The sequence below is a fragment of the Myxocyprinus asiaticus genome, chromosome 33 (genome assembly GCF_019703515.2).
Source record: "Myxocyprinus asiaticus isolate MX2 ecotype Aquarium Trade chromosome 33, UBuf_Myxa_2, whole genome shotgun sequence".
Taxonomy (NCBI): Eukaryota; Metazoa; Chordata; class Actinopteri; order Cypriniformes; family Catostomidae; genus Myxocyprinus; species Myxocyprinus asiaticus.
In genome coordinates, this window is record NC_059376.1 from 12752902 (window position 1) to 13041259 (window position 288358).

General features: G+C 39.8%; 4 protein-coding genes across 5 annotated transcripts in view; 1 reads left to right on the forward strand and 3 right to left on the reverse strand.

The window, feature by feature from the left end:
* Nucleotides 1–29875: 29875 nt before the first annotated feature.
* Nucleotides 29876–46180, forward strand: prlhr2a (prolactin releasing hormone receptor 2a). The gene is made up of 2 exons (XM_051669384.1): nt 29876–30345; nt 45538–46180. Exons 1-2 carry the CDS (start codon nt 29876–29878, stop codon nt 46178–46180), a joined length of 1113 nt encoding a protein of 370 aa, XP_051525344.1.
* A 10552-nt stretch (nt 46181–56732) lies between these two features.
* Nucleotides 56733–93181, reverse strand: LOC127424300 (rab11 family-interacting protein 1-like). Its single transcript, XM_051669342.1, has 6 exons — nt 92726–93181; nt 68915–69333; nt 67472–68321; nt 60754–62535; nt 59132–59234; nt 56733–58732 (listed from the first exon to the last, which is right to left on the reverse strand). The coding sequence occupies exons 1-6, from the start codon at nt 93070–93072 to the stop codon at nt 58544–58546; spliced, it is 3690 nt and encodes a 1229-aa protein (XP_051525302.1). The 5' UTR covers nt 93073–93181; the 3' UTR covers nt 56733–58543.
* Nucleotides 93182–95112: 1931 nt separating this feature from the next.
* On the reverse strand, nt 95113–239235 carry LOC127424298 (adhesion G protein-coupled receptor A2). The gene is made up of 19 exons (XM_051669339.1): nt 238312–239235; nt 170781–170852; nt 137444–137515; nt 128251–128322; nt 127957–128028; nt 126426–126589; nt 123548–123761; nt 121874–122038; nt 121600–121792; nt 120522–120671; nt 120250–120411; nt 118633–118827; nt 114165–114354; nt 112807–113015; nt 110256–110383; nt 108543–108666; nt 108251–108399; nt 104615–104704; nt 95113–102404 (listed from the first exon to the last, which is right to left on the reverse strand). The coding sequence occupies exons 1-19, from the start codon at nt 238557–238559 to the stop codon at nt 100940–100942; spliced, it is 4134 nt and encodes a 1377-aa protein (XP_051525299.1). The 5' UTR covers nt 238560–239235; the 3' UTR covers nt 95113–100939.
* A 16160-nt stretch (nt 239236–255395) lies between these two features.
* Nucleotides 255396–288358, reverse strand: part of LOC127424313 (PDZ and LIM domain protein 2-like) — a 129622-nt gene continuing 96659 nt past the window's right edge. The window contains exons 7-10 of one of the 2 annotated variants that reach the window (XM_051669382.1): nt 269741–269859; nt 259417–259556; nt 258773–258878; nt 255396–256946 (exon numbers count right to left, since the gene is read on the reverse strand). In XM_051669382.1, the coding sequence (XP_051525342.1) occupies nt 256754–256946; nt 258773–258878; nt 259417–259556; nt 269741–269859 (558 nt within the window). In that variant the 3' untranslated portion in view covers nt 255396–256753. Of the gene's footprint in view, nt 256947–258772; nt 258882–259416; nt 259557–269740; nt 269860–288358 lie in introns of both variants that reach the window. The other variant, XM_051669381.1, reaches the window with a different exon arrangement.

The following is a 288358-nucleotide window of genomic DNA, read 5'->3' on the forward strand; positions in this document are numbered from 1 at the left end:
CGCAGTAAGTAACATGGTAAATTTAAATCGGCTGTTAATATGTTTGAAAATTGAATATGTCATATTATTTAGAAGTAATTTAGCAATAATTTAATTTATTTTATACCATAGATATCCATTTAAAATAAGTTTTATTTGGCCTAACATTAACAAACATTATTACAATATTTAATGCTTAAAAGATGCTTAAACTGGAGCGCAGCTCATATCCACCATTGAAATCTGCTACTTTGCATACTTTGTGACGTCACTGTAATGTAATATTTTAATCGACATTAATAATTGCGATTACAATATCAAGGGCAATAATCAACAATTATGATTTTTGCTATATCCGTGCAGCCGTAGGTGTGTATGACTTTCTTTCTTCACCAGAACACATTTGAAGAAAAATATCTTAGATCAGTAGGTTCTTAAAATGCAAGTGAATGGAGATGTCTCTTTTGAAGCTCAAAAAATCACAGACAGTCAGCATAAACATTATCAATACGACTCTAGTGGTTAAATTAATGTCTTCTAAAGCGATACGATCACTTTTGGTGCAAAAAAAAATATCAATATTAAAGTACTTTTTAACTATAATCCATAACCATAATCCAATGCATCACAAGAGGGTGGAGTCCAAGTGGTCTCTCATGTGACGTATTCGTGTTGCCATAATACGGATGTAATCTCACATTCTCCTCTCGGTTGAGACATTCAGGATAAGTACACAAACGCACCAATGTGAGTAAAGAAATAGAAAAATACAGATCAAAGCCAAAACCAACCAAGCTACAGCATTCCTCCTTCTCACTTGTAAACAGCGCTGCTCTTCCGGATGTGTCACACATGCCTCAGTTCTCGCGTTTTGCCAATGCATAACACTGCTGACCAGAAGCATGATTTGGAGTTAAAAAACGACTTAAATATATATCTTTTTCACACCAAAAGCAATCATGTCGCTTTAGAAGACCTTCATTTAACAACAAGTGTCGTATGGATGACGTTTATGCTGACAGTCTGTGATTTTTGGCTTCAAAAGATAAATCTCCATACATTTGTATTTTAAGGACCTACTGAGCTTATATATATATATATATATATATATATATATATATATATATATATATATATATTATTATTATTATTATTTTTTTTTTTTTTTTTTTTTTTTTTTCAGATGTGTTCTAGTGAAGAAGGAAAGTCATACACACCTGGGATATCATGAGACTGAGTAAATAATGAGATAATTTTCATTTTTGGGTGAACTATCCCTTTAAGGCTGCACAGGGCTCATGTGAATCAGTGAATCATTAATGTGAACTAGTTCATTTACATAAGCCAACCAAAAGAGCTGACTCACCAAAATAAATCTGAGTTCTCAATGCTAATTATAAGGGAACTGTTTATTTTAACTAGTTCATTTGTGTGAACTATTCGAATGAACCAATTTACTTAAATGAGTGGGTTTTCACAGCGATACATACAGTATGAAATCACCTGCAGGATTTAATCTGAAGGTAAGCACAGAAATCACACTATTTATTAGTATATTTTTACATATATATTTTTTTTAATTTATTTTTTAATTTTATTTTATTTTTTGCAAAAACAAACCCAAAGCATTCAAATATGGTGACTTTAAGAAAAGCGTTTTTTTTTTTTTGACTATGCGTAGCATTCATGTAACTATTTTGGCTAAAGCATTTCTAAAAGACAATAACCGTTCAGAACAAACACATTCTTAAGCTAAATAAGCTAAACACAGCCCAACAAATAGAGCAGAATGCAGGTGTCTCAAGACACATTTTTAACAGCTGAAGTCAAATATGTTCAGTGTGAACGGCCCTTTTTTTCATGACACAGCACTCAAAGAAGCCCAATAGGAATACACTGCAAACTACCCTCAACATCATGGCACCATAACAGTGAGTTTTGTTCAGGAAAGCACTCACATTTTCTTCAGAAAATGTAAAACATCTAGTTTTTGGTATTATCTCTCTCTATACGCTCACAAAATGGAAAGGGATGTTCTGTACTTCAGACATTGTCTGTTTTAAATAGAACGAATGACACAAAGGTTAGATGTTCTAAAATAATTTATTATTCTCAGTAGTTTCAAAAGGTCAGACCGATGTCATTTAAAGACAGAAGCCCTGATAATGGGGTAGTTGTCAGCATGAAGTACTTGAGCTGTCTTTAGCATCTACTTATCTTTCACATAAAGCTTTTATTAATCAAACAATTTTATGTGCAATCAAATGAAGTGTACTCATAATTACATACACACTGATATCATATTATTTCCAGGGTGGTCAATGGCCCTGGCAAAATCCATGTAGCCATTTACCAAGGTATTTGCCAAAGATAAAACCATTGCTTAAGGCATTCAATAGAAAGAACAATTTATTTCTTTTTAAATTAGGCTTTGACTCAGTAATTATCAGGGTGCCATGAAAATACATACTGAAATCCATATACTGCCTGGACATTACATAGAATGTAATATAATATTAAAGGAATAGTTCACCAGAAAATTAAAAGTCTCCCATCATTAACTCACCCTCAAGCCATACAAGATGTGTATGACTTCTTTATTCTGCTGAATGCAAACAAAGATTTTTAAAAGAATATTTCAGCTCTGTAGGTCCATACAATGCAAGTAAAAGGTGACCAGAACTTTGAATCTCAAAAAAGCACATAAAGGCAGCATAAAAGTAATCCAAATTACTCCAGTGATTAAATTCATGTCTTCAGAAGCAACATGATAGGTCTGGGTGAGAAACAGATCAATATTAAGTCCTTTTTTACTATCAATCTCTACTTTCACTTTCCCATTCTTCTTTTGTTTTTGGTGATTTGCATTCTTTGTGCATATCGTCATCTACTGAGCAGGGAGGATAATTTGTAGTAAAAAAGGACTTAAATATTGATCTGTTTCTTTATTGCTTCTGTATCATATTGCTTCTGAAGATACAAATTCAACCACTGGAAACTTACGGATTACTATTATGCTGCCTTCTTGTGCATTTTGGAGCATCAACATTTTGATACCCATTCATTTGCATTGTATCGACCAACAGAGCTCAAATATTATTCCAAAAATCTTCATTTGTGTCCAGCAGAAGAAAGAAAGTCATACATATCTGAGATGGCATGAGGGTGAGTAAATAATGAAAGAGTTTTCATTTTGGGGTGAACTACCCCTTTTAATGAAGTGCATTTGCATATTTGTTCAACAAGAAACTCCCCTGTTAACTTTATAAAATTGTGCTGTTTTGGAATGGTAGGTGATATGCCCACATTTAACTTGATCAAAGTTACAGTAATAATTAGCATTTGTTCTTCTCTGCTTGTGTTAAAATTTTGGTCTGGAGAAGGTGTTTATTACCAACAGACTAACATACCGCCAGTTTCACTCCAGTTTAACACATAGGCAGCAATTTATCACAGCTACATAAAGTGTGAAAAACCTTACTTGCAGAATCTGTCTTAGTGTGATTCCGATAAAATTATCTATTTATCTGGACCCAACACAGGTCCAAAGTTGAGTTCAATAGTCAACAAAAAATGTAATTGAGACATTGAGATTTATTAATATGATCACTAAATGCATAAGTTTAACAAGACGCAAAATTACATGACTTACAGGAAAATTGACAATTATGTAAATATATACAGTAACAGCAGAATTGTGACCAGCCTGGAACAAACACTGGACCAAATATTGTTTGTATACATTCTGCATATTTCCAAGGGAAAAGTTTAATTGGACACACAATTTTTGACATTACAATAAACAATAAAATATATGAGAAGCATTTTCGTCTGCCTTTTACAGTAAAAGGTAATAAGCCTATTTATTTTGCAATCCTAACTATGCATTATGAAATGGTTGCATTTTATTATGCACATTACTGCAGTAGTGCACCAAAACAAGCAAAGGGCTGTAAATATGTTGACAATGACAGGCAGATGATGATGAAGTGTAGAACCCAAGTGCAGTGTTTATTTACATCAACGTGAAATCCAGAAACCATGATCAGAAAAGACTTGACTTGCAATCAACATTACATAAACAGTACCTGACCAGAGACAATGATAAACATGAGGGCTTAAATACACAGACATGGGTAACGTGTAAACAAGACAACCAATCACAAGACTGAACTAATAATAAGACAGTGAACCATGAACCAATGACATAACAAGACTGATAATGAGATAATAAGGCAATGAACCAATGAAAACAAGACACATGAACATGGAGGGGAACAGGATATCACATGACCAGGAACACTTGAGGAAACAGGAAATCATATGACATGAAAACAAGAGCAAAACACATAAATGTGACAAGGGCATGTGAAAATGAGATTCTTTGAGTTACGTTTTAGTGAAGTGAATGAGTTTTAGTGCATGAATATTTATAAACAGCTGTTTCTAAGGCACTGACACCAGTATGTGTTAGCATTAATTTCTGCATGTGCTTGTGTTTATATGTTTGTGTTGAATAATTGACCCACAGTGCAGAATCATTTATTTCCTTATTGACTGTATTCTGGTGCATTCTATTTTCCCAGCAATATAAATAATTACAATACTGTCACAAGAAAAAAAAAAAAAATTTAATTTTTTTTTAATTTTTTTATCTGTGCTCACACAGACAAATTTAGCCCTTGAATGTGTGGTGTCTGTGTATGCATATATGTTTGTATTACATTTTATCCCATTCATTGCACATTAATTGACAAGATCACATGACAAGGAAACAGGAACAAACATGGCATGGAACAAATTTAAAGACATGAACAAAAACACATACAATCCTGACAAATTTAAATCATTGGTACTTTGCCTTTTATTGTCATTTGTTTCGTTTAATATTTAGTCCTTTCAGATGGAAAACATTTATACATATAAATGATGTGATCCAAAGTGCATTTGAACAGCAGTGAAACACTTTTTTATGATGTGTTACATTCATACGAGCAGACAGAGAAGAAAGTTTGAAGTAAGTTTGGAGCAGAAGAAATAGAAATAAACCTTGTGTAAATTGTCAGCTTTACGCTAAGCTAAAATGCTATTTCTAGCAATTTTACATGTACATGTTACCAGGCACAATCATATTTTTTTTTATCAAGAAAATTCATGTTAGATCATAATTTCTTTTTTTCTAGTAAGACCTTTGATATTAGGGCAAAAATCGTATTCTTGATAATAATTTTTGCATTGTTTTCCTGTAAAAATATCTAAAAATCCTTAAAACAAAATCAATTAGATTTATCTTGTTGTAGAAACAACACTGCATAAGATATTTCGGTTTTTCAGAGAATGTATTTTTAACATGTGTATTTTGTTTTACTGTACTGGCAGAGTTTTTATAGTCAAAACAAGTGAAAAAATCTGCCAGTGCTGAAGAAGTAATCCAAAGTATTTAGAATACATTACTGACCTTGAGTAATCTAATGGAATACGTTACAAATTACATTTTACAGCATGTATTCTGTAATCTGTAGTGGAATACATTTCAAAAGTAACCCTCCCAACCCTGCTGATACCTAATGCATGAATTAATGTTAACGAATGGAAACTTATTGTAGTGTTACCGAATTTAGTTTATGGTAAAGTTTTTATTTATTTACTTATTATTTATTGATGACTTGTGCCACATGCCGCCATGCTTTATTTCAAAGGAAGAATTTTTTTTTTTCTTAAAGTAACAATAGTTTGATATAGCTGCATCTAATACAATAATTCTTTGTGATTTGGGTAGTACCAAATGACAAAAACCTACAAAAAAAACTGATGTTCATTTGAATTGAGGCAGGGTCTGAAACGGTTTACAAAAATAAAATGTCACAGAATACCCCAATCTGAAGTAACAAAGTGGTCTCTTTAGTATTTGTATGTTTTCATTCGAATAGTGTTGATAAGTACATACAGTTTTATATGGTTGGATAGACACTGATACACAGGGGCGCCTGCAGGATTTAATCTGAGGGTACACACAGAAATCTGCCTAATAAACCTTATATCTAGGGGGTCCAGGGGCATGTGTGCAAAAAAACAACACCAAAGCGTTCAGTTCTGGTGACTTTGAGATAAGCGTTTGTTTTATTTTCTCGAGTATATGTAGCATTCATGTAACTATTGGCTAAAGCATTTCTTACAGTAACCGTTCAGACAGACGCATTTTCGTGCAAAAAAAAAAAAAAACACACCATAACGAATAGAGCAGAACGCAAGTGTCTCGAGATGCATTTTTATCAGTTGAAGAAGTTCTTTTTAACTTGACACAGCATCTAAAAATGCAGCGCTTCCATGAAAGATGCTAAAAACACAGTGAAACGTGATGCAGTTGTCAAAATACATGGAAAATGATTTAAAAACAGTGCGATTCAGCTGAAAAGTACATTCAGTTTGAACAGCCCCTTGTTCACATGACACAGCACTAGCTGTGTAAGTTTCCACTGTATCCAGCGCTGTTTGTTCTCTGTGTTCATAAATATCCCGATACTGTTTTACTGTGTGAGAAACTGCTCCAAATGATTCAGTGAGAGATCGGTCCAAACGAATTCTGAATCACGAATCGATTCAGACTGTTTTGCAAGCCTGTTTTGCCAATTCACTGAAAAAAACTGACTCAAAAGAATTATTCATTCACAAATTGGGCATTGCTAGTTCTTTTAAACAACCAACAGAAATACGGGACACATTTTATGATTGATTAAATATTCTGAGATTAAATATTTATCAGGTCAGTCGGAGCACTCATGGTACGCACAGTGTGTACGGCCGTACAGCTGCAGATGCCACTGCTGATACATACAATATCAGCGCATCGACAGCTTTTAAAATTTAAACCCATTTACGTATTACAAATTTTGTACAGTACAAATCTTTAAGGTTCATGGAATTCATAGGCTGATTTTATTGCCTTATTTTTTATTGTCATAATAATGAGATTAATTATTATAATTTATTTAACTTTTATTTCAGTTTTAATTTTGTTTTATGTCATTTCTACACTCAACTTTTTTTTTAGATTTATGCATTTCAATTTTATAAAAAAAAATCTATCAAATTGAATTAAGTAATCTTTAATAAAATAAATATTTTAAGTTTTATTAATTTCATTTTGTTAAATATTACACCTTTCAGTCTGATGGAACTGTGTTAGAAATTTAAACGCGTAAATCTTAAAAACAGGTGCACAAAAAATTGGGAGTGTAAAGACTAGTCAGAACCATTGTGACAGCACACATACAAATCAGTAAATGAGTGAAACAAAAGTCTTTCTAGCAAGTCAGTCCACTGTTGGCCATCTTTGGAATGCTCGCGGGAGGCTATTTCCAGTCATGACTTGAATGGAGGAACACCAAAATCTGAAAAGCGGTTGGTCAAGATTACGATCAAAGAACATATATAAAATCAGCAAAAAAACTGGATAATACTGGAATCATAAATTGTGATTTTTTACCTTATATTTCTCTAAAAAACAAAATTTTCCCGGCCTGTATAGCTAATACGCATGCACGTTCTAGAGTTGACTGACAGGCGATGTCTGTATCTAAAAGGTGATTGGCTCTTTTACCTGTAAAGCGGGACTAACTTTCTACAACCATTGGGCGCTCGGAACTCCTTGGTTGGGCGTTCCAATTTCTCCCATTCATTTAAATAGAAGTGACCCGTCTCTGCTAAATGGACTCTGGTGAAATACATATTAATGTTATATTGACTGTGTTGTTCTAATATTTAATACTTGTTGAGCTTTGATGATAAGTATATTCAGTCATACAAAAAAAAAAAAAAAAAAAAAAATGCTAAATGTATTTTTTGTCATGCAAATCAGTACTGAGTACTGAACTCAGTCACCTACGGCATGTATCCATGTAGAGGTTATGGCAATTTCAGTTCCAATCAGTCTTCAGAGGATTCGTAAAGATTTATATGTCTCAAAAGTTAAACTGATTAGCATATTTTATGTAAAAAGGATTATATTTTAGATAATTTGTCAATACGTTGATATTGCACATTTAAGACACTTTCCAAACATTCAAAAATTCATATGGATACTTTTTGAATTAATACATATGAATGTGAATGAGTTCATCCTGGTAGAAAACTTCCACAGGTGCCTTGACGTCCTACTGTATGCTAGAGCAGACTAGAATATGCCTGTGACCGTGGTTACCATTGTCTGTATTTGAAAGTCTCCTTTGCCCATGCACCCTCCATGTTATTTACTATAAGAGTCATGATCCAAAATCAATAGCCATTTCCCCTTGCATGCCAAGCAACCGATTTCTCTTGAATGGTTTGGAGCTTCAGTGTTTATGTGATCTAAAAATAATGCATTTGCCTAACCATCCCTAAAAGGTTGGTTGTTTGCTGTGATTGTGTTGCGAATTCCACATGTGTCAGGGGGAAAGTCTACCTAAATCACACATGAATAGTCACAGAGATGAAAGCTGTTCTGTGTTTTGTGTTCTAGCTCCAAGGCCAGAGCTTCAATAAACTTGCCACATACCCTCACAATAAAAGATTGTTCTGAGAACCCAGATGAATGACAAAACAATCTATAGAATAAATCATTGAGAAATGTAGGATGGAGAATGTGAAGACTGTAAATCAGTTTACCATTCTTTTTTTTTTTAAATTCCTGACCTCATCGATGATCCAATTTTCAATTTAAATGTTAAAGTACTTCCTTGGCATGATTGCTTACATACATTTCCAAAGCATGTGAATAAATGTGAAAAGAAAAAAAAAAATGATGAAGGGGAAAATTAGGTGCTGATAATATACAGTATACAGTAAACTAAATTAGAATACATGACACATTCTACACGATATTAAAGGGATAGTTCACCCAAAATTTAACCCTCATGCAATTCCAGATGTGTATGACTTTCTTTCTTCTGCTGAACAATAACAAAGATTTTTAGAAGAATATCTCAGCTCTGTAGGTCCATACAATGCAAGTGAATGGTGACTAGAACTCCAAAAATGACATAAAGGCAGCATAAAATTAATCCAACAGTGGTAAAATGCATATCTTCAGAAGCGATATGATAAGTGTGGGTGAGAAGCAGATCAATATTATATGTGTGGAAAAATCCTGTGATCCCTTGGATTTAATAGCTGGTTGACCCTAATTTGACAACAATAACCTCCACCAAATGTTTACTATTTGCGGATCAGACCTGCACTACAGTCAGGAGGAATTTTTCACCATTCCGTTTTAAACAACTCCTTCAGTTTAGCAATATTCTTGGGATTTCTAATGTGAATTGACTTCATGAGGTCATGCCCAAGCATTTCAGTTGGGTTTAAGGTCAAGACTCTTACTGGACAACTCCAGAAGGTATTTTCTTCTGTTGAAGCTATTATTTTATTGTTTGACAGCCTTTCATTCTCATATAAAATGCCCTGAAAATTTTAGAAGTTAATTTTGGGAAGCCATGATGGCCCCTCCACCATACTTTGCAGGTATGAGTTTTTGATGTTAGTATCCTGTGCCAAAGATATGTGTAGAACAAACTGTATGATGTGTTTTTGTCCATACATTGTAATTAAATGGGGTCCAAAATTTGAAAGCTCTAAAAAGGACATAACGCCAGCATAAAGGTAATCCATGCTGCTCCAGTGGTTTAATCCATCTTCTGAAGCGATACAAACACTTTGGGTGAGAAACAAAACAAAAATCCAGTCCTTATTTATCAAAAAGCTCTGCCCAGATCTCCTATACACGTTCATGGAGAAGCTCGTTCACACATCCTCGCACTTGATGATTGCACACCCACATGTACACTCGAGAACTGAAGCATGCATGATACGACCAGCAGTTCTGTGTGGGGATGTGCGCGAGATGGTGCCAGCTGTGAGGCGATCGTCCGTGTTCTGTGTCTGCTGTCTGGTCCTTGAATAAAGTATAATGTGCGAGGAAGGGCAGCCAGTGGAGTTTCTGGTGCCCCCCTATGGTAAGATGGTACCCCCTCCACCCCAGGGAGTTGGTGCCCTACGAAGACTGTTTAATATGCGTATAGGGAGCGGCGGTACTGCAAACAACCAAAATGTACGTTTGTGTTACTTGTAAATCATCTCTGCTTCGGCTCTAAAATTTGAAGATAATAAGTGAATAAGGTGGTGATTTTTTTGTTCTTTTTAGAGCTTGACAGACATTGTCACAATGAACTGTCACTGTATGGAAAAGAGCTGTGTGAAGATTCTTCAAAATGTTCCCTTTTGTGATCCATAGAAAAATGACAGCATATGGGATTGGAACAACATGAAAATGAGTAAATAATCACCACTTTTCCACTATCGGGCCAGTGCGACCCAAGGCTATCAACTGGCCAGCCGGGGCCAATAGACCAAAATCGATCTGCGTTCCCACCATCGGGCCAAAAGCCCTGCAGCGGTGCACAAAAATCCACCCTTAATACACCGATCTGGTGCCAACGTCACACAGCCTGCCCATTTCATATGCAAGAAGGAAAATCAAGCTGAGGTATCATGTTATCTAGTTATCTAGAATATCGAGTTTATTTCGTTTATAAACATTAGCTAGCTAGCAAGAGAAGTTACCATTGACAACTCACCGACTGTAACTGGCATGGTGTCCCGAGTGGTCTCTTCACTAAAAGCAGGATGATGTCCAAGCACACCGTCCATGGTCTCGAACTAAAGACAGTTTTTTCTTTGGGCACCACTTTGTACATTGTGCATTTTAACAGATTTGTATTGTGCCCGCAGTTCTTTTTTTTTTTTTTTTTCGAACCTGTCCCGTTGTGTGCTGGTTACACAACCTAGCAACCTAGTTCTTCCAAACTCTGCCTTTGATATTAACACCACCTCAATCCCCAGTTGGCCTTGTTTGGCCCAAGGGTAATCGGCAGGCAATTCAATTTCAAAGCAAAACTCTATCAAATTGAATTGTGTGATGTTTAACTAAATCTCATATATAAAACTAGGTAATTTTTAATTTTTGCTTTTATAAAGGTTTCTCAGTTCAATTGATGGAACTTTGTTATGAAACTGAATGGCTTAAATCTTACATTTTTAGTGTTGAGATCTGACTCCGCCCATCCAACAGGAAACAAAAGTCTGTGGCTCTCACTCTGGTCCTGAAGCGCATGTGATGACACACGGAGTCGCGGGAGTCCACTGATTGAGCATCTTCACGTCCGTGAGGGAAAACCTAAACCGCATCTTTATTGCTACAGGTGAGACGTCTTCTTATCTACCGTTTGTTACATCTAGGAATTCAGTTATATTGCATTTGCCGAGAGATCTTCTCAATGTATATAGCCTAGCAAGTAAAATATAAGTATTATAGAAAAGTTTAAGACGCGTTCACAAAACGACGACATAATGTGTAAAAGTTATATAAGTGTAATTAGATGTTGGACCAATACAATATATATATTTAAATACATGAATATGCATTTTAATAACGTAGTTTAATTAATGGATGTAATTACTTTATGTATCTGATATAAATCCTTTCCCGTCAGCTTGATTAAATATTAGTGCGCAAAAGATGCCTCAAGTGCGTGCGTCTGTGACAGAGAGGTGCGTAAAGTACGCGCAAGTGCTTAGCTGAATACTGAAAACTGTGCGAGTGATGTTCTCAACGATGCAATAGCTTCACAACTGAAGTTTTGACAGCTTGACTGTGAGCATGAATCTAATGCCAAGCTTAAATAATTATATATAATACTATAAATATATTTCACTGCATGTCTTTTTGGCTGGAAGGGAAGTTGAAGTGATCAAAGAGAGAGCCAGAAAACAGAGGGTTTCATTGAATCTCTTGGAGAGATTGCTGCTGCTTCTTTTCCATCTTTCTGAAAAAATAAATAAATAGGCTATTCGTTTGTAAAGGGAAAGTTCAACCAAAACATGAAAATCTTTTATGATGTCATTCCAGCCCTGTATTACTTTCATGGTAACACTTTACAGAATGTTCCCTTTGTTAAGGGAGTATAAAGGGGTTCATTAATTAATGACTAGTAAGTCATTGACAAATGCATTATAAATCACTACAGTTTTAACAGCATGAATATAAAAGGGCTCTTTTATGCATTACTTGACTTATAGTAAGCATTTTAACCTAAATGTTATAAATGCTTAATAAATATTTGTGCTCATATTTAGAGTATTTTTTTTTTTTACAAAATATAATATGACATAATAATTCATGACTTATGTCACATTGCTGTAAAAATAGACTATTATAGAGATTAAAAGGAGGGATTGTGTTGTATTGTTACAGTGCACTTTGTGTTTATATTCACTAATGTCTTAACTCACTTGTGTTATAATTTCTATGTCGCATTGATGTAAAACTAGTTACCTAAAGTCCCCTACAAAACACGTTTTGTGTCTGCATGCTTATTCACAGCATATATCATACAATAAAGTCTGAATCATTAAACCGTACTGCACTCTATGTTCATAGTTTCTAATGTTGGCCACTCCTGAATACTGTAAATGCTTCATATGTGTCAACATTACATTAAGGAACATTTTCATTGGTGACTTATGTCGAATGCATGTTATTAACCTTTTATAACATGAGGTAAAATGCCTCACTATTTGGCAGGAATTGCATGAATGTCACCCTTTCTACATATGTTGTTTTAAAAATAAATGGATGATTTCAATGAATTTTTTTAATGATTTACTAGTCATTAATGAACCCCCTTATAAAACTATGACGCCATATAAATGCCATGGGGAAAAATGTTTAAATCTAAGACTTCGAGAATAAAGTCATAACATTTTGAGAATAAAGTCACAATTTTGAGAATAAAGTCATAGCATTACGAGATTAAAGTCGTAATATTTTGAGAATACGTTTTTGGAGAATAAAGTCAAAAGCAGCCATATCATCCTGTAGCTCAAGACCAGTTGCCCACTGAAAGCAAAGCAGGGTTTAGCCTGGTCAGTACCTGGATGGGAGACCTCTTAGGGAAAACTAAGGTTGCTCCTGGAAGAGGTATTAGGGCGGCCAGCAAGGGGTGCTCACCCTGCGGTCTGTGTGGGTCCTAATGCCCCAGTATAGTGATGGGGACACTATACTGTAAAAAGGGCACCGTCCTTTGCATGAGACGATAAGGTGAGGTCCTGACTCTTCTCGTGAAGAATAGGGGTGTAACCCCAGTGTCCTGGCAAAATTCCTCCCATTGGTCCTCATCAGTCATGGCCTCCTAATAATCCCCATACATGAATTGGCTCTATCACTCCACTCTCTCCTCTCCAGCAATAGCTAGTGTTTGATAAGCGTACTGGTGCACTGTGGCTGCCGTCGCATCATCCAAGTGGATGCTACACACTGGTGGTGGTTGAGGAGAGTCCCCTGTTCACAAGCGCTTTGTGTTTAGTGTCAGAAAAGTGCTATATAAATGTAACGTTCATTCATCATTCATTCAAAATTATGAGATTAAATTTGCAATATTTTCAGAATAAAGTAAAAATATAAAAATTACGGGATTAAAGTTGCAATATTTTCAGAATCAAGTAAAAATATATAAATAACGAGATTAAAGTTGCAATATTTTCAGAATAAAGTAAAAATATAAAAATAACGAGATTAAAGTTGCAATATTTTCAGAATAAAGTCAAAATATCCAGAATAAAGTTGTAACATTATGATATTAAAGTCATAATATTTTGATTATAAAGTCAAAATTACGAGAATAAAGTCGTAGCATTATGAGATTAAAGTCATAATATTTTGATTATAAAGTCAAAATTATGAGAATAAAGTCGTAGCATTATGAGATTAAAGTCATAATATTTTGAGAATAAAGTCAAAATTACGAGAATAAAGTCGTAGCATTATGAGATTAAAGTCATAATATTTTGAGAATAAAGTAAAATTCAGAGAATAAAGTCGTAGCATTATGAGATTAAAGTCATAATATTTTGAGAATAAAGTCAAAATAACGAGAATAAAGTCGTAGCATTATGAGATTAAAGTCATAATATGATTTAAAATACATTTTATGTAAATTTTAAGCAAACATTTTCAAAATGGGGCCCCGGGTTGGTCGATTGCAAACCCGCCCCATGTCATATGGATTACTTTTATGCTGGTTTATATGATTTTTGGAGATTAAATGTTCTGGTCACCATGCACTTGCATTGTGTGGACCTACAGAGCTGAAATATCCTTCTAAAAATCTTCATTTGTGTTCTGCAGAAGAAATGTATACACATCTGTGGTGGCATGATGGTGAGTAAATGATGAGAGAATTTTCATTTTTGTGTAAATAATTCCTTTAACAAAGGGAATATTAATGTACAGTGTTACCACTTGTATTCTTTTGTAGAGCACAAGAGCTTATACTGTATATCTTCTGGAGAAGAGATATTTTGCATAATGATTATGCTGATCTTTCCGATACAAGTATATAGTGGCATTCAAGCTCCAAAGAGGATAAAAAGCTTGCTACCATTTCCATGCTACCAGTAAGCACCTTAAAAGTAGTCCATGCTACTCTGTTCCTAGTCTGCAAAACCATGCAATAGGAACAGCCTGAAAATATAAGTCATTATTCACTGAAAATCTTACCTTACCCTCTGGCATAGCCCTTGAATCTCATTCGCATCATCGTATTATTGAATCAATAATAAAACTAATAGACTTTTACCACCTAAATTCCGAAGACCATTTGATCTATTGTATTTTGACAGAATTTGGCATTGCAAAGTTTTGTTCCCTATCTGTCACTCACTCGAAGTTGTGTCGATGTAGTGACACTAGGGGTCACTCTTGGGAGCCCCAAACACCTCTGCTTTTTACGGGTATAAAAGGAGCTGGTATGCAACCACTCATTCAGATTTTCTTTTCAGAGCCGAGCGGTTCTATTTCATCCGCAAGTTCATTCACCTCATCTGCTGGATTTTACGGCGCATTTCAGCGGCTTCTCCCCTTCTGCACCTGTGGAGTGCAGAGAACGCCCCTGGGCGCTTCGGCAGAATAACAAAAGAGTATATTCTAAAAAGAGTATATTTTCATTCTAAAAGAGCGGCACACACCCAAACGTCCTTTTAAAGATCCCTTTCCGTTTGTGTGTTATTCCTGGTTGCTGTCGTTATCTCTCCACTTCTGAAGGCCACGATCGCTGTTTTACGTGTCTGGGCGCTGCCCATGTGGAGACATCATTCATGGATGGGTCTTGTCCCCGCCTCAGTCCTTCTACCTACAGGTAGCCGGTTAGCACTGGAGGCGATTTGGGGACATCAATGGGACCATCTCCACCGGGTATCCCCCCACAGACCTCACATTCCCCAACACACTCGCTTGCCCCAGTCAGGCGCTCAGACGAGACCGCCGGCTCGTCTCAGGGTGAGTTCGACCTCTTGTTCAGAGCCTGGGAAGATGATGAGTTATCGAGTGCAGCATCGGAGAGTGGGCTCATCCAGTCGGACGCAGAGGCTTCAACTGGGCTTCCTCCTTCGGGAATGGTTGCCCAGTCTCAGGCCGACGCGGAAATGATGGACATGCTTTCCAGGGCAGCCACGAGCGTCGGGCTAGAGTGGAACCCTCCACTCTCCCATGAACCCTTGCGGCTCGACGATTGGTTCCTGGGCTTGGGGCGCCACCCACAGCCACTCCCCGCCCCCGTTCTTTTCTTTCCGGAAGTGCATGAGGAGCTGACAAGATCATGGGAGGCACCTTTTACTGCCCGGTCCCGGTCTTTCAGCTCCCCCGCTCTCACTACCCTCGATGGTGGAGCGGCCAGGGGTTATTCGGTGATCCCCCAGGTGGATAAGGTGCTCACAGTGCACTTGTGTCCACAGAGCACCACCACCTGGCATGGTTGCCCGAAGCTCCCATCTAGCACCTGTAGGTTTACGTCATCTCTGATGACTAGGGCCTACGGTGCCGCTGGACAAGCCACCTCTGCCATGCACACCATGGCTCTCCTGCAAGTACACCAAGCCAAGGTGCTAAAAGAGCTGCACAAGGGTAGTTCTGACCCAGGATTGATGAAGGAACTGTGCTCGGCGACCGACCTCGCTCTCTGGGCGTCGAAGGTCATGGCGCGGACTCTCGGGCAAGCGATATCCACCCTGGTGGTCCAGGAGTGCCAACTTTGGCTCAGCCTGGTTGAGATGCGAGAGGCTGACAAGGCACGGTTCCTTGACGCCCCCATCTCCCAGGTCGGCCTGTTCGGCGACACCGTCGAGGACTTTGCCCAGCAGTTCTCAGTGATGAAGATGCAGACGGAGGCCATACAACACATCCTGCCCCGGCGCAGCTCAAGACCCCGCACCACATCTGCTCATCACCAAGGGCATCCTCCTGCAGCAACAACACCCACTCTGCCGCAGCCCGCCCCCATGGCCCGGCCCCGGCATGGAGCCCAACGCAGGAAGCATATGCCACCCGTCTCATGGCCGGCCGCTAAGAACCCGAGGAAGATTTCAAAGTTGACCCCCCGCCCCTGTGCGCCCAGCTGTGGCACAAACACACCCACAAGGTATTGGTTCCGGTGGACTACGGGGATGATATTCCTCCTCCCCCCTCCTCGGCCAATCTTATGGTGGGCGGCAGGAGCCAGGTAAGTGCTTCGATGTCCCTGGACTCAGCACGGCCACGGGGCTCAAGTACCCTCGATGTGGCATCTCGAGCTCCGCCCCGCCATGAGGCCCCACCCGCCGGTATGTCCGACGTGATCATTCCCTTGGTCCCCCTCACCCGGAGTTTGGGCGCGTGGCTCGCGCTTTCCAACCCGTTGCGATGGCTGACCCAGACCGTCCAACTCGGCTACTCGATTCAGTTTCCCAGGCACCTGCCCAGGTTCAGCGGCATCCGCTTCATCTCGGTGAAGAGCAAGAATGCCACTACCTTACGTGCGGAGATCGCGACCCTTCTGCGCAAGGGCGCGATAGAGCCTGTCCCTCCAGCCGAGATGAAGAAAGGGTTCTACAGCCCTTATTTCATCGTACCGAAGAAAGGCGGTGGGTTGCGACCAATCCTGGACCTGCGAGTACTGAACCGGGCTTTGCACAGACTCCCGTTCAAGATGCTGATGCAAAAACGCATACTAGCGAGTGTCCGGCATCAAGATTGGTTCATGGTGGTAGACCTGAAGGACGCGTACTTCCATGTCTCGGTCTTACCTCAACACAGACCCTGCGGTTTGCCTGCGAAGGCCAAGCATACCAGTACAAGGTCCTCCCCTTCGGCCTGTCCTTGTCCCCTTGTGTCTTCACGAAGGTCGCAGAGGCAGCCCTTGCCCCGCTAAGTGAAGTGGTCGTCTGCATCCTCAACTATCTCGACGACTGGCTAATCCTAGCTCACTCTCGAGAGTTGCTGTGCGCACACAGGGATCTCGTGCTCTGGCTCCTCAGCCAACTGGGGCTTCGGGTCAACTGGGAAAAGAGCAAGCTCTCCCTGGTTCAGAGCATCTCTTTTCTCAGTTTGGAGTTGGACTCAGTCTCGATGATGGCACGCCTCACGAACGAGTGTGCACTGTCAGTGCTGAACTGTCTGAAGGCATTCAGACAGAGGACAGCGGTTCCACTGAAATTTTTTCAGAGGCTCCTGGGGCATATGGCATCCTCAGCGGCGGCCACACCACTCGGGTTGATGCACATGAGACCACTTCAGTACTGGCTTCAGAGTCGAGTCCCGAGATGGGCATGGTGCCGCGGGTAACATCGGGTGGCCATCACGCCGATCTGTCACCACCTCTTCAGTCCTTGGACCGACCTTGCATTTCTATGGGCAGGGGTTCCCCTAGAGCAGGTCTCCTATTGTTGGGCAGTCGACTTGTTCCTGAAGGACCGTTGGACGCTCGTAAGAGCGTTGGGGGAGATTACATGATGGCCTGGTGCGCTGGCTATGAGGCACACAGTGGTCTGCCCATCTCGCACCGCCAGTTCACGTAGCACAGTTCAGCTAGTTGTGGCTTTTTGTATAGACGACTACTATGTTGCTCAGAACTGCACCCAAGAATATCACACACTATTGCACTTGTGTATATGGTTGTGTGACAATAAAAGTGATTTGATTTGATTTGAGAGACCCCTAGTGTCACTACATCGACACAACGTGAGTGACAGATAGGGAACGTCATGGTTACTTTCATAACCTCCGTTCCCTGGTGGAGGGCACAAGAGGTTGTGTCCCTCTTGCCAAAATGCTGAACTACCTGCTGAAATGGCCGGGACCTGGACTCAGCTCCTCAGCACAAAACCTGAATGAGTGGTTGCATACCAGCTCCTTTTATCCCCGTATGTCCAGGGGAGTGGCATGCAAATTCCACTCGCCAATTCCCATTGGCCTTTTTTCAAAAAAGCAGAGATGTTTGGGGCTCCCAAGAGTGACCCCTAGTGTCACTACATTGACACAACATCTCGTTCCCTCCATCAGGGAACGGAGGTTACAAAAGTGACCATGACGATTGAGTACTTTGATGAAATATAGTATTTCTGGGAGAATTAAAAAATAAAGGATGCTTCCTTACCTCTACATTTGGAAGAGTGAAAATATTGTGAATTTATTTAAATGTGTTTCAAACTCTCATAGGCACTGTAAACCTATTAATATGTAAACATTAATATGTGAGTGGGATGTAACTGCAATATAGACAGATTCTGGAGGATTCTAATCCCACTCTTTGATTTATGTCACCACTTGGGTAAACACAATAATTGTTTTTTTCATTTTCCACCTTACGATGCAAGTCTAATACAGAAAGAACAAGAGCTGTTGAAATGAAAATGTTATCTGAGTGTGCAAAGCTAGACAAAAGATATTAAACCCACTGAGAAAGTATTTTCTGACTCTAGATCAGTTGATCTATTGTACAATTACATTTAAAGGGAAAACAAAAGTTATTATGGGAAGGAATGGATTTTGCATTCTGTCATAGCATATTTGATTAATAGCCAATCATGCATTTTATTTCAAGGTCCCTCTGTATTTTTCAAACCATACTGTTAGATTTAATTTAAGTAGCTGTGTCAGGATAGAAAAAGGAGGCACTTAACAAAACTCCAGCAGTGATTGCACATTCTCAGTGACATTGAGCTTTGGTGCTCATATTGCCAGCAAAAGTTCTATTCCGGCTTGCATCATTTCCTGATCTCCCTTTGCCGTCTCCCCATCGTTTCTGTTCTTTCTCCACTCTCACTATAAATAAAAGTGTAAAACATGAAGTGTATAAAAACAGCCATCTGTTTTATGCTTGCACAGAAACACTCTTGAAACACATTGTACTTAAATGTTCAGAAAACACCTGGCAAACTGTTGGGAGGTCTGTGGCAAAAGGAATAAAATCCTCTGGCCAAGGTGAAGTTAAAATACTGTCTAATAATGAATAATAGATAACTGATAGATTCAGTGCAATAAGATTTTATTTGAATAGTACTTTTTGCGGTACACATTGTTCCAAAACCTCCAGTGAAAAGCTGACGGTGGAAAATAAAATCTCCCTAGACGTCGATGAGGAAGAAATCTTGAGAGAAATAAAACTCCACCTGAGGTTGCGAAAATAACTTGAGAAAAATGTTACTGAATTTTAAGAATATTGACATATAATTATGAACAACTAAAAAATAAAGTATTTTAAAAATATGAACTGTTGCTAAATAGGCAGCAAGAGAATAGACCAAGTGCAGAAAGCCTTTAGTCCTCTAATATCCCACTAATGATCCTCTAATAATGATAGCTTTTCACATATTGACATGAGATGCACAGCATCAATTCTCTGTGAAATGCATTTGACATTCTGATGTGTATGGATGGATCCAACCCATTTTCACTTGAGATTTCAATAGCTGGAGCTATAGATCCTACTGTCATCCCGTGTTTGATTGGAAATATCCTGCATGGTTTCCAGGTGCTCTGCCATTGAGGTAGACATTGAAAGTCACTATTATTTTCATTTCACACATCTTATTATTATAACTTATTTTTTCCTAACAGCGATATGCAATATATTCAATTGTATCTTAGTATTTATGTATTAGCTCTGAAATGGTTCAGAAGGTTTTAATTAATTATTTAAAGCAAACAACTATTGTAGTCAAGTAGATTGTTTAATGCAAGGAGTAAAATACAGTAAAAAATAATCAATACATGTTTTATACACTATTGTTTTTCCACCAAATAATATAAAGAAGAATATAAAATTATTTTCATTTATATGCACAAATATAACAATACAAATATATTTTTACCTTCATAAATTGCTTAATTCTGTATTGCAAAGTCATTGTGATTATATTATGAATATTCAATATGTATCACCTAGCTCTATCTGGGTATAAGATTTATCAAAAAGAAAAACCAAAAGGAATGCATTTTGTGGCAGACAGATTTGGTCTGTACAACCCCAATTCTAAAAAAGTTGGGACAGTATGAAAAATGCTAATAAAAACAAAAAGGAGTGATTTGTAAATTATATTCACCCTTTGCTATATTGAAAGCACTACAATTGCACAATATAAACTCAGCAAAAACAGAAACTTCCCTTTTTCAGGACACTGTATTTAAAGATAATTTTGTAAAAATCCAAATAACTTTACAGATCTTTATTTGAAAGGGTTTAAACAATGTTTTCCATGCTGTTCATTGAACCATAAACAATTAATGTACATGCACCTGTGCAACGGTCGTTAAGACACTAACAGCTTACAGACGGTAGGCAATTAAGGTCACAGTTATAAAAACTTAGGACACTAAAGAGACCTTTCTACTGACTCTGAAAAACACCAAAAGAAAGATGCCCAGGGTCCCTGCTCATCTGCGTGAACGTGCCTTAGGCATGCTGCATGGAGGCATGAGAACCGCAGATGTGGCCAGGGCAATAAATTGCAATGTCCATACTGTGAGATGCCTAAGACAGTGCTACAGGGAGAAAGAGGGACAGCTGATCTTCCTCTCAGTGGCAGACCACGTGTAACAACACCTGTACAGGATCGGTACATCTGAATATCACACCTGCGGGACAGGTAAAGCATGGCAACAACAACTGCCCAAGTTACACCAGGAACGCACAATCCCTCCATCAGTGCTTAGACTGTCCGCAATAGGCTGAGAGAGGCTGGACTGAGGGCTTGTAGGCTTGTTGTAAGGCAGGTCCTTACCAGACATCACTGGCAACAACGTTGCCTATGGGCACAAACCCACATTCGCTGGCAAAAAGTGCTCTTCACTGACAAGTCGCGGTTTTGTGTCACCAGGGGTGATGGTCAGACTTGCGTTTATCATCGAAGGAATGAGCATTACACTGAGGCCTGTACTCTGGAGCGGGATCAATTTGGAGGTGGAGGGTCCGTCATGGTCTGGGGCGGTGTCTCACAGCATCATCGGACTGAGCTTGTTGTCATTGCAGGCAATCTCAATGCTGTGCATTACAGGGAAGACATCCTCCTCCCTCACGTGGTACCCTTCCTGCAGGCTCATCCTGACATGACTCTCCAGCATGACAATGCTACCAGCCATACTGCTCGTTCTGTGCATGATTTCCTGCAAGACAGGAATGTCAGTGTTCTGCCATGGCCAGCGAAGAGCCCGGATCTCAATCCCATTGAGCACGTCTGGGACCTGTTGGATCGGAGGGTGAGGGCTAGGGACATTCCCCCCAGAAATGTCCGGAAACTTGCAAGTGCCTTGGTGGAAGAGTGGGGTAACATCTCACAGCAAGAATTGGCAAACCTGGTGCAGTCCATGAGGAGGAGATGCACTGCAGTACTTAATGCAGCTGGTTGCCACACTAGATATTGACTGTTACTTTTGATTTTGAACCCCCCCCCCCCCCCTTTGTTCAGGGACACATTATTCCATTTCTGTTAGTCACATGTCTGTGAAACTTGTTCAGTTTATGTCTTAGTTGTTGAATCTTTTTATGTTCATACAAATATTTACACATGTTAAGTTTGCTGAAAATAAAAGTATTTGAAAGTGAAAGGACGTTTCTTTTTTTGCTGAGTTTATGATATTTTACCTTTTGAATTTCTTTGTTTGTTTTTTAATGTACAGTAATTTCAAATCAGATGTTTGCAACATGCTCCAAAAAAGTTGAGACAGGGGCAATTTAAGACTAAAAACAATTTGACAAGTTTAAATAACAAGGCAATGTGAAACAGATGTTAAACAGGTGAGGCAATCATGTCATAGTATATAGGGAGCCTCCAAAAATGGCCTTGTCCTTCAAGAGTAAGGATCGTTCGAGACTTGTCAATTTGCCAAAAGATGCTTCAGCAAATAATCCAGCACTTTGAGAGAAATGTTCCCCAAAGACAAATTGGAAGGATGTTGGGCATGTCACCCTCTACATGCACAATATAGTTAAAAGATTAAATGAATCTGGTCAAATTTTGGTGCATAAAATGCAAGGCCGAAAACCACTTCTGAATGCAAGTGATCTCCGATCCCCCAGACGTCACTGTCTTAAAAAACATCATTCATCTGTAATGGATATCATGAACATTGGCTTGGGATACTTTAGTAAACCTTTGTTAGTCAACACCATTCGCCGCTGCATCCACAGATTCAAGTTAAGGTTTACTATGCAAAGCAGAAGCCCAACATCAACACTGTCCAGAAGCCATTGTCCAGAAGCAAAGCAGAAGCCCTACATCAACACTGTCCAGAAGCGCTGCCGACTTCTCTGGGCTCGGTCACATCTGAGATGGAAAGTAGAACAGTGGAACCGTGTTTTTTGGTCCAATGAGTCCACATTTGAAATAGCCATAGTGTTCTCAGGGTCAAAGAGGAAAAGGACCATCCAAGCTGTTATCAGCATCAGGTCCAAAAGCCAGTGTCTTTATGGGCCAGTCGTGTGTCAGTGCCCATGGCATGGGTAACTCACACATCTGTGAGGGTACTATTAATGCAGATAGATACAGTATGTAAAAATTTTGGAATAGCATATTCTGCCATCCAGCACCGTCTTTTCCAGGAACGTCCCTATATTTTCCAGCAGGACAACTTCAAACCACATACTGGCCGAATAAGCAGAGAGTGCAGGTACTAGATTAGCCTGCTTGCAGTCCTGACCATCTCCAATTGAGAATGTGTGGTGCATACAATTGTGCAGCTGAAGACCTGCATAATGGATGAATGGGGGAAAATTCCATTTTTTAAACTTAACAAACTTGTGTCTTCAGTGCCTAAATGCTTAATAAGTGTTATTCGAAGAAATGGTGATGTTTCACAGTGGTAAACGCTCGAATGTCACAACTTTTTTGGAGCGTGTTGCAATCATCTGATTTGAAATTACTGTACAAAAAATATATATATATATATATATATTAAATTCACACGGTAAAACATCATATAATTTGTAGTTGTAGTGCTTTCAATATAGCAAAGGGTGAATATAATTTACAAATCACTCGTTTTTGTTTTTATTAGCATTTTTCATACTGTCCCAACTTTTTCGGAATTGGGGTTGTAATAAAGCATGAGCTGAATATCTATAGATTGGCTGAACGTGAAACTCAGATTCTGCAATGGTGCATTAGCAATTATGAAGATCAAGAATAATTAATTCTGTTTTGTTAGAAGTTATACCAAAAACGATCAATAAAATTCTAAATGAAAACACTGTCAATCCTGAAGTATAAATCATAAACATCTAAATGATACACAAATATGCTTTGTGATCCATTGATCTCTGGTTTTTGGTGTTTTTCAGTAACATTTTGGTTCTCCACAATTGGTTGAAAATGTACAATAAACCACAGGAGCACTTGTTCTGTTTCTGCAGCTGAGCTCTTGGCTCTAATACGAGCCCCAAAGAGCACCTCAATACTTCCATTAGTCTGTGTGTTCTACCTGCTGAATATAATGGGAGCCCCTGCAGGGAGGGGACGCTGCCTCCCAATGTGGGATAAGAACACTCACAGTATGCTGTAGGCAAAAAATAACTCCATACCATACTCTGAAAAAATGGAATGGCTATTTATTTAAACTTAACATAGATATGATTAGCTGTTTTCATCACGAGTCTTTCAAGTTTTTTGTTCAAAGAATTATACTATAACTGAACAATTTATAACTGAACAATAAAATGAACTCAATGTAAAGAAAGAATTGTATTTCTTATATTTTTATATGTACTAATACAGTGTTTCCCAACCTTTTTTCTGCCATGGCACACTTTTTACAAATAAAAAATCCCACGGCACACCACTATGAAGTCATGTAGGTTTGCTGTGTAATGAGGTCACAGGTGGCAAGAGCGATAATTGGGTAATGAAAAAACAAAAAATTTGCTTCTTTTCTAATTTGCTGATTTGTTCTTGCAAATTAATTCTTGCAATGCCACAATAAATTACAGGAATGCAAACTCATGAAGGGCGAGGGAATCAAGAAAGCGGAGATGTGCACAATATACATTGAAAACATGTATTGGAAGAGAGAGAGAAAAAAACTGCCAATTATTTTGATAGCAGAAAGTAATAAAAGGACTCGTTTATGTTTAGGACTTAGTATTTTCTTGGTGAATTTAAATTAGTTCAATAACTGGGGTCTCTGATATTCGGAAACGATAAGGTAATATTTAATTAAAATAAATTATGAGACATTCAAAATCTCTTCACAAATTTTGACAATTTTTAAATATTTATTGTTGCTTTGTACTCTCAAAAACAGTATTTTTGAAGCAAAAACGCGTGTGGAAAAACACTGGTGTAAAGTGGCATCACCTCATAGACTTCAATGTATTCGGCAGCGTTGACGCGAGTCATGTGAACACCCCTTAACGTGTATAAACTTCACTCACTTTTACACATTAATCATAGCTCTTCTGCCCTTTCTCTCCTTGATAAACAAGGAAGACGAAAGATGCCGAAGTGAATGAGCAACATGCCCCTCTCATTCATACGGTCGGTACATGTTGTCCCAGGTCATTCAGCTTGTTTACAAATGAGAAGTTTCACGAATGCCTCTTCTTCAGAGTTCAAGCTCCATTCCTGTCAGACACGGGTGAATGCCAATCGAAAGTGATCGTCCCTATGCCTTACTCACTATAAAGGACAAATCTCTTGATGTGGGCTCTCTAAAGAGAGCATAGCATTACAGTTTGAATGTACCCTTCACTAAAAGTCTTGAAAAAGGGCCCTTTGTGATAAAATAAACTTTCTTTTGTTTGGAATGACTCTTCAAGTGACGTACCCTTTCCAAGTGCCCTTCAAGCACACAAAAATGATGTTTGGAAAAACACCTTGATTCATTGTGCATGTGCTGCTGTAGCCAAGCACGCGATTGGCCATGGCTGTAACCAGTCAAGCGATCTGCCTCGGTAGGACTGCGGTTCCCAAGCATGCGATTGACAACTGCTGTAATCAATCAAGTGGGAGTCCGACCCCTGATTATTTTTTTATTAATATTATTTATTTATGCATTTATTTATTTTGTGGAATTTGATAATTTTCCAGGGCACATCTGACAAACTTTCACGGCACACTAATGTGCCGCGGCACACTAATGTGCCGCGGCACAGTGGTTGGGAAACACTGTACAAATAAACATAGATAGGAATAAACAGCAATAATTACTAAGGCTGTAAATTGATTAAAATCTTTAATCAAATTAATTATGTGATATGCCGATTATTTAATCACATATAATCAACATTAGTTGAGAAAGGCCACTAAATAAACATAATTTAATATACAATCATTTAAATAATTATAAATATAACATATAATATAATAATTCTGATAATTCAAATATATTACATTATTGTATCAGACAAATAAAACATTGATTAGAAAATACAAAAAGTGACTTTAGAGGTCTATATAGTATTTGTTTTATTTCCATATCATTGCACATAAGCCTATAATTGGCCTACTCAGCAATCAATTTTCTATTCAGTTCGTCACAGAATGAGTTCTGTCCGCGCTATTTATTATGTTTGTCTATGTAGTATACATCTGTCAGATGGGAACTCTTGGTTGTGTTGCACATTTCAGTGTTTCGTGCCATAAACGTTGTGTTTTAAGACGTGTCAAGTTAAAAGGAGTTTAAACTTTGAAAAACTCGATCTCAAGGTCTTTGAATGCAAAATCACGTCATTTGTGAATGACTCCTTATTCATTTTGTGCAGTCTGCCTGCTCTCCTTGGCAAAGCATTTTGCCTATACAGCCACTTTTCCCCTATATCTATGGTACAGCCCCAAGCCGAGGCTGCATTGACTGCCCCCTGCTGACTGTGGAATGCAAATACAGTGAGGCTTATAATGACATTTACGTATGGATCTACGTTCACACTAAATGAATATGTTAAATCAGCAGCCCTAACAATTACCTACATATGTTTTTACATTAAAACATTTTAAAAGATAAAATGCCATGCAGGAACTTCTGTAACCACCTCAGAGTAATGATACAAACAAATTGCTTATAAGCTAAATTTAATCAGTGACATAACCAATTCATTGAAACAGATTTTTCAAAAGACATGGTTCACTGAAATTAATTTGACATTTTTGCTAACGAGGTTTAAACCATAGATCTAAAATATGTTCTTAGATCTCATTTGTGTCAGTTCCAATTTAAACCAACAGCCCTGTCCATGGATAATAGACTACTTGTTTTCAAATATTTTAATGAATTTGAAGTAAATATTGCACTAAAAATGTTCAATATCAGTGCTTATTGCACTGCACTCTGGAGTACTTGATTCTGATTGGTCAATGGCGCCATCTAGCGGTCTTATACCTCTAAGTAACAACCGCACTTCCGTGGATTAAGACATATTAGACCGCTCATCCATGTATTGCGATAACTGTGCGATCTCTACAAGTAGGCCAATAAAATTATTTCAACTCATATCTATGTATCATGTCCATTTATTTATTTATTTGGCAAGTAATCTTGTAATAAGACGCCTAATAAGGAGTCAGATGGTTGTTATTTACAAAATAAACACAAACAGAAGTCTGACCCAAGCCGGAGGTGGAATTAAGCTGTACAGCGATGTATTACTTCTCACACAAATACATAATTTCAACGCAAATCAAAATGTATGTCCATTTATTTATTTATTTATTTAGTAGCCATGTAATAAGTGAAATAATGTACATTCAGCCAGTTGTTGAAATAAACCCCTTCAAGGTGATACAAGATGATCATATATACTGTATATCACTATTATATCAGCCACCCTGCTCTCTAGTTGTCAGAATCAGCCATTGCTAAACCCATATTGGCCAACCATTAGTTATATCTTGTTCTGACATTTGGCCCATCATTCTGTTTAAAATTAACTAGGCTGAACATATGCCCATTTTGAAGTTTTTATGAATGCTTCCACACAAAAGCAATGATCAAAAATGACAATAATAATTTAATTAACTTTTAAACCACAAATGAATTAGATTCTCTCTGCTTTTCTTGCAACAAACTTGATAATTCACTAATAGACAATATAAGGGTAAAAAGACAAAATAGAAAACACAATCATTGCTTTGCAGTAGCTTGTTACAGAAAAGACCAAAGAGCTATTACTCCTAATCTATGAGCCATTTACTCACTTAATTACGGGGTGCTGGTGAATGAGGCTCATTTGCATTTCAACGCCAAGCGACACAAGAAACGGTCCCATGTTTGATTGTGGCCGAGACGAATCTTTGACTCAGAAAGTTCAAACATCACAACGGCTTTCATTAGTGTCCATAAGAGTTTCTGTTTACCACTGTTTGGATTGACAGAGCATGTATTGAGAGGAGAAGACAAATCTCAAGTCCTGCTGAGTCATTTATACCAATAATGTGCTTGTAATGTTTGGGTTTTTTTGGACTCGTTTTGATATTTATTTATTTTTTCTTTAATAAAAATCGGATCCTTTATCTGAGTGGTACAAGACTTGGTGACATTTCCTCTGATAGCTATCTGAAAAAAATCTGGACTTGATTCGATAAGTCTAAGGGGTCTTAAAAAAAAACAAAAAAAAAAAAACACTTGTGATGTTCCAGGAAATGAATGGGAAATACTAAAATACAGATATTTGTTTTGTTAAATCAGACACAATGCAAAACCCAACCACACATAAATAAAGGGGTGAGGCTATAAAACATCAACAATGTCGAAAACACACACACACACACGTTTGTTTGATTATATTAGTGATCTCTCATTGACTTCCTCTGATTTCATATCAGGCTAATGATATTTTCTATTTCCAAATTCTACCCCTAAACCTAACCCTAACCATCATACAAACATGTGCACATGACTAGATTTGAAGATCAACATCATCTGACTAATTTAAGAGCTTTTTCCGGCCCTCACAGGTGTAGACAAACCTGTCTATATATACCAAACATACCACACAGGTCGAAGTCTGAGGGTCTGACCCCTGTGTGACAAAGTTTATGCTAGAATTTTGACGTTTGATGTTTGAAATAAATGACAGGTAACAAAATAATAAGTCTTATAATAGTCTTTTCTTTGTAACACAATCAGATTTGACTGTGGCAGCATGGTCAGGTTTGACAGCATATTGGAGCATCACTGTAAAATCTGACACTTTAACAAAAGTGATTTAGAAAAAAATGCTACAGTTTAGTTAGTTTTTATAATGTCTATATATATATATATATATATATATATATATATATATATATATATATATATATATATATATATATATCCGGTGCATAACATGTGATAATATCTACAAATTAAGTTTGTTAGAACACGAGCTTATAGAGATCATCCAATGCATAGAGCACTGAAGCCATCTACTGGCCACAGTTGTTATTTCATGTAATTATTATTAATTATTTTATTCCAACAGATTTGACCAGAGACCCCCAATGCATGAGAAATTGTGATGTTTTGACACTTTCAATTTACTGAAATGAAGGTTTTTTTTTTGTTTTTTTTTTTTGCTTGTTTTATATGAAAACGAATAGTGTAATTTAGTCATTTAGAGCTAAATAAGGTCTAAATACCATAAAATCATTTTTGTCCAACAAACATCAGAAGAGTGACTCACAAACGAACTGTGCACAAGGGTTAAGGTGGACAGATTTTGTGTGCTGTCCATAATGGAGGGGCTTGAGCACAGGACTAGGCTTGAGCTCTGAGATCCCCCCTGCCAGACTATCTATACCTATACTATAATTGGTATAGGCTTTATGAAATATAAAGGAGGAGATGGGGAGGTGGAGGGACGCCAGAAGAATCATCACCAGTGCCAGTCAAGCAGCCACTTATATATCCTTGGGATATGATTTGCCTGCCTAGATGAATAAGCTCCTCCCGAACTTAAGTTTGGAACATAATTTTTGAAAGTAAGACTGTTCCATGATTTTTTCCAGTCGCTCAGATTACTGGATAAGGATTTTTAAATATAAAAATGGAAATTTCTAGCCAATTAAATATTTTAGAGCAGAGCATTACTAGAAAAAATTTACTGTATATTTTTTGACCGATTTCAATGATTCTTTGAGGCCTATTTTCCTAGGCTTAATTTTTCTTTATAGTTTCCTTATAGTTCAAGGTTTTTCATGACCGTGGGTATGCTAAGTGTTTATCTGGTGGGCTACAGCAAGTCTACAGCAGGTTAGGGCTAGCAATTTACATTTTAAATCACTCAGTAAACATTTCATGTCAAAGGAATGCAGTTGAACTGGAAAAGTCTGCTCCTGATTCTTGATTAATTACATTTAGGCCACCTCTGTGTGGCAAAAAGTCTGTGTGAGCACACTGTATATTTGCCATTTTGATGCAGCTTCTTTGCAAATTAAAATTGCTTTAGATTAGTACATTTTACCATCATTGAATTGTTTTGTGATCACAGGGACAACCTAACCAAAACATAGATATTTCCTTGTCAGTATCCCACAACCCTGACTCTTCTAGGTCTTCTGGGTCAAGAGTACCATTCCAACTGTAAGGATGGATGACAGTGGTAATGACTGGATTGGCACTCCCTTGCCCTCATGTTACCTGGACAACGTTACTGTGGAGAATTCCAGCGTGGGTCAAATCTACGAAGTAGTGCTTCAATCAACAAACACAACTAAGCGCAACCCACAGTTTGTCGGCGTGGAGCTTCTTCAGTCTTTTAAACCTCTCATCATCCCCTGTTACGCACTAGTGGTGCTGGTTGGGGTTTTCGGTAACTACCTGCTACTTTACGTCATCTGCCATACCAAAAAGATGCACAACGTGACCAACTTTTTCATCGGTAACCTGGCATTTTCCGACATGCTGATGTGTGCCACCTGTGTGCCCTTTACCCTGGCATATGCGTTTAATCCTCGAGGATGGGTGTTTGGGAGATTCATGTGCTACCTGGTATTCCTCATTCAACCTGTGACAGTGTATGTGTCAGTATTCACACTGACAGCGATTGGGGTGGACAGGTGAGTTACACGTGGTTTTTTGTGTGTGTTTTTTTTTTGGAATGTCACTTTCATTTAAAAAATTCACAATTGAATCAATATGTTTAAATATAATTGGTTATTTGATGCATGTTTATGTACACCCACTGAGCATTTTACTAGGAACACTATGGTCGTAATAAAGTGCCCGACGTGGTCTTCTACTGTTGTTGCCCATCCGCCTGAGGATTTGATGTGTTGTGCATTCTGAGATGCTATTTTGCTCACTACAGTTGTACAGAGTGGTTACCTGAGTTACCATAGCCTTTCTGTTAGCTTTAACCAGTCTGGCCATTCTCTGTTGACCTTTCTCATCAACAAGGCATTTCCATCCACAGAACTGCTGCTCACTGGATGTTTTTTTTTTTTTTTGGCACCATTCTGAGTAAACTCTAGAGGCATACTCATAACCCTAACCTAACCCTAATCCATACTGTAGAGAGTTATAGAAATACTCAAACCAGACCATGTGGCATCTACAATCATTGAGATCCATTTTTCCCCATTCTGATGGTTGATGTGGACATTAACTGAAGTTCCCGACCCATATCTGTATCATTTTATGCATTGCACTGCTGCCACACAATTGGCTGAACAGATAATCGCATGAGTAAGTAGGTGTACAGGTGTTCCTAATAAAGTGCATAGTGAGTGTATATAAGAAGTAGAGCCTGGAAATGCATGTTACTTGTAACTGTACCTATACATGTACTTGAATCCACGGTCCAAAATGAATACAGGGAAAGCATCAAATGCAAGTAAAAATTGTCTTTGGCGAGTGAACTTTATTATTATTTTAACTTAATATTACTATTTGGCATTAGAAATTTTATTGTATTAGGAACTGCAACATAATAATTCATTTCAATTAAAAATAACTTTATTCTCTTTCCCACAGGGGCTAGTAAATTTTATTTGACGAAAGGATCAATAAGAACAAAAAACATACATTACATTACAAATACATACATTACATGCATGCATTAAAAGACACAGGCCAAAATACAATAAGAACAATAAAAGAGCTGGAACCTAAAATTTCATCTTGATTGCTAATTTAAAATATTAATAACAGTTATACAAGCGCTTTTTGATCAAATGTATCATGTACCATCTACCAAATTGGAGTTGTTGAAAGGAGTTATGGAGGTGATGGGCAAGATCCATTGCAATGAGAGACGTTTTCCTTTTAATTGCTAATGTTTAAAGTTCTGAGAGAGATGCATGCTGTATACCTATTATGTTACTCGCCTGGTTCCCTATCTGTCACTCACTCAACGTTGGTGTCGATGTAGTGACACTAGGGGTCACTCTTGGAAGCCCGAGACACCTCTGGTCTTTGATAAAAGGCCAATGAAAATTGGCGAGTGGTATTTGCATGCCACTCCCCCGAACATACGGGTATAAAAGGAGCTGGTATGCAACCACTCATTCAGATTTTCTCTTCGGAGCCGAACGGTCATGCTCACTGAGCTGAATACTACTGTTCATTCACCTCTGCTGGATCTGACGGCGCATTTCAGCGGCTTCTCCCTCCTCTGCACTGGTGCACTGCAGAGAATGCCCCTGGGCGCTTCGGCAGAAAAACTAGAGAGTATATTTTCTGAAAGAGCATTTTTCCCCTCTAAAAGAGTATATATTTCTCTAAAAGAGCGCACACACGGAACGTCTATTTAAAGACGCATCTTTTTAAAGATGCTTTTCCGATTGTGTGTTATTCCTGGTTGTGCTCGTTATCTCTCGCATTCTAACGGTCACGATCACTGTCTTTCGTGTCTGGACACTGCTCACGCGGAGACAGCGTTCGTGGATGGTCATGTTCTCATTGCGAGAATATGTCCATGGCAACGTTGCGGTCACGGCTCGCCTTCGTAAGAAAGCAAGCCACCCCAGAGGCTCCCGCCTCGGTCCTTTTACCCACGGGTTTGAGGCCAGCGCGGCTAGCACTGGGGGCAATTTGGGGATCCCAATGGGACCGCCTCCTCCGGGTATCTCCCCGCGGACCTCCCATTCCCCAGCACGCTCGTCTGCCCCGATCGGGCTTCCGGGTGAGTCCGCCGGCTCGTCTCACGGCGAGTTCAACCTCTTATTCGGAGCCCGCGAAAGTGATGAGCTCTCGAGCGCAGCATCGGAGAGCGGGCTCGTCCAGTCGGAAGCCTCAGCTGGGCTCCTCCCTTCGGGGTCGATCGCCCAGTCACAGGCTGACGCGGAGATGACGACATGCTTTCCCGGGCAGCCGCGAGCGTCGGTTAGAGTGGATTTCACTGCTCTTCCCTGAACCCTTGTGGCTCTGTGATTGGTCCCTGGGCTTGCGGCGCCACTCAAAGCCACGCCCCGCCCCCGTTCCTTTCTTCCCGGAAGTGGATGAAGAGCTTACAAGGTCGCGGGAGGCACTTTTTACTGCCCGGTCCCGATCTTTTCAGCTTCCCCGCTCTCACTACCCTCGATGGTGGGGCGGCCAAGGGTTATTCGGCAATCCCCCGGTGGATAAAGGCACTCGCGGTGCACCTATGCCCACAGAGCGCCGCCACCTGGCCCGGTGCCCAAAGCCCCAGTCCAAGGCCTGTAGGTTTACGTCATCTCTGACGGCCAAGGCCTACGGTGCCACTGGACAAGCCACCTCCGCCCTGCACGCCATGGCTCTCCTGCAAGTCCGTCAAGGCGCTAAAGGAACTGCACGAGGGTAGTTCCACCCCGGGATTGATGCAGGAACTGCGCTCAGCGACCGACCTCACTCTCCGAGCGACGGAGATCACAGCGCGGTCTCTCGGGCGGACGATGGCCACACTAGTGGTCCAGGAGCGCCACCTTTGGCTCAACCTGGTCGAGATGGGTGAGGCCGACAAGACACGATTCCTTGCTGCCCCCATTTCCCAGGTGGGCCTATTCGGCGACACCGTCGAGGACTTTGCCCAGCAGTTCTCGATGGTAGAGCAGTAGATGGATGCTAATCGGCATATCCTGCCCCGGCACGGCTCAAGATCCTGCACCCCATCTACTCATCGCCAAGAGCGTCCCCCTGCGGTGACTGCACCGGTTCCGCCGCAGCCCGCCCCTTCGGCCCGGCCCCGGCGTGGAGCCCACCACAGGAAGCAGACGCCATCCGTCTCGCGGCTGCCCAGAACCCGTGAAAGGCTTCAAAGTGCCCTTAAGACGAGCGACGCAGGGACAACGAAACCCGCTGCTCTGGAGCTGGTAAGCAGATCTTCATCTTTTTGTTACCTTTTGCATTTAATTGCGCTGCATGCCCAAGTGGCTGCAGTACTCAAGAGCTCAGCAAGAGTGGTTTCCTTGTTCCCTGGGTCACATATCCGGTGTGTAGGGCTGGCATCATGACCACCGTCCACCACTCCATTTGGCAGGTTGGCGGTCCAGCGGCGGTCTCCCGCCCTGAGTGCCCAGCTGTGGCACAAATCCGCCCCCAATGTGACAGTCTCTCCTACCCTCCTACGGAAGGACGCGATAGAACCTGTCCCTCCAGCCGAGATGAAGAAAGGGTTTTACAGCCCCAACTTCATTGTACCGAAATAGGCAGTGGGTTGCGGCCAATCTTGGACCTGCGAGTACTGAACCGGGCTTTACACAGACTCCCGTTCAAGATGCTGACGCATTCTAGCGAGTGTCCGTCTTCAACTAGGGCTTCGGGTCAACTGGGAAAAGAGCAAGCTCCTCCCGGTTCAGAGCATCTCTTTTCTCGGTTTGGAGTTGGACTCAGTCTCCTTGACGGCGCGCCTTACGAACGATCGCGCCCAGTCGGTGCTGGCCTGTTTGAAGGCGTTCAAACAGAAAACAGCGGTTCCACTGAAACTTTTTCAGAGGCTCCTGGGGCATATGGCATCCTCGGCGGTGGCCACCCCGCTCGGGCTGATGCATATGAGGCCGCTTCAGCACTGGCTCCAGACTCGAGTCCCGAGACGGGCATGGCACCACGGGACACTGCGTGGCCATTACGTCGGTCTGTCACCGTCTTTTCAGCCCTTGGACCGACCTCTCGTTTCTACGAGCAGGTGTTCCCCTAGAACTGGTCCCCAGGCGCGTCGTGGTCACGACAGACACCTCCAAAATGGGCTGGGGTGCCATTTGCAATGGGCACGCAGCCACCGGCCTCTGGACGGGTCCGCGGCTGCGTTGGCACATCAACTGCCTCGAGTTGTTGGCAATTCTGCTCGCCCTGCAGAGGTTTCGGCCGTTGATCCAGGGCAAGCACGAGTTAGTTCAGACAGACAACACGACAATGGTAGCATATGTCAACCGCCAAGGTGGTTTGCGCTCTCGTTGTATGTCACAACTCGCCTGCCATCTCCTACTCTGGAGTCAGCAGCACCTCAAGTCGCTGCAAGCCACTCACATCCCGGGCAACCTCAACACTACGGCGGATGCGCCGTCACAACAGGTTACCCTCAGGGGAGAGTGGAGACTCCACCTTCAGGTGGTCCAGCTGATTTGGAGTCGATTCGACAGGCACAGGTGCACCTGTTCGCCTCCCAAAAATCCTCCCCACTGCCCGCTTTGGTGCGCCCTGACCGAGGCCTCCCTCGGCATAGACGTGCTGGCACACAGCTGGCCCCCTGGCATTTGCAAATATGCATTTTCCCCCAGTGAGCCTGCTTGCACAGACCCTGTGCAAGGTCAGGGAGGACGAGGAGAAGGTCGTCCTGGTAAGCACCCTACTGGCCCGACCAGACGTGGTGCTCGGACCTCACGCTCCTCGCGACAGCTCCCCCCTGGCAAAACTCCCCTGAGGAAGGACCTTCTTTCTCAGGGAAGAGGCACCATCCGGCACCTACGCCCAGACCTCTGGAATCTCCATGTCTGGCCCCTGGATGGGGCACGGAAGACCTAAGCTGTCTCCCACCTGCGATTGGTAGACATAATCACTCAGGCTAGGGCTCCCTCTACGAGGTGCCTGTATGCCTTTTAGTGGCGTCTGTTCGCTAAGTGGTGTTCTTCCCGTCGGGAAGACCCCTAGAGATGCGCAGTCAGATCAGTGCTTTCCTTCCTGCAAGAGAGGTTGGAAGGGAGGCTGTCCCCTTCCACCTTGAAGGTGTACATTGCTGCCATAGCAGCACACCACGACGCAGTCGATGGTATGTCCTTAGAGAAGCATGATCTGATCATCAGGTTCCTAAGAGGTGCCAGGAGGCTGAATCCCTCCAGGCCACGCCTCGTTCCCTCAGCGGACCTCTGTAGTTCTTCAGGGTCTACAGAGAGCCCCCTTTGAGCCTTTGCAGTCAGCCGAGCTTAAGGCACTCTCCTTGAAGACTGCCCTCTTGACTGCGCTCACTTCCATCAAGAGGGTAGGTGACCTGCAAGCGTTCTCTGTCAGCGAAATGTGCCTGGAGTTTGGTCCAGGTTACTCTCACGTGATCCTGAGACCCTGACCGGGCTATATGCCCAAGGTTCCCACCACCCCTTTAGGGACTAGGTGGTGAACCTGCAAGTGCTGCCCCAGGAGGAGGCAGACCCAGCCCTGTCGTCGCTGTGTCCGGTGAGTGCTTTACACATCTATTTGGATCGCACGCAGAGCTTTAGAATCTCTGAGCAGCTCTTTGTCTGCTTTTGGTGCACAGTGGAAAGGAAGCACTGTCTCCAAGCAGAGGATCGCCCACTGGCTCGTTGATGCCATAACTATGGCATATCTTGCCCAAAACATGCCGCCCCCGGTAGGGCTACGAGCCCATCCTACCCGTGGTGTAGCGGCTTCTTGGGCCTTGGCCAGAGGTGCCTCTCTAACAGACATTTGCAGAGCAGCGGGCTGGGCAACACCCAACACCTTTGCAAGGTTCTACACCCTCCGGGTGGAACCGGTTTCATCCCAGGTAGTGGCACGCAACTTAAGCGGATAAGCCTGGGATAACTGGCCAGGTGTATCGCTTGCACATAGCACCTTCCACCTCCTTTTGAGCTGAGGACCTACGCTGTTAATTCCCAGTAGTGTTCACAAAATTTGTTCCCTGGTTGACTTCCTCCGAGCCCTGTGGCAGTCGAGTTTTCAGAGAGACTCGCTGCCGGCCCAGTACACGCGCTAACTAAGAGCCCGGTTCTGGGGTAGGTGCTCCGCATGTGGCGGTTCCCTGTAAGGCTAACCCCATACGATCTATATCTTCCGCTAATTCGTTTCCCTGCTGGCAAACTGCGTCTTCCTTGGGCAGAGCCCCTCTGCCCCAGTCTCCATGTTGTAGTAACTCCTCCCCCATTGGGCAGGATCTACCTTGAAGGCTCTCCACATGGTTGGAAAGACCATGTGACGTATTCTTCCACTTAAATATCCCCCCCTCTCTTGGGGCGAGGTGTGGTCTCCGCGGTGTCCTCCCCTTGGGAGGGACACCCCCCGACTAGACCTGGCGGCCCAGTCGGATAATCCCCCTTCTCTATTAGGGAGTGGAAAAAGAGAAGGGGAAAAGAGGCCACGACTGGATTAAGCCTGTCTCTATCTTTGGGTAGTCGACTTGTCCCCAAAAAGGGCCGTTCAACACTCATAACTGTGTTGGGGGAGGTTACGTGTCGACCTGATGTGCTGGCTATGAGGCACACAGCAAGTCTGTCCACCACACACCGCCAGTTCACGTAACACAGTTCAGCCTTGTGGCGTTATGTATAGGGACCCCTAGTGTCACTACATCGACACCAACATCGAGTGAGTGACAGATTGGGAACGTCATGGTTACTGGTGTAACCTCCGTTCCCTGATGGAGGGAATGAGACGTTGGTCCCTCCTGCCACAACGCTGAACTACCAGCTGAAATGGCTGGACCTAATATCGGCTCCTCAGTGTAAAACCTGAATGAGTGGTTGCATACCAGCTCCTTTTATACCAGTATGTTCGGGGGAGTGGCATGCAAATACCACTTGCCAATTTTCATAGGCCTTTTATCAAAGACCAGAGGTGTCTCGGGCTCCCAAAAGTGACCCCTAGTGTCACTACATCGACACCAACATCTCGTTCCCTCCATCAGGGAATGGAGGTTACACCAGTAACCATGACGTTTTTGATCCTTGACATCCTGTTATTACCTTTGACTAAAAAAGTTGAACTAAGATGAAATATTAAAGGTAAGTCCAGATTCAATAAATGATTTGTACACAACTGCTAAATTGTCCTTGCTAATATTAAACCCCCACGGCCTTCAAAGAAGGCCTAGGCATTGTTAAACCTTTTTAAAAACACTATCTGCATGCTTGGCAAAGGTGAGATGAGAGTCGATCTTTGTACCTAGCAGTCCACCTCTCCCTTTATCTGCAAGGGTTTAAAAAATGGGTGTGTGTTGCCAGCACCACAACTCACTTCTCCAAGGAGCTTTCCTCAGTCCAAGCTGTGGGGAAATTGTCTAGGTTACTGTTGTAACCCCTGTTCCCTGATGGAGGGAACAAGACGTTGTGTCAATAATAGTGACACTAGGGGTCGCCCTTGGGAGCCCCAAACACCTCTGATGTTTGAGAAGGGCCAGTGAAAATTGGTGAGTGGAATTTGCATGCCACTCCCCTGGACATACAGTTATAAAAGGAGCTGGTGTGCAACCACTCATTCAGGTTTATGCTGAGGAGTCGAGACAGAGTCCTGGCGATCACAGCGGGTAGTTCAGTGTTGTGGCAGGAGGGACACAACGTCTCGTTCCCTCCATCAGGGAACAGGGGTTACAACAGTAATCTAGACATTCCCTATCTGTCACTCACTCGACGTTGTGTCGATGTAGTGACACTAGGAATCCCTATACAAAACGCCACAACCAGCTGAACTGTGTTACGTGGATTGGCAGTGCAGCTGCAGCCAGGCCACTGTGTTCCAAGTAACAAGTGCACTGGCCCCATCGTAACCTTCCCAATGCCCCGTGCACGTCGTATGGACCCTTGCCCCCCCAAAAGTATAAAGGGGGGGTCAGACGTGCCCACCAGCTGGTTCAGCCTTTTCTCTTCTTTCTTCTCCCAGAGAAAGAACTCGTTTGATTCCAGCTGGGGCCAAAACATATTTGCGTCGGGGTAGGTGTCCTTGGAAAAAGACACCACAGAAACCACACCCTGCCCGAAGGGGAGGTAATTGTGTGGAAATACGTTACATGGGCTTACTGATTCTTTATCGGCAGTATCGCATGTGGAGGAAGTCCCCGTGGTAGGTCCTACCCGGAGGGGATGGAGCGCTTCAAACACGGTGACCGGTGGCAGAGGGGACTCTGCCCAAGGGGAGACACGGGTCTACCATTAGGGAGACCGTACTGTGGAAGATCATATGGTGTTACCGACAGCATACCAATGCATATGGTGCACCTATCCCAGTACAGGGGCTGACCTGAACAGGGCATACTGACACTAGAAAGAAGGTCCTTCCTCAGAGGAATTTTCCAGGGAGGGACTGTCGCGAGGAGCATGAGTTCCGAGAACCAAGCCTGGGTGGGCCAGTAGGGTGCTACCCACAGGACCTGTTCCTCATCCTCTCTGACCTTGCACAACGTCTGTGCAAGTAGGCTCACTGGGGGAAACGCATATTTGCGCAGACCCCGGGGCCAGCTGTGTGCCAGTGCGTCCGTGCCGAGGTGGGCCTTGGTCAGGGAATACCACAGTGGGCAATGGGAGGATTCCTGGGAGGTAAACAGGTCTACCTGTGCCTCGCCGAATCAACTCCAAATCAGCTGGACCACCTGGGGGTGGAGCCTCCACTCTCCCCTGAGCAATTGAGTTCGCCGGGGATGTGAGTGGCCCGTAGCAACTTGAGCCGCTGCTGGCTCCAGAGGAGGAGACGGTGGGTGAGATTCGACAGGCGGGGTGAGCGTAAACCGCCTTGGCAGTTTATGTACGCTACCATCACTGTGTTGTCCATAGGGACCAACACACGCTTGCCCTGGATCAACGGCCGATGCCTCTGCAGGGCTAGTAATACCATGAGCAACTCGAGACAGTTGATGTGCCAACGCAGACAAGGGCCTGTCCAGGAACCTGCAGCTGCGTGCCTATTGCAAACGGCACCCCAGCCCAACTTGGAGGCATCTGTCATGACAATGACTTGCCTGGAGACCTGCTCTTGGGGAACCCCTGCCCGTAGAAATGCCAGGTCCGTCCAATGGCTGAACAAGCGGCGGCAGATCAGCATGATAGCCACGCAATGCATGTTGTGGCACCATGCCCATCTCGGGACTCGAGTCTGAAGCCAGTGCTGAAGCGGTCTCATATTCATCAACCCTAGGGGTGTGACCGTTGCTGAGGATGCCATATGCCCCAGGAGCCTCTGAAATTGTTTCAGTGGGACAGCTGTTCTGCCCCTGTATGCCTTCAGGCAATTCAGCACTGACTGAGCGCGCTCGTTCGTGAGACGAGCGGTCATAGCGACCGAGTCCAACTCCATCCTGAGAAAAGAGATGCTCTGCACCAGGGTGAGCTTGCTCTTTTCCCAGTTGACCTTAGGCCCCAATCGGCTGATGTAGCTGAGCACCAGGTCCCTGAGTGCACACAATAGGTCTCGAGAGTGAGCTAGGATCAGCCAGTCATCTAAATAGTTTAGGATGCGGATGCCCACTTCCCTTAGTGGGTCAAGGGCTGCCTCTGTGACCTTCGTGAAGACGCGAGGCGACAGGGACAGACCGAAGGGGGGGACCTTGTACTGGTATGCCCGACCGTTGAAGGCAAACCGAAGGAACAGTCTGTGATGAGGCAGGATTGAGACATGAAAGTATGTGTCTTTCAGGTCTACCGCCACGAACCAATCTAGGTGCCTGACATACAATAGAATGTGCTTCTGCATGAGTATCCTGAACGGAAGCCTGTACAGGGCCTGATTCAGTGCCCGCAGGTCCAAGATTGGTCGCAACCCACCGCCTTTCTTGGGCACGATGAAGTAGGGGCTGTAGAAGCTGCCCTTCATCTCGGCTGGAGGGACAGGCTCTATCGTGTCCTTCTGCAGAAGGACTGCGACTTCCGCACGTAGGGCAGCGGTGTCCTCGCCACCTACTGAGGTGAAACGGAACCTTGGCGGGCACCTTGCGAACTGAATCGCGTAGCCGAGTCGGATCGTCCTGGCCAGCCATCGCGACGGGTTGGAGAGTGTTAACCATGCCTCCAAACTCCGGGCGAGGGGCACCAAGGGGACGACCACTGTTGACGTACCCACGGAAGGGGTCTCGCAGTGGAGCGGGGCAGGGAGTGCTACATCAGGGGGCTTTGTGTCCCTATCTCGCTGTATAGGGAGAGACATTAAGGCACTTACTTTGCTCCACGTACCCAGCATAGGTCAGCGATGGGGGAGGAGGCTGAGCGTCCTCATAGCCAGCCACAACCAGGTGGAGGTGGGAAACCCACACCTGCAACGCCCTGGCTGCGAATGCTCGGTGCACGGCTGTCGTAACAACGACGGCCGAAGGCATTGAGTGTATGACCCAGAGAGTGAGGAGAGCGCTCTTCTTTTGAAAACGTGGGTACCCTTCGGGTGTGCCGTGAACTCAAAAAAGGGAACCAAGGATTCTCCCTCCGGCCCTCCACTGGGGGATGGAGTGGTCTGTCTACCACCTCCTAATGTGGTGCAAGTCTCCTCACCTCCGGGTCATCCATCTTAGAAGCCTTCCTAGGGTTCTTGGTCACGGACCGTGAGACGGGGGTGTTAACTTCCTGCGGGGAGCTCTACGCTGGGGCCGAGCCGTTGGCTCAGGCTGCGGTGGAGCCGATGTTGCCGCCGCAGGAGGATCACCGCAGTGACGGGCAGACGGGTGCGCAATCTTGAACGATGCTGGGAAAAGATGTGCTGAATGGCCGAGGTCTGCTGCTTTACCGTCGAAAACTGCTGCACGAAGACTTCGATGGTGTCGCCGAAAAGGCCAACCCGGGAAATGGGGGTGTCAAGGAAGCAAACCTGGTCAGCATCCCTCATCTCAACCAGGTTGAGCCAAAGGTGGCGCTCCTGGACCACCAACGTGGACATCGCCTGCCCGAGAGCCCACGCTGTGACCTTCGTCGCCCATAGGGTGAGGTCGGTCACCGAACGCAGCTCCTGCATTACTCCTGGGTCAGGACCACCCTCGTGCAGCTCTTTCAATGCCTTGGCCTGGTGGACCTGCAGGAGGGCCATGGAATGCAGAGCGGCATGCATGGCCGTCAGAGACGACATAGTCTTACAAGCCTTGGATGGGAGCCTAGGATGGTTCTGCCAGGTGGCGGTGCTCTGCGGGCACAAGTGCAACGCAATAACCTGCTCTACCTGGGGTCGACACAACGTGGAGTGAGTGACAGATAGGGAACTGCTTATTTTATGAGTGCCAAATTGTTGCTATTGCAGGTTATTTCGTTAGTGTATAAGGAAAGTTGAATTGGAGATAAAACACAGCCCAGAGCGAGTCCGGAACTAAAAACCACTTTCCCTGTTTTTAATCCATTTGCCAACACATGTTGTGGTCGGTCCTGTAAAAAGTTTTAATCTATTTAACACATGGTTTTAGTCGAACTTTATCAATTATATCTTGACCTTTGCTGATGTATCACCATGGGTGATTCAAATTAAATACATACAAAGCATTTACTTAAGAAAAAAATCTGCCATGACTTGCGCATCTTATAAAGACATTTAGCAGCAAAGTTTACCATCAGAAGTTTATGTATGACACCATTTTTTTCTGCAGAATCTCACGTGATTACAAATGTAGAATAATCCTTGCATTAAGCCAACAAAACTAAAGTCCTATTAAGTTCTGTTAGGAAACACTACATGGTGCAAGCCGGTTCAGTTCCCGACATGCCTCTACATAAACCAATTAGGCAATTACACCCTTCTGTCAAAATGTATAAAAACGGACTCACCTCAACGACTTCGATTCAAGTTCAGCAGCACAGCCTTGCATAGCTTTTACCCTCCTCCTCCCCTGCTCCATTTGTCTATATCTGCTTCATGTAGGGGGGTTAAGTGATTTTGTTCAGTAGCAGCAGCAGCAGCATGTCTCTTGTCTCAGATGCAGCACGTTTCCAACAGCAGCAGCATATTGACTTATGTCAAGCAGCAGCAGCATCTCTCTCTCATCTAACAGCAGCCATATACAGTATTGACTAATGTCAAGCATCAACAGCAGCATGTATAAAGCAGGTCTAGTCCGACAACAGAAAACCTTCTCCAATGTAATATATATATATATATATATATATATATATATATATATATATATATATATATATATATATATATATATAAAAGAAAATTATAAACTACTCAGGGAGTTGTCCTAACTGAAATATATTAGCAGCATATCACCCTGCAGCTCTCGACTGGTTACTCATTGAAGCAAAGTAGGTTTAAGCATCTGGAAGTCGTGTCGAGAAGGTAACAATCTGAAAGCTCAAAGTCTCGCAAGAGTCGTTCACACACTGTGTTCTTATGTTTATTTTGAGTCCCACAGAAAACCTACACCTACCCGTAAACCTAACCCTAAGTCTAACCCTAATCTTAGTGACAGAAAATGGGACTATTGTGAGACTTTGGCTTCTGAACGGTTACCTTCTAGACATTGTGGTCATTAAAAATCCCAGGGTACTTCTCGTAAAGAGCAGGGTGTAACCCCAGTGTCCAGACTAAATTTGCCCATTAGCCTCTATCCATCATGGCTTCCTAATAATACCCTATGTATATTAATTAGCTACATCACTGTACTCTTCTCTCCATCAATGGCTGTTGTGTGCTGGGCACACATCCAGGTGGATGCTGCACATTGGTGATGGTTGAGGAGATTCCCCCAACACTATGTAAATGTGATGAATTATTGTTATTGTTATATTAGGAACAAAATAACAATGTGTTTTTTAATGTTTTTTGAGACATGTGCAGTTTTACCAAGAGACAGTAACTAGCTCATTTGTGATGTTTTGAGGGACACAATGACCTGCACTGTTTGTCACTAGGGAAATAATCCCATTGTCATAAGAACAAAAAAATTTAGTTTTTATAAAAGAAAAGAAAAATACAGTGTCTTGGCTGATTAGAAAATTTTACTCACCATTGGCAGGTAAAGTTTGTTTTGGACCTTGTCTGAATCGTACACTAGACATAGAGTTACAGAGACACATTCTGTCAACTTAGCAGAAAGTTGTATATTATAAATCCAAAGTAGCTTCAGCATTTTGCTCTTATAAACATGAAAAATTATCATGGACACTTAAAATAAAATCGAACCAATTTTGCCCAACTCTAATGAAAAGACAAATACTTTCTGACTTTTAGAGCCTTTAAACTTCAAACTCCCTCCGTAGGTGTTTTTGCAGAGTCAGTGACAGATTATGGTGCGGCATGTTAGACCAAGAAAATATGCTTTGTAGAATAATAGGTGCATTAAGAAAACCTTTCACCTGAAGTCAGATGGTGAAGGCTTTTTTTTAAGTGCACAGGCTGTCATCTTAGTATATGGTCTCTTGGTTCGTTTGTGCTTTTACCCATAGTGAAACCTGCATGAATACTGTCTGTAAAAGCTCATGAAATTGTCATTGGGTTTTAGATCCAGACCCATTCAACTAGTCTGGATAAGAGGTGAGGAAACGTGTGTCTATTGAAAAGCCAGAACATTGCAGCATGCACAGACTGCACACAATAAAAATTATGTCTTTTCAAGCAAAGCCTCTCAATGCTTCCTACGGTTCAAACTCATCTTAGAATAAAAAATAAATAAATAAAATAAAATGCATTTAGAGGTTAGATGTTTACATTCAGTTCTCTAAAAACCTATTGATTGTGCCTAAACCAAACCGACAAGACACGTCTTTTGATTATTGGATCAGGTTATATAACCAAGATGTTGCACTATGCGGAAATTTGTCATAATTTACCAAATTTTAGAAACATTGATGGATTATTCAAAAAGCCTTTTGTTATTTTACAGACAAAAATAATGTACAGGATCTGGTCTATTATGGTAATGTAAATGTGTGTGATTTTTGAGAAACAATCACCACTAAATGGAATTGCAAAAGTAATCATTGTTTCAAAAAAGATTTCCAAATACACCCTCCATCTACCAATGATTAAACAAAAAAGAAAGTCCTGCAACAAACTCAGGCTATTGGTTACAGTTACATTTATGCACTTGGCACATGCTTTTATCCAAAGTGAATTACAGTGCATTCCAAGTATACATTGTATCAGTTTGTTTGTTCCCTGGGGAAAAAAACCCACAATCTAGCCATTGCTAGCGCCATGCACTACCAATTGAGCTTGCCACAGAAGTTCTTGTGATATCAGTGTTACATTAAAAATACCAAGCATTACAATATCTAACTTGAAGTTTGTTGCAACACTATAGATTTTTGGCCTGTCAAACCAATTTTTTTGTGACTGAACTAAACCACCTTTTTCCTCAATGTGGAAGTGTTCCACGATTCATAACAGAAGCCTGTTTTCATTTTCCGGTCTCCAGTGTTTTCACTAGCATCAGCGTATGTTTTTAACAGATAACGTGATGTCAAGCATATTAAATTTGTAAAAATTGCCAAATAAAAAAGCATGTGGCATCATAGTGCCGATAATTACAGAGTCGCATTGACCGTGTTTTGACAATGCCTCAACCGTCAAAGTTTAAGGAGTGGTTAGATGACATGAAGCAATGGCCTGAGGTGAGTTACGCTGATATCATTTACTACTTTGAGTTGTTATGACAGCCAACAACTGTACAAATTAAGCCTGAACTAATTTTTACTTCAACAAACACTTAAAATGGTTGGTCTACACCATCTGGAACGCTCGTTTCGGTAGTTTTACATAAATTCTTATGGAGACCGGAACCAGACAATATTCATCATGGCACCGCCCAGTGTATGTATGGTCTGCAAAACTGAGGAAAAATAGAACTTGTTAGTTTCACTCGACTCACACTTATAGGTCGTCCATGATTGTAGTTCCTTAAATCTTTAATAACTTGCATTATAGCCTATGTTTTGTCAAGTTCAGGTCGGAAAATATAACAACGAGAGATGAAAATAGAGCAAGATGGATAATTTACAACCAAGTTACTTGTAACGTAACGTTTTTAGTTGGCTTTTGCCACATTCATACTAGTCCATTTACTTACGTCATCATTTTCCAAAGTATGTGGTAATGGAGAGTTTTTTCTAAATGTTTATGGTGGAGGAAAATGACTTTCTACTGTTGATGAGAGGCAAAAACTTTTTCAACTAAAAGCTTATTGGTGTGGAAGTGGCCTAAAACACTGTCATTTCAAATTCCAGATACTACGCTACAGTCCATCCTCTGAAGAAGCGCATCTCAGTTCTGGCCTGCACGTATCTTCTCTCTGGCATTTGGATTCTCTCGTGTGGTCTGGTAGCTCCTGCCGTGGCCCACACCTACCATGTAGAGTTCAAAGATGAAGGCTTCACCATCTGCGAGGAGTTCTGGATGGGTCAAGAAAGAGAACGACTAGCCTACGCCTACAGCACCCTCTTCATCACATATGTTCTTCCTCTCTCTGCTCTCTGCATCTCCTATTTGTGCATTTCTGTCAAGCTTCGCAATTGCGTGGTGCCAGGTCATCGTACCCAGAGTCAAGCTGAAGCCCAACGGGCTCGGAAACGGAAGACGTTTCGCCTGGTGACATTGGTCGTTGCTGCATTTGGGATCTGCTGGCTGCCTATAAGCGTGTTTAATGTTCTTCGGGATATTGATATTGACCTGATTGACAAGCGTTATTTCTTGTTGATCCAGTTGTTGTGTCACTTATGTGGAATGAGTTCGTCTTGTTGTAACCCTTTCTTGTACGCGTGGTTGCATGATCGCTTCAGGGCCGAGTTGAGAAAGATGTTTACTTGCCATCGACGAATTGGCATTGGGATACCGGCTAACAACTGTGCGACAGCTAGTGTGGTTCTCTGACCACAACAAGCCAGGATGAGAGTTCAAAGACATGGGAAACTACAGAGGCTAATAGATGGCTTGGTTTACAAGCTTCTGGAATGGAGTAAGGATTCACATCAATCCTGGCCAACTTAGGTTCGGGACTCCACTCATCTGTAAGGCTCCACATGCATATTGTTTTAGGTGGACACAAACCAATGGTTTATCTCTACACAAAAGCCATGTCTACTGGTAATATACAGAAAGAGCGACTGGATTAAGCCTCAAGGTTCACCATACATTTTGTGATTTGGGTAAGGATGACCTAGATTGTGCTTTTTGACTCAAGAAATCTGGCTTTTGATGTTTGTTTCAGGTTCGCAGAGAAGGTGCCAGAAGATCTGCAACAGCAGAATTGAACTTTTGATATTCACCCAGCTTTCAAAAACATGGAATGCTTCAGATTTGGAAGTAAAACAAGGAAATAAATGTGTCTCAGATGACTGAAAAAAATAATTAAAAAAATAAATAAATATTTAAACGTGTTTGTATGAGATGCCACTGAAGATATAATTGCATTAAAAAGTTTTACAGCAGCATATTTCAGCAACCAAAAATATTAAACAAGGACACAGCCTAGAGAAACATGAAATATTAAAACTATTTAGAAATTCATTATTTATTTGTTGATATTTTGTAACTTTATAGCTTCCTAGGAAGGTATCAGTAATGTTGTGCTTATTCTAAAGTTTGCATAAATATAGAAAGATTGCAGAGAAACTTTCTCTGACACACAAATTGTTCAAAATGTTGTCTGGATAGGCAAAAAAAATGTGTTTAATTGTTTTGAGTTATTAACTTCAATTACTTGGAGAAACCTATGAGAAGCATAGTGCTGAGTTACTGTAGCTCTGGATAAATTTGAGTGAAAACATTCTGTTTTCTTTAACATATTAACAATATTAAAAGTAGATGTATCTTTACTATAAGGTCATGGAAAATACAGTACTGTGCAAAAGTTTTATGCACTCTTCAAAAATAATGTCTTCAAAAATAATGCCATTAATAGTTTTCATTTATCAATTAACATCATAAAACGTCCAGTAAACTTAAAAAAGATAAATCAATATTTGGTGTGACAACCTTTGCCTTTAACCTTTGCACCAATTTCTTAGGTACACCTGGACATAATTGTTCTTGGTTGTTGGCAGATACGATGTTCCAAGCTGCTTGGAGAACTTGCGACAGTTCTTCTATCTATTTATTCTTAATTGCTTCTGTCCCTTCATGTAATCCCTGACTGATTAAATTATGTTGACATCTGTGCTCTGTGGGGGCCATACCATCTGTTGTAGGGCTCTTTGTTCTTCTATTCAATTCTGTTTGCAAAGGGAATGTTAAAATCTAAAATTGATATTTCCTACTGATACACTAACAGCAAAATATATAAAATAACCATCTTAAGACAAAAGTTTTTTGTTAAAAATATAATATGTCTTAGACTTTTGCACAGTACTGTATTATTTATGTTCTCCTTGAAGAGTACTATATGTATATATATATATATATATATAAAATCTTGTCTGCAATGATCTGACTTTATGGGAAATGTATGTAATTGAAATTGTTCATTATTGAACAAAGAATTAAATCTTTTTCTATAGTCCTGAGAGAAGCAAAAAAAAAAAAAAAAAAAGAAAAAAGAAAAAGAAAAATTAATAAGAACAGAATGGAAAGTGCCAGCAAATAGCAAGCGAGGGAAAGTTCATTTTGAGAAGCATCACTATGTAATTTAACCATTCAATTTTGTAAAAATTCATGTAACGTGCAATGTTGCATCAATAAACAATGTATGGCTTTCATCATTACCATCATTACTTGTAATAGCACAATGAATCATCAGATTAAATTATAAATCTGGAATTATTATGCTAATAAATCAATTTCATAAAGGATCCTTGTAATATTATTGGAAGATAAATGAAGAATTTGGACATGAACCATTTAAAATTGAAGAGTGTAATTTCTGCATCACTAAATGGAATTGCAAAATTGTTTACAAGAAGGTTTCCCCTATCTGCCATTGGTCAGCCAGACAGTCCCATCCCAAACTCATTGATTGAGCAAATGTTGCTATGTTTAGCTGATTGGGATCTCAAACGAATAATTCCAAAGAGCTACAGTGTTTTTATTTTTTAGGGAAATAATCCTACAAATGGCCTACTTAGGCTACATCTACACACTTCTTTTTCTCTACATTTTAGCCTTCTGTCCACACTGACACAGCATTTTTTGACAGCGCAAACTGAGCTTTTCAAAATTTGAAAACGCCATCTTCACGTTATAGTGTGTACTGCAAAAACTGAGACATTGGAAAACGATTATATATTTGTTATCGTGTGATGCATTATGTGATCCATTCAGCCCAAAATAATCAAGATGGCAGCCCATGTTGTAGCTGTGTTGTTGTGCCTGATATCCACTTTGATAGCATTTGTGAAAGATAAATGTTACTTTGTACAACCTTAACACTGCATCCCTTCAAAGGCGAGGAGACGTTTACTTGAAATTGGTGTCCGGCAGCAGAACACAAGGATAATTGCGTTTTAGACTGTACATGGAATGGCAATTTTTCACATGCGCAGTTAGGGGATTAAGCGTATTCATACGTTTCAGTGTGGATGAGCAACTTTTCTAAAACATTTGAAAGCGGCAGTGTGGATTGAGAGCGTATTCAAAACGAAAACGATGTTTTCAAATTTATCCGGATTAATGTGGATGTAGAATTGTCTCTGCATATTAAGCTGGAAAAGATAAAAATGTAAATAAAATGTAAAATAAATAAATAAATAAATAACATTACCTTGAATACTAATGGTGCATTCAAGTCATGTCAGAATGATGGTATTTACGAGTTTACAACAAAGTCGTAATTGCCAGTGGGAAACTCTGGATTTCTTTGAGCCCCGACTTTCCGAGTTGGGGGCGTGTCAATAAAAGAATCATGGCGGAAGCAAATTGGCACTGGTAATAATTCAGTTTTATTTGTATACATTTTTGTACTGTTAATTAAGAATAGCAATGAAACTTGCCAGAAAATAAGACTTATTTAGCTGGTTGATGAGGTGACAACAAAACTACATTTGCCATCATTATTTGTGGCAGCAAGAGAATGATAAAGCAGGTAGATAACGCATCAATCACACACCTAATGTGCTGCTTTGCTTATCATTTAGTTGCATTGGTGCTAATAAAGCTTTTTGTCTTTGTCAGTGTGTGACAAAGAGAGAAAAAAATGCAGTAAGACACAGCAAAATTGGTACAATTGGCACACCACAACACATCATATTTACTAACCTACCAGATGGACTTGAACGCACCATTATCTCACACACACTATTACTAAAAGTCAGGAAAAACAAATTATTTGCCTTACAGTTGTTTCTAATACTGCACAAAATGTTAAAATCTATGTGTAAATAAAATAAAATAAGTGTGTGAATGAACATGACCTCTTGAAAATGGAAACGTGTCATGGATGGATGGTGACCTCAATGCAATTTAAACAACACTGTAAAATTTTGTTTTCCAAACAGGACATACAGTACCTAAAACTGAAAACCCTAGCACACGTGTTCCTCGAAACAGATGTTCTCAGCATAAACAATGTTTTCTTTTTTAAACAGACCAAAATGTGCTACTTTCATAAATATTTGCTACAAACACTGACAAACTGATTGATAAGTGGTTCTTGCTAAGCCAAATATCACTATTATTTTTGCTCAAACTTGAGCAAACCCCACACCGTGTTTAATTCATCCCGCACCATTTGTGACATAAATTATACCTCAAAACATGCGACTTAGAGGAGCAATCAGATTTTCACTGTTAAAATGGGGGAAAAAAATAAAACTCCCTTAGATTTATATTGAAGGAGGGACCCAAGCCATATCCAGTGATCAGAATATCAAAGATACTTGGGGTGGGCTCTATTGACCAACTAGCAACACCCATAGCAACCACCCAGAGCACCCTAGTATCATGGCAGTGAGATTTGCACTGGCAAGCACCACTCACATTTATTCAGAAAATGTAAAAAATTAGCTAACATGATCATTCCACTGCTATTCAATAGTGGAGGAAAGAGGTCAAAAGATTGCATCATCACAAACAGTTATAAAATGAGATTTTGGGACAATGTTGTGAAGGACAGTTGAAAAGGAGACATCAGTGGCAGTAAACTGATATAAAGATAAAAAGACCACAGTCAATAACCTATCAAGCTGTCTGGACATGTTAATAAAGTCAACAAAACAGCCCGAGAAAGAAAACAAGTAAAGCATCAAAAGACCGACTAATAAAAAAGGAGGAAGTGTTCCCATGGCGACTGATTCAGTACATCATTTCTGCTTTTCTTTCTTTTTTTTTCTCCTGTCCACTCAATTTTCTGCTATGATAAAGGTGATATTTTCAATGGTCTGCCATCCCAATGCACCAAAGACAGCCAAATGTGTGAGGAAAGCTCCTATAATAAGACTGGTGATTCAGAAGGAGCATAACAGGAATGATGTGAATGGAAAAACAAGCTGCACCCAACAAATGAGTAACAGCTCTTGATCTCTCAGGCTTCAGGATGGAGACCGTGTTAATCATGTCTGTTTTCAGTGCAAAGTCTAAAATCATTTCCTGCATTTGCAGTTTGGAGATGGTGGTAATAAAGTTAATGTCCAAACACTGAAAATATAGTGGAAATTATGTCCCTGAAAATCACTGTTAGAGCCGTTTTATTGTGATTTTTATTTATTTATTTATTTATTTTTTATTGTGGAGAGAATAAAATGTTTTGATTTGGGGATGTGGTTATTTATATACAACTTTATTGACTACTTCGTGCTGCGTGGAAAAAAAAAAAAAAAACGATCCCTCAAACCACAGCCTAACCTGAAAGGCTGATACAACCACTATTGATACTAGTCATGATTTCTGTCACTTGTTCAGTATGTTTATTAATACTTACATTCTCTATAATTTAATGGAGCCTACATCCAAATCCTGATGAGAATCACATATCACTTATAAAAGGAGCGTCACTATAAATATGCCTGACATTCAACAAGGACTCAGTTGATGCACAAAAGAATTTAAGTCCATATTTCTATTCTTCTAATTCATTGCATGCAGCCCATTTACACAACCAACTTCTTATGAATGTGTTTTCTTTGATTTATCACTGGTGCAAGACAGGGAATGGACTATATAATAGGGCGCAGACAGTGCAAAAACCGGAAAACAAACTTATAATTAAATTGCACTTGACCCAGCCCATGAGCGCTTTGCACGCATAATTTCCCCCCAAACCCACTAACGCCTAGACTTGACTAGAGGGTCCCTCAGGCTACCTGTGTACTGGGTTTAAACATGTGGCAAATGTAGGTCCATATATGACCTTGCTGACAGAAACAATATATCTCTGAATGATTTAAACTGAAGGGGAAATCCTAATCTAATCTATTAAATCAGTAGCTCTCAAACTGTGGAGTACCCACAGGTGGTAGTTGTGCCATAGTTCATGTAATTCTGGTAAATTGCATGCTAAAAAACAATGTTTTATTCAATTTTTTTGAATTGAATAAAGCCAGTTAATTTAAATGTTATCACATCTAGCACATTTTTAGGTTAAACTTTTTACAGTGTACACTAAAAAATATTAACATGAAAAATACACTTCATGTGGTATAACTAAAATAACAGATTCTAATTAAGTAAAAAAAAAAAAAATTAGCATCACTGAATCAACCTGAATATATTAGGTTACACCAATAAAATGTTTAAAGGTTTAGATCAAGTAAAAAATACTCCTTTGGGTAACAACTGCAGTTTACAAATTGTTACAGAAGGTGACAGTGTGTGCTCCATAATTTTAGTCTACAGATGAAAAAAAAAGAAGAAAAAAAAAAAAAAAAAAGAAAGGAGCAGCAAAATATCCGAGGTTGTCAGCATAAAAAGCAGAATTTTATTCTATTTGACCTTAAAGCCAATTTCCTGAAGACACACCAGAAGTATTACCTACATGTTCTCAGAAACACTGGATTCAGCACTCTGGAGTGAGCATAATGCCTGTCAATAATAAAAGCAATCTGTTCTAAGACAAACAGGAGAAGTTTTAAGATTACCTCATATTCCGAAATATACAGTATTAATGATTTGTTTAAGTGGACCGCAAAATTTACATATATACTTGTGAAAATGCATTGTAACCCTTTCTAAATGTTATTAAAATTATGTGTTTTTAGATATTGCTTTGATAGTGTCCTTCCTCGGATCTGAAAAAGGGTTAGTCAATGGACTAATAAGGGTCTTGCAGTATCATGTTCTCTTAACTACAAGAATATTGTTAAAGGAATAGTCTACCCAAATGTACTTACGCTTATGTCCTTCCAAATGCAGAACACAAAAAAGAAACGTATATTGTATCGTTTTCTCAGTGCAATAAAAAAGCACCTACGGTACGTAATCTTAAAAAGAAAGACAATTCAATATGATGGAATTTTGATATGAAATTGAAATGCGTACATTTTAAAAAATTTTAGTGTAAAAGTTTATGCGACTTGTGCATCACATTCCAAGTCTGATAGGTTTTGTTGAGAAACATCTCAAAATGTAAGTCATTTTCAGTGAAAATCTTGATTCATGATGATCTTTCACGAACGCATGAGAGAAGCTTGTTCACAGTGGCATAGCGTGTGTGTACACTCGAGTGAACATACAAGCCACTGTTAACAAACAATTGTCATATGGACGTCAACATTTTCACCAAATATTTTTAAAATAATTGTCATTATACAATAGTTCCTAATAGAGACCAGCTTAACCCTATACAAAATTGTACAGTATCATAACCATAGTTTTTCCAAAATAACATATTCAAATATTGTTAATCCTGTTATCATCATAAATTATTATGGGCTTTCCTTCAAACAGTGTAAGAAGCTTTCAAAAACTTTGTCATTTTGTTTAATTCAGTTTTGTTATTGAGTTAGTTATTGCAACTGCTGCAATTTGGTGGAAAAGTACATTTTTCAAGAATGACTATTTACAGGAATGAACAAAACCCCTACCACAGTCAGAAAGCTGCTCATCTGTGAATACAATCTTTTCATTAGGAGAGTATTTTTTTCCTTTGTTGCAGACAGCAGCAGCCAATAACATTGCTCAATTTACTGTTCTTATATATATGTTCATCCTTATGCTATTACACTCAGAAATATTCCTGCTCTTCTGCACGTCCACCAGCATAGTGTTTAAAAACCTTAAGCTACAGGAAAAACAGATGATATGGAGCTAAATGTCATGTTAAAGCCAGATCACATGCATGGAAATAAGTCCTGGTGTAAGATATCCATCTTCCTGACCTGTTCAAACACATCTAGTACTTATTGAAAACATTAATTGAAGCATCTGAATTTATTTCAACATAATTATGCTACTTTGTGAACATTTCTGTAACTGAATGGCACTCTGCTGGGAAAAACAAAAAAACAAACGGCATTATCTAGTAGACATTGTTTGATAACACCGTGTAAAAAAAAAAAAAAAAGTGTTTTTATTTATTTTATTTTTATTTTTTTGGTTCCTGGGTAGTAAGTGTTATTTCCTAATTGCTTATGCCTCAAAGTATAGAAAATGGCTATTATTCCCCACAAACTTTGCTTTTGTGACCAGGACAAAGATATTTTGAAATTTACCTATTTTCCAGAACATTCCAGATAGATTCAGTGCTGAGTAAACTTGGAGTAACTTCTAGAAATTTCCAGTAATATAAATAGTAGTATAAATACAGGGGCCTTAAGCCCACCAGTTCAGTTTAGTTCCAGCTGCCAAAGTGGATACATATCTGCATTTTTCTGAGATGGCATCAAGAGGCTGCAAACATCCGGCAGACGCATTTTTTTTATGTCTGAGGCCAATTATCAAGATAAGAGCGAAAAAGTACTCCGTGGAAGCTTCTGCTAAGATGTGTGAGGCCTACAAGGCATATTTCGGCATGCCTGCCAGGGATCAAGGCAAACCCTGGGCACCTCATTTCACCTGCTAGCACTGCAAAAAAAAACTCTGGAAAGTAAGATGACAATTGTTGCTCGGAATTTTGTTATAAAATGTGTTAATTTTTAAAATTGTAAAAGTTTTTAAATTTAAAATATTTTACAATTTTCAATGTTATTGAAAAAATAATTCATTTATGAAAAATGAAATCTCTTACACATTAGTCATGGGTGAAATAAATGTATTTTTGTAGGATGGTACAGAGGGGAAATGAGACCCACTGACCACTCAAGCAACTGCTACTTCTGCATGGTGGACCCTTCCAAACATCGGACTGGCAAGAATGCACCTGCTACCACATATCCGGAACTTCCTTCATCCATCGCCCCGTACCCACTCCTTCGGAGAGAGAGCAGCCATCTTTAGAAGAGAGCAGCAAGTCAGAGAGTGAGGAAGATGTTGTAGATCCAGATGACAATTTCAGAGGTGGAGCTGAGGAGAGAAACCCATACTACCCCAACCAAAAAGACCTCAACGACTTGATTAGAGATCTTGGTCTCACCAAGTCCAATGCCGAGCTTTTGACGTCTGGGCTCAAGCAGTGGAACTTGTTGGATGAAAGTGTGCAAGTCGCAGGTCAGAGGAAGCGTCACCAACCTTTTTCCAGCTTCTTCATCCGTCAAGATGGGCTCTGCTTCTGCCACAATGTGACCAGTCTGTTCGAGGCAATCTGAATCACCTGTATCCAGAATGAGTGGTGCCTCCTCACTGACAGCTCATCCAGGACCCTCAAAGCCGTGCTGCTCCATAATGGTAACAAGTACTCGTCTCTTCCCCTGGCTCACTCGGTTCACCTCAAAGAGGATTACAACAGCATCAAAACCTTGCTGGACAACTTGAAGTATGATGAGTACATTTGGGCGCTGATACGTGAAAGTGATTTACAGTATAATCGTAAATCTCGAAAAACTACTCACTTCTAAACCTTTTGTAGTCATTGTTGTATTACTTTAGTACAAATACATGTTAATTTGGATTCATATGTTGTTTTTTTCTGACTTTGTGAACGAAAAGACACAAATTTGCCCGGTTTCTCATTGGAAATAGGAACATTTCAAAATATCACTGTCCTGGTCACAAAAGCAAAGTCTGTGGGGAATAATAGCCATTTTCTGTACTTTTGAGGCATAAGCAATTAGGAAATAACACTTACTACGCAGGAACAAAAATTGTGTTACATAGTGTAATCTACCAGCACAGGACAAATGACTTTTACAGCTAAACAGATGCAAGTGAGAAAATCAAACATAGAAATTGTCAACAGTATACATATACATACATATACATTCATTAAATGAAGCTTAACATTGTCTTTGTTTTGGTTTTTGAGTTGCCACAGTATGCAATATGCTGGCATGTCTTAAGGACAATATTAGGTCAAAAATGGCAAAAAAAAAAAAAAAATAGCTTTCTCTAGAAACTCATCAGTCAATCATTGTTTTGAGGAATGAAGGCTATACAATGCTTGAAACTGCCAAAAAAACTAAAGATTTCATACAAAGTTTTACACTAGTCTTCAAAGTCAAAGTACAATGGGCTCTAACAAGGACAGAAAGAGATGTGGAAGGCCAGATGTACAACTGAACAAGAGGATAAGTACATCAGAGTCTCTAGTTTGAGAAATAGACACCTCACATGTCCTCAGCTGACAGCTTCATTGAATTCTACCCGCTCAACACCAGTTTCATGTACAACAGTAAAGAGAAGACTCAGGGGTGCAGGCCTTATGGGAAGAATTGCAAAGAAAAAGCCACTTTTGAAACAGAAAAACAAAAAGAAAAGGTTAGAGTGGGCAAGGAAACACAGACATTGGACAACAGATAATAGGAAAAGAGTGTTATAGATCTAAACCCCATTGACTTTTGTGGGATCAGCTAGACTGTAAGGTGTGTGAGAAGTGCCGGACAAGACAGCCACGTCTATGGCAAGTGCTACAGGAAGCGTGGGGTAAAATGTCAACTGAGTATCTGGACAAACTGACAGCTAGAATGCCAAGGATCTGAAAAACTGTCATTGCTGCACGTGGAGGATTTTTGATGAGAACTCTTTGAAGTAGTCTTTGAAGTGCCACTTTGGTGAATAAAAGTACCAATTTCTTTCCATGAAAGCAAAATCTGTACATTATTCCAAACTTCTGGCTGCCTGTGTGTGTGTGCGCGCGTGTGTTTTTATATATATATATATATATATATATATATATATATATATATATATATATATATATATATATATATATATATATATATATATTGCACATACATATAATGTGCAATATACTGTATATTGCTATATATATATATATATATATATATATATATATATATATATATATATATATATATATATATATATATAAGAATCAAGCAATTATGCCTAAATACTAGAATTTAGTTTTGTACACATAAATAAATTGTTGCCTACATAGTTGTATAGGCTTAAATACCTCTTATCTTACAAGCATGATTTAAAACACAAATGCATGCATTTAGCTACATGTTTTATTTAATTAAAATAAAATTACATTTATGCAGTTATTGAAGTAAAGGAATAAACCAGTATATTAATACATCATCCAAAAGACATTTCAAGGCGGAAATGTGGAATCTTGAAGATAGAAGGCACAGGTTTACAAAACATCATTTGTTGTACACAAATGCTTAACAAATAACATAAATGTAAGGCTTCATATGCAAATTCAGAAATGAAGGAATCTGTTGGCATACAGAGTCTGGTCACAGTCAAAATGCTAGTTTAGTGAACTCACTCAATATTATAGACAACAGCTGAATGAGAAACTCTGGAAGCTCTTGGATGTGAAGTCTGATGGTTAAAATGAACATGGATAAAAAAAACAAAAAAACAAACAGTTTGAGGACTAAAACAATTCAAATTAGTCATGTCCAAACAAATACAAGACATTAATTAAAATAATATTAAAAGAAGAATTTATCTACTGGTGCATAATGGTGGATTATAGTAGGGTAAGAGTATTTTTAATGCATAGATCTTTGTTTCCACAACAAACTGTGCAGACTGTGCTGTAGGCAACATGTTACTTGCATCGCATATGATCCTAGTTTGTGGTAAGTACCGTATTGCCTGAAATTTTGCAAACAGTTATTGCTTGTTCATTAAAGAACTGCAGTATGTCAGAGTATGCACAAACGGAAAATACTCCCTCAAATGTCCATTGTTTCCAAAACATTCATGTCACCAGACGTCTTTCAGTCAAAAAGACTGTCTTCACAAAGAACGCTAATTAGTCACAGCTCAATAATTTCACTGCAATATAAAAACTATTTTGAATTTGATTGATTTAACAGCTGACTGCCAACTAAGCTGAAAAATAGTCAAATTATTTTATAACCTTAAAATGAGCAAAATTTCCTAATATTGCCCAAAATTGGCCAGCGCAATGAAAATGCAGTAGGGTATCTATACATCCAGTGTTTAAACAAAGGAATTTTCAATAGCATTATACGCACAGGTAACAAAAATAATTCTTCATTAAGGCATTTCTACAGAGCATCAGTGTACCTCAGATAATTACTTCAGCATAAAACATTAATCCTTCATAAAAAAAAACACCCAATTCAAGTACAAAGTGCTTATAGTCTAAATGTCCAGCATATCGCCAGCAACAGTACGTTTAATTTGAACTTGAGCCCCAATAGAGATAAGGCCGCATCAGCAGTAATGCAAGCATTCTGATATAGACACTAGGCAGCAGTCATGATCAGAACACAAATCATTTCAGGCAAAAGGGAAGTCTTTATATACAAGCTTGAGATGCTTAAATAAATAATGCATTTAGGAAAGCATCTATTTACCTAAATGGACAGATCGCTGTTCACAGAAAAACAAAACTGGATCATCGATAAATAGGCTCTCTTCATTGTTGGAGAGCTTTTCAAGGAGCTCATACCCAGCTCCTGTGAGGAAAATAATAATAATAATTATAATAATAATACCCCTGTATCCAGTCGATAACAACAGACCATTGAGAATGCAAAAAACTGAAGCATTCTGGCATCTTCTTTTTGGACCTAGTATATTATACTAATTCACTTTCCACAGTGATTTGTTTAAGGGATAGTACAAAATTAGAATGTGAATATGCCAGCAACCCTACTACAAATTAGGTACTCAAGGAAAAAAAAAAAAAAACTATTATGAGATGTGAGTTACGTTTGGAATAAAATTCAAAATTCTTATGGCTATATTAGACAAATTCCCCAGCATTATAGTGTCATAGCGTTATGATCTGGGTGTAGTCAAGTGAAATGCTAGGATCAAGCCCTAACACTTTGACTGGAGTGAAAGCAGGATGCTGGGTTTCTCTTCCATGACGCGAACCAGCAGGTTATCAATGTAATCCTCCAGCTCGTAGATCCTGGTGTCTTTCTTGGAGAGTTCAGCCTGCTGCTTCACCACCAGTGTGATCAGTTCCTCCTGTGTGAGCTGGGTGTATGGACCACTCTCTCCATTCTGAATACACAGTTATTAAGGACGAGAGAAAAAAACAAAAACAATCAGTCAATTCACACAATAAGCATTGACTAGATAAGGGTTTCCCCAACATCAAAAGTTGAGTTTGCCAGAGCTCTTTTAGTGGTCAGTCTACTTGATTTTAGGAGAACAGTCGGATTATGATTTGACCGTAGTTGCAGTCAAGTAGTCTGCATTACAAACACAGAAGTTTTAGTGAAAATAAAAACACTTTCGTTCACACAGAACAATTTCTTGCTTTCCGTCTGGGCTATTTTTAAAATGCCTAATGTATAAACACATTCATCAGACAGATGACTCATTAAAAAGGTCGCCTGAGAAAAAGGTTTGGAGCCACTGCAATAGATTACCTTTGACTCTTTCTGAAAATTACTGTACCTTTGACTTCTCAGCCATTTCTTTGATGGTCTTCATATCTTTCCCCACAGCAAGACAACTGAGCGCTTGACTTTCTAAGCTCATAGGTTTCACTGGATGAGGCCTGAGAAAGCAGAGACACACATATTACTGGAATGAACATAAAAGCTAGGCTGTTAACAATGTCTTATAACTGTTTTGTTTGCATCAACCAGGAGGGTGCGCTTTTAAAAGGATAAAAAAAAAATAAAAAAATAAAAAAAAATTAGATAACTACACAAACGATCCAGATGTATTCACGGCCCATCATTTTAGTATTCTGTCAAGAAGACATTTGGTATTTTTCAAATGGCTTAGTACTAGTAGTACTACAGGGCTAGTACTATATCTCATAGAAATGCAATACTGTGCACAGTATGCAAATTATCTGTGTGCATAGTGTCAAGTTGACCTACTACATTTGCCAAAATCAGCAGAATACTACCAGAGGACATTGTGTGGGATACTGTATTCCACAATACAACAATGCACTCGACCAATTTGAGAGTGATAAACCAGAGGCAGTATGAACCACAATTTTAAAATCTTGCAGAAAAAGGCTAGTATCTTTGAGACTCTGTATTTGATTGGAATGCTGAAGTTATGACTTTATAATTAAATATATGTTTACTGTGTATGTTTCTGAAATGACAACTCAATGCCTTGTGCTGATGTAAACATGCAAAATAGAGCAAGCGTAGTATGTGGTATGTAGCAAATGTATGTAGCATACTACAGGTTTTAGAACATTTTGTTGAACACTAAATAAAGTGCAGTATGCAGTAAGCACTTCTGCTAACAAACCATTCCAAACTAACCCAATGTATAGTTTGCCAAATAAAATAAAATAATTTAAGCAAAGCTAAAAAAAAAAAAAAGAAAACCTCAGTGGATTTTCAAGCACCTTTGTACAGTATTATGTTAAAGTGTATAATGCAATTAGCATGCACAACAACATGGCCTTTGAAATACCCACAAATCACGCTCCACCACTCAAGCAGTTTCTCAGGTCATACCAAGATATGAGCACGCTACTCAAATTTACAGCCTTGAATGCACCAGTTTCATTGAAAATATATTGTATCTTTTTTTTTGGATCCTGATGCATAAGATAATGCAATTAATATGTACAGTTGTTGATATTGTCAATAAAATCTGTCCATTTGTTTATCTAAAAATTGATCTATCCAATATGACCCACTAGAACAAACACATCCAATTGTATAAATGCACAAAACCCTATATTGTTTGTGATATTGAGCTAACTGCTTAATATCACAAAAGACAACCATTAATATCCTAAAAGTCAACCATAAAATTCCACACATGCATAAATATGATTAGCAGCAATCACCAGCAAAATCCCAAGCTGATGATCCCAATCATCAAGATCCTACAAAGCAGAAGGCACCCAACAACCGACTGAAGAAATGCCACAGAAACATCCCACTTAATCTAGCAGGATCCAGAGATTGATTGAGGTAGTTTCAGGGTAAATAGCAGATGTTGATTTGAAAGTTGAAGAGTTTAACACAACAGGTGTTGACAAATTGTTAGGGGATTTCAAAGAGTTGTTAGTAGGGGATTGGGAGCACTATTCTCACCTTCGTGGATTTGAGACTGCACTTCCACTACCACCCTGCAGCGTAACGGGCTGAGCCTCTGATGGTGAGACCCAAGCGTGCAGAGCTGTCTTGCCCCCAGAAGAGCCACCCATCAGAGTGGGTTCAGTTCTGCTCAGTGGAGCAAAACTAGTTACAGTCAGCTCCACATCATCAGCATCCTGTGAAGATTGAGAAACCGATTTACCCAGGCTACTTTTTTCTGTAAGAGCTTTCCCAGAACTTGTGTTTGGGCGAGATGAGTTTTTCTTTTTAAGTGAAAAATTTCTTTGGAATGTGGCTCTGGCTTGATCAGTGAAGCTGGGTGATTTTCTGGGTTCTTGTTTTGGTGGTGTGCTGTTCTCAGAAATGTGTGCGAATGGATCAGTTGTCGCTGCGTTTGCAAATAGGTTATCTTTGTCATCAAAATGGTTTAATGTCTGATCTTTCCAATTTTCCATTTTCCTTGGGTCCCCAGTAAACGGGTCATCTTTCATGCTCTGCTGTGGTAAAGTCCAGGGGTCATTAGATATTAGGTTATCATTTGGGAATGGATCAAGACCAATCATCCCCTTTTTAGGTTCATTGGTAAGTCCCACAAGCCATTCTTCTGGCATATCGGTTTTGGAGTGGTCTGCTTCATCTAACTCCTCCAAAGAGAAACTTTCCCACTGGTCAGGACCATTCTTTGTGGATGCACTTATTATGGTACCATACTGTGGCTTTTCAACCTGGTTGTTTTCCAAAGTCAGGGGCTGAGTTGTAACCAGCTTGTCCGGTTGGACTTGTATGACTGGATCCTTGTTTAATGTGCATTGTCTGGGCTTGACCGAAGGCATTTCTTTAGCCACATCTTCAGAATTTGATTCCTTATCAGCCTTTGAATTTAGATTAGTTACAGCTCTGGCAGCTGGTGTTGGCCTCTCATTTGACAGGGATGGTTGATGGGTAACAACATCCATCTTCCTTTCAGTTTCTTGAGGCATATGTCGATTCTGACCAGTTGGAGATGGGATGTTTTCCAAGTTTTTGGAAGCAGGGCGGCCAGGCTTATTAACAGTAGAAAATATAAGCTCTTTGATGGGACTATACTGGACATTACCTTCAATCAGTGGCTTTGGTATGGCTGAAGCAGTTGCTTTGGGTGGGATGAGTGCTTCTTTGTGCCTCAAGGTGGCAGGGGGAGGTGTCTCACAACTCTTTTGGTGCTGGTTACGGCTGTCTGCGGTTATATCCTTTAAAACCACAGATTTATTTAGCATAGACTGTTCAGGCCCATCAACATTAATTTCTTCGGAAAGATCCCAGTTTCTCTGGTTTACCTCTGCAATAACATGTTCCCAAAGTGTTTGACTCATCACCCCATGCCTTTTCTTGAGGTAGAGGGATTCATAGTCTGGGAGAGGAAGAGTAGGCCTATGACCATCTTTGGAGTTCTGGGTTTGCACTTGTCCCCCATTATCTGGATGGTGGCTCCCAGTCCCGGACGAACCACCAGGATAATCAGGGGGTAGGGGAGCCCTTCGTTTCTTTTCAATTTTTGGAGCAGACCCAACTCCTGATAGGTTTTCCATGCTGTTTCTAGGGGACTCACTGTAACTTCTCTGAGGTTTCCCAGGTGCCAGAGAAGAATGAAGATCAGAGAACATACCCATAGACTCAAACAGATCACTAGGAAGGGATGGGGAAAGTGGGGAAGAGTGGATAGTGCTGTGGGTATCTATAGAGTTTGAGGGAGATTGGGAATTGCTATTATCTGGTTCAGGCAGCACACTCAGGGACAATCTGCCAAAGAGTAAAAACAAAATTGTCAGATTTCATCTATAGCAACTCTTATAGCTCTGCCAGGCAACTAAATACATACTAAACAATCTGACAATTTGTTAAATCCTTTAGTTACATATTAAGCATTTCAACACTATATTCACACTACGAACAAACAACTGAACAAAAACTGACTTTCCATTTATCATGCAACAAACTTTATCACAAAGAGTTATACATCAAAAAGCATTATAAAACATGCTAAAACCAGTCAGTATTTCTTTGAATTTCATTCTTATTTCTAAAGATATTATAACACAAGTGCACCTGTGAAAATCTGATTTTTTTTTTTTGATGAACAAATTCTAGTAAATCTAGCTTGTTACATATTATTTTAAGAGTAAATCTAATCAGCCAAAAAAGCTAACTAGCTATTACTGACTTAACTTAGTACTGTGTAATGGAAAAACTTCTTGCTAAATGTAAAACACTGATTATTCTTTGAATTCTCAATATTCAAGTCCTTTTAACATAAACCCAAGTAAAACAGGAAGAAAGCAACCCTGCAATTCCAAACCTAAAAATTCCACAAGAACCAACACAACGTATCCATATTCTTGTCTCTTTTCTATCCTCAGCCTTTGGAAAAAGAATTACTCACCATACTAGTTTATCACCACAAAACAGACGTTTGGAAAATTCTAAAGCTTCCAGTTTTGAAAATATAATCATTTAAACTGTTGTGCTCAGACAATGTCTCTTAGTCACTGTTTGTAAGATCACAAGCTCACATCATCTTTCCACAACTAGTTTTACTCCATACCAGAAGATCAGCACATGACAATCCAGTCCACATTCCCTCCTCCACTAACCAATCATACGGCTTCTGGCAAACAGGTCAAGTAAGATACAGACAAATAAGTAATCAAGTCAAGATGCAAATCGTTCACTTAGGTAAAGCTCATGTTAAGCACACTTAGGTTGTGAAAGAAACTGAACAAAGAACCACTGGATGGCACAAGTAAGGTCAAGCATACATAATTGTTACATGCACACATAATATTTTTTTTTATATTTAACATAATGTCAAAGTTAGTGGATCAGCCCAGATTCAGGTACAATTGTTTTCAGTCTAGAGTATTAGAGAGGATGAAAAAAGATACAATGGTTCACATGGTTTTAACTCAAGAATGAAAAAAAGAGCATTTTATCTATATACTACTTCATGAACCATAGAGGTATCAATTGTTGTTGACAAAGTGGACGAAATGATGTCCAGACTAAATGTTTCACAGTGGTTGTGTGACAGAAAAGAGAACACATCTTAAAATTTCACCCAAAGGTATGAAACTCAAGTGATACCTACCCCCCCCCCCTTCTACTGGAGAGCAAATAATCTCATTTACAGAAAAAACTCTCACAACCCTTTCACATTACACTGGGATATATTGGTGGTGAGAGACAAAAAAAAAAAAAAACATTAAAGTTTGAGCGTTTTTGGCTCACTACATAATCAAAAATGAATACAAACTTGTGTCTCCCAGGGTCATTTAATGAAATGCGAGGCTTTTCCAGTCTGATTTTTAAAGTGACGTTCTGTATGATTTTAAATATTCTACCAAATAATGTGTAAACTGTTGATAAATTGAACTGTGCCATCTGAAGCTAATTTAACAAATTAGAGAAGTTGGAAACACAGGGATGGGGACAAGCCAAAAAGGCATCCTTATAAAGAATGAGAAAGAAAAAGAAAACATCTAAAAATCAAGTTATTAGAATTTTGTAGATATGTTTAATGTATAAAATTGGCACTAGTTATTTACACTATTGCTAAAGTATTTTTTACACAAGAGACAAAAATATCACCTGTTTTGTCTAAGCAGAAATCTCAAGAGTGTGAAACCACTTTAAGTAACAACCTCAATAGGTAAAGTTGCAATTATCAGGCCATTTCACTCAAATCACTTGAGCTCTTATACTTACCGTCTTGAGACTTAAGTGTACACAATTTATTTCAGATCTTTAAATATTAACCATCTATCTAAATCCAAGAGAGTGCTATGCCTAGATAAGGAGTTCCCCTTTAAGCTTGTTATTCAACAGAGCAGTACAGCAGAAAGAGAGGTGGGCAGGGTACAGTTACAGCCTGGAGTTTTCTCAGCTTTCAGGTGGTAGATTTATATACAATGCTAATGGCATCAGAGAGGCAGCTCGACTTACCATTCACCATGCTCCCTCAGCATGAGATAAGTTACACATAATACAGCAAGAGCCATAATACACTCGCATCTTTGCGAAGTTTACGCAGCTAGCGTTTTCAATCCCTCTCATAGGCTAATCAGTCAGCCGTTACTAGTTTGAAGGTTGATGCAATCAGTTCTTGCCTATGGCGTTGTGGCATGCTAATACAGTATTTTCAGGAGAACAGCTTTTGCACAACTGCTGAAATTGTTGAGCTTTAAAATATTAAATAAAAACTTAAACATACAAATGTATTTAAAGTGAATTCAGAAAAGCTCAAATTCGATTGCCACTTATATCCGATTTGCTTGACCAGTTTCTTTGTCTTTTGAAACTTTTGGAAAGAACGTGGCGAAGTTTGCAATCAACAAACCTGGAACTACTTAATAGCTGTGCAGTTTTAGAAAATTAAAAACTTGGAATGTTTGTAAACCAATCCGAATCCAAAATTCAACAAATCCGTGATATAAAAGTAATTTAAAATGTTTGTGAAAAATCATTAACAATATTCATTGAACCAGGACATTGAAAGATTACATTACTATTCCTTGGACTTATCATTTAAAGTGAAAATAGCAGCAGTGTGTTATTGCATTTAGCATTAAGCATAAGGCAGAGAAACAGCAAATTAATATTCTTAGGGTAGTTCAAACATGTAGCCCTCCACATTATTTTATCCCTTCTGAAAGCTTTCACTCACAATAAGGTAACAAATCCCTGAATCAAGAGATTAGAGCCCAAGCTTTTAAATGCATCATGATATGTTTATGGCAGACAGTAATGGTGCAAATAATGGTATATGCTATTTACACCCCAGTGCAAATAGTGGCAGATACTATTTGCACCCATATTTAAATTAGTGGTCGACCAATATATCGCCGAGGCCAATAAATGGGCCGATATTCCTAATTTTTTAATTATCGCATCGGCGATAAATTTTCCCCTTTGGCCGATTTGTTTCTTGAGGGCGCTGAGAATCGCCTGTTTGTATGTGAAGCGACTGAGACATGTAAACGACCAGTCATGGTTAATTTTGTTGTAACATGCATGTTACTACAATAATACCGGTGTCAACACAGTGTAATTTTAATGGTCCGCATATCAGAGCCGCAGCAGATGTGTTTGAGCTCATAATGTTAAAGTGCTCACCTGATTCATTCTCCCTCTCTCTCCTCAACAGTTCCCTGTAACTTTTAACTGTCTTGTCTAATGATAAAAAGGCAAACATCAATTTAAACAGATGTAATTCACAAACTTCATGAAAATCCAGCATTTTCTTCCCATCGAGCACTCATCTAATATCTTCCTCTGAAGCGCCTATTCCATCAGCCAGAATAAAAAACTTCAGGATCAGAATCAAAAGTTCCTCTGATTCACAAATCATGACGGTCACTCCGTGACAATCCAAGCAGGTGATCCAGGCCATTTAAATTTTCAGAAGATTGCTGCTCGTGCTGTATTCGCACGAGTGCGTGAGTGCAACTTCGAAGTAAAGTGCTTCACGTGTGCTATAAGTAAATGTCTTACTCACTATGCACTGTATGTACAATTGGTTTGATTCGGTATTTTTTGAGAAAATGCGATTGCTAACGTGGACAGGCCATCCATGGTTGCTGGACTACTGTGTGTACTGTTATTTCCTTCTTCCTAATATATTAACAATTTCTTCATGTGCAAATAAATGACTAAAATTTGATAACTAAACAGAAATCAGAACTGCTATCTACCATTTAAAATAAAATATAATTTTTTTAGATGATTTTTTACAAAGTTAAAGTTTAGTATTAAATTGAGTAAATATAGTGCTAAATGAGAGTTTATTAATTTTTTTTTATTTTTTTTTATTTTATTTTTTTTAGCAATTTTATGTTTATGTTATTTACTATATTAAATTGTGTGATATATATCGGCCACCCTGCTCTCTGGATATTGGCATCGGCCATTAAAAAAAAAACACATCGGTCGATCTCTAATTTAAATATTAACATACAGTACATGGGCATCACTGCAATGTGTTTATTTAGAGTCACACAGACACACTACATTAACCCCTACCCCTAAACCTTACCCTAACCTTACCTTAGAAAAACTAACCTTGGTTTTACTACAGTAACCACAGTTTCAGTTAGGTATTTTGTTGTAAATTTACAGTAACCAAAAAATTAACCATGGTTACTATATTACCACAATTTTACTGTAGTAACACCACAGTTAATTGCATTAAAACTATGGTTTCTGCCAAAAAAACGTAGTTACTACAATTTTACTAAGCCTATAGTAATACATGCAATCTACACAAGCAATGCAAAGCCGCAGGAACAAGTGAGACTGACATGCCCCGCCTTCAGATCAAACCCTTCTATGCACTCCCCGACATTCACTGTGCCCAAATCACTGCAATGAAATCAACATTTACATTATTTTATATATATATAAAGTAGTATTAAAGGAAATATTAAGAGTGGAAACAGGAAATCAGATGGGAAAAAAAGAGTGGGACAAAAGGTGGAATCGAACCGGGGTCGCATGGACAACAGTATACAGTACTTTACACCCCTTGCCACCGCAGCGCCATTCGTGTTTGTCGTATATTTCTATGGTTTAACCAGACTACTGGGGTGAAAATAGCTGCACTGTGTGGCAGATGCTGTTTACACCGGGGTGCAAATAGTCACTCTGTATATTTATTCAAGTGAGATGATATATGAGCACTCACCTCGGCTTGACTGCAGATACTTTTGCTAGGCGACTGGGTGGCGTCGGGTTGAGGGGAATCCGAATGCCCCTCCGTGGGTCGACGAATCTTTCTTCCAAGGCTGAAGGTTCCGGGGTGAGGGGAATCTCTTCAAAGCGGTTTGTAGAGGAGGAAATATCCAGATGTTTGGTTTCAATCATAGCTTGAGGGCTTGCTTCCTCCTTCCTCTCCTCTTTCTTCTTTCCAATGCCGAAGAAAGAGGAGAGCCTTTCTGTAACTCTGCTCTCCTCCCGGTGCCGTTGCTCCTCAGCTCTCTGTGCCTCCTGCTCACGTCGCTTTCTCTGCTGCTCCTCTTCTTCCTTGCGCTTCTTTTCTTGCTCCTCCAGTCTCCTATTCTCCTCCACTTGTTTTTTCTCTCGTTCTTGCTGCCTCCTCCTCTCCTGCTCTTCCTGTCGGTCGAGCATCTCTTGAACGCTTCTTCCTTGTGGTTTCTTAGTATTCTCCTCCTCCAACTCTAGGTGAGTCTTGTCCTCTAGAGGGCGCTGTGAAGCTTTGTCTTTCACCTCAGGTTTGTATGAGGGCACACTCAGACCTTTAAATGAGTCGATGGAGACATCGGAAGTGTTCCGTCGATGGTATTTACAAACATCTTCTACTGAACCCTTTCCTAAGCTGTTCAGACTGAGTTCAGACCCGAAACCAGGTTTAGGTTCTTGGTCCTCTGCATAAACATGGTTCCCGTTGATACAGAGGTTATTCTGCTCTTGAATGTTCTGCTTAGAGCGGCTCAGAAGAGAAAAGGGACCTAGAGATACTTTGCTATCTGTGCTGCTGGTGCGCTTGTGTCCCAGAATTTTAAACTTCTTTTTCACTGCGGAAGAAAATATTAGTATTATTAGTACTAAAACTGGATTGTGTCTGGTAACACTTCCCAATAAGGTTCCATTCGTTAACATTAGTTAGTGTATTAAGTAACATGAACTAACAATGAACCACAGATTTTTACAGCATTTATTAATCTTTGTTAATGTTAGTTTACAAAATTACAGCAGTAAAAATACAGTTTTTCATTGTTAGTTCATGTTAGTTCATAGTGCATTAACTCATGTTAACTTATAAAACTTTTAATTTTACAAAATGTATTAGTACTGTATATGTTGACATTAACATAAACTAAGATTCATAAATGATGTAAAAGCATTGTTCATTGTTAGTTCATGTTAAATAATATAGTTTTATCTATATTTACAAAACACTTTCAAGGAGGGAAAAAAAAATACACCATCACTATCAATGCTTGGGTCTCTGAGGGTCAACCATTACTACTAATCTAAATGCATTCTAAAAAATGGGAGAAAGGAGAAATAATATTTAACAATATTATGTTAAATATATATGATAAATAATAATTGCCAGTATCTAAATCCCTTTTACAATGTGTCCCTGTATAACCTTTGAGCTTACCATCAGGCGATTCCACATTAAGGCCTGACGATTTGCTGCTGCTAAGCGAACCATTCTTCTCAGGGAGGGCGCCCAGTGTGAACATGGACTGAGATACATTCCTCTGGAGGTTTGTCTTTGGTCCAAACAAGGTTTTCAGTTTTGATTTCTTCTTTGGAGAATCTGTAACATCATTGTCTTCCTCTTCACTGTCTGATGCCACTGAAGAGGGCACAATTGCGGAGGCAGAATCCAAGAAGCCATCTTTCTTCTTACCGCGGATCTTATCTTTGAGCTTGGCAAGGCCGGACCGAGGTTTGTCTGCCATGGAGAGGTCAAACATGCTGGCCGTCATGTTATTCCGCATAAATTGGATGTCCAAGAGAACTTCACCTCTGTCTTTTTCTTGTTTACCATTCTTATCCACCAGCTTGTACCAGCTGAGAGAAGAAAAAGGGGTTTTCGTTAGATTGCATGACAATTGTGTTGCTTTTCCAATATTTAAAGGAATAGTTAAAAGTGGAAATTTCATAAATGAAAATTGTCATTTAATCACCATAATGTCGCTCCAAAACCATATGACTTTCTTCTGTAAAATACAAAAGAAAAACTATTTAAAAACCTTCACACTTCTTTCTTGCCTTTTTTGGTGATGTGAAGGAGATGATGATTTTATAAACTTCGGTTCAGTTCATCGTACAAAGTGATTCTATGGCTTTAGAACTATCCCTTTAATATTTAAGAATATGGACTGGCTAAATCTTTTGACATTATCATTATATGCACATTTGTTAATAGCCAGATACAGTATGTTCTTTGCAATAAATAAACACGGTGCTGATTGGTTTAAAATGATTTGTTGCAACCTCTTGTGGACGTAGGACACAACGTTGATTTAAAAATCTAATGTCTTGTCGATTTTTCTCAGTACTTGAAATTATGTCTTTAAAATTTTAATAATTGAATTTTGGAAATATTTCAGTGAGAAATTCGAATTTACTTTCACAGCCCTAGTTTGGAGAGACATTACGGTGAGTAAATAATGACAATTAAATTACTATTTGCAGTTCCATTTAGTGATGCTAGTGCCTTAGAAATTACTTAATCTTTAAAGCTAATGGGGTGTTTGTACCCAAGCAAAAGTGGTACTAATCCTTCTCTGGAGCACAGGTGGGTTAAGACAGTGCTAACCCCCTTTTCAAAACTGTGTATAATTAAAATGTTGCTTTACCAAGGGTTCAAAGTGCACTGAATCCAGAGTTAAGAGCAGTGTGAAAAGCCTTCTAGAGTGAAAAGTATGTGGAATGGAATTAAAATAGTATCTGGGTCATCAAAATATGGTCTATAAGGAGGCACAGATCTAAAAATGGGATTGATAATCGCATGAGCCAAATTTATTGTTTAAAATGGTAGAGGGTTCAAACTGAATAAAAATAAAACAGGTTGTGACAGAAATGTCTTTGTTTTGCCAGCACTATCCCCTTATTTCTGCTCAGCAATAAGCATCTATTCATCATAGCAGGCAGGTAGAAGAGTTCAGTTTCTGTAATCATAAAAAACAAGCCATGATCCGCCCACACTGTTGTCACAATAGACTTTCCAGCACACAGGGACCATATAAAGTCTACAGTCACACTGACACACAGCAGCTACCACAGCCAAATCTGATTAAACATGGCATGTGCACAGAGGGAAAGGCTGCTCCAACATTCCAAGCAAATAGGATCAAAATGCCATCCTCAGTACTTTTGGAAGAATTACAAAAGTGCCATAGACATCATGTTCCCTACCTTAGTTTGTTGAACAAATATGCAGCGTTACAGACTGCACTGTTATTTTAAGCCACACTTAAAATGTGTGAATGTCTTTGCATTGGACTACAAAATATAACACCAAGTGGCAGCTGCAAATAAATTATTTTTCAGAGCTTGCGCCACATTTCTTAGCCATTTCAATTACTTTTAATGAACCGGTCACAAGGTGATTCTTAGTATATGACGTCAGTTCCCTTCAGGTTTACACAGGTGTAGTTCATCACATTAACAATGGACATGAAACTTCACATTAAGACCTGGAACATTCGTTAACATTCCTGTTATCTTAAGAAATCACACCCTCCTTTTGTTCTTTGGGTCATTTTAAACCCGTATTGAAAACCATTCAAAATTACGAAATTCTTAGTGCACAATGGCACCCCTTATCAAAAATACTGTATGTTTTATTGTGTTCCTAAAGTGTATAATGATGATATACACTGAATATTATTGGAGTACCATAAATAATAATAAGTTTAAAAATTCATCAAACCTTGGTATGTACAACTATACAAGTATGCACCTTGTGGGATAGATGCAGTACCCAGTGGAACAGGTGGGGAAGCTAGAGAACAGTATGGGGCTAAGGGCTAAACTTGAAAACGTTTGAAAAATATTTTAAGTCAAATTTGATTCATATAATAAAAAATAAATAAATAAAAAGTGAAAGGTCACAACTGGTTCTTCCCATATGTTGAATTTACCCATTAAGACAATGGAAGGGACCAGCGATGTGCACAGGGGAGTGGCTCAGTGGCCCAAGCAACTGCCCCTTTGCCCTCCTGGGCTGAGATGCCCCTCTGGAGAAAGAAATTATATCGGCAAATATTCACTTTGCAGATGCTTTGTATCCACATTGTCAAAGCAATTAAGACATGATGAAGAGTAAAACACTCTCTGCGTAATTTTTTCAGTTTGAGCCACTGCCCCTCAAAATGTCTGTGCATGGCCCTGGACAGGACAGTTTGTTTAAATTGCTATTTCCCTTAAACAGTTATATACAAAAACACATTATCTTTTTTTTTATTTTATTTTTTTATGGTCTTGACAAAGTCACAATGTTTGGTTCCAGTACTAAAAACTATGCTGTATTTATGACCTATTCTTGTACTGGGTGAAAAATGATCCTAAGACAATAGGAGGGTTAAGGGTCGATTTTGATGCCTGGATGCCTCTATGCTTTGTTCAAATTTACTGTAGCTTGGCAGAAACCTTCAGATTCAGAATGGGAAAGTTAGTGATCTTGCTTGCTTGCTAGGAAACTACAATCTGTTTTTAAGTAGAGAAAGACTAACGGGAAATGGTGCCTATCAGGAATCACAGCACATGAAGGAATGTCCTTCATGGTGATGTCATGTTAGGAATTAGATAAGGAAGGTTCTTTCAAGATGATTCCAGTCCTAATGTCGGCCCTCAAAGATTAGCTTGCACTTTAAAGTTTGTTTGGAAAAAAGACAACATGAACAACAACAGACACATGACAAACTAGGCGAGTGCAGAACATCACAGCTGAAAAACAGATGGCTAATTCCCTTTAATAGGTCACCTGGCAGTAAAATCCATTTTAATAGTCACTTTCACATATATAAATATATTCCATACATACATACATACAATAGGGTTCAAAAGTCCACATGTGAAAATGCTTCTATTTTGCATGTTTCTATTTATTTGTTTATAGTTTTATTGCATAACAATCTGAATAAAAATTACACTGATAATCAATGTTATCCAATAGTTGAAGCCATGTTACAAATTTGCTTATTTGATTAGTGACCTAGAAATAGTTCAGTTTTTTATATTTTTTTATTATTATTTTTTTTTATTCATTTTACAAGGTAACATTTCTTTGTTTTACATTTTTCCAAAATCCAAAACCTCCCAGGTTTAAATTAGATTCTGCATCAGCTCTTAGGAATCGATCCATCCGGTCGTGTCGAAAAGTTCTCATGTTTTTCAAGGCAGCAAGCAAGAGCTGTGAGAACATGCAAAAAAACTTGATGAATGGATTTCATGTCAACATCCTACACATTCCTCACTGCTAAGCTAACATCCTCCCAACAAGGCAATGACAGGAGGCAATGCAGTGGTTTATCTCCACACAGGGAAAAGTAAACTCTCACAAAAAGTCCCCGATAAAGCATTGTTCCTCCTAATTTTACCTTAACTGCAATGACTATTGTTCTTAACATTAGGACCAGTGTGCTATAATTCGCAGGCATAAACGCTTGTCAAAACAACCAAAAATGTACACAAACTTACAAGTAATCAATCTACAAAGAGATTTTGTCCAGATTTACATTATGCAGAGTCCACTTTGTTCATGAAGTGATCATACAAAGTGTTGTGTCATGTCTAATGTTGGTTTCCCTATTCAGCCCTGACATTCCCGTTTTAACACAAGTGGTTAATTTACATACACCAAACTTTCAATGAAAACACCACAAGGTCACAGTTTAGAGTAAAACTGTCTTCCAGTTCTTTTTTTAGAACCAGGGGCCGGATTCACGAAACGTTCTCAAGAAGAAATTTCTTCTTAACTACAATTTTCTTCTTAATTTGTAACAGAGCAGGCTGATCAGACAATGTCAAAGCATGTCTTTTTATTCTTAAGAAAAAAATTAAGATGTTCTTAAGAAAATATTTGAGAACTTTTCAAGAATTGAACTTAGGAACATTCTTACAAACTTCTTATAATTTATCCTAAGAACTTTCTTCATTTTTTTTCTTAAGAACGTTTTTGTGAATCCGGCCCCAGTTCCATTAAAACAATAGTTACTGACTTTGAGTTCTTTATATGATGTTCAGTTCTGTTTTCTTTACTGAAGCAACAGCATTATTCCGCTAATTCAGACAGAGCAGCATAATAAATAATTATGCGATATAAGCACCAAAACCACTGTCAATACATTGTCAGAGTGTGTCTCATTTTCTGTCGGCTGCGTACATGAATCAACAATCATGTGATTCATTGTTTTTTTTGTGATTAAAAGTCTAGATTTACTCTAGGCTATATACAGGCCTACCTATGTCACAGACATGACATGCATCACAGAAAATCGAAATCCTAAGTGTGGGTTTGAGAGAGATAGTTAAAAACCCAATTAAGTTGTAACGTAAACAAGTTAACCGGTAAGATTGGTATACACTTTATTTCCAATGTGTTAATGTTCTGTTAAAATCTAAAATTCTCTCATAATTTGACAACATACAACTGCGGGCAGTGAATGCCATCTAAAAATGTTTTGCAAACATTATCAGTTCTTCGTTCCTCACAATTACTGAAAGAATCATTAATTGGAATTGTGCAGTGGAATCACGGTACTGAGCTCACATGAATAATGTAGGTTTGATTCCAGCCTGTGACATGTCTCAATAGTTTCAGGTGAGAGGTGGTGGTGGGCGGCTTCCTCTTTATAAAGGTTTATTAAAAACCTTTAAGATTAAGTATTTAAACTTTACTCAAATTAAAAAATGTAAAAAAAAAAAATAATAAAAACATACAAAATAAAAATAAAAAATACATGAAAAACACTCAACTATAAAGTAAAATAAATTTGACTGACACATTCTGTGGAGCAAATGAGAAAAGGATTAACAGGAACCATGGGATTTCATCGATACCCTTCATTTAAACAAGGTACACAGAACAACATTGAAAGAGAAACACTAAACCAAGGCACCCAGCAACTCAAATACTGAAACATAAACAAGTGCAGCAAGATTTATCTGCTCTTTTATTTGAGGGATAACATTTCATGAAGAGCTTATGAGGTGTCGTAGGACATATGATGTTGGGAAGGTTGTCCTGCATACTTTAAAAGCAGAGCAAAATCATTAAGTGATAAAATCATTTTAACTCTTTAACATAACACTGTGATTCACTTAAGAATATATTGACCTTAAAGGACCAGAGCTGCTAACTTAACTATTATAGACAAGACTTTTCTTATGAAAATGTGAGTGGTGCTTGTCCAACACCAATTGCACACTCGCAATTGAGTCCCGAGTAGTTTTTTTAAACATGCTGGTTGTATGCAGTTGCTGGGGTGTTATAGGTGGTTGCTAGGCATGAATAAGCTGTTGTTAAGTGACTGCTTACTGGCATAAGTCAAAAGATCCCACCCCCAAGTCTTTACACACTGTAAAATATGTCAGTAATTTTAACGGTAAAAGAATGTAAAAATGCTGTATGGAGTAAAAAAATAAAAATAAATAAATAAATAAATAAATGAAAAAAAAACATTTTTTAAATTATTGGTTAAAGTGTAGCTACCATAACATGTACAGTGAAAAATTATATTTAACAAGACAATACATGTAATTTTATGGTAAAATATTGTATAAAAAAAAAAAAGAAAAAAAAGGAAAAAAGATGGGAATAGTTATGTTTCTTGTTTTTAATATCAGTTATGTACACTGGGGTGTTCTGTGTTAAATTGTATTTGGTGTAATTGATGTTCATTGTATTAATTTAGTGTCAGATGTGTTACCCCGATGGTTTTGTGCTTGTGTGTTTTTGTCTCTACATGTGTATTAATTATTGCTCCTGGAAGCGCCACTCTTGATGAACTTTAAAGATTTAGTTCACCTAATAATGAAAATTCTCTCATCATTTACTCACCCTCATGCCTTGTCAGATGTGCATGACTTTCTTTCTTCTGCAGAACACAAAGATTTTTAGAAGAATATTTCAGCTCTGTAGGTCTATACAACGCAAGTGAATGGGTGCCAACATTTTGAAGCTCCAAAATAGGTGTGGGTGGGAAACAGATAAATATTTAAGTCCTTTTCCCTTCACTTTCTCCTTCTGTTTTTGGTGATTCACATTATCCATGCATATCACCCCCTACTGGGCAGGGAGGAGAATTTATGATAAAAAAAAAACAACGATTTAAATATTGATCTGTTTCTCACCCACACCTATTATACAGTGTCTGTACACATGGATTTAAACACTGGAGTCTTATGGATCACTGTTATGCTGCCTTTATTTGAATTTTGGAGCTACAAAGTTCTGGTCACCATTCACTTTATGCATTTTATGGGCCTACAGAACTGAAATTTTCTTCTATATATCTTAATTTGTGTTCTGCAGAAGAAAGAAAGTCATGCACATCTGGGATGCCAGGAGGTAAGTAAATCATGAGAGAATTTTCATTTTTGGGTGAACTATCCCTTGCCTTTTGTAGTTACTTACAACTTTTGTAGTGATTAACAATACATTTTAAAGTGAAGAGCAGACTTTTATAGTTCCAGAAGGTTAATAACAAGTTTATATCAATTAATAAATGGTAGTGAAACTTAAAATATACAGGCATCATCTCATAATGCCTGAAACATGGTCACCGTATTTTTTACAGTACATTTCTGGCAACCACAGCTGCCGGTGTTTTACCGTAAATTTAACGGAATGTTGTTGTTGGGTTTTGTTTTAGTTTTTTTTTTTTTTTACAGATTTTGTATGACATTCTGGTTCCTATTTATGGCTCAGTCCATCCGTCAATGTAATCTATGGGCTAATTTTGCCTGCTTTATTGTCTAGCAGATAAAAGTATTTTAGAAATATACAGTAATTTTCAAAAGTAAATGGCACACCTCTCCTCAACAAGCCACACAATTTGACACATCATTCATTCCTACGTTTAAACCTAAGTATTAGGGGGGTCAAATCCCTAGCCATGAGCAATAGTAATAGCGATGTTTGCCTTGGCAAGATCCACTAACAATTAGCAAGTAATAACCTAGAGAGTTACTACAATGAAACCTAACAGGACTGTATCCCTGAAAGGCCAGCTTTAGACTGAGTGTCCTTGCAATCTGAGAATTTAAAACTGCTTTGGTTGAAAAAATATCTATTTAATTACATTAAAGTAAGCTCTACAGGCCTATAAGAAATGAAAGTTGCAAAGTCAGTAGACTGACGTGAAGCAAATTTTATAGTCATTATTCAAAAACTGTTTCAATATTAATACAGCATTTGTTTAATACTGCAAATAACAGGTCTGCTGCAGCATTTTTTCCCACTTTCAAACATTCTCAGTTATCCTGTACAAGTGTCAATGAACAGCTGACCTAGTCCTCAATGTCAAAAACTGCAACATTACTCTGAAGTAGGACAGAAGCATTTCTCCTTCTTAGAGCGTGCTGGTGTCAACACATATGGGAAACAGAGAGAGAGAGAGACTCGAACATTAGAAGAAACATCATGTTCTAATAGATAACAATAAGTACAGTATGCCAGCGAGATTATCCAAGATGATCTGAGATTACAGCAGTAGACACAACAAATGATGTCATTCAACTATTTAGGCCAAAACGTCCAGAAAAACAAAGCTGTATTTAATGGCAAACAGTTTGAGGTTCACCCAAAAAAATGAAAACGGTCATCATTTACTCACCTTCATGTTGTTTCAAACGTGTATGACTTGCTTTCTTCCGTGGAATGCAAAAAGGAGATAGGTAGTTAGAATTAAATCCTCATTCATCTTCATTGTATGGGGAAAAAAAAAACGCAATGACAGTGAATGGTGACTGAGACTAACAATCTGCTTAACATACTACATTTGTGTCCAACTGAAGAATGAAATTTGAATAAGAGTTTGTCATGAGGGTCAGTAAATGAAGACAGAACTTTCATTTTGGGGTGAACTATCACTTTAAGTACTGACATTAACTGATCATTTAAATTCCCATTGTATAACATGAAAGCAGGTGCATGCAGAACGCTTTAAATGTAACCCTACATGGATACACCCAAACAGTCACATCAAAACAAATATGAAAATCCAATTCACAATTACATATAGTCTCAGGTACTGTGGTACACACCCACTTTAAATGGTGAACATGTGAACTGGGGCAAACCCAAGGCAAATAGATCTGTGTCACACAGCCTTTTCTCTATCTACTAAGGAAGAGCTCATGGAAAAATCAGCAAGCTGACCAAATACAGTAGGCAAATAAAGGGAAACTCTTGTGCCCTCTGTATCTGTATAATGAACAGCACATTTTCTCAAAGCTAAGCTGAAATTAAGCTCAAAGCTTTAGAAATATGCAGCTCAAGGAACTACTTTAAGACACATAGGTCATCTATCTATCCACCCATCCATCCGCTGTGACAATGGACCCTTTTCACAGACTGTGATGATGCGCTTCCACCTTATTTAGCTGTGTAAATCTAGCAAACTTTTTTTTATATTTGCAATTTTGTTATATTTGTATACTATTATTCTTTGCATTATATATTATTACCCTGGACTTACAGATGCGATGAGGTTTTTAATACAGCTGCTGACAGAGTGGCAGTAAATTTGCCATCCTCTCTCTTCTGATGGTCGTAATCCAGCGCTCTCAATTTTTTTTCTTTATTTGGATAGTTCTGGAAAAGCAATTGTGACATTTGTTTCTTGATGTTGGAGCAAATGGGTAAGCAAAAATTGTATTTGGAATGGTCTCCCATTCACTCCAATTCACCACTATCAAAGGTTATTTTGTGAATGACAAGTTGTAACTGTGTGAAAATGTGTGGAGCTTTCTAAAGTGAGAAGCTTCCATAGAATCCTACCTAAAAGTAAAACTGTCCAGAGTTACTAGGGCTGGGTAAAAATGTGATTAATCGATTTTAAGATTAATCGCAAAGTTCATTTGAACAATCCCGACATTGATTCTTAAAATCCCAAGACTGATCTTTCACTTTTACTTTAAAGTTTATTTAAGTTTCGGTTGTGTTGACTATGAGGTCAACTGATTGTGCATTTTGCCGATATGATAACTAAGGTGGTGGAAAATGCATTTAACCGATTAATCGGCTGATAGTTTTGAAAATCAGAATGTGAATTCCTTTGAGTCTTTTGTTATTATGACAGCCACAGACATAGAGACTACAAGAGTCCAACATGAATAACCTCCAAGATGCAGTTTATTGTTCAACCAAAATAATAATAAAAAAAGGATAACCCCAAAAAAGCCTGTATCTTCACCAGATGAGGTTAAAAGAGGAATACGGTTAATTATTATTCACAAGATATGAAGTTATAGATATGATGTATGTGCTGATGGGGAACATTTTCATATAGTCACTTCAATATAGAACAATTGATTATCTAATCAAAATAACAATGCATGCATTGAAGTGAGGATAAAATTATGGATGAATATTGCCAATAATGAAAGACTTAAATACAGCAAATTCCCACATGATTGTTTTTATTTCACCTTCTAGAGGCCTCAACTATCAGCTAACAATTTTGCCAATAACCGATAGTTCCAAAAAGCAATTCGGCACTGAATAATCGGTAAAAACCAAAATATCGGCCCACCTCTATTGATTATTTTATCTGTTGCAATTGAAGTGCATAGTTTGGGCTCTGTTGTTCATTTTTAAAATATATATTTTCATGATGTACCAACTTAGAAAGTTCCCTGTATAATTTACAGCATTAGCTGAGAGATCATTTCTTTCATATGTAAGCAAAACGGACATTATGATTAAAATATTTCCAAATGAATCAGAATCTTATCAAATCAAAATCAAATTGAGAGCTTGTGAATCAGAATCAAATTAAATTGGCAGATCTGTATCAATACCTTTTTTTTTTTTTTTTTTATCAAAAAGATATCTAGTCTTATGGTTCCAAGTTCAACATTGGAATTTCGCAGGTGTGTGTATTTGGGTGCACAATAAAGGAAACACATGGCTAGCTTGTGTTTTAAGTGACAACACATTAACAATGCATGCAGTGTCCTTAACCATATTAGTGTCAATACCTTCAATCACTGGTATTGGCCAATAATGACAGAGAATTAAAAAAGCTGCCTTGTCTACATACAAAAACCCATTTTCATAAAACAGAAGTAGAAAATAGCTTCTTATTATAATAGTTTCCATGTATTGGCATGATGGTTATTGGCCTTTTTGAAACTAAGTCAGCAAATGTTTGGGAACTCGTTTTGTTTGGCATACCGGGAAATAGTATTGTTATGACAAATTGAATATGAGCAGGCAACACTGGAATAAGTGTCCACAAAGCTCTGCATAAAGTTCCACAGAATTTAACAGCCCATCCTTTACAAAGTTCCATACATTCCCCGTGGCATTAATTTTTGTCTATTAAATATACAGTACAGTATGGGATCATTTGATAATGTGCTCTCAGCTACCAATTCCATCTGGGCTTGAATATGAGTGGCAGGTGGCATCATTCCAATATGAGAACCAACTAACTGTAGCCTATACCCCACTTCTGACATGAATAATCATGTTTTTGCCATATCTAGCTCTCTCTTCACTTTCCAAAGTTAACTGTATCTGCAGTAGTAAAACCAAAGCTGTGTTCAGGTCAAGATACAGTACATGCGATTAAGAAGTCCTGATTCACCTCAGATCTAGTGCAAGTAAGAGGATCAAACTGCTCAACAAACTGTCAGAGAACCTGTCTGTCTATAGGTTGAGCTAGTATTTAAATTACTGAACTGTGTAAGCTAATGTACATTGTCACGCAGCATTAGCACAACCTTGGATGTCACTCATGCCTGTCAGTTAATGACTAGCAAAGTTAAATATTATTGTCTTGGGCTGGGATGGTACGAATGTTAAAACATCATTACTTTTAATATGGTTGGACTGGGTATGTGAGCTTGTGGTGGACTGTTTTACTCCATCCCATTCACTTGGCTGAGGCAATAACTTTAAGGGGGGTGGGGGGGGGGGGGGGTGTTATAAAGCAATAACTAACTGTAGAGTAAAGATAAAACACAAGATTAACTGGGAGTAACTTTACCAGTTTATCAACTCCTCCAGAGCTGTTATACTTGAATGAGACACATTTTTATCTGAGGCTCTTGGATAATAATAATGATGTGAATCATCTTGGTTACTATAAACAAAATTCATTATCACTTAGTGAGAAGCGATTTTAAAAACAATAATGTCCAATTTAAGCATGACGAATCATAAAACTGTTAGGGTTGGAATAATTGAATCATGAGCAACCTATTAAAACACCCCAAATCAAATCTACTTTGGCAAACCACAAATCTATTTTGACATTTGAGCTACCCTTTCCTTAAAAGCTGAAAATAATCTGTAAGAGCAAATACCTACAAGTTTTACTACACTAAAGTAAACTATTTCACACTTTATGACAACTCTCAAAAACAAACTTCCTCCTTGGTAGTATTGTGCGTTTCTTCATAGCAAACAGCAGATGCATGGTAGTATGTTTGGTTTAAAATGACAATGATGATGGACAATAGTGCATTACACTCGGAGTGTCAAAGGTGACTTTAAAGTAATGACAAATTCATATATCCGTGACTTCTGTGCATTTATGCAAAGAAGTACTCAGGGCCAGCCCGTGGCATAGGCGGAATAGGCAAATGCTTGGAATGCCGATCATCCATTGGGGGCACCCAAATGAGTGAGTTTTTTTTTTTTTTTTGCTAATACTATTTTAATACTATTAATTCGAAATATTACAAAAAAGCGAAAAGCCCCCACAACAACATAACTACATAGCTTATATTTTCTGTTGCCCTCAGCGTCACCCCGGCCCGGTGCATCAATCGACCCCCCGCCCCCCACTCTCATAGTTATACTACCTGATTGTGGGGGATAGGTGAGTTCAGTTATCTGAAGTGACACTGTCACTTAACAAGATAAATTAGAATCAGTAGCCTTCTTCAAACATGACAAAAATAACAAAGCCCTCTGGTGCCGAGGGAAGAAAAAGAAGAAGAGAAAAGGAATAAAAATGGGATAAGAACAGTGGTAATGTGATATGATAGTTTATCTATTTGCATAGTAGTTACCGTTGGATCAGTGTTACTAAACGTCCAGTAAAAGAAACGTCCCTTTTTCAGGACACTGTATTTTAAAGATATATTTGCAAAAATCCAAATAGCTTTACAGATCTTTATTGTAAAGGGTTTAAACAATGTTTTCCATGCTTGTTCAATGAACCAAAAACAATTAATGAACATGCACCTGTGGAGCGGTCGTTAAGACACTAACAGCTTACAGACGGTAGGCAATTAAGGTCACAGTTATAAAAACTTAGGACACTAAAGAGACCTTTCTACTGACTCTGAAATACACCAAAAGAAAGATGCCCAGGGTCTCTGCTCATCTGCGTGAATGTGCCTTAGGCATGCTGCATGGAGGCATGAGGACTACAGATGTGGCCAGGGCAATAAATTGCAGTGTCCGTACTGAGACGCATAAGACAGTGCTACAGGGAGACAGGAAGGATAGCTGATTGTCCTTGCAGTGGCAGACCACGTGTAACAACACCTGCACAGGATCGGTACATCCGAATATCACACCTGCGGGACAGGTACAGGATGGCAACAACAACTGCCCGAGTTAAACAAGGAATGCACAATACCTCCATCAGTGCTCAGACTGTCCGCAATAGGCTGAGAGAGGCTGGACTGAGGGCTTGTAGACCTGTTGTAAGGCAGGTCCTTACCAGACATCACCGGCAACAATGTCACCTATGGGCACAAACCCACCTTCGCTGGACCAGGCAGGACTGGCAAAAAGTGCTCTTCACCTGTCCCCTCTACCTCAGCACAGCCTAGCGATGCAGCATCAAGGGTGCCAGTCCCCTCTATAAAACTGTTTTTATTTTGTGTTTTTTTTTTTTGTGATTTTTTTGTTTCTAAAATAAAGAAAATCTCTAAGACATAAAAAAATGCAGTTTCTGTGCGAGTGTATGAACACAATGATCGGTGATGGAATTGGTTGCGATGCAAGGGGCACCAGCTAAAATCTTGCCTAGGGCACCAAATTGGTCAGGGCCGGCCCTGAAAGTACTCTTATCCCCAGCTACATAGGCTTAATTTTTGAAAAACACCTAAAAGAAGACTGATCTGTGGCAAATGATGTTTGATGCATCTAATCAGGGTAATAATGATATAGATGTTAGTATGTCTTTAGTAGAGGTGGGAAATGTCAAATTATATGTTAAAGTATCATGATATTTTTCCTCTTGATATTATATCGATATTTGCCCACCAAATAACAATATCATTTACATTTTTCCACATTAATATTGTGGTGATGGGTGCACCAGTCCCCTCTACCTCAGCACAGCACAGCCCCAGCACAGCATCATGCATCTACAAAAAAGTTTGTTCTCAGAGGACCGTATCAAATAAAAAACAGTTTCACATTTCCGAAATAAAAAGATGGGAGGTGTCAGCATGACTATTTTAACAAAGTCTTAGTCAATGGAGAAAAAAAATCAAAAGAAGGTGGCTAATGAGTTTGTAATGCTTCTGCTGCTAAATATTTCCTCAGAGAGATTTCAAATTGAATAGAGAAGGGCTAAGGGATTGGAAAAATGCAAGCCACTTGCTCAAGATAGCCAGAAGCACAATACACACATGGCAACATGGAATTCATTGGAGGTCCGTCTTGCAAAGGGGCTAACAATAGATAAGCATGAGATGGCACTCACTGAGGCTGAGAGAAACAGGTGGCGTGAAGTTCTTACCAGATTGGTGGCAATAATTCAGTCCTTAGCTGAAAGAAACATGGCTTTAAGGGGATCCACAGACACATTAAACAAACCAAACAATGGCAATTTTCTCAAAGAGGTGGAGCTTATGGCCAAATTTTATCCAGTAATGAAGCAGCATGTTGATTGGGTGGAAAGTGGAGCTGGCAGTCACACACATTACCCAGGCAAAAGAATACAAAATGAACTGATAGGCTCCATCAGCACAAAAATACCGGATAAAATATTGGAAGAGATCAAAACATCAAAGTATTTCTCCATTATTTTAGATTGCACCCCTGATCTGAGTCATAAGGAACAGCTCTCTGTCATTGTCAGGATTGTCACTGGAAGACATACCACAAATTAAAGAACATTTCATTGGCTTTCTTGTGGCACAGGAGTCAACAGGGGAAAGTTTGTCATCTCTCATCCTAAAGAGGCTGGAGGAGCTGAACATCCCCTTTGAGGACTGCAGAGGACAGTCCTATGACAATGGTGCCAACAAGAAGGGAAAGAATAAAGGTGTTCAGGCTAGGCTGCTTCAACTGAATTCAAGAGCTTTTTTTGTCCCATGTGGTGGCCACTCTTTAAATCTGGTGGTAGCTGATGATGCTAAGAGCCCACCAGATGCCATTGGCTACTTTGGATATTTAGTGAAATTATTCAAACTCTTCTCAACCTCCACCCATAAATGGGATATCCTCCTGAAACATGTCAAAACCAGCGGTTGAGAACTACAAAAAGGCACTTTGGTTATGTGGCTCCAGATGAGCCTATTGGTGATGCACTTCGAAAAATGGAAACATTTTTTTTATGTGGTAGTGGATACAGCTCTCTCTTCACTTGATAAGAGATTTCAGAGCTTGGGAGAGGTGAATGACAAATTTGGAATGCTCCTCAACTTCCCCAACATGTCAAAAGAAGAGTTGCTAGAGCACTGTCAAACCCTGAGCACTGCTCTAAGCCATGATGGACAGCCAAATATCGATGGCAAGGAACTTGCTGTGGAAATGCAAAACTTTCCACATTTGCCATCAAAAAACATAACAAACATGGAACTCTTGACCTTCCTGCATGAGAAGAAGCTGACAGAAATTTACCCCAATATGTGGGTAGGTCTGAGAATCACTGTGACAGTGGCTGCTTCTGAAAGGAGCTTCTCAAAGCTCAAACTGATTTAAACCTACCTGAGATCTACAATGGTGCAAGAACATCTCAGTGGACTTTCCATCATAAGTATAAATCATGTGGTCTCACAACAGCTGTCTTATGATGATGTCATAGATGAATTTGCTGCAAGAAAGGCAAGGCGAGTAAGGCTGTAATGCTACATTATGCATATTTTGCACTGAGGTTTCTGTACTATACTTAGTTTTTCGTGCAGTACTCTTATTTATATTGTAATTATAATTTGTTTTATGTCACTTGTTTCTATAATACTGTTTTATTTTGTGTTGTTTTTTTTTTTTTTTTTTTTTAAATAAAGCAAATCTCTAAAACATAAAAAAATGCAGTTTCTGTGTGAGTGTATGAACACAATGATAGGTGATGGAATTGGCTGCGATGCAAGAGGCACCAGCTAAAATCTGGCCTAGGGCACCAAATTGGTCAGGACCAGCCCTGAAAGTACTCTTATCCCCAGCTACATAGGCTTAATTGTTGAAAAACACCTAAAAGAAGACTGATCTGTGGCAAATGACGTTTGATGCATCTAATCAGGGTAATAATGATATGTCTTAGTATGTCTTTAGTAGAGGTGGGAAATGTAAAATTATATGTTAAAGTATCATGATATTTTTCCTCTTGATATTGTATCGATATTTGCCTGCCAAATAACAATATAATTTACATTTTTCCACATTAATATTGTGGTGATGGGAAATTTTTTTTCTCTTTGGCAAATCGATCTAGGAATTCTACAAAAGTCCCTTAGAAGGTGCAGTTATCATGCTTCACACATAATCACCCTCCCTTAGTAAAACTTATAACGATTTAACAGTAGTAACATTAACTGAGTTAGTTTGACAAAAAAGTTAGCATCATATAAAATAGGCTAACCTTTTAGATGAAATCTATTATACTTATGTGTATTGAAACTGTGTTGTAATAAAGTTTTTAAAGTGTGAAGGCTACTATTGTATTCATAAATACTATAATTAATTTTTTTAGAAAGATTAGACACATTGACCTAACCACAGAAATAGTAAGCTATTTTGATCTTGTATGCTTATAGCTTTGCATTGTACGAAATATTAGGAAATAAACTGGCCTTGTTGTGTAAACTAGGGATGCACCGATCCGATACCTGGATCGGTATCGGCTCCGATACTGAAGCTTTTAGATGGATCAGGTATCGGTCCGACGAGCCCGATCCAAATCCGATACTGTGTGTTAGTCATGTTCGTTACTGTCAAGCTCAAAAAATTACATAAAAGAACCATAAAAACACCATTAAAGCGGTTCATATGACTCGTGCATTCTATTCAAAGCCACTTTAAGATGTGCGATAGCTCTTTTAATCACAAAAGGCTGTGTTTAATAAGTAAATATATAGTATGCGCAGCACCAGCGCATTAGTGAGTGGTGCTGCTCTGTTAACACAAACTCACGCACAGGCTGGTGATGCACTCGCAGCTATTTTTAGCCTTCACAGCAGTGCGCAATATTTGAGCACTACTCAAGAACAGCATCTCAGATGTAGATGCTCAATAGTTCGGTTCACTTATAATATGCATTAAGAACAGCACCGGAGGTGCATTTGACCAGAATTTGAATTAGAAGTGAATTAAACTACTGTGAACTTTCCTACAAACAGACACATACAGGACTTCCTGGAGAGTTTAGAATGTCCAAAGGAAAGCGTAAGGATTTAAAAAGTACACGATTTAAATATATTACTGTTGTATTTAAAATTTGCAAACGATCCAGTGCTGGTCGGACCAATCAGATTCCACGCTACAAGACTGTTTGATCACGCGGAATTTTAATTCCGGGAATGCGGAGGAGCATAAACAAGCCAGTTATGCACTCCGCAAAACTACCAGAGCAGCCAAACGCCAGTACAGGGACAAGACTGAAGGACAGTTTAACACCATCAACTCTAGAAGCATGTGGCAGGGAATTAATATCATCACAGACTTTAAAGGGAATAAAAACTCCGCCGTGAACACCGCTGCCTCTCTCCCACATGAGCTTAATAATTTTATGCTCATTTCGAGGGAAATAACACCGCCCTTGCGGAGAGAGCTCTCGCGGCCGAAGCTACAGAGGTTAGTTCACTCTCCGTCTCAGTAGCGGATGTAACCCGATCCTTCCGATGGGTGAATATCCGTAAAGCCGCGGGTCCAGACGGCATTCCGGGTCACGTCACCAGAGCGTGCGTGAATCAACTGGCTGGTGTTTTTACGGACAATTTCAACCTTTCCCTCTCCTTGTCTGTGGTCCCCACATGCTTCAAAACATCCACCATTGTGCCTGTACCAAAGCAATCCAAAATCACTTGCTTAAATGACTGGCGTCCTGTTGCTCTGATCCCCATCATCAGCAAATGCTTTGAGAGACTAATCAGAGATTACATCTGCTCTGTGCTGCCTCCCTCACTGGACCCATTGCAGTTTGCTTAACGCAACAACTGCTCAACTGATGATGCCATTGCTTCTACACTACACACTGCTCCCTCCCACCTGGAAAAAAGGAACACTTATGTGAGAATGCTGTTTGTAGACTACAGCTCAGCATTCAACACCATAGTGCCCTCCAAGCTTGATGTGAAACTCCGGGCTCTGGGCTTAAACAGCTCACTGTGCAGATGGATCCTGGACTTCCTGTCAAGCAGACGCCAGGTGGTTAGAATGGGCAGCAACATCTCATCAATGACCCTCAACACTGGAGCCCCACAGGGCTGTGTTTTCAGCCCACTCCTGCATTCCCTGTGCACACCACTGTGTGGCAACACATAGCTCCAATGCCATCATTAAGTTTGCTGATGATATGACGGTGGTAGGTCTGATCACTGACAATGAAAAAACAGCCTACAGAGAGGAGGTGCACACTCTGATATATTGGTGTCAGGAGCACAACCTCTGCCTCAATGTCAGCAAGACAAAGGAGCTTGTGGTGGACTTTAGGAGAAAAGACAGAGAACCGTCAATGGAGCACCGGTTGAGAGAGTCAGCAGCTTCAAGTTCCTCAGTGTCCACATCACTGAGGAACTTACATGGTCCACCCACACTGAGGCCGTTGTGAAGAAGGCTCATCAGCGCCTCTTCTTCCCGAGATGGCTGAGGAAGTTTGGAATTAACTGCCACATCCTCACACGGTTCCACACCAGCACTGTAGAGAGCATCCTGACTGGCTGCATCACTGCCTGGTACGGCAATAGCACCGCCCACAACCACAAAGCCCTGCAAAGGATGGTGCGAACTGCCAGCCACATCTTCCCTTCCTCCAGGACATATATACCAGGCGGTGTGTGAAAAAAGCTCAGAGGATCATCAGAGACTCCAGCCACCCGAGCCATGGACTGTTCTCACTACTACCATCAGGCAGGCGGTATCGCAGCATCAGGACCCACACCAGCCGACTCCATGACAGCTTCTTCCCCCAAGCAATCAGACTTCTGAACTTTCTATCTCTTACGATCAATATACATCAGCACCACACTTTATTAATTGTATTATCTCACACTGGACTGTCATAGATTATAAATTATATTCTCTCTTACCAACACACTGGCAACTGACTATCAACCGACAGCCTGAATGTCACTTCAGTACAATACAACCTCCTGTATATTTTATATATACTTTATATACTATTTTTATTGTATAATGTGTATTCTATATTGTGTGTATGTGTATTCTATATTGTGTGTATTGTATACTGTACATTACATATTATTATTTGTATATTGTGTTGTGTGTAATTATGTGTATATTAGATAAGTAAACTGTGTTGTGTAAATCTGATGTTTATTGTAAATTGGTATACAGTGCATTCGGAAAGTATTCACAGCGCTTCACTTTTTCCACATTTTGTTATGTTACAGCCTTATTCCAAATGGATTAAATTCATTATTTTCCTCAAAATTCTACAAACAATACCCCATAATGACAACGTGAAAGAAGTTTGTTTGAAATCTTTGCAAATTTATTAAAAAAAAAGAAAGAAAAAAAAAATCACATGTACATAAGTATTCACAGCCTTTGCTCAATACTTTGTTGAAGCACCTTTGGCACCAATTACAGCCTCAAGTCTTTTTGAGTATGATGCTACAAGCTTGGCACACCTATTTTTGGGCAGTTTCTTCCATTCTTCTTTGAAGGACCTCTCAAGCTCCATCAGGTTGGATGGGGAGTGTCAGAGCACAGCCATTTTCAGATCTCTCCAGAGATGTTCAATCGGGTTCAAGTCTGGGCTCTGGCTGGGCCACTCAAGGACATTCACAGAGTTGTCCCGTAGCCACTCCTTTGTTATCTTGGCTGTGTGCTTAGGGTCGTTGTCCTGTTGGAAGATGAACCTTCACCCCAGTCTGTGGTCCAGAGCACTGTGGAGCAGGTTTTCATCAAGGATGTCTCTGTACATTGCTGCATTCATCTTTCCCTCGATCCTGACTAGTCTCCCAGTTCCTGCCACTGATAAACATCCCCACACCATGATGCTGCCACCAACATGCTTCACTGTAGGGATGGTATTGGCCAGGTGATGAGCGGTGCCTGGTTTCCTCCAGACATGACGCTTGCCATTCAGGCCAAAGAGTTCAATCTTTTTTTCATCAGACCAGAGAATTTTGTTTCTCATGGTCTGAGAGTCCTTCAGGTGCCTTTTGGCAAACACCAGCTGGGCTGTCATGTGCCTTTTACTGAGGAGTGGCTTCCATCTGGCCACTCTACCATACAGGCCTGATTGGTGAAGTGCTGCAGAGATGGTTGTTCTTCTGGAAGGTTCTCCTCTCTCCACAGAGAGACGCTGGAGCTCTGTCAGAGTGACCATCGGGTTCTTGGTCACCTCCCTGACTACGGCCCTTCTCCCCCGATCGCTCAGTTTGGCCGGGCGGCCAGCTCTAGGAAGAGTCCTGGTGGTTCCAAACTTCTTCCATTTATGGATGATGGAGGCCAATGTGCTCATTGGGACCTTCAATGCTGCAGAAATTTTTCTGTACCCTTCCCCAGATCTGTGCCTTGATACAATCTTGTCTCGGAGGTCTCCAGACAATTCTTTGGACTTCATGGCTTGGTTTGTGCTCTGACATGCACTGTTAACTGTGGGACCTTATATAGACAGGTGTGTGCCTTTCCATATCATGTCCAATCAACTGAATTTACCACAGGTGGACTCCAATCAAGTTGTAGAAACATCTCAAGGATGATCAGTGGAAACAGGATGCACCTGAGCTCAGTTTTGAGTGTCATGGCAAAGGCTGTGAATACTTATGTACATGTGATTTTATTTCTTTTTATTTTTTTCTTTTTTTTTTTTTTTTATAAATTTGCAAAGATTTCAAACAAACTTATTTCACATTGTCATTATGGGGTATTGTTTGTAGAATTTTGAGGAAAATAATTAATTTAATCCATTTTGGAATAAGGCTGTAACATAACAAAATGTGGAAAAAGTGAAGCGCTGTGAATACTTTCTGGATGCACTGTATGTCTCATCACTGTCATGACTGCTATGTTGTTCAGAACTACACCCAAGACTTTCACCCACTATTGTACTTGTGTATATGGTTGTGTGACAATAAAAGTGATTTGATTTGATTTTAAATGTATAAATGTCTGTTTTGTCCAGCCTGTTGTATTAGTATTTATTTATCACCCCTTATTTATTTTAGATACAGTTCCTATATATTGTTATTTACACAGAGCAAATATACTATTTTTTAAATCTACATTTATTACGTATTGTATTTCAATAGGGATATAATTTATTACAGCTGACAGTTACGTGAGTAAACAAGGTTTGAACATCAACCGTAACAAGATCAAATTGAAGTTCATGGCTTTTTAACACTTCTGTGTACAAATTTGAAGGCTGTTTATTGGATTAATACAGGTAAACATCATAATATGCGACTACGCATTATTTTACGGAGAGCTTACGACCTAATAGTTAAGTCTTGCCTTAAGAACAGGTGGTGCATCCAAATTAAGCACTGACTTATTTACAAACTAACTAGTAGTTACTAAGCCCTTAGTGTGGACATTACATCCCAACTTACGTGAGACCTTACGCACAGCTGGTGCAACCCTACCCTGATGTCTTACAACTAAATTGAACAAAAAAGAGATCTGAATCCTTAAAAGTCCAGATGCAAGTTGAAACATAAAAAAAAAGAAAGAAAAAAGAAAAGAAAAAAAGGCAAAAAGAAAACACTGGTTTCTTTTCTACTGAAGACTTGAAGACTGGAATTACTGTTAATTTTGCTGCTACATTATCCAGTATACTAGTTAATAATAAAGTGCTTCTTAATAAGCTATACATTTATTTTGAAATAATGTGTAGTTAGAGGTTTGTGTTTCTTTACATATTAAAGAGTACACCCAATTAGTTCCACACAATAATGTAAAGATATTCTAAACTGATTATGCAAAAAAAAAAAAAAACAACACTGGTATCGGCATTGGCCAATACTGAGATTTCCAATATCGGAATCGGAAGAGAAAAAGTGGTATCAGTGCATCCCTGTAAACTGGCAAAAATGCATATTAATTTAACAATGCATTTGGTGATTTGGAAACAGTTTTCTTAAGTCCAATGAAGACGAATGAGAAACATTGAGTGAAATATCACAATATATTGTAGTTTTGAATCGCAATACACCAAAAATAAATATAGATTATTTCAGATATATAGATATACAAAAAGTTTAGAATAATGTACAGATTTTTCTGTTTCGGAAGGAAACTGGTACTTTAATTCATCAAAGTGGCATTCAGCTGATCACAAAGTATAGTCAGGACATTACTGATGTAATAAACAGCACCATCACTATTTGAAAAAAATAATTTTTGATCAAATCTAGACAGGCCCCATTTCCAGCAGCCATCACTCCAACACCTTATCCTTGAGTAATCATGCTAAATTGCTAATTTGGTACTAGAAAATCACTTGCCATTATATCAAACACTGCTGAAAGATATTTGGTTTGTTAAATGAAGCTTAACATTGTCTTAGTGTTTGTTTTTGAGTTGCCACAGTATGCAATAGACTGGCATGTCTTAAGGTCAATATTAGGTCAAAAATGGCAAAAAAGAAACAGCTTTCTCTAGAAACTCATCAGTCAATCATTGTTTTGAGGAATGAAGGCTATACAATGCTTGAAAATGCCAAAAAATAAATAAATGAAGATTTCATACAAAGGTTACACTAAATTCTTCAAAGACAAAGGACAACTGGCTCTAACAAGGACAGAAACAGATGTGGAAGGCCAGATGTACAACTAAACAAGAGGATAAGTACATCAGAGTCTCTAGTTTGAGAAATAGACACCTCACATGTCCTCAGCTGACAGCTTCATTGAATTCTACCCGCTCAACACTAGTTTCATGTACAACAATACAGAGAAGAATCAGGGGTGCAGACCTTATGGGAAGAACTGCAAAGAAAAAGCTACTTTTGAAACAGAAAAACAAAAAGAAACGTTTAGAGTGGGCAAAGAAACACAAACAATGGACAACAGATAATTGGAAAAGAGTGTTATGGATCTTAACCCCATTGAGCTTTTGTGGGATCAGCTAGACTGTAAGGTGTGTGAGAAGTGCCCGACAAGACAGCCACATTTATGGCAAGTGCTACAGGAAGCGTGGGGTGAAATGTAATTTGAGTATCTGGACAAATTAGACAGCTAGAATGCCAAGGATCTGCAAAGCTGTCATTGCTGCATGTGGAGGATTTTTTGATGAGAACTCTTTGAATGTAGTTTAGATATATTATATCGTACCGCCAGTTACCTTGTGATTCCCACACCTAAGTGATTAAAGATGATCGCATAACAATCACGAGGACACAAACATGAGGGATCCGTCCTCAGAGGCAAAGTGTACTATTACTTGACTAATATTGTTTTACAAGGGTGGAGTACTGAGGTCTGCTCATTCAAAAACAGGGACCAAAATCTAATCTGTAAAATACTCAAATCAGTTTAAAACTTCTTTGAGGGAAAATGAGAGTTTAATTTAGTTTAATACCAAGTTTGATGGGGAAACTTAAAGAATGTGTCTGTAGGTGCTGTAAGCGATTTTAACAGTTCTATAATTTAGTAAAATAGAATGTTTACACGGACCGCGGCCACTTAAGTTTTCGCCGTTTACAGAGACAGGTGTGATATTTCATGGCGCCTTTTTGAATGATATTTTTCAGGGAATTTCGGCATTTTTCTGCTGGTCTTTTTCCTTGAAAAATCGCTCACAGCACCTTTACGTTTTTTTTAATTTATTTATTTTTATGAAAAGGCCAACTCAAACACCTGCACAACACACTTATATTCCCACATATGACAGAATGCCACTCACTCTGTCTTTTTGCACGATCTGTTGGCATGTAGGTCCAGAAGGTTGATGACAGCCTGCCCCAAAAACTTGTCCAGCCCCACCAGGGCTCGGTGCATTGCGATGATGTACAGCGTACATCGCTCTGCATTCCCCTGATGATGAAACAGCGGTAGATCGAACGTCGCTTCCTCCTTCCACTCGGGAGAAACGCATTTCTCCACCACCGACGTGGAAAACTTGTCCTTACCCACCTGCATGATGGCATAGGCGTCGTTCGTGCCATTTTTGCCCTTGATGCGCAGGTGTCGCGCTTGGAGCAACGTTACCTGTGCGCTGGTGGGATACCACTGCTGGTCACCCAAAGACATTCTCCGCACTGTTTGATTAAGTCCAGGACAAACCTTGACGAAAAGTTGCGTTTCTTCGTCTGATCACCGTTTGATGTTGAATTGACACTCTGGTGTCGCTTGCTGCTCTGTGTGTAGTTCCCTCTCGTTGAGCGTGTAACTGTTTGGGAGCTCTTATAAGCCCCGCCCCCAACCATGACGTGTACTGTGTATCCAGCGCTCAGGTGATACAGGTATCACATTTTAAAGAAATGTTTCACCAGAAAATGAAAATTCTTACATTATTTACTCATTCTCATGCCAGATGTGTATGACTTTCTTCTGCAGAACACAAACGCATATTTTTAGAAGAATATCTCAGCTCTGTAGGTCCATACAATGGAAGTGAATGGTGGCCAAAACTTTGAAGCTCCAAAAAGCACATAAAGGCAGCATAAAAGTAATCCATATGACTCCAGTAGTTAAATCTATATCTTCAAAAACAAGACAACGTCAACACTCTGAAAAAGCTGCAGGGGATTTAAAAAATATATATATATATTTAATCCCCTGCTGTTAATAAAAGACTCTTTTCTAGAGACATTATAGAGTGTTGGTCTTATTTTTGCGATAGTTCCTTGGCCTAGGCACCTGAACTTGCTGGGAGAGCGCGGTGACTATGTTTGTTTAAATCAATATCTTCAGAATCAATATGCTAGGCATGGGTGAGAAACAGATCAATATTCAAGTCCTTTTTTACTCTAAATCTCCACCTTGACCAGCCCCGACCAGTAGATAGCGGTATGCATGAAAATGTGAATGCCAAAAAAACAAGAATACAGAAGAGACAGTGAAAGTGGAGATTTATGGTAAATAAGGACTTAAATATTGATCTGTTTCTCACCCACACCTATCATATCACTTCTGAAGACATGGATTTAACCACTGGAGTCCTATGGATTACTTTTGTGCTGCATTTCTTTAATTTTGTGCTTCAAAGTTCTGGTCACCATTCACTTGCATTGTGAGGACCTACAGAGCTGAGATATTCTTCTAAAAATCTTTGTTTGTGTTCAGCAGAAGAAAGAAAGTCATACACATCTGGGATGGCACAAGGGTGAGTAAATGATGAGAGAGTTTTATTTTTTGGTTGAACTATTCCTTTAATGTCTTTATGTAATGGCTGTACCCTTCTTTTTTTTCTCTCTGTATACTGTATTCTTTATATATCAATAAAAAATGCAGGTAAATAGTAATTCCCAACATAAAAATCTATCATAATTATAATTGTAATATTTAGTAACTTCTAGATAGTAATTTAAATAAATGTCACATTGGTGAAATGTCACAGAATAGAGACAGTTTAGTTTGGTGCACTCATGTCAATAGGTAAATTTACCTAATTTTAGGAGACCATTCAAAGTAGTGTCATCCAGTGCATACATTTTGTCGGGAATGAAAACAAGGCTGTCTTCAATGGCATAAACTGTATAAACCTGTATAAACATCTTAGATCACATCTAATATTTTCATTGTACAGACTTTACATCTATCACTTACAGCAGTGTTTGGCCAACTTCCTAAATTCGTATCAGCAACCCAAATTAATCATTGTTAAAGCACAGGTTTTAAAGGCTGTTTCAGTGAAACAAAAATAGAAAGCGATAGTCTGAGCAGTCGTTTTGAAGGCCGATTGGTCATCATCTCTCAGATTTACACACTGGAGAGGATCAGTCTGCAGTTAATCAGACAGATCAATGAAAACTATTATTTTTTTAGTAAACTTTGCCTCTACACTGGCTATAAACTTGGGAATAAACCTCAAACACTAAAATAAACTTACAGTACAGGATGTACATCTAACAACAGTGGTAAATGAATGATAGTTTTCCTTAGCTCTATTTGATAAACACTTGAATGAGAGCTAAATGCTCAAAACAGCCTTTGTCAGTGATGAGAATGTAAACAGTCAGTGATGCTCTCAGTGTCAGTGTACTGTACTGAATGTCCCACCCAAGCTACAGTTCTGTAATCTGGTTGGACAGCGTATATGTCAATAAAACAAGGGCCACTTTTGATAGGCTTTATTTGCTTTGGAGGATGTCAATTTACATATTACATTGAGACAGAAGTTGTGTAGTTGCCAAATGCAAAACAGTGTGTGTCACTCTCAGCTTTTCTTATTTATGTCACACACGATACATTCAAGTAAATTTCTAAAACAAACAAAATAATTTAGAATTAATGGCATTTTTTCCAAACCTTTATTTTGCATCAGATCATTGATAAGGCACAATCTTAACATCTATGATAAATATATTACTGAAATCGATACAAAAATGCTGCTAACATTTTTAAATTGACGTGAGTGACAAAAATATAAATATTTAAGATATTACTGAAATCTCCCTTTTTTAACTTCGAGATGACAATTAAAACGTCATGGTTACTTTCGTAACCTCCGTTCCCTGATGGAGGAAACGAGACGTTGTGTCGATGTAGTGACACTAGGGGTCACTCTTGGGAGCCCCAAACACCTCTGCTTTTTGAAAAAAGTCCAATGGGAATTGGCGAGTAGAATTTGCATGCCACTCTCCTGGACATATGGGTATAAAAGGAGCTGGTATGCAACCACTCATTCAGGTTTTGTGCTGAGGAGCCGAGACAAGGTCCCGGCCATTTCAGCGGGTAGTTCAGCATTGTGGCAAGAGGGACACAACGTCTCATTCCCTCCATCAGGGAACGGAGGTTACGAAAGTAACCAGGACGTTCCCTATCTGTCACTCACTCGACGTTGTGTCGATGTAGTGACACTAGGGATCCATATACAAAAGCCACAACTAGCTGAACTGTGTTATGTGGACTGGCGGTGCGAGACGGGCAGACCACTGTGTGCCTCATAGCCAGCGCACCAGGCCGTCACGTAACCTCCCCCAACACTCTTGAGCGTCGAACGGTCCTTTGGGAACAAGTCGACTGCCCAACAAATAGGGACAGGCTTGCCCAGCCGTGGCCTCTTTTCCTCTTTTTTCTCCCAAAAAGAGTGGAATTTGTTAATCGACTGGCGGCCATAAATGTCTACGTTGTGGGGATGTCACTCCCAAGGGGAAGACACGCGGAGACCACACCCCGCCCAGAGAAGGGGGGGGGGGGGGTATTTTGAGTGGAAATATGTCACATGGTCTTACTGAGTCTTGTTGGTAGTATGTCATGTGGAGAAGTCACATGGTAGGTCCTACCCAAGGGGGGAGGAGTTTCTACAAGCATGGTGACCGGGGGCAGAGGGGCCTCTGCCCAAGGAAGACGCAGTTTACCGACAGGGAAACGATTTAGCAGAAGATACATCACATGGGGTCATCTTTGGGGAACCAGAGCATGTGGAGCACCTACCCTTGCACAGGGTCTGTGCAAGTAGGCTCACTGGGGAAACACGTGTTTGCATAGTCCAGGGTGCCAGCTGTGTGCCAGCGCATCTATACTGAGGGGTGCCTCGGTCAGGGTGTACCAAAGTGGGCAGTGGGAGGATTCCCAGGAAGCAAACAGGTCTACCTGTGCTCGACCGAATCGAATCCAAAACAGCTGGTCCACTCTCCACTGAGCGTAACCTGTCGTGACAGCGCGTCCGCTGTGGTGTTGAGGTCGCCCGGGATGCCGCACCATGACCTTCGTTGCCCGGAGAGTGAGGTCGGTTGCCGAGCGCAGCTCCTGTAACAATCCCGGGTCAGAACTACCCTCGTGCAGTTCTCTTAGCACCTTGGCTTGATGCACTTGCAGGAGAGCCATGGCATGCAGGGCTGAGGCGGCCTGTCCAGTGGCAGTGCAAGCCTTAGTCGCCAGAGACCTTAACCTTACAGGCACTGGACGGGCGGCCCCGCCAGGTGGCGGCGTTTTGCGGGCACAGGTGTACCGCCTTATCCGCCTGGGGGATCACTGAGTACCCCCTGGCAGCCCCACCATCAAGGGTAGTGAGAGCGGAGGAGCTCAGAGACCGGGTCCAGGCAGTGAAAGGTGCCCGCTGTGACCTTGTGAGCTCCTCATGCACCTCCGGGAAGAAAGGGACCGGGGCAGGGCGTGGCCGTGAGCAGCGCTCTGGGCCCAGGAACCAATCGTCAGGCTGCGAAGGTTCAGGGGGGGTGGAGGGTTCCACTCCAGCCCGACACACGCAGCCGCCCGGGCAAGCATGGCTGCCAGCTGCGCGTCAGGCTGTGACTGGGTGACCACACCCGAAGGTGGGAGAGTCCTCAAGGTCAGACTGGACAGCCCGCTCTCCGATGCTGCAATCGAGAGCTCATCCACTTCGCGAGAGCCAAAACGAGATCGCGAACTCGCCCTGAGACGAACTGGCAGTCTCATCCCAGCGGGGCAAATGAGTGTACTGGCGAATGGGAGGTCCGTGGGGAGTTTCCCGATGGAGTGGCTCCCATTGGGGTCCCCAAATCGCCCCCAGTGCTAACCGATGCGGCCTCAAACCCATAGGTAGAAGGACCGAGGCGGAGAGCCGCTGGGGTGGTCTTTCCTTCTAACAAAGGAAAAACCGCGACGTTGCGATGGTAACGCTCTCGCAGTGAGAACATGACCCGTCCACGAACGCTGTCTCCGCGTGGGCACCTCTTAAAAAGACGCTCTCCATTAATGCCACTCTTTTAAGAAGGGAAAATATACTCTTTTAGTAGGAAGAATATACTCTTTTGGCTGCTGAAGCGCCCAGGGGCATTCCCTACACTTCACCAGTGCAAGAGGGGGAGAAGCCACTGTAATGCGCCGTAAATCCAACAGCTTTTCGAGGTGAATGGGTCGTCTGAGTAATTCAGCTCGCTGAACACAACCGCTCGGCTCCGAAGAGAAAATCTGAATGAGTGGTTGCATACCAGCTCCTTTTATACCCGTATGTCCGGGAGCGTGGCATGCAAATTCCACTCGCCAATTCCCATTGGCCTTTTTTCAAAAAGCAGAGGCGTTTGGGGCTCCCAAGAGTGACTGCTAGTGTCACTACATCGAAACAACGTCGAGTGAGTGACAGATAGGGAACAATAGTTAAGATAACAATGAATTTATACTGACTGTCAGAAGCTAGGCCTACCAAGAGGCAAAGAAAATTGCTCATGCAAATATCACAATGTCACATGAAACCATAATGCACAAAATGTACATTTCTTTCTAAGATAAAAAGTATTTCATACATGTGGCACACTTTGTGCAGGCCACAAACTTCCATGTATTTGACTGTAGATTTTTGTTGCTGTCGTAGTTTCAGATGACACCTTAAATCATAACCTACTGACATCATATACATCCAAAATAAAATAGCACATGAAATCTGTAATGACATTATGCTGATAACTATATCAGTCTTCATGGCTAAACTGATAAAAATGGTTAATGACTCTGGACATCATGACATTAAATGCTTCATAAATTTGAATTTCAAGAGGAGGACTGGTTCTTTACTAATAGTGAAAATGTACCCAATATGAGGGAGATTTCTGGCTTGTAGGGTTAAAAGGCAAATATGTTTGTTACATTTAACAAAATTGCAAATAAGCTCATCACTGTAATGTTAAAAGGTGTTTAAACCATAAGCATCTTTGGCATGCAAACATCCCTGAAAACACACTTTAAAGTTATTCGTTTTATTTTGATTAAAGTTTAAGCTAAAGACAAGCAATGCATTTCGCTTCTGACTTTGTCACAATGTGACAAAGGTCTAAAAATAACAGCACTAAAAAATTGTAACTTGTGGGCCTTGGATGAACATAGTCAGTGAAAAGATCTCACACTGACCACACAATTCCTGGGATTGTTAATTCTTGATTTGCATGAGACAAAGTTATTTGGATACTCTTTAGGATCAAAAGATCAAGGAATAGCAAATCACAAATTCCTTGCTAACGGATACCAAACATTTGGATATGATTTGAAGGGAGTAATAAAAATTATTGGTAGATCGCAAATTCTTAGTAATAGCTTCGCATTTTTGGGCTAAATGAAGCTTGGTAATTTACAATATTTGTTATAAAAATTATGAGGCCACCAATCCGCTGTAAAATACTGATTATCATAAAATTGCATAGGCTAATAACAGTTCCACCAAAATATTAATACTGATATGTATAATATAAATACATTATTATTCAAAAGAATATGTAAAAAGCTCACATAAGCCATCAGGTTGCGACATGAGATAAACAGGCCTGAACGAAGTGCTAAAATGTCCATGTTATACATGGTACTACAACAGAACAAGTAGGGACAAACAATCATCCCTCTTCATCCAATCCCTCAGTCACTATAGAGTGACCACTGCAGCAGTTGTCACTTTGATGATATCATTTGTCCAACAACGGCATTTATTTTCAGTGCATTTGATCAATGGCAGAAATTACCCAGTAGAGGACACTATGATTCAACATTTTTCCCAAGCGTTTGCTTTCTGCTCAACAGTGTCAGCAGAAAATAACAAAAATCTTACTACCAATTAACATTGGATGGAATTTTTGGAATGGAAGTCATAGCTTTCCATATTCATGTTGGACTGACCATAGGATGCATGCTTATTAGTGCTAGAGTTAATGAAGTTCAATTAACACTGTAATGGTCAAACAATACATACATAACACATAATGTACATTCTTACAGACATATAAGTGAAATAAATTGAATGAAACACATGAACACAACAGAAACAAGAAAATCATCTTGGGAAACAAACATTGCTGTCTCCAGATGGACTTGAAATCCATCTTGATAGATATGCATAGTCAGAAACTAAACTTAATGCTCACATATCCCTTGGCATATTCAAAATCAAAAGATATTTGTTCATTGCTTTCGAACAAATTTGTTAGATTAAGTGGTATTACAGACAAACAAAAGCACAAAAACAATTTTGCATATTGTATTACACCAACTCCTCCGCCAATCTCTTTTTAGAGGCGTCAGGTTTTGCATACACACCCCTTCTCTTTTTTCATATTTATAAAATGTAATTTGGCCTCATAATGTCCTCCATTTGACACCACAATGTCTAGAGCCCCTGAAAGCATTGCCGACAAACAAGTGACAATTATCTGGCAACGATGTTAGCTTGACTGTTCAAAAATGCAAAAATGAAAATTCTTGCATCACTTACTCACCCTCATATTGTTCCAAACCTGTATGACTTTATTCCTGTGTAACACAAAATGAGATTTTAGGCAGAATGTTTCACTTTCATTGTATACAACAACATAAAAAAAAAAAATAAAATAAAAAAATAAATAATGCAAGTGAATAATTGGCAAATTAACTGAGGCAAAAATTCTCAGCTTCTCTAGTTGTGTTCCAAGGAAAAAAGTCATGAATTTGTATCAGTATGAGGGTGAATTATTTTTATTTTTGGGTGAACTATCCTTCAAAAGTGCACTCAGTAATTTTTATGCATGTCGTCTTGGACTTACACTGACACCTAGTGGTGTGGATGCAGCGTCATTTAAATGCAAAAGTTTTCAGTTACCGATGCCATTGTAGAACTTCACTATTCACAGTCCATGAGTGAAAGTGTCCGGTAACAGGCCGGTTACTGAGATTAAGTGAGTAGTATTCAGCTGGTCATGTGATGCTAACATGGCCGCCCCATGAGGAGACCCTCTCCTTGTAGAATAAAACAGCTTTCATAAAGTTACTGATATGACTGGAGTCTTCATCCCATGTGAGTGATCATGATTTTATACATAAGTTTCAAAATTACAATTCTTTTTTTAAGGAGTACAACTTTTTTAATGAGCCAAAAATTATCGAGTGCACCTTTAAATATGCAAAGTTGATCATAAAACAAGCCAAATATTTCTCTTGTGGAGAAATAAGCAATAAGCCTATTACGCTTTCAAGAAACTTTAAATGTCAGTTCTTACAATTATACCAAAGCTCACTATTATACTGTTGTCTCACTTTTCCAAACCCTGCTCTTCATACTAACCGAACCCTGTGATTGGTCCGTCCCGCTAGTGTCCAGTTCTATCACGGAACCATTTAGTGTTCCATTTGGTGCTGAAACTGTTGACAACGAAGCTGTCGCAGTGACCGTCCCGGTGACATTCATTGTCATGTTGAGAGGGAATGAGCTCCGCTTGGATTCTCTTTCAGACACAGCCGCCAGTTTCAGATTGTCTTTGCTAGCACTACGCCGTTGAGCATTCTGCTGCATGGCAACCCTACTGGCCACCGACGGCAACAGTGGAAAAGGTTTCCTACTTCCACTGCTTCCTCCATCGCTACCTTCTGAAGGGCTTGTCGCAAGTCCCTCCCTTCTGTGCCGCCCATTGGTTAGAGGCCCATTTAGGCTCTCTGAATGGCTGTTCCGTAGACTTCCATTCTCACTGGAAGCATGTTTGGGTAGATGGTGGATATTTAATTTCTCCGTCCCAGAGGGTCCTAAAGCGCTCATGCTACCTCCTCCACCTGCTCTGAGAGCTTTGAGGCGATAGTGCCCTCTGCCATCACCTCTGTGATGGTACTGGCCATTGCCACCCTTGGTTCTACTACAAGCCTTCCTCCTTTGAGGCTGCTGGGCGGGCAGTGTGCTGCTCAGACTGGGCGGCATATTATTGGCAGGTTTGTTGTTGGCATTGTTCTCTGTGCTTGTACTTGTATTTGTTCTTGTTGGTGCTCGGGTTGCATTGTTCACATTGTCTTGTGTCACCTGGAGAAGGTTTGTGAGTTTGCAAGTTCCAGCACCAATGCTACTAGTTCCACTTGGAGTAGATGAGGACCTGGCAGAAGAAGAGTAATGGTTGGGGTCTGTTGGCGGATGGCAGGCTACAAAAAGCTGCGAGCCTCTATCTGAGCTACTTTGAACTCCAACGGTTGCAGTACAGGGGTGGCTATAGGCTGGCATGGGCTGAGAACGACGATATCCAGGACAACAGCCTAGCCATGCTGCCTGGACATCCAAACGCTTGAAACAATGATGGAGCACCAAGAAAATCCCTAATCCGGTGGCAGTTCCCCCATAGAGGCAACTGAAGAGCTTTTGCTCTCTGTCAACATGCCAAATTGCCATAGCACCGCAACACCACAGCCCCAGAAACACAAACTGCGTTGCCACCAGCACCAAACACTGTGCCTTCAAGGAGTACTGGTCTTCCACTGTTATCCCAGCATGTACCGGCCCCACAACAGAATCCGTCGAGAGCAGACTGGTGCTGCCGCTGAGTGCTGGTTGGCTCTCTGGCAAGGGGGAGGGGTTGGAGGCGGGGCAATGAGGATCTTTGGAACTCTGGAAGTTTCGGTGCCTCAGGCAAAACACAGTGCACAGGAAGTAGATCCAGGTCACCAGAATAATCAATCCAGCTGGAATGTAGAAAGCACCGAAACTGGGTTGCCATACCAACCAGCAGCTGCAGAGGAGTCAGGAGCAGTGAAAAAGGTCAGAGAGGGCAAAGGCTGTAATTACTCAAATTAAAGAAACACAAAGCAAGCTCTGTATTAAACAGGCACATTTTAAAGGGGCTTTAAAGGAGCAGGTCAGCATGTGTAATAAATTTGCAATAAGTATCAGAGAGTCAGTAAAAGAACAGAAGCTAATCAAAAACAGAAAAGATGACCTCAGGCAAATAAATTTTACATTAAGTATGCCGCCAGTCTAAATGACTAAAACGTGACAAAAACACTGTAAAATTTGCAATAAAAATATCACATGGTGAGAGGCCTCTTTGTAATTTGTATCACTTAATTCATTCTTGGACGCTGTTAATACTGAAATTAAATCTGAAATTATTCTTATTATAGAATGGATAGTTATGGTCCTGGATGCTGATTGGTCAATACAGTGCTCTAGCCCTGTGAAAATATTATGTATAATAAAGTATAAAAAAATATGATTATGTTCCTGGTCCCGTTACAAACATATAAAAAAACTGCACCAATAGACTGACATGTCTTAAGGGTGTCATCAGGGCCGTAGCTAGTGGGGTGAAAGGCGGTAATGATTCTAAGGGCCCAAAGTTTCAGGGGGCCCCACAACAAATTCTAAACTGTATTTTTTAATAGGAAAGGGACCCAGGGCAATATACAGTCAGGGGGGCCAGATTACCTTGCAACGGCCCTGCATGTCGCACACCGGACGAGAAGCGCAATGCTCCGTCACGGAACATCACAGATAGGACAAAGCACAGGTGCCGCACACAAAATGCGTTGGTGCAGTTAATAGAGGTGGGAGTCCAAAGCTTTGAATCTATTCACCACTGTAAACCATACTGTTGTCATTACTGGAAAAATCAAGTTGTTTTAATTAAATATTACTTAAAAAGTCAAGTTTTCGGCCTGTTACTCAAATATCTAAAAAAAAAATCCTTGAACTTCCTTGAACTTATTTTTCTCAAGAAAATCCATAGACTTAAGATTTTAAGTGTTACTAACTCAAACTATTGAGTACAAAATTGAGGCTATGGGGAATACCCACAGTGCCTTGTGCTTTAATTATTGAATTATGTTTTCTTTGGTCAAAGGGAACTTATGGGGGTATTTAAATACTGTAGATGTTATTAAGAATATTAAGAGGTTTTTGGCTCTTTTGCAGTATTATTAGTGTTTTTTTTTTGTGTGTTTTTTTTTTTTTTTTTTTTTTTTTTTGCAAATAGTTGTTTGTGTGATGTCATTATTAGGGTGATCTGTGTCCCATTTGGTCAAGTTTTTTCTATAAACACTATTACATTTCTCAGTGATACAGTACAACTGAAATACAAACATATCGTATATGCATTTCTGTAGAGAAATTAGGTTAATTTGATGACTGACCTAGAATCAGTTATAATCTTATTTATTTTTAAACTGTGTTATTGAATGACCTAAATTTGAGACAATTCAATTAAAATTATTAAGCAACGACATTTAAATTGCAAATCTGAGTTAAGTCTACTTGCATCTAGTTACCTTCACTTAAATAGTTAAGTTCATTCTATATGAACACCAAGTTGAACTAAATTACACTGGTATTGGAGATGACATTACTCAGTTCAATTGAGGGAACGTGTTTACTCCATAAATTGAGTCAACTTATTTGGGTTTTTAATGTACAAACAAAAGTTACACACAAAGGTTTTTATACTTTTTCAAGAATGAACAAGTGACATTGATGAGCTTGCAGGTTAGTATATGAAAAATACGGTGCAACTGCACAACAGTACACACTGAAAGATTTAAGGGCGATTTTTATTATGCAATTTTTCTGTAGCCTAGGCTTAATTCAAACTGTCAAAGCACAAAAAGACAAACCTGTTACTGAAAGATTGTCTATACACAATATATCTTTTATCCCAGGCTAAAGTTAATAATATGTCCCTTGATAACGATTGGGGAAAAATATAACTGAATTTAATGGAAAACAAAAAGAGTGGAACAGCAGAATTTTGAGCAGCCCTCAAATTTGTAGCTCGACACCACCATCTACATTAAAAGAAAACAATGGTTTAGAATTTTAGGATGCTGTACATTGCATGCCTGATGCGTCCGGTGTGCAATCCCCTTTGTTAGTAGTTGATGTTTTACTTTCACAAGTAGTTTGAGAACATGGAATTATTACTTTAATGTTTTAAAAAACAGTACTCACTAGGGAATGTTGTCTCCATAGTTATTGATGTTAACAGCTGCAGTGATACCACATATAATAAGCGGGACACCCCCAGCTATCAAGTAAAACCTGCAGAGAGAAATAGAGATATAGACCGAGACAGCCAGACAGTTAGGAATTATTTAATAAATGTCATTATAAAACTGATATGAACTATAGTAAAGGATGCTTTGTGTCATGCCTAACACCACCTCTTAACCATTGTAAAATCACTGTCATGCACATAACAATATTCCATTTTAGCTCAATAAGTCTTGCACATATACAAATAAAGGACAGCCTATCCCACTTTTATTGTTCAGTTGCACTATATTTTCTACAGATGTTCCCTTTTCCAGGCCTCAAAGAAGTTTGTGTGGTCTACATTAAGCCTGTTCTGTGTTCAAGTCTGTCATTGAAGAGCTGAGTCTGGCCTTCAGACAGTGGAAACATATAGAATGAGGAAACATATAGAATGATTTATCCCAGGGGGCAAGCGTGGGATCTGGGAAGAACTCCCCAGGGTATGTGGAGAGCATAGAGGTTCAGGGTAAAATATGTAATACAGGGAGAACTCAGACTAGAAGGAATGAATAGATTTGCATGCATGTCTCCAGGGCCGCAGCTCCCTAAATGCAGGTTACCCATCAGACGATTACATACCTCTGCGTCGAGCACCAATTTGAGCAGCGCCGGCCCTGCATGTCTCTGAGGACATTTGAAAAGTTAGCCTGATCACTTGTTTGATTTACAACTTCGACTGTATGTCTACTTTTCTCTTTTTCCAGACACTCCCCTCCTACTTTGCACTCTCTTTCTTTCTCTTTTCCTCTTTCTGACTCTGTCTATAACAGCAGATTGTTTTTAGCTTTAATGTGGACAATGGTGGTCTTTGATTAGTCCGTTTTTACATCATGGTGGTCCATTCAGTTGAACTCAAAAGCTCCTATTGCCCTTTCCCCCCTGCACTGCCCTATCCATCATTTGCATACAAAACTTTGCAAATGTCATGACTGAACTGTGGGTAAGGATCATAATTAATTTAATGATTCTGGTCCCAGTGCCAATTCCACTTACTGATTCTGGTTCCAAATAGCAGTTGGTTCTAACTATACACTGAATCAAAATTAATAGGTAAATATATTTTTATTAGACTGATTTATGTCTCTCGAGCCTTAAGTACACACATAAACAGTTAATTTTGAGTTCGACACAACCATAGTAATGACTTGCGGAAAAATTTTTATGTCAAGAGCAGCAACAACAGATTTGGTGTTGTTAGACTGATTCAAACTGTAACTAAGTTCAAGACTGATTTGTGAGACCGATTGTTAAAAACAACTGCCTTATAAGAGTCAATTGTTCATGAATTGGACTACAATGGTCACATTTTAAGTTTGTTGCTGCATTGCAGTTGTCAAACGTAAAATGGCCAATGCCCTTATTGACCCAGCCAATGCTGTAGCAACTCATAATTTTATAACTGCACATAATGTAATAAGTATTACATTATTAATGTAATAAAATGTTCATAATGTAATAATTTTCTCAAAATATAATAAAATATTGTGCTCATAATGTAATAACTTTTTTTACATTATGATAAATATATTACATTATGAACTCACCAAAAAAATAAAATAAAATAAAATAAAATAAAAAATAAAAATAAATTATATAAAGGCATAAAAAACATTGGTATTTCTTTACAGTACATTTTAAAACTTTAAATCTTGTCTTAAACTACCCAAGAAATGCACCATATTTAAATATTCATGCATTTATTATTATTGTTATTAGTAGAAGTAGAAGTAGTAGTAGAAGTAATATTAATATTATTTTTGATGTTGTTGTTATTATTATTTTTATTATTATTATGACTTTTATTACTGTACATTACTTCTAATACTGTATATACATAAGCCAAAGACACGTGCAGTCTTCAGTTAAAAGAGTTCAGCACAAATTTCCAAGAGTTGTTAGAGAGTAGCACAATTCTTATAGCAAAAGAAAAATAAAATCCCTTTTTAAAACCAGTAACTTAAAAAAATAAAATAAAATAAAATAAATAACACTGGGACAGTTCAACCAGCCACCAATCAAAAACAAATAAATCCACAAATTTAGGATGCATCTACAGTATAAGAATGCACCCTACAGGCTACAACATTTCTGGGAGTGCTAAAGAAAACTGGGAAAAACTTTTGCACAGTATAATCACCTACTGTACATCTTCAGATGAACACTATAACTGTCCAACCGTATATTCAAAGAAAAAGAATATTGTATGTTGAAATGCAACTCAGGTAATTAAATGTTAGCATATTATTAAGTTAGTACTGCAATCATCAATCGAATATGCTGGCCAAAAAGCTCCTTGAGTTTGTGATTGATGATGTCTATAAATTATTTAATGTATGTTTGAATAATTCTCCTAATTCTGTCAAACATCTAAAAATAGTTTGGAGTCCTTTTTCTCAAAAACAATTGTTTATATGACAGCCACCATTTAAATGATTATATCTCGACAATGGCTTGGAGTAGAAATATAAGTTTATAATTAAACAGCTGAGACTTTTAAATTTGGACTGTTTTGTGTTTTTTACGTGTTTTCGATAAAAAAAAGTCTCAGCTTTCAAACTATGACAATTTTATCACGAAATCAAAATACTGAATGTTCTTTTGATAGTCTTTAATGCCGTGTGTAACAGATTGCGGTATCTGCCTAAGTTCAAACGGCAGTACCGATCATTTTCTTCACTTTAATAAAAGTTATAACACGAAAATAAAAAACATGAATGTAGATCTGAGGGCAAGTTGAAAGATACAGTACAACTTACAGTACATTCACGCATCATCTCTCGTGTATGTGCCTAAGCTGTTTCATCTGCGGGAAGACGTCAGTATAACAGCTTGTGAAGAACTTGTCACCTAATGCTCAGGAAGATTTAGCCAATATTGTCCTTAGCTCATTAGTTAGCTAGAAAAATGAAAAGCTTCTCTATAGAGAAGCATAGAATATAAACAAGTTTTTATGACAGCCATTTAAATTATTATATTTCAACAATGATTAGAAAAGTAATAATTACATCATTAGAAAGCAGAAACATTATTTTTTAATTTAGGGCATAAAACATAAAATGTGTTTCTGAGTCAAAACGAGGTCATAATCACAAAATTTGTAAAAGTTTTATAAAAATGTTTGAGTTCACAATGTAGCCTAATAAGCCTACATTCCTTTTAATGTAATAACCTATTTAAAAAAAAAAAAAAATCTATTATCCTGTTTTGTGCTCATAACTTTATTATGTTGAGAGAAAATGATTACATCATAAACATTGTTTCACATATACAGTATGTGCTGCTATTACATTATAAATTGTGATTACATTATAAGTTGCTACAGTGTGTTCATAATGTGAAAAATGTCTTATACAATAACGTTATGCGAAAAACATTATTGCATTATGAGCTCAAGATTTTATTACGTTTTGAGAAAATTATTACATTCTGAACATTTTATTACATCAATAATGTAATACTTATTACATTATGTGCAGTTATTACATTATGCTTTGTTTTTACATTATGAGTTGCTACAAATGCTAACATTTCCTCCATAATGACATCACTGACCTGAGCATGGGGCGCTGGGTTGGTTGTACAACAGTCTCGCCTTCTAGCTGTTGTGGAGACCTCAGTAAAGCTTCTTTATAGATAACTCTGGCACTAACACCGATCCATAACAAAGTGGACAGAGAGGAGTAGTGAAGAACAATCCCCACCTAACAAATATACACGAGTAAACAACAAGTAAAGCCACGTTAGAGTCTAAAAACCAATGAAGAAAAGGTAAGAATATTTTGATTTTATGCAGGGGCAGCTGTGGGCCTGTGTTTCCAAGTGTTTAATTAAAATGGGAACTTACTGCCTGACATACTATTGGGTAGCCGGTCAGAGTGATGCCTCCAGCAAATACTGCGGACGTCATTGCGATGTGGAAACTAGTGTTTACGAGGGTGTGCCAACTCTTCCTTGTAATTCTGATAGAACTGAAGAAAGAGAGCAAGCAGTTAAGAAACTAAATTTTTTAAACTCTCTTTGTATTTTCATATACAGTGGGGTCAAAAAATATCAGACAACAAGTGAAAATGCTTCTATTTAGCAATTTTTTTAATTAATATAAAAATGTATTTGATTAAAATTATGTTAAATTTATATTATCAGCATAACAAGTTGGGTGAAAAGAATGTACTGTATATGAATTTCAGAATTTCTAGAATTTGATATGTCCTCGTATTGTAATGGCAACATGCATTCAAGCTGGTGTGGATGCCACAAGTTTGTGCAAAACCCAGAGATTATTTAGCAGAGACAGGTCACTTCTTTTAAAATGAATGGGAGAAATTGGAACGGCCAAAAGAAGTCCCGCACTAAAGGTAAAAGAGCCAACCACCTTTTAGATACAGACTTCGCCTGTCAATCAACTTGAAAATGCTCATTAGCTACAATACACAAGTCGGGAAAATTTTGTTTTTTTAGCATGATCTTAGGTAAAGAAGCACAATTTATAATACCAGTGTTGTCAGATTTTACTGCTGATTTGAAATATGTTCTTTGATCATTATCTTGAGCAGCTGCTTTGGAGATTTCTGTCTTTCCCTAATCAAGTAGATAGGAGCTGTGTAACCGGTCCTGCTTGACCTGCTTTGAATGCGATTCGAACCAGTGAACACGCTAACGAGGAGGCTAAAGGCTGCAGCCTCTAGTGTCAGTCACTAGTGCGCCTCTTGAGGCCAAGGGAGTGAGGTTTACACATACCGCACAGTTATCACGTACCAGCTGGCTACCGTTACAGCTGCATTGTCATGCCACTTGTTTACATAGAAAATAGCTGCCCAGGAGCGTTCCAAAGATGGCTGCTGTGTGAACTGACTTGATAAAAAGACTTTGGCAAAACCTGATGATCCATGTAATCCACCATGATTTGAAAATGTTCCAAAGAGCATGTGGCAATCTGACCTTGTACAAAGGAGTAATACAATTTTTTTGTTTTAAAATTGTACAAAATTGTACAAAACTTTGTTTATTTCCGTGTTTAAATGAAAAAAAAATCTATGATTTTCAATGTGGTCTGCTGAAATCGGTCTGTACTTATCGGAATTTTAACCACTGCCCCCAGTGGCTGAAGCTGGAATTGTTGTTGAACACATAGTTCCTGTTCACGGGTGAAATATAGACAAAAGCAAGCTGTATTTTTAGTTGTAAATGGTGTAATACAGTCAGCAGGAATGCATTTTTATTAACCATATGCTCTAACCCAAACCTAACCATCAGTGGAGTAAAAATGTAATTTGAGCGAAAATGCAACATCAGAGTCCCACAGAACGTAATTATTTCCTGGTTTTCACGGGACCAGAACCTATGTCTCAAAGATTGCTCATGCAATGTGCTATCAGTTGCACCACAGGAAAAGGTAACCACATTTCAATTATTGCAAAAAATGTGCGATGGGGGATGCCGCTTGTCAGTAATTTGACAGAATGGGGTCGATTTCCGGACATAAACATGTACATGAACTTTTGGAAATGTCGATTTCCTGTGTGATCATGTTGGACTAGAACCATATTTAAACCAATACCTGTGGTGCAGTATATAGGTGATGATGATGGTGAACAGACAGAGAAGCAGCACTGCGGTGCAGGTGTAGATCACAGGGTGAAGAACTTCCACTGGAACTGGAGGAGAACCCAGGAAATCTGGCATCTCCTGAAATATGAAAGAGAGGTAAGAGAGGGGGAAAAGAAGTAAGAAGGAGAATTTTTGGAAACATTCAGGCCCCAAAAGAGTAATCCTGCTCTGATGTCAAAATGTTGAAATATGATTATAGAAATACAACTTGAGTGCCAAGAAGTTTCCATTATTGGCCAAAAACGCCCATCTCCTATCAAAATTCATACCATTTTCCCGATAACAAAAACAGTTCAAGCTGTTCTAGCTGAACGTTAAAATCCTTTTGACAAATTTCAGGATAAAGACATGTAAAGTAAAATGTGTGTTTGTAATGGGAGACCTTTCCTCCCTATGTAAAGGAATGACTATATAACTCCACTAGGGGTGGGCAGGCTAGAGGAACTCATTAGTGAGATAAGACTCACCACAACAGGGCTATTACAGTAATCAGTATGCTGTCATACACTAGATTTAGTTACCCAATTTTCCTACATTTTCAGAAAGAAGGCAGTCAATGAAATGGACATGAAGTGGCTCTAAAAAGAATTATGCACTTAAAGGGTTAGTTCACCCAAAAATTTAAACTGTCTCATTTAATCACCCTCCTGCAATCCCAGATGTGTATGACTTTCTTTCTTCTGCAAAACACAAATGAAGATTTTTAAAAGAATAGTTCAGCTCTGTTGGTCCTCAAAATGCAAGTGAATGTTGACCAGAACTTTGAAGGCACAAAAGGCAGTATAAAAGTAATCCATATGACTCCAGTAGTTAAATCTTTATCTTCAGAAGCTATATAACAGGTGTTGTTGTGAAACAGATCAATATTTAAGTCCTTTTTTAACAGTAAATCTTCACTTTTACTTTCACTTCCACTTTCTGGTGTGGAGTGACTTTCACATTCAGCCACCTACTGGTTGGAGCTGGTCAAAGGTGGAGATTGATAGTAAAAAAAATACTTAAAAATTGATCTGTTTTTCACCCACACCTATCAAATTGCTTCAGAAGATATGGATTTAACCACTGTCTTATGGATTACTTTTATACTTCCTTTGTCATTTTTGGACATTCTGAGTTCTGTTCACCATTCACTTGCATTGTGAGGACCAACAGAGCTGAGATATTCTTCTAAAAATGTCATTTGTATTCTGCAGAAGAAAGAAAGTCATACACATCTGGGACTGCATGAGGTGAGTAAATGATGAGAGAATTTTCATATTTGGGTGAACCATCCCTTTAAGCCACATGCATTTCACATAAAACAAGTCAGTCATCATCAAACAAATGTTACTAGACCTAACATTACCTTTCAAGCCATTTTTGCAGTTACTTATAACCAACTGGTCCCAAGGTAATTTAATTTACTCTTGCTTAGTTTGATATTTTGTTATGTGATGCAATGGCATTCAAAAGCTTTTACACCAATCAGCCACAACATTAAAACCACCTGCCTAATATTGTGTAGGTCCCCCTCGTGCCACCAAAAGAGTGCCAACCCGAATCTCAGAATAGCATTCTGCAATGCTATTCTTCTCACCACAATTGTACAGAGCGGTTATCTGAGTTACCATAGACTTTGTCAGTTCGAACCAGTCTAGCCATTCTCTGTTGACCTCTCTCATCAACAAGGCACTACCAGAACTGCCGCTCGATAGATGTTTTTTTGTTTTTGGCACCATTCGGTGTAAATTCTAGAGACTGCTGTGGGTGAAAATCCCAGCAGATCGGCAGTTCCAGAAATACTCAAACCAACCCGACTTGCACCATCAATCATCCATGCGATTATCTAATCAGCCAATCAAGTGGCAGCAGTGCAGTGCATAAAATCATGCAGATACGGGTCAGGAGCTTTAGTTAATGTTCACATCAACCATCAGAATGGGGAACAAATGTGATCTCAGTGATTTGGACCGTGGCATGATTGTTGGTGCCAGATGGGCTGGTTTGAGTATTTCTGTGACTTTTCTGGGATTTTCTGGGATTTTCACACACAACAGTCTCTAGAATTTACTCTGAATGGTGCCAACTACAAAAAACATCCAGTGAGCAGCAGTTCTGTGGATGGAAATCCCTTGTTGATGAGAGAGGTCAACAGAGAATGGCCAGACTAATTCGTACTGACAAAGTCAACAGTAACTCAGAAAACCACTCTGTACAATTGTGGTGAGAAGAATATCATTGCCGCTGTTTTGGCGGCACGGGGGGGACCTACACAATATTAGGCAGGTGGTTTTAATGTTGTGGCTGATCGGTGTATGTGTGGCTTAAGTGTCCAATTACCTTTGTGGGGAGATGTATTTCAGATTTTTCATCTCAATATGCTGGATATCAGCTTTCTTAGAATCTACAGTATGTCTCAGTGAAATTCTTTGTACTAGATATACTGTACTATAAGTGCTCTATATCATATTTGCAAATTTACATACAGTCTTGGAATATTTAAAAGGTTGTTCCAATTTTACCTGAAGTACAGCATAGTTGCTAAGCACAGAGCACCGCAGAGTAGAGCTGGATGCATCGGTATGGGCCAGCTGACAGCCATTTAGACTCCAACTGCCATGATGCTCCAGGGCATGCAAACTCCAGTGAGCAGCAACAGGGTCAATTCCAGGAGACATGTGTCGTAATGACACAATAATGGGGTCTGACTGATTCCACATGCTGCATCCATCTGAAATAGGGAAAGAAATAGGCAGACCAGAGAGAGAAAGCATGAAATTGAGATCTTATTGGTTGTTAAAGGGATAGTTCACCCAAAATTCATTTAATCATCCTCTGGCAATTCCAGATGTGTATGACTTTCTTTCTTCAGCAGTACAGAAACAAAGATTTTTAGAAGAATATTTCTGCTCTGTAGGTTCATACATTGCAAGCAAATGGTGGCCAGGTCTTTGAAGCTCCAAAAAGGAGATAAAGTCAGTATAAAGGTAATCAATACGACTCCAGTGGTTTAATCAACGTCTTCTGAATGATCCAGTTGGTTTTGGGTGAGAACAGACCAAAATATAACTCCTTTTTCACTGTACATATTTTGCCATTGCAGTCTCTAGGCACGATCATGATTTCAAGCTCAATTACACTTCCTAGTGCTTGATGCATGCGCAAAGCACTAGATGGCACTATAGGAAGTGTAATCGAGCTTGAAATCAAGATCGACAATGAGACTGCTGTCAAGATGTACAGTGAAAAAGGAGTTTCATTTTGGTCTGTTCTCACCCAAAACCAAATGGATCACCTCAGAAGACATTGATTTAACTACTGGAGTTTGATGGATTATGTTTATGCTCACTTGATCTGCTTTTTGGAGCTTCAAAGGCCTAGCAATCATTCATTTGCATTGTATGGACCAACAGAGCTGGGATATTCTTCTAAAAATCTTTGTTTGTGTTCAGTGGAAGACAAAGCCAAACACATCTGGGATAGCATGAGGGAGAGTAAATGATGAGAGAATTTATATTTTTGGGTGAACTATTCCTTTAATGTCTACAGATAATCAGTACCAGACAAAAGTTTGACACATTTCATTGAAGTTGTGTTTCTAATAATAAAGAATAATTAGGTGTTTATAAACTGTTCACTTGTAATGTACTCAATCAGATGAAAGTGATTTTTGAAAATTAGTTGACTAAATACAGTATATACTGAATTGTACATTTACTAAGTACAAGAATAAATTATGTCTTATAACTCTTAAATTGTATATGTCCAGATATCCTGGTATAATATTGGTATACAACAAGTCCAAATAATATTGCAGAGCTTTGTAAAAATGCTCTAAATGTTTCCAATGCCATGAATATTTGAGGTGCAGGCAACCCACCAAGGCCAACATAGATAACTGGAGTGTTGACGGCACGTCTGCGGGCAAGGTCAGGAGGTCCACTAAAATTTCCGGTAAAAGGAAAGAATCTTCCATTGCGGAATGCCACAAACTGAAGCTTGCAGTCAGGAGGAGCATTCGGCGGAAAGAGCGACGAGGGGAGAGACACTGAAGCAAGGGCTACTGCGTTCTAGAAAGAGACATGAAGACAAAGTGAGGGACAGCAAAAGACGCTTATCAAAGCAACAAGCCATTTGAGGGTGTGAGTTACAGTGATTTTAAAATGGTTAAGGGGTGTTATTTCATTTATAGAATGGAAGCAACAGCAATATGATGATACAATCATATTTAATAAATAGTAGTGTATTATATTGGGAATTTTATCTATATCTGTCTGGCTTTTATTACACAGCTCTGCGGAATACTTGATTCTGATTGGTCAATCGTAGCATTTAAAAGTAAGGAATAATGTAAAGTCAATCGGTCGTTATCGCAAAATAAACCACGAATGGGTGGTAAGGGCCCCGAACCGGAGCAGATGGTTCTTGTATCACCCTGAAGGGCTCTTAAGGCACCTTACCACATAAATAAATAAACGGATGTCATATATTGATTCGCATTGAAATTACGTTGTTATGTGAGAAGAAAGAGACCACAGATTCTCCAGAAAGAGCTGATTCCACCTCCGGTTTATGTCTGAGTGCTGTTGGTGTTTACATTGTGAACATGATCGTCTGACTGCTCATTATCCCCAATATTACAAGCAGAGGTGGGTAGTAACGAACTATATTTACTCCGTTACATTTACTTAATAACTTTTTGGGAAAAAAGTTTACTTTTAGAGTAGGTTTAAAAGTGGGTACTTTTTACTTTCACTCAAGTAAATTTCTAATGAAAAAAAATTCATTACAATGGGCAGCGTTCCTGTCGTTACATTACTGGGTTTAATTTTAATTCATGTGTAATTTATTGAGAGATTATTGAATGGGACTTTTACGACAGCAGAAGTTCACACTGCTGCTCGTGCTTTCACAGATTGTCACTCAAGCGTCACTGCTGCAGCATCAAGCTCTTCAAAAAAAGTGAAACACTTTCTTCGCCCCGCTCAGTGAAAAAATAATAGTTTCGTCATGCAATGCCTTCATTTAACACCAAGACAAGAGAATATTTCAAGATTAAAATTGCAGCTCTAACTTAAGGCAGCACGTTGAGGTAAGTTGTAGCTCTAATGATAACGCAAGCTTTTCTGTGATATGGTGATGGTCATTTTCAGGGTGATTCTGTGAATATGGGCTCTTGTGACATTAGTTTTAAAGTGTACATTTTTAAATCAGTGCAGCAATATATCAGTGCTCTTTGTCACACATGTCATGCGCAGTATTTACACATTTACCCCGCAACCTCGCAGGGGTACTGGAAACTATCACAGCTACTTTGGGCTGATTAAGGCAGGGAAAATTCCATAACAGGTGGATTAAACTGCCTACTGTATAAATACATGTAAACATCCATGTTACAGACAGCATTTCTGTGCGTGTGAGAGATGTGAATGCGCGAGGTGATCATATGGCAAAAAGCGTGTTCCGCGATAGGGGTTGGTGCCCTACACAGGCTGCGTACTCTGTGTTTAGGGAGCAGTGGGACTACTGTACAGAACTAATGATCTAAATTATTTTGAAACTGAAAACTGTAACTACACTGAACTATCCTCACAGGACTTTAAAAGCTATGAAATAGCGAAAGTAGGCATTAATAAAGCGTGATCTTGCTTTGGTTTATATTTCAGCATTATATATAATGTCCCCGTGGGACATTGTTCAAGTTTACACTGTAATAATTACTAAAAAGTTTTCCAAACCTCTCTTCTAAAGGGATAGCTCACCCAAAAATGAAAATTCTCTCATTATTTACTCACCCTCATCCCATCCTAGATGTGTATGACTTTCTTTCATCTGTTGAACTCAAATGTAGATTTTTTTTTGGTCCATACAATGCAAGTGAATGGGTGCCAAAATTTTAAAGCTAAAAAAAAAAAAAATCACATAAATCAGCATAAAAGTAATCCATAAGACTCCAGTGGTTAAATCAATATCTTCAGAAGTGATGTGATAGGTGTGGGTGACAAACAGATCACTTTCACATTCTTCTTCTTGTGTTTTTGGTGATTCACATTCTTCTCTGCACATCACCCCTGTTGGGCAGGGAGAAAAATTTCTAGCAAAAAATGACTTAAATATTGATCTGTTTCTCACCCACACCTATTATATCACTTCTGAACATGTGAATTTAACTACTGGATCATATAGATTACTTTTTGATTCATGTTTTGCTTTTTGGAGCATAAATATACTGGCACCCATTCACTTGCATTGGAGCATAAATATTTACTGACCTACAGAGCTGAAATATTCTTCTAAAAATCATAATTTGTGTTCTGCAGAAGAAAGGAAGTCATACACATCTGGAATAGCATGAGGGTGAGTAAATGATGAGAGAATTTTCATTTTTGGGTGAACTATTCCTTTAAAGTGATAGCTCAGCCATAATTTAATATTCTGTCATCATTTCCCAACCCTCATGTTGTTCCAAACCCATGTGACCTTCTGTATTCTGTGGAACACAAAAGATGTTAGACAGAATGTTAGGGACTGACAGTCTCGGTCACCATTCACTTTGAAAATGTGGAGAAAAAAAAAACACATCTGCATCCACACTTTGCTCATGGGAATGTATTAAATCTCCAGGTCTCCAGAAATTCTTCAGGATATAAAAAAGACAAACATGGCACATTTGCACACAAGTGCATATATATATATATAATATATATACAGGTGCATCTCAATAAATTAGAATGTCATGGAAAAGTTCATTTATTTCAGTAATTCAACTCAAATTGTGAAACTCGTGTATTAAATAAATTCAATGCACACAGACTGAAGTAGTTTAAGTCTTTGGTTCTTTTAATTGTGATGATTTTGCTCACATTTAACAAAAACCCACCAATTCACTATCTCAAAAAATTAGAATACATCATAAGACCAATAAAAAAAGCATTTTTAGTGAATTGTTGGCCTTCTGGAAAGTATGTTCATTTACTGTATATGTACTCAATACTTGGTAGGGGCTCCTTTTGCTTTAATTACTGCCTCAATTTGGTGTGGCATGGAGGTGATCAGTTTGTGGCACTGCCGAGGTGGTATGGAAGCCCAGGTTTCTTTGACAGTGGCCTTCAGCTCATCTGCATTTTTTGGTCTCTTGTTTCTCATTTTCCTCTTGACAATACCCCATAGATTCTCTATGGGGTTCAGGTCTGGTGAGTTTGCTGGCCAGTCAAACACACCAACACCATGGTCATTTAACCAACTTTTGGTGCTTTTGGCAGTGTGGGCAGGTGCCAAATCTTGCTGGAAAATGAAATCAGCATCTTTAAAAAGCTGGTCAGCAGAAGGAAGCATGAAGTGCTCCAAAAATTTCTTGGTAAACGGGTGCAGTGACTTTGGTTTTCAAAAAACACAATGGACCAACACCAGCAGATGACATTGCACCCCAAATCATCACAGACTGTAGAAACTTAACACTGGACTTCAAGCAACTTGGGCTATGAGCTTCTCCACCCTTCCTCCAGACTCTAGGACCTTGGTTTCCAAATGAAATACAAAACTTGCTCTCATCTGAAAAGAGGACTTTGGACCACTGGGCAACAGTCCAGTTCTTCCTCTCCTTAGCCCAGGTAAGACGCCTCTGACGTTGTCTGTGGTTCAGGAGTGGCTTAACGAGAGGAATACGACAACTGTAGCCAAATTCCTTGACATGTCTGTGTGTGGTGGCTCTTGATGCCTTGACCCCAGCCTCAGTCCATTCCTTCTGAAGTTCACCCAAATTCTTGAATCGATTTTGCTTGACAATCCTCATAAGGCTGTGGTTCTCTCGGTTGGTTGTGCAACTTTTTCTTCCACACTTTTTCCTTCCACTCAACTTTCTGTTAACATGCTTGGATACAGCACTCTGTGAACAGCCAGCTTCTTTGGCAATGAATGTTTGTGGCTTACCCTCCTTGTGAAGGGTGTCAATGATTGTCCTCTGGACAACTGTCAGATCAGCAGTCTTCCCCATGATTGTGTAGCCTAGTGAACCAAACTGAGAGACCATTTTGAAGGCTCAGGAAACCTTTGCAGGTGTTTTGAGTTGATTAGCTGATTGGCATGTCACCATATTCTAATTTGTTGAGATAGTGAATTGGTGGGTTTTTGTTAAATGTGAGCCAAAATCATCACAATTAAAAGAACCAAAGACTTAAACTACTTCAGTCTGTGTGCATTGAATTTATTTAATACACGAGTTTCACAATTTGAGTTGAATTACTGAAATAAATGAACTTTTCCACGACATTCTAATTTATTGAGATGCACCTGTATATATATATATATATATATATACACACACACACAAACAATTGACTATTTAATACCTTCAGAGGAAAAGCATTAAGTGAGGTGTTATGTGTTCCTGTAGTACAGCGGAAGCGTAGCTGCTGCTCAAGGGCAGATTCTATCCCATCATGATTCCCTCCAGTCCCCTCTCGCCTCTGATAGGCTGTGCAGCTCATGCCAGTAAAATGAGCCGGACGAATCAGGTGAGCCTCCATCACCATGTTGCGAGAAATCTAAAAGTAAAGACATCCGAAAACATCCTTTATGTCATTATGCATACAAAAATTACATCATATGATTAAAAGTTTTGTTAAAAACTACAGTGGTTCTCATCTGCTTCTTTGTGACCCAAAAAAGGGCAACAGGTCAGCTCTGATAGGGTTGCAGACAGCGGGGGAAAAAACTATGCTAAATAAAATTCTAAAACGCGAATAAACATATAATCGTGCATATTTAGGATGGCAAAAATAAATAGTCTTATCAACTTTTAAAAGGCAGGTGAAAACTCTTCCCATATTTTTTGTTGTTGACATCCAAGGCCATGTGTCCAGTCAAAGTCTGCCGTATTTTGGCACAAATTCTTCTGTTATTTGCTAGAAGCTAGCAAAAATACTGTAGGTAGTCACCAACATGGACAGGTTGCATGGCATGCAAACCATGGAAAAACTACTCAAAATAAAAGTAAATAGGACCAAGACTGCATTACATACAGGCTCACTTACTGGGAGGATAAACATGGTCCGTCATTTGTTTTGTGCAGTGAATTATTGGCTGTCAAGAGCATGAACCATCGAACATCAAGGGACATTTATGAACTCATTTTAATAAGATTCATCTTTTGTACAGTATATAATTTTGGTACTGTGTTAGGTCACCACTTGATGTCCAATGTAAAATCTAGCTCCTAAAACAAAATCAGTTTACAATCACTGCTGTAGAGTAGTAGCTTGCACTACGGTTAGGCTAATATGTGACATCAGGACTCCAAAATGCTCACTAGACAAGTTACTGAATGCTGTTATCGTGTTGTGACATGGAGTAGGCTCTCAGGTTACACAGCAGCTTGGTCTAACAGAACAAAATGAGGAATTTAATGTAAAATTCTTCCTCTTCATTTCCTAAAGCCTCTACAATTTCTAATATTTTCAAGCATCATATCATTTTCAGTTCGCAACATTTAAACTATACATCTAATATACAGAAATGCAGAGTCATAAATGAATACAGGACAAACAGATTTCCTTGTTCAGAGTTACTATAGTTTGACATTTTTAATTTATGCATTTGTAGTTTGTCTATGCAATTTAGTTTTCATAAGTTTACATTCAGTTTTTATTTTAGCATTTTTGAGGACTGCTAAAGTTACAGTAACATTAATTGAGATATTTAGATAAGTTAAATGTATTTAACTCAGCTAATACATAATAGGACATTAAAACTTTTATTCTGTTTAGTGTGATTTCTAAAGACTGATGGGAATAGTTTGTTTAACGAAAGAGGCATTTAGATATTTTGAAATTTTAAATAAACTGTGTTTAAAAAACTACAATTAAAAATTATTTGTGATCATCATTTTCATTTTATTTTTGGATTGTTTGTGGTAGCTTTGCTGAGATTTGCATTTTGTCATTGAAGTGCTGTCAATGAAAACTTACTCTGGAAAGATCCTGTGCATGAGAGTGCAGCTGAGGCCAAGCAAGTGTCTCAAGAGAGTAGACGATTGAACTGCACACTCTTTCTTCTCTCTGAGCCCGAGCCAGAATCTGATCATCTGCCTGCATCAAGTTACTGCCCATTTCCACCAACACCTCTGACAGCTGGGTCAAGAGAGAGGACACAAACATACACAAACGCAGAGAGAGGCACATTATATGCTGTATTCTGTAATCATGATCAGTGCACTGGCTGAATATCAGATTCTACTAACCTCACGCAGTTCTGTCACATAGTCCATGAACTTCTGCATCATCTGAGCCACATACAGAACATCAACTGTATCAGTGAAACCAGCGGCCTCCAGAGTGTATGATCGCACCTGATGTGCCAGAGTCACTGCGTTAGAGGCGTTGATGGGCATCTGAGTGGTGAGATGAAAATCAGCAACTTCTTACACTTAATTAACTATTACTAATGTGACTCTTATTCAACTGCAAAAAGTCAATATTTTTAGCAGCATACATTCATTTGAAAGGTTTATGAATTTTTCAGTGTGTTCGACACATTTGTGCATTGTAGCATTTTTTTCCTCACAGTCCACATATAATGTTAGTCCAGGTTTCTTTCACCAAAAAAGCAGTGATTTAGTTTTTTCATGAGTATTTTCCATCCTTTCTCTGACTCTAAAAATTAAACAGGTTTTTTTTTTTTTTTTTTGCTACTGCACCTTTAAGACTTCTAGATGTAAATTACATATGTTATGATTGGCTAACGTCTTAGCATGAGAAAATTGCTTGTGTAGTCACAATGTTATTTATCAGGGTGGGATCAATATTTAAGAACTTTTTTATAACAAATTCTCCTCCCTGTCTAGTAGGTGGCAATATGCACAAAGAATGTGAATCGCCAAAAACAAAAGAGGAAAGTGAAAGTGGAGATTGATAGTAAAAAAGGACTTAAATATTGATCTGTTTCTCACCCACATCTATAATATCGCTTCTGAAGACATGGATTTAACCACTGGAGTTGTATGGATTACTTTTATGCTGCCTTTATGTCTTTTATGGACCTTTAAAGTTCTGGTCACCATTCACTTGCATTGTATGGACCTACAGAGCTGAAATATTCTTCTAAAAATCTTTGTGTTCTGCAGAAGAAAGAAAGTCATACACATCTGGGATGGCCTGAGGGTGAGTAAATGATGAGAGAATTTAATGGTCCCTTTAATGGTCTTATATTGTATTAACCTGTACCTTATCATCAGGACTTGAACTAACATTTAAAAAGACTGTGCCTTTGATCTGACAAAATGATCAGAGCATACGATTATACAGTAACAATCTACTAACCAGTATGAACGTATGCAGGACCCTTGTGATGTCATTAGTATATAGGCACTGAGAGTAGTCACCCTCCTCCCAGCGTCCAGAGCGGTCGCAGTAACGTGATGCTCTTTTTTGCTCCACAAGGCCACCTAAGGAGGGGTAGCGTAGCTGGAGACAGTACTGGTAGGAGGTGATGCCAGACAGAGTTCGAGGCCACCTGCAGGCCAAACAGGAAATGGTCTACATTTTAGCAAAGTTTTAGCAAACCACAGGTTCAGATGAAGGATACGTTCCTTACCTGAACTCCCCTCGGTTGTTGGTTACTCTCTGCTCTGGACAGAAGGAGGCACTATTCTCCAGTACCACTATCTCTACACTACGAGAGGCATTCCCACGTCCTGTGGACACCACACACTCCCACTCGCCACTGGCCTCGACATGGACATTTGATAGGATCAGCTCACTGCAAAATAAACATGAGGATATTCTGTTACTAAACAACAGCTTAGACTGTAATGTTATCCTGTTCTATCTTTCCTGCTTAGTGCAGTTCTATTTCCTTATTATACCTTTACTTTCCTATTTTATCCTATCCTATTCTATACAGCATGTGCCAATGTATTCTGTTCAACACATCTTCTTTTTACTTGAACACATATCTTTTGCTGTGTCACGCAATTCTTTAAAGGAATACTTCAGCCAAAAATGAAAATAGCTCACCCTCATGTCGTTCCAAACCTGTATGACTTTCTTTCTTATGCAGAACACAAAAGGAAAGATTTTTATGAATATTCCAATCCATCTTTTCAGTACAATGGAAGATGAAAGTGACTCACTTTATGGATCAAAAAAGACCCAAATGTATCATAAAAGAGTCCATGTGACTTGTCCATACAATCAGCATACAATAGGTTTTGTTGAGAAACAACCTGCAGTTTAAGTAATTTTTCAAGTCAAATCTTGACATCTGTTGCATGTTCATGAGTGCAGAAGAACTTGTTCACAGTACCAAAAAGCACTGTCAATGGGCTTCTCTTATAATGCTCATGAATGTGGCATGGACTACATTTATGATACTTTTGTGTCCCTATTTAAGCTTTAAATTGAGTCACTATCAGCTGCCTAGAAAATATCACCTTTTGTGTTCCACATTAGAAAAAAGTCATATGGGTTTGGAATGCTTTCAAGATGAGTAAACTATGAAAGAATTTTCATTTGGGTGAACTATTCCTTTAAATTCAATTTCAATTTGTCTTTAAAGGAATAGTTCACCCAAAAATGAAAATTCTCTCATCATTTACTCACCCTCATGCCATCCCAGAAGTGTATAACTTTCTGTCTTCTGGTGATCACAAACAAATATTTTTTTTAAGAATATCTCAGCTCTGTTGCTCCATTCTGTGCACGTGAATGATGGCCAGAACTTTGAAGCTCCAAAAAGCACATAAATAATCAAAACAATGTGAAAGTGAAAGAGGACATTTAGAGTAAAAAAGGACTTAAAAATTGATCTGTTTCTCACCCACACTGATCATTTTGCTTCAGAGGACATGGATTTAACCACTGGAGTCATTTGGATTGCTTTTATGCTGCCTTTATGTGCTTTTTGGACCTTAACATTTTTGGTCACATTCACTTGCATTGTATGGACCCACAGAGTTTAGATATTCTTATAAAAATCTTAACTTGTTGTTGTTGCAGAAGAAATAAAGAAAGTCACACATCTGGGATGGAATTTTCATTTTTGAGTGAACTATCCCCTTCAAATCCTTTAATAACCCATCTCAATTCCAATCCCATTCCATTCTCTTCCCATCTCAATAAACTTATTCCACCCGTTTGCAGTACATCATATTCCATGCATTCACATCCCACCCATTCTATGCCATCCTATCCCATTCTATTCTACCTCACCCCATATTATCCCACCAATAATCAAGAAAAAAGAGGAAAAAAAGAGAGAAAGAAATGCCTGGTGATGAAGGTACAGTCATGATGTACACTCTCTTCTAGATGAACCCCGTGCATAGGGTCAGTGGTGACAGGCTGACCGTTGTGACGCCAGTGAAGGGCAGTGATTTTGTCAGCTAAGGAAGCAGTGCAATGGAAAGGTAGTCTGTCCCCCTTAAACACGACCTGTCGTAGCGAGGGTAGCAGAGACAACGTGTGCAGTTCCAATGGACCCTCTAAGGGATAGAATGAATTAAAAGACAAAGAATAAAGTTATTATTCTAAAGGGCTTCATTTAATCACTTATTTCTGTATTATTTTTTCCCCTTTTTACTTATTTCAATGATATAGATATATATATATTTTTTTATTATTTCTTACATTTTTATTTCTTGTTCGTGAGTGATTTTAAAATTGAATTTTATGTACTGTTATTTTCTTTCTCTTTATTAGTAAAGCACTTTGAATTACCTTTGTGTGTGAAATGTTCTCTCTCTCTCTCTCTCTCTCTCTCTCTCTCTCTCTCTCTCTCTCTATATATATAAATTTGCCTTGCCTATTTTAAATTCCTGCCCTCGAGCTGAACAGCCTAATAAACAGTCATCTAACGTTTCACAAAGCATATGAAATCTGTATTTAAAAGAGTGTTTTCATAAGGAATCAAATTTGACTTGATCTTTTGGGGTTAAAGAGCTTGATGTGCAATGAAAACATAATGTAATTTTCAGAATTCAAAACTTTCTCCACATTCCTAAAAGAGCATTTATTGAAAGCAATATGACCCGGCCATGACTAAAACTGTTTTTGTTGCAAAAAACATTACTAACATTATAAGAGGACCACAGAGGGGAAAAAGTGAATAATAACAATTTATGATGTGACCCCTTTAAATTCAATTTGATAATATTCTGTACCAATATAATCAACTCTGAAGTACAGATCTACTGGGAGGATTTTCACATGGTCTCCTGCCATGCCTTTTTCGCATCCCTTTTTGTTGTGGCTGTGATATGTGAGGAGATTAGGCCATCAGTTCTCTTGTGTGGTGTACAAATAACAACATGTTTTTTGTGTATTAGCCTATGTTCCATCCACACTCCTAATAGACTGCACAGTTAGACATCTATTCTTTGAATACATGAAGCAAATTTAATCATTCACAAGTAGCAAGGCGTTGAAAGAAATTTCTTTGGGTGTTTTGTTGCTTTGTAATCATTCAAAATCAGCTTTGCTTGTGAAACAGCCTGGATGAATCAGTCTCTTTTAATGGGCTGGGGATATTTATTCACAACTGCAAACCCACAGAGGGATCTTTCTCAGCCAGTCACAGCTATGCGCTCCCGGCCAAAATAAATATGTTTAAAGGCAGTGGAGGAAGTGATGGTGAAACAAGCTGATATAAAAACAGTAACGAGAACCCTGGTTTGAGGCCCAGGAGGCAGCAGAAATATGCTGCGTATGTTTTACAGAGAGATCAGATTTTAAAAGAAAGAGGTTTAAAACAAAGTCATTAAGAAATATAATCAGACTCCAGTGGCTATAGTCAGAGGATTTTTAAAAATTATATTTGATCTTAGCTGGCTAAGAAACATGGATTGAGCAACAACTAAATTCAATAGAATGTTTGTAATGTATTTCAAAATACATATGAGGAATAAAAGGCAACCAGTGGGGCAACCAGTGGCTCCCCAAAACTACTTTAGACACTTAAGCCACATCTAAAAATGTATGAATAACATTACATTAGATAACAAAGTATCCAACTGCCATTTATTTAAAATAAAGATAGCACACTTTTCAGTGCAAAACATTTAATAAAAAGAAGTTTGTTGAAATGACAAAACGAGATATACTGTCGATATTTTATTATTGCGACACTTTATGGTTGTTGAATGTTAGTGGAACATGTTCATAGTTAATGTGATAAACTACACATGCGGTTACTCTGCTAGGACACCTGTGTGACTCCATACATCTATTAAAAATTACCTTGAGACCAGTTGGTTAAGTATTTGTAAATGGGTCAGAAAGTGAATTTAGTTTTGAGAAAAAGATGAGCATAACTGGTTTCATAATTTGCTTTCAAGTCAATGAAATTCATGTATTAAAGAAAAAGTTCACCCAAAAATGAAAATTCTCTCATCATTTACTCATCCTCATGCTATTGCAGATATGCATGACTTTCTTTCTTTTGCAAAACACAAATTAAGATTTTTTTTTAGAAGAATATCTCAGCTCTGTTGGTCCTCACAATGCAAGTGAATGGTGGCCAGAACTTTGAAGCAAAAAAAAATAAAATAAAAAAAAAAAAAAAAAAGCACATAAATGAAGCATTAAAGTAATCCATATGACTCCAGTGGTTAAATCCATGTCTTCAGAAACGATATGATAGGTGTGAGTTTTTTCCTATAAAAGTCCACTTTCACTTTCACTTCCACATTCTTCTTCTTTTGTTTTTGGTGATTTGCATTCTTCGTGCATATCGCCACCTACTGGGCAGGGAGGAGAATTTATAGTAAAAAATATGTAAAAATAAATATTGATCTGTTTCTCACCAACACCTAACATATAGCTTCAGAAGACATGGATTTAACCACTGGAGTCTTATGGATTAATTTTATGCTGCCTTAATGTGCTTTATGGAGCTTCAAAGTTCTGGCCACCAATCACTTGCATTGAATGGACCTACAGAGCTGAGATATTCTTCTAAAAATCTTAATTTGTGTTCTGCAGAAGAAAGAAAGTCTTATAAGAAAGATATATATCTGGGATGGCATGAGGGTGAGTAAATGATGAGAGAATTTAAATATTTGGGTGAACTATTCCTTTAAGTGTGGCTAAGTTTCCACATACTTTTTAGGGCCACTGTACATTCAAAAGGCATGTACATTATTACTCACCACAGCTGAGGTCACTCTCTCTCAAGAGATGAAGGGGTTTGTTTTGAAGTCTTGTGGGGTACGCACAGAGTGTTTCATCCCCAAGCCGGGTGGAACTGCTATGAAAAAAACCCGGGACCCAGCGAAGACCGCAGTCACACGACAGGAACTCTGAATGAAAGTTCCTAATAAGCGATAAATTAGAGGTAAGCAATAGATAAAGCTTGTTCTTCAGTCTCAGAGTGCAAATAACAATGCAAAACTTCTCCAGGAAGATCGTTTACTTTTTTAGTATAATGAAAGTGTCTCCTAAATGGCTAGTGATAATTAATTGAGTTTCAGTTTTATGATAACAACACTGATATAAAAATGTTGAAGTTCCCACGAGCATTTTGTGTTTTGATACATTTTGACGTCACAATTAAACCATGTGTTTTTTGTTTTATCTTTGAGAATCTGTTGCAATTACTGGCATACTTCCTGATAAGATTATAATGGATGTTAACTAAAATTTTAAATGTGTTGAAAATGAGTTAGGGTTAGGGATAGACAAATATCATTTTAAACGCATATATAAGGGATGAACAGTCATTCGGTTGTTATCGCAAAACAAAGTTACAAGAAGTGGAGGGGTCTTGCCTCATCCTGATGGTGTTTAATTTGCGATAATGACCGGGTGGCTGTACATTATCCCATTTATAACAAGGCTACTTACAAAATAAGTTAAAAAAAAATAGACAGAGGTGTTCATTTGACACACACAGGACAAGATCAGATATACTGTATCCATCACAGCTGCATTACGGGTCTTAACATATTTGACAAAGAATTAGACTTCCTTTAACAACAGTAAAACCACAGCTGGGAGTTACAGTTGTGCATTAGACAGTTATACACAGCACTGTGCAATGTAAAATTCTCCATATCAAAAAAGACCAACATCACTGATTGAATTTTATTTCACCCCAAAAACACTTTTATTTATTTTCATTATTTTCCAAACTCATTCAACTTTCTTTCCTCTGTGGACCACAAAAGGAGAAATTTTTAAGAAAAAATATCAACATTTAAGTCATTATTTACTAAAAATCCTAACAGTTCATGATAAAAGTATTGATGTCAAATTTATGAACAAATCATTTTTTTGAGTTGGATCTTTTCAATAAAAAATAAATAAAAAATGATAAAACAAATTTAAAAAAAAAAAAAAAAAAAACTCTGAATGATTCATTCCCAAATCTGAGTTTAACTCACTAACTCAGTTGCAGTGGTTCTCTCACTGGAAGGGGAATTGTATCATTGAATAATGCCTTAAATTTTGGTCTGTTGTTTCATATTCGATCTGTTACAATTTGTTAGTCCCTTTTGAAACTTGAAAGTGCCAGTCCCATTCATTGCAAATGTATGAAAAAGAGCAACAATAAATTCTTAAAAAAATTTCTCATTTTGTGTTCCTCTGAGGAAAAAAAAGCAAAACCTGTATGGTACCAAATAATCCAATAAATAATATATGGGCATGATGTGTACCACAAAAACATTCACTTTAACTCACACCAGCTTTAGAGAGTGCAACCCCAGAAAGACATTTGGGTCCAGAGAGGAAAATATGTTTCCAGAGATGTTTCTATAATATAAGAACACAATTTTCACAATAACTGAATATGACATAGCCATGTTATTAAATGCATCATTTGCAGTAGATGTTGTGTTTACAGTATTATCTTAAAAAAGCTTAAAATGCCAAACATATGACATCCACATGCACAGCCCAACAACAATTTGAAAAGTAAGTGGTTTTCTGTGGTTTATTTTCCAATAAATATTTGTTTCAGACATAATGACTTACAGTTTAGTGAGGTTGGTAAGTCCCTGGAACATTTCTGGAGTCAGGCAGCCAATTCGGTTACTGGATAGGTCACTGTACAGATTAAAGCAAATGAGATGATTATTCTGAGATCCAGCTCTAGCAGTCAGGAGCCAATGCATCTTAAAACTTTAAAACGTCAGCTGTGTTGAAAAGTCAGCTCTATAGTTAGAATAGCTCTTCCCCCTACTGAAAAAAGGCATAAACCAGCCAAAGTTAGTTGGCTTGTCTTAGCTGGTCTCACTGGGAACTGGCTGACAAGCTAAACCAACTAAAAATCAGCTTTGTTGGGCTGAGAGACAAGCAGAAGACTAGTGTGGCCAGGCTGGGAGACCAGATCGATTTTAAACCATCAAGACCAGCAAAAAATCTTTAGCTGGTTTAAACTGTTGTTCAGTATGATCTCCCTCTCTCTATCTCTCTTTCTTACACAATAATGATAGATATGTCAGTGGCAGATAACAGATCACAGCCTCATGTTAATAAAAGAAACAAGAGGCTATTAAATAGTTTTGGGGTCAGTCACTGCTTTTTTTCAGCTGTGTCACAGTGGTTATCTAACTGCTCTAGACTGTGCTTGTTTATATCCGAAAGCTCCTCAGATCCTGGGAGAATGAAAATGGAACAATCAGGAACAGGCATATTTGGATCAGATACAGTAGACAGACAGACAGACAGACAGATAGATAAATAGATAGATACTGTAGACAGACAGACAGACAGACAGATAGATAGATAGATAGATAGATAGATAGATAGATAGATAGATAGATAAACCATGGTTTTACTACAGTAACCATAGTTTAACCATGGTATTTGTAGTAAAACCATGGTAACCACAAAATTAACCATGGTTACTACAATATTACTATTGTAAAATGTCTCAGTAATGACTGTAACCTTGGATGACACTATATGGGAACTTCTCCCAGGAGTAACGATTTCTGAAGCCCCTGCCAATGTATTAGAAGATGGTGCTTGACACTCCACTCCTCGTGTGCGCGTCATTGCGGGCATATAAACCGGAGCGCAGCACCATGTCATCTGGATTTTTCAACTGAAGGAAAGAGAACACATCTCTCTGCCTCTTAAAAGTGAGAAATCAGTAGTGAGGCTAGCATACGGCACATCTCGGTCCTCCTTTAGGGAACCAAGTTTACAGTCGTAACCGAGACGTTCCCTTTCAAGTTGGTCCCTTTGACGTACGCCACAGTGCCGTGCTACTGATTCACACGCACACAAGGCAACACCTACACTGTAACTAATTGCTGAAGTTTTTACAGCAAGATTCTACAGAAATGTACTGTTTTAACATTTTACAAGTTGCAACTGTAGTTGGCAATGCATTATGGGTCAATAAATGCATTACAGTAGTTAACAGTATATTTCCATGTCAACTGTAAATTAATTTACAGGTAGGAGGTGTTGTGACTGCATTTTACAATAATATAATGTGATGTTGGCATTATGGGAATGCATGGGCTACATTCAAGTTTGAAATCATTGGTGGACTGGAGCAGCACAGCAATGGCTAAAGAGAACTTTTCAGAATGTTTGGTAATTTACTTGAATTTACGTCAAGAAATATTGAAAATAACATATTTTTAAACTAAAATGCTTATTTTATTGAACGTCATATGGGAGGTATAAGCAATCCATATTTTGAACAGAAACAAATCATAACAGTATAATGTTAAATGTAGTGAATTTGTAGTTGAAAACAGCGTGACATGACGATATTCAATGTTTCCTTTCAATGTTTTACGATATGTTTTGTTTGGCATTATTAAAGGATTGTCTCGCTAACTTTACGGCTCTTATCTCAGGTGCGTGGCAGCGGAAAGCATGACGGAGGCATCACACCATTTTGGCTGGAGTGCAGGTGAGATAAACCTCGACTACACGATGAAAATATTGTACGTGCAGTCATCTGTAGCTGATAAAAAAACATATATGTAATTAATATTTCTCATTTCATTCGCCTATTTGAATTTGATATTGAAAGCATTTGCTGTAGTGTTCAACAAGGTCTGGACCACATCTGTAGTCAGCATAAAGCAGCCTGTTGCGAACGATGTTCAGAGAATCTTCTGAGATAACTGACAACAAATATAGTAACATCTTTCAATTTCCTTTTTTACTTGTAGACATTACTCTCTGAGACTGATCGTCTAAGGCAGGTGTACAAAACAATGTTCTGAAATCTGTGATAAAATAATTTGGCCTAAACCCCCATGCGACACTGTACACCCCACCAATCGTAAGCGAGTGCAATGGCGTCAACAACCCAGTGAGAAAGCCTATGCTTTTTTATTTTATTTGCTGAATAATATATGGATGGTGGGAAAAAATTATAATACACACAAAAAAGTGATAAATAATTGTGTCTATTGAAAAGAATCTAAATGGAATACACCATGTAATGAGAAATGTATTGAACAGATAGACACAATTAAGTATAAAAAAATAAATAAACCAAAAAAGCCAAACCTTTTGAACAGCCTTTAAAGCAGACAAAGAGCTTTATTTAGCTTTTTTCAGCCCAGGCCCTCTCGAGGATTTGGAAAAAAACACAGCATACGGCTTAAGTAGTGTTGCATCTTGGGAGTCCCATCCTCACAAGCCAAGAGCGAAGCATTTCGAGTTCCGAGTGCTCACAGTGAATGCAATCAATCTCAGTGAGTGCTGTGTCAGCATGGTCTCAGCCCAGACAAAATCGCACTTTTACAGAATGGGTGAAGCCACTTATAATGGAGGAGAGGAGGCATACAAGGCTGGGCCAGCGACAAATCCTCCTCAAATCTCCACACTCTATTCTCTTCCTTACGTGGCTCCCTTGTGCAGTTAAATGATGAAGCAAAGGTTCGGGCGTCCAGAGCTTGAGAATTATTATTGCAACTCTGAAGAAAAAAATTCTGATGACATGACGCTGTGCTCCATTTTATATGCCCGCGATTATGTGTGCATCAGGGGCAGAGCATCAAGCGCAATCTGCCAATAGATTGGTGTGATTTTTAAGGGCTTCAGAGATCATCAGTTCCCATAGCTTCAGCTACTGACGCAGCATTGAAGTGAACCATGGTTTCAGCCAAAATATAATAATAATAAAAAATAAGGTTACTTTAATATAACTAAAGTAAAAATTTTGTTAATTTTCAAAAGGGTTCAACAAATAAGGTGACAACATTAAATTGAACATAAATTCATACAGTACTCAACATACACAAATAGGCGAAAGACTAGAAAACGTCTTGGTTACTGATGTAACCTCTGTTCCCTAATGGAGGGAACGAGACGTTGTGTCAATGTAGTGACACTAGGGGTTCGATCTTGAGAGCTCCAATCACCTTTGCTTAAAATAGAAAAGGCCAATGAAAATTGGCGAGTGGAATTTGCATGCCACTCTCCGCCCTGGACATACGGGTATAAAAGGAGATGGTGTGCATCACTCATTCAGATTTATGCTGAGGAGCCGATAGAGAGTCCCAGCCATGTCAGTGGCCATTACAGTGGCGCGGCAGGAGGGACACTCCCTCCATCAGGGAACAGAGGTTACATCAGTAACCAAGACGTTCCCTGTCTGTCACTCACTCGAAGTTGTGTCGATGTAGTGACACTAGGGATTCCTATAGAAAATGCAGCAGGCGCTGAACCATGTCACGAGGCACAGAAGTGTGGACACGGGCAAGCTGCTGCGTGCCTCGCAGCGAGCGCTCAACCATGTCATGACCTTCCAGCGAGTTAGGTAAGGCATCTCCCTTGTCCCATTAAGGGGTGAAAGGGCACTTACCCAAGTAGGATACCGGCGGTGCCTTTCTTAATTTGCTGTTAAGCAATCTCCTGCTGAACATTTTCTAGAATAGCGCTGGGAAGTGCTCTTCCCTCTCCAGAAAGGAGACCACTACAGAGACCACATCCTGCCAGAGGAAGGTTAACATGTGGAGCATACCTCACATGGACTTACCAACGGGGAAGTACACATATGGAATGATACCACAGGAGGACCCTATCTACAGAGAAGGTACGCAGCACAGTGGCCAAGACAGAGAAAGCTCTGACAAGGGGAAAAACAGGTTTCACCTAAGGGGGAAACCGAACAGTGGAAACTCATCATACGGGTTTACAAAAGGGGAATCACCACGCATGGAGCACTGAGCCCAAGAACACGGGCTCACCTGAAAAGGGAAATACCACGAGTACTGGGCCTGGTGGCATTACTCCTCCGCCGAGTTCATCACTGGACAGTGCTAAAGAATTAAAGAGGTGTCCAGAGTTCACTGGTACGGGGAACTGTTGTGGACAGAAAGCACACATTATCACCTTTGAAAAAGGGGAAAGGTGCAATGCATGTGGTACACCCAACCGGCCGCCCGGACTACCTGCTGTTACCGCGTAACACTCGGGTCGAAACCGGGTCTATGCGTAGGTTATATAACCTCGCAAAGGTATTGGCCGTAGCCCAACCTGCAGCTCTGCATATGTCTGCTAGAGAGACCCCTCTTGCCGGACGCAATGCCTCTAGTGGAGTGCGCCCAGACTCCCAAGGGACACGGCAAGTCCTGAGACTTGTATGCGAGAGAAATGGCATCCACAATCCAATGGGCCAACCTCTGCTTGGAGACAGCTTTCCCCTTCTGCTGTCCTCCAAAACAGACAAAGAGCTGCTCCAAGCATCTAAAGCTCTGCAAGCGGTCCAGATAGATGCGCAGGGCGTGAACTGGACACAGCAATGACAAGGCTGTGTCTTCCTCCTCTGAAGGGAGTGCTTGCAGTTTCACCACCTGGTCCCAAAAAGGAGTGGTGGGAACTTTGGGCACGTAACCGGGCCAGGGTCTCAAGATCACGTGAGAGTGTGCCGGCCCGAACTCCAGGTATTCGCTGGTAACAGAGAGCACCTGCAGGTTCCCCACCCTCTTGATGGAACTGAGCGCCACAAGGATGGCCATCTTCAGAGACAGAGTGCTGAGCTCGGCCTGCTCCAGTGGCTCAAACGGGGCTCTCTGTAGGGCAGGTAGGACCACAGAGAGATCCCAAGAGGGGATCGGGCGTGGTTTAGGAGGATTCAATCTCCTCGCGCCTTTGAGGAACCTGTTGATCAGGTTACGCTGTCGTGAGGGATTGCCGTCCAGTGTATCATGGTGAGCTGCTATGGCAGCCACGTACACTTTCAGGGTAGAGGGAGACAGCTGTCTCTCCAGCCCTTCCTGAAGAAAAGACAGCACAGACCTGACGGTGCATCTCTGTGGGTCTTCCCCTTGGGAAGAACACCAGTTAGCAAAAAGATGCCACTTCAAGGCACACAGCCACCTCGTAGAGGGGGCCCTGGCCTGAGTGATAATGTCTACCACCGCTAGCGGAAAACCTGCTCCTGCTGCTCACAGGAGGAAACGCATATTTGCGTAGCCCTCGAGGACAGCTGTGCACCAAGGCATCCGTGCCAAGGGGGGCCTCGGACAGGGAGTACCACAGGGGCAGTGAAAGAAGTCTTGGGAGGTGAACAGGTCTACCTGTGCCTCCCCTAATCTCTCCCAAATCAGCTGGACTATGTGGGGATGGAGTCTCCACTCCCTGCAGAACGTTACCTGCTGTAAGGGCACATCCGCTGCTTGGTTGAGGGCTCGCAGAGACGTCAAGGTCTGCTGACTCCAAAGGAGGAGGCGGCGGGTGAGTTGAGACATGTGACGCAAGCGTACGCCACCTTGGCGGTTTATGTACACTATGGTTGCTGTGTTATTGGTTCGGACCAACACATGCTTGCACTGAATCAACGGCCAGAGCATCCTCAGGGTCAACGATACTGCCAGCAACTCTAAGCAGTTGATGTGCCAATGGATTCGGGGCCCCATCCAGACCCCCGACACTGCCTGCCCGTTGCACATGGCGCCCCAGTGCCTCGCCCTGCACCATTGTGGAGAGGATGCCACTGAACCGGGGTGGGCGTCTGGCGAACTGGATCATGTAACTGAGGCGAATCGTCCTAATGAGCCACTGTGAGGGGCTGGAGAGCTCTAACCAGGCCTCCAGTCTCCATGACAGCGGCACCAGGGGGATGACTGGACTTACTGTGCCCGGGCAGGGTGGTTCGTGGCAAGGCAGAGCAGGCACCCTATCTGGAAGACAGTCCAGGGGGGACGTGCTGCTCCGCAAGCCTGCAACGGTGGCCAGTGACTGGGGTGGGCGAGCGGCCCCAGAGACCAGCACACTTACCTGTTCACCGGCTGTCTTTCGACGGAGAATGAGGGAACGGGAAGTAACCACGTTCGCCTGATTGACCGGAAAGACCTCCAATGCCTGGCCGTTGTGAGTGCGCTGGCCCAGGGAATGAGGAAACTGCTCTTTTATTGACCATGTGGGTAAAGAGGCCCAGAGGGCACTCGGCAATGTCATACTCACCACACGCTGGCCCAGGGGCGATGGTGGGGCTGGAGAGATGTCCCAGGCCAGACCGGTGAGGAGCGGTTGCCTCATCCCTGGGCAGTCCATGTCAGGACTGCCTCAAAGCCCATCTGGAGTTCTTGGGGTTGGCTAACGGGCAGGTGGAGCCGACTTCCCACGGGAGGATCTTTATCTCTGAGGCCGTAGTGCGGGCTCCAATGATACAGGAGCTGGGGCCGGCACCGCAGGGGAACGGCTCTGGCAAGAAGCAGACGGGGTGCGGGACCTCGGTGGCCTGAAGGCGGCCGGGTTGCGCCGTGGCAGGATGTGTTTAATTGCCTTGGTCTGCTTTCTCACCGTTGAGAACTGATGGGCAAAAACCTCGACGGTGTCGCCAAAAAGCCCCCCTTGGGAGATGGCCTCATCAAGAAAGCGGACTTTCTTGGCGTCATGCATCTCCACAAGGTTGAGCCACAGGTGCCGCTCTTGGACCATAAGCGTGGACATCGTCCGCCCAAGGGCGTGCACCGTGACCTTCGTCGCACATAAGGCGAGGTCGGTCGCAGTTCCTGCATCAGCCCTGGGTCGGTCCTACCCTCGTGCATGACTTTTAGCGCCTTGGCCTGGTGGACCTGCAGGATGGCCATTGTGTGCAGGGCGGAAGCGGCCTGACCCACGGCCTTGTAAGCCTTCGTAATTAAAGAGGAAAAGAACTTACAGGCCTTGGAAGGGAGCCTTGGTCAGTCACGCCAGGTGGCTGCGCCCTGCGGGCATAAATGCACCGCTATGGTGCGCCCTACCTGGGGAAGCTTGACATATCCCTTAGCCGCTCCGCCATCGAGGGTAGTCAGAGTGGACGAGTCCAAGAAGCGTGTACAGGTAGTAAATGGTGCCTTGCACGACTTCGTTAGCTCCTCGTGCACTTCCGGAAAGAAAGGCACCGGGGCGGGGCGCGGACGCGAGACGTGCTCCGAGCCCAGAAACCAATCATCCTGCCGTGAACGCTCAGGGCAGGGTGGAGGGTTCCACTTCAGCCCGATGTTTGCAGCCGCCAGGGCAAGCACGGCTGCCATCTCAGCGTCCACCTCATCCTGTGCTCTACCACCCATGGGCGGGATCTCAGAAGATTCGTCCTCTTCCGATAGTAGAAGTCCACGCTCCGATGCCGCGACCGAAAGCTCATCCTCATCGTGAACCACAAACGACACATTAAACCCGCCCTGGGGCAGCCCGCCTGCATCGCTCGATAGCTCGTCTGGACAGAATGAGCATGCTGGGGGATGGGAGGTCCACGGGGGCTGAGCCAGCAGTGCTTGCCAACCCAGCCGGCTGAGCGTCAGCCTAGGACAGACCAGGTTGGGGAGCAGCCGCAGTGGCTCCTTGCTTCATGAAGAAGGAAGTGAGCCGCGACCGCAACGTTCTCATGGGCATGTTCTCGCAATGAGAACATAACCCTTCCATTAAAGCCGCCTCGGCGTGCTGGCGCCCCAGACACTCGAGGCAGATTTCATGGGTTTCCGGAGGGGAGAGATAATGGCCACATCCAGTAGCGCAAATGCGGAAGGACATCATTAAAAAGACACCAAGCGATTGCGCGAGCTCTTTTAGAAGGAAATATACTCTTTCTAATATACTCTTTTAGCACCTGCAGACTCAAGCTGCCGAAGCGCCCAGGGAAAACACAGCACTCAACCGTGTGAGGGTGACCGCTGATATGCGCCATAAGAATCCAGCAGCATAGCAAAGAGTGAGAGTACGAACACACATGCACTCGGCTCCAAAGAAAAAATATGAATGAGTGATGCATGCCATCTCCTTTTATACACGTATGTCCGCGGAGAGTGGCATGCAAATTCCACTTGCCAATTTTCATTGGCCTTTTCTATTTTAAGCAAAGGTGATTGGGGCTCTCAAGATCGAACCCCTAGTGTAACTACATCGACACAACGTCGAGTGAGTGACAGACAGGGAACATACTATTTTATATAACTGAATCGAAATATAGTGATAAACAGCAGCAAATAACTAAATAGTTTAGTATATAAGTCACTTTAAGGCTGTGCAAATGTGTATTTATTTTCCTCAGTGCTACAGATGAGAGAGAGCATGGTTTAGCTCAGCGCATTTCATTACTGTCTCGGCTCCATTTCTGCGTGTATATATATGACCAGTGGTGTATCTAAAGGCAGTGCAGGGTTTGCAGCCTGGGGCTCAATGGGTGATGAAAACAACCTGGAAAGCGAAAATGACCAAGGGGGACCTAACCACCCACTCACCCCCACTTCCAGGAAGGGACCCCAAGGGGGACCCTAAAAGGAAAGTAAAAACAAGGGGGGCCCGACTGGTGTCTTGCACTGGGGCCTTAAAATCCAAGTTATAATACAGAATGTGACAAATGTTTTGTGGCACTACAATATTCTATGAGAAATTTAGCTAGTTACTGGAAAAGCTACACTATTGTGAAAATAGCTGAGCTACTGACACGCTACTAAAAATGTAGTTAAGTTAGTAGCATCACTACTTTTAGTTAACTACTCCCCAACACTAATATCTATATTCAGCCGACATACAGTATTTACACAATGTTAAAATTCCTTGACCTTTCCATGATTTTCATGACCATGGATGATGTTAAATATAGAGCTTTATGAATAACAGGGGCCTAAATGACTGAATAAACCGTGAAAATCTGCAGAGCTTTACACAGGCGCGTTATGTAAGTTTAAAAGTAACTGGTGTCCAGTTACTGTAATAAAGAGTGAATATAAGCTTTATAAACTGATTTTAAGATTGCACTCACAGTTTTCGAAGAGCTGTGAGACCTAGAAAGGCTCCAGGCATGATTGTGCTGATCAAGTTATTCCTGAGATCCCTGTAGGAAAAGACAAACACAGAGACTTCTGAGCAGATGTGTAAGGTATCAAGTTAAATGAAGTGTTGTACTTTGTAGATTTCATAAGGGTGTTCACAAAGTGTGCATTTCTTTTTCTTGCAACAACATTCACACTCATTTTAAATGTGGCTTTTTGAGCCACTGTGTCTGTATGTGTGTCCGCGTGCATGCGTGTATCCATGCGTGTGCATTTTGTTTGTAGACCCCCACTGAAGTCTAAAAACAACCACCAGATACCAGAATCAGCATAAAAGAACATACAGTACAGATTCACACACAGATACACACATGAAATATCAAATGCTTACAATATATTTATTTTACCTGGGCATGCCGTTGATCATAAGACCCTTGCCTTGCCCTTATCATAGTTTTTTGTGTATTGCCTCTCTTTAGGAAAGGAGGAATATTTCTGTATTTCTTACACAGTACCAGCTCTCAACTCTCAAATATGAGGCAGAACTCACAAGCAAAGAAAACAGACAAACATCAGAAGAAATCAGGAGCAATAGAAAGCAGAGATTCCCTCTTTAAACAGTGCAAGTTTTTAAACTGACACTTCCCATGATGAAGTTACACCTTCCTGAGTCAAATCGTAGATGTTAATTTCTAAAACACTTTGAAGGCTTTGAAGGTTTAGTTTCAGGTTGTCTCTCACCTGGCCCAGATATTTGCTCATGTCCATGTGTTCAAGAAATGATCAGCATATTCCCCCTCAAAATATGGACTCACACACCTATTAATGATGTGCAAATTAACCTCTAAAACCCATGGCATGTTTTTTATGTTACTGGCCAGGAGGGAGTTATGGTAATGATGAAGGTCTCGTAATGGTTCGACCATGTCTCAGCAGGCTAGAAGAGCAGAGAGTCATTTCTTTGGACAATACTCCATCTGAAAAAGGTCTTAAGATGTTTGTGACATCTATCTACAGTATGTCTGTCGGCCTAATAACCTCTCTATAATGTCTAACAACCTCTATAATGGCCTCCACTGGACCAACACTTCAGCATGATATCATTGTGCTGAAAATGGACAGGTTGACACTGGCATGACAGAATGCAGAAAAGTGCCAGCCTGTCATATCTATATAGCCTACAAATTGTTGCCTGATTGACACATTAATAGCTATCAGAGTGATTACTGATGGTGAGAGAGTGACCACAGGGGAATATTATGTTCATGTGTGTGAATTCTTCTACAGTATAAAATTGTGAATATGGATGAGCAGTGTGATGACAGAATATATAGGATATATTCTGGAATATCTCAGTATCTGCATGTAAAATGCACTGTGTGTGCCAGTAGCAGTGCTCTTGGAAAAGGAACAATAGCTGTTTCCTGGCCAGCGTGTCCTAGCCCTCATTAGCACTGTGATGAAAAGAGACACTTTACCCACTGTTTCCTCTTTATACACTCTCTCTCTCTCTCTCTCTCTCTCTCTCTCTCTCTCTCTCTCTCTCTCTCTCTCTCACACACACACACACACACACACACACACACCACAAGAGCAAAGGTCAGAGTAAAGTGTGCTCTCAGTGTGTGAAGATCAACACAACAGCTCACACAGACACTCTCTTATCGCTGGGATGCGGAATGTGGAACAGGGAGAGTTCTCTTCATAAAGTCTGAAGCACACACATACATGCACGCATGCACGCACACACACACACACACACACACACACACACACACACACACACACACACACACATACACAAACTGTATAAAGTCAGTATGGCAGTATTTTAAAGCAATAATTAAAGCAACATACTGCTGTGATCCATGAAGTCCATGAACTTCACATTTTATATTTTGAACCATTTTTGACCCATGTCTTTTAATCACTTTCAATCTATTCCAAATCTTGATGAAAACTTTACCCTAACACATTTAATTTATGACTAGATCACACAGACTGCTTTTAGTAAGGCCTTATGTAAGAAGTTGATGAAAGGTATTCATACGTGCAGATGTTTTGAGTAGAAAGCTATGGGATGCTACAATCATTGTGCTAAAAGAACAGATTCAAATATTTTAACTCCAAGTGGAGATTTGGATAAATCTTGTCGGGTGATTACAAGGGAACTCTGTCCTAACCAGGTGCAACATGTCATATTTTCAGTTTAATATAGCGTTATGTGGAGTGGGATTTTGGATCAATGAGATTCCAATGTTGACTGAGCTACCCAGGGGTGCGTTTCCCAAAAGCCTCATTAGCCAACTATGGTCGTAAGTTCTATTGTTACCAACATAGTTTAATGATTTGCTGTTTCCCTGTCCACTTCTGCATATCGCGGCACATGTTTGCTGACCGTTCGGCCCTGTTTCATGGCTGGCCCATCAGGAAAAGTCCCGGTTCTCCCTATGGCCAGTCCGCCCTGCTCACAATGAATGGAAAAGACTACGAAGGGAATAGGGCATAGGGATGATCTCTTCTGAATAGAATGTGCCCATTTAATGAGTGCGCATGTGCATTTGTGCTCAAGCCCATCGGGGAACCCTGAAGTCTGATGTAGAGCAAAACACATCTATTGCAGCGCATGTCTTCAGCTGCTTTCTCGAATTAAACTTATTTCTGATGTACATGTACATGAGCTATAATAATTTAATTTTCCCGTAAGTTTTTACTCCACCCCATGCATAACATCATTAACGACAGTTCTATGTTGTTGAACCAATGTGGTTCGAACAATGAATATGTGACATAGTTACTACGGTTTCAGGAAACATTCGTGACTAGCTAGTCAATTTATCCAAGGATGCATTTTACTATGGTGGTTAAGCAGTAAGTTACGTCGTTGTTCGGGAAATGCACCCCTGAGCAATGTGATGACAATAGAAATCAAACAAGTGACAAAATGGGTACATTTCAACTGCCAGATAAAGTGCCCCAAAGTGGATTTGAGAGTAAAGTAATTAAAGCAGCAGGGGAATGTTCAAGGATGATCAATAAAAATCAGTGCATATCTTCCGTCTGTTTTTCCATCAAAAACAGAATTAAAACTGCAGCATTTTGTCAAAAACATAGCATTCGAGTGCATGATAATTGCTTCCTTAAAGCTAGGGTGTGCAATCTTTTCCAGAAATTTTTTTTGTTATACTGGTTGAAAGTCTCTTCACATCCTGATAGCAATCAATAATTTAAGTGGTCTTAATGTAAAAAAATATATATATATCTTCTGTGGAAGGGACAGGACTTAAAAAAATGACCGACCAATCATTGCATTTGGTCCGAATGTAATGATAGGATGTCCTTCCTGTCTGTCAATCTATATTTGCATACCGCCGCGCAACTTGTTCGCGCAGACAATCACACGTCATCAGCGCAGGTTCCTTGATGCTGTGCAGAGCGAGCGCGAGAATGGAAGGCGAACCGCAGCTACCTTATGTTCCTCCTGAACCACCAGTAAAAGGAAACTGTTGCGATCGATTCCACCAACACGTCTCTCCTCCTGGCGCTTAGACTCTGCGCTGTGTGTGTGCGTGTTCATGTGTGATAGAGGAGGTGTGGCTTTGGAGTCACCTCTGAAGCAAGGGCGGGCTCTATGCTTTCAAAGCTAGCTTGCTATCTGCTAGCCTCTCTGGATTACACACCTTAGCTTTAACCACTATAAGGCATATTTGCTTAATATACTATGATAGTGGCCTAGAAAGACCTTTTTTAACATATTAAAAAACTGAAAAGCTTTTAGAAACAGAAAAGAAATGACTTAACATGTCAATTGTAAATGAATGCTTAAAGGAGATATATTGTCTTTCTCTGTGGATTGTGGCTTCGCTCTTTTGGCAAAAGATAGTGTTTATTAAAAGTAAAAATTGAGAGGTTCTCCCTGGTCGTTGTATTAGTACGTTAAGTCACATTAATAACTGTTTTCATGTTAGACTTTTAAAATGTCCAGTTAATCAAGTCAGTGAATCACAAAGTATAATGTCCCATATTTGGCTAGAAAGTTGGCAACCCTATGCACAATTATTTAACCTGGCAATTTTGTCGCCTTTTTCATCAAATATTCAATTATGGATTGTATCATGTGCACTGACAGACAGATCAAGACTGTTGCTTTACTATGCAAAACCAGCTGTGGCTCAATTATAAATGTGCATGTAAACATACCAACTGTTTACAGCTATTGAGAAAACTACTCTATGATGGTTTACTTATAGTTGCGTATTTTAACATCGAAAAAGTTACACACTTCAGCTTTAAGTGAGATTCCAAATCATAGGGAGTGTACATACTCAGTCTGAAGGGAAATGCAAATGACTTAAGGAACAATTGTAAATCATTATACTTCAAGGATGTGGTCAAATAATTTAGCCTGTCAGTCATTGCACATCACCTCAGTACTACATGAAGTTTGGCTGGTCCTGTGGGAAACATGAAGTAATAACGTTCACATAAACAATGATGAGCGCAATTCGTACGTTGCATTTTCATTCTAAAATGTAATTTTTCATCCACTAACGGTTAGTTTTAGGGTTGGGGTTTGAGTTAGGAGGCAGAGTTAGTAAAATACACATTACAGTTTTCTGTATTACATAATACAAACTTAAAATACAACTCGCATTTGGCGCCATTCTGTGGACATTGCTCACATGTGTTCATGCATTCAAAAACATTTGCAGCTTCGGCCACTGGGGGGCAGTGATTTTACTTCCTATACGTGCAGACTGAATTTCAGCAGCAGAACTTTCGACCTACTGTTGCAGAATTCACAGTGTGATAAGTCTGATAAATATGTAGGACAACGAAGGCCCCAGCATTTTTATTCAGAAGTAGTTACTGGACCAAAAAAATCATAGATACTGATGGATGCACTCTTTTAACTTGGCCCAGTAAGTAACCACTTAGAATCACCCACATTTTCTCCAGAAAATATTAAATTCTAGCTGTCTTTTACTGTTAGACAGACCTCAGAAACAAATCATTGTTGAGTTATGCAGACCATGCATTGAATTTTGTAACGAAACGTGAGAGGTGATCTATTAAACTACCATTCCATTTTGCTTTGGTTAATCAGGGTTCGAGACTGGAAATGGGCTCACTTTATAATATTTTATACACAAATTTGTGAAGTTTGTATGCCAACTGTATAAATACAGCTCAGTAGTATGAGGTTTATGGTGTCCTATGCATTACAGTGCAAGTGAGTGTGGTTGCGTTTTTGAGTGCACAAGATATACAGTATATGGGCCTGTTTCTTTGTAGATATACATAGATGTGGATGGCAGAAGGCTTTTTGATGCATGTCAATTCCTGTCCCTGCACAGAGGTTGTTTCTCGCTTCTCGCTTCTTCCTTTTTCTGTCTCTGTTTTAAAAACTGTTTTTCCCATACTGCCTGAGTCGGGGCGAGCAGAACTGACCCTGTGTAATGCCTAATAACGCACACATTCAAAGCATGTTACACAATGGGGTCCTTATTTCCCTGCCCTGAAATTTACATCGACCCACCCCTACCCAAACAGGAAATCTGGATCTGCCTGCTTTTTATTTTTCCAACTCATTTCCTGCTTTCCCTCTCCTTCCTCAGATATTGGAATAGCTTTCCTCTATCCAGTCCTTCCTGAGTCAATAGCATTTGATGCCATCATTCAAATCAAAGGAATGCTTTTGCATTTTCATTGCAATTATTGTGCATTATCACCCAAATGAAACACAAAAGATCTGAAGTTAAATATTTATAATCGGTATAAGAAGAGACTGACATCATAATCATTTTCTGCAAATATATGTCTAAAATGTCTACATGTCTATGCCCCACTTTAGCAATAAGATAAATGGGACTCACTGCATGTGTATTGATATGGATTGTTTATGTATATATAAAAAGTAAAGTAAAGCTTTTTTTTTCTTTTTTTTTCTTTTTTTTTTCTTTTTGTAGATTAAGATTTTATTTGAATGTTGAAGAGAAACTGTATATTTCAAATCCTGTGGTATGACAAATAAAAGTTTTAAGTATACAAAAAAAAATAAATAAATAAATAAAAAATCATGTAGTTTAATATTTATTGTGATGTCATAAATCTGCTTGCAAAAGTAATTATAAAAGCATTAGCAAAATGCAGTTTGAAATAGTTTTTGGACTATGGAGTATAGCATGTCACACCTGCAGAACATGTCAGCTTCCAAAAAATGTATTCCATGTAGCCATGGCTAAATTAGAACTGGCCCTTTAGGAATTAGATATTTTGCAATTTTCAACAGCTAGAATTAAATGCACATGTAATGTGAAGTCCAGATCCAGCTACATTTCCTGACCAGGATATCATTTTAGATGGAATTTCACAAAACTTATACAAAAATAGTCTATTTTATTGAAGAGATATATTTCTGTGGTTAATGCTGATTATATGTTTGTTCATTCTTGTTCAATGGCAGCTGGGAGGTGCAATGCCAAGATAAACGCTGGGACCGGAATTGTGGAAAATTACTCAATCCAGCGCTAGAAATGTGTAAACTTTCATAAATGAAGATAAATGAGTAACGGTTAAAAAAAAAAAAAAAAAGAAAGAAAGAAAGACCATTCATGCTTTTAGGATATTGCTTCAGTTTCACCCCTTAACATCTGGAGGGTGGTCAAATAATTTGAAGAGACCCAAACATAGAGGAAAACTAACATTGCCAAAACCAGTTTTCCTTTTTTCATTATCACAGAATCTGAGCCTGTCTTTCCTTTATTATTCATAAAGACCACATATCAGAACAGTGTGTGTAAGTGAGAATTCATGTAATATTCAATATTTTATTAGGTTATTCTGGACCAACCTAATAACACAAGCTCACTCACTTTAAACCATTAAGTGCCACCTATATTCAAATTAATCTCCTGACTTTCAGTTAAAGAAATGTTTCATCCAACAACACAATCAAAATGGAAGTTAGGATGTGGTTTCCGAGAGTTCCAGTACCCTAGGATCGGCCACTCACTTACAAGCACCATCTTCCATCAGACATTATGGCATCGGCTCAAACATATTTAACTTCCCTTGTGGTGCGGTCTGAAGCACGTTGCGTCAGCTGCAGGGGAGTCCTGTGTTTGCATCCCGCACTGGAACTAAAAAGTAATCATGTTCACATAATTATTGACGAGTGCTATTCGGAGGTTGCATTTTGCCCCCTAACATTACATTTTTACTCCACTAATGGTTAGGTTCGGGTTGGGGGTACAGTTTATAAAATATGCATTCCTCTTCGCTGTATTACATCCTGTTCAGTAAAAAAAAAAAAACTTCAACAGCTTCACAACTCGCTTTTGGCGCCACTCTGTGGACATTGCTCACATGTGTTCATGCATTCAAAAACACTTGCAGCTTCGGCCACTGGGGGGCAGTGATTTGAATTCCTATTTAATTCCTCCATGGACATTACACCTAGAAAATTGAGCTCACATGTGCCCCTACACCCAACAACACTTACCTCTTTGGCCACTAGGGGCAGTGTTTTCAATTTCAGTAAACAAAGCGATTTTAGCTAAAACATTTTTTTTTTTTTTAATTCAACCTACTCTTTTCAATTTCATTGTGAGACCAGTCTGCATCCAAAAAAGAAAATGCTATTATGATTTACCCACTCTTATGTAATACCAAACCTGTAGGATTTTTTTATTTGGTGATACATAAAAGATGTTTGCAAGAGTGACCATGCTACGAAGTCAGTAACACCAAACCTCATTGGTTTTTGTATCTCGTTACACTTTTGGTCATGACCTGAATGAGGTTTGATGTTAACAATGTCTCCGCCATATTAGATTCAGTGCTGCTTACATAATGATTTGATATGATTGCAAAGCTACAACTTAAATTTTATCTGTTCATCATACAAAGTGATTGTATGCCTTCACAAGACTTAGAATATGTCACATGGACTACTTTTATGACACTTTTGGGTGCTTCGTAAAGTAATAAAGTGATTCACTGTCTACTGCTAATGTAATGAATTCAGCCAAAAGGACTGTATTCAATAATTAACTTATTTCCTTTTGTGTTCTGCAAAAGAAAGAAAGTCATATGGGTTTGGAAAGACATGAGTGTGAGTAAATGAGGACAACATTTTTATTTTTTGGGTGAACTATCCCTTTAAGTACACTAGTAGAATCCTGTTTCAACTGACAATCTATATTTACTTTCTTAATGCACATTCCTGGCCTTATTGAGCACAATTATTTGGAAATCTTCATAGAACCCTGATTTTAAAGTTTACATTTGCATAAATTCCAATAAACAACAATTTAAAATATATTATACAGGAAAAGATGCAGTGATCAGTCCAAGTACTGCATGTGGGCCCGGCATACAAAAGTCTGGGAATGTAGCACTGAAGCTTTGTCACTAGGCCAGCATGAGGACAAAGAAACAGCTGTCTAACAGCACGGAGCAACATAACATCAGGGAATGAATGGAAGACAATGACAGGCTATGTGTGAATACTGCTGCATGTGGGTGGACTTTGACATCTGGATAGTCTGGGTTTTCAATAAGGAAGGAAACATGGGGACAAAATTCAAAAATTTTAACCGCGGAGAAAAAGTCAAAACTTAACTGTTAACTCAGTTCAGCTGGGCATTTCATGAACATTCCTGCTTTTTTTGGGGTGGGGAGTAATACCATTTAAACCAGCCTAAGTTTGTTTGTTGGTCATAACTGGTTTAAGATGATCTATCTGGTCTCCCTCTTAAAACCATCAAACAGACCAGCCTAAATAGACCAATTTATAAAATAAAAGACCAATTTCTTTTTTTTTTTCTTTTTTTTTTTTTTTAGCAAGATTGGTGAAAATACCCTGAAAAAAGCTCTCCTTTGCTTTTTCACCGGTTCTCTGTGTGAATGCATGCTCATCCCATCCTGCTTTTCCTTTTCGTGAAAAGCCAAGGCGCTATCGAGTCTGGCTAACAACATAAACACACCCACACTAGCACATATACACACACTCACAAACACACCCCTTGCCTTGAGTTTATCTAACAGTCACATCTGGAGTCTATCAACTCCAGCAGTCTGCCCCACTCTTCCTCACATGCTCCCTCTTTTCCTCCTCTGTCCTGCTCCTTTAACACTTTGTTCACCACATCACTACTGGATATGCAGGCCTGAGATAACTCACAAAACTGAATATTCAGAGTCCCTGCTATGAGGCATTCATTGGCCATTTCAACAGAAAAAAAAAAAAAGGGAACAACTTGAACTTAAAGGGATAGTTTGCCCAAAAGTGAAAATTCTCTCATTATTTACTCACCCTCATGATATCCCAGATGTGCATGACTTTCTTTCTTCACCAGAACACATTTGAAGAAAAATAGAAAAATATCTTAGCTCAGTAGGTCCTTAAAATGTAAGTGAATGGAGATTTCTCTTTTGAGGCTCCAAAAATCACAGACAGTCAGCATAAACGTCATCCATACGACTCCAGCGGTTAAATTAATGTCTTCTAAAGCAACACGATCACTTTTGGTGTGAAAAAGATAAATATTGAAGTGCTTTTTTCAATTCTAAATCATGCTTCCAGTCGGTAGCGGTACGCGCGTGTGACGTCTGTGATTTTTGGAACTTCAAAAGAGAAATCTCCATTCATTTTCATTTTAAGGACCTACTGAGCTAAGATATTTTTTCTATTTTTCTTCAAATGTGTTCTGGTGAAGAAAGAAAGCAAAATACGAATTGTCAAGCAGCTTCTTCTTAATGCTGCACTTTATACTTTGGGAAGTTAAAAAGAAACTCGCCACTGAACTGATATCCTTGTCCATTGTAAATACTCAGTGTAGCTGTGCACGAAGCTCCACCCACACAGATGTCACTGCCAAATCAAAACAACTTCCTATTTGGTCAATGCGACGAATTCGCCTGTCAATGTTCAACTTGACCTCTACACGAAATCCTTTAGGGAAAAAAATTTTGCCACCATAAGTCCATCGTGTGAAATTCTCGATCTGGCAGATTCCCATTGAGATGACTGTATTTGCCCATGGAATATGCGAAGATATGTGTGACCGTGCTCAAAAAGCTGATAAGTGCAATTAGTCTCTGTGACAGGGTAGAGAGCAGGGCCGGGTCGTGATTCTACACACCCCTCCTCCTAATCAGGCTGATTAGCCCGAGAGGGATAAAGGCCGAATGGAGACAGCAGTGCGACAGAGAGAGAGTTACGGACAGCTGTCCGACACCTGTGTGTGTTTGTGTCTTTTGGTTTAAGTACATTATTTAATTATTATTTATAATGTTAAGCCGGTTCTCGCCTCCTCCTTTCCATTGATGTGTTACAGTCTCGTAAGGAGTTATTTATACCTGATCTAACCCTTAAAATACTTTTGTTGGTGTAACCTAATGTATTGAGATAGATTCAGTCATATAACATTTTTTTTTTTTTTTTTTTGACTGAATAAAATAAGTTAATTTAGCTAAGTGACTCCAGCCAGGTCTCCTAAGCAACCAAATTGGCCTGGTTGCTAGGAAGGGTAGAGCCACATGGGGTAACCTCCACATGGTCACTATAATGTGGTTCGCTCTCGGTGGGGCACGTGGTGAGTTGTGCGTGGATGAATAGCGTAAAGCCTCCACACGCGCTATGTATCCGTGGTAACGTGCTCAACAAGCCACGTGATAAGATGGGCTGGTCGACGGTCTCAGACGTGGAGGCAACTGAGATTCGTCCTCCGCCACCCAGATTGAGGCGAGTCATTACACCACCACGAGCACATTGGGAATTGGGCATTCCAAATTGGGGAAAAAAAGAAAGAATTTTTTTTACAAATTTTATTTAGATGTTACCATATGAAAAAGATTTTTAAAGTTACCTGACAAAACATGTTTTACATCGATAGATTTATTTTTGTCTGAAAATAAATCTAGAACATGATCGAATCCACATCTGTTATTTTCTTGTTCTGTTTATTAGGGGAAACTGGTTAAAATCACTGCCACTGCCACTACTGTTAAGATTTTATGAGAGGGCAGTCGACCTATAGCAGTGACCAACACACACACTGCACACACTGCTCTCCCTCTTTGGTTAAGGTTATATGCTTACCTCCAATGGAAACAATGTTAATCTTACTTTCAATCAACATTATGAACCCCACATTATATTAGAAGGAAAAGGTTGTTGTATCATTTTCATACTCTCTCCTTCTTCAGCCACTGCCTCTGAGTGATTGAAGTAAACTGCTGCTTTCTTTGCATAATTTCTTTGGATGCAAGTTTGGCTGTACTTTCATTAGTCTACAATGGCTTTGATCCAAAACCCAGTGAGCTGTCTAACTAGGCAGCTTTTTAAGGCATCACAAACATAAAGGTTGTTTCAAAAGTTAGGTAGCAACCTACACTGTTTAAAGTGTTAAGCTGCAATTGTTACCTTAAAGAATATTCCGGGTTTAATACAAGTTAAGCTCAATTGACAGCATTTGTGGAGTAATATTGATTGCCACAAACATTTTATTTTTATTTATTTATTTATTTATTTTAAAGAAAAGGAGGGACAAGTCGAAATTCATTTTTGTGGTAATCAACATTATGCCACAAATGCTGTCGATTGAGCTTAACTTGTATTGAACCCAGAAAATTCCTTTAAGGAGCTAATTTTACCTGAAGTAACACTTAAAATGAGTTTTATTAGTGTAACCTAAAGTATTCAGGTTGATTCAGACATGTTAAGTAATATTTTTGATTTGAATAAGACCAGCTAAAGGCACACTCATGCTGAGTTCGGAATGGCATACTATCCATACTACTCTTACTACTTTTGCCATATGTGTCTATGCCATTCTGAACTCAGCCAGTAAGATTTAAGATGGCTCTTACTTGTCCCATCGGTCCCAGTAGTACTTGTGGTTTTGGACTCTTTACTGACACCTGGCGTACTGGATAGTAGAAGTTTGCTTACTAAGTGCTGCAGTATCACACCGAATATGTTTGTTTATCTTCTGTTTTGTTACTTTTAGTCTGTCCCTGCATCTAAAACCGCATACTATCAGAGTATGTACTGTATTTCCTTAAACAATATCCAACAAAAGAGAGTTCATCAAGAGTGGGGTATAAATGTAAGGTGATCTTTGGTCAAGAGTTCATGTTGGTCCAAAAAACAAAAAGCTAGATAACCATGGCACTCTTAATAATTAAAAAGCCTTTATCACATGGCTCAGTACAAAGGGTAAAAAAAAAACTCTACTACGTGTTTTGGCTGGGGCTTCCTGAGTGCCCAAGAATGAGTGACCTGCTCCATGTAAAATTAAAGAGCTTTTATTGGATTACTGAGATGACTGGAGTCTTCATCTCAAGTTAATGTACACAATTGTCAACATATATCAACATATATCATATATAAACTTTTTTAATTATCAAAAACTAGCTCAGTGCACCTTTAATTTAAATTTTACCACATACATTTTTAGTGTATGCTACCTTCTAAGATATCAAATTTTTTTTTAAATAAATGCTAAGGCAGCATTTCACCTTCGCAGAGCATGCAGTCTGAAGGATTGATTAAGGTTGACTTTAAATATAAGCTTCTTATAATTCATTCAATACTGAAAAGTGTCGATAAAATGTATTATATTTTTATACTTATTTGAGTACCACACCATTAGCTTAACAACAAGTCCCGTATTCCTGTTATATACGGGAATTTCTAAAATACAAAGGGATCATAACAAATGAATGATAAATCTGGCATCAGTGCACAAACCATTTCACATTATTTAACACTCAAAAGAATTAAAGCACTATTTTAAAATGGATAGTTCCCCTAAAGTCCTCTAAAGTTTTATTGAAAAGGCACACCAGCTGAATTCAGTGAGGCAAGTTGCAACTTTGCAAGGCGTCCTTAAACAATGCCTAATAGTTTTCTCTATATGTAAATAACTTAAAGCAGTCATGCCCATTGATAGTCATGCATATATACAGTATCAACCACAGTATAAGCCATATGGCAAAATCTGGCACATTTCTACCATTGCAATGTACAGTACCATCATACAGCCCAGCCCTAGTCCTGCTACAGTATCTCTCTCCCTTTCTCTCTCTCTCTCTCTCATTATTCTCATTACCTCTGCTCAAATCAGCACAGGACAGGCCACTGTGAACTGTTCACACAATCTTTAGGGTCGGTGCTCGTTAGCAGGGGCCAGCCTCATTACAGTATGTGTGTGTGTACATGTCTATGTGGCTGTGTGCTGTTTTAAGCCACAGTGCTGGTTGGAAATTTTCATTTAGTAGATCAAGGTGGGGAAAATTGGAGGAGTTGGGGAATTCAGGTGAAAATTGCTCTCTTCATATAAAATATAAAGTATATGTGCATTAGCAAGTGTGTGGATGAAAGCCAAGACAACATAACAACACACACACACACACACACACATGCTAACAAGTTCTATAGCAGCCCGCTGTGTTCTTTAAGGGTGTAAAACATACATGGCTAAACATCGCTCTCGTGGGGTGGTTTGGCAAGCTATGAAGGACTGCTTTTCTTTGAGGAGGTCTGCATTAATGAAAGAGAGGACTGTGTGAGGAGCTACCGCCTCTCCTTCTGCCCTCCGGCAATACAGTAATACTACCGCACAGCTGTTACATAGGAGGAAAATCTTTTCATAATTTTTCATAACTCTCTAAGAGTGCAATAACTACAGACAGAGCATTCATTTTGATTGCATTGCATCTGAGGGATGTGTGATTGGAAGGTCAAGTTGAAAACATTTCTGTACAATTCAATAAGCAAAAAAACAACGAATCCAAAGGGGCCCCATTCTACATTTTTAGCATTTTTCCTTTTTAGCATTTAATAAACAGGCTGTTTGTGCTACTGTACCTTCTTCTATATGTAATGTAAGACTTCTATATGTAAATGACATCAATGATAACTGGCTAACCTCTTCTCACGTGAATACTAACATGGTTCACATTTATCACAGTTTTTTTTTAAAGTATCTTTATGGTTTGAAGAAAATGTTCTTTAAATGTAGTCTATATTTCATGTCATATTCATTCATTTTTGTAAATTTTACTCTGGCTAAAATGACATATATTTATAGTCAAAATAATATTATAGTTGAAGATAATGTGTCAGAGTGTAACAGACCAAACTTTAATCAGATATATAAATATTAAAAAATTATAAACATGTTTTTAAACATTTATAAAACATATTAAAAATCATTGTTTAATATGTAAGACTAAACTACACAACCTAGTCTCGTAGAATGAACATTACTGAAACTACATTTTGAAAAATTACTTTTAGATTCCAAATTCTAAGTTTTATTGCAGATTCCTAGTGAGATGAACACTGGAGGCATTAAAACAACTGTGTGTTTTATTCACTTTAACACAAATCACAAGTACAATGGCTTTATAAAGTATAAACACTTATTTTTGAACTATTACTCTCACACTGCTATGTGTAATAGATATTGCAACACTTTTACAATAACACATCATTTGAAAAACAATACATTTTAACGCTTGTATTACAGACGAGAGTGTCATAGAAGCGACACGCAATGATGTGATTGCTTCAGAAAATGTGCTTTTCATTTCTCGTTTTGCTTTAGGTCACTATTGTTTAGGTATTGGTGAAGAGTGAAGATGTCTGTTTTAGAACACTATTGGTTAAGTTTAGGTTAAAGTTTTAGGTTAGGGAGGTACATTTTACTCATTAAAACCTCCATCTTATATTGACCCTGTTTTCGACACCATTTCACACGCTTTTGGCCCCCCCGCTGGACATTTCACTGGAAAGCCGCAGCCTGTGACGAGACAGGAGAGGAATGAGGATCTAAATGCAGCCTTTTTAATAAAATAAAAAAGGTAAACCAGGTAACTCAGAACATAATGAAACAAAACACAGCATAATACAGATGAAGACTGACTAAGAAACCAGGGGAAAACAAGGGCTTAAATACACAAGGGAAAACAAGGGAACGAGGAACACCTGGGGAAACAATGAGGGGAAAACCAATCGTGAAAAGAAACTACAGAAAGGACTACAATACTAACAGGAAACAGGAACAAAACCAGAATTTCAACAAAGTCAATACAAAAAACAGGGAATACGTGACAAAGCCCCCCTTTTAAGGAGCGGATTCCAGACACTCCAAAAAACAAAACAAAAACAAATTGTCCATGGGGTGTGGGGGAAAACAGGTAGCTTAAGGGGGCACGAGGAGCAAGGGGAGCAGAGGAACAAGGCAAAGTCATGGAGGCTTGAAACCAAGGCGGAGCTGGAAGGATGGAGAGCCAGAGTGACGCTGCAGGCTCGGAGGACCAAGTAGAGCAGAGCAGGCGGACGGCCAGGAGACCAGAGCAGAGCAGGCGGACGGCCAGGAGACCAGAGCAGAGCAGAGCAGATCAGGCAGACGGCCAGGAGACCAGAGCAGAGCAGAGCAGATCAGGCAGATGGCCAGGAGACCAAGGAGATGACCTCAAGATAGGGACTGGTTCAGGAGGCCTGGAAGGTGGCCGCAGGGCCGAGACAGGGTCAGGAGGCCTGGAAGGTGGCCGCAGGGCCGAGACAGGGTCAGGAGGCCTGGGAGGCAGAGCCGTTGTAGGAGGAGTCTCTGGGGGAGCGGGCGGAGCCACAGGTGGAACAGTCTCTGGGGGCGGAGCCACAGGTGGAACAGTCTCTGGGGGCCGTGGGAGGCTCGAGACAAAGAGTCCTGGATGAATAGGAAATGACCTCCATGGTCACGAACATGGGAAGAGACTCAGGAACCACCTCTGTGGTCGTGGGCAGAGACTCGGAAACGACCTCCATGGTTGTGAACATGGGATGAAACTCGGGAACTACCTCAGTGGTCGTGTACATGGGAAAAGACTCGGGAATGACCACTGTGGTCGTGGGCATGGGAGGAGACTTGGAAACGACCTCCGTGGTCATGTACATGGGAGGAGACTTGGGAATGGAAACTTTTCTTCTCTTCCTCCTCCTCCTCCTCCTCCTCCTCCTCCTCTGGATGGCCAAAGTTGGCAACGCTGGCTCTGGGACGGGCGAGGCTGGCAAGGCTAGCTCTGGGACAGGCGAGGCTGGCAACTCGTTGGCCGTGGCAGGCGTGGGCATTGGCTTGTTGACCGTGGCAGGCGTGGGCGCCTGCTCGTTGACCATGGCAGGCGTGGGCACAGACAATTTTTGAGGTAGGGGCTTCATGGACCTACGCACCGACGTCAGTGGCAGATCATACAACTTGGAGACAGGGGCCGTGGAAGGCTTCGAGACAGGGGCCGTGGATGCAGGTTTTGGCCCGGGGTTCCCGCCATAATCCACTGTATAAGGGGAACCACTATGTTCCAGAGCCTTCTCCATATAATCGCAGAGCGTCCAGTGAGGATCAGCCGGAGGCGAGTTCCCTCAGTGAACTATTCAGACCGGCCCAGAAGAAAACCACCAGAGAGTGGTCTGGATAGTGCACTACATTTGCCAGCTCTAAAAACTCAGGGGCGTAATCCTCAACTGGACGGTCCCCTTGATGAAGGAGCAGAATCCTGACAGCCGCTAGATCCATTTCTTGGTCAGTCTTTCTGTGACGAGACAGGGGAGGAATGAGGATCTAAATGCAGCCTTTTTAATACAATAAAGGTAAACCAGGTAACTCAGAACATAATGAAACAAAACACAGGGAACAAAGCACAGCATAATACAGATGAAGACTGACAAAGAAACCAGGGGAAAACAAGGGCTTAAATACACAAGGGAAAACAAGGGAACGAGGAACACCTGGGGAAACAATCAGGGGAAAATCAATCATGAAAAGAAACTACAAAGGACTACAATACTAACAGGAAACAGGAAACAGGAACTAAACCAGAATTTCAACATAGAAGTCAATACAAAAAACAGGGAATATGTGACACAGCCAGAAAGGATGAAATTTCATTTAGTAAAAATGTCGCCGCAGTCACATGTTAATACATTCATGGTTCTGGTAAATAACTGGTGATTTTTGTATGAGACATTCTTGCAGCTCAGTTTCCATAAATGGTCTAGGTGGACTGGGAGCTTAGCATTGTGAATGTTAGAGTACTGTATATTAACATAAAACATAGTAAACTGAACTAATTTTTTTTAAGGAGCAAGTAGAATAAACTTTTTGGTTGAGCCAATGTTGTTACTGCATGATGAAGAGATTGCAATTCCATCTGATACCGATAGTGGTGGAGAAATTACATTCTTAATATTTAAACAAATCATGTCCATGAGTTCACTTTTTTATCCAAGAATTAAGTATTGCTGCAACAAAGAGACATTGATTAATTAAACCAGTGGTGTTTCAGACACATCCACCTGGCCTTTATTTTTAGGCCTACCTTTGCATTTATGCTGGTCTTTAGATTGCTTATGTAAGCTCCTAAAGTTATTTAGTGAACAGCACTGAGCGGTTTTCATTTTTACTTGTCAGTACTGTTGTTTGATTAACAGTCCCTATTTACCAACTTCATATGTACATATATAATATGTAGTGTAATTCTCTGTAGTCTTCAGGTGAATGAAATTAGTAAATTCCATGTGCTCCCTTTTGTTTTACCCCAATATTGGTTATTAAAGCTGCTCAAGAACAGCACATGTAATGTTTTAATTTACTGTACCCGCATAAGGTGGCTTTTTGTTCAGTCCAGCCATCGACCTAAAGGGAGTTTGACACCCCTGAATTAAACCAAACAATCTCTCATTGTCCTGTTCAAACGTTTCACTTACTTATGTGCAATTTCACAGGAACACGTCTTAAGAATAAAGAGAGAGAGCGAGAGAGAGAGAGAGAGAGAGAGAGAGAGAGAGAGAGAGAGAGAAAGAGCTGTTTAGAGAATATTTAGATCCTTGAAGCAAAGCCAAAACAGTTTGAGAGAGATTTCCATAATAGGATGCACGGCACACAACATATGAGGAGAGAAACACGGCCAGACAAGAAAAGACAAATTGGTGTAGTTTTTTTTTCTTCTGTCATATCAATAACATACTGTACGTGTCATGATGAAGAATGCCTTGACATCACCTTCAGTGAAATACTGCTTTGCCGACAACACACCCTTTTAATTGAAAGAGACACAGAGAGAGTAAAATGCATAAATGTATCAGTAGTGTTATTAGTATTTATATAACAACACTCATCCCAAACGTGAATTTCAACGAATCCCAGCAGCACGCCATACACACACACACACACACACACACATATGTTGGTGCAGCTATCCTTATGAGGACTCTCCATAGACAGAATTATTTTTATACTGTACAAACTATAGATTCTATCCCCTAACCCTAACCTAAACCTAACCCTCACAAAAAACTTTCTGCATTTTTACATTTTCAAAATAACATCGTTTAGTATGTTTTTAAAGCAATTTGAATTATGGGGACACTAGAAATGTCCTCATAAACCACAATTATAGCATAATACCCTTGTAATTACCAGTTTGTAACCTTAAAAAAGTCCTTGTAAACCACCCAAACCCACACACACACACACACACACACACACACACATGCACGCACACTAAAATGTTGTATCAAAACAAGAATAAACAGTGTAATAATGGAGGAATGCACACAATCATTTATCAGTGATTTAACCTTGACTTTGTACAGCATGATATATGGCAAGCCGAATTTACTTTTATTCATTCACAGGATATGAATTGTTGATATCAACAATTCAATTTTCACTAGATAAAATGCTAATTCTTGATATCAGGAATGTAACTTCTACCAGTGGAAATGGCAATTGTTTATATCAGTCATTACATTTGCACTAGTAAAACATAAAAAATGACGTCATCACTCATGGAAATACATTCTTGATATCAAAAATGGAATTTCAACTAGTAAAAACCATAATTCTTGATATCTGTAATTGAATTATTAAGTGTAAAAACTGAATTAATACACGTTGTAATATAATTTTAACTAGTGAAAATGGTCATTAAAGATATCATCAATACCTTTTTGGATATGTGCATAATAATGACGAGTGCTTACGAGTTCCTTACGTCCCTCATGAATATTCAAGTAACACCAGGCACGAGAATGGAAATGGCGGAAAAGGCGAACTGAAAGGTATGGAGCCCTACAGGGGACATGTGAGGGAAAAAGAGAACCGCTAATCCTTGCCCACAATTTTGCAGTCTCTTATAAACCACACATTTGTGTTCCCTAGTTTTTTGATCCATGTAACACATCCCGGTCCGTGTACTTTTGTGTCCATTCTTTTTTTTAATGAAATTTTAAATGAATAATGTCATTTCATCTTTATTGGTTTTAACACTGATTAATAGAAAAAGCAGATACAGGCTCGGTTTCCTGTAGCACTAAATAGAACATTAGTTGCACTTAAGTAGTAGGCTACTTAATCTCTAAGTCGTGTTTCCCAAAAGCTTCGTTATGTAAGTAGTTCGTAAAAACGTTCGTAAATTAACAAGAGCTTCTTAAGTCCATTATGTGCAACTTAAATGTATCTTTCTGACATCTTTCACAGTTTATCAAAGACAATGGGAAATTTAATCAATTGTATTAATATATTTTGATAATTGGAAAGCCATTGTAAACTATTTCAGAGGATAAAAATGTGTTGAAAAAATCACTATGAAATCAATAGGCAGTCTCCGTAGTCTGCACATGTGACGTGATAAATCTAAATTTATAAGATATGTAGTACAGTATAACATTATATTAGCCTTCTTTTATAAGCATAGTTGTAATGGCAATAGAAAGACAGTATGTTCTTCTTAAACAGATTATTTAAGAAGAAATTAGTGAGTAATGTGACCATACAGTTTAAAACTTAAATAAATATACCTAAGTAAATAATTAAAATATGGTTAACAAAGGAGATTAGAGTGAGAGTGTGCAATGAGAGATTCCCTATGTCTCTCTTCATCCTCGTCCTCTTCTTCCTTTCTCCAATGGCTGTTTCAAAATGGCTCGCCTAGTCTTTTTACAAGGCAGTAATGAATTGCATGTTGCGTAATGGCAGTAAAGATACAAGTACACATTGAAATCTAACCAGATGATTTATGAATGTTTAGATAGGCCTATGAGTAGTTCAATACTGATGCCCGTCATTTTAATCTTGTTATGTGTGGATTTGCTCAGTTTCCAGCCAAAGTAACAAAAGTTTAGGCTACGTTAGATCTCTATATGATTCATATCGTGTACATTCATGTTATCACTTTCATTAATCTCTATGACTGAGCATCAGTACATGTGAAACTCCGACTTACTAAAGCCATCATTATTTCTTTAATTAAATTCTGTAATAGTTAATCAATTTTGGTGCCTCAACAAGGTTACAAACAACTTATATGTTTGTCAGTATTTCCACATTATTTTCAATTTGAGAAAACAAACACCTGGACATATATTGGCCAAGTGATCAGCACCAATTTGGAATGGACATCTCCTGTAACGAAGCACTTAAGTTCTACTTTATAACGAGCGATCTACATGCTGGTTTGGGAAACAGGTGGTACTACATCATAAAATAATGAGCAGGGTTGGTTAAGATGATCGTAAAACCTTAAGTTGCAATGTTATCGGGAAACCCAGCCAATTATGCAGTTGTCTGTCTTTAACATCTGGTCTATACGGTCTGAATACAGACAAGATGTTACCATCACTGTATGCGTTCAACCATTACACAAAAAAAATATATAATATTTTATGGACAGCGAATGTGTTTACAACTTAATGGTAATTAAGTAAAATAATTGTTGTAGGCCTACATGATTTAGGCTCTTCTAACCACAACTCGATTATGGCTTTTAATATTATTGCCTATTATAACAGCCGGCCTACCTCATGTGAGAGCCTTTGATTTTTGGCCTGATGTACCAGCAACGTGACTCAGTTTGGATGAACTAGGCTACACTTTTAATAAACTTTTGGCTAGGCGCCCCAACATTGAACTTGACACTTGCCGAATAAAGCCTGGAAATCAAAAGGTGTAACTACGAATGAAAAAAAAAATCAAAAGAGAGAATAAATAAATAATAATACAGTACATGAACAATGCCCTCAAAAAATCCCATGGTCCTTTTGTGTCCTTTATACTCCTCAAAACCATGACAATGTCCTGTGAGGCTTAATCACATCCAATGAACATTTATATTTCCCCTTATGTTTCCGCTACAATTATTGGCTTGATTTAATTATCATTAATAATAACAACAACAGTAATGACCAGATAATGACCATTATCATCATGATGGCACCGCGGATGGCTGCCTCGGTGTGGAGCTCCTCGGTTCTTTTGTTGTTTTTGTTTGTTTGTCCTGTGTTTAGTAATCTTTTTCCAGTCAGTTTTAACAGAGACGAACTGCTGAACATTCGACAGCATGTACCAGACAATCTTTTCCCAGTTTTTGAATATTCAGACATTTTGCTAGACATTTTAGTTGGAGGCGCAGCTCTGCTGTTCAAGAGACGCAGGCGAGGGAGACGAGCCGGTGCGCTGGTCAAACTCCGTCAGCACGGATTTCGAACAGCGCTGCCAAGTATTCACTTAGCGAATCTCCACTCTCTTCCTAATAAAATGGACGAACTACATCTCCTCACCCACACAGACAAGGACTTTTCAACCTCTGCTGCCTTGTGCTTCACAGAAACCTGGCTGAGTGAAGCCATTCCGGACAGCGCATTACATCTGCCGGGCTTTCAGCTGTTCAGAGCGCATCGCATCGCAGAGTTAACGGGGAAAACGAGAGGCGGAGGAACATGCTTTTATATCAATGAAAGTTGGTGTACAGATGTAACAACGCTAAAGAGGATGTGCTGTCCTAATTTGGAAGCGCTCTTTATTAACTGTGAGCTTTTCTACTCGTCGCGGGAGTTTTCCTAGTTTATTCTGGTGAGTGTGTATATCGCACCAAACGCATGTTTGAACACAGCGCTGCAACAGCTGGCTGATCAAATCACAGACATGGAACAACAATACCTGGGCTCAGTTATTATTATTCTTGGGGATTTTAACAAAGCAAATCTCACACGTGAACTGCCCAAATACAAACAGCACATCACATGCCCCACCAGAGACAGGAACATACTGGATCATTGTTACACAACAATAAAGTACGCATATCGCTCTGTCCCTAGAGCAGCTTTGGGACTCTCTGATCACTGTCTGGTTCATCTTCTTCCAACCTACAGGCAGAAATTAAAATCATCCAAGCCAATAGTAAGGACTGTAAAGTGATGGACCAATGAAGCAGAGCGGGAACTACAAGCCTGCTTCGATTGCATGGATTGGAGTGTTTTTGAGGCTGCAGCCACAGACCTGGACAAGCTCACAGATACTGTTACATCATATATCAGTTTCTGTGAGGATATGTGCATTCCTACTAGGACTTATTTAAAGTTCAACAATGACAAACCGTGGTTTACAGCAGAGCTCAGGCAGCTTCATCAGGTCAAAGAGGATGCTTACAGGGGTGGGGATAAAGTCTTGTACAATCAGGCCAGGAACACACTGAACAGGGAAATCAGAGTGGCTAAAAGAAGATACTCTGAGAAGCTGAAAAACAAGTTTTCAGCTAATGACCCTGCATCAGTGTGGAGTGGCATGAAACAACTCACAAATTACAGGACTCCTACCCCCAACCCTGTAGGGAACCATCAACTGGCTGACGACCTGAATGTGTTCTACTGCAGATTTGAAAGGCCCAATCTCACACCCCACTCTGACCTTCACTTCACACAAACACCAACACCTCCTGCAACCCCCCTCCTGCTACTCAACCTGCACTTAAGATCTGTGAAGATGATGTGAGCTGCTTCTTTCGGAAACAAAAGACGAGGAAGGCTTCAGGCCCAGATGGCGTCTGACCAGTGTGTCTTTGGTCCTGTGCTATCCAGCTGGCCCCCATCTTCACACAGATCTTCAATAGATCACTGGAGCAGTGTGAAGTCCCATACTGCTTAAAATGCTCAATCATTATTCCTGTCCCAAAGAAACCAAAAATCACAGGACTTAATGACTACAGACCTGTCGCCCTGACGTCTGTGGTCATGAAATCATTTGAGAGACTGGTGTTGGCCCACCTGAAGAACATCACTGGACCCTTTCTAGATCCCCTTCAATTTGCTTATCGAGCAAACAGGTCTGTGGATGATGCAGTCAACATAGGATTGCATCATATCCTGCAATATCTGGACAGACCAGGGACATATGCAAGGATCCTTTTTGTGGACTTCAGTTCAGCTTTCAACACCATCATCTCAGCTATAATCCAGAATAAATTACACCAACTCTCTGTTCCCATGTCTATCTGTCAGTGGATTACCAACTTTCTGACGGACAGGCAGCAGCTTGTGAGACAGGGAAACTCACTTCTAGCACCTGTACAATCAGCACTGGTGCCCCCCAGGGATGTGTGCTCTCCCCACTACTCTTCTCCCTCTACACCAATGACTGCATCTCCAAGGACCACTCTGTCAAGCTCCTGAATTTTGCAGATGACACCACTGTCATCGGCCTCATCCGAGATGACGATGAGTCTGCATACAGAAGGGAGGTTGAACAGCTGGCTGTCTGGTGCAGTCAAAACAACCTTGAGCTGAACATGCTCAAAACGGTGGAGATCATTGTGGACTTTAGGAGAAACACCCCAACACTGACCCCCTCACCATTCTAAACAGCACTGTGGCAGCATTGGAGTCATTCAGGTTCCTGGGCACTACCATCTCACAGGACCTGAAGTGGGAGACCCACATTGACTCCATTGTGAAAAAGGCCCAGCAGAGGTTGTACTTCCTTCGCCAGCTGAGGAAATTCAACCTGCCACAGGTGCTGCTGATTCAGTTTTACTCAGCAGTCATTGAGTCTGTCCTCTGCACTTCGGTAACTGTCTGGTTTGGTTCAGCTACGAAATCAGACATCAGAAGACTACAAAGGACAGTGCAGACTGCTGAGAGGATTATTGGTTAAGCTGAATTCTCGTTTTTCCGTTTCTTAAACTTAATGAGAGTTTTTCTCGTTTTTCCTGCATGGGCGGTCTTGCCTCCATATTTACTACTGGCGCCAAAAGTGGATTAAGGGGAAAACCAGAGGTCTCATAAATATTAATTAAATCTATTACCATTCTAGATATTTCTAAAAGTATTTATACTAGTTAAAACCATATTTAAGATATCAGTAATTATATTGCCACTAGTTGCTAAGGCCATTTTAGATATCAATGCAATAATTGTTACTAGTCCCTTTACTGATTTCAATAACTACATTGTTACTAGTAAAAATATCAATTCTTGATATCAACAATTTAATTACAACTAGTGAAGATGGTCATCTGTAAATGTATTTCAACATGTAACATTTGGAATTTCTGACATCTGTAAATTTATTTCAGATATCAATAAATTGGACAGTAATTATAGATTTAAAAAATGACTTTCTTACTAGTGACAATTACATTACAGATATCAGAAATTATCATTGTCACTAGTGAAAACTGAATTATTGATATAAAATATGAGCATTTTTACTAGTTGCAATTCAATTGTTGATATCAAGAATATACATTTTTACTAGTAACAATATAATAATTGATATAAAATGTTTTCATTTTTTCTAGTTGCATTGCTGATATGTGAAATTGTAATTTCAACTAGTAAGAAATTAATTGTAGATATCTGAAATTGCTTTTTGAATAGAAGTGAATGGTAGATCGTTGTGATGTTTTACTAGTAAAAATGCAATTGCAGTTACCAAGAATTAGGGTTTTTATTAGTTGGAATTACATTATTGATATCAAAAATGTGTATTTCTGCAACTGATAATGTCATTTTTTATATCAATCACGTTTTTACTAGTGCAAATGTAATTATTGATATCAAGAATTGCCATTTCGACTAGTAGAAATTACATTCCTTATATCAAAAATTTGAACTTTAACTAGTGAAAACTGAATTTTGATATCAAAAATGTATATCCTGCGAATAAATAAAAGTCAATTCGGCTTGCCATAATGATAATCTTTGTATTTTTCAGAGTGTTTCCTCTTTTGTCATTTTGGTTCTAAATATTGTAGTACCCAAGGATAAGTTTTAGGTTCCTAATGTATATGATTTAAGTTCAGTGTTTGTGTATTTAACTTAAAATTACACTTAAATACTTAATTCATCTTAAATTTAAATGTTTTTTTAATTGCCAATGTAAATTTGTTTACTGTTTCTTTACGAAAATGAGGTTTGGAGCAAATAATAAAATATTTAAGACACAGTAGTTCTGTGCAGAGCATATTTTGTGTTGAGAACTGTAAAGCCGCATGCTTTTCTTACTGTGCCATGCCCTACCACATTTTCATGTATTTTATACAAAGTTTTTATTTTATTATACAGCGTGAGCAAAGAATGTGGAGTTCTGTTTTACATATACAAGTATATTTTACATACACTTGGTTTTACAAGTGCTTGGCTGAAATGTTAAGTTGTTTAAATATTAAAAACAGCCTTCCCCCCAATGCCCATCCTGTTTAATTATGATCCCAGGTACGAGCGCCTGTTCACAGGCACGGCTCCAGTTTCCCTGCCCTTTGACCTCCGCAGCTCCCCTGGGGTCTTGTCTGCACTTGCAAAAACAAGCAAATCAGCTCCTCTTATCACAAACAAACACCTACACACAGAGAGCAGCCCTGTCTTACACACACATGGCTAATCACTGCACACGTGCACGCACGCACGTGCAAACAAAAAAAAAAGGTGCTCACTAATGACTTACACACACACACACACGTGGTGATACGTGTATCAATCCATGCAATCAAACACACACACTCACAATAATAAAACATTGTAAATAGTTAATGGGCTGTATTTTTGTGAGCGACAGTGTGCTATGTCCAGGGTTGGGAAGTAACGGAATACATGTAATGGGATTGCGTATTTAAAATACAAAATATAAGTAACTGTATTCCACTACAGTTACAATTTAAATCATTGGTAATTAGAATACAGTTAATTTAGAGATTACTTTGCATTTTATTGCCATTTGTTTCATTTAATATTTAGTCCTTTCAGATGGAAAACATTTATACATACAGGTGCATCTCAATAAATTAGAATGTCGTGGAAAAGTTCATTTATTTCAGTAATTCAACTCAAATTGTGAAACTCGTGTATTAAATAAATTCAATGCACACAGACTGAAGTAGTTTAAGTCTTTGGTTCTTTTAATTGTGATGATTTTGGCTCACATTTAACAAAAACCCACCAATTCACTATCTCAAAAAATTAGAATACATCATAAGACCAATAAAAAAAACATTTTTAGTGAATTGTTGGCCTTCTGGAAAGTATGTTCATTTACCGTATATGTACTCAATACTTGGTAGGGGCTCCTTTTGCTTTAATTACTGCCTCAATTTGGTGTGGCATGGAGGTGATCAGTTTGTGGCACTGCCGAGGTGGTATGGAAGCCCAGGTTTCTTTGACAGTGGCCTTCAGCTCATCTGCATTTTTTGGTCTCTTGTTTCTCATTTTCCTCTTGACAATACCCCTTAGATTCTCTATGGGGTTCAGGTCTGGTGAGTTTGCTGGCCAGTCAAGCACACCAACACCATGGTCATTTAACCAACTTTTGGTGCTTTTGGCAGTGTGGGCAGGTGCCAAATCCTGCTGGAAAATGAAATCAGCATCTTTAAAAAAGCTGGTCAGCAGAAGGAAGCATGAAGTGCTCCAAAATTTCTTGGTAAACGGGTGCAGTGACTTTGGTTTTCAAAAAACACAATGGACCAACACCAGCAGATGACATTGCACCCCAAATCATCACAGACTGTGGAAACTTAACACTGGACTTCAAGCAACTTGGGCTATGAGCTTCTCCACCCTTCCTCCAGACTCTAGGACCTTGGTTTCCAAATGAAATACAAAACTTGCTCTCATCTGAAAAGAGGACTTTGGACCACTGGGCAGCAGTCCAGTTCTTCTTCTCCTTAGCCCAGGTAAGACGCCTCTGACATTGTCTGTGGTTCAGGAGTGGCTTAACGAGAGGAATACGACAACTGTAGCCAAATTCCTTGACACGTCTGTGTGTGGTGGCTCTTGATGCCTTGACCCCAGCCTCAGTCCATTCCTTGTGAAGTTCACCCAAATTCTTGAATCGATTTTGCTTGACAATCCTCATAAGGCTGCGGTTCTCTCGGTTGGTTGTGCATCTTTTTTTTCCACACTTTTTCCATCCACTCAACTTTCTGTTAACATGCTTGGATACAGCACTCTGTGAACAGCCAGCTTCTTTGGCAATGAATGTTTCTGGCTTACCCTCCTTGTGAAGGGTGTCAATTATTGACCTGTCAGATCAGCAGTCTTCCCCATGATTGTGTAGCCTAGTGAACCAAACTGAGAGACCATTTTGAAGGCTCAGGAAACCTTTGCAGGTGTTTTGAGTTGATTAGCTGATTGGCATGTCACCATATTCTAATTTTTTGAGATAGTGAATTGGTGGGTTTTTGTTAAATGTGAGCCAAAATCATCACAATTAAAAGAACCAAAGACTTAAACTACTTCAGTCTGTGTGCACTGAATTTATTTTATACACAAGTTTCACAATTTGAGTTGAATTACTGAAATAAATGAACTTTTCCATGACATTCTAATTAATTGAGATGCACCTGTATAAATTATGCGATACAAAGTGCATTTGAATAGCGGTGAAAAACTTTCTTATGATGTGTTACATTCATACGAGCAGACAGAGAAGTGAGTTTGAAGTAAGTTTAGAGCAGAAGAAATACAAATAAACCTTGTGTAAATTGTCATCTTTACACTAAGCTAAAATGCTATTTCTAGCCATTTTACGTTACCAGGCACGATCATATTTTTTTGTTAAAAAATTTCACATTGGGGGCCTGGGTAGCTCAGCGAGTATTGACACTGACTACCACCCCTGCAGTCAAAACAAAGGGTGTGCTGAGTGACTCCAGCCAGGTCTCCTAAGCAACTAAATTGGCCCGGTTGCTAGGGAGGGTAGAGCCACATGGGGTAACCTCCTCGTGGTTGCAATTAGTGGTTCTCGTTCTCAGTGGAGCACGTGGTATGTTGTGCATGAATCGCGGAGAGTAGCATGAGCCTCCACATGCAGAGTCTCCGTGGGGTCATGCACAACGAGCCACGTGATAAGATGCGCGGAGTGATGGTCTCAGAAGTGGAGGCAACCGAGACTTGTCCTCCACCACCCGAACTGAGGCGAGTAACCGTGCCACCACGAAGACCTACTAAGTAGTGGGAATTAGGCATTCCAAACTGGAAGAAAAGGGGATAATTTTTTTTTTTTTTTTAATTCATGTTGGATCATAATTTCTTTTTTTCTAGTAAGGACAAAAATCGTATTCTTGATAATAATTTTTGTATTGTTTTCCTGTAAAAATATCTAAAAATCCTTAAAACAAGATCAATTTCATTCATCTTGTTTGAGAAACAACACCGCATAAGATATTTAGGTTTTTCAGAGAATGTATTTTTAACATGTATATTCTGTCTTACTGTACTGGCAGAGTTTTTATAGTCAAAACAAGTGAAAAAATCTACCAGTGCTGAAGAAGTAATCCAAAGTATTTAGAATACGTTACTGACCTTGAGTAATCTAACGAAATATGTTGCAAATTACATTTTACAGCATGTATTCTGTAATCTGTAGTGAAATACATTTAAAAAGTAACCCTCCCAACCCTGGCTATGTCATATCCAATATTCTTGAGAGCATTAATTCTGAGTGCAATTTTTATGTGTGTAACAGTAGCCAGCTGATATGTGATAGCTATGCAGTGTGTAAAACCTCACTCTCCTGGCCTTAAAAGATGCACTAGCTTCCGAGGCTAGAGGCCATGGTTTTTCTATCCTCCTTGCTAGCGTGTCCAACTCCCATGCCGGGGATTGCCTTTCGAATCCCGCTCGGGGTGGGTCGAGTAGGAATGGTAACGTGTAAAGCACAAGTGGGCATGGGCAGGGGTGGACTGGGAAGAGAAATCAGACCAGGAGTTTACATAGAGACTGGCACAAAAGTTGTTGAGCAGGGGGGGTGGGGGGTTGGTGGTGGTTGGTGTCGCTGTCCTTTTCTGCATATCGCTGCCCCCTTCGGCATATTGCGGCACCGTTTTGTAACCCTTTCTGCATAATGCTTCGGCTCATTTCAGCTTATTGCGGCCCATTCGGCCCGTTTCGCAAACGTCCCTATGACCTGCCCGGTTCTCCCAAACTGCCAGTAGAATTGTTTGGGATACAAAGAAAAACCCACAGGTAACCTCAGGAGAAATACAGGCTGCTCTGGAAAAAGACTGTGTGGTTGTTTCAAGGAGCACAATACGACAAAACTTGAACAAAAATTAGCTGCATGGTCGAGTTGCCAGAAAGAAGCCTTTACTGTGCCAATGCCACAAAAAAGCCTGGTTACAATATGCCTGACTACACCTTGACACGCCTCACAGCTTCTGGCACACTGTAATTTGGAGTGACGAGACCAAAATAGAGTCACAACCATAAGCGCTATGTTTGGAGAGGGGTCAACAAGGCCTATAGTGAAAAGAATACCATCCCCACTGTGAAGCATGGTGGTGGCTCACTGATGTTTTGGGGGTGTGTGGGCTCTAAAGGCACGGGGAATCTTGTGAAAATTGATGGCAAGATGAATGCAGCATGTTATCAGAAAATACTGGCAGACAATTTGCATTCTTCTGCATGAAAGCTGCGCATGGGACGTTCTTGGACTTTCCAGCAAGACAATGACCCAAAGCACAAGGCCAAGTTGACCCTCCAGTGGTTACAGCAGAAAAAGATGAAGGTTCTGGAGTGGCAATCATAGTCTCCTGACCTTAATATCATCGAGCCACTCTGGGGAGATCTCAAACGTGTGGTTCATGCAAGATGACCAAAGACTTTCCATGACCTGGAGGCATTTTGCCAAGACGAATGGGCAGCTATACCACCTGCAAGAATTTGGGGCCTCATAGACAACTATTACAAAAGACTGCACACTGTCATTGATGCTAAAGGGGGCAATACACAGTATTAAGAACTAAGGGTATGCAGACTTTTGAACAGGGGTCATTTCATTCAGTTTTGTTTTATGATTGTGCCATTCTGTTATAACCTACAGTTGAATATGAATCCCATAAGAAATAAAAGAAATGTGTTTTGCCTGCTCACTCATGTTTTCTTTAAAAATGGTACATATATGACCAATTCTCCAAGGGTATGCTTTTGAGCACAACTGTATTTGGATTGCACTATACTGCTTTATTGTGGCAGACAAGTAAAGCATTGATTACAATGCAAAAAGTGGCATTAGAAGTCAATGTATTGTTATTTTATTCTCATATCATTAAACATAAAACTACAGTAGCATGTGCTAAAACACAAAATAACACTTTAACTCAATCTTGAATTGATCCGATGGTAGGAAAATACACATTTTTATTACAGAATTTACATACGGGTCGAGGCATTAATTTAATTCCATAATAGTTTTTTTTACACATTATTTTTATATAATTAATCACACTAATTGAACTTGATAAATCGACAGCCCTAATTCTAATATAACTCATTCTAATATAATATCTGCAATTTATATGTTGCTTAAAAAATTTAATCAGACTACACAGCAGGAGCTAATGGCAGACCTGCCAATTCCTGACCCAAATGTCAAAATATTCCAAACACAGGAACAGTTATATGAATTCAAATGTAATGTGTTTTAAGTGGTGTACCAAATACTGATAGCTGCAAATATTGCATCTGCTAGGTGTCACACAAAAGTATCATCAATACAATCAGCTTCACAAAGTTTAAAATTATTAGAGTTATGAAGTTTAGATTTATTTGTGTATTTTTTTATTTATTTATGTATTTCTTTTTTTTTATTTTTATTTATTTATTTTTTTGGTAAAAAAATATTATGCAATGTTCAATGGATATAATAAAATGGTTATTAAAAAAACTGCCTAGCAACTAGTATCATGCACCAATACTTGCAGGTCAACCATCAAAAGAGAACATAATTCTTCCTCCCTCAAATCCTTGGCACCCTCCTCTCTCCTCCTCCGTTATCTCTCCAGGCTGAGCACTTTTTCAAAGAGAGATATATGGAGGTGTAATTAGACCCTTTCCTCTAGAACTATGTGATAGCCACGCTTACAGTATCATTCTCTCTACTGGAGCATCTCTCTTAGAGATAACAGCTAAGTTATTTTTCCCAAAAAGCCTGACACAGCAACACTTTCTCAACCAATGGCATGAGTTTGGGGCAGGATTATCTTGTTGTCTGACTAATAGCAGATGGAGGGAGTGATCAGGACACCTGTTTGAGAACAGAGATTACTTTTGCTGACCTGTTTGGTGATGCTCTTGGTGTGGAAATTACTAACTTTAAAGGGTTCTGGGTTATTGTCAACCTACTGTATACAGAGCAACTGTGTTAAATACCACAGAAAATAATTTTGACCTGTCCCTCAAGGACTATAAACAAATGGGAGGTAAACAGACTTGTAATGGAAGCTTGGCAGGCAGTGGGCCAGAGGGTATAAACGCTTCAATGCAACGATCAAACTTTTTTTCCAAAGAACTTTAAAAACTGTTTGTTACTTGATCTATAAAGTTGTCAAAATCGTCTTTCTGAAGTAGGACAACTTTTCTAGGTAAACAATCTTAGGGTTATGTGTGATGCAATTCCTGTGGTTTAAGTTTGTAGAACTCATCTTCATGAAAACAGTGCTGTCCCTTCTTAAGCCTAAAGGCCAAAATATACCTCAGTTTTCTACGTGCTGCTCTGTCTTGTGCACAGTATATGTGATGCAGATTTTGCAGCCCAGTTTTTCTAGACATGTAGACAGTCCACATATGTGCCATTGTCTGCATAATCGCCTAACATTTACTGTACTGGAAGTGTATCACAAAGCAGTCATACTGCACACAGTGCCGCCACTCCCTATATGCATATCATGCCGTCTGTGTAGGACACCCAAGGGGGGCACCATTTTACCCAGAACCAGAAACTCCAACCTTCCTCAAATGTTATACTTTATTCAAGGACCTAATAGCAGTCGCAGAACACAGACAATCACTTTGCAGCTCGCACGCCAAATTATCATCTCGCGCTTAATTTCCCCCCTTTTAAAGATTGATGACCGTATTTATTTATATGAGCCTATTACTGTTTATTTATTATCCAGTTTATATTTTCAATAACAAAAATAATTTAAACAGAACTGGAGGAAAATTCATTTGTCCATATGTTTTGGGAGGTCCAGACTTTAAAGCTCGTTTTGTACTTGCCCTTATATTTACAGTGCAATGCCATAAAAGCACAGGTAAGACCATAGGTGGCTCCTCATTACTGTGGTAAGGCGCCGAAGAGAAGATGAATGTCATTAAATTTGCCTCGGAGGCCCAAAATTTTGCTTGGGCGGCAGCCAAAAAAAATTTCAAGGGTGGAAGAACCCAGCCATTGTAATTTCCCTGCTGTCCGCAACCCTATCCGAACAGACCTGCAAACCATTTTTGGGTCGTGACCCATCAGTTGAGAAACACTGCCCTAGACTGCGTTTATACTACGCATGGCATTGTTTTAAAATTAGTTCAAGGAAAATAAATAAAGAGTGTCATGTCAAAACCACACCCACAATTAGTTTTAAAAAGTAATCAGCACTCCTGGATTAGTCCAATTCTCATTAGGTATAGAATTTCAGGGACGTGCAAACAAAACATATCATCAAACGAACACCTTAGCAGAACAAAAACATCTGTGCATTTCATCATAATTTTTAAGCAAACTAAAAGAAAAACTAAAAGTTTGCTCAGTAAGTATAAATTAGCTTTTAGAATCCTTGCATGAATCCAAAGCTAAAGTAATCAGGTTTACTCATTTAGCTAGTCACCACAAGAGTTAAAAGGTTAAAGCTTACCAATTCATGTGTTTTTACATTTATTCCCAGTGCTACTTGTTTGCCTGCTAAATTCAATTATAACTTTACCGATTTTCCACTTAATTATGCACACTAAGGGTTGACAATTCGAAATGACTGACTGGTAATCGACAGCATGTATGGATGTTGGACATATAGACCTTGATACCTGGCATGTATACTATAAATAAGTCACACTGTAGTTCTAATATTCTCAGCTGGTCATGTGAATTGTCCCTATCTATAACAGTTGGTATTGTAGTTATTAAGTGTTGTGATGTGGAGCTCTAGGTTAATGTATGTGGGAATGAGCGTACACATCAAAGAGATCAGGCCTTGCAATTGTGGATGATAATGATGGTGAGAAAGAGGTTTACTTACAGTTTCTCAAGGAAGGGCAAGCCAGTGAAGGAGCCATTCTTCAGGAACCGGATACGATTGTTGCTCAGATTTCTGTGAAAATGAATCAAGGCAAAAACAAAAATGAAAAGAGTCATTTTGATGACAGACAACATTCACACATTCACAGACAGCAATGTAAAATGAAAATCCACTTGTACATCCAATGAAAACAGGAACACACGTTGCCATACACACCCTCACTAACACATGCACTGAACCAAGACACATACATACATGTCCAAAAACAACATTCATGCACACTAAACACCCTGACACAAGCATAGTTATAGGGCCAGACATATCAAATACACATACGATCGCCAACTCTACACACATACAGTATTATTCATTTGCTCCCTAAAAACCCCACAACCGCAGCATGCATTAGGTGAATGTGGTAGGTATACGCCCAGTCCACCCAGACCATTTATAAAATTTAATATGCAAAAACACATCATTTTGAAATTTTTTATGGTTATGATGTCACAGCAATCAGCTCATTATTGCATTTGTGCATGATATGTATGTAAAAAAACAGGATTCAATATAAAGGATTTCAGGGGAAAAAAACTACAAATATATATATATATATATATATATATATATATATATATATATATATATATATATATATATATAATATGACCCCTTAAAGTTTCTTAGCCACTAGCATCACCAAATGAACAAAAAGATAGTCCCGCCCCAAACTCATGCCATTAGTTGAGTAAATTGCTGTCGGAATTGTTGAGATGCTCAAAGTGAGCAATATTTAAAGCACCACAGAGCCACAGTGTTTACACTTAGGGACTTAACCTACAAACTGTTTATTTACAATTGTCTCTGCGTGGAGAGAGTATTTTTGCGTCGAACAAATAACACACATCCCTTTAAGATGCTTAGTTCCCTATCTGTCACTCACTCGACGTTGTGTCGATGTAGTGACACTAGGGGTCACTCTTGGGTGCCCGAGACACCTCTGGTCTTTGATAAAAGGCCAATGAAAATTGGCGAGTGGTATTTGCATGCCACTCCCCCGGACATACGGGTATAAAAGGAGCTGGTATGCAACCACTCATTCAGATTTTCTCTTCGGAGCCGAACGGTCATGCTCACTGAGCTGAATTCCCAAGACTGTTCATTCACCTTTGCTGGATCTGATGGCGCATTTCAACGGCTTCTCCCTCCTCTGCACTGGTGCACTGCAGAGAATGCCCCTGGGCGCTTCGGCAGAAATAAGAGTATATTTCTCTAAAAGAGTATATTTCTCTAAAAGAGCGGCATACACGGAACATCTTTTTAAAGACGAATCTTTTTAAAGATGCCTTTCCGATTGTGTGTTATTCCTGGTTGCGCTCGTTATCTCTCGCCTTCTGACGGTCACGATCACTGTCTTTCGTATCTGGGCACTGCTCACGCGGAGAAGGCATTCGTGGATGGTCATGTCCATGGCAACGATGCGGTCGCGGCTCGCCTTCGTAAGAAAGCAAGTGCGGCTAGCACTGGGGGCGATTTGGGGACCCCAATTGGACCGCCTCCGCCAGGTATCCCCCCACGGACCTCCCATTCCCCAGCACACTCGTCTGCCCCGATTGGGCTTCCGGATGAGTCCGCCGGTTCATCTCATGGTGAGTTCGACCTCTTATTCGGAGCCCGCGAAAGTGATGAGCTCTCGAGCGCAGCATCGGAGAGCGGGCTCATCCAGTCGGACGTGGAAGCCTCAGCTGGGCTCCTCCCTTCGGGGACGATAGCCCAGTCACAGGCTGACGCAGAGATGACGACATGCTTTCCCGGGCAGCCGTGAGCGTCGGCTAGAGTGGAACCCTCTGCTCTTCCCTGAACCCTCGCTGCTCGATGATTGGTTCCTGGGCTCGTGGCACCGCTCAAAGCCACATCTCGCCCCCGTTCCTTTCTTCCCGGAAATGCATGAAGAGCTGACAAGGTCGTGGGAGGCACTTTTTTACTGCCTGGTCCCAATCTTTTCAGCTTCCCCACCCTCACTACCCTCGATGGTGGGGCAGCCAAGGGCTATTCGGCAATCCCCTGGTGGATAAAGGCGCTCACGGTGCACCTACGCCCGCAGAGCGCCGCCACCTGGCGTGGGTACCCAAAGCCCCCGTCCAAGGCCTGTAGGTTTACGTTGTCTCTGACGGCCAAGGCCTATGGTGCCGCTGGACAAGCCGCCTCCGCCCTGCACGCCATGGCTCTCCTGCAAGTCCGCCAAGGTGCTAAAGGAACTGCACGAGGGTAGTTCCATCCTGGGATTGATGCAGGAACTGCGCTTGGCGATCGAAATCGCTCTCAGAGCGACGGAGGTCACGGAGCAGTCTCTTGGGCAGACGATGTCTACATTACTGGTCCAGGAGCACCACCTTTGGCTCAACCTGGTCGAGATGGGTGAGGCCGACAGGACACGGTTCCTTGCTGCCCCCATCTCCCAGGCTGGCCTATTCGGCGACACCGTCAAGGACTTTGCCCAGCAGTTCTCGACGGTGGAGCAGTAGACGGGGGCTATCCGGCATATCCTGCCCCGGCACGGCTCAAGATCCCGCACCCCGTCTGCTCTTCGCCAAGGGTGTCCCCCTGCGGTGACTGCACCGGCTCCGCTGCAGCCCACCCCTTCAGCCTGGCCCCGGCATGGAGCCCACCACAGGAAGCAGACGCCACCCGTCTCTCGGCCGCCAAGAACCCGTGAAAGGCTTCAAAGCGCCCTTGAGATGGGCGACCCAGGGACGACGAAACCCGCTGTTCTGGAGCTGGTAAGCAGACCTCTCCATCCCCCGGTCGAAGGCCGGGAGGAGAATCTTTTTGTTACCGTTGCATTTAATTGCACTGCATGCCCAAGAGGCTGCAGTACTCAAGAGTTCAGCAAGAGCGGTTTCCTTGTTCCCTGGGTCACGTATCCCGTGTGCATGGCCGTCATCATGACCACCGTCCACCACTTTATTTGGCAGGTTTGGCGTGCCAGCGGTGGTCTCCCGCCCCTGAGCGCCCAGCTGTGGCACAAATCTGCCCTCGATGTGACAGTCTCCACGGGTCACAAGGACAGGCCTCTTCCTCCCCCGTCCCAGGCTGTTCCGGGGATGGTCACAAGGAGCCAGGTAAGTGCTTCGATGTCCCTAGGCTCAGCACGGCCACGACATGGTGTGGCTCCTCGAGCTCTGCCCCTCCGCGAGGCCCCACCTGCCAGTATGTCCGACGACATTGTCCCTTTTGTCCCCCTTGCACGGAACTTGGATGCATGGCTTGCGCTTTCCAATCCGTCGCGATGGCTGGTCCGGACCGTCCAACTCGGCTATGCAATTCAGTTCGCTAGACATCCGCCCAGGTTCGGCGGTATCCACTTCACCTTGGTGAAGGATGAAAATGCTGCTACCTTGTGCGCGGAGATCGCTACCCTCCTACGGAGATAGAACCTGTCCCTCCGGCTGAGATGAAGAAGGGGTTTTACAGCCCCTACTTCATCGTACTGAAAAAAGGCGGTGGGTTGCGGCCAATCTTGGACCTGTGAGTACTGAACCGGGCTTTACACAGACTCCCGTTCAAGATGCTGACGCAAAAACGCATTCTGGCGAGCATCCGGCATTCGCATTCTCAACTGGCTAATCTTAGCTCACTCTCAGGACACGTTGTGCGCACACAGGGACTTGGTGCTCTCACACCTCAGCCGACTAGGGCTTCGGGTCAACTGGGAAAAGAGCAAGCTCCTCCCAGTTCAGAGCATCTATTTTCTCGGTTTGGAGTTGGACTCAGTCTCTTCGACAGCGTGCCTCACGAACGAGCGCTGGTCACGACCCTGTGCAAGGTCAGGGAGGACGAGGAGCAGGTCGTCCTGGTAGCTGGATCTCAGATCTCTGGAATCTCCATGTCTGGCCCCTGGACGGGACGCGGAAGACCGAAGACCTGCAGTGGTAGACACAATCACTCAGGCTAGGGCCCCCTCTACGAGGCGCCTGTATGCTTTTAAGTGGCATCTGTTCCCTAAGTGGTGTTCTCCCCGACGAGAAGACCCCCAGAGATGCACAGTCGGATCAGTGCTTTCCTTCCTGCAGAAGAGGTTGGAAGGGAGGCTGTCCCCTTCCACCTTGAAGGTTTCCGCCATAGCAGCACACCATGACACAGTCGATGTTAAGTCCTTTGGGAAGCACAACCTGATCATCAGGTTCCTAAGAGGTGCCAGGAGGCTGAATCCCTCCAGACCGCACCTCGTTCCCTCATGGGACCTCTCTGTAGTTCTTCAGAGTCTACAGAGAGCCCCCTTTGAGCCTTTGTATTCAGCCGAGCTTAAGGCACTCTCCTTGAAGACTGCCTATCAAGAGGGTAGGAGACCTGCAAGTGTTCTCTGTCAGCGAAACGTGCCTGGAGTTCGGTCCAGGCTACTCTCACATGATCCTGAGACCCCAACCGGGCTATGTTCCCAAGGTTCCCATGACCCCTTTTAGGGACCAGGTGGTAAACCTGCAAGCACTGCCCCAGGAGGAGGCAGACCCAGCCCTGTCGTTGCTGTGTCCGGTGCGCGCTTTACGCATCTATTTGGATCGCACGCAGAGCTTTAGGATCTCTGAGCAGCCCTTTGTCTGCTTTGGTGCACAGCGGAAAGGAAGCGCTGTCTCCAAGCAGACGATCGCCCACTGGCTCATTGACGCCATAACTATGGCATATCACGCCCAGGACATGCCGCCCCCGGTAGGGCTATGAGCCCATTCTACCAGGGGTGTAGCGGCCTCCTGGGCCCTGGCCAGGGGTGCCTCTCTAACAGACAATTGCAGAGCAGCAGGCTGGGCAACACCCAACACCTTTGCAAGGTTCTACAACCTCCGGGTGGAACCGTTTTCCTCCCAGGTAGCACGCAATACAAGCAGGTAAGCCCAGGATAGCCGGCCGGGTGTATCGCTTGCACATAGCACCTTCCACCTCCTTTTGAGCTGAAGACGTGTGCCATTAATTCCCAATAGTGTTCACAAACTTTGTTCCCTGACTGACTTCCTCCGAGCCCTGTGGCAGTTGAGTTTTCGGAGAGACTCACTGCCGGCCCAGTACACGTGCTAACTAAGAGTCCTGTTCTGGGGTAGGTGCTCTGCATATGGTGGTTCCCTTTAAGGCTAACCCCATGCGATATATATCTTCCACTAATTTGTTTCCCTGTTGGCAATCTGCGTCTTCCTTGGGCAGAGCCCCTCTGCCCCAGTCTCCATGTTTGTAGTAATTCCTCCCCCGTTGGGTAGGATCTACCTTGAAGACTCTCCACATGGTCGGAAAGACCATGTGACATATTTTTCCACTTAAATATCCCCCCCTCTCTTTGGCCGAGGTGTGGTCTCCGCTGTGTCTTCCCCTTGGGAGGGACACCCTCCGACTAGACCTGGCGGCCCAGTCGGATAATCCCCCTTCTTTTTTAGGGAGTGGAAAAGAGAAGGGGAAAAGAGGCCACAACTGGGCTAGCCTGTCTCTATCTTTTGGGTAGTCAACTTGTCCCCAAAGGGCCATTCGACACTCATAACTATGCTGGGGGAGGTTACGTGTCGACCTGGTGTGCTGGCTATGAGGCACACAGTGGTCTGCCCACCACACACCGCCAGTTCACGTAACACAGTTCAGCCAGTTGTGGCATTTCATATAGGGACCCCTAGTGTCACTACATCGACACAACGTCGAGTGAGTGACAGATAGGGAACGTCATGGTTACTTGTGTAACCTCCGTTCCCTGATGGAGGGAATGAGACATTGTGTCCCTCCTGCCACAATGCTGAACTACCCGCTGAAATGGCCGGACCTTGTCTCGGCTCCTCAGCATAAAACCTGAATGAGTGGTTGCATACCAGCTCCTTTTATACCTGTATGTCTGAGGGAGTGGCATGCAAATACCACTCGCCAATTTTCATTGGCCTTTTATCAAAGACCTGAGGTGTCTCGGGCTCCCAAGAGTGACCCCTAGTGTCACTACATCGATACAACTTCTCGTTCCCTCCATCAGGGAACGGAGGTTACACAAGTAACCATGACGATATGTTAAAGGAAGGCTGAAGACGTGCGGAATTTATATTTTGCAAGCAATTTTACAGAGAGGGTTTAACCATGCACACCAGGGACGTGCCGTCCATATAAGCAAGGTAAGCAGTGTTTACCTAACAAAAGACTGAAAAGAAAAATGACACTATGAAATATTTAATTATAATTGTTAACATAAACTACTGTTTTCATTCAAATATGTCATCTTTCATATCAGTTGGGCAGCACAGACAGTTTTTCATTTATTCGCTTTGGCGCCAGTGGCACCACCCTGAGGTATAAGCTCTTTATATTATGCTTTCTCTGATTCAAAGCATTGTTTACCGCCCTTTCATTCAACACTTTACATACATTCAAAGTCACGCCCGCTACTACAAATGGCCATGGTAAGCATGTGTACCAAAATGAGTTAGCCAGTCAGAAGCTCCTTCCTTCAGTCACGCTATCTGATAGGCTAGATTTTAGTTTTGTGTCAACACGTTCATGTTCATGTAACTAATGCATTATTAAGCACTAAAATGGATATCTGCAGTGTAAGCATCGAAGACCTACGTGGATTTGGCAAAGTTAATTTCAGTTATTGATACTAGGTCATAGATACTAGGTCATTGTTTCTAATAAGTCTGAGGCTATGAAGTATTGATCTGGCAATCATGTCCTTCTTGTGTTATGTTTGTTTTATAGTTCTAACATTAGGGTGCAGTTGTCTGTTTTAAAAAAATAATTAAGGAATTTAGACTGCCGTGTTTACGTTACATTTGCCTTGTGCATTCAGGTTAAGATTGTTGTCTTTGGTGGTCAGATTAGCTAATTGCTGCTGCATTTCAGTGGTTCTGAACTGTGGGAAGAGTGACGTGTGAGGCCTATTATGTTGAAACTTGTAACTGGCAATATTTTCTTTTTCTTTTTGTTGTATGTCAAAACAAGCTCTTCTGGCACTATGGTTCATTGTATGATTTGATCTTACAATCTTTAATTTGTGTGATATGAGCAATATTGTCCTGAATTGAAAACAATTTGGTCATGAAGTTCACCACTGTGACATAATTGCATTGACAGGTGGGTTCTAAGGCAATTTATGTCTATAACACTTCCGTGACATTACACTCACCTGTATAATGTGTTTTGAGAACAGCATTTAATAATGTGTATTAAAAATCTTTGATGCTTGTCCAGTCTCAAAGCCCACTGCACACGCATGATGCATACTGTTGAAGAGCCAAAGCACAGCATGCTGTTAGCATGTCAATTGAAGCAGTGTTGCTTTAAATAGGCTATAGTCTACTGGTCAACCTCACTAATCGGCTTGTTGGTTGTCGGACTACTAGTCAACTAGTTGTCCATCGTGACTCATCTCTAATAAACAGCATTTTAGATATATGAAGGGGCATAACATGATGTTTCACAAACAGAGAAAAGGGAGAGAAAGAGAGAGGTAGACAAACAGAAAGAGCATCTAAGAAAGGACGATGCCCAAACACAAGTTCAGTGACTCGACAGCCACAAAGACAGCGGCATCAACTTTAAACATCAGAACGGGCTGTTTCCAATTTATCTTCACGGCTTAATGGAGGGATGGAAAGGGGGGATGAGAAACGAGGGAGGGAATGAGGAGGGAGAGGAAGCCATAATCTTGATAATCACGGTGGACACATTTTTACATCAAAAGGAAGTCGGGTCCACATCAAACACGCACCCGGCTCTTTGCCACGACAATTATCCCTTTCGCCATTGGCTAATGGGCTTAAAACCAGAGATAGTCTTATCAGAGAGGAGAGAAGAAAGAAAACAAGAAGAGGAAGAGATAGAAAGTTTCACTGGTCTTCTCAGGTTTGTCACCGATACAGACAAACAAAGACAAACAAGAAATATTCAAGTACACTTGTGAATTATTTGACACATTATGTACTATGTGCTACTTTTGTCTTTATGGTACATATTACAGTAAATCAATAAGCCACTAAAGGCCTTGCTTTACAGTAACTTTCCCATTTTGAGTTAAACTAGTTAACTCAATCTACAGTATTTGTGGCATAATGTTGATTACCTCAGAATTTTTTTTTTTTTTAAAAATGGACTTGTCCCTCCTTTAACAAAAAGCAAAAATCTGGGTTACTGTGAGGCACTGACAATGAAAGTGAATTGGGCCAATCTGTAAATGCTAAAATACTCACTGTTTCAAAAGTATATAAATGTAAATAATGTGTGAATAAATAAATCAAATAAATCAAATATAAATCAAATAAATAAATTGTAGAGCCGAGGAGGGTGGGGCTGGGCTGGAATGAGACATACCGGTCCCCAATCAGCCTGATGGGGCGCACGAGGGATAAAGGCGGCCGGGGACGACAGTTTGAGAGAGAGAGAATTGCAGGCAGCTGTACTGTGTGTTTATAGTTGTGTGTTTTGTTTCAGTTGTTTATTAAATTATTATTTAAGCTGTCAAGCCGGTTCTCGCCTCCTCCTTTCCACTGAACCCCCTTACACTGGTGCCGAAACCCGGGAAGGAGGAGGGATTCCCGTTGCAGAGTCCTTGACACTGCCGTCCACCCAGGGGAGCGTCGCTGCCGTCCGACGGAGTAGCCCGACCACCCGGACGCGGGGAACGGCCGCCGTCCACGAGGCGAGTGGGGACGGGACTCCCCGACCGCCTGGAGTGAGGGAGCCACTGCCGGGGGCGGAGGAGTGCCCTGCCGTCCCCCAGGAACGCGGAGGGGTCGAGAGAAGACCGCCGTCTCCTGTCTACTCCCAGGTCGAGGAAGGCGGGGATGACCCGCCGGCAGTCGGGGCGTAAGGCACCCCCCCCCCCCCCCCCCGGAGAGGAAGGGTGGGGGATGTACATCATGCAGGGGGCTCCCTGGCCTGAGGCAACGCCGGGAGGAGTGTAGAGCTGAGGAGGGCGGGGCCGGGCTGGAATGAGACACACCCGGTCCCCAATCAGCCTGATGGGGCGCGCGAGGGATAAAGGCGGCCGGGGATGACAGTTCGAGAGAGAGAGAATTGCAGGCAGCTGTACTGTGTGTTTATAGTTGTGTGTTTTGTTTCAGTTGTTTATTAAATTATTATTTAAGTTGTCAAGCCGGTTCTCGCATCCTCCTTTCCACTGAACCCCCTTACATAAATATATCAAATAAATCAAATATAAATCAAATAAATAAATCAAATAACATGATTTGTGATAAAATCGCTAAGTAACCTTTTCTGTGTAAAGTTATATCTAATTTTACAACTTTGTTGCCATGACAACTCTAAAACAATCTCAAAAATGATTTAAATAACTTTAAAACTCAAATAATACATATTTATACTGTTATATTTTAACAGAGTTAATGTAACTGCTTTTATAAAACTGAGTGACTTTGCACCTCAGTGTAAATAGCATCTGCCACACAGTGCAGCTATTTGCACCCCGATAGTCTGGTGTAAAATTATAAGCTTCACATTTCTGCCTTTAAACAATCCAAAATTATTTACACCACAAAATCCCCATTCACTTCCATTGTAAATGCCTCACTGTAACCCCGTTTTTGCTTTTATTTTAAGAAAGGAGGGATGAGTCAAAATAATTATTTGTGGAAAGCAATATTTTGCATATATATATGCAAAATTGTAAGTTGTATTGACACAATGCAAAGCTTGGATAAAACGGCAGCAACAGCAATATAAAAGACTCAATGCTCAATTACTACAAAATGTATTGGTGATAATTGTTACAACAGAAAACTCTTCCGCCATGTAAAATAGTTCATTAGTTCTACTGTTGGCTGTTTACGGGTGCAAAACATTGTGTGGTCACAACTGTACGTTTATTTGTATTATACAATGCCTTGGAACATATTCAAGCTCATCCAAGTTGTACCGTCGCCACTTTATACTGTGCAACACTAAATTAGATAGATTTACTTGAGTGTGACTCAAGTGGCACCGACGTCACTAATAAATTGACTTTAGACTCGATTTAGACTTGTAAACAATGACTTGAGACTTCACTTGGACTCCAAAATAGAGACTTGAGAACAAAAAAAGATATTAAATGGATTGCTCTTCAACAAGGTTTATAAAACTAACCTGTAGTGTATAAATATATTACCCAAAGGGATTTGAGACTTGAACTAGACTGCCAAGATCCTTGGACTTATCCTGGAAAGACTTGAGACTTGACTTGGGTTCCATCTCAAAGACTTAAGACTTGTCTTGGACTCTCCACCTAAAATATCTTAGATTTGTCTTGGACTCTCCACCTCAAAGACCTTGGACTTCTCTTGGACTCTCCACCTCAAAGACATAAGTGTTGTCTTGGACTCTCCACCTCAAAGATTTGTGACTTGGACTCCACCTCAAAGACTAGAGACTTGACTTGGATTCCATCTCAAAGACTAGATACTTGACTTTGACTCCAACTCAAAGACTAAAGACTTGACTTAGACTCTACCTCAAAGAACTTACTCTTGTCTTGGACTGTCCACTTCAAAGACTATAGACTTGAGTTAGACTCTACCTCAAAGACAAGAGACTAGACTTTGACTCCACCTCAAAGACGAGATATTTGACTTGAACTCCACCTCAGAGACTAGAGACTTAACTTGGACTTCACCACAAAGATTTTAGACTTGACTTGGACTCCACCTCAAAAACTACAGACTTGACTTGGACTCCACCTCAAAGAATGAAGACTTGACTTGGACTCCACCTCAGTGACTAGAGACTTGACTAGCACTCCACATCAAAGATTTGAGACTTAATTTGGACTTCACCTCAAAGACTAAAGACTTGATTTGGACTCCACCTCAAAGGCTAGAGACTTGACCTGGACTCAATCTCAAACACTAGAGACTTGACCTGGACTCTACCTCAAAGAATAGAGACTTGACCTGGACTCAACCTCAAACACTTGAGACTTGAATTGAACTTCACCGCAAAGAATAAATTCTTGACTTGTATTACAACTTAAAGACTAGTGACTTGACTTGGACTAAACCTCAGAGACTTAACCTATATTCCACCTCAGAGACTAGACTTGGACTCCACCACAAACACTTGAGACTTGATTTGGACTTCACTTCAAACATTAGAGACTTAACTTGGAATTTACCTCAAAAACTTGAGACTTGACTTGGACTCCACCTCAATGACTTGAGACTTGACTATCACTTAACCTCAAAGATTTGAGACTTGATTTGGACTCCACCCCAAAGACTAGAGTCTTGGCCTGGACTCAATCTCACACACTTAAGACTTGAATTCAACTTCACCTTAAAGACTAGTAACTTGACTTGGACTCCACCTCAGATACTTGAAACTTGATTAAACTGTCATTCTGAGTTGTATAAATGCTGAACTAAATAAATGATTACTGAAATGATTACTTGATTTGGACTCCACCTTGAAGACTAAGGACTTGACTTGGAAACCACCTCAAAAACTTCAGAAAACATGTCTGGTCACAACTCTGTGATGGCTCTCTGTCCTTATAGTGGAAGGAAGTGTGCTTCTAAGAAGAATGTGGCAGCAGCATGTAAATGTGTGTATGTGTTGAGTGAGAGAGAAAAGTGTTTGTGTCAGTTCATTTTATTTCCTGCCTTGTCACTAAAGCTAATGAGCAGATGTAATCAAAACAGCATGCAATTATACATTCACATATGGCGCTCTAAGTCTTTCAACAGTTTTGACACTCTTTTGTATGACTAATGCAAATCCTGGTCACCACGAAAAAAGAAAAAAAAATTAAAGAGGGCATTTCAGAGATAAAAACACAAGTGCCCAAAAGTATGTATCTTTCTTTTGGCTCAAATTGAATGAAAATGAAAACTCTTCAAGCCTTTATCAGGCTATTACTAAGGGTGACTATTCCAAACCACTAAGTAACTGCAGACATCCTACTGTTGCAGGATGCAGAGAGCATCATGATGCAGAGCATTGGGACACAGCCAGCCGATGTGATCTTCAAATAGCTCTTTGACCCTAATTTACCCCGCGTGATGCTCTGGTTGGGCATTCGAACCGTCAGCTAACTGAAGCCAGACACAAGATAAAAGCAAAAGACCAGACAGAACTGCTGCATAATTCAATGCAGAGCGAGACTGAGAGATATCACTGGAAAAAACACAAACTATTAAATTGGAGCCAGAGACTATAGCGCTATAGATAGTAATAAGTGTTTCAGTGAGAAATTTAGAAAGTGAATGTACGTGGAGGTTATGTGTCATTTAAGGTCTCAAGTTGCTGAGAGGGTCTTGTGTATTGCGTGAGTGTGTGTTTGTGCATGTTGGAGTGAGATAACAATGTCATTATATTATATTTCTTAAGAGGAAAATATAAATGGTGCTTGCAAAACTCATGGCCACAACGGTAGGGTGTTGTCGGTCGTGGCAAGAGAGTTGCAATGTGGTTTATAAGATGTTCTGAGTGGTTTCAAGGACACTTCTATGCTAGGGTGTTCTGGGTTGTTGCTAGGGTGGTGCTTTGAGGTAACTAGAGTGTTCTGGTGGTTGCTTACTGGCCCAAGTTAAAAAGATCACCCACTTGGTTCTGTGAAAGTCCCTAGATATGGCTTGGGTCCCTCCTTCAGTTTATGTGTATGGGACTGTGGCAGGGAGGATGGCGGGGACGGGTCGTGATGCTGCACACCCGGCCCCAATCAGGCTAATCAAGCCCTCGAGAGGGATAAGGGCGACCAGAGGCGGCAGTTCGAGAGAGACAGAGAGAGAGAGAGAGAACTACAGGTAGCTGACCTGTATGTGTTTATGTTTGTGTCTTTTTGTTTTAGTAAATATTATTTATATTGTTAAGCCGGTTCTCGCCTCCTCCTTTCCATTGAACTCTGTTACAGGGACATTTTCATCTGCTTTATTCTCTACCAGGCGAAAATTGTTAGTCATATAACATAGAAAGGTAACAGCACACCTCTCCTCAACAAGCCTCACAACTTGAGGTACCATGTTCGTAGCACAAAGCAGCAAAGTTATAATAAGGGGTTTGTTTAAATCCATAACCCTAAGTATGAACAATAGTAATAATGATGCTTCATTCCTAAAAGATAGTCTGTTAGGGAGTAACATGCATTACATTCTTGGACTGTTGTGTTTGTTTCTTTATCTGAAGCCTATTTCCAAGAGCTAGACTTTGTTGAAGGTAACAAACCATATTGTTCTCAGTAGGACAGCAGGCAGAGATCCATGCACAATGACAACCTTACACAAAAATACACACAACAAAAACATTCTGCATACACACACATACACATGAGAACTTCTATAAACAAACTAAAACAGGCGGTGCTCCCGTATGGCTAAACAGGAAGTGGAGAAAATGTGCTGTTTATACAGAGCTTGGCTGACTTAGGTCGGAGGTCAACCCTAGAGCACTTCCTGCTCTGCTGTGTGATGGACAGGACAGAGAACAAGAACAGGTGGACGACAGAAAAATATGGCAAGAGATAAGATGGGAAATATGACAAGAGGTAGATAAGAGTTAGCAAGGAAAAGAGGAAAAGTGACAAAAATAGAGGGGGGTGGAGGGTGAAAGGCACATTGCATTAATACAGTATACACAAATCCCATGTTTTTCTTTTTTTCTTTCTTTCTTTTTTATTTTTATTTTATTGATTTTTATTAGTAGTATTATTATTTTTTTTTTAACTATTATATTTGTTTTAAAGAGTACTATCTGACATAAAATCAACCTAGCATGAAAATGTAATAGTTTTAAACACAAAATGTCTCTATTTCCTCTTTAAAATTGAGGATTTTCTGTACCAAGTGGTGATAATACTAGACTGCATCTTGCATAAGAAATCATCTCAGGACACAGGTTCTTCCTCTTACCACTTAAAGTAAATATTCAATCAAAATTAACCGTATATACTCTATTAATAATGCTGCATCATGTTGGAATTACCATAATTGTAAACTCATAATTATATGAAAGTTCTCACTTGACCATTGTTGCTCTCATGTCACATATTTTTGTAATTTCATTATAGGTAATGTTACCTGCTGCACTTGTGTGGTACTTTAAGATTTTGCAATAGAATCAAGTTGTTTATTGTAATGAAGTATTTTGCTTTCATCGGTAACAAAAGTGCAACTTATTCTTTTAACCAATAATATCGTAGCCTAACATGTTCCCATCCAATCACCTCCCACCTTACACTTAATACATTTATGGTACATGCTCTCTGAAAGTTTGATTTCAGTTGAAATAAAACAATAATTCATCTTTTTAAAATCTCATGTAAACACTAGATTTTTGCTAAATCAGACTAACAAAACCTGCTAACACAGCTGACGTCCTTCCTCAAAATATTTGAGTATGCTTGTGTAATGTACAGTACACTTGGACAGATGAAGACTGTAGCTCGACTACACAAAAACATAACTTTGCATGTAAACTTACTGATTACGTCCAATGTTTTACCCTGAATACTTCAAATTACAGAAGTTAATTTGTTGTGAAAGACCTGTCATGTTCTTTAAATGCATTAATCCATAGATATAGTTTGTGTTGTGTTTTTTCCTGCCTTTGTTCATTAGATTTACAATGTTGTATCTCTTATGCCTTTTAGCTGACCAATCTAGACAGGCCAGTTAATAGAAATAGCACTACTAGAGATCAGAAATTAAATGGGGGCAGTGGTTATTTATACTTAGTGTTAAAGAAGGTTGATGCAATTAACACAAAGAGTAAATAAGAGTTATAGCAACAAATAGCATCTTGTTTACACAAGTGCAAACAGTGATACATGATATTCACACAAAGTGTAAATGTTATATGCTATCTGTACTACAGGTAATTTGTCTGAGCAACAGTGGGAGGAGTTAGTGAAAATAGCCTGATTACACTTAGTGTAAATAGACACTGCCTTAAAAGGTTTGGCAATATTTATGTTATTGTGTATCATGCACCTCAATTATACTGCTATTGTTATAATTTTTATTAATTTAGTATTAAAAATATTGAATATTATGCTGCATAAATTTGATTATCATAAAATGTGATTAGTTAAAAAAAAAAAAAAAAAAAGTTAGCTTTGCTTAACCTAAACTTAACCCTAACCAATATCTTAGCTATGCTAAATGCTAACCTGAACCCTAACCCCAATCCCAAATTAAGAGAACATTATGAGAACAATGGAGAGAAAGATAGAAGGAAAAGGTCAGTAAAATCAAAGAATGACAAAAGTAGTATAAGAAGAGAAACAGACACCATTAACTGGTTCAGTAGCAGCCTGTCCAGTAAACAGCAGTCCTCAGAGAAACACAGCTAATTTATGTAAACCAGACAAGAGTTTAAAGCTTTCATTATTGAATTGTGAAGCTATAGATAGAAATCAAGAGTAACATCAATGACAAACACCATCATTCATCCATGAACTGATAAGACTCAACCACACAGCAAGCTTCAAGAATTATAATGTTTATTGTAATACCAGAGACAAAGTGTTCATGTGTCTCTTCATGCATTATTAGTGGCGCTCAGAGTTCAGTAGGGCCATCTGAGCTATGTCATCATGTGTTAACTAGTGTGTGTGTGTGTATGTGTGCGTGCATGCGTGCGTGCATGCGTGCGTGAGCCTGAGAAACCAGATGGGTTCTAAAACATTTCAGACATAAACATAGACACACACCAATATACTGTAAAGCAACACCGAACAACAGCAATATGAAGCACTTAAACCAGAGCTAAGAAGCAAGCTGACAGAAGAAAGAAACGTATTATATGCATCAAAAACTAGTCAGACACACCCACAGACCACCCTGATGAATATTGCAGACAAAAATGGCAAGAGCCTGTCTATGGAAATTCTATAAAATTCCTTGCAATTTCCAGACGTCAGGGTGCACAGGTTTTTATCAGTCCACCGGGAAATGAAATTGTGTTTACGGGCTGCTACAATGAGCACCAATTTGGAATCTTTGAAAGTGATTCTGTTTTGTTCAAGGCACTTAATATCAAGTAAACAAGATATCCTTGACCAGAACTGTGTATTCCGCTTTATTCGCAGTGATATGTCCGATTTCACATGTACCCATCTCAAAATGTCACACAAAAATAATGTGAACAGTGCTTGGTCTTTTTACAGTATGTCGCTCAGAAGGCAGCCTCTAGACTAAGTGGACGGTTCTTGGCAGGAATGAGCTGCAAAGTGGACCAGACTTTATGCTGATAGTCAATAGTGTACGTGACTAACTAAAACATAACTTGAACTAAAACCAGCCAAGATGTTCCCCAGGATTATACCCTTTTACTGTGGAATAGCAGCACAGTGTGACCCAGTCTGGCAAGGAAAATTGTTTCCTCAGTGACAGCAGCGGTTCGGAGCTCCTCCCTGTTCTGTGCCACTCACTGCTGTGGTTTGGCTCAATTTGTCTCCTCAAACCACAAGGCCTCCGAGACAAAACAATGGCCCGTGTCAGTTTGTCCTTCGGACAACTAAATGGCCCTCACTTCTGCCACTTTTACTCAGAAGACCTGTTCCTGTTGGGAAAACTTACTCTAGGAAGCACCATAAGTTAAAAGTAGAAGACCCACAAGAAGATTTCAAAACAATAAGCTATTAACAATTAAAAACATGTTGAATTGCCACAATAATGCTTATGCACACAGTATTCAGTGCAAAAACCTTCATCTTGTTCAACTGAATTTTATTTAAAAGAGATGTTTATGCACATTTTCTAAAGATCATGGCAGTAATAATTAATCAAATAATGGAGAAGATTGTTAGAACTGGCAACATATCCAGGCCTGAGGTGTAGTTGAGCACACTTTTGGCATTTTAAAATCTGGATCACCATCGTGGATCAATACGGTGCAGTCTCATTAAAGTATGTCCGATCACAGCAGTCTGCTGCATCCTTCATAATCTGGTACTCAGAATTGCCCCACAAGAATTGCACCATGCAAATTGCATTTAACAATTTCGTGTTTGCGCTGTTACCTGATTTGCATGATTCCTTTAGTGAATCAGACCAAAATGTAACTCCTTTTCACTGTACATCTTGATAGCAGTCTCCTTGGCGATCGTGATTTCAAGCTCGATTACATTTCCTTTTGCACCATCCAGTGCTCTGCGCATGCTTCAAGTACTAGAAAGTGTAATCGAGCTTGAAATCTTGATCGTGCCTAGAGACTGCAATGGCAAGATGTACAGTGAAAAAGGAGTCATAATTTGGTCTGTTCTCACCCAAAACCAATTGGATCGCTTCAGAAGACATTGATTAAACCACTGGAGTCTTATGGATCACCTTAATACTGACTTAATCTCCTTTTTGTTGCTTCAAAGGCCTGGCCACCATTCACTTGCATAGTATGGACCTATAGAGCTGTGATGTTCTTCTAAAAATCTTTGTTCATGTTCAGCAGAAGAAAGAAAGTCATACACATCTGGGACGGCATGAGGGTGAGTAAATGATGAGAGAATTTTCATTTTTGGGTGAACTATTCCTTTAATTGCCCAAAGTTCTTCCCCTTGAAAAATAATTAAGGACATTCGTAACAAACCAACATTCATCTTCCTTTAATTATTTGTTTACACAACCACTCTGCTGAAAGCAGTACTGCTGAGGTCATACTGAGTCTCAGCACAGGAGTTATCTAACTTCTGTTCAGCTTCATTTAGAGAGCGTCTCATAATATGACTTCACTCTCTCTATCTGGAGCCAAACGGGAGAACCGCAGACTGGATGGGAGTCACACAGTGGGTTTTAAATTTAATAATACTGTGCTGAGTTTTAACCAACTAGCTCCCATTAAAGACCTCCACTTTTCCAGAGATGCCTAGAGTAAATACTATTAAGTGCAGCTATAGACCTTAATCAGAGTAGATGCCATATTTAATCTGAGGCGAAAACAAGGCAGTAAAGGACAGAAGTACAGAAAGTTCAAAATGATGTACAGCAGTGTTGGAGTTGCTATTCAGAGGTGTTTTTCTCCTATAATGATGTAACTCACTGCTTAAGCACCATAGTACGATGCATCATTGGAGAAATTAACGAGTTATTCACAACTGTTTCCCAAAACTGTCAGACCTCAGACTTCGGGGTTTCCCGACGCACTTGAGCATATATGCACATGCGCACTCTTGAAAAACACAAGAAATCCACTTATGCATTAACATAGACACATAAGCTGTGTTTCCGACAGAAACCATGTGTGATAAATCAAACATGGTTAAAAACCATGGTACATGAATATGGTAACCATTCAGTACCATGATATCTGTCTTGTGCCAGTTAATTGTGTGTGATTTTTCACCCTGTTAGGTATCTGTTGGTCAGTGTCCTGTCCTGTCCGGTCTGGTTCCTCCTGCCCAGCCAGTCTGTTCATGCTTCTGCCCTGGATTGAGAAGTTTTCCCCTATGGTGTTGTTTTTGTTTGTTTATATTTATTTTTGATGTAAACAAAGCCAATTTCACTTTCACTCTGCGTTTGAGTCCTCGCCTCTCTCCAAACCTGACATATGGTACTGCAACTGTACTTTTTTTAAGTAAAACATTTTGGCATTTTTTGTATTTATTACATAGAAAAGTGAAAAGAAAGACAGGAACAAGAGGGGAGAAGACGGCTCTGACCTAAGTGCCTTTTTTTCGAAGTGTTCTGTCTTTCACAGCCTCATTTATGTTTGTGTCAAACGAAATATGCCATCTACTCTGACTATAAGATCTACATTAGGACATCAATCCCTGAGAGAACACTTCTGGCTAACCACCTTGATAATTTAGGTATGTTAAACAGTCTGTCAGCTGACTAGTACTCAGCACTAGAGTTGCCACTCATCCAGGATTTTCCCTTGATCATCCTGGGTTTTGGCCATCTGTCCTTGAAAAATTAAATTCCATTCTGGGACGCATTTGAGCATTCCTGGAATTTGAACATTTTCCTGATGCATTCACACATAGTCACTTGTTTATATGCGCACTATGCAAGGAGAAGAAAGTTTAGGTTACTCACATAACCCTGGTTCTCTGATAACAGGAGTGAGGTATCTCACTATGGTTAATGCCTCGGGCGTGGCCAATCCTGGAAGCACCAAAAACACCCAGTCTGTCAGTTGACAGACCAATCACAGCAGTGATGAGGGAGTCCGACCTCCCTATATAAACCACTGTCATAGGTGCCAGCTTCATTCTCCGCACATCTCTTCTCCGTGCAACTGCAAGGATGGAAGTGTGGTACATTGTGTCTGTGTGCACACCACTGCTCAAACACAGCCCATTTCCGATCATACGTGAAGCGCGTTGAAGCAGCTCTCGCACTCTGAATCATTTCAGTTACCCTTGGGGGTAAACCCGTGACACTCAAATTTAGCCTCTCACGGGCCAGGCCCAATGAACTGCTCTGTCCAGGGCGGGGTGAAATATTTCCCCCCGTGCTTGTGACAGGAGATCCCTGCACAGGGGGAGCTGCTAAGGCTGGGCGCACAAAAGTTGAACTATATCCACCAGCCACAGTTTCGCCAGCCAGTTCGGGGCGATCAATATGACTGAGTGACCATATACTCTTACACTTTTTAGAGTTGGAATGATCATACTCAATGGAGGTAAAGCGTAAAGTTGTCATTTGGCCAAGGATGAGAGAAGAACAGAGGGCAATGAGCATATTTGTGTGATGCAAAGAGATCTACAGCAGCTCACCTGTATCTCTCCCACAGCTGACTCACCACCAGAGGGTGAAGTCTCCATTCTCCGTAAAATGATTCCCCCTGGACAGGAGATCATCCCTCATTTTCATCGCTGGAACGTGCGTCGCACGTACTGAGAAAAAGAGCACACCACTCCACACAATCAGCTTTTGTGCCAAGCTGTGTAGCTGCTGTGAACGCGTGCACCCCTGTCTGTTTATATATGCCACTGTTGTCATGTTGTCTGATCTGACTAGGACATTGTGACCTTGAAGGAACTGTACAAAGTGCTTCAATGCTAGAAACACTGTCAGTAATTCCAGAAAGTTACTGTGCGTGTTCTGTAGTAATGCGGGCCAAACTCATTCACTATTCTGCCTTTGCACACCGTGCCCCAACCTGTGAGGTACACGTCTGTCATCACCATTTTCCTCAGAGAGACCACCTCCAAAGGGGTTCCCCCGTGAAGGAAAGCAGGGATTCTCCAGTGACGGAGAGTGAGCATCCCCTCTGATGTCACTCATACTCTGCGACTTAAGTGACGGTGAGGATGTGCTGTGTTGCAATCCAGTGCTGAAACTCTCTTATTCACAGCAGTCCCAAAGGAATGACTGACATCACTGAGGCCATCAGACCCCATAGGCATAGACACAACTTGAATTAGACTTTTTTCCCTTTCTGAAAAAGGGACAATCAATCCGATGCGTTCCTCTGACAGAAACGCTCGATACTGATCGCAGTTCAATCTGAGACCCAGATAAATTATTTCCTGTGAAGGCATCAGACAGCTCTTTGTCTCATATATTTTGAATCTCAGATTCGCTAAATGAGACACCAGCATTCTCGTATCTACCTCTGCTTGCTGCCGCAATGACGCGCACAGCAGTAGATCATCTAAATAAGCAGACACCCTGAGACCCGTTAACCTCAGCGCTGCCTCCACACACTTGCTGAAGACTCTCGGTGCCAATGAAAGTCCGAAAGGCACCGTAAAATATTCGCAAGCTATTCCCTGATAGGCAAATCTTAGGAATTTTCTGTGTGACGGGTAGATGCCAACATGAAAATACGCATCCTTCAGATCGACTGATGTAAACCAGTCTCTGGGACAAATAAACTGAAAGAGTGTTTTAAGCATGAGCATTTTGAACTTGTTGAGGTTTCGCAAATCCAGAATGGGATGGAGACCTCCTCCTTCACTCATGGGGATGACGAAATACGTGGAGTAAAAGCCCTGACGGCAGTCCTCCAGCGACACAATCCTTATTGCTCTTTTGCTCAGCAAATTGTCTATTTTCTCTAACAACCAAGCTGACTCCACCTCCACTGTTGACATTAACACACTGTTGAACAGAGGTGGTTTTACAGTGAACTGCAGCCGATAACCCAGTTTTATCATAGATAAAACCCAGGGATGAAATGCGCATGTGCAGCAACTTTCTGCGTGAAAATAAAGGGGCCCACTGAAGCTCTTGCTCACTGATGGTGCCGCGGCACCATCTAGCGGTGGTGCTGGGGATTGCAGCTCTGAGTTCGGTATTATTTTGTGATTTATTTTCACACACTAGTGTACTCTTGGCCCACTGCCTGGATGCACAGAGGAGATTTTTATTTTTGTCACACACATGTTTTTGTGCAAACTTTCTTCCTCTCTCTTTTCTGACCCCGTGGGTGGAGAGCAGGGATGCAAACTTAGAGGTACTGGGGAAACTGATGCCAACACTCCCATTAAATCATTTGTGTATGATCCGTGTAACACAAAACTTATGGTTTGATTCCCCTTCCAAGTCCTCTTGGCTGGAGGGGTGGAAAACAAACTCTTGAGGGAGGAGTGGAACAGAGACACTGTGAGTGCTGTTCGCCCACTTCATGTCTCGAACATGAACACTGGTTAGGTCGCCCGTCTCTTCTTGTTTCCCTGAGGGTTAGACGGACGATGTTTGGCTGCAACCGCCGCCACGAAATAAGCCTTGCTTCTTGGCTGGGGCTGTTTCAGTTGTGTCCCTCCCTGCCCTGACCAAGCCAAATATCCCGTTCACCCACAACGGCGAGATCCATGCTGCGGCCACAACTCTGGACGGCCCCTCTTGATGTACGTAGGTTGAGATTCACAATAACGCAGATCTCTTCCCACAACGCCACATCCAGCACCAGGCAATTTGTCTACTCCATCAATTCGGTCTGATATGCTGTGAGGAGCAAGGTGGCATTAAGAGCCCTTACAGCTAGGGCTAAAGATCGGTAGATCTTTTGGTAAATGGAGGCCGACAATCTCTGTCCGTTCCAGCAATGAAGCGGGAGCAGATGAAATAAACACCCGACGATCGGGGTGAAGGTGATTCGCCACCAACACCTTGACTGGAGGGGGGCTGGAGATCCCCAGATTCTCCATTTTGTACACATCCAGCATAGAGTAATGTTTAACAGGCGCTCTGTGTCAAAAAGGCTTGTCCCAAAACCGACGCATCTCCGTGACACACGCTGGGATGGCTGGAATAAATTGCTTTACCAGGGAAGCACGAAATGGCAGTCGTTTACCATTGTACAGATCCCTCCCTGTACCCTGGCCAGTCTGCTGTGACGGCCGGTCGATGGAGAGCTCCTTGCAGCTGGAGTGGGGGGTCTTTCTCTGTTGGCGGCTGAGAAAAATAGGGATCCTTATTATTCGATACTGCGACCCACACCCTCCTTTCCAATACTCTCCATATGAAATGGGAACAATGCAGGCAACACTTGGGATTAGCGAGTGCGGCCTGTGCATGCCTGACCCCCACACAGGTGAAACATAGTGGGTGGGAATCATTCAGTAAGATCATAGGTCCACAAGTGCACGGACGGGAAGGATCCTTCCCCTTCGCTCTGCCGCTCGGTGAGCTTGTAGTTGCCTTGACAGAACCCGAACTCAAGAACACAGAAGCAGTTCACCACAACATGCTACTTGGTTCTGTGTTAATCTTCTTGCCGTAGAGGTAGAAACTCAGCAGAAAAAATTTAAACCCGCCTCGACGTGCTGGTTCACGTCACCCGGAGAAAACAATATAATACAGCAGAAAATATATTAATTTTGACAGTCAATATACTCGCAAAAGGAACAGCCACGTTCTGCGATGTACCTGAACGGCTCGCCTGATGAACTGTTAAGCGAGCACTTCTTGTTGAGTCCTGTTGAGGATAGCTTCCAAATATCTACACAGGGAAGAGAACGAGAATGAAGTAGGCACCTATGACAGTGGTTTATATAGGGAGGTGGGACTCTCTCATCACTGCTGTGATTGGTCTGTCAACTGAAAGACTGGGTGTTATTGGTGCTTCCAGGATTGGCCATGCTCAAGGCGTTACCCATAGTGAGATACTGAACGTTAGAAAGAGATCTGATCAAATGCACTCTCCTAAACTGCTCTCTCCCTCATTGGGAAGCATTGTTAAGTCTGATTCTTTTTAATGAACCACTTTGTTCAGATGATTCAATATTGAAGGACGATTTATTTGAGTTTCATACAGAATACCCTCCACATCCTTTCACGTCTTCTTATTTGTTGCTGAATATTTACAGCAATTACTGCTGTTCACCACTATGCTTTTGATTTATTTATTTACATAAAGGTATTTATCTGTTCAAATGCTGCTTAATGTTAGTAGTTATATATTTTTTTTAAAGATCAATGAACTGTAGCTAGGTCATATTGTTAATAGCTTGAAGTATAGCTTACTACGTTTTCAAAGGGTGGCTTCAAACTCAAAAGAGAAATAGAGGAGGGATGAGAGGAGGAGAGGGATGATGAAATGGTGCAGACAGATGAGGAGAAAGAGAAACAGAGAGAGTGTGTGTATGACGGAGAACCTTTGCTTTTGCGTTGTCTGACTGTGGACTGTTAAGCTCAAGAGGGGCTACTAGTCTCTACAGTAGAGAGAGTGTGTGTGTGTGTGTGTGTGTGTGTGTGCTATCACAGAGGCCCCACACTGAAGTGGGGGTTATCAGAAAATGAAAGTACTCCGTCTAGTAAATGCGACATGTTGAAATACCCTTAACCTCAAAGAACCTTCTCTCTCTCAAACATTGTCCTGCTGTTATGCTCTCAGATCAAAACAGCTTCTTTACAAACTGAGTGGATTTTTGAGGGACATCTCTGGAAACATTTTAAAACCCCATACATCTTTTTTAAACATATTAACTTTATATCTGATAGATAGTTCTGGTCCTGGATGATGATTGATCAAGACAGTGTTCAAGCCATGCTATAATACACAAAATAGTGTAGTAATAGCTACTGCAGCAGCTACTATATGAGGTGAAACTTTCATTAAAAAAGTCTAACAGTGTTAGGTTATGTTCAGATTTCTGCTGACTGACTAATTAAAACTTACCCATTTGAAAATAAAAATCACAAATAAGTTCTCTTTAATGTCTCAATTGTTTCTCCTAGGCAGCAATTGTATTAAATAGAGATCAAATTGAGACTTTTGCTCAGTCTTCTGTTCAAATTTTACTCCTGAGAAAAATATTCACATAATCTCAGGAGTCCTTTAGAGTTTCAGAAGAGATCTTAGCAATGTTCACAAACTATGCTCCAACATTTTTCATTCAACACTTTAGAGGTCAAATTATCTGAGCTATGCTTATGCTATATTTAAGACCCCATGAAAACAAAATTCATTGAAAAAGTTATTAAGTTACTAATACTTTACTTTTAAGTTACTTTCTAAAACACTATTCATAGAAATCTTGGTAACACTTTACAATAAGGTTCCATTCGTTATCATTAGTTAATGCATTAGCTATCATGAACAAACAATTAACAGTGTATTACAGCATTTATAAATCTTTGTTAATGTTAGTTAATAAAAATACAATTGTTCATTGTTAGTTCATGCTAGTTCATAGTGCATTAACTAACATTAACAAACACAACTTTTGATTTTAAAAACGTATTAGTATATGTTAAAATTAATATGAACTAAGGTTAATGCTTAATAAGTATTGTTCATTGTTAGTTCATGAACAAACTAATGTTGTTAACTAATGTTAACAAATGGAACCTTATTGTAAAGTGTTACCAAAACTTTTTTGTTTTGGCGGTCAACAAAATTCTAATATTGTCTATATTTCCTCATTGTTCATTGTTGCACACCCTACAGCTGTCAGAAAAACAAAAACATATGAACAAATGAATTAATATTTTAAATGTATTAAGGCAGTTTTACACGGGACGCGGTCACCGCGCATTCCCTATTCATTTTCAAAGAGAGATGCGGCAGGTGGCAAAACGGAGGCGGCAGTCGAAGCGGCGCCGCTTTCCAAGCTTGTTCACAAGAAACCTGTCACTTTGTTGTGCACGTCTGCTTGTGGCGCACACCGCACAAGATAAAAATATTTTATCTCTCCACGGCTGCCGCTTGTCATTGACCAAGCAGAGGTGAATATATTCACAACCAATCAAATAACATTAGCTTTTATGTAATCAAGCACACAATGGAGAAGAATACACTCGCTGTTGCTGAATTTCCTGAGCTATATAACGTTTCTTTGAGTGTTTATAATATAAATAGGAAAGCAGCCAGACAGGAAGCTGTAAGTGGATGTGTTGGTGTACCAGGTGAAAATAGGCTACAGATACTTGCATAGTTTATGTTTGGAAGGCAGACGGCTGTGCGATATATGCAAATAGCCATGGACCATCGACTTAAATGTTCTCTTCTGCAGCAGGTGTCTGAAACATCAACTTTAGATAAAAAGAAAATACAATTTCCCAGGTGGTTTATTAGCAGAGTGTTTTGTGGATTTTGAATGTTTATTTGTAGCCCCCATTTTAATGATTTATGTGATGTTATTTATACTATATAAATTTGGTAATAGAAATATAAAATAATGCAGTCTGTTTGTCCCGTCATTAAAAAAAAAGAGGAATTCATCAAATGTGGAGACAGATGACATCATCAGAACTTACAATTATATTATTTAGCTATTTAACCTTAATATAATTTAACATTAATGAAAAAAATATATATTTTCTTTGGAGAAATAAGTGCCATTTTATTTATGTGCAATAACTTGCATGAAAACTAATACAATATTTACAGTAATCACCTCAGAGACCCAGTATCTGAGCAGAAGCAGTAGGGGGCATTGTTGCACTTCTACTGGCGCATTTCGCACCGCTTCTTGTGTGAATGGAAAACGCCTGTACAAACCAGAAGCAGCAAGATAGCAAGCAAAGCCTGCCACCTACAGCCTCCCATGTGAAACCACCTTTATACTTAATATTGTTGTAGAAATATGTTACCCAAGTAATGTACTTGAAAGTAATTACTTTTATTTTAAATAAGTAACTGTAATCAGATTTTAAAATGTAATGTTCTACACTACTTTGGACTAAAAGTAATTTGATTACAGTAACTAATTTTTTGGAATCAGATTACACCCAACACAGCTCATGTCTAGAGGTGGGTAGTAATGCGCTACATTTACCTGAATACTCTGAAAATTTACTTTTTGGAGAAAATTTACTTTTAAGAGTAGGTTTAATAGTGGGAACTTTTTACTCTTAAGTAAATTTTGAATGAAAAAAATTACTTTTACTTCGGTACAACGGGCGACATTCCTGTCATTACATTTGTGGTTTTAATTAAATAAGTTTAATAAATGCGTAATTTATTGAGAGATTTTTGAATGGGAACTTTACAGCTGCACTTTATCACTCGAGTCAAGTTCATCACTGCAGCAGCAGCAAGCGCTCCAAACAAACACTTTCTTTCGTCACGCAGTACCTTCATTTTACACCAAGACAAGCGGATATTTCAAGATTAGAATTGCAGAAAATTCGTTGCGGTGAGTTTTGGCGATTGTGATAATGTGAGCTTGTCTGTGTTGTGGTGATGGTCATTTTCAGGGTGATTCTGTAACTATGGCTCTTATGACTCACAGTTTCTAAGTATACATTTTTCTATCAGTTCTGAAATATATCAGTGCCTACTGTGTTAATCCATGTAAACATACGCGTTAAGTGTAAATGCCTTTTGCTCTACCAATTGAATGGGTGCGTGACTACTGGAGCGCATCTCTGTGCGTGCACACTGCACAGCAACTTTGAGTTTGACAGATGCGACACGTTTTCTCAGGGACAACAGAGAACAAGCTCTGAACTTAAATAAGCCTAACACGCTTCCAAATACAGAGATAAGGAGCAGTTTACTCTTACTGAACAGAACTAATGATCTAAATTCTTTCTACACTGAAAATACTGTAACTGCACTGAACTAAGATTCCATTCAGGATTTTAAACAGCTGTGAAATAGCAGAGGTAGCCATTAATAAAGAATGCTTCTTCGTTTAATTCAACATTATATAAAATATGATTGTGCCTGTGGAATATTGTTCACATTTTTTCACTGTAATAATTACTAGAAATTGGTTTCCAAACTTCTCTTCTAATTTACAGATTCGTCCAAATCTGACAAGCGTCCTTAAAGAGATAGTTCAATCAACCATAAATGAATATTCTGTCATCATTTCCCCGCCCTCATGTTGTTCCAAATCTGTGTGACTTTCTGTGTATTTTGTGGAACCCAAAAGATAGACAGAATGTTATAAACTGACAGTCTCAGTCACAAATACCTTTTAAAATATGGAGGAAAAAAAAAACATTCAGTGAAAGTAAATGGTGACTGAGGATAACATTCTGTCTGACATCTCCTTAATTGTGTTGAATTGAAGAAAGTCATACAGGTTTGGAACAACATGAGGGTGAATGATGAAAGAATTTTCAATAATAATAATAATTCTTATTATTCTTAAATTTCAGGAGTCACACTACATAGATTTGCATCCAATCAAATGCTTTCTGGAATGAGAATATCCATCCCCCTGCAACCAACCAGAAAGTAGCAAATTATGGTTTATGGTAACTAAAGTGTATTGGCTATTAACAAAAAAAAAAAAAAAAAAAAAAAAAAAAAAAAGAAAAAAAAAGAAAAAGAAAAAAGATATTCAAAATGTCCCATCCAAACTTCCTGTTTCCTCCAAAGTAATTTTAGGGGAAACATCCGACTGTTGGTACAGAAATGAAGCATAATTAAGAAGTTAATAAAGCCTATTGAGCAATGAAAAAGCAACATCTGAGCCTAAAAATTGTTCTGGAAATTGAAAGATACTTTATTTTATGTATTTTATATAATTCGGACAGCTTCACAAAAAAAATAAAAATAAAAAATAAATAAATAAATAAATAAAAAATGAGTGAGAAAAGAGAGAAAAAGCGTGTGCCAGGAGAGGGGAAAATCCCTAAACACTGTCGGAAAAAATTTGCAAAAATTATACCTTTAGGGGTACAACAGCTTGTCACTGGGGCAGTACCCTCAAAGGTACACTCACTGTACACTTTATATGTTAATCGGAACATATTTGTACCTTAACTGTCCCGAAATGGTACATATTAGTACCCTAAGTGTCTTATCTGTCCCTAAAAGGTACATACTAGTACCTTAAGGTGTAAAGAAGGTACAGTGGGTGTACCTTTGAGGGTACTGCCAGAGTGACGAGCTCTTGTACCCCTAAAGGTACAATTTCTGCACATTTTTTCTGACAGTGTATGAGACAGTGAGAGAGAGAAAAAGAGAGAGAGGTCCCCTCAGCTTTGCTACTAATGAAGCCTAAGAGCCCAGTTACACAGCCCTAACAGCAGGAGCTGTATGTGCGTGTGTAGCCGTACATGCCTTTGTGCGTTTGTGTGTGTGTATAGTAAATTTGTTTAGAAGAATGTGTTTTCAGTGTGTGTGTGCATGAACGAGGGTGTATATCTTTTACTCGTCCTCACTCTTATGTGTTTGCAAAGTCCGAGTAGTGTGTGTAAGCTTGAGAGACTGTGTGTGTGTGCGTGTGTGTGTGTGTAAGCAGCAGAGGGAACAGAAGCTGCTCCACTGTGCTCTTTGTTAAATGACAGCTATTCTCTCTGGAGTTCTTCAAGTAGAGAAGGCTGCTGCCTGACAGTTCACTGCCTCTGAAGCTCCAGTCAATCCCATCCCGCTTCGGTGTCCAGCCCAGATCCACTCACCCACGCTGGGCTTGAGTGCTGCTGGAGGGTGGCTGTCTGGAGAACCACTTTGCAGCAAAAAGCCACTCAAGAAAAGCAGCACTGTATGCCCGAGAGCTCTGTATACCTCCTCAACAAGCAAGGTCAAATTAGTCTATTTGTATGTATGTGTGCATGTAGCTCAACAAAGACAACGTGAATGTAAAATTTAAAGGGATATTTCACCCAAAAATGAAAATTCTGTCACTGCTTACCCACCCTCATGTCATTCCAAATTTCCGTACTTCCATTGAACACGAAAGATGAACATTTAAAATATGCTTTGCCACTCTTTTCTATTTAATGAAAGTGAATGGCTGCATGGAGCATGGAGGCATGAGGACTGCAGATAGTGCAGGGCATCTTTCTTTTGGTGTTTTAAGTCAGTAGAAAGGTCTCTTTAGTGTCCTAAGTTCTTATAACTGTTTTTTTTTTTTTTTTATAACTTGGACTTTGGATTTAGTCAGGTTCGGCTTTGTAATGAATGAACAAATAAACAGGCTTACCGAACTTGTTTCGAACGGGCTCTTACATACAGACACGCACAAACGGACGAGTTAGGAGCCGTTCACACCGAACGTGTTTTTGCGTGCGTCTGTTCTGTTTTTCCATTCTTTTCACATGCTGGACGAATGTATATGACATTTGCAACGCGTCTCGCTTTTTCTTCAGCGTCTTGCGCAGGACCGCCACATTTTAAACACCATGTCAAGTTAAAAATAACTTTTTCAAAAATGCATGTTGTGACCACTGATATATATATATATACGTATATATATATAACTGGATCGCTCACGCAATGGTAAACTGCTAACAGGACATGAAGTGTTCGAGCGGCCATCTTAGTATGCCCAAAGTGCCATAGAGCATCAATGACTGACAGGTGAAAACACTCCCGTTTCACCATCTCTGACCTGCAGATATGACAGTTGCCTTTTGCCCTCTAGTGACAATCATGTTTAATGTTTAATTAGCTTGATATGGATAATATTTGTTATGAGGGAGAAGATATATGCCGATCGCAATGTCAGAGCATCCACCTGCCCCGGTGTTTCGTCTATCAGGACAGCACAATAATCACCAAAGAAAGTGGGAAAACTGTCCATAATTTGCAATGTAAGTATGAAAAGCTGTAATATCTGCTTTTTTAAAGTGACAACATGTCCTTATCCCAGAATGGGACTTTAAAAAAGTCAGAATTCTAAAACACTTGAAAATGTCTGTTTGTATCTTACCTCAGTTTCAGTGAACTTGTTTACATTTAGCTGATCTGTTCGCTGATGAAGTTTGTTAGTGGTGGATGCTGTTGGATAAAGATACACATAATTCGCTTGGGCTTTCAAGAAACAGGAAAAATTCCCAACTTTAAATAAATAAATAATTGCATGTGTGGGATGTTTGCATTGTAAGGATGTACATGCAGATTTCAGATATAAAATCGGTGATTGAATGACTAATGTTTACTCGCTGAATTGAGATGATTTCCTATTAAGTCAATAGGGACATTGGAATGTTTGGCCATTGCAATATGGCTGCGCAGTAGCTTCACTGATATGACGTCATGAGCAATCTAGTTCTATATATATATATTAGTGGTTGAGATACCTGAACTCTGTTTCATTCTTTGCGCTGCGTCTAGATTGTTTTTAGTGCAGTTGTCACAATGATTCAACATTCTAAACAATATCATGCTGCATAGAGGGGACTGTTGCAGTGCTTCATATTATTCCAGATAGTTCTGCACCAAGAGGGGACTGTTGCATTGTTTCATTTTATTCCAGATTGTTCTGTACCAAGTGAAGTTTCAGTAAATAAACGGTAAGGCAATGCTTTTTTCCCCTTCTTCTCTAGTGTACTAAGAGACTGCTGTGCTTTGCTAAAACTGTGTACGTTTACTGTTTCAGTACCATTACGATTATGCTTACATAAAATACAGCCTGTTTCAACAGTACTTGCTAGGAGAAGAAATTAGATAGTAAGCGATTTCGGGTTGGGTTCGGGCTTAAAATTTTACTGTATCGTTCAGGCCGGGTAGGGTCAGGCCACACAGTCTCGGGTACAGGTTGGGTTACATTTTAAGGCCCGTGCAGACCTCTATTCACAATTCAGGTGAACTCCACAAAAAAACAGGAGCCGCCCCCACACGTGCACATAGATCAGCACGTTATCGGTTCATTCTGAAGCGCACACAGACAGTGTTTATCTGTCCGGCGCGCCCTGCTGGATTTTTTCCTCATAACAGCAGAAACAACTTAAAATACTCCATCATTTTTGGGCATACAGATAAGTGTAAAACATCATTAGAGACTACAAAGGGTCTACTTTTATTTGTGTACACTCACAATAACAACAAAACCATGTGCTTTTGTAAAATATAGAAAATATACAGGGTGCGCTTTCAGCCGTCTCTGTCTCCACGAGCATCTTTCTGAAACACGTCACAAAAATGAACTGAAACCCCGCGAATACTTATCAGACAAACATGAAACATACACTACCGGTCAAAAGTTTTGAAACTCTTATACTTTATTATATATATATATATATATTTTTTTTTTTTCACATTTTAGAATAATAGTAAAGTCATCAAAACTATGGAATAACATAAATGGAACTATGGGAATTATGTTGTGACTAAACAAAATCTAAAATAAATCAAAACTGTGTTATATTTTAGCATCTTCAAAGTAGTCACCCTTTGCCTAGAATTTGCAGACATGTACTCTTGACATTTTCTCAACCAACTTCTTAAGGTATCACCCTGGGATGCTTTTTAAACAGTATTGAAGGAGTTCCCATCTATGTTGGGAACTTATTGGCTGCTTTTCTTTATTATTTGGTCCAAGTCATTAATTTCAAAAACTTTTTTTTTGTAATTAAATTGTAGTTTTATAATGAAATAAATTAATATGTTGGCACAATTATATTTTTGTCTACAAAACTAATTTCAAACATTTAAGCATATGCCTTCAGATCCAAAGATTTTTAAGATCATGAGAAACATTTCAGTCAAGTGTTTCAAAACTTTTGACCAGTAGTCTATGTCTAAAGAAAGCTTAAAATGTCTACTTTTAAATAAAACAATTCAAATTTAAAACAAATATTCTCCTGCAATGTAGTCTGTATGAAACAAAGCGATGTACAGTTTCTCCTGGCTCAGCTAATTATTCCTAATGTGATCACACCCACCAGCAGAGCGCAATATTCTTACGGTAATGTGCTGAGGTGATCAATGCAAATGGTAAACGCCCCAACAATGCTTTAAAAAGCATCAAGTTCATCATCAGATTCATTCACTTTCCTGCACGTTTGGAACATGGCATGCTACAGAGGTGAGGAAGCTCCTGGATAGTGACAAAGAGTTCACATTTTCCTCAGAAGAAGAGTGGGACTCCGACGATGAATGTTTGAAGAGCGACTTGATCCAGTTGAGGATACAAAAGTCTTTACTTACATTAGTTGACATGCTATTTTATATAAACATGTACATATTTTACTAGTTGGACTATTTCCAGACTTGCCAGCCAGTATTCAGAGTATTGACATTTGAAATATGTCCTAATAGGCAAGTTTTAGTTACATTTAAATGTTGTTTCGGCTAAAGCAGGTATTTAAATTGTATGCTGTATGATATAAATATGATATGTAATATGATGTTTAGATTATATTTTAAAAAGTGTTTATGCTGCCTCATTATAATCAACGAAGCTTGTGCTTGCAAATATCTGTTCGGGTGTAAATGTGTAAAATGTGCTGTAAATATGCCCATATTAGAAAATCAGCATATTAGAATGATTTCTGAAGGATCATGTGACCCTGAAGACTGCAGTAATGATGCTGAAATTTCAGCTTTGATCACAGGAATAAATTGCATTTTACAATATATTCAAATAGAAAACAGTTATTTTAAATTGTACAAATATTTCACAATATCACTGTTTTTGCTGTATTGTGGATCAATTAAATGCAGCCTTGGTGAGCAGAAGAGACTTCTTTTAAAAACATAAAACACCGATCTAAAACTTTTAAACAGTAGTGTAGGTCTAAAGTTTTTTAGTAAAGTCTTTATGTAAAGAAAATTTATAGTCAGATTACTTCTTTTAACTTAAACTTGATTTTGTGAATAAGCTACAAACAATACATTCAATCATTAAGTCTCCTCACATTCATTATCTCTCAGGGGAGGGGTCTTTGTCTCCTCAGGTGTGAATCACATCAATATTTATGATCATCCACGCCTCCTCGCATATGGCCTTTCTAACACTAAAAGTGTCTTACAAAAGTTAAATGACTATATTGTTTTGTATGAATGAGTGATGAGGATGGATTTCACATCATTTTGTAGCACAAACTCTAGGCTACAATATCCAGTTCTCAAAAGTCTTGTGAACAAATGTTTTGTATGTATTATATGGCCTTATTTTATTGACTTAACTTTTTTTTTTTTCAAAAACCACGCATAAATGTTATTTTCTCAAAAATACAAACATGTACATACATGTTGCTCACATATTATTGTAGCCCAGTATGTGCTGAATCACAGCCTTTGGCAGTTCAATAATCACATATGATCATATCTCCATTTTTATGTAATTTTGATTAATTATACAACCCTGAAGGATCGTGAAATTAGTCTTCTGATGCACTCTATGAAACTTAATGGCCAAATAAAAGGCTCCTTAAAATCACTGCGATATTCACAAAATTGTCGAATTTTATATCGTCAGCAAAATCATTGTAATTAAATCGTGGGTATTCGATGTATCACCCAGCCCTAAAAGGAATCATAAAAGTGATACGACTCCAGTGTTTAAATCCATATCTTCAGAAGCAATATAATAGATGTGGGTGAGAAAACTAAATGTGAAAGTGAAACTAAACAGGCACCACATGTGACTTTCAGATGTAAAAGTGAAGTGAAAGGGGAGATTTAAAGTAAAAAGAAAAGGTCTTAAGTTTTGATCTGTTTCTCACCCAATCCTATTATATTGCTTCTGAATATATGGATTTAACCACTGGAGTATTAAAGATTACTTTTATGTTTCCTTTATGTGATTTTTGGAGCTATAAAGGTCTGATCACCATTCACTTACATTATGTGAACCTACAGAGCTGAAATATTCTTCTAAAAATCATAATTTGTGTTCTGCAGAAGAAAGTCATACACAGCTGGGATGGCATGAGAGTAAATGATGAGAGAAATTACATTTTTAGGTGAACTATCCCTTTAAGTATTTTTGATAATATTTTACTCATAATATACAATAAACATGCTATAAATGACATTAATTTATATAAATGTATGACAAGTGGTCAGCGCTAAATACAGGTGTAAATGGGATGCAAAACCTTTTGTGATGGGATCCCAAAGCCACATACAGAGATAGTTAAAAATGCATGTGACCAGTGACCACATCGCATTTGAGATGTAAACGCCATCCTGATGCCTCCTAGGCAGCAGTGACGCGCCACTGCTCACCTGTCAATCAACCACTGTGTTAAAGCAAGAGTTTAAACTGTTCATGACACCGGTTACATACGGCTTTAAAAGGAAATAACCATCCGATCGAAAAATTTGAAAAAGCGGGAACTCCAAGGATCTACTTCACTGTGTCTGATATCATAATGCAATGATACAGATGACAAGCACACACTCGAGACACCCTCCCCTCGAAATCCAAACACAAGTGGTCACAGGAGACGCATTTGAGTGACCAGGTTTAAACAGCAATGTGATCGGATCACCCAAGACGCATCTTAATACCAGATGTAAACAAGGTCTTAATGAGTTTTCTATTATGCTTTGTTCAAGTCGTTTCGACTGGAAGATGTTACGATGTCCTTACGGAGCTCAGGGACAACATGTGCAGTTTCTGGCTGTACATGCATTAGATGTGAATGCATGTCATTGTGCAGTCAGCCTGCAGGAAGAGTGAGAGACAGAGAATGAGAGAAAGAGAGAGAGAATTAAAGAAAGAAGTCTTCAACATCCATCTCTCAGTCTGTCAGTGGTTAAGTGGATGCGTGTAATTGTAGAGCAACTGTTTGATGATTAAGTTATCCAGAAACCATAAGACCATCTGAAGTCTTTTTCATATGCTACTTTTCTCTATGTGTTTGAGCTTGAGGGCCCGAGCCGGACAGGACCTGACAAAATGCTGGGTTTCGGGCCGAGTTCAGGTCAGTTTATAACTTTGGGTTTGTAATGAATTAAAAAATGATGAGTTGTCAGATGAGTTAGAGGCTGTTCACACCGAAAACATCTGCACTGTTTTTCAATTGTTTTTCTGTGTACACACATCTCTGCACCAAATATCGTTGTTTTTTTTAGCGTCTTGTGCAGGTCTGCCACATTTTTAGACACCATGTCAGGTTAAAAATAACTTTTTTACAAATGCATCTCCAGACACCTGTATTCTGTTTCATGCATTGCACTGCTTCTAATTTTTTAGCACAGGTGTCACAAAGGTTCAATGTTCTGAAGAAGTTCAGGTTGCAAAGAGGACCTCATGTGACTCTCAAACTGTTACACATGGTTCCAGATAATTATTTTACCCAGCAAAGTTGTTTTTCCTTTTTGTTCTGAGGGGCTGTTTTGATGTGTTAAAACTGCTGTATGTATGTTTACTGTTACTATCTTGTTATGAATGTTGCTTACAATGCTTAAATAAAATACAGCCAAAATACATTATAATAAGATATAATTACATGCAGTCCTACATGGATTTCGCTGTAATTTTTCCTGATTATTGCGGCCCAAAATGACTGAATTTGCTGTGGCTTTGCTCAAAAGTTGCAATGCCATTTACAGCAGGTTTTTGTGTGTGTTATATTGAGAAAACTCACAAATAATCATAGTATACTTGCATAATTTGTGTCACTGACAGTATAAGTGCAACTGCCTGTTATTTTTTTAGTGCATAATAACTGAATATGCAAATAGCAAGCAAACAATAATAAATACAAAAATACAATACATGCCTAAACCCAAGGAGCCGCTTACTCTATTACTGTGGAGATGATACAATGCCGGCTGTGCAGTTGGATATGTCTCAACTGCTTCAAGCTTTTCGAGCACTTGTTTTGCCACTGTCAATATGGAGAAAAACAATCCAATTACCTCAGATTCACAGTTTATTCAGGTTTAAGTGGTTTATGAGGATTTTTTTTTTAGGTTACAAATTGGTAATTACAAGGGTATTATGCTATAAATGTGGTTTATGAGGACATTTCTAGTGTCCCCATAATTCAAATCACTTAAAAAACATAATAACGATGTTTTATTGAAAATGTAAAAATGCAGAAAGTTTTTTGTGAGGGTTAGGTTTAGGGGTAAGGTTAGGGTTAGGGGATAGAATCTATAGTTCGTACAGTATAAAAATAATTATGTCTATGGAGAGTCCTCATAATGATAGCTGCACCAACATGTGTGTGTGTGTGTGTGTGTGTGTGTGTGTGTGTGTGTGTGTGTGTGTGTGTGTGTGTGTGTGTGTGTGTTGGGAAACAAAAGAGTGACCCTTGATGGACAGAACACCAAGCAGTCCACAAGCTGCTGCTTATTCCAAAATTACAGACTGTGTTTGGTACACATGTGTGAGAGAGCAAGCGAGTGTATGTATGCGTGTATATGTGTGTGTTTGTGTGCATATGTTGGGCTTTTCCACAGCCTAAAATTAAAATCTGGGTTTTATAAATGCTCTCTAATTATGGAGAAGAGGATGGTGGACTATTTTTGGGATCTGTGGCCATGAACGCCCTTCTCGTACACACATACACACACACAAACAGAAAATACATATGTGTATAAATATAGTGCATGCAAGCCACTGCAAAGTAGAAAATATCACAATAAGTTTGTGTTTGTAAATAGAGAAATGTGCATGGACTTGTTGAACTATGCAATTCCTAAAATGCTACTCGCTACAATACAATAGTGTTGTAAATATTAATTGGCCACTTTGGAATGTGCACATCCTTTCTAAACAACGTTAACCATGCAAGGCCACCAGCAGAGTTATATCACAGAACCAAGAGCGCTATACTCCTGGGAACTTGTCTTTGTGCTGTGTGTGTGTTTATATGTGTGTATGTGTGGTTTGACCTAGATAACAGGACGAGGTTCTTGGTTTGTATGCTGGAAGAGCTCATTGTAAACACAAAGAAACTGGACCTGCACTTTTGCTTATAATTATGCCCGGGCCACTGGTCAAAAGAAGGACAACAAACAATTGTTGCTCTGTGGTGTTTTTTTGTTTGTTTGTTTTTTTTTTTTTCATTAGAGTAACAAACAATGTGTGAGAGAAAATGTGTATGTACTTCTGATTGTGACGATTACCATAGAAAATAATTTATTTCTCATCCCTCACTTTGCAAAAATACACAAATTACTGTACATGTTTACAGTAACACACTTACAACAGAAGCCTAGCAGCTCCCTCATGTCATTCCAAATCCACATGACTTTATTTATTCCATGGTGAGTAAATGGTAATGGAATTTTCATTTTGGGGTGAACTAATCCTCTAAAAGCAGAAATGAAGCCTGCAGCCTATGTTTTTTTAAACTTTTACTCTGTGGAATTCCAGAAAGTAAACCGTTTTTCACACATTTTGTTAAAACATATTGGCCCTGAATTACTAAGACCTCAAATAACGGGTGCTAATCTGCTTGTGCAATCTATCAAATTGCGTGTGACCGTTGTGGGCATATTGCGGTGATTTACTAAGAAAAACTGTGCAAATAGCTACACATGCAAATGTGTTGGACACACCCTCCAAAAAGAGGCTTTTGCGCGTGCCAATTGCTCCAAATGCACGCTCACTTACAGTATGGCTTACTAAATAATACTCTTTTATTTTTATTCAGTTTAGTATGGAATTTATTTATAAATATATTTCTTAATAAGATTATAGAATATCACTATAAAATTCCTGCTATTTAGCAAGTGTAAGAGTAGTTAATAACACAGACTATTTAGCAGTGATGCACCACTTCTATTTAAATGAATGAGAGAAATTGGAACGACAAACCAAAAAGCTCTTGCATCCAGCGGTCAACAGATGTATGAAGGAAGTCCCACCTTAAAGGTAAAACATCCAATCACCTTTTAGATCCAGACATCGCCTGTCAATCAACTCTAGAACGCGCATGCGCATTAGCTATACAAGCTGGGAAAATTGTGTGTTTTAGTGTAAAATGAGGTAAAGAAGCACAATTTATATTTATGATTCCAGTATTATCAATATTATCATATTTTATTTTTTATTTAAAATATGTTCTTTGATTGTAATCTTGACCAACCTTTTTTGAGATTTCGGTGTTCCCCAATTTAAGTAGATAGACAGCTGCACTGTCATGACGGGAAATAGCCTCCCGAGAGTGTGCTAGAAAGACATTGGCTGTGTCTTGTTTGGAAGGCTGCATGCTAGGTAGGACGCGTCCTTTGAAGGCTGCAGTATACCGAGTGTCCTCCTTTAAACAAGCCTCATTTAAACGAGACGTCCTTCGTAGGACAAACGGAAATGGAACGTAACATGGTTGCTATGACAGCACGCCACTCTTTAACAAGCACGAGCGCTTGGAGTGAGAAGGGAACAAAGTCCCTCTGGAAGGGAATGTATGAGGTACATTTTAGGAGAGTTATATCAAATCAAATCAAATCAAATAACTTTTATTGTCACACAACCATATACACAAGTGCAATAGTGGGTGAAAGTCCTGGGTGCAGTTCCGAGCAACATGGCAGTCATGACAGTGATGAGACATATTCCACTTTACAATAAACAGATTTACACATCACAATTTACATATCTAATATACACATAATTACACAACACAATATACAAATAATAATATACAATGTACAGTATACAATACACACAATATAGAATACACATACACACAATATAGAATACACATTATACAATAAAAATAGAATATATAGTATATATAAAATATACAGTAGGTTGTATTGTACTGTATTAACATTCAGGCTGTCAGTTGATAGTCCGTTGCCAGTGTGTTGTTAAGAGAGAATATAATTTATGACAGTCCAGTGTGAGATAATAAGATTAATAAAGTGCAGTGCTGATGTATATTGATCATGAGAGATCAAGAGTTCAGAAGTCTGATTGCTTGGGGGAAGAAGCTGTCATGAAGTCGGCTGGTGCGGGTCCTGATGCTGTGATACCGCCTACCTGATGGTAGCAGTGAGAGTAGCCCATGGCTTGGGTGTTTGGAGTCTCTGATGATCCTCCAAGCTTTTTTCACACACCGCCTGGTATATATGTCATGGAGGGAGGGAAGCTCACCTCCGATGATGTGTCTGGCAGTTCGCACCACCCTTTGCAGGGCTTTGCGGTTGTGGGCTGTGCTATTGCCATTCCAGGCAGTGATGCAGCCAGTCAGGATGCTCTCTACAGTGCTGGTGTAGAACTGTGTGAGGATGTGGCGGTTCATTCCAAACTTCCTCAGCCGTCTCAGGAAGAAGAGGCGCTGATGAGCCTTCTTCACAACGGCCTAAGTGTGGACGGATTATGTGAGCTCTTCAGTGATGTGGACACCCAGGAACTTGAAGCTGCTGACTCTCTCCACTGGTGCTCCATTGATGGTGATGGGACTGTGTTCTCTGTCTTTTCTCCTGAAGTCCACCACAAGCTCCTTTGTCTTGCTGATGTTGAGAGAGAGGTTGTGCTCCTGACACCAGTGTGTCAGAGTGTGCACCTCCTCTCTGTAGGCCGTTTCATCATTGTCAGTGATAAGACCTACCACCGTCGTATCATCAGCAAACTTAATGATGGCATTGGAGCTATGTGTTGTCACACAGTCATGTGTGTACATGGAATACAGGAGTGGGCTGAGAACAGGATGTAAAGAGAAAAGAAAACAGATTTTACAGGTGTACTTTTAGTCTAATACTTTATTTTAATTATTTATTAATATAATTATACATATTATATACTCTGCACCCATCTACTGAGGTACTTCAACTTGGGAATTAACATTCTTTGCGTTTGAACATCATATTTACGGTCAAATTGGCATCATTTTTTAGACATTTCCGTTGAAGCATAGAATTGTGGGTTATGAGTGCCCACGAAGGATATACTGCATGCATCCTCCGAATTCCCATGAAAGAAGGTTGCATTCGAAGGCTGCATTCAAGTGTCCTACTCGCTTTTCTGAAACGAGACAGCCTTGATGACGTATGTAGCCGACAAATGCGACCACCGGAGGACGCAGCCTTCCAAACGAGACACAGCCATAGTTAATAAGAATACCCGTGTGCACAATTTTTTGAATATGTGTCGTCTTGGATTTAAACTGATGCCTAGTGGTGTGGATGCAGCATCATTCAAATGCAGTAGTTTTCAGTTACCAATGCCCTTGTAAAAATCCCCTCTTCACAGTCAGCCATGATTAATTTAATTCAGGAGTGAACATGTCCAATAACAGGGTGGTTACTGAGATTAGGCGAGTAGTATACGACTGGTCGTGCGATTCTGACATGGCAGCCCCCATGAGGGGACCCTATAAATGTAGAATAAAACAGCTTACTGATATGACTGGAGTCTTCGTCTCATGTGAGTGCTCATGATTTAAATATATGTTTCAAAATAACTATAAATTTCTTTAAAAGTAAAAATTTTAAAATGAGAAAAAATAACTGAGTGCAACTTTATTCACGAAGTAGAAATCTCAATATTATTCTACACATTAAGCCATCACACCACTGAAGTATACTAAAGCAAAATCTGTATTCAAACAGCAAATATCATGACCTTGTTAAAGTTTTGCTTAAGAGAGACACGGAGGCTGCACAGGAGAGAACCAGCATTTGCTGTTCATTTCACGGGAGCCAGACACACTTGTTTGGCATACTGGTGTGCCCTGGCCAGCCCACTTCAATCGAGTACTGGACAGAACCACCACGTAAAATATTTTGCAATATTTCGCCAGTTAAAAACAATGTTTACAAAATTAAACAGACATAATTTGGGCATAAATTAGTTCTGGGCTTTTTTATTTTTTTTTATCTAAGAGTTACAGGATTTTGATAAATCACTTTGCCGGTGCAATTTGAATCATTTGCATTGACACCCTCCTTTTTTATGTGCATTTGGAGTCACACCTCTAAATTGCATATTCATTTTGGGGAAGTGCTATTTTGCACATCAGTATTGTTGAGGCAGGGCAGAGCAAGCAGGGGCAGGATGAAGACGAGATAATTGGGGACCTAAGTGGAGTTTATTATACAGTACCAACAAAACAAAAGATACAAAACAAGAGAGTAGACTTGACTTAACTATGACTATGACTTGGCGGGACCATGAGAAAACAAACAAAGAACAAGAATCAAGGATGTTACCAGATTAAACAATCACAATACTCAACAAGAGACAATGGCTAACATGAGGGCTTAAATACACAGACTGTGGTAACAAGATAACCAAGACTGAACTAATAACAAGATAACAAGACAATGAACACATGAACCAATGACATAACAGGACTGATAACAAGGCTAATAAACAAACCAATGAGAAGACTAATGAATATGATAACAAGACAATAGGTGTGTTTGACTTGAACTGCATCTCAATTTGCCCATCAGCGAGATTTGTCGGTTGCAGTCGGGGAAGAAGTTGAAAAGAGAGCTGTCAAGCTGGACACTTGCTCTTCCCGTCATGTGCTGAACCTACACCAGTCACAGAAGATCACGTGATGTTTGCTTTCTTTATTGCAGACGAAGTGGAATTCAGATAGACAGACAGATGTTTGAATTTTACATAAAATAACCAGAAACATTGCTGCTTAATACAGTGCCTGTTGTTTGTATAAGAAGAAAGTCCAATAAAAGCCTGTATTATTTTAATACCAATAAAGGAGTCAGTATTTTTAATCATTTAGATTTTTTTATGAATAAAAATAATATTACTATGATAAACATAGCATGATATAAACATGATGTACGGTTATAAAAACACAGAGTTGTGAGACTTTTTGCCGAACTGGAGGTGTCAGAATAAACACCATGGTAATGGTATACTACCACACTACTCTTATTACTGACATAGTAGAAGTAGTAAAAGTAGAATGTGAAGTATGCAATTGCAAAAGCAGCCCATGAAACACATGTAACTGTTATCACGTTGTGAGTCTGGCCAATCGTGAATCAGCTGTGTCATCATTCAGAGATGGTGCAGCACCACTTGAGCAACTGCAGCGGCTGCACCAGCCGGCTGCTTTTGAATCACTCTCATGGTACTTTGATGGCATACGTCACAGTGACGCGGCAGTGACGCAGGTTCAAGTCGGACAAAATTTCTAACCGACATGCATTGCTTCAAATCTAGCATTGATCAGTCTGCGCAGTGCTGCATGAAGTCGAACACACCTAACGACTAAAAACCAATGAGAACAAAAACACATGAAAAATGAGGGTCACATGACAAGGCAAGGAAGTCACATGAAACAAATTTCAAAATAAAAGATATGAAATGAAAACATGAAAACATGAAAATGAACTAAAACAAACATAAATGTTACAGCATCAAAAGGATGCAATTCTTAGAAGACTACATTAGTAGATCAGCTCTGACCTTTTTTGCATGTCTATCAAGATTACATATGTTTTTATAGATGCAAATCTTTAGTAAATCAGCCATTTTCTACCATTAATGTCTAACAGTGTATGTACATGCATCACAGGAGACTTATGGGGATTTTTTTTCTCTGAAAATCATGACCACAGCTTGAATTCGTCCTGATAACTTGCGTGTAGGGAATGAGACGTTGTGTCGATGTAGTGATACTAGGGGTCACTCTTGGGAGCCCGAGATACTTCTGGTCTTTGATAAAAAGCCAATGAAAATTGGCGAGTGGTATTTGCATACCACTCCCCCGGACATACGGGTATAAAAGAAGCTAGTATACAACCACTCATTCAGGTTTTATGCTGAGGAACCGAGACAAGGTCTCGGCCATTTCAGAGGGTAGTTCAGCGTTGTGGCAGGAGGGACACAACGTCTCGTCCCCTCCATCAGGGAACAGAGGTTACGCAAGTAACCAGGACGTTCCCTATCTGTCACTCACTCGACGTTGTGTCGATGTAGTGACACTAGGGGTCCCTATACAAAACGCCGCAACTGGCTGAACTGTGTTACGTGAACTGGCGGTGAGTGACGGGCAGACCACTGTGTGCCTTGTAGCCAGCGCACCAGGCCGACACATAACCTCCCCCAACACTGTTATGAGCGTCGAACGGCCCTTTGGGACAAGTCGACTACCCAAAAGATAGAGACAGGCTAGCCCAGTCATGGCCTCTTTTCCCCTTCTTTTTTTCCACTCCCTAAAAAAAAGGGGGATTATCCAACTGGGCCGACCAGGTCTAGTCGGGGGGTGTCCCTCCCAAGGGGAGGACATGGCAGAGACCACACCTTGCCCAGAGAGAGGGGGGGTATTTAAGTGGAAATACGTCACATGGTCTTGCCGAACTATGTCAGAAGTATGTCATGTGGAGAAGTCTCATGGTAGGTCCTACCCAATGGGGGAGGAGTTACTACAAACATGGAGACTGTGGCAGAGGGGCCTCTGCCCAAGGAAGATGCAGTTTGCCAACAGGGAAATGAATTAGCGGAAGATATACATCGCATGGGGTTACCTACGGGGAACCGCCACATGCAGAGCACCTACCCCAGTACAGGGCTTTTAGTTAGCACATGTACTGGGCCGGCAGCGAGTCTCTCCGAAAACTCGACTGCCACAGGGCTCGAAGGAAGTCAACCAGGGAACACAGTTTGTGAACACTACTGGGAGTTAATGGCGCACGTCTTCAGCTCAGGGGAGGTGAAAGGCGCTATGTGCAAGCGATACACCCAGCCGGCTGTCCAGGACTTATCTGCTTGTATTACGTGCCACTACACGGGACGAAACCAGTTCCACCTGAAGGTTGTAGAACCTCGCAAAGGTGTTGGGTGTTGCCAGCCTGCTGCTCTGCAAATGTCTGTTAGAGAGGCACCCCTGGCCAGGGCCCAGGAGGATGCTACACCCCTGGTAGAATGGGCTCGTAGCCCTACTGGGGGCAGCATGTCCTGGGCGTGATATACCATAGTTATGGCATCAATGAGCCAGTGGGAGATCCTCTGCTTGGAGACAACGCTTCCTTTCTGCTGTCCACCAAAGCAGACAAAGAGCTGCTCAGAGATTCTAAAGCTCTGCGTGCAATCCAAATAGATGCGTAAAGTGCGCACCGGACACAGCAATGTCAGGGCTGGGTCTGCCTCCTCCTGGGGCAGCGCTTGCAGGTTCCCAGGTCACCTGGTCCCTAAAAGGGGTCGTGGGAACCTTGGGCACATAGACCGGTCGGGGTCTCAGGATCACGTGAGCTTAGCCCGGACCAAACTGTCAACGTTCGCTGACAGAGAACGCTTGCAGGTGTCCTACCCTCTTGATGGAAGTGAGCGCAGTCAGGAGGGCAGTCTTCAAGGAGAGTGCCTTAAGCTCAGCTGACTGCAAAGGTTCAAAGGGGGCTCTCTGTAGACCCTGAAGAACTACAGAGAGGTTCCAGGAGGGAACGAGGCGAGGTATGGAGGGGTTCAGCCTCCTGGCAGCTCTCAGGAACCTGATGATCAGGTCGTGCTTCCCTAAGGACTTACTGTGCTACTATAGCGGCTATGTATACCTTCAAGGTGGAAGGGGACAGCCACCCTTCCAACCTCTCCTGCAGGGAGGAAAGCACCGATCCGACTGCGCATCTCTGGGGGTCTTCCCGTCGGGAAGAACACCACTTAGCGAACAGACGCCACTTAAAGGCATACAAAAAAAATTTAAAGTTAAAAAAAAATTATCCTCCCGGCCCTCGACCGGGGGATGGAGTGGTCTGCTTACCAGCTCCAGAGCAGCGGGTTTCATTGTCCCTGGGTCGCCCGTCTCAGGGGCGCTTCGAAGCCTTTCACGGTTCTTGGCGGCCATGAGACGGGTGGTGTCTGCTTCCTGCGGTGGGCTCCACGCCGGGGCCTGGCCAAAGGGGCAGGCTGTGGTGGAGCCGGTGCAGTCACCGCAGGGGGACAAGCAGACGGGGTGCGGGATCTTGAGCCACGCCGGGGCAGGATGTGCTGGATAACCTCCGTCTGCTGCTTCGCTGAGAACTGCTGGGCAAAGTTCTCGGTGTCGCCGGACTGGCCAACTTGGGAAATGGGGGCAGCAAGGAACCGTGCCTTGTCGGCCTCTCCCATCTCGACCAGGTTGAGCCAAAGGTGGCGTTCCTGGACCACCAAGGTGGACATCGCCCGCCCGAGAGACGGTGCAGTGACCTTCGTCACCCGGAGAGCAAGGTCGGTCACCGAGTGCAGCTCCTTTATCAATCCCGGGGCGGAACTACCCTTGTGCAGTTCCTTTAGTGCCTTGGTGGACTTGCAGGACAGCCATGGCGTGCAGGACGGAGGTGGCTTGTCCAGTGGCACCGTAGGCCTTGGCAGTCAGAGACGACGTAAACCTACAGGCTTTGGGTGCCTGTGCCAGGTGGCGGCGCTCTGCAGGCATAGGTGCACTGCGAGCGCCTTTATCCACCGGGGGGATTGCCGAATAGCCCTTGGCCACCCCACCATTGAGGGTAGTGAGGGCGGGGAAGCTGAAAGATCGGGACCGGGCAGTAAAAAGTGCCTCCCATGACCTTGACAGCTCTTCATGCACTTCCGGGAAGAAAGGAACGGGGGCGTGGCATGGCTTTTGAGCGCCTGCCCGGGAAAGCATGTCATCATCTCCACGTCAGCCTGTGACTGGGCGACCGCACCCGAAGGGAGGAGCCCAGTTGAGGCTTCCACGTCCGACTGGACGAGCCCGCTCTTCGATGCTGTGCTCAAGAGCTCATCACCTTCGCGGGCTCTGAATAAGAGGTCTAAATCGCCGTGAGAAGAACCGGCGGACTCATCCGGAAGCCCGATCGGGGCAGACGAGCGTGCTGGGGAATGGGATGTCCGTGGGGGGGATACCCGGCGGAGGTGGTCCCACTGGGGTCCCCAAATCGCCCCCAGTGCTAGCCGCGCTGGCCTCATACCCGTGGGTAGAAGGACCGAGACGGGGAGCCTCTGGGGTGGCTTGCTTTCTTACGAAGGTAAGCCGCATCGTTGCCATGGACATGTTCTCGCAATGATTACATGACCCATCCACGAATGCTGTCTTCGCGTGAGCAGTGCCCAGACACGAAAGACAGTGATCGTAACCGTCAGAAGGCGAGAGATAACGAGCGCAACCAGGAATAACACACAAAGGAAAGGCATCTTTAAAAAGATGCTCTTTTAGAGATATATCCTCTTTTAGAGAAATATACTCTTTTATTTTTGCCGAAGCGCCCAGGGGCATTCTCTGCAGTGCACCAGTGCAGGGGGGGGAGAAGCCGCTGAAATGAGCCGTCTGTATTGCATTTAATAGAATTCTGTGATGGAAGTGACATTTTGAACAATTTTGAAATAAGATGGCTGACACCTTTGTCTTGCTAAGGCTTATTTCATAGCTAATATTTTATGTATCCTAAATACAATTAAATAATATTTTTACACTTAATTATTTACACTGTATTATTTTGCATAATACAGCAAAATTACAGCTTGATGGAAAATGACATCTGATATTGAGGTTTCATTTACCCTTTAAGATTAAAGTTTTACTTGACTGAGCGTTGGGTTTTGGGTTCGGGTTCGGGGGTAGAGTCAATAAAATATGCATTCCTCTTCACTACATCATTTCCAGCTAAAAACAACTCACTTTACAGCTCGCTTTTGGTGCCCATCAGTGGGCATTTCACCCGGAAACTGGAACTTCAAAACGGAATTCAAAAACACTTCCCGCTTCGGCCACTGGGGGAAGTGGTTCAAATTTCAGTAAGCTCAGACAGAGTTTAGCTCAAGAAAAGTCAACCTACTTTTTCAGAATTCACAGTGAGATCAGTCAGGTCCTTGCCCGGATACTGACCAAAAGTAACTAGGTTGAAAGATTGGATATAAGTTTGCACAGGCACTGCTGGTAAACGATTCTATCAAGACAGTCTCATGCTAGCACATGTAACATTTAAGTGTCATTTTTATACGTTCAAAATGGTGTCATAGTTGCATATTTTAAATGTTTATATGCTGTGCTTGCCCACTCGGCTTGTAAGTACATTATTGTAAACACGTTCTCTGTTCATTTTTACAAACAGAGGAATGTCAAAATTATTGTCTGTGGTAATCAGATATTGAAAAATCAAACAATTCCTTTAATAACCATAATAACACAAGATTATACCACATTATTGATCATGCAGTATCAATATGTTCTTTCAAAGAATTGTTTATCTTTAAGTCTTTTGGTTTTAAGAAACTAAGTCCCTGCTGACTGGTATTAAGATGCCTTTTTGACAATTAATTTGAAATGCGACTATGCTAAAACAGTGTGACGAGGGTGTGATTGAGGGGGAGGGGAAGTGTTAAGGATTCATCCCTGGGTGACAGTTAGGTCTAACAGCTGTTTCTTGTTGCAGTAATTCGGGAAGAGCGATAAGAGGAGCCCACACCAGAGCCCAGGGGAGAGAGAGAGTGCCACACAGCAGTGCAAATGCGTTAGAGTGTTAAACCCATACTATTGAGTGTTTATTCTGAATAAAGAGTGTGATGATACCTGAACAACGCTTCCTCATTCCCTCAATGACCAGTCCTGTTATAAATGGCTATCAGTGTAAGGGGTCCAAAAAGTTTTGAGATTTGTCCACTTTAACTACTTTGAAGTGTGCGGTCGAAAACATATGTGACCACACTGGGCTCATAGTGTAAACGCTCATCTGTTCAAACAGCAGCTGTTCATCATTATTGTATATATACTTGCACAAAAATAATCTAATGTTCTGTCAAACTTGCTGCTAATTCGTCACTCATTATTTTCACAGGCAAATGAGCCTGCTACTTACAGCAAATGTTTGACAGAAGTTTGCAGCTCTTCACCGGTAGTGGTGAACCTGCAGCAAACCTTTGGCGACAATGAAGACTTTGCCGCAAAACTAATTTGCATGTGAAAATTATGAGTGCCGAATTTGCGGCAAGTTTGCAGCATTTCTAGATTTTTTTGTAAGGGTGGGGTCCAAAACATTTTTAGATTTGTCCACTTCAATCACTTTCATAGGTGGTTGAATTCGGTCGAACACTTATGTGACCACATTGGGCTCGTAGTGTAAACGCTCATCTATTCTAACAGCAGATGTTCATCATGCGTTTGAACAGCAGCGAAGCACACCTACTCACCTGTCGATCAACCACTTTGCTAAAACAAGAATTTAAAATGTGCAGGCTACATGGGGCTTTGAAAGGAAATATCCATCCAATCTGAAAATTTTAAAAAGCGAATACTGTATATACTGTATACTTGCACAAAAAAAAATCTAGAGTTCTGGCAAACTTGCCGCAAATTCTCCACTTAATGTTTTCATATGCAAATGAGCTTGCTATTCGTTGCAGATGTTTGCCAGAAGTTTGCAGCTCTTCACCGGTAGTGGTGTACCTGCAGCAAACCTCTGACAACAATGAAGAGTTTTCCACAAAGCTCATTTGCATGTGAAGATAATGAGTGGTGAATCTGCGGCAAGTTTGCAGCAACTCTAGATTTTTTTTTATGTGTAATTCACAAAACTTCAGTGCGTCTGATATCAAAATGCAGGCCACAAATAAGAAGCACACACACCCGAAGCTCAGTTAATATAGGTGCTCCACAAAAATAACTGAGAATTATTCTTTGAACACCATGTTTGTGCTTAAATGAAATGCAAGTATAATTGGGAGAAACAGTGCTTGTTTTTTTCACGCTTTCTTTTTGCTCTTATACTTCTTTTTTTTTTTTTGCACTTTATTAACCTACTGTAGCACATTGACATAATTATTGATGAATTTTGTCATGAAATCAGAGACCCTCCCCTTGAAATCTGAACACAAGTGATAAAAAAAACGCATTTTAGGTGTAAATGGTGATATGTCTCACCTGACCACTTGTGATCGGATCATAAACAGGGCTTGAGTAAAAATGTACTGCAGCTACCAGAATTTACAGTAGCCTAGCGTAAATCTACATTTACAGTACTTTACAGTAAATCACTGTAAGTGAATGATTTGACCCCTTGTGCTCATATTCACACTTACATTGTACAATAAAACATATCAGTCTGACACATGACACCAAGAACAGTGATCCAAAGAAACTTTGTGGTGAACAAGAGCTGAAGAGAGAGTTACAGTATGCAGAGGAATCAAGAAAGGACAGAAATGGAGTGTTTTTGAACAGAATGAGAGGCTGTGGACAGGAAAAAAATGGAAGAGAGATAAAGAGAGGAAAAGAGAAACAGAGAGAGAGAGAGTTCAACCATTCTTGGAGTCAGTTAAGACAAGTAGAGTGAAAGGAAAAACTATCCAAACAGAGGATCCCGCTGTGCACCGAGAGGAGCATCTCTTTCCCTCTCCCCTAATGCCGAACACGACACTTCTGGGGATTTTTCATCCCCAAACTCTCATCCAAACCAGTCACACAAATAAACACAGAACATATAATGCTTAAAGGGATAGTTCACCCAAAAATGAAAATTTTATCAAAATGCATTCACCCTCACATTGTTCCAAACCTGTATGACCTTCGTCCCCATGCGTTAAATCCGATATTAACAGCCTGGTCTCATGAACATTGGGTGACCATGGCAACATTGTTGCAAAATGAAATGACGTGCCTTATCACATGTTTGGCTGCAGTTTCACAGTGAAATGTCCAGCTGGGGGTAAAACGTACCTTGCTAACCTAAAACTTTAACCTAAACCAAACCAACTGTGTCCAAAAATGAAATGAGAAATGAAAAGCACATTTTCTTAAGCAACCAAGTCATCTCGACCCTCGGACCAGTCAAGCACTTTTCAAGTCTAAAGTCCAATACACTATAAGGTAAGATGCAGTGGAAGTTAATCAAATTAGAATAACTGTATACTGTAAATGTAGATGGGTCTGTAAAACAAGTGTTAAAATGTATTATTTTTCAAATGATGCTTATAGTTTTTTTATATAATTACATAACACTGTGTGTGTAATAATGCAAAAAATATGTGTTTATAAAGTCATAATCAGCCGTACTCGTGATTTGTCTTAAAGTGAATAAAACGCACAGTTGTTGAAGCACCTCTAGTGTTCATTTCACCAGGAAACTGTGGTGAAATGTAGAATTTGGCATGTAAAAGTCAGTCTACAAAAATTTAGTTAAAGTAACATTCATTCTGTAAGACTAGGTTGGATATCTAACAGAACGTTAGCCTCAGTCACCATTCTCTTCCATTGTAATTTTATTTCCATACAATGAAAGTGAATGGTGACTGAGGCTGTCATTTTGTCTAATACCTCTTTTTGTGTTCCAAGGAAGAAACTAGGACATATGGGGTTTATAACAACATGAGGTTGAGTAAATGATGACAGAATTTACATTTTTTGTCAATTTTCCCTTTAATAATTCTAGAGAGAATATTTTTATTCACAAAAAAGCGCTGACTCTTACCTAAATGTTGAGGTTTGGGGAGTTAGATGTCAAAGTGTGTGTGGCAGGGGCAGGTGTGATGGGTTAGGCTCATGGTATCCAGTGTCTGGGTCTCTATTTGCTTTTTTTTATTTATTGCGGACCACCGCCCCTTCTCAGAACATGTGCAGTCTTCCCCTCCCTTCCTCTCCTCTCCTCTCGTCACCTTTTCCCACAAAAATAAACCCTCCTGGAATGCCGACGTTCTAAGGACGCCCCTCCACATAATTCCCCGGATGTCTGTCAGGAAGGTTTCTGAAAACACACTCCCCTCTCATCACTCTCTGACCTGAAGGAGAACTGTGCGCATACATCCATATAGATGCTGAGTTATGATTGCACAACATGCACAAGGGCCCATTTTCCAAAGTTCATCATACTAGAAAAATAGACATACAGTGTAGTTCAAAAGTCTGATTCCACATTAAAAATCTGGGACTGAAAATCTGGTAAAAAAAATAAATAAAAAAGTTTTAGGATTAAAAAAATAGAATAAAGAAATGATATGAGATAAAAAAAATAAAAATAAAATTCACACCAGGAAGAGAGTGAAAATGAGCATGAGTAATGATGACAGAATTATTATTTTTTGGGGTGAACTTTCCTTTTAATTTAGAAAAATGCAAAATAGAAGCAATCTCACTAACAGAATCTATTGAAGACTTTTGGATCCCACTGTAGTTCAGACAAAATAAGAGTGTAACAGATGGACAGATGCACACACACTTGTTGCAGCTGTCTGAGGGAGTGTACACTCACAAATCTCACAAATAGTGTGTGCCCACCAGCGGGAACAGGCATCAGATCAAGGTCACCAATGAAGATGGAATCATTGGCATCTCAAAACAGCTTTACAAACATACACACACACACATTTGCACACACACATACAGTATGCTACAACATAGTCAGCACACACTCACATTTTTACAGCTATTGAAAACACATAAGCATGCCAGTGCTCAAATCTTTGGCAGGAGAATGCTGATACAATGCTGAACAAACATTGATTTTACGACTGTTGAGTCAGTGGATCAAAACTGAGTCAAGAAATCTCGATATGGCGCATGACTGTCAAAACATTATCACAGTTTTATGGTTAAAGATGGATATAAACACGACGCGTACTATTTGGCCATGTGTGGGGAGATTAGCATCAGTTAAGTTTCCAGCTAGTCCTTAAAGTGGAAATGGTAAACAGATTGGTAAGGGTAAACACATTTGGTTTGCTGTCCAGAAAGGAGGGGCTTGAGTGGCTTTTTCATGCCAAATTCTAAGTTTCCTGTAAAATAAACACTAGAGTTGCTACAACAACTGTGCGTTTTATTCACTTTCACACAAATCACAACTCCAACAGCTGATTATGATTTATAAACACTTATTTTTCATACAGTTACTCACACAGTTATAACACTTCATTTGAAAAAACACATTTTAACGGTTGCATTACAGACCCACCTACATTTACACCAATGTTGTTAGCTTCTGCGGTTGCACACCTGATAGAGTGTAGAACTTTGGACTCATGACTACAACAGCTAATTATGACTTTATAAACACTTATATTTCACACTATGACACCATCTATACTGGGCGCGTCCATTGATACTATGCGACGCACCGCAGCTTGAGGCTGTCTACACTGGACGCGTCAACACTAACATCAAGGGCAGCTATTTTTCTATGTAAACAAGTATGCAAGTGCAGCTCCTATCTATTTGAATCGGGAAAGACCATAATCCCCAGGACGGCTGGTCAAGATTACGATAAAAAGAACATATTTCAAATCAGCAGTAAAATCTGCCAATAACGTTATCATCAATTGTAGTTCTTTTGTTCGGATCATGCTAAAAAAACCTTTATTTTCAGGCTGGTTCAGCTAATGCCCATGCAAATTTTCGAGTTGATTGACAGGCGATCTCTCTATCTAAAAGCTGATTGGCTCTTTTACCTATAAGGCGGGACTTCCTTTTCAACATCCGTTGGTTGTTGGGCATTCCAATTTCACCCATTTATTTAATTAGAAGTGCTCCGTCTTTACTAAATAGCTTCTGCAAACATTCTAAACCATTATTTGTGTTGTTGACAATAGCGGCAGTGTGTGCAGCACAAAATGGAACAGGGCATTTGTTTACTGTTGGCGTGCTGTGCCGAAATGGACACTTCCAGTGTAGACAGTATTTTTTATTATAATGGCGCTTTTGAGGCAACAAGACACAGGGTGATAGTCACACACTGCTATGTTATGTTAATGAAACACTTTTACTATAACGCATCATTCGAAAAACAACACATTTTACGCTTGTATTACAGACCGACCTACCTTTACACAAATGATGTTAGCTTCCGCAGAAGCACACCTGATAGTGTGTTGAACTTTGGACTCAGAAGATTGCAGTTCAAACTCACGACCACAATGGCTGACTATGACTTTATAAACACTTATTTTTCACACTATTACTCACACACTGCTATGTTATGATATTGAAACCCTTTTACCATAAAGCATCATTTGAAAACAACACATTTTAATGCTTGTATTACAGACCAGCCTACATTTACAACCACGTTGTTAGCTTCCGCAGTAGCACATCTGACTGAGTGTAGAACTTTGGAATCACGACTACAACGGGTGATTATGACTTTATAAACGTTTATTTTTTACACTATAACACTGTCTACACTGGAATGTTATGATATCGAAACACTTTTATCATAACGCATCATTTGAAAAACAACGCATTTTAACGCTTGTATTACAGACCAGCCTACATTTACACCCATGTTGTTAGCTTCCGCGGTAGCACAACTGAATGAGTGTAGAACTTTGGACTTGGAAGATTGCGTTTCAAAACCAGCCAAACACATAATCTGACATGTGAGATACAGTAAAGTGTCATAGAAGTGACATTAAATGATATGGTTGCATCATAAAAATTTGCTTTTCATATTGTATTTGCTTTTGGAACACTATTGGTTAGGTTTAGGTTTTGGTTAAGGGTAAGGATGTCGATTTTTTTTTTTACCTCTCATCTGATTTAAGATCACTGTTGGTTAGGTTTAGGTTAAAGTTTTACGTTAGGGAGGTACGTTTTACTCATTAAAATCTCTATCTAATATTCACCTTAAAAACCTCATCTGATTAAACATTTCACTCGCAAATGTGTAATGAAGCACGTAATGTTGCCACTGTCATATAATGTTCATGAGATCAGGCTGGGCTTGTATGACGAGAAGACATGTGGCCAATTAAAGATCAATATAAAGATAAAGATTACATATTTCAAAGCAGCATGTTTTTATTGTTTTAGGTAAGTGAGTAGATGGTATATTTTAACATTTTGTAAATAATCTCATTTTCTATTTGAGATGAACTATTTTTTTAAACCAGAAGCGTGAAATTATATCCTGTCCATTGCGGTGTCCAAAATAATTCTGCATGCTCAAAACCTAGTATAACCGCAGCATTATAAAGCAATACTAAGACTGTCTCGTCTCTCTTGCGTTACGCTTTCTCATTCTTTCCCATCTTATTCTCATTGAAAATCACTTTCATTTACCACTTCATCTCATTCTCTCCCTCTGTCCTTTTCTTGATCCCTTCCTCTATTTCACACTTTCCACTTCTTTACCTCCTCTCTCTCTGTCTCTCACTCTCTTTCTCTGTCTCTCTCTCCCTCCCCCTTTATCAGCTCAGTCACTGTGCAGCCGCACATAATTAGCTCTAAACAGCGCACTGCTCTCCCCCACATCTGGAAAGGGTTTAGGCATGGCAGTTTCCTACCAGGACAGCTAAATATTTAGGTTCAGACTCACTGTGTATGGATGAACTCATGATAGAGGGGTGGAGAAAGAGGGAGAGAGAGGAAAGAGAGGGTGCATTTGCGTAGAAAGGGGGAGAAAGTGGAAAAATGGCCGTTTATGGTAAATATATTGGGCCGTATACCGCATAGTAGCACCAAATGACTTGTATACGCCAACTGTATAGGCTTATCCTGAAAGGATTTATGAGTAATTTGGGTTGTAATGGAAACCTGGAACAGGCTGATGCGTGGAATGGCATTAAACAACACACATATACGCACACACAAACATAGATCAGTTAGCCACAGAGGTCAAAGCAGTTAAACTAGAGGTGTAGCAACAAATCCTGTCAAGCTGCTTGACAAACAACAAGAAGCAGCCGATGAAATTCTCTCACTGAAGAAACCACATCTCTCATGCTCCTACTGAGCGTTATGGATGATGTAGAGTTTTCAGTACATTTAAAATAAGGACAGAGGCAATGTTGGGCCATGGCCTAACGGTTAGCACAAAGTAGTTCATTCACTGACTGTCCAATGGGCCATGGTCTATGGGTGTACAATAAGGCAAATAGATTTTTGGTTAATTACTGAGGCCTTTCCCCCACATTTTCCCTCAGCACCAATGAGATTAAGGGATGCCATCTGCTTATCTAACCTAATCAGCTGAGGAATGCCAGATGTTGTGTTGCAGACCTGCAGCTGGCCCAAGAGATAACCTTTACCAAAATGATTGACCCCAGAAATCACATTCTGACCTCTTGAGGCCTGTGTGTTGAGCTTGCATTGGTCTTTGTATGTCTGTTGCAAGTAGGCTAAATCTCATGCTTTCATTGATTTAGTTAGGATAATGGCCGGATATCCATAGTCAAAATGATCCAAAAAATATTAAACAATTCTAGAACTGCTTTATAAACAGATATCCTTGGACATTGTGTTTTGAGACTTCAAAAAACCACCAAAACATTCGCTGATGTCAGAAACTTGTGAAATGCTGCTTTCACGGGCATTTTAGGTACAAAGGGATCAAGGCACTTTCAAATGCAATATTTGGGTAACACCCTATCTAAGTAGCCTTCATCTGGTTGGTTTTTAAGGCAGCATAGATGTGTCATTCACTCCTTATGATATCCCACAGTTGGTGAAAATAATTAAATCTCTTACCTCTGATGGAGCGTTTGAAAGAAGGAAGAGAAACTATGATTCCATTTCTACCAATAAATAAGCATTGTAGCCTTGCTACGTTTTGCTTGATTATCCTTAAAGCTCACTTGAATTTCTTCTAGATCATTAGACATAATGTTATGGGTCTTTGGAAGCCTGTCTCAAACCAGTTTATTTTGGAGGTACCTTCATACAAAAATGCTGTAGGTTAAGTCATTGACTGATTGGGCAGCAAGCTTTTCAGACACATTCCGACTGACACAGTAAACCACTCGAGTTACTGTATTATCTTATTTGTTGGACTTTGTGACAACACAGTAGAAGAAAGAGACTGGAAATCTAAGGGAGACAGAGAGAGGAACAGGGTGGGCACTTGACCGGACTCAACCCAGGTCCCCCATGACCATTTCAGCTCAATACAGTATGTCAGAGCACTCTCAATGACCACAAGGCCACTGCTCCAACTGGAACTATTCCACATTTTCTCCTCATGAGTGAGAGAGCAGCAGGAGTGATGACAGGGACAGAGAGAGAGAAAGAGATGATGTATCCTAAAGTGCACCTGGGATGCTGTCTAGACGATTCCAAGGTACAGTATGTCTGAGAGAACTTTGGACATTCCACATCTATAAAGACTAGAGTGTGAAATCTATTGTCTACAGGCCCTGAGAAATAACATTATAACACATTAAAAGGGGAGGAGACAGACCACTTGTATACAGTATGTATCAATGGGAAAAATCGTAAAGCTAAATATGGTGATTACAGTCCCGCTTTTCAGTTAAAAGAGCAAATTGATTATTTTATTTTATTTATTTGTTTATTTATTTATTTTAATTAAGGCACTGCAATGCTCAGTATGGCGACTGTAGGAATGGAAGTCCCACCAATCACCTGTTTGTTTACTCTAGAATGCCCATGCACATTAGCCTCATTTTTTTTTTTTTTTTTTTTTTTTTTTTTGCATGGTTTGAGATAAAGAAGCATAATTTCTGATACCATTGTTGTCAGATGTTAATGCTGATTTGAAATATTTGATTGGAGCTTTCTTTTGACCAAAGGTTTTGGAGATTTCGGTCTTCCCCCATTCAAGTATATCTAGCCTACATTTTTGCAAAATGATGTACACATATCGAGGCATTTCTGAGGTGAAATGTCCACCGAGTGGGGCTAAAAGTAGTGATAGACCGATATATCAGCAAGGCAGATTAATCGGTCAGTATTCAACCCATTCTCACTTCCAAGGCATCAAATACTGCCGCTTGTGCAAGACCTGCAGCTGGCCCAAGAGATAACCTCACTATTGATGCAGAAAATAACTTTTAGCAGTCTCATAATGGAGGTGTCACTGTCAAACTTCTGATAGTATCCCACGTGTTTAACCGCAGTATGTTTTATTATACTTATAAATATAATACAGTCATATCAATTATTTAAGATCCCCTAACCCAACCCAACCCCATCCCTAAACTTAACCAATTATCAACAATATAAACAAGAAAGAGACAGGTAAATTTATTAACAATAATTTGATATACATTACACTAATTTATAGATACTTTTAAACACCTAAATTGAACTCGTCATAATTGGTCACATGACTTGGCTTTTGACATTGCTGACGTTAAACCTGTGTCGTGATGCTTCTTGGGGCAGCAATTTTTGAATGTGTTAGAAAGAGTTGGGAGTGGGATGTTACGGCAGACCGTGATCATGGAGTAAAAACTTACATTTGGGTCTGTTCTTCACACAAAGCAATCGGAAGACATGGAATACATCCGGAACAAACAGGTCACTTCATCAGAGCAGAATGTACAGAAAACAATGGATTAAACAAATAAACAAAAATTAATCAATGCAAAGAAATAAAGGTTGCAGATTAAACATTAAAGTTGCTGACTGAAGTTGGGAGTGAGAACATTTTGTGATTACTGGCATTGGCCAATAACCATATTCACTTGGCCGATCAACAGAAGTATTAACTTTCCCTTGTGTCAGTTCCAAGATGTAATAATACATTTTTCAATGGATAGTCAACACTTTCTGTTTTCAAGGGTTTTTTATTTCATTTTCAAGTTTATGCAAATTTGAGTAACTATTGCATAAAAATAAGTGTTTGTTTCACTTTAGACATTTTTGTACATCTGCTGTTGTTAAATTGTATTGTTTTTCAGCATTTTTATTGGCCATCGACCATCCTACTCTCCAGATATCGGAGTTGGCATCGGCATTGAAAAATCCTATATCGGTCGACCATTAGCTAAAAACAAGTGACATTTTCTCCGACACAGATGAGAGTTTAATGCTCTGTTGAGTTTTAAATCAACAAAACCTACATCCCTAGCCTTAACCTTGAACCTAAACCTGAATGATAGTGTCATAAAAAGCAGGGATGTAAACCGCAATTGCTGAAGCAACCACGTCATTTGCTGATGCTTCTATGTCACTTTCAGCTCACGTGTTGACTTTCGTGCTCTTCAAGACTCATACCCCTATCCTTTACATCACAAATGCAACACTCTATCAGTTGAGCTGCCACACAATTTGATTTCACTCAAGGAAGCTTCTAAATATAGTCAGATGTGTAATGCAAACGTTAAAATGTATTGTCTTATGAGTCATGCACTACAGTAAACATTTTTGATGTCATAAGTTTACATCCTGCAAGGAACAGGGCGAAAGTTAGTGTTTCTGAAATTATAATCTGATGTTTTACCCATGATTTGTGTGAAAGGGAATAAAAGTAATTGTTCTTAGGCGCCGCTTGAGTTCATTTCACCAGGAAACTACCGCAATACTTATAATTTTGCAAAAATGTAGGTATGGTAAGGTAATTCTATGAGACCAGGTAGAGTAGATCTGTACTTGGATGACTGAAAATTGCTGCCCAAGGGTCAAATATGTCTGCCATGTGAACTCACTTTGGAAATAATCCAATGAACTACCATGAAAAACGCCTAACTAAACGAGTGCTGAGGACAGCATTTTCATTAACTGCTCCCCATTTTCACTTCAGGAGGCAGAAGAATATGAATACTTTTCTTCTAACACACAAAGCCTCGTAAAAGTGCCACACGGTGCGCTGTCCACATGTTCGGAAAACAAATAAACGATGTTAAGAGGTGCAGAGGCTCATGAGAGCTTGTCTCCAACCGCCTCCGTCGCCTGCCACCCAGCCTACTTTTGCCCCCTTCCTATCATTTTTTTTCTATCCATTTCCTCTGGTTTCGAAGAGGCAATGTGTTTAGCAGATGTGAGCTTATTAAACAGAACCACTAGCCTCTTTAAATGGAGTCCTGGCTCCCTTGGTCCTCCTCCTCCGAGGGGACCAATCCCCTGGCTTCGTTCTCCTCTCCTGGGCTTGATTGAGGCGTTTCGAGCGCTTTTAATGTTTATGTTTTTAACGACAGCCATGTGCAGGCGAGTTCTGCTCCCGCTGGGAAGGGGAATAGAAGGGCACCAAGGTAGAGTCTGAAACGGTGCAAGGTTTTGGTGCTGAGTGAGTATTTGATTCCTTCTCCACACCAATTTTCAGACCAACACTACAGAGGAAATTGGATGGGCTGCACAGCGTCCATTGAAATGTCCAGAAACAGACGAAAAATAGCGCATCCCTCACCGAAACAAATACACATAGCTCTACACTGATCTCCCATGTCTCATGCTGGGATTAAGTGCATATTTTGTCCGACAAGTATTTTGTAAGGGTGCCCAAACACCCTTAGTCTCACTCTCAAATACTAGAATAGTTCCAGATCACCAAAACTGTACTGTAGAAAATTTAAACCCACTAAATTAAAAATGTTAAGCTTAATTGCTGCCTTAAATTTGTAATAAGTGGGGCAAAAGTTACAACCTGCAGTTATAAGTTTCAACCACTTTGAATTTCAAAGAATATTCTGGGTTCAATACAAGATAAGCTGTAATGACAGCTTTTGTGGCATAATGTTAAATAAACATTTTCTTTAAATAAAAAGCAAAAATCTGGGTTACAGTGAGGCACTTACATTGGAAGTTAATGGGGCCAATCCGCAAATGTTAAAACAACTGAAAAGTGTGAAATGTGAAAAGTTATATCGGATTTTACAACTTTATTGCCACGACAACGCAATGCCATAAACTTTAACATCCATAAACTATGATATAAACAATATTACAGCTCAAATAATACAAATGTTTTAACAGAAGATTTAATGAAAGTGCTTTTATAAGCTTTATTGTAAGTGCCTCACTGTAATGTTGCATAGAACCGTCCTGGTTACTTTCATAACCTCCGTTCCCTGGTGGAGGGAACGAGACATTGTGTCGATGTAGTGACACTAGAGGTCACTCTTGGGAGCGCCAAACACCTCTGATCTTTGAAAAAAGGCCAATGGGAATTGGCAGGTTCAGGTTTTGTGCTGAGGAGCCGAGACCAGGTCCCGGCCATTTCAGTGGGTAGTTCAGTGTTGTGGCAAGAGGGACACAACATCTTGTTCCCTCCATCAGGGAACGGAGGTTATGAAAGTAACCAGGACGTTCCCTATCTGTCACTCACTTGACGTTGTGTCGATGTAGCGACACTTGGAGTCCCTATACAAAATGCCACAACTAGCTGAACTGTGTTACGTGAACTGGCGGTGTGAGACGGGCAGACCACTGTGTGCCTCGTAGCCAGCACACCAGGCCGTCACGTAAACTTCCCCAACGCTGTTATGGGTGTCGAACGGTCCTTCGGGAACAAGTTTCAAAAATAGGGACAGGCTAGCCCAGCCGTGGCCTCTTTTCCTCTCTATTCTCCCCAAAAAGAGTGGAATTTGTTAACCGGGGGGGGGGGGGGGGGGGGGTCTACCTGTCTACCTGTGCTCGACCGAATCGACTCCAAATCAGCTGGACCACCTGGGGATGGAGTCTCCACTCTCCCCTGAGTGTAACCTGTCGTGACAGCGCGTCCGCTGCTGTGTTGAGGTTGCCCAGGATGTGAGTGGCTCGCAGCGAGGAGACGGCGGGCGAGTTGTGACATGCAACGGGAGCCTAGGCCGCCTTGGCGGTATGCAACAATTGCCGTATTGTCTGTCCGAATCAACACATGCTTGCCCTGGATCAACGGCCGAAGCCTCCGCAGGGCGAGCAGTACTGCCAACAACTCGAGGCAGTTGATGTGCCAACGTAGCCGTGAGCCAGTCCAGGAGCCGGCAGCTGCGTGCCAGTTGCATACGGCGCCCCATCCTGTCTTGGAGGCATCCGTCGAAACCACAACACGCCTGGAGACCTGTTCTACTGCCCGTAGAAATGTCAGGTCGGTCCAAGGGCTGAAGATGCAGTGACAGATCAGCGTGACAACCATGTGATGTGTCCCACGGTGCCATGCCCATCTCAGGACTTGAGTCTGAAGCCAGTGCTGAAGCGGTCTCATATGCATCAACCCAAGCGGTGTGGCCACCGCTGAGGTTGCCATATGCCCCAGGAGCCTCTGGAAAAGTTTCAGTGGGATCGCTGTCTTCCATCTGAACGCCTTCAGACAGTTCAACACTGACTGTGCGCACTCGTTCATGAAGCGCGCCGTCATCGAGACTGAGTCCAACTCCAAGCTGAGAAAAGAGATGCTCTGAACCAGGGAGAGCTTTCTCTTTTCCCAGTTGACCCGAAGCCCCAGCCGGCTGAGGTGTGTGAGCACCAGGTACCTGTGCGCACACAACACATCCCGAGAGTGAGCTAGGATTAGCCAGTCGTTGAGATAGTTGAGGATGCGAACACCCACTTCCCTTAGCGTGGCAAGGGCTGCCTCTGCGACCTTCGTGAAGATGTGAGGGGACAAGGCCAGGCCGAAGGGGAGGACCTTGTACTGGTATGCCCGGCCCTCGAAAGCAAACCGCAGGAAGGGTCTGTGTCGAGGTAAAACCGAGACGTGGAAGTATGCGTCCTTCAGGTCTACAGGCACGAACCAATCTTGATGCCGGACGCTCACTAGAATGCGTTTTTGCATCAGCATCTTGAACGGGAGTCTGTGCAAAGCCCGATTCAGTACTCGCAGGTCCAAGATTGGCCGCAACCCACCGCCTTCCTTCGGTACGATGAAGTAGGGGCTGTAAAACCCCTTCTTCATCTCGGCCGGAGGGACAGGCTCAATCGCACCCTTCCATAGAAGGGTAGCGATTTCCATGTGCAAGGTTGTGGCGTTCTCACCCTTCACTGAGGTGAAGCTGATGCCACTGAACCTGGGCGGATGCCTGGCGAATTGAATTGCATAGCCGAATCGGATGGCCCGGATCAGCCATCGTGACGGGTTGGAAAGTGCAAGCCACGCGTCCAAGCTCCGGGTGAGGGGGACCAAGGGGAAAATCTCGTCAAACGTACTGGTGGGTGGGGCTTGCGGTGGGGCGGAGCCTGAGGAGCCACGTCGAGGGGGCTTGAGCCCCGTGGCTGTGCTGAGTCGAGGGACATCGAAGCACTTACCTGGCTACTGATACCCACCATAGGATCGGTCGGGGAGGGGGGAGGAAGTATATCTTCGCATATACGTCAGAACCATCCTGGTGTGGGCATGCTTGTGCCACAGCTGGGTACGCAGGGGTGGGGGGCCGCCGCTGGAGTGCCAAACCTGCTGAAATGGAATGGTGAACGGCGGTTGTGATGACAGCCGTGCGCACCGGATATGTGACCCAGGGAACAAGAAAACTGCTCTTTTGTTGAACTTTTGGATGAAATTAAATGAAAATGAAACAAAAGATTCTCCTCCCGGCCCTCCACCGGGGGATGGAGTGGTCTGTTCACTAGCTCCAGAGCAGCGGGTCTCCTCATCCCTGTCGAAGCCTTTCTCGGGTTCTTGGCGGCCGGCCGTGAGACGGGTGGCATCTGCTTCCTGCAGTGGGCTCCACGCCGGGGCCGGGCCGTGGGGGCGGGTTGCAGCAGAGCCGGTGCTGTTGCTGCAGGAGGACACCCTTGGCGACGATCAGATGGGGTGCAGGGTCTTAAGCCGCGCCGGGGAAGGATATGTTGAATGGCCTCCATCTGCTGCTTCACCGCCACCGAACAGGCCAACCTGGGAGATGGGGGCGTCAAGGAACCGTGCTTTGTCAGCCTCTCTCATTTCGACCAGGTTGAGCCAAAGGTGGCATTCCTGGACTACCAGAGTGGACATCACCCGCCCGAGAGACCGCGCCTTGACCTTCGTCGCCCGGAGAGTGAGGTCAGTCGCCGAGCGCAGTTCCTGCATCAATCCCGGGTCGGAACTACCCTCGTGCAGTTCTTTCAGTGCCTTGGCTTGGTGTACCTGCAGGAGAGCCATGGCATGCAGGGTGAAGGCAGCTTATCCAGCGGCACCATAGGCCTTAGCCGTCAGAGACAACGTGAACCTACAGGCCCTGGACAGGAGCTTCGGGCGCCCACGCCAGGTGGTGGCACTCTGCGGGCACAAGTCCACCTGGGGGATCCCCGAATAGCCCCTGGCCACCCCACCATCGAGGGTAGTGAGGATGGGGGAGCTGAGAGATTGGGATCTGGTCATGAAAGGTGCCATCCACAATCTGGTCAGCTCCTCATGCACCTCCGGGAACAAAGGAACCAGGACTGGGCACGGCCGTGAGCGGCGCTCCGAGCCGAGGAACCAACCATCGAGCCGCGAGGGTTCGGGGAGGGTTCCACTCTAACCCAACGCTCGCGGTTGCCCGGGCAAGCATGTTGGCCAGCTCCGTGTCGGCCTGCGACTGTGCGACCGTACCCGAGGGAGGAAGCCCAGCCGAAGCCTCTGCATCAGACTGAACGAGCCCACTCTCCGATGCTGCGCTCGAGAGCTCATCGTCTTCCCAGGCTCCGAATAAGAGGTCGAACTCGCCCTGAGATGAGCCAGCGGTCTCATCCGAGAGACTGACCGGGGCAAGCGAGCATGCTGAGGAATGGGAGGTCCGTGGGGGGATACCCGGCAGAGGTGTTCCCATTGAGGTCCCCAAATCGCCCCCAGTGCTAACTGCCACGGCCTCATACCCGTAGGTAGAAGGACCGAGGCGGGGAGCCGCTGGGGTGGCTTGCTTTCTCACGAAGGCAAGCCACGACCGCAACGTTGACATGGTTATTTTCTCACAGTGAGGACAAGACCCATCCACGAACGATGTCTCCGTGTGGGCAGCGCCCAGACACATAAGACAGCGACCGTGGTCGTCAGAAGCCGAGAGATAACGACCGCAACCAGGAATAACACACAAACGGAAAGTCATCTTTAAAAAGACATTCCATGTGTGCCGGTCTTTTGGAAGAAAATATACTCTTTTAGAATATACTCTTTTTGTTTTAGTTATTTCTGCCGAAGCGCTCAGGGGCGTTCTCTGAACTGCACTGGTACAGAGGGGGAGAAACCACTGAAATGCACCGTAGAATCCAGCAGAGGAGGTGAATGAGAATCATGGAGAATTCAGCTCAATGAATAGAACCGCTCAGCTCCGAAGACAAAATCTGAATGAGTGGTTGCATACCAGCTCCTTTTATACCCGTATGTCCGGGGGAGTGGCATGCATATTCCACTCGCCAATTCCCATTGGCCTTTTTTCAAAGATCAGAGGTCTTTGGGGCTCCCAAGAGTGACCCCTACTGTCACTACATCGACACAACGTCGAGTGAGTGACAGATAGGGAATCAGAATATTCCTTTAATTACTAATGAAAATAATCAAGGTAAAACTCTGAAATATTGAGTAGATATTACTGAATTTTTTTTATTAATTTAATTTTAATTAGAAGTTAAATGGATGTTAACAAATGTGTTATTAAAACAAAATAATCAAAACATTTTTTTCAAGTGTGAATAGAATTTGCACAGTAGGTCATAGCAACAGACATATATGGAGCAGGTCTAACCTCCTTCCTGCATAGACAATATGAATATGACCCATTATGAAAAGACTAGGATGTTATAGCACTGAGAAAGGAAGGAGACAAGCAGCCATAAAAGTGCAGAGGAGAGTGGGGCTTTAGGAGGGTTGAAATGTGTTTCTTTTTATTCTCCCATAGCATGGCCAAGTCATCTGAAGACTAGAAAGAGGGTGTGTGGGGGGGATGCAGACGTGAGCCACATTTCCTTTCCTTTGGGCTGAAAGGCATGTGTAAAATTACTGGGCTTTGACAAAGGAAACCAATGAGATGACAGGAATACTTCAGTGTAGAGTTCTGCAACAAGCTCCTCTCCAATACTACAGTCTGTGCCTCAACATTATCTCCTCTTCTGAGTCTTATTTCTCATACTGTATGATTGCCTTTTGCTGAAGGAAAATAAACAGAAAGCTTGAGCAATGGGCTGGAACTGCTCTGGCTTTACAATATAAAGTGAAGTTAAGTTTTGACAACTGCTCAATGCTGGAACAGTCAATTAATAACCAATCTTGTAATTACCAAAACAGGTCAGACCTTTGTCTTGGTTGTCTTTTAACAGTAATTTCATGATTGTTGTTGTTTTATTAACCTTTACAAAAAAACACTGTTGATGTAACATGGTACTTTAGGGGTACTGTTCTACAGAATGATTACCATATTCATCAAACATAGTATTTACATAAAACTCTTATGTGCTTGACCAAACTCACTGTACATGACCAAATAGCCATGGCATTATCATGGTCCCTTTTTTTATTATTAATTATGGAGTAGGTGAAAATGATATACACAAACATCTAATATCAACACAGAAACCTCTGAGTTATGGGCTAATATGGGCTAAATGACAATGTCTTTGTGTCTTTTGTGATGATATCATTAAAGGAATAATTCACCCAAAAATCAAAATTATCTCATCATTTACTCACCCTCATACAATCCCAGATGTATATGACTTTCTATCTTCTGCAGAACACAAACAAAGATTTTTAGAAGAATATCTCAGCCCTTTAGGTCCATACAATGCAAGTGAATGGGTACCAAAAGCTCTAAAAATCACATAAAGTCAGCATAAAAGTAATCCATATGACTCCATTGGTTAAATCCATGTCTTCAGAAGTGATATGATAGATGTGGGTGAGAAACAGATCCGTATTTAAGTCCTTTTTTACTATATATTTTCCTCTCTGCCCAGTAGGTGGTGATATGCACGAAGAATGCAAATCACCAAAAACAAAAGTTGAAGAAAGTGAAAGTGGAGAGGTAACACTTTACAATAAGGTTCCATTCATTAACATAGTTAATGCATTAGGTATCATGAACAAACAATGAACACTATATATTTTTACAGCATTTGTTAATCTTTGTTAACGTTAGTTAATAAAAATACTAGATACTAAAAAAACATCTGTTTGCTATGTTAGCCAGCTATAGTTTTTCAGTGCAGTCAGTTACGTAGAGCATCTTTTTGCAGCTCAGCAGACAATGGTGCGGTGGTGGATTGTGTCTGTTGAGAGTTGATTTCACGCTACGTTGTTACCTAGTTGGTGAGACGCAATGCTGATCCATCTTTTTCTCTCCATGACATCGAGCTTATAGCTAACTAGCTAACCATGTAGCTACTTTCATTGCTTGTCAGCTGATGGAAGCTAATGTGTAAACATGTATTCAACAAACTGTTTTGTTCAGGATTCACAGTTTGGTACCCCCTTCAACCGAACAATTCCAGTCATTGCATTTACAAAATGTAATATTTAAAAGTCTGGTTTTCCACCGTTGAAAGTTTCCCCTGAACTTGTATAGCAGAATACAGTGTAACACCACTGCCGCTGTTTATCTCTTGACTCGACAGGTGTAAATGCTTCTTGTTTTACAACCTGCCCCTAATTGACTGGCAGTATTAAAATAGTCAGCAATTGACTGATATTAAACAGTACTACTGATGTTTATTTAGCTATTTATTTTATTTGAATTTATTCTTTATTTAAATAGTCAGCCATTGACTGATACTAGACATACAGTACTGATTTTTATTTAGCTATTTATTTTATTTGAATTTATTCTTTATTTAAATAGTCAGCCATTGACTGATACTAGACATACAGTACTGATTTTTATTTAGCTATTTTATTTGAATTTATTCTTTATTTAAATAGTCAGCCATTGACTGATACTAGACATACAGTACTGATTTTTATTTAGCTATAATTTTAATTTATTCTTTATTTAAATGGTCAGCCATTGACTGATACTGAACATACAGTACTGATGATTAATTAGCTAATGTATTTTTATTTATTCTTTATTTTCTCAGTGTTCGTTTCTAGAATTTGTTGACAATGTATAATAATAATGTCAACTATTCTTTGATAAAAAAAAGATATATTTAAGAAAGCAGCCTTCTGAGTACCTTTGCATAGTCATATCGGTGCAAAATCGGTGCACAATCCACACTGAAAAGGTCTGTTTTCATTCCAGCTGAAAAATTAACTATATAGGCCACCACATCGGTAATCATTGAATTTCCCCTCTCTAAAATCAGTATCAGTCTCAAAAATCCCATATCGGTCAGGTTCTAAAAATAAAATTGTTCATTGATAGTTCATGTTAGTTTTTAGTGCATTAACTAATGTTAACTAATACAACTATTGATTTTAAAAAGATTTTAGTATATGTTGAAATTAACATTAAATATGATTAATAAATGCTTAATTGGTATTGTTCATTGTTAGTTCATGTTAGCTAATGTTGTTGTAAATGCTAATGCAAAACAAATGGAACCTTATTGTAGTGTTACCAGTGGAGATTGGTAGTAAAGGCTTAAAAATGTATCTGTTTCTCACCCACAACTATCATATTACTTCTGAAAACATGGATTAAACCACTGGAGTCGTATGAATTACTTTTATGCTGCATTTATGTGATTTTGGAGCTTCAAATTGTCATTTGAATTGTATGGACCTACAGAGATATTCTTCTAAAAATAAAGTAATTCACATCTGGGATGACATGAGGGTGAGTAAATGATGAGGGAATTTTCATTTTTGTGTGAACTATTGTGAACTGTCTTATTTATCAAGATCCTGCATCTAAAAGACATAATTTGACAGAAATCTAACAGTTTCAGGGATTTTGAGAAATTGGGTTATGAGCGTAACATGGGCACTCACCCATGATGACACATGCCTTCCTAAAAATTCAGGTATAATTTACAGTTCAAACCACGGCATGGAAGTTTGGTTCGCACGTTCCATTACAGTCTTCTTACTGCGTATAATAACCGCGTAAAATGTAATACAAACATGAGCTTAATATATAATTATTCTGTGGAGCTGTTTACGAACAGCTGCACTTTGTATGTTATTGTTCATAATTAGTACAGTTCATTGTGCGTCTATAAGTAACATGGACAAAGTGTTGCCAAAGTTTGAAATTGAATGAAATACTCACAGAGAAACGGTCCGATTGGGGAGCAGACTGACTTCGGGAGTTTCTGTCAGCTCCTTCCCAACGCAGCTCACTTTCCTCCGCGCCCCGGGGGCAGAGTGAGCTTTAGCGCGGTCCTCCGTGCAGCTGCAGCCGCTGGAGAGGAGCTCCGGACAGCCCTCGATGACTCTGCACTCCGATGCGCTGCCGTGAAGGAGCAGCAGGAGACACAGACGAACCCAAAACGGGACGCGGACGCAGGGTCCCGACATTGTCCCCCACACAATCAAATGTGTGGCCCCAGGTCAGCCCATGACATCTGAGCACACGCTTTTGGGGGTGATAATAACTTGAAATATCAATGCACAAAGAGGCAAATTATAAAGTTTTATGCTGCCAAAAAAGTTTGTTACTCCTATCGCTTTGAATGATTTGACAATTGCGTGCGTCTGATGAATGGATAGATCATCAAAAACTGTCACTTCTATTAAAATATGATAGGAAAGAAATCCTTCATGTCACATTTTCATGATGCATTTACTTTCCTCCAAGTCTCAAAATAAAAGTAAGGATATTTTAACATTCACAGTGCATCCTGAAATATTATGCTTTTTTATAAACTTTACGCATCTGGCGGCAGCAAATTCCCGACGCGCAGAAATGTCACTCGCTTTCTAAAGTAAAAGATGTGACAAGCCGTAGGCTATTAAGCTGTTACTCCTGTGGTTTTGAGTGCACCCAAATTACGATTCCTCAAAGCTGCTGTTGTCCATAGTTTTTTGTCCCGGCGTAATTCACAAAAAAGTGGAATTTGATTTGTCATGAAGTTCCGACCGCCCATCAGCAAACATGATAAACTGTCGCTCCGGTACGCATAAGGGTCAGTTTGGTGTCACTCGCAGTCTGACTTTGAATAACGGTCCCGATCTTAATTCCAAGACTGCGGCGCTTTTCCTCTGCCATCCTGTCACACTCTCACACAGCTCCAGCCTTCAGTGCGCACATTCCTCTCCCCACTGCGCGCCGAGTCGCGGGGTCCTAGCGCACATAATTTAATATCTCCAATATCGCTTAAGGCTAGTGGTGCTCATATGCTTTGCTTTAGGACCCAGATTTTACATTGGTCATCAAGGGCAACCCAACAGAGTACCAAAATTGTTTATTGTTTAAAATAAACAAAATTGTCCTTAAAAATCAAACATCGAAATGCATTAACATTATCGTGGTTTTCTAAGACCCAACAATATGCAAAATGATTAACATGACAAAATAAAATGTACTGTTTAGATGGTTTCATGCTCATAGCAGCCAACAGGGGCGGACTGGCCATCGGGAGAACCGGGACTTTTCCCGAAGGGCCGGCCGCGAAACGGGCCGAATGGGCCTCCACGTTATGCAGAACAGGCCACAAAACGGCGCCGCGATATGCCGAAGGGGGCAGCGATATGCAGAAATGGACAACGTTTTCAACAACTTTTGGGCCAGTTTCTATGTAAAATCCCGGGCCAATTTCTCTTCCCATTCCGCCCCTGGCAGCCAATACATCACTGCATAAAACAAATTGTGGTCAGCACAAACCCTGTTTATCCTTGATGCAAGTGAACCTGTAGCTATGTAATGTAATCTGGGTAGTAGACCATTATCTTTCACTTTGTTTAGTTTGTTTGTGGTTTTCGAGGATAATGGCATATCATGTCCATTTTAGCATCTGCTAAACTTGCAACATGATCACACAGCAATTCTGCATGTTGTTTCCACAAGCCTATCATTGGCCCCATCATGCTGAGTCACTAACAATGTCCCATCAGACATTTTTGCATCGGTTCAAATGTGTTTATCTCTTCCTATGGCGCAACCAGAAGCACTTTGCGTCAACAGCGTTTGTGATTCGGGCTCATCCCACTGTGAAACCAGGAAATAATTGTGTTCAAATAAAGTAACGTCTGTGATACGAAGGTTACATTTTCCCTCTAAACTTCCTTTTTTTTTCTCTCCATTGACGGTTAGGTTTAGGGTTGAGGTTAGGTTTGGGGGTAGAGTTGCATTCCTCTTCACTGTATTACAATATTTACAGCTAAAAACAACTTGCTGTACAACTAATTTTTGGCACCCCTCTGTGGTTATTTCACATGGAAAATGGCGGTCACACGTGTCCATATGTTCAAAAACACTCCCCACTTCGGCCACTGGGGCCCTTTTGTTTGTTTTGTTTTTTCCAATTTTAGCTAAAGAAAAGTCAACTTACTGTTTCCAAATTCATTGTGAGATCAGTCTAAAATTTTACTGTCAGATTTTGCTGTGGAGTTTTATTGAACAATCCTATGATGTCAACAACAAAACATAAGGAGGATTTTCTCCTCCCTTTCTACAGTTGATAGGCCTATTTATAAAGTTGCCTTTTATTATGTGCATTTAACATTGTTTTACGCTGCTGTCCTTGACCCTATCAGAACAGACCTGCAAGCCCTTTTTGGGTTCTGATCCAGCAGTTTAGAACCACTGATTTAGGATACCACTTTAAATTATAGTGCCATGTTACAGATTGTAACATAATATTTTATTATTATAGTGATAATGATATATTAACACATTAAATACAATATAGTGAATATTGTAATAATAATACAATAAGTTGTAACAAACATCATTAAGAAACTACACAACTTATTTTTTTCTTATGTCACAACTGGAATTATCCAACTCTTGCATATGTGATGAAAGTAATTTCTTATGCAGGTAAGTTGTACTGTTCTATGTTAAGAAAACCTTTTTGAACAATTTTCTAAAGGTGCTTTTTGTCAGGTTGATGTAATTTCATTCAAATATCAATTCAAAATTCTCACACAGGCATATAATATAATATAATATAATATAATATAATATAATAGTATAGTATAGTATACAAATCAGGCTTTAAGTCAAAGTTAATTTGAATGGCCATTTTTTTTTAAATTGATGTAATACAGACTGATCTCACAGTAAAATCAGAAACAGTAGGTTGACTTTTCTTTTGCTTACTGAAATGCAAAACACTGCCCCCAGTGGCCAAAACATTAAGTGTTGTTGGGGGTATGGGCACATGTGAGCTCCATTTTCTGGGTGTAATGTCCACGGAGGGGTGCCAAAAGCGAGTTGTGAAGCGAGTTGTTTTCAGCTGTACAGGCTGTAATACAGTGAAGAGGAATGCATATTTTATAAAACTGTACCCCTCAACCCAAACCCCGAATCCCAAACCTAACCATAAGTGGAGTGAAATTGTAAAAAAAACAACAACAACAATATGCCAACTTCCTGTGTGATCATGTTGTGTTAAAGACATGTCCCGGTTGCTAATGTAAAGCTAGAGCAAAGTTCTTAATTAAGCTATCTGTGTACACCTGAATGGTTCATATGAGAAGCCCCATCATTTTCTGAGCTGCAAATAATGATCACTTTTAAACCCATATAAAGGGTAGAGTTTGACATTGCTCTTCAACAGCTTTTTCAAAATTAACTATTTATGTCTGTTTGAGGTTGGTTATTAATGCTGGCAACATAACAGGCACTATGACCCAGCTGGTCAGTCCTTGCGGCTGTATGTGCCTCCTAGAATCCTCGCGTGCGACTGGACCATAGGAGCCTGAATTAGGCTTTGGCTCCGAAGCGTACAGAGCACATGGGGTCTGAGAACCAAAGAGGAGAAATCTAATACATCCAGAAAACAGGTCATCAAGAATAATAGATACACAGTTGCTTCTCAGTTTGTTTCTCATGGTATTGACTTTAAAATGCAACATGTCCTGTTTATTTAAAGGTTTTACCATGTATATACTGTACAAAAATCCCTTTTTCAACAGTTTTGACACCATAAATGTGTGCACCACAGCATAGAGCTCTACACAAAATCAATTAATGAGTTATTACAACATTATAAATATGTAATAAAGCATGCAAAATTATGACATGAGAAAATAAACCACACACATGCTTTTTCTGTCATACTCCCAAACACATACAAATCAGGCATTCATAACTGACACATGCGGCACTCACATGCACAACCAAATGTTTCCTCTTTGAAATCTTTACTGTCAAAGCAATTTCTTCCCAATTATAACCTCCCTCAAGGTCTAATTACTGTTTATGCCACTGCTGGACTCTGGATTGATAAGAAGAGGTTTAAATGCTGCATTAATTGTTGCATGATTCATTGTGAACTCAAAAAACCAACCCAAAGAATGAGCATCAGGCAATTACACTGGTGTATAAAGCTTCAGATACCACTAAGATGAAAATTTGTGGATCTATGGCATGTGCCATGCAGAATTACACATGATACTTTGAGGTTAACCTTCAGTCAAACCAAAATAAAACCACGGCCAAGAAATCAGGATTAAAGCTTATTTTGAAAGGCCCAGAATTCTGTTTGTCATTGTGAAAACAATGTCTGCCTGTTCAGCAGCTACTAAAATCCTGTTATCAGGCATTTGGTATGAGGGAACATATGCTCCATCAGCACAAATATTCAAATGTTTCAAAAAGTGCTTTTGTAACTCAGGAAAGGAGGAAAGGGGAACCAGATTTGGACCGCTGAGATGTTTATGCACCACCTCTGTACAATTCCCAACAGACAATATTTAATTTCCTAGGGTATACCCATAAGTCAACCTTTGTCCACAGTGTGGTTCCAGCAGAGCTAAAATCCACAGTGTTGTTTTATTTTAAAATTTCAACTTTTCATTTTAAAACCGATCCCTTTTTATAGAAGCACAGAAAGCAGGAAACCTTAGCTTGTGCTTAAAAACAGACCGAGACCACGTTTTGAAAATACTATGGAGAAACCGGATAGAGGCTTTCAATTGAGGATGACGTTTTTGTCCTGTGCCACAGGTTCATATGTGTGAGTGCTGCCCGCTCGCACAAAAGGGGGACTGTGCTCTAGCTAAAATTGTCCAGATCCGTGTTTGTTATTGCTGTACTCGATACTGTGCCGAGGAATGAGGGTCGCAGGAAAGACGATTCTGATTACTTCCGGAAACGTGCAAAAGCGCACCGCAGCACCTCCAGCAGAGGTGTGTTTATCTTGCACTTTTAAAACCTGCTTCGAGCACACTCCTTACCCACTTCCAAGACCCCAAAATCCTCCTCATCTGGTGCGCAGTTTTCATTTAAAATGTCACGTCCCCAACTGCACATTACATCAAATTGTACTTAATGGCATCCAGACAAACTTTTATGTCTTTCCAACATTCTCGCGCTCACTTTCGTTTACTCCCTCCTTTTCTCCCATTACTTTTCTTTGCTTGCTCATATCGCAGAGAAAGCAGTATCTGCCTCTCCACGCTCAACATCTGGAGTCCATTCCAGGTGGAATAAAAAGAGGGAATCTAAGGAGGAGTGGGCCTCAGTCTGCTGTGAGGGTGAAAATAATACAATGGACAAATACAAGGAAATGGCAAGGCACAAATAGTTACTGGGTTTTAGTAAAAGAGACAGACATAGTTTAATAAATGACTATCTTGCCCCAAAACAGACTGATCTCACAGAGAAATCGGAAACAGAAAGTTGACTTTTCTTAAGCTTAAATCGGTCTGTGCTTACAGAAATTCGAAACAATGCCACCAGTGGCCAAAGCTGTAAGTGCATGTGTGAGCTCCATTTTCCGGGTGTAATCTCCACAGAGGGGCACCAAAAGCAAGGTTTGAAGTGAGTTGTTTTTAACAACAGGCTATAAAACAGTGAAGATGAATGCATGTTTTATAAACTGAACTCCCCAACCCACACCCCAAACCTAACCATCAGTGGAGTAAACATGTAATGTTGGAGGGGAAAATGCAACTTCCGAACCACACTTGTAAGTGATTATGCGAATGCCATTATTTTGTGCATTCGGTCACACCACAGGGGAAGGCTAACATGCTGGAGCCAGTGAAAACATGTCTGATAGGAGATGCCACTTGTCAGTGAGTCGCCATTTTGTCGCTGATCCTAGGGTACCATAAGTATTGGGAACTACATGCCAACCTACCGTGTGATCTCAATACTTTAGCAAAAGGCATTGTATGGTTACTCAAAAAGTAATCCACTTCAAATATCTTATTACTTCTCTTAAATTGTAATCAGTACACTTTACTGATTACTTTATCATAAAAATATGTCGTCTTACACTGACACCTAGTGGCATGGATACAGCATCATTTAAACACAATCGTTTTCAGTTACTAATGCCATTGTAGAAATGTACTATTCACTGTCAGCCATGATTAATGTAATGCATTAGTAAAAGTGTCCAATAACAGGGCGGCTACTGAGATTAAGGGATAAGTATTTGGCTGATCATGTGATCCTAACATGGCCGCCCCCATGAGGGGACCATCTCCATGAACATTTGAACTGCATTTGGTTACTGATGGAGTCTTCATCTCATGTGAGTGCTCATAATTTTAGACATATGTGTCAAAATGACTTTAGCAGTAAAACATTTTTAATAAGGAAAAAAATTACTGAGTGCACCATTAAATTAAGTTTCACATAAAAGTTTTTGTTTTTCCGCTCAAATAAATCAAAATGTCTATATTTCCTCTTTGTTCATTGTCACACACAAGTCATACACTCAGCACCACACTTTTCTCCATTATAGTGACTCGTTAGGGGGCACATGCCCTTCAGCTGTCACAGAAATGCAAACAGACATACATATAAACATAATTTATGCTTTAAATTCATTCTACAATACATTATTTTAGAAATATGTGCAACACAAGCAATGTACTTAAAAGTTATTAACTTGATTGAAAGTAGGTAACTGTAATCTGATTACAAGAATTTAAAGGGTAATGAGTTACACTACCTTTTCCTGGGAAAGTAATTACATTACAGTAACAAATTTTGTTTGTTTGTCCTGTGATTAGTCATTTTTTTTCCAATCAGTTTTACCATGGATGAACTGCTGAACATTCGGCATCACATACCAGACAATCTTTTCCCATTTTTTGACTATTCATTCATTTTGCTGGACATTTTATTCGGAGGCACAGCTGTGTTGTTTAAGCGCGCTATGAGATGCAGGCGAGGGAAGCGTGCCAGTACGCTGGTCAAGCTCCGACAGCACGGCATTCGAGCACCGCTGCCGAGTGTTCATCTAGCGAATCTCCGCTCTCTCTCTAACAAAACGGATGAACTACATCTCCTCACCCGTACAAACAAGGACTTTTCAAACTCTGCTGCCTTGTTCTTCACAGAAACCTGGCTGAGTGTAGCCATTCCGGACAGCGCATTACATCTGCCGGGCTTTCAGCTGTTCAGAGCGGATCGCATTGCAGAGTTAACGGGGAAAACGAGAGGCAGTGGAACATTATTTTATAACAACGGAAGTTGGTGTACAGATGTAACAACATTAAAGAATATGTGCTGTCCTAATTTGGAAGTGCTCTTTATCAACTCTAAGCCTTTCTATTCGCCGCGGGAGTTTTCCTTGTTTATTCTGGTGAGTGTTTATATTCCTCCACACGTGTGCGTGAATGCAGTGCTGCAGCAGTTGGCTGATCAGATCACATACTGGATCACTGCTACATAACATTAAAAGATGCATATCGCTCTGTCCCTATAACAGCTTTGGGACTCTCTGATCACTGTCTGGTTCATCTTCTTCCAACCTACAAGCAGTAACTAAAATCAGTTTAACCTGTAGTAAAGACTTAAGAGATGGGCCAATGAAGCAGAGCTGGAACTACAAGCCTGCTTTGACTGCATTGACTGGAGTGTTTTTGAAGCTGTTGACACCAATTTTGATGAGCTCACAGATACTGTGACATCATTTATCAGTTTCTGTGAGGATACGTGCATTCTTAATAGGACTTATTTAACGTTCAACAATGACAAACCATGGTTTACAGGAAAGCTCAGACAGCTTCATCATGCCAAAGAGGATGATTACAGAAGCGGGGTATAATCTGTATAATCAGGCCAAAAACACACTAAGGAAATTAAAGTGGCTAAAAGAAACTATTCTGAGAAGATGAAAAACAAGTTTTCAGCTAACAGACCTGCATCATTGTGGAGAAGCCTGAAAGACATTTTCTAACTTCAAAACACCATCCATCAACACTGTAGGGAACCAACAACTGGCTGAAAACCTGAATGTGTTTTACTGTCGTACCCGTTGCTCTGACGTCTGTGGTCATGAAGTCATTTGAGAGACTGGTGTTGGCCCACCTGAAGGACATCACTGGACCCTTTCTAGATCCCCTTCAATTTGCTTATAGAGCAAACAGGTCTGTGGATGATGCAGTCAGCATGGGATTGCTTCATATCCTGCAACATCTGGACAAACCAGGGACATATGCAAGAATCCTTTTTTTGGACTTCAGTATGGCTTTCAACACCATCATCCCAGCTCTCCTATAGAATAAATTAACCCAGCTCTCTGTTCCTACATCTATCTGCCAGTGGATCACCAGCTTACTGACGGACAGGCAGCAGCTAGTGAGACTGGGGAAATTCACTTCCAGCACATGTACAATCAGCACTGGTGCCCCCCAGGGATGTGTGCTCTCCCCACTACTCTTCTCAATCTACACCAATGACTGCATCACCAAGGACCCCTCTGTCAAGCTCCTGAAGTTTGCAGACGACACCACTGTCATTGTCCTCATCCAAGATGACGATGAGTCTGCATACAGAAGGGAGGCTGAATGGCTGGCTCACTGGTGCAGTCATAACAACCTGGAGCTCACCACGCAGGGTGATATCTCAAGAAGTTGAGAAAATGTCTGCAAATTCTAGGCAAAGGGTGACTACTTTGAAGATGTTAAAATATAACACAGTTTTGATTTATTTGGAATTTTGTTTAGTTACAACACAATTCCCATAGTTCCATTTATGTTATTCCATAGATTTGGTGACTTTACTATTATTCTAAAATAAAAAAAAAAAAAAAAAAAAAATTATAATAAAGAATAAGTGTTTCAAAACTTTTGACCGGTAGTGTATGTATATTTGTCTTATTATGTATTTCTATATATACTTATATTTCTATTCACTTTTTTCTATTTTTTATTATTATCTCTGTCTTGTTGTTGTATTGTTTGTGCACTGTAAGCTTCTGTCAACAAGAAAAATTCCTTATTTGGAAGCATACTTGGCAATAAAGCTCATTCTGATTCTGATCCTTTTTTATGTAGCACAAGCATTTTTAACTGTTCTAATAATATGAAATACGATTATCACATTAGAATGATTTTTAAAGGACAAACAGTGTTTCCTCAGTAGACTGAAATAAAACAGTTATTTCAAACTGTAATAATAATTTGCAACACACACAAATATATATATATATATAATTTTGTATATATTTTTTCCAGTATTTTGCAACACACTCACGGCGAAATAATCAGGATTCATACAACTTTTCTAAATTTGGCTAATTCATATAATATCGTGCGACTGCACTCGTTTGATTTCCTACGACTTTCACTACAGACAATGATGTCGTTGGACATCATTTCCATCTAATACGCGACAATTACTTGCTTCTGTCACACACAACAGTTTCCTATCATGTTTACACACTCTACTGATTGGAAATCTAGGGGTAACCATCGATAACAAATAAAATTTCACAGACCACATCTCAAAGACCGCAAGATCATGTAGATTTACACTCTACAATATCAGGAAGGTAAGAACCTACTTCTTGTTCAGTCACTTGTCATAACTAGACTGGACTACAGTAACGCTCTCATTGCAGGCCTCCCTGCATGTGCAATTAGACCCCTGCAAATGATCCAGAATGCAGCATGTCTGGTCTTTAATCAACCAAAGAGAGACACTCCTTGTCTCTCTTCACTGGCTGCCAGTTGATGCACTTATCAAGTTCAAGGCTCTGATGCTGGCATACAAAACAGTCACTGGGTCTGCTCCAGCATATCTAAAATCACTAGAAGCCTGCGGTCGGCTAAGGAACGTCACCATGTTGTACCAACACAAAGAGGCACCAAAACACGTTCCCGGACTTTCGGCTTCATCATACCATGTTGGTGGAATGACCTTCCCAACTCCATCCATGAAGCTGACTCACTTTCTGTCTTCAAAAAATGACTAAAAACACATATTTTCCATGAGCACAAAAAAAAAAAAAAATTCCTTGTTGCATTTTAATCTGTTTTGAATGCTATTCTGATGCTAGTGAAACTTTGTAATATGGCACTTTTCGTACCACTGTCTCCTTAAGATGATTCGCTTATGTGTTCCTCTTTTGTAAGTCGCTTTGTATAAAAGCATCTGCCAAATGAATAAATGTAAATGAGGGAATGGAAGGCAGGTGTGGATAATGATGAACAGATGGAAGTGATGAGGGAAGTGAACTATGGGAGATGTAGTCCAGGGGAAAACTTCAAAATAAGAGTCCTTGAAGAACATGAGGGAGACAGACTGTGACAAAAGGTAGCATGTATAAAGTGTATTCAGTAAATACATTATATGACTGTAAGCAGGAGATATGAGGTCATGCTTTGTAAAATGTAAAAACTGTTGCCAGAGGCACAGACGTAACATTCCACTGCACTGTTTTAAATGTTAAATATAAATTAATTTCAAAGACAGCTATTACACTTTTACAAGTAGACACTATGTATGTTCCACATTCACTCCCAGGGCTAAAGGTAATGACCCCTAATGGCTGACGTTATTTCTCATTGAGCTCTCACTGTGATGAGGTCACTATATAACTCAGTCTACAGGGAGATTTATTCCTACTTACCACTATATTCAATTCCATATATATACTACCAATGTATGAAAGCCACAAAAATAAAACTGCAGCTAACAAATATATAAAGAACACTTTGTGAGCTCATTTCAAAGCAGTGTTGGCCTCGGATAAAAGAACATCAACTTGTTTTGAAGTCAAGTGACTCAGATATGGCGGTTGAGAGAATGTTTAGAAGCACTTTATGTACACAGCCACCTAGTGGTATTTTAGCTACATACCACACATACTAAAAAGTACTTTGAATGATGGGATGATACTATTGGATAGCCATGGTCTCAAATTATAATATCATGGACCTTTGATTTATACCATGGTTCTGAATGATTACCATGTTAATGTACCATGGTATTTACATGGTATTTTTTTTTTTTTTTTTTGGAAGTGCATGCCATGCGATTTGCATAATAATGTTTCAGGGACGACCATTGCTATTAGTTTGATACTAATATATTTCATTCTATTTTACCATAATATTGACTGGAAGTCATTTTGGAAACTAGTGGTCAATATCAACATTTTTGCATGCTAAGACCACAGTAGTTTAGTTGAGGCTGAATTTACAGGCACTCGACACAGAAGACAGAATTGTAAAAATCAAATGAGGTCATTGCATTTCTTTTCTACAGCAATAAATATATTTTAGCAGAAGAACAGGACTAATAAGTCCCCAGCCTGTCACAATGTTGATTTGTTAAACTGCAATCTCCTTTTTCCTTCGGGTCATTTTTGACCTGTTATGAAAACCATTCAAACTGAATAAAATCTTGATTCTTGATTGATTCTTGTTTTATTGTAGTTCCAAAGTGTATAATGATAAGGGGGAAAAAGAAGAAATATATTGAATGGTAATGGTGTAACATAATTTTTAAAGAATATATATATATATATATATATATATATATATATATATATATATATATAATAAAAGAAAGTTTTAAAACTTGGCAAACATTGGCCAATGATGTTTACTTCAATCATTTTTGGCATTTTATAATATCTTAACTATATTACAAACATTTCTGATTTATTCTGCTTGTAGAAAATCAACAGTGAATATTTTAGGGTTACAATTTTAGTATATGCCTATTTCACAAACGGAGCTCTATTGCCTTTCAACAGCCAAACTTTGCACGTCCATTGCAACAAATCCATTCCTTCCCACTAATGTCAAACAGTTCCAGTGTTACAGGGGTGCAGGAAGGTGCTGTAACAGTTCTTTCTGCCATCTAATATTTAGGAATATTTTACCAATGGGAGACCTTTAGCCCCATTATACACTGTCATATAAAATCATGCTAGTAAACTTATCTACTCACATATTACCGGTTCAAAACTGAAATATATATATATATATATATATATATATATATATATATATATATATATATATATCACACACACACACACACACACACACTACCGGTCAAAAGTTTTGAAACACTTGCCTGAAATGTTTCTCATGATATTAAAAATCTTTTGATCTGAAGGCGTATGCTTAAATGTTTGAAATTAATTTTGTAGACAAAAATATAATTGTGCCAACATATTAATTTATTTCATTATAAAACTAAAATGTAATAAAAAATTTTTTTTTTTAAATTGATGACTTGGACAAAATAATAAAGAAAAGCCGCCAATAAGTGCCAAACATAGATGGGAACTCCTTCAATACTGTTTAAAAAGCATCCCAGGGTGATACCTCAAGAAGTTGGTTGAGAAAATGTCAAGAGTTCATGTCTGAAAATTCTAGGCAAAGGGTGACTACTTTGAAGATGCTAATATATAACACACTTTTGATTTATTTTGGATTTTGTTTAGTCACAACATAATTCCCATAGTTCCATTTATGTTATTCCATAGTTTTGATGACTTTACTATTATTCTAAATTTGAAAAAAAAAAAAAAAAAAATTATAATAAAGAATGAGTAAGTGTTTCAAAACTTCTGACCGGTAGTGTGTGTGTGTGTGTATATATATATATATATATATATATATATATATATATATATATATATATATATATATATATATATACTCTGTCTGTGTATGTGTGTGTGTGAGTGAACATGTGCATGTGTCACAACACAACATTTGGTTCTAATACCAAAAACTATATGGTATTTATAACATATTCATTACCTATCCTGGGTCAAAAATGACCATAATAAAAAGGGGTGGCAATTTTTGTTTTGGTGGTTGCAATGCCCTCTTACAGCATGTTGTCAAAATAGGTCAACATGTGTTTAACGAACGGTTGTGTGTCCTTTTTTCCAACTCAATAATGGTGGAAATGTTCAACTGCTTTTTGTAGCCAAGACTTTAAGGTGTTTGGCTATGTTAAATCTGACTTTTAAAAATACATCTACTCTGAGAAAAATTGACTGGAGTAGAAGTGACAACAAGATTTTGTAATATCAACAGTGACAACATGCTGAAGACCAAGCGAGTGCGTGCAGGCCAATATTTTAAACACCCCATTTAAAGCTGGGACTCATCCTACAATTAGAGAAATACAAACATTTCTCCACAATGAGAGGTTAGAGAGCGGGAGGTGGAAGTGCTGACAGACTATTGAGCGTTAAATGCAGACCACTTGAAGGTACATCAGCAATTTAGTCAACGTGTCCCATTAGGAAATCAGTTTAACAAACATCTGATTGCTCCCATTTCCCCATTCGCCAGAGCACATTTCCTGTATTTAGTGTTAACCGCTCATTCTGTTTAATGGGCTTTCTGGGAAAGATTGATTTCGGTGATGTCTGGGAATAAGTATGACCTAGCACAAGTGAACAAAACGCAAAGATAACAACCTGTGACCTTAACTGATTGCAGAGAGAAGCCAATGACCAAAAAAATCAAACAGCACAGGCAGCTCATTCATCTCAGACAATGTAAATTGTCCTGGCTCTGGTGAAGTTTTCTGGTTTGTTATGACTATGAGAGAATAAGTCTTAATTGAATTTAAAAGTTTCACTCAGTGGTTCTAATGAGATGCATAGACGTCAACAACAAAAGTTATGGGAAGTGTTTTCTCCTCCATTTTAAAACCTGATACGCCTATTTATTATGCTATACTATGCACAGTTACATACTGTAGTTGCATTTTATTTATTTTTTGCATTTAGCAAAGTCTTTTTCCCATGCTGTCTGTTACCCTATCAGAACTGACCTGTGACCGATTTTAAGGTCACAACCCCACCTGTTGAGAATCACTGGCATAAACGAGTGTCTGTGTTTTCCTGTGTTCCAATGCACCACTTGACACAAAACTGAACAGTGACTGAACAACAGACTGAATTGGCATTAACACTTTTGCTACTAAAACTATTAAAAGACAAACTTAGCTTACTTTTCTAATGACCTAGAAAATATTGTATTTATTTATTTTGAGTCAATACTACCAGTAATTTATAGAAAATCAGGCGACCCCTTTAATCATAAGAAACACATCTCTACTGCTCTCTAGTGGACAAACAGAAGGAAGGCCTTTTTGAAAGGCCCCCAAATGTAAATACATTTATATGTAAATAGATTTCCAAATTGCAGAAGTCTAAATTTGTGCAATTGAGGAGAAAAACCTACCTCCAGTCTTCACTGGAAATAGATGGTTGTCAGAGAGAGATTATATTGCCAGAGAAACATTGAACTTTATTGAATAATAAATGTATTGTGTCATTAGGTTTGTAGAATGCTTCATTTAAAACGACACAACTCTGTATGTACATTACATCTCTATCTCACATTACATGAGATTTATCCTTTTTTATGATCTCCATGCAAAATACAAACACAAGCAAACTAAATTTAATCATATTAAAGGGATAGTTCAACCCAAAAAATTCTCTCATCATTTACTCACCCTCATGCAATCCCAGATGTGTATGACTTTCTTCTACAGAACACAAATGAAGATTTTTAGAAGAATATCTCAGCTCTCTAGGTCCACAGAATGTCAGTGAATGGGTACCACATTTTTGAAGGTCCAAAATCCACATAAAGGGAGCATAACATAATCCCTAAGACTCCAGTGGTTAAATCCATGTGCTCAGACACAATATGATTAGGTGTGGGTGAGAAACAGATCAATATTTAAGTCATTTTTTGTCATAAATTCTCCTCCCTGCCCAACAGGGGGCAATATGCAAAAGAATGTGAATCACCAAAAACAGGAGAAAGTGAAAGTAAAGAAAAAGGGACTTAAATATTGATCCGTTTCTCACCCACACCTATCATATCACTTCAGAATATATGGAATTATCCACCAGAGTAGAGTACTTTTATGTTGCCCTTATATGGATTTTGGAGATTCAAAATTTTGGCACCCATTCAGAGCTGAGAAATTCTTCATTTGTGTTCTACAGAAGAAAGTCATACACATCTGAGATGGCATGAGGGTGAGTAAATGATGAGAGAATTTTAATTTTTGGGTGAACTATCCCTTTAAGAGTTGTAGCAGCCAATAATCTAATAACTACCATTAATGTAATAACTGCCAATAATGTAATACATTTTTTATTATTTTTTTATTAACCCAGCCAATAATGTAAGAACTGATTACATTATGGGCAAAAAGTTATTACGTTAGTAGTTCAGAAATGTTATTACATTATTGGTAAGTTATTACATTATTTACTTTTATTACATTAAGAATGGAAAATGTATTATGTTATTGTAAGTTATTACATTAACGGTAGTTATTACATTATTGGCTGCTACAAGGGTTGCAGTGATTCTTTAATAACTGCCTCTTCACAAAGGCTGCATTACTTGCAAAGAAAAATACAGCCAATACACAGCCAATACAGGCACAGGGTGTAGTGGACTTCCACTCTTAGCGTTACCTACACCAGCTGAAATAATGGCGTCATCATCTTTTGGTGTTTTGGAATAATGCATGTATGGAATGTAATACTCATACTGTTTGTGCATTAAGAAAATGTTCTGTATGCATGAAATACCAGGATGACCTCCTACAGGGGTTTTCAAACCATTTCTGGAGCCTCCCCAGCATTGTACATTTTTTTATGTCTCCCTTATTTGACACACAGTTAAGGTCATGGAATACGCCACTGATCAGATGTGTTAGATAAGAGGCATCCAAAATGTCCAGTGCCATCCAAAATATTGGCCTAAAAGTGTATTAGGCCTATACTATTAGAGCACTGTTTCTGCATCCTGGATCTTTCTGTTATGCATATTGGACATATTGAACAAGATAACCTATTTTTTAATCTAGTGAAGACTAAGCATCACTTTTTCCCAGCCAAGACTTACCTCATCAAATCTTTAGTTAAAAGTCATGTCATGGCTAGACAGTTGCAAATCCCTACTTGACACTATATTCATTTCCATAACTGCTGTAATACACATCCCCTTCAGATCATCCAAAACACTACCACTCAACTTGAATTTAACTTCTGGAAAGTTTCTCTATACAGTAACTCTACTCTGGACCTTTTATTGGCTGACAATCCCTGCTATAAATAAGTTACTATTAAGGCACGTTTTCTGGGATTACACGATGGTCAATGGCCTAACCACCAACTACAATCAATCTTTCATCAAGCTGCACACATTACACACTCAAAGTTTTGTCAATTAATTTGCGATGCTAACCAAAAAGCCTAAAAACAAAACTAGATTTTTATTCTAAATTGTATTTATTCTAGTTGTTTTTTTTTTCTAAAGAAAATATGACTGGTGCTCGCCTCACTACAAAGACGCCAAGGGGATCCCTCCATTGATGTAAATACAGTGTATTTTTGTCCCCCGTTTTAATGCCCATCAGCAAACACTGTACATCAAATCACTTATAAAAGCCATTGCATAGCTCTCCTCAACAAGCCATATCTTTTGAGGTATCATTCATGTTTGTAGCACGAATGGTTCGGGACAAATGTGCCAAGGTTTTATATTTAGGGTTAGGGATTTGAACAAACTCCTTACCCAAATATGAGCAAAAAGAAATAGTTCAGTCATTATTACTTTATGAATAAATTTAAGGTTTTATAAAGGATATTACAAACTGGTTGGTATGGTCTTGGTGGACCAGATCTGCTTTTGCTGCTGCAGAGCAAGTACGAAGACAATTAGACATGCATACAATCCCCTTGAAGCAGATTTAGACATGTGAGGAGAAGGGTTTCAGAGAGAAAAGTCTCATGGCATGCTGCATTGAGACCGACTTGCCTGCAAACACTTGAGACAATTTAAATGTAAGACAAAAAGAAAGAGTATGCAAGGCGATTGGCTAACTTATTACGTTCAAAAGATCTATCAGCTTGTGCTATGTGGTTTCACGGCTGAACTTAGAATCATTGATACCAATAAGATTAACACAATAAAACAATCCAAATATCAACTGATAATCAAAGTTGTTTATTTGAAACAGAAAAGGTAAAGCTATTGTGTCCAACCCTACAAACAAAAAGTGAGGATTCACAGTTCAAAGTATTTAATCCCAGGTGACAGAGATGTGTTTCTGTGAACTGTGGTTCAAAGTTCATATTCCACTCTGATCCTCCGTTCTCCTGCATTTGAAGGAAACAGCTTTGTATCTGAGCATGAACAAACCTCTCACTCAAATAGACAGTACAGTCAAGTGAAACATGCAACCCTGAAAATACAAACATGTGCACGCAAATCCTGTTTGGTCTACATACAATTAAAGGTGAAAAATAAACATATTTACACAACAAAATATCATAATTCCTTCGATTTCCCTTGTTTAATACAAAGCAAATAGAAAACAAACTAGACTGACTTCTAAATAGGTGTGCTTTTGTGTGGATGGGGGCTTTGTTGACCGTGGTTTCTTTTTTTATTATAAAGGGAGGCATTTAAACCAAACTAAGAATCACTTCCAAGTAATCATCAAACCCGTCAAGTGCATACACACACTAATAGCCACAATAAACACAAGCATGCATCCACACACGCACATTAACACACTAAGGAAACCAGTCCTGTGTGCATTAGCACTGCTTTTGCCTACACGGCGCACCTCATCCATTGAGTGTACATCAAGGCTTGGTATATGGAAAAGCTCTATAAATTTCAACGAAAAATCCAATTTAAACCCAAGTTAAAGGGATAATTCACCAAAAATGAAAAATCTGTCATCATTCCCTCCCTCTCATGTTGTTTCAAACTGCATGACTTTCCTTCTGCCATAAAACAAAAAAGGAGATGTTCAAATGTTTGTCTCAGTCACGCTTCACTATCAATGCCTCTTTTTCTCATACAATGAAAGTGGCTAAGGCTGTCAGTCCCATCTTCTCACGTGCTCAGCTTGTAGTATGTCATACAAATTTGGAATGACATAATGGTGAGTAAATTACAGAATTTGCATTTTTGGGTGAACTATCCCTTTAAATGTCTATGTAAAATAAAAGCTGTTTTCAAAGCATAGGGAAACATGTGGAAAAGGTAGGAAATGTAGAAATTCAACTGTTATAGAAATAGCACACACTCTAAATGTAGGCGCCTATATAACTCCTTTTCACCTTTGCAATACGATAGATCAAGGCATATAGTCTCTAACTGTAGGGTATCATAATAACTGATAGAGACTTAAGCTTTAAGTGATGTCAAACATTCTATTTGGCTCCCATTGGACAACATAACCCTGACATCACAGTGTTCTGTTTTTTGCTGTGTTCCCAGCCAAACAGAAGAGCTGGAGGCGATGTCAAGAGGGTGGCTGATTGGGCGTCTCAATGGCGATGGGACACAACTGGGTAAGGGCCACTGCTGGGGCCCTGGTATCTTTCTCTGGCATGTTTCTCACAGAACATTTCATCTTCCACCCAGAAGTGGCCACGCATCTTTAGGTTGAGTCCGCACTCTGTACAGGTGTAGCACTCTGGGTGACGAAAACGATCGTCAATGATTCGCACGGCTTGGGTGCTGAAAGGAGAAAGAGAAATAAAACTTTGAGGAGTGAATTAACTGAGCAGTTGCGCCACTTTTGAGCGCGAGTTCTTCTAAATCTATATTACTTTGTTTTTTGGAACTCAAAGGGAGAAATTAAAGAATGTTCTGCTCACTGATGTCATACAATGGCAGTGGAAGGTGGCCACCTCTTCAAGCTTCAAAAGGATGCAAAAGTATAATTCAGAAGTCTAATAAATAATTCTATGCAACTTGTGCATTGTTTTGAAGGCTTACGATAAGTTTGGGAATGGGAAACAAACCGAAATCAAATGTATTATTTAGTGAAAGCCTTCACCGACAGTTGCTCTCCTAAACCATTTTTCTTCTTTGTATTTTAGAAGACCAGGACATGTTCTTGGTATGAGATTCACCCATATGAATAAGTGATGTTTCGTTCGTGAACGAAAAATCAGCCTTTTTGAATGAATCTTTTAAGTGAACGAATTGTTCTCATTCTCCTCCATACACTGACTCATATTACTCATTTACTGATGTCCCTCCCTTGCATAGCCAATAAGCTCTACTGCTTTTCATGCCTGCAAAGACTGACTATAGCGCGAGCCAATAGCATGAGTGCAGGCTGTGAGGGAGCATATCATTGGTTCAACCTGCTGAACGAATACGCCCCTTCACTGAACTAGCTCTAGTCAGTCTTTTGAGTCTGAACGGGATGAGATGTCGTTCATGAACGAACTGAATGTACTGGTTAACTCGTTTGCGAACAAAACGAATGACTCATTCAGTCATCTGGTTCATGAATGAATATCTGCTGAATGACTGAATGAGAGAAGGAGCTGTATGTTGTTCATTCTGTTATGCATGCGAGTCAGTTGCGTTCAACAAGGAGAGACCAGGGTGAAAAGCACTAAGACAAGTGTTTATAGGTATGCACAAAATTTGATCCCCAAAATATGTGCAAAAATGACCATACACTTAAAATTATATGAATTACAGATGGAAATGTTGTGCTTTGGTGCAGAGCGTAAGATGTTATTAGGCTTTTCTTGAACTTTTTCTATGTCTCAGTAAAAGTTAAGACCAGCATTTGACAAAATATAAGGAAAATAAGACCTGCGATTTATAGTGAAAACAGCTATTGTGTTGAAACTCTCATTTTACAGTGTCTTCGTACGTTTGAATTCCATTAGCATTGCTTTAAAAGACTGACTTAAATTAAATGAATTAAAATAGAATTTAACAAATCAGTCATCTTGTTCATGAACTATCTGCTGACCATCTAAATGAGAAGAGGATCTGCACGTCATTGTTCAGTTCGTTAATCTCGTTCAACAAGAAATGGAGCTAGATGAATTATGAATAAAAGTGACTGATGACCTCACATTACAATGACATACTGTACAAACGTTATTGAAACTCATGATTATTTTGTAGGCTAGTACTGTTGTCTTATGTTTTGTATAGCTTGATAAAATGTCACGCTCAGCAGTTCAGAATATGACAGAAATGCTTTTGTTGTCATTTGTGGGGAAAAGCTTATGATGCTTAAATACTCTGCAGTGCTAAAGTCTCTTAGTAGAATTGTAGGCACGCAAATTTTAATTTAGGGTAATTAGACTTGTTCTGGGCGTGAATGACTGCTTTTGGTTCCATGCAATTAATTAAAAGGTGGTCGTTTGGCGCCATCTACAGGCGCAAAGGTGTAACTTGCAAATATGGTCAATGAACGAATCAGAACGAATCTTTTTGTTGAACGGAATCAAAAGAATCGAGTCAGTGAAATGAATCAAAATCACCACCACTAATATGAATTTGAATGGGGTTTGTTGTGTGTATCTTACACAATGCTGGTGCCACATTTTTCACAGGTGTGGTATTTCTGGCCACCAGCAGTGGACGTGGTCTTGGAGGGGCTTGGCGACAGTTTCCCTGGAAACCGGATGGCTGCTTCTGTGAATACAAAGGAATTATACACCAAAAATATCTAAAACATAATTCATAATTTCCTTCCGCCCTCAACCTCATTGTCTTTCCAACTTTTCTTGGAATTTTGTTTGAGGCACTTGTAGAAAGTAAACAAGATTTCCTAAGCCTTTAATCTTTATTGTTTTCAGATTTATGTCTGTCAAATAATCGGTACTTATTACTTTTGTGTGAACAGAAATACTGATCAGCTTTTTTTTTTTATTTTTTTTTTTTTATCAATTTCAGTCAGTCAATCAAATTCCCCTAAATGTAAAAAAAAAAAAAAAAAAAAACAGCTGGGGTTGGTCTCTTTACATAGCGGTTAAAAGATCTCATCTTGTCTAATCAGGTGGTTCTTGGCCCGAATAAGATGCAGAGTGGACCAGACTTTATGCTGTTAAACAAAAGTCTGGCTCTGCATCTTTCTTGCCTTTCTTAAAAACATTCATCCACTATATAAATGCAACTGCTGCCTCTGTAAAGGTTTGCTGGAAAGGGAGTGTGTTTGTGTGTGCCTCACCTCTCTCATCAGCCTCTAGTACCTCCTGCAGCATCTTGAATGTGTTGGACTGGCGAGGAGCCGCACGGGACTCTTTGTTTTCCTGAATCATCTTATACACCTCTGAGTCTCTGTCAAACTTCTGCATGGCAAAGTCCGAGCTGAGAGAGAGAGTAAGAGAGAGAGTGTTCACTGATCCACACATTGGGTGTTTTATTTAGTGCAAATGGTAAGGTCAACATGGCAAAAGCATCATTAAATCAGAAAACAAGTCTTCAACCAATACAAGTTAGTCAGCATTAACCTTTTTTTGTCATCATTTTGTACAACAGCGTATGGTAATAACGATTAGGTTTAAGTCTAGAATATTTGAAAATTTTTAGTATGCGTACCACACCTAAGTGAAATCGGCACAATTACAATTCTTGAACAGTGCATGACTGTGACCTGGAAACCTGTGGCTTCTGCTAGTTTCAACTGCTAGTAGTGGATTATGAAGGAAATACCCCCCATACCCTCCATGTTATAGAGGTTCCAGTGTCCTCTATTTGTCTCTAGTCTGAGGGAGATGATTAAAGAAGCCTCCCAAGAAAAAGTAAAGAATATGTTATGAAAATGTCCATTTCTTTCTCCAAGGGAACTAGAAGGCTTTGGGTCACATGGTAGATATGTAGCTTTGCCGGCAAACACGGCAAGTTCTATTTGTTAAATTATGAGTATTTTTGTGTAGCTAAACGTTACCATTGCAACATCATGTCATTTTGAGTACAGTGGTGTAACTACCAGCAGTGCAGGGCCCGGGGAGAGATGGTGGCCTGAAAACAGAGGCGGACTGGCCATTGGGAGAACCGGGAAAGCGGTGCCAGCCACAAAAAAAGGGCCGCTGTATGCCAAAGTGGGCAGCGATATGCAGAAGAGGACAGCAAACCCCCCACCCCCCCCGGGACACGGGAGCGGATTTACTGCACGGAGAATGGAGACTTCCACCGCAAGCGATAATCCAGGTGTAGGGAGAGATACTTGTAGGTTGCCGTATCTCCTCGCATTGTCTGAAAACGCTGACTCACTGTGTCAACACGAACAAGTGTCAAAAACGAAAGAAAAAAAAAAAAACGTTTGCGAGAGACCCAGTGTGAATTAGAGGCAGACTTAGAAATAGTTTTTAGCAAATTAAAATTCAGCATTCGATGTGTTTTATATCTGTATGTACAGCATCTAATAAAGGGATTGAAAATGTACACCTAACTTTATCTTGTCAATAAAGCTTGATAAAAATATAATCTGCCCATTTGAACCTATTAGTAAAAAAAAAAATCCAAATGGAATATGCCAGAAGATTTTACCCAACTCTTAATTACAGCATGTCCACTGATTTTATGGCATGTATACATATACCTGTATCAAAGATGTATTCCTGTAAAAATGTGTCTAATTAACTCTAACTGGAGGAGAAAAAAAAAAAAAAAAAAAAAAAACATTTTTAACATGTACATTTTAAATACTAAAAATAAATGATGACAATTTATGGCAAGAGAAAAATAATTAATTAAATATATACGATTATATTTTAATGTTTGTTTTAATGTACCATGATTAACCGTTATTAAATCACAGAAAATTGTGCTACTAATAAGTATTTTTTTTTTTTATCGATTCACAGCCCTAATTGTTATGTATTAAAGAGGAAAGTATCAGCTTTTTAATTGTGTAATTATGTTTCAACTCCAAAACATTGCCGAGATATAAACATTTAAATGTTATCTGAGGCTTTCCTTTTTATTAAAGCTGCACTACGTAACTTTGTGCTCTCCAGCAGCATCTGTGGTTGAAACTTAAAACTGCTAGAAATGTGTGGAAGAACCTTTTACCTCAGTCGTGTTTCGGCACTGCTCTTCTGGTGGATGACTCTCATGATTTGTGCTTACCTAGACATCGCCTGCGTGTGATCATGACTGGGAGATATTCAGATCCGGAGTGTTAATGTGCTATTTTCATGTTGATATTATATGATTAAACATTTAAAACTTAAATATTACTTGCTTTGATGAAGATAAACAACACTCTTAGTTACATATTTTGAATGGATGAATTTTACACTTATAGTGATTTTCTGACACTACAATCAAAGTGCTTTTATACTGATAACAAACCACCACCAGTTACCACTAGCATATTTGAATATGATTATTCAAGTGTTTCATCTACTATTAATGTTTGTATTTTACTACACATATCAATTTAAGAGGTGAAACTCATGATATAGCTGATACGAGTTCAATGGAGGACTTTATCATTTTTATATTATATTACAGCCTCAGTTAATAATGCAAGTGAACCATAATACTACAATAGTATGTCTATGTAATGCACACAATAACACCGTAAACTAAAACATAAAACACGGTTTCAATAATGATGGGAATAAAATATACTTTAAACATTAAACATGAAAATAATATGCTTAAATATGCAATATAACAATTACAAGAAGCCAAATTTCAGAAGTCATACATATTAGTAAACATGTCACAGTAACTTCCCCCGACAATGAAGATACATCGCGATCAGTTAACACACGAGTAATGTTCGATTAATAAAAGCATGACAACCAATATAGGCTTCGACAACTGAACTGAAGTGAAGAGTGTAGTTCCTGCCAGAACACGTGACAGCCGGTACTTGCTTTCTGTGTTTATGGACATGACATAATGACGCGTGGATGAACGACATAAGCCAGCGAGTTCGCGCCAAATCCAACCAGACAGCTCAAAATACAAATATTTTTATAGGCTTAACGTAGTGAATCCGGGTACGGAAATTGTTTTGAACACTGATTGTTTATGTACTCAATCAATAATGGCAATTTGTTCATTTTTCGCCACAAAATCTTAATCGTAGTGCAGCTTTAAGTGCATAAAACTCAAAATGTTTTTAGTGACTCAAATGTTGGAGCAGGTTACATACACAGTACTTGCTTGGAGCATTTTTATGGTGTTATTCAAATAACAAGGTGGTTGTAACAGAATGTCCTTTTTGAGGAGTTAGAGTAATTAAAGACAATTAATTACAACACATACAACATGACATTCTTGTGTCATTGTTAACAGGTGATAAATTCTTTAAGTTAATCAGAGTTTTTATCCTAAACAACTGTGACCACAACAAATGACAAGACAGTTTGCTCAATAATTGGATTGTATTTGTCTAGTGTCATGTTGAGTAGCCACGCCCACAATGGGATCACATTGATCCAAAATGACACACTGCCGCTTCATTAAATATGCTCTTATTGGCTGTGCCAGTGTTCAATTCTGACATAAAACAATCTTTTTAAGGATTAACAAGTACACTGAAAAATGTCAATATCCTTTATGTTGACAGTAATGTGATGCTGAGCATTATGTACTTCGCAGAAAGCCCTGGAATGTTCCATTAACCTCTGATGGTAGCCTGCAACAGTGTCCACCGAGGACAAAATGAGGCACCACAAAGCCTGAACATGCTGCATTTTACAGCATGGAAATACAGATACAAATTATAGGTATGGTGTGCTCTATAGTCATTCCACAATACTCATTAGGTAGCAGAGATCCTTGTGCTAACTAAACTGACTAACTGGAAAATATCAGCAACGTGATATTTCCAACAAACATGCCCACTTCCTCTGCTTTGGTCTTCCCTAACTCCTGTGGTCAAACCCTGAACTTAACAATAGAGCTGTTCAATTTGTAGTTTTTAGCATTTTCAAGCCATTCCCTCTGGAATTCAAATGGGTTTTTTTCAGAATAGCGATTTTCAATTTAAGGAATAACAAGGTCTGTTATAAACATTTCTTAAAGAGACTTTCACATTTTGTTCTACAATGTAAATACTTAATGAATACATTTTGAAGCCACTGTTAAATGTATATTGCTAACAAGTTGCCACATATGGACTCCTGTGGTTGTCCCATTATTTACAGTACATGTCATTATGTGCCAATATCATCTGTAACATTAGTCAGCCAGCTTTTCACATTTTCAAAAAACCTGCACCAGATTTACTGAGTTGTACTATTTCTGTTTCAAGCCTACATTTACAAAATATGAGTGTGTGTGTGTGTGTGTTGACAAGATTAATGAGCTGATTAGGTTGTAGTTACAGTAGCCAACCAGCGGGAGCTTTCCAGCTACATTTTATGCAGAAGGCTGATTTAAAGCTGTAAAATGCTATAATAAAATGCTATTTTTATTGCACAGAGCATTCCTCTGAAAAGAAATTCAGACATCTGAGAATACTAAAGACTGTAGCCACACACATATGCCAAAAACAAAGACATGCACGCAAAAGTGCTTGTGTATTCATACAAACTTGTTAAATGTAAACAACCTGGCATGCCAATCAATGCATTGATGGCTGTTTGAAATGTGCAGTGTCAACCGGTTAATCCAGATCTCACAGAGCCTTTCTATAGCAGATATGGCTTATTTAATGTTAATATGGCAGAACATCCCTCATCCAGCCACAATAAAACAATTGCAATCACCCTGTTGATTGATATGATCTATGTATTGTGATGTAATGAAGGCCTCGCTTCGGTAGTTCCGGTTCAGTTCGCTATGAAAACATTGTTGTCAAGGCTGCCATTGTGTACAAAGGTCATGGCATGAGGAAAGAAATTATTAACTGATAGCCAAAGAGGACTCTAGACCTTAAAAGAGGTGATAGCTGTATAGTTTGTTAATGTGAGAAAGAGGCGGGCGGAATAAAACAGAGCCAAACCAGACTTGAGAAGAGAGAGCATATGAGCGCTTAGTGTTCACACGTTGTCTTGAGGGTTTAATTATATGGGAGTGGCAGTCACAAGAAACATGCATGACACGCTTGTAATTGCTAACATGTTTGTTGGCATGTGAGAGTTTGTGGGGTTCCCACACTTTTTAAACAATTTTACTAACTTTTTCATAACCTTTCCAGTCATTTGTGATTACGGGATAAACTATTATAAATTATTTTGTTTTTAATAATATGACAATTATTTAAACATATTAAATTTTTTAACTTAAAATCATTTTGATTCCGAGTGATTTGCTAATGAATCATTCGCCTGATTTGTGAACCTGTTTGACAGATTCATTAAAAATAACTTAAAAATGAATTTACAATCCCAAATCAGACATCACTATGGCTTGCAAGCAAGTTTTATTCCACACCAGAGCAATCTCTAGCCAATGACAAATTTCTGAACAAACCAAAACTAGAAAAGAAAAAAAAAATGTATACTGTATATAATATTCACTTTAAATTTCCATGACTTTCGAGTCTATTCATTTCCCTGACTTGTCCAGGCCTGGAAAATATTATTAAAAAAATTACCTTATATTTCCAGTTTTCCATGACCGTGGGACACTAGCAGTTGTGTAGTGAGAAAAAAAAACAAAAAAAAAACATTAACATTTTCAAATGATATGACAGAATAATAAAAGAAAGGACAATAATGCATTTGGATATAAATCTCAGAATAAATGCTGTTTTCAGATCCACTATCTCCGTGCAGGCTGTTCAGTGGGACATGATTCAAACTGAAAACAGACAGTGAGTTTGTGTTTCCCTGCAAACTCTCCCAAGCTCCCCTCAGTTCCCTGCAGTGCTGGCACTTAAATTCGTGGGGCCCTAAACAAAATTTTTATGAGTGGGCCCCTGTCCTCTGGGACCAAAAAGTAGGGTTACGGATGTGCAAAACTACCAACTTTCTGCGTTATTATAGATTATTATCCTTAACACCGACTATTCATTCAAACAACCGACCGACTAGTCGATGTTAAGGATAATAATGTATAATTAGGCTCTGTTATGCTCACATGAGAGAAATACGAATGCTAAGCACAGCACTTCAACTTGGTAACTAACGGATCACAAAAATACAGGCTAAATAACTATAACATCTTACTGTACAAAATGTTCAAAGTAAGAGAAGCAAGAAATAAGAAAGGCTCCAATACAGAGCGGCACATCCTGAATGCAGAATGATGCCCTTCAATGTAACTGGAGTGCTTCAGGGTGATCCTCTCTGCACATTTAAAAGTGCAAAACTACAAGACAATATACAGGTAAAGATCTACTTCACAACATCAAGCAGTTTAAACATTTATTTTTACTGCAACTATTTATTTAAGCAGTGTCAGACAGATTCAGTAAATGACTTTAATGTATCCAAAACACCTCATACATATGGGAACATTACTCATGTCCGATAGAGATAGTCTTGTAATGTATTGTTGATGCAGCGCTTTGATGGCTGAAACAGAAGTGGTGTATAAATGGACTAAACTTAAAGAATTAAAGAGATTAAACTTCTTGCAGGTTTTACTGTGCTGACTTTTATTCACTTTTAAGTACAGCAAGCTATAATCAAGCAAACACTTCAAGAAGTTGGGTCTCAAGTAATTTGAGAACTGCATCTCCCATTAAAACCATCACCACTAAAAACATTAATGTTGGTAATCGACCTCACTAATATTCGCAACTATTCAGTTGTTGGACAACTAGTCGATTAGTCGAACACCGTGGCACATCCTTATCGCGGACAGTAAATAATGATGAAGGCTGTGTGTCCAAACAAATTCTACAACATTTTGGTGTAAAATCATCTGTCGCTTTGTAAAAGCAAGCCAAATTAGACGCCAATATGGACAGGTTGTGTGACATGCCCTCATCCTCGAAAACAATGAACAAAACTATGCAAGGTAAAAGAAAATGAGCCAGACTACATTACAGAGAGCATGAAACCATCGAAATTCAAGAGCCATTTAGAAACCAAAATGGTAAATTTTCCATTTAACAGCCTTTATCATCTAGTCATAGTAATATTAATACATTTAACATTTTTGAATTTAGGACAGTTTTGTTAATTTTTATATGAGAAAAAAATGTCACAAGTGGAACCACTAAATTTCCCAGTTGTCCCCCCAGCAACAGCCCTGGTTCCCCACACAATCTATCTCTTTTTACATGAACCAGTACTCAGAGACGTAAAAAGTATTTAGAAATTATACGTAAGTGAAAGTATGGGTACTGACAAAATTTTTTACTCAATTAAAAATCCAAGTATCTAGACAAAAACATACTTTTTTTTCTTTTTGATTTTCTCCCCAATTTGGAATGCTCAATTCCCAATTTGCTCTAAGTCCTTGTGGTGGCGTAGTGACTCCGACCTCAATCCGGGTGGCAGAGGAAGAATCTCAGTTGCCTCCGCGTCTGAGACAGTCAATCTGCGCATCTTATCACGTGGCTTGTTGAGCGCGTTACCGCAGAGACATGTGGAGGCTTCGCGCTATTCTCCGCGGCATCCACGCACAACTCACCACGCGTCCCTCCGAGAGCGAGAACCACATTATAGCAACCACGAGGAGGTTACCCCATGTGACTCAACCCTCCCTAGCAACTGGGCCAATTTGGTTGCTTAGGAGACCTGGCTGGAGTCACTCGAACTCGCGACTCCAGGGGTGGTAGACAGCATCTTTACTCAGTGAGCTACCCAGGCCCCAGCCAAAAACATACTTAAGTAAAAAGTAAAAAGGTAATGACATTTAATTGTATTTAAGTGTTAAAAAAAGTAAAAAGTAACTTTTTCCTAGCTAGAATGAAATAGAGGAGATTGTGCTGTTGAGAGGATGCTGTTAAATTTGTTAAATTAAAAATTACATAAATTGGTTTAAGTCGCCTTTTTACTGTCTCTGACAACTGTCATATTTCTCCTCCAGTGGCATTCGCAACCTGGTCATGGAATCATGTTACAATAACTACATTTTTGCAAAATTATTTTTATGTGGCCTGTTGTAAGTAACATGGCAATTTCCTGGTGAAATGAGCACTAGAGGTGCTAAAACAATCACTTTTATCCCCTTTCACTCAAATCACGAGTTAAACAGCAGATTATCAATTCTTAAACACGTTTCGCTCTGTTCCTCTTATGACATCTAAACACTTTTACTATAGCGCATGACTCATTTTAATGTTTGTATTACATATTTAACTACATTTACAAGCGTGTTTAAGTGTGATCAAATTGCTCGGTAGTTCAACTGACAGAGTGCTGCATATGCGATACAAAGGATGAGGGTATGAGTTCTGAAGAGCACGCAAGTTAACATGTAAGCCGAAAGTGTCATAGAAGCACCACAAAATGATGCAACTGTGTTTTTCATCTCACATTTGCTTTATCTGACACTATCGGTTAGGTTCAGGTTTAGGGTTGGGAGGTCGGTTTTGTTGATTTACTATTAACCTTTAAAACCTCATCTGTTTGGGAGAACATTTCACTCGCTTTTAGCGCCACACAGTGGACATCTCACTTCGGAAATGCCCTGAGACATGTAATGAAGCACAATTTTATTTGGCAAAAACATTGCCACAGTCATACAGTGTTCGTTGTTTGGGAGAAGGCAATCACGAATCACGATGTCAGAGCACCCAGCCCCTTGAGACATAAAGATAAGCTTTTAAGAAAGTTAGTAATGTTGCTGGTTTTGTGAATTGTTTGAGGTTTGCTTCTAAAACTTACTGCTGAGCAGATGGAAGAATTCAATCAAATTCTTCAAAATCAAAATAAAATTTATATTTACACAGATTCCATTATTTTTATTATCATTACTGGTTTTATAGTTATTATTATAATGAACAGTTGCCTAACAACAACAATACAAATTCAGCGCAAATTTATAGACATTAAATATGGTAAATGACATACACATTTAATTATAAAAGCCTTTTGTTTATATATATATATGCAAAGTGAATGATCATTTTTGACTTCATAACTGTCAAATCTGTAAAAGTAGCAGGTGTTTAGAATAAAGTTTAGGACAAAAACTGTCAGTGTTTCTCATGGTTGGGCGGACACATACGGTCTAGTCGCACAAATATTTCAACGTGACCAAAGCTCAAATCAGATCCGAAATTCCACCTCTGCAGATGGTCAGAACTCCACACAGCCACTGTGGACCTCTGGTCTGTCATCTGTCATTTTTCGGATGCAGTACTTTTCAAGTTTAAAAAAAAAAATTTGTAAGGAGTGAAAAGTACTATATTTCATTTGGAAATGTAATTAAGTAAAAGTACAAGTATTCCGTTTAAATTGCACTTGAGTACAAATCCCAAAAAATAATACTTAAGTATAATACTTAAGTATTTTTACTCAACTACTTCATAACCCTGCCAGAACTGCAGTTGATGCAATGCAATGTGACTAGGTTATGAATATCTATTGAGTGTTTTTACAGTTAATGGAGGTATTAACGATTCAAAGTTGTGCTACATGCATAGCAAGTACTTTTCTTCTGTCTGTAACCCCCATAACTGAGCTATGGTTACAATCTCTAGAAGATCTCGCTAAACAGGCTCCAGATTGAGCAGTCAAAACAGTTGACATCAGCATCATTACCATCAGCAGAACATTAGTCTCAGATAACAATATTCCCTCTCCCCCCCAGAGCAGCATGTCATATGCCTTCTAAGTTCAAATAGTTTGGGTCAGTCTTACCTCAAGTGCAAACAAAGGCAAATTCCTCTGCAACAGGTTCAACCCTTTTTGGAACAACAACAGAGCCAACAGTGACAACACACATCTAAAACACACACACACACACACTCGGAGGCTCATACACCTCTCTGTCGAGTCTCGACGACACATAAGAAAGTTGAGGGTTTCAGTCTGAAAGGTGTGAGTTTGGGTTACCAGTATTGGTTGACAGCAGAACAGGGGTGTGGCCTACAGATTGTGACATTTTATTATTGGTTGAGCAAAAAGTGGGTGGAGCAAATGGCTGTGTGGAAGACTGAGAGGGGTGGGGGCCAATTAGGGGCAGAAATTATATAATCCTTTTCTAGAAAGTGAGAGGATGGAGGAGGGAAAGAAAGAAAGAAAGAGAAAGAGGCCAGTCAGACAGACAGAATAGGAGGAGGAGGAACAAAAAAAGATGGCAAGAAAGAGAAAAAAGAAGGAAGGATGGATGGATGGATGGAGGGAGGGAGGGAAATAAAAGAAAAAAGGAAAGGAACAAAGGATGAAAGAAAGAAAGAGAGGGAAAAAATAAAGGAGGGAAAAAAATATGCAAGAAAGAGAAAAAAGGAAGAAAGGAAATAAGGAAAAAGAAGGAAAGGAACAAAGAAAGAAAGTAGAAAGAAAGAATGAGAGGAAAAAAGAAAAAGACAGACAGACATAAGAGGATAGAAAGAAGGAGGGTCAAAAAGAAAAGATGGCAAGAAAGAGAAAAAAGATGGAAGGAAATGAAAGAAAGACAAAAGGAATGAGGGAAGGAAAGAAAAGAAAGAGTGTTTGTTGAAGAGTTTGTGTATGTGTGAATACCTGCGTCGTGGGGAGATGGACAGCTCTCTGTCAATGGGACTGTGTGGTGAGTATCGTCCAGGAGGAGTTGGAGTCCGACTGGACACCGAGTTACTGCGGAAATCCACAGAAGAAATATCCTGCAGAACACATACACATAACATTACAACAACAAATGAGTGGGTCCTTGAACTTAAGTTAAAAACTAAATGTCAGAGCTGCCCTTTGCTTACAATGACAGCTAATGGTGACCATGGCTGATTGTCAAGAATTTCAGTGAATAACAACTTCAGTTCCTAACAAAAAGCCATCATGTGGATTAAGAACACTTGGTTTAAGTTGTATTGACTACTTTCAAGATGATTTCATGGCGCTTTGTTGTCCTTTTGGAGCTTCACAGCCCCTGGTACCCCATCCACTTTCACTGTATGAAAGTATCGGTGTCTGTGTTTAGCAGATGTCTGAAACATGCCAAGATATTCCCACTGTCTAAAACCCCATGCAGAGGCACATGTAGTTACTTAGCGATGGTTAAAGGGATAGTTCACCCCAAAATGAAATATTCTCTAAAAATCTTCATTTGTATTTAGCAGAAGAAAGTCATACACATCTGGGATGGCATGAGGGTGAGTAAATGATGACAGAATTTTCATTTTTGGGTGAACTTTTCCTTTAAGCAACCATATGTATATGTTTGTACAGTCTAAAGGCTAAAAATATTGCCACCCTTGTTTATTTTATTTTTTTTAAAACCAATGAAGATCTCTAAAAATAGGATTTGAAAGAAGGCACCTGAGAGAATTTGATCAGTTTGCAAAATAACGGTGGAGTAAACTGTCAGCAAAGTGCAGGAATGCCACTGGTGGCTATAGGAATCACTGTATTACAATTACATTGTCTAACGGCAGTGCAACAAAATATTAAATCTAGACCATTTAGGATTTCTGTGTTTATATGCAAAGATTAAGAAATTAATTAGATTTTTTTTCTCCACTCCACTGGATCCAATGACATGCATGTGTAGATATCACAAATTGTTTTCATTTCAGCAATGTTCTGGAACAAATGTGGCCTGATATTTTTGGCCACAACTGTTCAGCTACACCAACTACTAAGCGGCGCATAAAATCAAGCATACAGCCATGCAATCAGCTTACACAAACAGTAGAATCCGAGCCTTTTTTTGTTCCAGCAGGACAATGCCCTTGTGCATAAAGTGATATCCACAAAAAATGGCTTCATGATTCTGGTGAGAACTTGAACTTGACTGGCCTGCACAAAGCCAAGACCTGAACCTCACTGAACACCTTTGGAATGAATTGGAACACAGATTGTGAGCCAGACCCTTCGCCCAACATCATTGCTTGTCCAGACTGATGCTTTTGGGTGTGAATGGGAAAAAAAGCCCCACAGCCATGTTCTAAAACATCTAGTGGAAAACATTCTCAGAAGAGCAGAAGTTGTTCAGGAGGAGCAAAACATTATAAATGCCAATTGTTTTGAAGTCATATGTTCAGCAAGCACATACTGTATGAGTTTGGTGTTCAGATGTCCACATAGTTTTGTCCATGTAGTGTATGCACGTACACACAGCAGTATTGCAGAGGCAAATTCCTCAAGGGTTCCTCACTGAACTTCTTTTTAAAGACCCAAAATAATAAACAGACACAGACAGACAGAAGGGGAGAAAGATAACAAAACAGAGCAGGTGGGAGAAAATAACGGTCAGATGCTTATAAGACACATTCATGGCTTTCAATACACGCTAAATCATACGAAGAAATTTTCATCCCAAGATAAAAAAATTGATTTCTAATTCTGACTCAAGCTGGAAGTACGCGGATCTGTCATCGTCTCAGCTGGTCTTAGTGTCTGGATTATCTTTGACTGTGATCTTCATGGGAATCTTGGCTGTGGAGACTCTAAATACAACCAATTTCACGTTTAATCCAAATCTACACGAAGAGGGATTGTAACGAGTGCCTTTCATGCTAGTTTTGGGAGCTGTCAAAGGAATAGTTTGGCGAAAAATTTATTCATCATGCCATTCCATGACTTTCTTTGTTCTGTGGAACACAAACGAGAAATTTTGAAGAATGTATTGGCCACTCTTTGACTTTTAAGCTTCAAAAATGATGCAAAAGCACCATTACGGCATCGTAAAAGTAGTCCATACAACTTGTGCACTCTAAAGTCTTCTTTAGTCATTTGATAGTTTGAGACAGACAAAAATTTAAGTTGTTATGAGCTAATAACTCCAGAATCCCTGCAACCAGATCACAGGATCGAACGAGAACCACATCAGTGCTCTTTGTAAGCGAATCATTCAGAACAGTTTTGTGAACCAAATCAACTGATTAATTGAAGATCTGACGCAGAATGATTTGTTCACAAACCAGACAATCGCTACTTTTCTCATGAACTTGCCAAAAAGAGCAAATATAGATGTCAAGATAACAAACTTTGGTCTGATCCTCACACAAAGGTATCATTTGACTTCAGAAGACTTAGTATATAGTAAATATGTTGTATGAATCTCTTTCTTACATTATTATGGAGCTTGAAATGGAAGCTCCAGTCCCCATTTATTTTAATTGTATGGAAATTAAGTATTCTCATTTCATGTTCTATGAAATAAAGTCATACAGGTTTGGAAAGACAAAAGGGTGAGTAAACAACAATTTCAGGATTTTGATTTTTAGGTGAACTATGCCGGCTTTAAAGGCTGTTTCTTGCTGGAAGTGTTTGCTGAGAGAGATACATGAGAGGAATGGAGAAGGCATGTTCACATATGTTTGGCACTAATACTGATGGATGTCATCCTGGGCAGCTCTTCTGACAACAGCTGTACAAAATTCCCTCTTCATGCTCTTAAACAGCAAAGGCTGTTCCCAAGTCATCATGAAATGACAACTTCCACCTGGGGGTTTTTGGCTCCAACCATCAAATTTATGAAAGTGCAGCCAAGAGCATTTCCACCCACTTAAAGCAATTATCGACCGCTGTGCTGATCAGTTTGATTGCTTGGAAGTTGTTTTGGAAAAGACTAAAGCCAATTCACCAGGGAATGTTGCACATCTGAATTCAAAACAAGTTCCCCAATCGTATTCAGCAAATATGAGTACGGGTATGTCAAAGAACCAAACGTCAGCGGGGGAAACCAGTCAGAGAGATGTACTGTGTGATAAGTATCTGACCACTAGATGGAGACAGATACAAGTTTAAATAACAGGATGAAGGAAGAGGAAACAGTGTTCACCTTAAGTGTTTTTTCTATAAGCATTGTTATGGTTCTTGTGAGTGATTCACTTATTCACTTATTTTCTCTGCCAAAATATGAACATGTTTATTTAGATCAACTTTTAAGAACGAAAGTGCCTATTTGTCCTTTCTCCAAACAAACCATTAGAACATTGCGTATAGTCTAAACTTTTGCTGGATGGCAGCGATGGAGTCCAGGCAGGAGTCCTTTTAAAAAGATGTTCATGGAAAAGTTTATGAGTGCTCTTTTGTGTACTTGTGCTTGTCTGTCATAATTTGGGAACTGCTTTGACACCGCAGTACATTCTTCTAATATTACACACAAACACACACACACACAAATAGAGTACATACACATTTATGTAGTCTTAGGTGGTCACATTGCTAGTCTTAGGTGGTCCTGTACAGGCTGGTCCAGATTTGCTGATTTTAGAAGAGTTTTGACCAGGTTAGCAAACCATCTTTCTGACCTGCTAAACCAATTTAACACCAACTTGACCAGGTCAGGAGACCAGCTTGACCATCTTAATCTTTTTGGCAGGGGACGTGTGTGTATTTCAGCATGTTTGTAACCATTTTTAATTGTCCAGTGATTCTTGCTGAAAACAATGAGTCATCATGAATGAAAACCCTTGTTTCTTGACACAAGCTGACAAGATTGGCATAGACAGGGAGTTTCCCTTGCCTGTGCCCAATCTCAAATCTCAGGCAATACACAGTGCCTAGGGCTTTTCCAACACAAATTGAACTAAGCAGGGCATACATGGTTTTGAATTTTGATGCAACATTCCCCAATGAGGTAATGGAGAAATTATTTAACAGAGAGAACAGTAAGAGAAAGAACTAGATTTTTACATTTTATGAAGAAAATGCAGTTGTGCTTGCCCATGCAAAACTCGACGCCATGATGCTCAAGGTGCTTAGAGTGGTTTTCAGGAATTTTCCAGGTCTTAAGTTTATGCAGATGAAAAGACCACCCCCAAACCCTGTTTTACACAAATCAGCCTACTGAGAGCCTGGAGCAGTAACTCACTGAGCTGGCACGGCTCTAGCCTGCTTCCAGATGCAGTACCCATCAACAGCACTCAGTTAAGATCTAGAGAAGCTTGCCAGGAATGCAGTCGCACCCAAACAAAAGCAACATGAGAGAAAAACAACACACTCAGACGTGGGGAAGGTAGAAGAAATTAAAAGGCCATCGTGCAATGTTGCCATTCCATTAATTGACTTGAAATTTACCCTGGCTAACCACTAAAATGGAGCGCAAACCCAAATAGGTAAATCGCTGCTGTGCTTGACCATTTATAGAGTTGGCGAAATGTTGTTTTACTCTGGAATGGGTGCATTCCCTTCTTGCCCTGTGTGTGTGTGTGTGTGTGCGCGCGAGGATGTAAGCTGTGTTTGTGTTGGACTGAGGCTATGAGAAGGAAAGGAAGTCAATATGCAATCACAGGATTTTCTTCATACCCCAAACACACACACACTCAAGCCTTTCCTCGGGTTGGCACAGTTCAGAGCACCTGATTAGCTTTCATCCTAACTGTAATCAGTGCGTCTAAACACCCCCAGGATAGCACAGTACATACACAAACATTCACTCGCACACTTGGAATTCTACACAATATCGATTCTGACCAGGGCACACATTTTACTGGTCAGGTAAGTCAAGAATTCTGTAAACTTCTGCAGGTTCAGTGGTAATTCCATTGTCTAGGACAGGTCAGGCATGGTAGAAAGGGTTAACCATGCTCTATAAACATGACTGGTAAATATGGGCTATCATGGGTAGATGCTCTTACATTAGTTTCATTAGTATCTGTTCAGCTAATAAAGACCTGGGCTGAGTTTTTTTTATTTTTTTTTAGGTTATCACAAGTCGACCAATGTCGTTACAGGATTCTGTTTTGATGTATTGGATGGTTTTGACTAAGGCTATACAAAAGGGTTCAAAATGGGTTAAGGATGAATGGATAGTCACCCTAGACAGGGAACATTACATTTTAACTTTATTAGTGACTCGATTTCTGCTGTAAAAATATTAGGATAGACTAAATGGATAAATTAGTTATATAATTTAGCACAAAACTGAAATTGATTGAGACTGGAATTGCTGTAGGACATGAGGAAGAACCTGGTTTTAAAGGGGTATGTCACCCAAAAATGGAAATTCTCTCATAATTTACTCATAACATGCCAGATGTGTATGACTTTTTTTCTTCAACAGAACACAAACGAAGATTTTACAAAGAATATCTCAGCTCTGAAGGTCCATACAATGCAAGTGAAGCTTGTGGAACTATAAAGGTCTGATCACCAGTAAACAGCAAGAACACTTAAGAGAACAGATTTTTACGCAACAGATTTGAGCCACTTTCAAATGTGGTTTTAAATCAGATGCATATCCGATATACGTATCTGGACATCTGACCTAAGTCTAAACACTTGTATGTGATTCTCCTCGTATTTCTGACATTAATATCCGTTGAAACTGAATTTTTGTTTATCTCTGTGCATGTAAAAACATTATTCTGGAAATACGAGATCAAGCAACTGTGAAATGTCAAGCACACATTTGCAGCGAGGAGACATTTCAAACTTGAAATGAAATGAGCATAAATCAATATACAAACGGATGTGGCACCGCAAGTTTAACAGAAAGTTTTACGTTTAGCTTTAGTTTATCCCTAATCACATGTACAGGAATATTCTAAACAGACATACACTCTATGGAGCATGTTAACTTCTTTTTGGAATGAAGTATTAACCAGTATAATTAATTACATTTATCAGTGACGACAGACAGCCAATTGTGAAATCATCAATTGATATGGCTAAGGTTGGTCAATGAAGGTTTGCATGTGAGTCATCTTTGAGTCGTTGAAGAATTAATTGTATGCAATTCTTGTTATTTTTAATAGATATTTCAAAGAACAATGGCTTGTAAAATAATGTCATGTTCATTGCTGTTAATCATTTATTTGGAGTGGACTACTACTTCAACTATGCTAAATAGTGCTGACATATGCTGACTGACAGCCTGGAGTGTCTCTGTTATATCTTAAGTGAATGTAAACAGGCAAAGAAAAGAAAATATTGGACATGGTCTGTGTATTCATCCTTACAGTGAAAATGTCTTAGTGACCTCATGATTAAGACATGGCGGGTGGGCTAAAATTATCTTACACCACACAACAGTTTAGTCACCAGATCAGAAGGAAAAAAGTATAAACAAGGAGAATATGGTCACAATGGTATTTGTTAAAGTCCAATTTCAACAAGGACATGAAACTACATTTGTTTTTCCAAAAGAGCAGAGACTCATGTGTTTCTCTTTTGTTTTCACAGGTGGACGACGTCATTCAAGAAAATCACTGAGAGGCTTAAGCCTTACCATACAGAGGACACTTCGTGATGACAACCACTGGCAGACCAAAGAATGGAACTGTCCAATGGGAACAATCAAGACTTTGTAAAATGGGTGTTTGTATTTCATGAATTGAGCCATTCTGAGCCACAAATTTCTCAATAATTAGACGAAGCTTGTAACGGGTAAAGGATGGGCAAGGAGGAGGCGGGAACTGGCAGAACAGTCAACATAACTTTAATGACATAAACTTAAACATAACATAAAACACAGACAGAACTGGCATCCCCGGCTCCTCTTTATCCCTCTACAAAGCTGAATTTGTAATGGGTTTTACATACAATTGAAAGATTCATGGGTGAAAGGAAACATGGTTAAAATTGTTTGAGGAATTTTTGTTTGTTCTTAATCACACAGGAGTGCTGAAATTACTTCAAATAACTGTCATACACAATTTAAATCTAAGTAAAAAAGTTAATAATTAAAAAAGAAAAAAAATTTCCATTTAAAATCAGGTCAATGGATGATTTTTAATTATCACACTGAATAATATGAATAAAGTTAACATGATGTCCTAGTTTATTGTGTTGGTTTTCCTACCAACTGTTAATTCAGATCTAGCATACCATGTGTTTGAAACTAAATACCTTTTTCGGAAAGACACGAAAAATGACTAAAAATTCTACAGAATAATAGATCAAAATATTTGTTTGACAAATTATTCAACAAGCACAAAGGATAAAGTGACATTTTAAATAAACATCAACATTTTCAATGCTTTAACAAGTTTGTGAAGGTAATATAACTAAAGTAAAAACTTAATGAATGAAAACGTGCATGGTTTGATCTCAAGCTCAGTTTAGAAGGCAGCGCTGCAATCTCCATTTATTGAGCACGTTTCAGAAATCTGAGCTTGTCAAGATTAATACTAACTTAGATACTATATCATACACATTTTCCAATTTTTAAATGATCATGTTAATGTTTAAAACATTTGAGCGAATTATCAAGAACATGCATCTGTATCTCAATCACTGCTCAAGCAGGTGAGCAGGCAGTGATTTCTTTCTAAAACAAAGTGAACACAAGCATGGACTGTTGTGTAGGGCTGGGATATCATCACAATGATTTCGCTGGCAATATAAAATGAAGCATTATTGTGATTATCACTGATTTTATCAGTGGCCAACTTGATTTTCTAAAGAGCGCATGTTTAGACTTATTTCACATTCCTTTGGGGCTGCATAATTAGTCAAAATATCAAAATCGTGAGATAGTCGTGTGACATTTTGTGGCATTGGTGCAGTAAAGGCTTCTTTCTGGCAACTCGACCATGCAGCTAATTTTTGTTCAAGTATCGTCGTATTGTGCTCCTTGAAACAACCAGAGCAGCCTGTATTTCTCCTGAGGTTCCCTGTGGGTTTTTCTTTGTATCCCGAAAAATTCTTCTGGCAGTTGTGGCTGAAATATTTCTTGGTCTACCTGTCCTTGGCTTGGTATCAAGAAATCTCCGAATTTTCCACTTCTTAATAATTGATTGAACATTACTGACTGGCATTTTCAAGGCTTTGGATATCTTTTTATATCCTTTTCCATCTTTATAAAGTTCCATTATCTTGTTACACAGGTCTTTTGACAGTTCTTTTCTGCTCCCCATGGCTCAGTATCTAGCCTGCTCAGTGCATCCATGTGAGAGCTAACAAACTCATTGACTATTTATACACAGATGCTAACTGCAGTTTAAAAAGCCACAGGTGTGGGAAATTAACCTTTAATTGCCATTTAAACCTGTGTGTGTCACATTGTGTGTCTGTGACAAGGCCAAACATTCAAGGGTATGTAAACTTTTGATCAGGGCCATTTGGGTGATTTCTGTTATCATTATGATTTAAAAAGGAGCCAAACAACTATGTGATAAGAAATGGCTTCATATGATCACTATACTTAAATAAAAGACAGTTTTTTTGCATTATCAGTCATATTTTCAAAATCTATGCCAAAATTTCACAATTTCTGCCATGTTATGCAAACTTTTGAGCACAACTGTATATAACAACAACAACTAGGTGCTACTAGTTACAAATCAAAAAGAGAAATGGAAAATGCACACAGCAGTCACGCTTGGGTCTCAGGTTAAAGATGCCTTTTTTAGGTAGCTGATTATGCCTGGATTGATAAATTGCTGTTCACAAGCACTGTGTGCTACCACAGAAATTGTTCTCAACCACATTATGATTCATGACACTTGCCTATCTACAACAGTACTGATTCTACTGATCAGTTCGCTCTTAACTTGAAGCCTGAAGGAACATTACCCAGGAGCATTGAGGGAAATAGTGACATAGACAATTCAATACCAAAGGTGCATCTCCAATTTTCCAAATGTAACAAGACTCTTCTCACGATGTTGAATGAAACACTTATTGCTCCTAATGGCACACACTTTGTTTGTGGTGATAAAGCTTATCCATTCCTTATTATTTAGTGTTATTTGGCTTACAATAGTGGAGATTTATAGTAAAAAATCACTTAAATTTGTATCTGTTTCTCACCCACACTTTTCCTATCACTTCTCAATATATAGATTTAACCACTTGAGTCATATGGATTACTTTTATGCTGCCTTATGTGCTTTTTGGAGCTCAAAGTTCTGGTCACCGTTCACTTACATTGTATGGACCTACAGAGCTGAACATTTTTTTTTTTCTAAAAATCTTTGTGTTCACCAGAAGAAAGTAAGTCACACAGGTGAGTAAATGATGAGAGAATTTTCATTTTTGGGTGGACTATTCCTTTAAGACGGGGAAATATAGGCTCTAAAGATCTAATTTGATTTTTTAATGGCAACCTGTGTGTGTGTGCAGCTTCAAGAGAGCAAACATACATCTGTGTTGTGCTTCATTTATGTTGTTCTTTATTTCTTGCATGTTATTTTCTTACATATTTACTCATTTCTTCATATTAATTTTATTTATTAAATTTTACGTATTTCTTTTTTTATTTAGTTTCTTGCCCTTGCAATGCATTATTATTTCTGTTTAATCTTATGTTGTGTGCTGTATTGTCTTCACAAGTTAGAGATAGGGAATCGTCTCCATTTCAAGGCCTTCAACATCACAGGACGATGTTGAGAAGCAGTAATTTTCCATTGTCTTTGCTTGGTAACACTGCTGATCAGACGAAGTCAGACTGAGCATTGAGAAGCACTCAACTAAGAGTATTCTGAAATAATAATGTATAGGAAGAAACAATATAAAAGGGAAAGTAATAAGTTAAATTGAATATATCAGTCAGGGGCGGGGGGGCCTTCGGCACAATTTGCAGCGGTTTTGCAGCCCTCTTCAGCCAGTCACGGCCCATTTGGCATAATGCGGTGGCCCGTTTCAGCTCATCGCCGCCCGTTCGACCCCTTTTCGCAGACAGCCCACCGGGAAAAGTCGCGGTTCTCCCTATGGCCAGTTGACCCCTGACTGCACACACACTCAGGTTGCAATTAAAAACTCAAAATTAGATCTTGAGGTCCATCACTGGCTAATATGATGATGCTTTCAGCTACCAATACGGGTTTAATACTATCAGCTCCATTTAACTAATTTTATTTAAAGGGACAGTTCACCAAAGAAATTTAATTCTGTCATAATTTACTCACCTCATGCCATTCCTAATCCGTCCTTTTTCAGAAAGAAAATCATAACGCCCATTGTGCGTTCATGAGCGCTATGAGAGAATCATGTTCACAGTGGCTTGCATCAAGCTTTAACTTGCATTACTTGGCGCTTAACAACTTAAGAGCCACTGTGAACGAGCTTTTCTCGTGCACTCATGAATGTGCACCGGACAGCGATATTTTTTCTGAAAAGTTCTAGGTTGTTTATAACTAAAACCTATCATATGCCTTCAGAAGTCACCTGGACTGCTTTTATGATACATTTGGGTCCTTTTTTTAAGCTTTAAAGCACAATCAACTGACACTGTATTGAAAAGGCAGAGGGCTACATTCATTAAAACATCTTTTGTGCTCCACAAACGAATGACGGTCGTTTGGGTTTAAAATGACACGATGGTCAGTAAATAATGACAGAATATTATTTTTTAGGTGAACCATTCCTTTAAAACTCTAAGAACTTTAGAGATTTTCACACACACAAGACAGCAGATTCCGCCTGGGCTTGTTCGTCTGCCAACTGATGGTTACACATTTTCCTTCAAAAAGACTGACCACAATAATAACAGAGCTCAGAGTAGCTGAATTTAAGAGACAAAAGGTTTGGAAAAAGAAAGAAAATAAAGAGAAAGGGGAAAAAGTATTTTTCTATGTATTTTTTTTTTTTTAAAGGAATACAATAAAAGGAAAAAGTTGAGGTGTGGTGATGACACTGCCAGTTGTCGCCAAGGTAGTCGTCACAGGCACAGGTTGCATGACATCAGTAAAACGCAGATGACTGATGCGCCCCGAATTTTCCCTGACTTGCATGCAATTACTTTTTTATCATGTTTTCATTTCCCTGGGGCTATATACACTGTGTGAGTGTGCTTTTTATTAGTGATGTGCCATGGGTTTGTTGACGATAATAATGTAAAAACCACACGCATCCTGCAAGGGATTTTGATTTATCACCCCTGCACCATACATGTATGCGAGAACTCACTCCCACACACGAGCTGTAACGTTTCTGTTAGGGGTGGCACGCCCGAATATGTATCAGAGCACGCAGTGTAGCATATGCAGCGGGAAAAATAAACAGTCTGTGCTTTGAGTTTGGGGCACTGGGGTCCAGGGTGCCTGCCGCAGCCAAGACTTCTTAACAATGTATCATGGAGCGGCAGAGAGATCATGTGGAGAAGTGAGGATCTTTTGTTGTATTTGGGATATACAGATGCTTTAGTCAACAATTCTCATATTGAAATGTTTGTGCTGTACCAGGCAACAAATAGTTTTATAGGAGAAATGCATTGTCAGTATTTCACCATTAACAAAGACAGTATTCTAAGGCCCAGCTACAGTACACAGGCTATATTTTTTCTCTTGTGCTTCTGCAAATGAAATAAAACAGTTTTTTGATACCTACGAAGAATTTAGTACAAAATATTCTTCATAACTTAAAGGGATAGTTCTCCTAAAAATGAAAATCTGTCATTATTTACCCACCCTCATTTAGTTCCAAACCTGTATTACTGTCTTCTGTGGAATACAAGGAGGAATTTAGAAGAATGCTGACACTGATGTTTCCCATACAATGAAAGTGAATGGTGATAGAGGCTATCAGTTCCTAATATTCAGTCTAACATGTATGTTTTTGAAACATGGGTGAGTAAAGGACCCAGCACACTCGCACAGAAGTTCTTCATTCGTTCAGAGGTAAAAAGAAGTTCGAAACAGCTTAGCAACGACATACTGTTTCGAACATTCAGACACCAGCCACACCGCTGGGGGAGGCGTTTAGAGGGGCATTTAAATATGAGGACCGAAAGACTACATTTTAAACATGAACTAATATGACATTAATATGTGTCATTAATGACATCATGCCTCATTTTATGTAAAACAAGCTGTTTTAACTACTCAATGACGATTTAAAGTAAGATACATGCAGTGAATAATGTGTAATTTGTCTTGTTTACATTCTGAATTCTTGGAGCTACTGCACTAACACGCTATACACGGCCATAATATGCGCAGATTACATTTTGTTATCGTAATTTATAATGACACTGATACTACTGCAAAGACTGGTGTAAAAAGAGTGTTAATGGGTAGAATACAGACAAAAGAATGATGGGCATATCTTACTTTGGGCAGATGTGTGAATGGCTTTCGGCTGCAGACAGCACATGAGAGAAGCAGCATGTAAAACAAAAGTTAATGGGCATTTAAGAGTATCCGAGTAGATTTGATTCCTTTTGTAGACTAATAATAATAATAAAAAACACATGACATGTTCTTAGAAAATATCTCTACAGGAACGATCGAACAGATGCAGGTAAATTCGCACCCGATCGCTAATGACTCTGCACGTCAGTGTGTTCATGTTGACTGATCTTAAATGATGATAGAATTGTAATTTTAGGGTGAATTATCACTTTTAAACACCCTTCTCACTCTGTTCAACAAACCAATGACTTTTTAAAGAAAACATTTTAAAATGTTCATTTGCTTTAGGAGTAAATATCTCTATAGAGTGGAAAAAAAATAAAAAATGCCAATACAGTCATTTAGATCTACTGACAACCATTTTAAAAATGTATCATTTTGGTTTGCCAAGGTTTTCCACTGCAAGGAAAAAAAAAATCCTCCAAGTGAGATTTCAGCAGTTTATGCAAAATTCCTGATTTTTCTCTCAAGTAAGAAATATGTCATGCTGCACTATTTAGGGATTTGTATTGGGCTAAGCATCTTCATTTTTAAATCATTTTAATATAATTTATCTTGTTGTAGCCCCCTTGGAAAAATTACTCTGGTCTCGTAGTTGAGAAACACTGCTTTAGGCTGAATGGGTGATGAACAAAGGCTCTGCTGAGTGGATGGGCAATAGACATCAGCCCTGTGCTGATTTGGCTAAAATAATGTTCTGTGCTACAGCGTTTGCCAGTCAAGTGGTTAATGCTGCATGACATGAGGGCTGTGCTGCCTACTCGCTGGTTTGACGAGGCATGTTGCCTGTACAGCTGGAGTGCTGACTGCCCCCTCCTGCCATAGATTTGTAAAAGTGAACGTTTCAGTACTGGAACGATTTTGTGATTGAGACCCTAGAAATGGCCGACTCCTTGGTGAGTGCCCAGACTACTAAACTAGAGAGCTGATTGAGACGCCCCTATATATTTGTTCTCTATTTTTGGTGAATGTCAGTGCCAATGGCTAAGAAGTGGCTGGAATTTGTGCCCATCTTGCTAAGTTTGGCTTCTCTGTGCTTCACGGCCAGACACTTTTCCCTGCCAGCAGACATTGAGTGAATACAATAGAGTTTCAGTAGCAGTGCTGCTTGGACCCCTAAAAATATCACTGTACTAATTAAGGGCCAATATCTGCTGAGAGTGTCAGGTTGGCATAATTCATTACAGGCTGCTGAGCTGAAATGTGAAGTTGGCGCTCTCATGTGGGCAGCACTAATAAACTTCCCTTCACCCAAAACCATTGCACTTCTACCCTACTGATGGTTACAGGATAACACTGTGTGTATTTTGTGGTTGTGTGTGAGCAAGTGAAAGCATAAGTAGTTATAGCAGCAAGCGTTGCAAAATTAAAGGAATAATTCACCCAAAAATTAAAACTGTTATAATTTACGCAACCTACTGTTGCTCTATTGTTGTGAGGTTTTCACTGAGTTTGTTTGTCATACTGCAATTGAAAAGTGACTGTCAAGCTTCACAAATAAAAAACAAAAACAAAAAAATCTAAGTAAACTATATGACTCATGCACTATATTCAGATCTTTCGAAAGCTATGCAACTTCTTTGTGTGATGAACCGCACAAAATTTAATTCATTATTCACTCTCAGATAAAAAATCTAATTAAAAAAATGAACGACTTGTAAATCAACTATGGCAGCAAAGTCGATAACATCAAACCTCATTGGTTCTTGCGACATGACATCATCACGTCATGACGTCACGAGACGTGATGAGAACCAATGAAGTTTGACATTACCAACGTAGCCGCCATAGCTGATTTATGGAGTTAATTCATGATTGGATTATATTTGAGAGAAGACTTTGGAAGACTTGGCTTCAGAAAATGTTGAATAGTGACATATCATCATCATATTGATTACTTTTACAGTGATTTAATGATGTTTTTTGTCCTTCACTTGCAATACATACCAAATAAAGCCAGTGAAGACTTCAAAAAAAATTCACCGTCTATTTCATCAGTGGAACAAAGTAATAGGGGTTTAGAGCGACATAAGGAGTACAAAAAAACTAAATGATTAAAATTTTTGGGTAAACTATTCCTTATATAACACATAGGGAGAAAGTGAGTGTGGGGATGACCCAAGAGTCGTTGTGGAATTTGAAAAGATGGGTTGAGAAAGTTTTCCTTTCACATATGGAATTAACACATAAAGGTGGGTAATGTGTAACTCTTTCCCCAGGTGCAAACATGATTTAATACATCTTGGCTAAGCAAATTATGACTTTAAAAATAAAACATTCAAAGAACTGTTACTCCAATACACCAATAATGGTGTATCTGTAAGCTATGGATTAAAATCAGGGTTTCTTTCACCAGTTAGTGGGGAGTGAGCAAGAAACGGAGAATGGCAAACCTGGAATATAGTTGGAGTGGAACGATTACAGAATGCTCAGGCGGGGAAGGGAAACTCTTAAATACTCTTTGTCCATTCCTGTCATTGTATTTGGTAATTATTAATATTTCTAGCTGTCTTGCATACAGCTATACCTCATAATCCAAAGGATATGATCACTAAACTGCAGACCTGTCAAGACTCTGGGATTTCTATCTTCTACTACAGCAGCCTGTCTCCACAACAGTGATGACAAGCCATTTGGTCTCTTACAGACCAATCTTCAAACAGGGGCAGATACAAACCATTTGACGTAAACTCATTCAGGGCTGTGCGATTTGTCTGTTATAAAGAATGCATGTCTGAATACCACATAATCAACATCAGACACAAATTTTCTGCATGTGTAGTCAAACACTTATTAGTCAAGAGACAATGACGTAGAAATTCTGAGCATGTGTTGGCATGCATGCAACTCCAGACACTGTGACACGGTTATGACCCAAAAGTGTCATGAGATGGTAACTGTTATCATGCTTAATGGCAAGGGCACCCATTCATATTCCCTTTTGTATTTCCTTCCATGCAACTGTAACTTCCATGTATTTAAAGTAATTTCAAAATGACCCTACAACTTCAGCAAATAGCCAGAGGATATGCATGCAATGTTCACAAATGCAGACATGATTGAGAAGCTAAGCTGTTTGAAAAAACAATTGAATCTGGGAAAACATGTGAACCAACAGACTTTGAGAGGGATGATTGCTGGTGCCAGCTGTGGTGGTTCTTATAGATCAGAAACGGCTGACCTCCAGAGATTTTTATACCCTACAGTCACAAAAGTTTAAAAAGAATGGTGAGGTAAGCACAAAAACATTCAAAGAGCAGCCATTACGAAGGCAGATGGAAGAATGGCTAGACTCATTTTAAGATGAAGGCCACAAACACATGTATAGACTTGAAGAGCCAGACTTTTGACTATCGGCATAAAGTCTGGTCCACTTTGTAGCTTATTCTGGCCATGAACCTCCTACTTACAGGAATGGGTTGAAGTGGAACCGATGTGCAAAGTGTGTGTTTTTTTTTTGTTTTTTTTATGTATATAAAGCCAGCCAATCAGATCAGCATTTACTTTACATTGGATTCACTTTTAAAGGTGGATTGAGTCATTTTAATCCAATACACTTTGTCAAATTCTGCTAATATCTCTTTGTGGTTCGCTAGCGGTCCATTTTGTGTGTGTGCTGCAAAAACATCCAGTGTTTGTACATAGCCCTGGCTCTGTAAATGGGAAAATAAATAAAGTGGATTGGACCCTATTGCGCGTGCATGAATTTGGGGGGCAGAGCTTCTGAAGGAGCACTGAAGGGAGGGGTGTGTTTGTTTGGCAGTTGAGTTCAAATATCAACAGTCTTTCTCAGAAATTGCTTACTCCACCTTTAACGCTAATATATTTTTTCTTGGATCTGTCTATCATCCAGGTTGTCATTATAGGCCTTTATTACAGTCGATGTGTCATCACATGCGGCTCTGAATAGTAGCATAACCAAACATCCGCCCACAGATCTATCTATGGACGATTGCCAGTTTTATAAATAACTTAAAACAACTTGGATGCACTTGGCAGTAAACATCATCTGTTTAATTGTTCCTCTAACACAGCACTTCTCCATGTGTGTTATCTACCACTTTAATGTGTAACAGTATCTAAGTGAGGCGATTATCAGGGAAAAGTTTTCCTGGACCATGAGGAGCTGCGCACTGTTCAGATGATTAATGTGCTCAACTCCAGTCCGAAGAGACCGTGTTGAAGTCTTTTAATGTTATTGTTTTCACTATTACAGCATGTTCATGTTTACTTTAAATACAATACATTTGTAGACATTTTCATCTCTATGTTTTATTTACAGTGCATTCGGTCGCGACTCATGAGTGAATGGCTCCCAAATCATCACACTCAAACGGTGAGGATATAACTCCACGTTTACATCGATTAAACCTGATATTTTCTGTAAGTGGAATCTGGGATGGAAAGGTTTGTTTATTTGAACATTTTTAAATGGATCTTATAACCTACATGTACATTATAAAAAGTACATGAAAACAATGTGATCGTTATCACTGCTCATACTCCGTACAATATTTACTCTGAAATTAAGGTGTTTTGTGCTGTACTTGGTACAAAATTGGTATTTTAATTCACCAATGTGGCATTCAACTGATCACAAAGTATAGTCAGGACATTACTGATGTAAAAAACAGCACCATCACTATTTGAAAAAAGTCATTTTTGATCAAATCTAGACAGGCCCCATTTCCAGCAGCCATCACTCCAACACCTTATCCTTGAGTAATCATGCTAAATTGTTAATTTGGTTCTAAAAAAAAAACAAAAAAAAAAAAAAAAAATAATCACTTGCCATTATGTCAAACACCGTTGAAAGCTATCTGGTTCGTTAAATTAAGCTTAACATATTTATTTTGTGTTTGTTTTTGAGTTGCCACAGTATGCAATAGACTGGCATGTCTTAAGGTCAATATTAGGCCAAAAATGGCAAAAAAGAAAAAGCTTTCTCTAGAAACTCATCAGTCAATCATTGTTTTGAGGAATGAAAGCAATGCAATGCTTGAAATTGCCAAAAAACTGAAGATTTCATACAAAGGTGTACACTACAGTCTTCAAAGACAAAGGACAACTGGATCTAACAAGGACAGAAAGAGATGTGGAAGGCCAGATGTACAACTAAACAAGAGGATAAGTACATCAGAGTCTCTAGTTTGAGAAATAGACGCCTCACATGTCCTCAGCTGACAGCTTCATTGAATTCTACCCGCTCAACACTAGTTTCATGTTCAACAGTAAAGAGAAGACTCAGGGGTGCAGGCCTTATGGGAAGAATTGCAAAGAAAAAGCCACTTTTGAAACAGAAAAACAAAAAGAAAAGGTTAGAGTAGGCAAAGAAACACAGACATTGGACAACAGATAATTGGAAAAGAGTGTTATGGATCTTAACCCCATTGAGATTTTGTGGGATCAGCTAGACTGTAAGGTGCGTGAGAAGTGCCCGACAAGACAGCCACATCTATGGCAAGTGCTACAAGAAGCGTGGGGTGAAATGTCACCTGAGTATCTGGACAAACTGACAGCTAGAATGCCAAGGATCTGCAAAGCTGTCAATGCTGCACGTGGAGGATTTTTTGATGAGAACTCTTTGAAGTAGTTTAAGAAGTTCTGAACATTTTTTCCAAATTGTAATAGTAATTTTTCACATTATTAATGTCCTGACTATACATTGTGATCAGTTGAATGCCACTTTGGTGAATAAAAGTACCAACTTCTTTCCATAAGAGCAACATTTTTACATTACTCCAAACTTTTGGCCACCTGTGTGTGTGTATATATATACACTATATTGCCAAAAGTATTCGCTCATCTGCCTTTAGACGCATATGAACTTAAGTGACATCCCATTCTTAATCCATAGGGTTTAATGTGACGTCGGCCCACCCTTTGCAGCTATAACAGCTTCAACTCTTCTGGGAAGGCTTTCCACAAGGTTTAGGAGTGTGTTTATGGGAATTTTTGACCATTCTTCCAGAAGCGCATTTGTGAGGTCAGACACTGATGTTGGACGAGAAGGCCTGGCTCGCAGTCTTCGCTCTAATTCATCCCAAAGGTGCTCTATCGGGTTGAGGTCAGGACTCTGTGCAGGCCAGTCAAGTTCTTCCACACCAAACTCGCTCATCCATGTCTTTATGGACCTTGCTTT

Bases quoted from the DNA above. Each gene is read 5' to 3' on its own strand.
- prlhr2a (XM_051669384.1), top strand. From the start codon at position 29,876: ATGGATGACAGTGGTAATGACTGGATTGGCACTCCCTTGCCCTCATGT. The intron at 30,346-45,537 runs GTGAGTTACACG...TTCAAATTCCAG, and splicing joins ACAGCGATTGGGGTGGACAG to ATACTACGCTACAGTCCATC.
- LOC127424298 (XM_051669339.1), bottom strand. From the start codon at position 238,559: ATGTCGGGACCCTGCGTCCGCGTCCCGTTTTGGGTTCGTCTGTGTCTC. The intron at 122,039-123,547 runs GCATTTCTTTCT...TTTATTTTGCAG, and splicing joins GACTGTACCTTCATCACCAG to TGAGCTGATCCTATCAAATG. The intron at 118,828-120,249 runs GTAAGTTTTCAT...CTTTACTTTTAG, and splicing joins ATGCACAGGATCTTTCCAGA to ATTTCTCGCAACATGGTGAT.
- LOC127424300 (XM_051669342.1), bottom strand. From the start codon at position 93,072: ATGTCTTTGGGTGACCAGCAGTGGTATCCCACCAGCGCACAGGTAACG. The intron at 69,334-92,725 runs GTGAGTGGCATT...TTCTTCTCTCAG, and splicing joins AGATCGTGCAAAAAGACAGA to CTGGTACAAGCTGGTGGATA. The intron at 59,235-60,753 runs GTGAGAATAGTG...CTGCTTTCTCAG, and splicing joins GCAGTCTCAAATCCACGAAG to GCCTCATCCAGTGAAACCTA.